The following is a 288,358-nucleotide window of genomic DNA, read 5'->3' on the forward strand; positions in this document are numbered from 1 at the left end:
TAGTTTTGAAAACAATGAACGAGGCGGCAACTTAAACTAGCAAAGATTTGGAAACATGTCAAGCGCCGCAATTGACGACATAATTACAAGTGCACTATCCGAGTTTTTGAATGTGAGTTCTTTTGTTGCAAAAATATAATAAATACAACATGAAAACCTTATATAGAGTGGGCGCACATTTGCTAAACTTTCTCGCCAAAAACACAATCAAGGTAGCTGGATAATTTTATAATTGCTTAGCGCAGACACGTTTCTAACCAACAACTGCAACTTTCTCTCAAAAATGAACACTAAAGCACAAATAAAGATTTTTTTTTTCGTATAACATATCAGTTTCTTCCGTTTTTTAATAGCTTGGTGCAGGGAAAGAAAAGTTGCCAACAACCTCCTCGAAATGAACGACAAAGAGCTTCACCTAAATCTAAAAGCTTCGTTTAAGCAGAAGCACGAACAAAAGATTGTGCATTGTATTCAACGTCATCCCTTCTTGGATTACGAAATGCAATTGAAAGATACTTCAACAACCCGCCATTTAACAGGGGAATCTCCACTTCATGCGGCACAGATTTTTAAGCGTCAAACAAGCTACTCTAGAGTCAGATAAAGCTAAACAAGCGCGAGAACAAAGAAAACACAAAATACAAACCTCCAATTTCAGTAGCAGACCTCCAAAAGTTGAAATCGTCAAATACAATCTGGGGAGAGAATCCTACGGAATATTTGGCTTCATGTAACCTTGTACTGGTGTCATGGAGGACGCGAAGGTCTACGACAGTTGACGAAGCACAGCCTTCAGTTCTTTTTAGACAACAATAGACGGGAATACGTTTCAATGATCCATGGCGAGGCTACTAGGAACTATCCAGGGGGATTGAAGACATGAGCAGAGTAGAAAAGGAGGCCAACATGTATTCAACATGAAAGGATCCCCTTTTTGACGGTTTTAACTGCCTCAAGAACTATCTCCAGGAGATAAATCCTCCCTGCGAATCATTTTTTCACAACCCAAAGCGAGCCGTGAAATCTGAAGTTGACGTGTGGTGCAACAACAAACCTCTGGGGGTCAACAAAATTGAAGGAATGATGAAAGAAATTTCTAAACTGGCGTCTCTTTCAAGAATCTACACAAACCATAGTGTCAGGGCCACTGAAATCACGCTGTAGTTATGTCATCGTAGTGAGGCTGACCTAAGGAATCACGACACTCGTCCATCCAGTGAACAACTAAGAGCTTGTTCAGATGTCCTCTCTGGTGCATTGAATGGAAGACCATCGCAGCCAAGTTCCCCTAATGCAGCCACCAGTTCAGAAAATCCTCCCGCTGCTGTATATTCCACCGTTGTTTATCCACAGAACAATAGCGGAGCAGTTTGTCAAGTTCCAACCACAAGCTTTAAGTAGTTTGTTTTCAAATTGTCACTTTGATAACGTCCAGGTTTTCATGGGCCAACATTCGGCCGGATTTCGTTAATCATGTTACTAAAGATACAGCTTTTTGAACGCAAAAAGTGCACTTTTTTGCATGTGAAGTATTAGGTAAGATTTGTGATTCTTCGTGATAGCTTTTGATGGTTGGACACTTTGACAGCCTTAATCTTTTTCATCCAATCAAAATAGTTTTCCCAATCTAACAAGGATTCTGATTGGCTTATTATAGCGTGATCTGGCAGAGCATAGAGCATGCTGATGACACTGTTGTTCGCTTTGAATATAAAGTTTGTTTGAAAATTGCAAGAAATTTAACGGATTCTTTATTATAAAACAAATAGAGAAGCCTTGACTGTGCTCTGAACACGAGACGTAGTCGACTGTTCTTCCCCACTTCTTTCGTGCTCTAGTCGCTTCCTGCTTTACTACAGAACAGAGCACAGTTAAGGCTTCGCTATTTGTTTAAGAAAGCCTAATCCGAACGAAGAACTACTTAGCATAAAAAGTAATATATATCGATTATTACAACTGATAGGCAATCTAATTGAGAAACTAAGACGGTTCCATTACACTGGTATGAGAAATAAAACTCACTTTCAATGCTGAAGCTAATTTCCCTCCTTGATATCTCTCCATCTTTTTGCACCTCACAGCTGTAATTCTCACTCTTTAGTGCAGTTACAAGCTGGTATCTTACGCTGGTACTATTTTGAACAACAACACCGTTTATTCTCCATACAATGTACGGAGCTGGCGCACCTTTAACCGGGCACCACAGGCTGGAGGTTCTGTTCAAAATTACCATCTGAGTCTCGGGTACTTTGGTCATAGTAGGTGTGACTACAAAAGGCAATTAAAAAATAAAACATCTTTAATGGCAAGTAACAATTGTTTTAAAAACCTTTATCATACAGAACAACCAAACCAATTTGTAGAAATGATGTATAAAAGAACCAAACTGTGTACGCATTTTTGAAAATATCGTTCCAATATACAGTCAATTTGTTTTGTACACCAAAGACACGAATAACTCTTTCTCTGTCTGTTTCTTTCTGTATCTATCTGTGACTGTTTGTCTGCCTCTTTGTATATCGTATATAGAGCTACTTAAAAAGCCAATAAAATACTGCTTAATGCGCAAGAAACCGTCAAAGTAGTGTAGACCATCGTTGCCTTTCCTGAATAGAAATTGATCTATCTGGAATTTTCAGTTGAATTTAAAGATTTTACCAAGTGCCTATACAAAGAAATTTAAATGGGAAATGAAACCTAAAATATCTTTTTTGCATTCATTTCTAGTTAGCTTTAGAGGAGTGAGATTAAGTTTCGAAATTCATTTTCGTTCTCTTTATGTCTTTTGCGAGAAAATTCGATTTGAAGTTGCCTTTTCCCGCTTTTGCGGCTGTAAGACCGTCGGCTCGAAATGATTAGCAGCGGTCGTTTATTACGTCAGTGGTGGGGAACCAACTTGAGAAGGCCCCATATCAAAGTATAAAGCTAAGAGCATTTCGCCCTTCATTTCGCAAATATGAGTGGTGTAGCCTTTTCAGTTCGAGCCGTCGTATGATCCTGGTGAAGAACTAATCGGCTCAGACGAAGAAGTGGAGGCAGAAGCTCCGATTGATTATTCTTACAGGTTTCGAAACGCAGAATGGTGTCAGTCTTTGCGGCGGTCATTGCTTAACTATGCCTACGGCCAACGAATGTTTTTGTTGTCAAGAACTTGAGGAGTTGAATCAGAAGTTTGATGAATCAGGTATATTTCTGATTGAATATCTATTTTTTCGTATTGAAGCGCAAGCAGTGTTTACTGTATGTGCTGTGTAGATCGGTTGAGTTTCTCTTGTTCACTTCATTTTCATGATTTCAGTGAAACAACTCGGTTAGTCATTACCGTATGTACTATGTTACTCGGTGTAGCTTCTCCTGTTTACTTCACCGTTTAATTAGTTCAGTGTAACAACTTTGAAAGTCAGACTTTTACTCCCGTAGCTTACCACATTTTGTATTTCCTATGTCAACAGGATTTCCTTGTATAACTGAGCACTCCAACTTCAGGATTGTTTGACTCTATACTGATCGATGTGTTGCGTACAGCACTCATCGGTATTAACAACGCACGCTGTAATCCTATCCCGGACCCCATTGAGAACGGGTTAGTTTAATTCATTTTCTTTTGCAAAAGTTTTTCATCTTTGTAGTAGCCACATATGCCTTCGTTTTAACGTCGATGTTTTTAGTCCCGCAGCAGCTACCAAGAAAATAGGTGTTGCTTCTCCCATCTCCACAGAAAAGGTTTGACTGTGGAGTTTGGTAGACTGACACCTCCTGATTAACGCTAGGTAGTTCGTAGACTTGATTTGTGTTATAGGTTTTGAATTAAGGGGTGTTTTCTGACGTCACCTTAGCTCAAACATGAAAACGAGGTGATATAACAAATGAAAGATTTTTACCAATTTGTGGCTATAAAAGGATTCCAGATTGAACCAAACTTGTTGCAAACGTTAATAACTGTTAAGGAAAAACGGTCATAATCATTTTGATGTGTCATGTGACATATAACGTGACACAATCCAACCAAAAACTGCTTTTTTAAAGAAAAAAGGTCGGGGACGTCTACATCTTTTTTTTTTTTTTGGACTGTAATAGTGTGGATCCTATAGAATTGAAATACATCTGTGAAGAGAGGATGTTTTCGTTCTACTGCATGCATTTTTTGCGTTTTGTGGTGAGTTTTTTTTATGATAATTGTGGTAATAAGCCGCCTCAGGGTTCCCGGTTCATCAAGCAGCGGTAAACATACAAAGCCAATTTAAAGCGTTTCGAAGCAAATTTATTGCTAAAATAGCTTGAAAAAAATTCACTTTTACAGACCTAATGCCCAAAACGTTATCCTTCAAATTCTATTGAATAGCTTATATCACATAGCTTAAGACTTAATTCCACCGAAATCAGAAAGGGTAATCTTATGTAGTTGATTCTATACACGATCGACAGGATACAACTCAAGACTGTCTCGAACTTTAACTATGTTTACATAGCTTGTTTCAATCTCTGCGATTTGTAACATATCCTTAGAAAACTAGGATATTAAAGATACATTTGGAGGCTACTCGCTCTGCGAGGACGAATCTTCATCGTCATCGTCAGTGTCTACTAGCGTTCCATGTGGATTGCTGCAACTATCGAAACTTCCCATGCACATGCAAGCCTCAGTGCAAGCCAAAGTGATATTTGCACAGGAACAATTGCTCTGACATGCTGATTTCTTACACTGACACGTCGTTAATTCCAGAAGGCTGCTCGGTGCTGGATCTTTTGTCATATAATGGGGCCTGAGGGTGTCCGCTATCTTCTCCCAGCCATTTCCCTCAGGGGGAGACAGATCTTGTCTTGCTCTCAATGCCATTCTCCACATATAGGTTTGGTAGGTAGCTCTTCTCGCATGTTGACAAATGCTGTCAGACGTAGGGGGCAAAAGTTCGCTTTTGTGTCTTTTCTGGTAGAACATCAAATATCGCAGTTCGTTAGCAGTACTCGACGTTTTCTTCATAGCGGGCTATAAAGCGCAAATGAACTTCTCACATTCAACTCTGCATGCGTCGTCGAGAGTAGGTGACATCCCTACTATTCCAAGGCTTTCTTGGTGTGCTTCACTACTTCGTAAAACCTCCCAGGCCTTCTTCTTGCCAACACCGGCTATCGTGCTAGTCGTGTCGCACCCTGTAAGTGCATGAAAGGCTGGGAGAGCCTTGCACAACTTCTGGCCCAGCTTTTGGCATAAGAGATGGACTGGCACATATCGGCGACGATCTCTTACACCTGTTCTGAACCACAGCTCCTCACATGAGATATCACTGACGCGTGTAGTACACAAGACCAGCACATCAGTATCGGGAGACTGTACAATGATCCTTGTCTCCAGGCGTGTTGCATATTTGACATGGAGTAGTAATGTGGTATCCACCTTCTCTTGGTCCGACGATAGATCCTCCAAGTCCTCGCACACTTCACGAGTGACACGTACCAGTCTTTCACCTTCCTTGTATCCTCCCGCTATGATCAGCTTCTTGTTGGCTGCCAACTTCTCTTTCCCTATCTTGCAAATCTCACTCCTCAAGAAGTCACATATGTTGATCTTGTTCTGCGGGTTTCTGATGTACTTAATCCATTATTTAGGGATCGGAGTAGAAGGACTATTTATACGGATCTCTAAAGAACTTGAGGTTTCTCGCCTTGCGCGTTCTCCACCCTTGATTGATGTCTCCGAATATTGATCAAACACCAGGTGTACCTCGCTGCAGTTGCTCTGTGACAGGAGCGATACTATACTTGTAAAGTACTTCATGGCGAGCTCCTCAAAGGTAGTCGTTCCTGCAGACTTCATCATCTGTACAGTGGCCATCCCGTCAATTATGTGTACAGTCCTCAGCGTTGATGATACGAGACAGGTAACAACTTGAACTTGTTCCTCTAGAAAGTTCAAAACCACACTCTTGGTCGTCATCCTGAGGGTTCCATCCTGGTGACTAAGCGCAAACGGCACTGTGGACAGCTCGTAGCTGAGCACTTCCCTTAGGTTAATTTTTCTTGCATTCGCAGCTATTAGAAGCCTGCCAAAGAGGTCTCTGTCTGCCCTGACAGTTATGAACTTTTCATTTGTGGATTTTACTCTTGTCTTCTTTGTGGTGGTACTGAATGTTTTGATCTTTAGACTCGTAACAGGATCCCAGAAGCTTGTCTCACCGGTGTTTAGACGCTTTTCCACAAATGCCTTCATCTGTTCTCTGCCTTTATCTGTACCAGCGAGCAACTTCTCTGCAATGCTAGATGGTAACACCTGTGGCGAAGATTACAAGTTCTCCTGTGTCATCGGAAAAAGGGTGTGTCATCGCGCGGGATGTAAAGCAAGCAAGTAACTTACTAACGTCACACTCGTCTCTTTTAACTCTGTTTGCTGAAGCTTCCTTGTGAACAACACCTGAGCAATCAGTCTTCTCGACGCCATACATGTTTTTGAGGGAGGTCGTGATGGCTGCACACTCGCGACTTGTCAAAAACCATCGCTGAAGCGCTCCTGGTCTTTGAGAAATACCCACGATACCGCCTTTTGCTTTCAAGTCAGCATTTATGGATTGGTCTAACGCCATGTCGGCGGATACTTCGGAAAAGGGATTACTTGATCGGCTAACAACATGGTTTCCATTCATGAATTCCTGATGGACTCTAGGATGCTTCGTTTCCAACTGTTTCATGTCAGAGAGATAGACTGGGAACCAACGCGAATAGTTGTGCCTGTCCATTGCAAAGAAATAAGGGACCATGGCTGCCATAGTACATAGATGCAGCTTCCAGTTCCCTGTTCGTTCTGCTTTAATGAGCTGCAACAGTAGGTCAACCATGGTGCCATACTCTTCCCGAAAGGCGAATAACTTAGACGCTTTTCTACGTTTTTCCTTCAATTCTTCAAGTTTCTCGAAGAAAGAAGTTCTGGAGACCTTCTCGAAGACTCTCAAAATCCTCCGCAACTTCTGTTGTACTTGCTCTTGCATCCACCTTTGCTCTGCATGCTGCCAGCGTCCTGGTCGTGGACTCGGCCATAAGAGCACTTCTTCCCTCCTCTTCCTGACTGTACCATACCAAGAACGCTTTCCACAGTAAGCGAAAGAAGGCCTCAAAGCACAGCTTGTGCGCACGCACTCCCCTGTTGTAGGTTCTGCCATTCATCAATGCCGTGGTGCTACCAGCCGCATACACCCCAGACTCTATTAGCAGGTCTTATGAGCCGTAACTCTGGTGCTTCTTTCCTATTATGGAAAGAAAACGCAGCGCAATGTGAAAGCTTCCAAGACGAAATACTGTGCTGGAAAACTCGGCGGGAAACTTGAACTGTATTTCCTTGGCTTTGACATAGATAGCGAGGTCGAATGTAATCACAGCTTCCAACTGTCCAACTTTCTGGCTTATTTGCTGGGCGTGCTTCATGACAGTATAGACTGTGCTGAACTCCGTTGAAGAAGCATCAAGTAATGGACAGTAGCCGATGTTGGTGGAACAGGAGATGTCTGGATACAATATGGCATTAAATGCACTCCAACTAGGTACAAGCTGACGATTAGCTCCCTCCAAGACGGTTGTCTTAGGTAAAAGTGAGGGTTCGATTCGAAGAATCACCCAGATAGTGTCGTCCACAGTTGCACTTTTTAGGTCTTGGCTCTTCCCAGAAAACCATTCTCTATCCACAACACCAAGAAAATCTTTGACCACAGGTCGTCTACCGTGCATTGAACAGTCCTGTACCTCTTACAGTGGGCCAGGTGAATGCAGGGACCATCTGCGCCTTGTTTGGTCGGCATGCGAAGTAGAAGGGGGCTGGGAGCCGTACTGCTTTCGCTGATAAACCACTATCGTTGTGGCATGTGTCGGGGTCTTACCATCCAATGTTTCTTCATTAGTATCATTGTTATCAGCAGCAAGCTGATGAAAGGGCTTGGACTGATGTTAGACGGTATGATCGTCCCCATTTGTTCAACCAACGCTGTGACCTCCATCGCTAGAGTGGTATCTACTGCCTGTACTTCGTCATAAGATGAGCAATGACCCATGCGATTTAGGAGAGTGATTAATAATTTGGAACCTGAGAGGTGGTGGATTGCCATAGCGAGACTTATATGCTTAGGTAACTTCACTTTGGAATTGGATGCTGAATGAATAACATCTTGAGCGACAGATAACACTTTGCGTTCGTCTTCTAGTTGTTTCCGGGTGGCGCTCGAAACATCTGGCGATCAATTGGGCATGTGATTTGTCGTATCAACAAGTACAGACTCTTTGGTATTATTTTCTTCGCAGTTTCCATACACATATCGCTGATATCGAGAGGACGCAGTTCTGTTCCATCGGTGTTCTTGATGTCCTCTCTGATATGCCTTACAACTCTGAAAATCTCCTGATCAATAGGTGGGGCTTCAGCTTCATCCATCTTGGCCGCAGCTGCTTCGATTATGATGCCTTGAATAGATAGTGCACTCGAGTATACTATCTCTTGCTTTGTCTTGTTGGCTCGAAAAAATTCAATCTTGCCCGAAAAATGCTTCTTTAAGCGTTCTCTAATCGATATTTGGTGTAGCTCTCTCCGTCGACTGCTCTTTCTTTCAGATTCTCTTGGTAATTCTGTAAGAGAGTCAGCATATCGTATGCTTTTCTGTCCGAAATTGCAGGGGTAATGCTCCTCACGAGATCTTTAAAAGCCGCGTCATGTGCAGATACGTTATCACCAAAGCCTTAATGCTTTAGGTTTGACTTGCTAACATACGAAGAAAAGCAGCCTTTGGGATATTTTGCTTCGGCGGCTAGCAGGTCATTATTTACGCTAAGAAGACAGTGCAGCATACTTTCATCACCTTTCGCGTCAACAGCATTCTTGATACTCTCACACGCTTCGAAGGTGGAGACATTGTACATAGTTGCCACTTTTCTATGAGTCTTGTTTCGACAAAATACACATCTCGACCAATCAATGGCGGTTGTGGTTGACCGTGAAACTCTCGCTAAAGTCTCTTATTCCCTTTCTTGTTCGTTTTCTTCGCAAGATACATGTTCAACGACAAAAGGGTCTGTCTTACTGATAGCATAGCCAATAGTTTGGTTGCTGGTATAGCTGGAGTAACAAGATGAATGCCGGTAAACATCTTCCTTATCGAGATCGTCCAGCTCTCCGGCAAGCCTCCTAAAAACGTTATCTTTACGTCTTTAACAGCACTAACTAAGGTTGCCACAGCTCTTCCTTTCCTTAGGATCTCATTACGATCTTCCCCACAAATTATGAATTTCTGCGAAAAGGTCTTCGTTACTTTACGTTTCTTTACTCGAGGAAAGGAATCAAAGAACTGTTCGTCGGCATCTAGACTAGCCATATGTGCTGCAAACATAGCAAAAAAAATGCCTAACATAACAAAAACCTTTAGTCCATTTGTGAAATTAGAAACGACGGCTTAACTAAACTGGATAAAATAACGACAATAATCGATAAGAAAATGTTGTACAATACATTAGCACAACTCTGGGGAGAAACGTCGTTTCCAAAAACATCTCAACCGCCAAAAGGCTAAGATTATTATCGAGTGCTTTCGTTTTAGAAAAAAGATGAGATTTTTATCCAAAAGAGCTTTGGAATAGACGAAAAACAACGTAACAGAATACTGTAACAGAATAAAGAATGATTGATCGTATCAGTTGATGATACTTACAGGCAATATAAAATAATGGGCGCCGCCATCTTAGAAAGTAAAACCTCGCTTTCGTGAAGCTTCTTTAAAGCGACGCTAAACAACGGGAAGTCAAAAAGTCCCTCGTTTTAAATCATCAGGTTCGCTTAAGCCATTTTTTACATTTCATTTTGTATTTTATAGCATGTTAAACTCAGGTTATGAACATCTTTTATAGGAGCTTGATATAATAAACTTTATTTTGACTAAATCTTCAAAATACATTATAGAACATATTATCACACTAGTGCAATCTTTGGAAATTGATTTCCAATAACAGAAAGTTTCACTCCTGATCAAATTTGTAGATAAAACGTTGCACCACTGCAAATCTGCTACTCTTACAAAGTCTTTAAGCGTTGGAATTGCCTAAAATTGCTCATTCCGTTTACCGCTACTTGATGAACCGGGAACCCTGAGGCGGCTTATTACCGCAATTATCATCAAAAACCTCACTACAAAACGCAAAAAATGCATGCTGTGGAACGAAAACATCCTCTCTTCACAGATATATTTCAATTCCATAGGATCTACACTACTACAGTCCAAAAAAAAAAAAAGATGTAGACCTCCCCGACATTTTTTCTTTAAAAAAGGAGGTTTTGGTTGGATTGTGTCACGTGATATGTCACGTGACACATCAAAATGATTATGACCATTTTTCCTTAACAGTAATTAACGTTTGCAACAAGTTTGGTTCAATCTGGAATCCTTTTATAGCCACAAATGGGTAAAAATCTTTCATTTGTTATATCACCTCGTTTTCATGTTTGAGCTAAGGTGACGTCAGAAAACACCCCTTAATTCAAAACCTATACCACAAATCAAGTCTACGAACTACCTAGCGTTAATCAGGAGGTTTCGGTCTACCAACCTCCACAGTCAAACCTTTTCTGTGGTGATGAGAGAAGCAACACCTATCTTCTTGGTAGCTGCTGCGGGACTATTTTGTTTCTTTCCTTTTTTTTTTTTTTTTTTTTCATGTGTGTTTTCCTTTCTTTTATAGAACGTGGCACCTGGCATGGGTCCACGGTTTCTTGGGGCAGAAAAATAGGACAGTGATTCCAGTGATTCCAGCGTGCGTTGTGAAAGCCATACGCAACACATTTCCTGATGCGAGTGGCTAATATTCAGGCTTCAAGCTCGCAGAGCTAGATTTAAATTGAGGTAAACAATCCTGGATTTAAAACAATGATTAAATTGTGAGATCGAAATGCCTTCTCAATCCTAATAAGTCCTTGACAGCAAAAACATTCGCGAGCCCTCTCGTAAATACGCCATTTTGTGTTTCTTAGGCCCGGTTCAGACGCCGAACTTTTCATGAGCCGAACTAAATTCGAATTTGGACCGACCCAAATTAACAAAAGTACGCCTGCTGATTCAGACGCCGTTCTTTTCGGCCGTTCCAAATTCAGTTCCAGTAAAACAAGTCAAACTGCTTGCAAAATACATTACAACAATTTATGCATTAGGATCGGCACATGAAAAGTACGGCGTCTGAATTAAAGCCGTTCCAAAGGCGTTCTACAGGCGAAATTCTCGGCCAAGCCAGGCGGGAAGAACGGGTGAGCCGTTCCAAATTGATTCAGACGCCGATCTTTTCATGTACTTAATTCAAGGAACTAGGTTCGGCTCATGAAAAGATCGGCGTCTGAACCGGGCCTAATTCTCGAAGAAACTTTTTTTCAGTGAAACTTTCAAATTCAACGTATATATGCGAAAAAAATATGATAACATTATGTAACAGATTTTAATTTCGATGTATTTTAACAACTGCAAGCAAATTAAATTTAGTCCTCACGGAACAGCGTACGCAAGTGGGTTAAGGAAAATTTCAGACATGCGCAGATGACGTCCCTTGTTGTGTTTACTTCTCCCCTCTACGCTTTTAAAACTTTACCGTTGAATATCTTATCAAAACACAAAGTATCTGGTAGTTTAATACTTGAACCGCGAAGACCGCAAGGGAGTTAAGGATTCTACCGTTTTATTTATTTTTTTTTCATCGACTTAGTGGTAGAAATGCTATTTTTTCGTACTGTTTTGTCATTCACTACGCGTGGTGTTTATTATTTGGAATTTCGAAACGGACAAGTTCAAGAATTGGCATTGTAGTTTCAAGGCAAATTGAGGTTTGGAGTCCACTGTTTTTCCTATGAAAGTTATTTTCATGTTTTTGACGCACGCTCACGATGTCATGGAGGAATGAAATATATCGACTGAGCTGAGTTAAAGCAACTGAAGCGCACGATGCTCGAGGTAGTATTATAAAGTAGGTTATCTTGACCCTATCTTGGGGTGTGTTGGTGGAAACGGGTCAATTAGCTTACATTCAATATCGCCCACTAGAGATCGAGAGTGAACTCCGGTTTATTCGTGAACAGGAACCAAGAGCAGTTTATCAATCACTTCTCGGGTACTCATTGGTACTATTGACGATGTTTGACTGATATCGATTGTTAAATCAATGCTTATTTCTTTTGGGCGCTTTTAATGTGGAGGATCGACCAACACACTGATTCTTTTTAGACCACACTGCATATTCAATAATTTGTGTTAGTCCAGGTACAACAAGTTGCCTGTATGTGAAAAAAAAATTCCATCGGTGTAGATATTTAATAGTTAGAAGAAAAACTTTTAAAGGATTTGTCCTACTTATCTTTTACACGGATTAAGGAAAGACAGGATAATGAACTTGGCACATTTTTAACAGTTCCAGTGTTTAAATCTAATGTATTACTGTTATACATTGTACACTAACTGTATGTAACATAACATTGGCTGCATAACTTAGCTTTGCCCTTCCTATACAAAATGATTCACTTATTATGTACAAGAACACCTATACAAAAGTCATGTACTTATTACATTAAAAGTTACCTACTGCTAATGATATGTTAAATTGTACATGTACAACAGTATGAGGATTTAATCTACATGTAGTGAGGGTAAAGGTAAAGTCTGTTTACGAGCCTAGTGGCCCATTAGGCCGGTGCTTAACTCTGGTTTCTGTAGCGTGAAGCGGCTAGGAGTATTTCTACTCCCCCCTGGATGGGATGCGAGTCCATTGCAGGGTTACCCCTCAGCATTAAATTTGCTGGTACCCATTTATACACCTGGGTGAAGAGAGGCACTGTGAGAGTAAAGTGTCTTGCCTAAGAACACAACACAATGTCCCGGCTGGGGCTCGAACCCAGACCACTCAATCCAGAGTCGAGCGCACCAACCGTGAGGCCACCGCGCCTCAACACATGTATGCAGTTAAATATTACATTTATTATGGTCTTAAACTACTGTAGTGAAGTGACAGCATTTCAATGTCTGTTTAATATTCTACTAAGCTACAGTCATGCATAACAATTTAAAATCAGATATATTACAGCTTCATTTACCCACTGTTCATTTTGAATGTAATGTACAATTCATTTAATTCAAGATCCAACATGATTATAGATGCATGTCTCAGCTTTGGCTCCATGCACTTTACTTATACCCGGTAAAACCAGTTACAATATTGCAAAGCTAACATGCTACATACACTAAAACATTCAGTTCTGTCTACTTAACTAAAATGGCATATACAACATGCTTTTATCAGGTTAGTTCTAACATGTTGCATTGAAACATTTATTCATTATTGTGTCTCTGTGTGTAAAAAAATGCATTCTTGTTAAGATACATTTACTTCATGCAGTGTGGGTCAGTGAAATTAGTTCTTATGTACAAATCTAAAATGTTTAAAAGTTACTGAGCCACCCCCATGACTACTTTATTCTTCATGTGTAGGCAATGGCATAATATGTACAGTCATGTGGGACCTGGAAAGACAAGTAGTTGGAGGTTGGAAGACATTTGGAAGGTTTTGTAGACACAACTGGCATTCTCTTGGTAGATCATAAATTGATAGCTCCTCCCCATAGTTCCACACCTTTAGCACTGCTAGCTGCATGAGTCTTGGAACTTGTCCATCAGGTGTACTGGTAACTCCCTCAATTACTTTTGGGCTGAATGACCTTTGTCCCTCCAGTGTAGATGTTCCTTTGGCAGAAGCCTTCCAGTGAAGTTTAAGTTTGTGACCATCAGCTTTTATTGACTGAATCATATCTGGTAAGTCATTGTTTGCTCTCTTTTCTATCCAAGCTTTAGGGTAAACATCCTTTGCTGTAAGTGGTCCGTGTGTGCTATTTTCTCTAATCTTGTTTAAGTTCTTTCTTGCCTCTTGCAAAAGGTCTGTGGTGAGTATTTGGGCCTATTCTTTCATTCTTTCTTCATGAACTTCACATGCAGCTTCTGTGGTCCTGGTGGTGGTTTTTCCACTGTGTAGAATGTTCTCAAAAAATGTGACTGAGGCCTGTTTTGATAACTCTGACATGTTATCATTAAGATACAGTTGTGAAAGGTTGAACTGTCTTCAAGTTCTGCAAGAACATTGTTTACTGGAAGACTGAAAATGTGCTTGGCGTAGAACTCGAACAGCTTTGGAGTGGCTTCTTTACTTATGACTGAGCTCTGTGGTGATAAAGCCATTTCTTTGATCTCACATAGCAATTGGAGTTCCTTTAATTTCCAAAGAGTGGCCCATTTAATTAATCCAACTCTGTCCTTAGAGACCAACGTGAGAATGTTATGTCCATAGATCTTGTCCCCCTTAGCTTGTTGCCGACTTTTTTTTTTTTAATCAGTGGACGTAAGTTTGTTTTGACACTTTTTCAGTTGAATTTGGAGCCTCAACGCGTCCTTTTTCAATTGGATGTTCTTTCCTTTTACATATAATGAAATTATGGAACGGTGACAATTTAAATTAGTCATATGTAACTCACGGATTTCACACGATAGAGTATGGAAACAAAGAATACAAAGTAAAAATGCCCGACTAGAAAATATAAATCTAGTAATAAAATGGTTATCACAATTATAAGGTTGAATAACTGAAACTATTACTAGTACGTTTCCACGGCGGTCCGTGTGCAGATAATTTTGTTCATGTTTGTTAGAACTTCCAACTTAAGCCTTAAAACTTCACTCAAAACTCTCGATACTGTATGACACTAAAAGATACGCGTCGTAGACATTTGCAAGTGTTTGCACTTCCATTCCCTCCTGAAAAACACTTGCCTAGACTGCGTCTTAGGGTTTTGACTGTTCCTTTTAGATTGGCGTTTTCGGATCTCACCCGTTACACTCTCTCTCGAGTCGATCGAGTTTTTCTTCACTTAAAAAGCTGCACACTTGCACAGGAACGCCGCTTTTTTTCTATTTCTTCGGAATAATTCGCATATTTTCTCGGCTTCTTTCTGACTGGTGGCTGACTTTTGCAAGAAAACTGGCTGCCGTGAGCTCTGTTACGTGCCATCAGGTCTCATCGTCGGCGAGTCGGCCGGCGATTTAATTAACAAAAATCTATAACTTTGAAGTAAACAACTCACGGCACGAGCCCGCGTTCTTTTTCTCAAGCAGTGTTACAAAGTAATGTAATCTGCGCATCTCTGAGATTTTCATGGGGTTACGGTTTCCATGGGTGGGGTACCTTTCCGTGAGGCCTAAAATTGCTCTTAGAATTTGTCATCGCTACGTTTGGTGCTGCGAGATGTAATACATATACATATCAGTCGGTACTTGCAGTAAAACAATTAATTACCGGTAAGAGCTTTGCAATGTAATAAGAAATTCATACAATAAAAATATTTCCACATCCATTACGAAATGAAATAGGTAGTTATTTCTGATTCTTTGGCTCTGTTGTGGTGAACAGTTTAGTTTCTTTATGAAATTTTGTCACTCGATTCCTTTCGCGAGGGAAGTCACATGAAATCACACGGGTAATGTTGAAGAAAGCCCAACAACACTCTGTCGTTATCTAACACGGAGAATTTCACCCACTGTGTGCAAAATAGAGTCTGGAAACATACTACAAAAGCACATCTCTCTACATAAAAAAGGGACAACTTATTATGTGACATTTTTAATGTCTCACTAAACTTAGCACGGGATTGCGTATAACCGCGTTGAGTTTCGCCATAGATTTCTCACCCGCAGACTTCTGAGCTGACGAGGATTGCAAATATCTTCTATATATGAAAGTATTACGTATCCAAAACGTGATAACTGGGGGAAAGAAACAGAACGTGGACGACAATTCTGTTTACGCAAGTTGAAAGATCGACTAAACAAGCAATACAGAGATGTTTACCGATCGATTCATGACATCCGCAGAGCATCCAAAACATGCCTGATGAGGATATCTTTTGTAGGAAACAACTGGTACTATTTAATTTCGTAGTTAATCCCCATTACAAGCGACGCAACTTCGATAACTCTATAACCATACCAAAGTTCTGTAGGAAGAGTACGGGGCTATTATCTTTCTTCCCCACCAGTGATGTAAGAGCGACCTAAAACAACCGCTGACATCGCTATTCTGAGCCGCCGTACTACGAGGCCAAAATACCATTTAAAACTGTTTTTTCGAGGCGAAGTTGAGCCCAAAGACTGAAGAAAACCTTTGAACATTGATATTTGAACTATAAGCTACAATTTAAAAATGATTCAATTTTCGACTTCAGTTCCCATTTAACAAGAAATATCGTACCTGTTTGATTGAAAGATCGGCCTGTGTAGAATGCATTAAAATTATATTCGCGAGAAGGGAAAAATCTTAACCACAGGTATCGTCCACTGGATCGCACTACAGCATTGTTTTTATAGCCACAGAATATACCAAGAACATTGGCTGACCGATTACTTCCATCACGGATTTGAAAATAGTAATCCCGCAGACATGGAAATGGAGACCACCAGAAGCTGCGCATGGTAAAGTTTAGTTCCACGTAGTGTCCCTTTGGAACTGAGAGAACACGTGTTGTCTGAAACGGAGGAACTCCCTTCCATCCTTTTGCTTTTTGAGGATACTTCAACAAAACTGTAAAAAGTGTAACAAGTCAGTCGATTAGCTAAACAAGAACAAGAATTGATAGATATCATAGATAAATACTAAATAGTATATGCTAAAAGAGGAAATAAAGTCTGCAGTTCTATATAACAAGGACCGCCATGTTAGACCAAAACGATATCTGTATATGGTACAAGTATCATTATTCCACTAATAAGATATCAGACCATTGAGTTTTATGGAGCATCCACCGCACGGCTGCAAATAATTCCTCTTTCAGAGCTAAAGTTCGACATGCCTCAGCTAGCTATTAAAAAACAGTCTACCATTCCAACCATGAACTTGTTAACGCTTTACGTGTAGTGAGCCCCTCTGAGGAAAGAGTTCCAAGTGGTTTAAAGTACTCTACTTCTTGCAGTTTACTTTGAAATTTGACTGTACAAAAGTAAATGCATTGGTAATATGTATGATCCATTCAGTCGATCATGCATATTACCTGTTTGGTTCAATTGGGTAGAGGGCGGGATTGTGTTGTGCGGGAGGTCGAGGGTTCGAGCCCCGGCCGGACCAATACTCATGGTCTTAAAATAACTGAGGAGAATTTGCTACCTTTCTATAATATGAATAAATGGATAGATATTCTAGTCTTCTCGGATAAGGACGAAAAAAAACCGTAGGCCCCGTCTCCTGCAAGGTTAGGGGTAGGAGACGTTAATTTCCCATCCTAATGTGTGGTGGATGTCCTCCCCGGGTGGGATGTGGGTTACTTGCACATTGTAAAGCGCTTGGAAGCATCTTCTTATGGACCATGCGCTATATAAATAATGAATTATTATTATCATTATTATTATTATTATAGCTCAAAGTGGGACCAGATAAAGGTTTTGGACCGCTTCCTCTTACCACCGAACAAGTTTACACCTCATGTTACATGACTATAAACATTTTGATCATACCAATTGAACGCTCGCCTCCCCAAATTCGTACCTCTCCCCGGATTACTCCTTTCCCTCCCATTAGCTAACAAATTACAATTCTAATTTGAATATATCAACAAAGTTGAAATGGTAAATTGGCCACCGTAAAGATTACAAAAGCTGACGTTTCGAGCGTTAGCCCTTCGTCGGAGCGAAGGGTGGCCAATCGCTACGGTGGCCAATTTACCATTTCAGCTTTGTTGATATATCCAAATTATTTCGTTACTCTCACCGACGCAGCCCCAAACAGTTTCTTTCGAAACTATCAGCCTTTATTCAAATTGCAATTCTCTTTGTTTTAGCTAACACTTTAGACAACAGCTGTGTACAGCCGAGGTGCTTACAGAAAAAAAGGATGAGACTCCACTTAGCCACTGAAAAAACCATCACGATGTGTTTCACTTTGTTTTCTGCAGAAGTAAAGTTAGTATGTTTAATTTTTTCTGTCTTATTTTTCAACAACAGGGGTTGGTACTTTTAATAGTTTCAAAGTAGCTCATTATTTTATACACAAGCTTTTTGGGTAAAAATTTTGAGGTTTTTAAAAATTAGTCTGAATTGGCTATATAACAAACGTACCCTTCTAAATGAAGCCGAAAAACTAAAAAAAATTGGTTTCTCCATTGAGTCACTTACATTATACAGTTAAAAGGAAAAATTCCTAATTGTCCTGAAACATTCCTCGTTTTTATTAAGAACAATGAAAAAGGCATGCGTTAGTCACTCGATCGCATGAAGGAAGTTACATCAAAACTTTCCGAAAAATACTTATAAAAAATACAGCTAATCAGATACCAATAAACTTTTTGCATGTGCATTAAAAAAATTACAATGTATGCTAGCAACTGGTAAAATAAAAGGACTGTCTCTGTCTTCTTAATAGCTGGTGTTAATACTTCGTAGGACATTTGAATATTGAGACTAACATTTTGGTTTATTCTAAAATTATTAACAGGATACTCAACATTATATCATACTTTTAGGTAGGTTTCTCCAGAAAATATTGCACGCGTACAAGGCAAAGTAAAAAAATTCAAATAGGATACTATCAGTTATTTTCCTTCGTAAGACGAAAGCGTTTCCCTCGAATGACCAAAATTATTCTTTTCAAAATCAAACCAAAGAAAGAAATATTGAAAGGGTTCTCTTCTGATTTGTGAGTAGCTCAGATGATTTAAATGTTAATTTAAGAACCTCTTTTCTCTTTTCTTTAAACCCCGGAGAGCAATGTTCCAGAGTACTTCAGACTATTCCGTAATGTTCCATTGTGTACCTTGTTGTGCTTAGTCATGCTGCTACTGTTTAACAGTTAGAATGTGATGTAATCATCTAGAATATTCTACACAATTCTAGACTGTTCTATATTGCGTATAGAAAGCAGTTGTTGTTGTCACTCGATAAACTCAAAATTCAACATAATGTGATTGATATTCTTTATTTTCATCAGGCCTTCCTAAAGATGTCCCAATGGTTATAATTTAAATATTGATTTAATGATCAATCTACATTACTTAAGGCTGGGCGGTTTATTTTGAATTTAATAAGAGATTCATTGTAATCAAACCAAAAAAAAGAAATTATGAAATTATAATTCAGAAAAATTCTAGAAGAATAGTGTTGAAAAAACTGTTTTTGCTCAAATAAAGACAGGTGTTTACACGTGTTTCCTCCCCTATGAGCTATCTTACTTTGTTTCTTCATATATGTTATTGACCAGCCGGCGGTCCGTATTGTGAAAAGCTGTGCCCGAGGTCTTGGATACCGCCCGAGGCCGTAGGCCGAGGGCTGTACTCAAGACAGAGGGCACAGTTGTTCCCAATACGGACCGACCTATGCTGGTCAATAACATTTTTATTTTTTTCTAACACATAAAAAAATGATTGCCATAAGAACTCGAGTGATTTAGGGCTACAAATACGAGTTTAATTACAGGAAAATCCTCCCTAAACTTAACAATTTGTTAGCGAGTGGATGATAAAGAAAACAGACGTTATCCAAAAAAAAAGAAAAAGAGAAATCTTTCACCGAAACATTTTTATTTGTAAAGGTAACTTAAAAGGCTTCCGAAGAAACTTTGAAACATTTTTTGATAAGTAACTGTCATGATGAGACACCTGTCAATTGAGGAGAAAAAGGCGTACGCGTTTGAACAAACAACAGTACTGGTATGACAAACACTCACGAGTTAAACAATTATGCGACGATCTTCTCATTAAAAAAAAACACGCGGAGATCTTTCGAAAAATATGAAGTCAATGAGACTTTTTCCGACTAGACACAATGGGATTTAATGCGACTTTTATTCATCGAATTCCTTCGGTTACTGCTTTGAAATTTTCGGTAGAGATGTCCAATATCAAGGGACTTGCAAGGAATAGGCGAAAGTGTATTTATAGAAGAACTTAGAACTTCACTCAACGTTTCACAAACCAACAAATTGTTTTGAAGAACTCAGATATTAACCATTGAGAGTGACATTGATTAACGAAGTCGTTAATCGCAATACGATGGTCCAGAAGGCTCACAGTTCAGTTCTGATTTTTCACAGTTCAGTTCTGATTTTGAAACAGTTCAGTTGATTCTCCGAACAGTTCAATTCTGACCTTTTGGAACAAAAGCTCCGCACTTGGCACTTCATCCGTCAGACCCGGGCTTCTAAGTCTAGAAAAATCGGGAGTTTTCGAACTAAACATAGCAGCGATCTTTGAGACGTGCAGTTAACAGTGTTCTAGAAGTAATAAAATGCCGCTACCAGTTTATTCACAATGTATGAATGTGAATGGTGTTTTATAGGATGACAGGTTAGAATTGATCTCCAGCTATTTTAAACAGGGATACAGCAACTTGGAAATCCTGGAATTTTTAAAACTACACGGAATAACGATAAGTATATCAACGCTGAAAAGACAACTTCGAACCGTAGGATTGTCAAGACGTCCATGAATATACCTCTTGATGAGCTTAAGGGTATCATAGAGAGGGAGCTCGGTGGCAGTGGCTGGTTCGTGGGCTACCGCAGGATATGGGCTAGACAGAGAAAGAAAGGATACTTGGTAAAGAGAATAACAGTCATGAAACTTTTGAGAGAGCTGGATCAAGAGGGAGTTGACAGCAGAAAAAGGAGACACTTTGCCGAAGAAAATACCATGCAAAAGGGCCCAACTTTGTTTGGCACATCGATGGCTATGACAAACTGAAACCTTGTGGATTCTGTGTGCCTGGAGCCATCGATGGATTTTCAAGGAGACTAATTTGGCTCGAGGTTGGTCCCACAAATAACAACCCTGAAGTTATCACTAAATTTTATCTTGATGCTGTAAAACAAGTCGGTGGTTTACCGAGAAAAGTGAGATCAGATGACGGAACTGAGAACAACATGGTTGCTGCAGTACATATATTTCTGAGGTCAAGCCACAGTGACGGGGATGCAGGTCTTGGGTGTTTTTTCACTGGTAGGTCCACAGCAAATCTGAGGATCGAGGCCTATTGGTCCCATCTAGCTAAGGATGGTCCTGGTTGGTGGATTAATTTTCTTAAAGATCTGCGTGACATGGGTCTATTTATTGACTCACGTCCAGTTCACGTTGACTGCATTCGATTTGCTTCATGCCTATTCTAAAGAATGAGCTATATCAAGTGGCAGAGTTTTGGAATCAACACAGAATATCGTCAAGCAAATTTGGCAACAGCAATGGTCCACGGGGACGACCTGATTGCTTGTTTTTTCTACCTCACCTGTACAGTACAGATGGCTACAAAACGGATGTAGACGAGGATGACGTTCAGGAGTTCTATGATCACTCCACAATGTGCCCACCTGACTACAGTGACAATTTTAAGGAATTTGCTCTAATTGTTATGAATGAACATCACCTTCCAGAGCCACACGATGTTAGCTCTGCTCTTGATCTCTATATGGAACTCCTCAAAGAGGTGGAAACGTTAACATAATTTTTTTCAAAGCATATCCTTCGAACGTGTTCTTCCAGTTTTGTAACCAACAACTCGAGCTTTTGGCATATTTCAAATTGCACCTGTATGTATAAAATTGATTTTCATTATCCCGACTGTCTCACTGAGAATGTAGAATCCTTAATGAGATATCTTAGAAGGAAAGACAAGGCAACACCGAAAATCCAACATCTTCCATCTTGAGCTGCAGGGGTGGTATTTTGTACACTTTTTTAGTCCAAGATGTGTTTAGTGTCATGGTTTTCACAAAAACAAGAAGAAAATCAATAAAATCATCTTCTAGTAGCTTTCCTTTTCACCCACCCTGTAATAAGCACTGGGGTGAAATGAGGACACTAATTCTATCTAATAGTAACTATTTTATTGGGAAAATGACAATTGTGTTTTTGTCTACACAGAAATAACTGCTAACAACTGTACATGTAAGTAGCAATCACTAAAAGATATCAGGACTGTCAAACTTATCATCAGGATAGGAACTTGACATATGCATAACACTATGTTAGGGCGATGTAGGTTAAGGGGGCTCGTCAGGCATCCTCGGTTGCCATGGCAACAATACAGTAGTGCTAAAAGCCCTTCTAAAACTCAGTTTTTGAAAGATATCTCAAAAACCAAGTCGGTGACCTAGTTCTTTTTTTTTTTAATTTATTTAACATCATCACAATATCTATCTGTATACGTGATATAAAAAAAACTAACTAGAAGAACTTGAATTATTTAGGAAAATGCTGTTTTAAAATGTAAAAAAATTTCCACTAGATAATCGTTACGCATTTAAGTTTTCTTCAGGAATGCGTAACGATGAAAATAATTTGAACACAAAAAATCAGGGTAGGTCATGGAATTTTCGCGATATTAGTTCATCACCTTAGCAAGCCTTATTTCCTATTTTTGCACTTTTAGCTCACACTCTTATATCTGGTCACGCGCTTTAAACGATACCGCTGACCTCAAGGGCTCATTTTCGCGAGGTTGAGTCCGTGTCCGCGCGATTGATTAACGGATGCCCTCAGCGCGGAAAAAATCGTTCATCCTGAAGATAGATTCACATTGTTTCGGGATTTTACACATTCCTGAAAAATAGGTCAGCATTTGAGACACAGAATGCTTACCGTTACGACAGTTGGAAATGTAAGAGCATCCCGGAGAGAATTCTCTTCCGGAATTCCTTATATGATGACAAGTTGATTTTGCAGATGGCGCCAATGCCAGTACTCCATTATTAAGGCCGTTATTGTTGAGTTTCTTGTACAGAGATTGTAGTGTAACATGAGACAAACCAGCATCTGCTAGCTTCTGGACCATGTTTGTCGAAAGATGAAGCTTTCCATCGAACGTCTGGATGGTATCCTGTCGTTGTTCCGAGATGGCTTGATCGAAGGCCTCATTCGGCGATGCACATTTACCAATCGACCGTTGTAAATGTTCATGTGCAACTTGAAGTGGACGAGTGAAAAAAAATTTGGAGTGAAAAGAATTTTCTTTGACGTCTTTCAGATTGTCGTGAGCGTCAAACTAAGCGGAAATCAGGGTTTCATGATCATATACAACAGTAACTTGTTGGTCGTCACAGATTTCGCGAATTTCCATATTTTCCGAGGTACTAGAGGTATGGACGAGCCTTGGCTTCATTTTCCTTTTTTTTCTTTGCAACTGTCATAACCGCGAACTTTCATTATTCCGTTTTAAATGGAAAACAAAACAAATTTTGCAATCCTTTCTTAACAAATGCGAGTTTGCATTTTCGTAGTTGTAATAATTACAGTTTATCGAGGGAAATATCGATAATCTTTCTCACAAGTTTAAGATGAATATTTTATTTTAAATTTACCGTTTATGATTGAATTAGAATTAAAGTCTCATCTACATTTTTACGATCTCTTGTTTACTGAAAATTATGTTCATTTTTATGGCAACATTTACACTTCTCCTTTTCCATTCATGAAACATACTGTAAATGTTTACATCAAATGGCAAATGTTTAAATCAAATGTTTACTGCAACAATGATTTCATTTTCCTTTTCATCTTCCCGCGAGCTGTTTAGGAAAGTTCTCGGTCATTTCATTTTATTAGAAATCAAATTCAATGCGAAACAAATCATAGCACTCAGAGGTATCGACTTAAATTTTTCGCGAAACAAAGTAAGACTTACCGAATGCACTCGTCGAGACTTTATTGATAGTGTGTCGGCTTCACCATCCTCCTTAAGCTTTAAGCTCGTTAAATAAATATTTTTTGACTACTTTCGGCAAGAGTCCTGCCATCCAAACATTTTCCTACCTACTTTCAAGAAGTAAACTTTCCATTTTTGTTTCTCAAACAACCACTTCCGCTGGAAACAATAGAGGCACCCGGCAAATTTGAAACGCGCATGGCGGCCATTTTTGTTTACAACTCGCCCGCGGATCTGATCGCGCGCGCCATCACTTATTTCTCTCGCGAGTAATCTGCTTGCGTGTCTCTTGGAACCCATTCTCCGCGCAGTTAAAAAAACCCTTTCGAGCCTTCTTAATATGTACCTAACTGGAGTGTTGTGTGAACTGAAACTGACAAAAGCTATAACTCAAACACTTCTGATGACAACAACTCAAAGCAACATTTAACCAGATGTTCACTGTCTGCTCCTTTCCTTAGCCTGAAATCTGAAGTCACCTCCTCCCATGATCTCTTATAATCTAACCTTAAATCAGAACTTTCTACCTGATGCACAACAGAGTAACGCAACATTGTACCCAGCTTGAAAACATGGCTGACACAGACCTCTGCTTCTGAGGCTGCAATAGTTAACACTAAAACAGTACTTACAGTTGAGAACAGAAAAGAAGGAGTTTCTAGGTCATTTCAGACATCAATTTTGTGCTTTCGAATTTAATACCCTGTTATTTACAGGGCATGATTCAACCCTTCGACAGTTGCTTTGTAACACAAAAAAACACTGATCAACAACTTAGGCCAATAAAGTTTCTTTCATACAATGTCCATTTTCCAGTTGTTCCAATTAAATATGTTTATGAAGTCTTCCCTTAATTCCACATAGTGTATGTGGATTGAATTTCTAAAAGGGTCCACAGGTGTGAGCAATGGGTCTTGCACTGAAACCCGCACACTTAATGAAAGTAACTTCTATTTTCTTGTCAATCATAATATCCATAGCTGTTGTAAATCGCGAAAAAACTGCAGGAGTTTTGGCATCTCCAGACCTCTTACAAATTGCTGCAAAAATTTAAATGCATCCTCTCCCCTTCATTTTGTGGATTTGAGGTGAGACAAGAGAGCACCTTTTTTGTTGTAGGTTTAAGACTGTCATAGAAGCCCTCGGCGGCTGAAATAGTTTGGAACTGGGGATACTGCTTCAACTGCTGTACAAAAGGTTGGAAAGAGACAATCATGAGATGTGGTTTCTGAACTAGTTCCTGCTTGGAAATTTCAAGAATGACTTGGTAACCACCCTTCTACACTTGAATCTTTCAAGAAAATCATAAATAAATTCATCCTCATCAGCTGGAAGCTGATTCTTTCTTATAATATCTACAATGAACTCCTCCTTCACTGGGGATAGGCATTTTGTGAATGAATCAACAAACATGGAATCCGGAACTTGGTTGCAAAAGAGGCAGTAGCATAAAAAGGCCTCTGACGAAAAGGTGGGGAAATAGGAAACAGACACAAACCCTTTTACTAAAATTCTCCCCACAGCCTCCCACTCCTCAACAAAGTGGTCATTTCTAACAAAGGGAACCCTTCCACTCTCTCCTATTGTCATGGAGATAGAAATTTCACTCCAGGATAAGGTGTACACTTCACAAATTACCCCAACACCCACACCCTGTTCAAACTCCCCCTTTTCATTAATCACCTTAAAATCAATATTACAGATGCATGATCGGTGATCTGTGAGAACTCTCTCCGGAAGATTTCCTGATGAAGAGGGACATGGACAGTTCTGCTCTACAGATGAATAATACAATATACAATACAATACAATGTTCTTTATTTCAAGAAGGTAAATACATGATTAACCCAGTAAAGAGTTTTCTAACAGAACAAAAATATGTTGATTCATTGACAAAATGCCTATCCCCAGTGGAGGAGGAGTCCATTGTAGATATTATAAGAAAGAATTCGAAAAATACATACATACAATAATTAATTGAATTTAACATTTAAAATGAAGTTTAAAAATAATACAATAAAAATGTCTAATTAGCATAGGATAAACAATATATTGCAACAAACTCAGGACGATCAGGAGAAATAGCAATTGCAGCAAAGCAGGAAACGGCATGCAGAGCAGCAAAGTTCTTCGAGATGGCCAACGGAATTGAGTTTTTGAATGAAAAGTTCGCGTAGCTTGCGCTTAAAAAAAGCAGAGAAAGAAATGGGAGCATTAGGCGAAACAGGAGGAGTTCTTACAAGCTGTTTGATCTCAAGAGGTAGTGCATTAAAAAGAATAGCAGCTACAAAGGAGAACAAGCACTTGCCGGAGTTTGTTCGGGGCTGAGGGACCACTAAGTTTCCCGATGCAGCACCCCTGGTCACATGGGCACTGTTTGCTGATACAAAGGAGAATTTCTCTTTAAGACATAGAGGGGCTTCAGAATTGACAAGAATAGAAAATAGTAGCTGGAGTTTTTTGTACTTAATAATGTCGCAAACAGGGATCCAGTGGAGTGTAGAAAATAACGAGACGGATGGAGTAAAACAGTCGGCTTGAAGTATTATTCTGGCAGCACGTTTTTGAACGCGAAGGAGGCAGAGGAGAAGTGTTTGAGAGCTGGAACCCCAGACACTAGAGTAGTAAACAAGCTAGCAAAGAATGCAGGCATTATAATAGTGTAGGGAACCCACCTGGGTAAGATATGGTTGAATTCTGCGTAGCAAGGTGATGCGGCTGTTGAGTTTTTTACACAGGGTCTCAAAGTGCCCTTCCCAGGAGAGGGTGTGGTCGAATGTTACTCCGAGCATTTTGGCCTCAGTAACCTGTTCTACCTCACCATCATTGACGGCTACATTAAGAGACTGAGATAATAAGGTATTAAGTTTTTTCGGAGATGGAACAAGCATAGATTTAGTTTTGGTGGCATTTAAGCTCATGCGATTAATATTTGCCCGGGCCGACACTTTCGCCGCAAGCTGATTTAAGTTGCGTTCTACTAACTGTACGGAAGAGCCAGTAGTAAGGATAGTTGTATCGTCGGCAAACATCATAAGACTTACATTAGAGACAGAGGACAGGTAGCAGGGCAAATCGTTAATAAATATAAGAAAAAATAGAGGCCCGAAGATACTCTCCTGAGGGACCCCCACGGACATAGGTAGTGGATCAGACATTGAACCCTTAAAGTAGTTTTCTGTGAGCGGTTGGTCAGGTAGGTGCAAAACCACTTATAGAAGACTCAGAGCAACCATACAGCTTAAGTTTGGAGAGTAAGGTAGTATGGTCCACTAAGTCAGAGGCCTTTTTTAAGTCAATTAAAAGTAGACCACTTAAAAGGCCCTGATCTGTGTTTGCAAGTAAGGTATCAGTAAGGTTAACTAGAGCAAACTTGCAAGAACGAAACCATATAAAGCCAAACTGAAAATCAGTGAGAAGGTCATGACAAGTAAGAAAATCATAGAAATTTGAGTGGACGTGGCGTTAGAGAATCTTTGAAACAATAGCAATGACAGAGATTGGGCGAGAATTTGAGCGGTCTAGAAGGGAGCCCTCCTTGAACAAAGGCATAACCTTGGCAACTTTCTAAGCATCCGAGAACACGCCAGAGGAGATACTGAGGTTAAAAACAGTTCTGAGTGAGTTTGAGATGGCAGGAGCTGCAATCTGGAGGAAACAGCCATCAACTCCGTCTAATCCAACGGCCTTCTTCGATTTTAGCCGAGAAAGACTGGACTCCACATCTTGTTCACTTATGGGTGTAATAGTGAAGAGGGACGCACTAGAAGGAAGTCTGGAAGCGACAAATTCTGAAATATAGTCCCAATTTGGGTACAAGGGAGCAACGCCGAGATCAACTGAGTAGGTAATATTGGCAAAGTGGTCGTTGAATTGATTCGCTATTTCAGTGTTGTCGTTCACAATATTACCGTTAACGCTTAAGTGCCCAGGAAGATTTGAGCATTTTGCGGGACTGATATTACGAATGATTCTCCAAATATTTTTAGGATTGTCAAGGTTGCTCTTGATTGCATTGCGATAAAACAACCGCTTCGCACTGCGTATCATATGAACTACTTTGTTTCTGGCGTGCCGGTAGGCATCCCAGTTTGAGGAGTTGTTATGAGCTAAAGCTAATTTATGCAAGCGGTTACGTTCCTTTATAGCAACACCTATTTCAGCACTAAACCAATCAGGTGGCCGAGGTCGTTTGATACGACAGGACTTCACAGGTGCGTGTGCGTCCAGGACATCGTTGAACAAAAGATACCATTGTTCAATAGCTTCACTTGGATCGTTAAACACCTCAAGTGTACTCCAGGGAGCACAAGAAAGGCCGTCTATGAAAGCGTCAATAGAAAGCGATTTGCGTGAGCGAATATGCAAAGTTTTATGGCCGGGCTGTTTAAAAATATTACTCCTGGAATTTAAAGATACAAAAATAGGAAGGTGATCACTTAATGACAGCGATAGAGTTCCAGAGTCTGTAAAAAAGTTTTTCTGGGAAACAAATATGTGGTCCAACAGAGAATTAGAAATAGGTCTGGTGGCTTTTGTTATTAATTGTTCAAAGCCCAGAGTTTGAAATATATTTAAATAGTTTTTAGTTGTACTTGGTCTTGGCATTTCCAGCAAGTCAAAATGAAAATCACCGAGTACGACTGTAGATAAATTTTTGCAGTCAGAGTGAGATAGCATTTCTTCCAGAAGACCCGTAAAAGCAACATTTGTAGAGGGAGGTCTGTAAACAAAACAAAACAAGCGTGACTTCGAACGGGGGAATTGAAGTTCAAGCCAAATGGTCTCGACCCCTTCAATTTCCAAGTCACTCCGTCTCTTTACATGAAGATGTGATGGAACATAGATCAATAAGCCACCACCAGCACCAGTGTGGCGATCTTCGCGAAACAAATTATAATTATCGACAGCCAAGGCAGCACTGGACCAGGAGTCATCAAGAAACGACTCACTGATGCCCAATATGAGATTTGGTTTGCCATGCCGATGACTAGCTACGGATGACAATAGTAATTTGATTTCATCTAACTTGTTCGACAAATGGCATATATTTAAGTGACAGATAGTCAAACCTTTTTTCGGGAGATCAGATACAAGATCCTCAGGAATTGCGGGTATTTCACTGTAATAATTTGGATGTATCAACAAAGTTGAAATGGTAAATTGGCCACCGTAACGATTACAAAAGCTGACGTTGGCCACCTGACAAAGCGATTGGTCTTGACAAAACTAGCGCGAGACTTCTTAAAATCTCAGCTCACACTATTGCACCATCTGTTGTTAAACTTTTGAATCTTTCAATTCGCACTGGTCAATTTCCCAAATTGTGGAAATGCGCGAAAATCACGGCATTGTTTAAGTCAGGTGACAGGACTAACTTTTCCAACTACCGCCCCATCTCAATCCTCCCTACATTAAGTAAGATTTTGGAAAGAGCGGTACACTTGCAGCTGTATCAGTACTTGATTACCAATCATTTATTGTCCAACAAGCAGTTTGGTTTCCGGAAGGGTCTCTCAACCACAACAGCTTTGACCTCATTTGCCGATGAGGTGCTCTTAAACATGGAACAAGGAAAGCTTTGCGGGGCTGTGTTCATCGATCTAACCAAGGCATTTGACACGGTAGACCATCAAATAATGTTATGCAAGCTATCCGAGATCGGCCTTTCTGAAACAGCTCTTTGCTGGTTCCGTTCTTACTTAACTGGTAGACAACAGCGCACTTCATGTGGAAATGAGTTATCTGAGGAACTTCCAGTCACGCATGGGGTGCCACAAGGTAGTATTTTAGGGCCTTTGTTATTTGTGATTTACATAAATAACTTGCCAAATGTGCTTAACTCCTGCTACGCGTCACTTTATGCAGACGATACTGTGATTTATTGCTATGGTACATCCTCAAATGAGTTGAGTGATAAGTTAAATAACGATCTACTAGGTGTGGCGAAATGGCTTCATGATCACAAACTGACTTTAAATTTGGACAAAACTAAATGCATGCTTATCGGTAGTAATAGGAAACACGAAAGCAAAGTAGATTTGTCTGTTTCAATTTTAGATCATAGTGTAAGTAATGTTCGCAGCTTTAAATACCTCGGTATACATATATCTTCGGATTTCACATGGACTGATCATATTGAACACCTAACTGGGAAAATCAATCAGAGGCTTGGGCTTCTCAAGCGTATAAAGCATTTATTGCCTTTCAGGGCGCGTTTACTTTTCTATAAAGGTCTTGTTATGCCCCTTTTTGAATATGCTGATCTAGTATGGGGCGATAAACATAATATTACCCTTATGTCTAGTTTGCAAGTTTTGCAAAATAAGGCCGCTAAAGTTATTTTAAATAGACCATTCTACTCATCCTCCACTGAGGCGTTAGCCGTTCTCAAGTGGTTGCCTCTAGAGAAAAGGCGATTTCAAAGAGGATGTGTACACGTATACAAACGCATAAATGGCCTAACTAATCACAATATGGACTTGATTAGACAAGAGGTACTTCATAGGCATAATACACGTAACAAAGGCAATTTTAGATTACCGCGTGTCAAAAGAAATTGGGGGAAGCCAAGATCACAATATCATGCCGTTTCCGATTTTAACTCCCTCAGACTATCAAAGACTCAAAGAATGTCAATAGTTTTAGACGTAATGTTTTTAAGTTTTTAATATAGCTACTTACGTTTAATTTTTATTCATACTTATTTTTAATATATTTTTTATTTTTAATTTTTTATGCATTTTTTGTATCCTTTTAATCTCTTTGCAATTTTATTGCTTTCTTGTTTCTACTATATATATCTAGTTTCGAGGTCCTTTTTGAAAACCATATCTGTTATGAAAAAGTTTCCTCAATAAAGATGATTACCGGTTTCGAGCGTATTTCATTGTGTTGCTCAGTAGCTTGTATGGCAGAGAATGATAGATCAACCAAACCAAGAGGTGACTCGCCCATGGCAGCGGATGAAAGTTGGCTCATATAGGTCCGATCAATAGTTACACTATAAAGGCTGATAGTTTCTAAAGAAACTGTTTGGGGCTGCGTCGGTGGGGGTAACGAAATAATTTGAATATATCAACAAAGTTGAAATGGTAAATTGGCCACCGTTACGATTATAGAAGCTGACGTTTCGAGCGTTAGCCCTTCGTCGGAGCGAATAGAGCATTGATCAAGATTGCAATTCTCTTCAGTTGTAAGTCTTTGGTAACTGGTTTCATCAGCCACATTGCTATGCGATTCTTCTGCCTCTATTTCAGCCACGCCATTCGAAAGTACTGCTACCCGTCTAGATCTTATTTCATCCATAGTTAGTGAGACTGGGGTCTCTGTAGTATATGGATTCTCTAGAAAGCTCATATTCTCACATCGAATGCATTCCTCGCCTTCTAAATACGTACAGCTATACACTGAAAAGACAACACGCTTACCAGCATCTGGTGCTACCTTAGAAGCGTCCAGGTTGGCCGGCCGTTCAAAAGTTTCCTCGTCTGCTTTAAGTTGTGAAAAGAATGTGTTTTGGCGCTGTGATCTTGCATAGGGGTAAGTTGTCGATGGATAGAGCCCATTTTACTTTAAATAGCTTTCAATGGTTCCTTCAGCAGGAAATCGAATAATGGCCATTTAGGTTGTGTCGCAGGTATCTAGGAGCATATCGTCAACAGCGCCAGCAAAACACTTCTTCCGTCAGGGAAAAACAAAGCAGTGGCTTCCTGCTTCAGTTCTTCAACTGTGGGAGGTTCCGACACAGTATAAGCAACGAAACGGTTTCCGCCACCGTTCTTCTGACGAACTGGAACAAAACTCTCTGCCTGCTCGTCGTAATGAATCCACCGAACTTGGACTTGATGTTCTTTATCGGTCTTTCTTTTCTTCTCTCTCGAATGACCTCTGATGCGGTCGAACAATCCAGACAGTTCCCTTGCCGTTCGTTGGTTTGCTTCACGGGACGCCGCTTTAGAACTCGTAGAGGCAGATTCAACGTGTTCGTTGCTGTTCTGACCCTGACGTCTTATTTCCTCTCGTACAGTATGCCTTATTACAGCATCCATCGCTTAAAACGCCAAGCACTCCCATGGTCCCACACAACAACCTCGAACTGCCTATAAGGCGAACGAGTGGACAACTCTACCGCCTTCCAAAATGGCGGGAGAAAACTTACCTGTCTCAGTCAGTCGCGTATGTCAAGTTCCAGTCTCTTTCGTCCAACCCAAAAATCAGAAGTGAACTGTGAAAAATCAGAACTGAACTGGGAGCCTTCTGGGCCATCTACTGCAACTATCTCTCGTTCTAACTTTCTGAGTTACTTTTTGTGAAGGATTATTAAATAACAAATCGTTTCTAGGCCGCGTTTCAATCTTTTCATACAAACAAATTTAGTACCACAAAATTTATTTCCAAATCAATTTTTGCCTAAAAACCAAAGTGATTTGAGAGTGAGAGATAAGAAAGAGTTAACATTATTTATCGCGAAAGGGTCGTGACCGGAGTCTTTGCTCAAAAATTCTGCCCAGCTGGCAAAATGAGATGTATCTGTGAAAAGTTGCAACGACGCTTAAGATGTTCTGCAAAGCTACTCAGCGAAACGAATACCGCCCCCCGTAAGCGGGCCGGATGGGGAGAATACTGCCCGCTCTCGGAACCAATCAGATTGCAGGATTCGTAGAATGCCGCCCGCTCACGAACTGTGAAAAAATAAATATATGTTATTCACCAGCCGGGAGGTCCGTATTGGGAAAAACCTTGCCCGAGGTCATGGATACCGCCCGAGGCGGTAGGCCGAGGGCGGTACTCAAGACAGAGGGCACAGTTTTTCCTTATACGGACCGACCTATGCTGGTATATAACATTTTTATTTTTTTCCACATAACAAAATGATTGCCAAAAGAAACCGAATGATTTAGGGCTGCAATTTCGAGTTTAATTACGGGAAAATCCTCCCTAACCTTAACAATTTGTTAGCGAGTGGATGATAAAGAATACAGACGTTATTCAAATTAAACAGAAAGCTCTCACCGAAATATTTTTTATTCGTAAATGTAACTGAAAAGGCTTCCGAGCAAACTTTGAAACATTTTTTGACAAGTAACTGTCATCTTGTGACACCTGTCGATTGAAAAACAAAAACCCGTACGCTTTTGAATAAACAACAGTACTCGTGTGACAAACACACACGAGTTACTAAAAAGCGACAGTGCGACGATCTTCTCGTAAAAAAAAAAATCATTAAAAAAAAAAACACTCAGAGATCTTACGGAAAGTATTGTTTATTTCCAACGACGATTAATCTTCGAAGATTTACTTCTGTTCCGTTTTAAAATATCACGGAAAGTCAAATTGTAAGTGAATGTAAATGTGTTTTGAGTTGTTAGTCTGCTTGTTCGTTTTTTGCTGACTATGTGTAAATCTGTCTTTCTTCGACTAAAGGGCTGAAGTCAGTGAGACTCTTTCCAGCTAGACGCAAGTGGATTTAATGCGACTTTTATTCATCAAATTCCTCCGGTTTCTGATGGGAAATTTACGGTAGAAATGTTCAAATTCAAGGGATTTGCAAGAATAGGCGTGTATTTACAGAAGAACTCAAAACTTCGCTCAACGTTTAACAAACAAACAAATTGTGTTGAAGAATTCAGATATTAACGAATGAGAGTTACACTGATTAACGTAATTGTTAGCTGCAACCACCTCTCGTTGTAACTTTCTGAGTTTCTTTTGGTGAAGGATTTTTAAGGGCCTGGGGCCCGTTTCTCGAAAAGTCCCGTTAACTTAACGGGCTCGAAGCCACGTTCTAAAATCAAAATTTAGAGGATAGGAAAGCAGGTTCTGGCACTCAAACCAGTCCTTTCTGTTTCTTTAGCTGATAGTTTGATTGCATCATTTTCAAAACTTTTTTGAAATCCACATCTTGAATGAAACCAGAACAGCTTTACGGGCCCGTTAAGTTACCGGTACTTTCGAGAAACGGGCCCCTGATTACATGAGCCGGGCTGATTTCTTTTGTTTTGGTGTTCACCAAAGCGTGAAAACAAAAGAAATCAGCCCGGCTAACCGGCCAGCTCGGCTCATGTAATCAGGCCCTAAGAATGGCTGCCTGCAAGGATCGAGAATCGTCCGTCATATTTTGCTCAACGATACCCTTTGGTAAACTGTTTTCATAAATCAAGTTTAAAAGTTCCGACGAGTGTTAATTTTTCAGAAATTTGCGAAAATTTGAAAACGCGGTTAAGTGCGGTTTTCCGCCTGGCAAATTGTCCAAAATTCACTGCAAAACCCAAGCTCCGTTGAAGGCTTAAAATGAATTCAGTTAACACCAAACCTCACTCGTTTTAAGAAAAGGTCTTCCCATTCATTTGTGTTATGTTAATTTTTTCCGTACACAGCTATATTGTGATTTTTTTTTGTCCCTTAAGCAACACCCTCAAGTGCTGTACATTGGGCGAAAAATAGGTAAAATTTAACGCGATTAAAGTATACCTGGTACATAATTTTTTACATTTTTAATCGATATTCGTAATAAAATGTCATTACTCAATACCTGAGTAAAATTTGAGGCTTTGAATCGGAACGCTTCCTTTTGGAAATACCACAAATGTTTGTGCCCTGAGCGAGCAAAGATATATGTTGTGTAAACAAACGCTCAGTCTAATTATTCCCTGCCAGGTATAAAAAGGTTTTGAAATCACCTTTAATTTTGGAAATTTTTAGCTGTTATGCCACAAGATATTAGGTAAAAGGGAAATCATACATTCAGAGTTGCGTGAGAGCAGAGAGAAAATAAAGTCAGTGTCGAAAATGTACATACGGTTGTTACATCGATCGCTATTATGCAAATTACTACCTCAGCTGAAGGAAAACTATGATATCTCTTGCTCATTTTGTTGGATGACTCTTTTAACCACTTTGGTGAATTGCTCATATTTCGCCCAAAGAAACCTTTCAGTAAACCCTTTTCAAAAATCATGTTTTTAAGTTCCAGCGATTCTTAACTTTTCATAAATTTACGAAAATCTGAAAACGCGGTTTCAGGTTACCTGAGTTCAGGCTCCGCATGTCGCACAGTCAAAAATTAACTGCGAAAACCAAGCTCCGCTCAAGGCTTAAAATGAAATCAATCAACACCAAACTTCACACGTTGTAAGGAAAGCTATTCTTATTCAATTCTGGTGAGTAAATTTTTTCGGGCACATCCATTTTGGGATTACTTAAGCCCTTGAAAGAACATCCTTACAGACCACACAAAATGGCGTTGAAAAACGGGTGATATTTCGTGCGAAAAAAATGTAGCTGTTACCTGACACTTTGGATTTTTAACAATATATTCGTCAAACATTGCTATTTCCACTCACTGTGCAATTTTTGATGCTCTGAATCGCACTGCTTCCTTTCGAAAATGTCAGAAGTGTTCGTGACCTGAGCAAGCAAAATGATGCAAAGTGTGTAAACAAATAACTAGGTAATTTAACCATATTGATACGTATGATGTACGATCCTCGCAGTAGAGAGCGCTATTTATGCAATAGCGAAAATCAGACCTGAAAAAAATTGTACGATCCTCGCAGTAGAGAGCGCTATTTATGCAATAGTGAAAATCAGACCTGAAAAAAATTTTTTTTTAGCTTTTTAAACCTCACCCCAGCGCCCCGGGGTTGCATGTGAAGGCCTTTTTTTTCTGACCTCGGGTAGATGGGGTACTTCATCTTCCCGGAGTCCCCCATCGCCATGTGAACATGTTTGTTACTATGACGTCATTACGCAGTCAAATTCACTTGATTTCATCAAATACCTATTAAATCAAAATATCTCAGTTTTGTTACTATGACGTCATTACGCAGTCAAATTCACATGATTTCATCAAATACCTATTAGACTATTGACTGAATATTTTCCGCGGCATACGTCAGATGTTGTCGATTCCTGCAGATAATATTCACAATCACTTTGTTCGATTTTCACTGCTGCAGTTTTTGATTCTTCAATGAGATTTTCGTCGTCTGACTGCTGAGACTGCAACAATTTCCGTACATAATTGCTTCCTTTTACCACGCTAACTTCATCCTTGTCGTTGCTTAGAACGATTATTTCCCTTCGATTTTTCTTTTTTCCAAGACTTTCCTTTACGCTTCTTGTTTAATAAGTCAGCCATGAGCGAACTTGACAAGAAACGCGCAAACAAATTCTAAAGCGCGCGGAAACGCCTAAAATTCCCCCAATGGCGTCTAGCTGCCTAGTTCCCACGGTTATTGTTGTATATTATTTTTGGAATCATATGGAGAGGTTAGGTGTAATAAAAAGTTGTCATGATAAACCACAGGGGGCCCATACAAGCTGTTTGTGTAGCTGACTTGTTTTTATAGTGAATGTACCACATTTGCCGTTTGCCTCAAATATAGCGATATATTGCTGACTATATACATAAATCATTGATAAATAAACGTTTAATTACTTTACCTGTGGTGTATAGTCGTCCTTTTGTCTCAAAAATGTTTTTTTCGTCGTTAATGTAATGCATAAAAGAAAGACAAGGGTTGAAGCGTTGTTTTGAAAAGGTTCAAGCGCCCATTCAAGTTCAAGGGTTCAAGTGCCCAACTTCGCAGCATTAAGGTCAAAAGATGCACGATTCTCCTCGTACCTTCCAATCGAAAATCCATCCAAACGTACCGGAGCTAGCCCTCGAAGAAAATCAAAATCCCACAGTATTTGAGCGTCTGGGATGCGTAGCAAGTTTCTCACGTGCCAGCCAGAAACTGTCACGCTCATTGCCCTTTTGTGATTGGACGACGTTATTTTGAATTGGTCAATTAGAAAAGGGCAACCACGTGACGGTTTCTGGCTGGCACAAGAGAATCTTGCTACGCATCCCAGACGCTCAAATACTGTGGGATTTTGATCGATTTTCTTTGAGGGCTAGCTCCGGTCCGTTTGGATGGATTTTCGACTGGAAGGCACGAGGAGAATCGTGCATCTTTTGACCTTAATGCTGCGAAGTTTGAAAGCAGAGCGATGCGATTTTCGGGGGGAAAATCGCTCGGGCGCTTGAACCCTTTCAAAACAAGGCTTCCACCCTTGTCTTTCTTTTATGCAATACATTAACGACGAACTCAGACTTATTCAAAATCTATCAGAAAACACATTTTTGAGGCAAAAGGACGACTATACACCACAGGTAGAGTAATTCAACGTTTATTTATCAATGACTTATGTATATAGTCATCAATTTATTGGACCGCCTCCCGGTTAGCTCAATGGATAGAGCGCTGGACTGATGTGCGGGAGGTCGAGGTTTCGAGCCCCGGCTGGACCAACAATCAAGGTCTTAAAATAATTGAGAAGAATATGCTGCCTTTCTATAACATCAAGAAATGGTTTAGATATTCTAGTCTTCTCGGATAGGGACGAATAAATAGAGGTCCCGTCTCCTGCAGGGTTAAGGGTACGAGACGTTAATTTCCCACGCACGAGATTACTGTGTGATGGATGTCCTCCCCTAGGGTGGGATGGGTGGGTTGTTGTCTTGTGTCAATCAATCAATCAATCAATAAACTTTATTTAAGGGGGGACGCTCATTAACCCAAGGAGTTATCTAACATGAGGCCCTCACACTACTGAAACATTGACATAAAATATGAAAAAAATACTTAATGACAAAGTATAAATAATAAATGAACATGTATATACATAGGAGTGAAAATAGAAAAAAACTTACAGAGTATCATGGAGCATTGTTGATTAAGATTTACTATTGGAACAACAAAAGACTATGATGTACAACTGCAACGAAGTTTGTAGCGACATTTGGGACAAAGCAACGTTTCCAGGTGAGAAGCACGAGAGGTAAAGGTTAGAAAAAGAGAGAGAACTTTACCTTTGAAGGCAGATAGATTAGTCGAAAAAGAGGTACAGGGGTTTGGGAAGCGTAGAAGTTCTTTAAGGTCGGAGTCAAAACAATTGAAGAGCGAGGCTACACTGAAAGCGATAGTGCGTTTACCGCAGTTTGAGCGGGGATAAGGAAGTTGAAGGTCAAGGTTACAAGCTCTAGTAATAGCATCAGTTTTTCGTCTAGAAGACAAGAAATGGAAAGATTGTTTGAGACAGCTTGGTGCTTCAGAATTATTAAGAATATTAAAGAGGAGGACAAGCTTTCTAAGGTTAACTAAGAGAAAAATGGGGAGCCATTTGAGTTTGGCAAAGAGACTGACTGAGGACTGATGCCAGTCAGCGTCAAGGATAAGGCGAGCTGATTGCTTTTGAAGACGAAGTAGAAAGAGAAGAAGAGTTTTAGAGCAAGTACCCCAAACAGTGGAACAGTACAACAAAGAAGAGTGGATGCAAGAGTTATAGTAATTCAAAGAGCAGTTATGAGTAAGAAATGGTTTGATACGTTACAGAAGCGAAAGTCTGCTCCTAATGAGAGAGCACATATTGCTGATGTGGCTTTCCCAGGAAAGGAAGGAATCAGTTGTTATGCCAAGCAATTTAGCATGCGGGACTTGCTCAATAAGGTTACCATTAACAACAATATCAAAAAGAGGTTCAGATAAATGGGCATATTTCTGAGATGTAGTCAAGAGAAGAGCCTTAGTTTTGATAAAATTAAGTGCCATCCTATTAAAGACAGCCCAAGCAAAAATTTGAGTAGTAACGGAGGTAAGACAGTTTTTTAAGCAAGGGAAAGAAGGATCTTTCACTAGAGCAGAGGTATCATCAGCGAACATGGTAAGATCAACATCCGAAGACACATAGAGAGGTAGATCGTTTTTGAAGAGCAAAAAGAACAAAGGACCCAAGATGCTACCTTGCGGGACACCAAGATACATAGGACAAGACTCAGATAGGACTCCCTTGAAGGTTCTACGTTGTGAGCGATTTGACAGGTACGAGGTGAACCACTCAACTGAGGATGGAGAACAACCATAGGAGTTGAGTTTAAAAAGAAGCATAGAATGATCAACTAGATCGAGGTCCTTTTTTAGGTCAAAAACTAAGAGGCCACTCAAAAGACGGTAGTCCATATTAGTGAGGATGCGATCAATTAAGTCGGTAAGAGCCAATTCACAAGAGCGAGACTTCCTGAAACCAAACTGAGAATCAGAGAGCAGATCATGCGAAGAGAGAAATTCGTAAACAGAAGTGTGAACATGGCGCTCACGAATTTTAGAAAAAATGGGAAGAGTTGAGATCGGACGATAGTTTGAACAATCAAAGAGTGAACCATTTTTAAAAAGAGGAGAAACTTTGGCCATTTTCCAGATATCTGGAAATATGTTCAGCGAAATGCTGAGATTGAAAATGGCAGTGAGAGATGGATTAATGGATGGAGCCGTCATCTTTAAACAATAGCCACTGAGACCATCAAGACCAACAGCCTTTCCAGTAGAGAGATGAGACAGACTGTCAAGTACAAAAGAAGACGTAACAGGTGGAATAACAAAAGATTTGTCAATAGGTAATTTAGACCGGATAAATTCATGGAGAAAATCCAGTCAGGAGGAGAATCGAGAGGGTGTAACTGAACAGTTGAGGCAATATTGGCAAAGTGAGAATTGAACAAGTTGGCAATATCAATGCTCTTGTTGTAAGTTATGCCATTGACAGTCAGGTGATTAGGGAGCTTGGAATAATTAGCTGGAGTTATATTACGAATTATACTCCATAGATGTCTAGGATTATCAAGATTAGATTTGATAGATTCCTGGAAAAAATCACGCTTTGATTGCCTACTAAGATGTACAACGCGATGACGGGCTGAACGATAGTCACGCCAGTGTATCTCAGTATCGTGTCTGACAGCTAGTGCATGAAGACAATTACGCTGTTTAATAGCGTCATAAATAGAATTAGAGAACCAATCAGGCTGAAACTGCCTTTTAACACGGCGTGTTTTAACTGGCAGATGGGTGTACAAACATTATTGAAAAGACAATACCAGTGTTTTAACGCCTCATTAACATCAGAAAACAAGTCAAATGTATTCCATGGAATACTGTCCAAGTCAAACAAAAGATTATCAACATTGAGGTTTTTTGAAGAGCGATAAGAAATAGTGACATGAAACGAACATTTGGAAATAACAAGTCTAGACCTCCAAGCTGTATACACAGGCAAGTGGTCACTTAAAGAGAGTGGAAGAGAACCAGACTTCAAGATGTTTTCTCTGCTATTGGAGTAAATGTGGTCAACCAAGGAACCAGAAATCGGCCTCGTCGCTGTATCAATCAGTTGATCAGAGAGAAAGCTCAAAAATAGATCACTAAATCTTTTGCTAGGAGCAGTATTATCTAATAAATTGAAATTAAAGTCACCCAAAATAACAGATTGAAATTTAGTGCAGTCAATTCGAGTCAATAATCAATCCAACAAGTCCAGATAGCTTAAATCAGATGATGGAGGTCTGTAAACAAAGGTGAACAAGCATGGTTTGCAATTCCTAAAATGTAGTTGTAGGCAAATACAAATCTGATCTTCTTGTGAGGGGTAAATGCGATGGAACATATATTAGTAAACCACCTCCTTTTTTGTTTGCACGATCTTGGCGATGAGTGTCGTAATAATTTACTTGTAACAATGCGTCAGGCCAAGAGTCATCAAGATGGGTTTCGGTTAAGCCAAATATCAGGTTGGATCTGTTATTTGTCAGCAATGATGCAGAATTCAAGATCAATTTGATTTCATCAAGCTTATGTACAAGTGAATAAATGTGCGCTATACTGGCAAACGTTTAGCGCCTTACGAGGAAGGCCAAGCGAAGAGTAAGCAGAAGCCATGTTCGAAGTGATTTCAGGTCCAGGATTTTTTGTAATGTCCATGAAGATAGTTATATCAGTTGGAAGATTGTGCCCAGGTATGTATAAGCTTGTTAGACCACTGCGTGTCCAACGAACGACTGTAGATCTTGATTGATAGAAGCCAAGCTTCGATAGCTTAAATTTGCCCGCCGACAATCGGAATGGTAAAGCTTTGAGATGATCTTAGAGACATCTCTACACATCAGTTTGAATCCAGAGATAAAGCTATTGACCCTGCTAAGTTGCTGATGTTTACCATCATGAGAAGAAACGCCCCAAGGAGATATCAAGTAAAAAACTATAAGAGCTCGAGTCAGCGTGACCGCCCTCTTGAATTTTTACGTGTTTCATACATGAGCCTCTGGCTCGGGCAATATGGGTAACCATGCCTCACCATGCCTCACGTTAAGACATTAAACTTTCATTACTACTACTATATCACGATAGGGGAGGCAAACGGTAAATCTGGTGCATTCACTATAAAACAATAGTCGGCTACACAAACAGATTGTATGGGGCCCCCTGTGGATAAACAGATATTGATACGAATTGTTCACAACCCAAGCGATATATAAGCTAAGAAAATAGCCGGACTATTACTTTGACGCCAGGAGTAGTGAGTTTACGACTCAAAACCCAATGAAGTACTTGTCCAGACATCTCATCGGCAGTACATTTGAAAGTTGAATGGAATTTTCCAAAGTGAGGGGTTGATCATTGACATCATTGGGTTGTTAAAATAGAGCCAAATAAAATGGTCATGTGATATTTATGACTATTCTTAAAAACGTTTTTCTTTTAAACCTATCGCAACTGTGCAATCTGTACTTGTACAGTCCACACTGCAAGGGTTTAAATATTATAGCATATGTTTTTCATGTTTTTTAAATCGTCTGCTATGCATTTGTACAGTGAATAACTTCAGTTTTCGTAAGTCATTATTTCATGAAATTAAGTGAAAATGATTCCGTAATGACGTGACAGTAAGAAAACTGAGATATTTTGATTTAATCTCACTCGTGGTCACTCGTGGTCACTCGTAAGTACTTTTAGACCCTATTGGATAACGTCTGTTTTCTTTATCATTCACTCGCTATCAAATTGTGTTAATGGAGGATTTTACCGTAATTAAACTTGTAATTGTAGCCCTAAATCATTTGGGTTCTTATGGCAATCACTTTTTTATGCGTTAGAAAAAATATATATATGTTATTGACCAGCCGGAGGTCCGTATTGGGAAATACTGTGCCCGAGGTCTTGGATACCGCCCGAGGCCTAAGGCCGAGGGCTGTACTCAAGACAGAATTAATATCGTTTATCGCCAAAAGGTCGTGTCCAGAGTCTTTGCTCAAAAATTCTGCCCAGCCGGCAAAATGAGATATATTAATTTTGTGAAAAATTGCAACGAAGCTTGAGATGTTCTCCAAAATTACTCAAGCGAAACGAATACCGCCAGCTGTGAGCGGGCCGGATGGGGCGAATACTGCCCGCTCTCGGAACCAATCAGATTGCAGGATTTGTAGAATACCGCCCGCTCACGAGCTGAGAAAAATAAATAAACAATACCAATTTTTTTGTGCGATCAAACGCGTCATCCAGAACCAAAAACCCTTTCCCTTTTCAACACAATACTCTTATAAATAATTATATATTCATCATGTGATGAATATCGTTTTTCTTAATACTTTCCTCCTTAACAAATCGTTGGTGTTGTTGAGAGAATTGTATATCATCGTTAAGGTTAGAAAGAAGAAAATAATTGACATCAACTACGAGAATTATTTATACTTTTAAAGTAGTTACCTGCGAGTTCCTTGTTAGTGCAAGATTGGTTTGCATTCATGAATTGAAATGCAAATTATATTTGAAAGCATCATGTTTTTTCAAGCTCCCAAATATATTTATAAAGGAGAGAATGTCATTACAAACAAGCTGCTTTCCATTTTCCGTCCGGTGTTTTGCGGCTTCGGAGCAGAAATATGGTATTGCCTTCATAATTTTCGGAACATTGTCGTATAGGATTTTATTTCTGGTTTCAAACGAAAAGTCCTCTTACCTTGCAAATAAATTTTCATAGTCCACAAACTGACTGCTTCTTGTCTCCGAATCAGTTGTCATTTGACTTTCAAATTTTTGGTTCAAGAAGCTAGCCGTCAATTTTTTTCCTTTTTTTTATTTAGCTACGTTTTAAATGTAAAACACAAATTCAGAGAGACGTTCTTATGCAAATTTTTCCACTCTAGAGTCCGAAGATTTTACCGTCAGATGTTCGTGTGTTTTTCTGAGCATTTGGACATTTTAAAGATTTGATTGTGGTTCTTGATTCTCGCCAGTAGTCTACGCACTATTATGGTAATGTTCATGAAGCGATCAGTTTTACAGAAGTGCTATGTTTCACTCTTTTCATACCATTTGTTTTGAAACCACGCAGGTACTGATGCAATGCAGAGTTAAGTTTTCTGTGATTTCACCGAACCTATAGAAACTAAACGGATCGAATATTATCAGACTATACGTTCCAGAGATAAATACATGTAGCGGAGAATAAATATTCCGTTAGAATACAAAACAAACACGTACTCGTCAACGAGGTTATTTTGCGATACACACTACAAATCACTCGCCGCTTTTAGATAAACATTTCATGATTACAAGGGAAGGTACAAAGCTCTTTAATTAAGTACCTGAATATTGATTGTCCTTCTCCACTTTCAGAGTTTGATCGCATTTATCCACATCGGTAGCGGATAATTAATCCACAGGAAAGCAAACGTTTTCACAGCTGTTGTAAATTGTTGTTTTTAAAAAAATTCTCAGTTTAAATAAGACAAGAATTTCCATCACGTAATTTGTTTAAGTTACTCGTCCAACTAAAATAGAAAAAAACCCACTTAGTTTTGTTTTGAAGGAAGTGCTGATTACGACATGGAAAAGTAACTGGAAAATTGATAGAATGCTGCAGAAAAACGAAGACAGTTTAATCCAAATTTGATCCGTCACCCTATTGAAAGGTGCCTATTGTTTAGCAACCGACGTTTTCAGCATTAGTTCGTTAAAGTACTCAACTTATAGATACAGATGATCCATCATCGACACACAAATTGTCCACGTTTCATATTTCTGTTTGATTTCGTTGTTTTAATTCCTTTAAACAGATCTAAAAAAATAATGCCATTCCTTATGATCGAAAAATTCTTCTACATCAGTTACCCTTCAATATCCCCCCTGCAAATCGCCCACTGATCTTGCTAACAAGTTTATTGAGTACTTCACTACAAAGATAGATAGAATACGGGCCATATAACGACTGCTGCTTTCTCTCATCGAGATACAGTTCCTGTTGTTGACAACGCCTGTCCATATTCTTTTGATATTTTCGAAACAGTAACAGCGGACAAAGTTCATACATGTGTCATGAATCTGGCTGCTAACTCATGTGCTCTTGATCCTCTTCCTGGTTATGTTACAAGAAATGCACTTAGTGTTCTGTTACATTTCATTTCCAAAATAATAAATACCTCATTGGAATCTGGTTAGATGCCTTCGCAACTCAAGGTTGCCATGTTACGCCCGCTCCTTGAGAAACCTTCTTTGGATCATACTCAATTCTCCAATTATCGCCCTGTATCGAATCTTTCATTTATTAGCAAAGCAATTGAAAACATTGGTAGCTAATCAACTTATCTCCTACATTAACGAATATGAGTTAAATGAGACTTTCCAGTCGGCGTACAAGCAATATCACAGTACTGAAACTGCACTTATTCGCTACGCATCAGTGGCCTAGATCGTGGAAAAGGGCAAATATCAACCCATTGCCAAAAGTTAATGTTCCAGTTGAAAGAGGGGACTTCCGGGGGATCAACGTAACCCCTGTCATAGCAAGAGCCCTGGAAAAGGCAGTCTATAAGATTCACGCTCAAAGACCGGTAGAAGAACAGCTGCTGGATAGTCCATTCGCGTATAGAGAAGGAGGGAGCTGCACAGGTGCTCTACTACTTATCCAGAATAAGATCTGCAAGTTTCTTGATGATACTAAGTGTAAGGCAGTGCGGATGTTCGCGATGGATTTCAGTAAGGCCTTTGACTCTGTGAGCCATCAACTCCTTGCTGAGAAACTTAAGAGTCTACCACTTAACCCGTATATTATAAACTGGTGGTTAAGTTTTTTGCAAGATAGAAAACAAAGAGTTATTTTCGGGAATCTTGTTTGTAATTGGAAAACATTTAACAAGGGCACAACCCAGGGTAGTGTTTCAGGACCTTATTTGTTCAATATATTTCTTAACGATCTGGAAATTAAATTAGGGAACGAGACACTTGGTTTCAAATACGCTGATGACTGTACGATTATTGCTCCGATATATTATGATATAGATCACTCTGTAGACTTAATAAGTCAGTTTTTACAGTGGGCAGGCCAAAATAGAATGACTTCAAATTCTACTAAATGTAAAGAGCTTATTATGTATAAAAAAGGTCACACTGCTGAGGCCTACAAAAGTATTTTTGGCATACCTCAGACTAGTGCATTAACCATTCTAGGCCTCACGTTTCAGCCGAACTGCAAATTCAGTACTCACCTAAAAGAAAAGTTAGGTAAAGCTAATAAATGTTTATACGTTATCAGATACCTCCGCAAAGAAGGATGTAGCCACGCAGAAGTCGATGTTTTATTTAATTCCATTGTCCAACCTAATATTACTTATGCTCTATCTGTGTATGGGGCCTCTGAGCCAGAGCTAACTATAGCCAAGCAGTTTTTAGATCGTTGTTTTAAACGTAGTTACATATCTAAGAAATTAGTGATAGGTGACTTACTTAATGTGCAAGATCACAAAATTTGTAGCAAGGTTTCTACTATCCTTAGCCACCCTCTTAGAGCCTACTTCCCTGAAACCAAGATTACGAGATATAATTTAAGAAATAAATTCCCTGTAATGCCCGCCTCTCGCACGAACCGTTTTAAGACTACATTTTTTAATAGAATTGTTTTTAAGTACAATGTAGCTTTGTAAAAGTGTACTTCTTGTATTCTATTTTCGTATTTGTTTCTACGTATATACTTATCTTATTTAGAGATACACCTAGGCTTATTTACATCCTTTTTAATGTAACATAAGATATGTAATTTTATCTTTTGAACAATAAAGACACTATTATTATTATTATTATTATTATTATTATTGTTCGTGTTCACAATGATGTTCTTTCTGCCATTGACAATAGTCGAATCGTAATTTTACTGTTGTTAGACCTTTCCGCTGCCTTCGATACAGTCGATCATACCATCCTCCTCTCTCGTTTACGTGTACGGTTTGGGATAGCTGGAAAGCCTCTATTATGGTTGCAATCTTATTTATCGAATCACACGCAATATGTCTCCGTCGATGGTGGTACTTCTACGAAACATGACCTTAAGACTAGGTTTACACTAGAGGAGAGTTTTCCGGATTCGTAAATGTTTCCGGATTCATCAATTTTGGAGTATTCGGATTCGTAGGCGTTTACACTGAAAGGATATTCGGATTCCTGACCGTTTACACACAACGACAACTCCGGGACCATTCGAAATGGAATGACTACCAAGCCCAGTGCTGTTTCGAGGTTCGATCGACAAAGTGAAAATGCCTCCCCCAAATAAGGCTAGAGTAGATCCAGGTGCCACTGAGGCAAATTTGAGTTGGAAAGATGCCAAGCCATCAACGTCGTCGGCGATGAAGTGTGGCTGACGTTAAACTTCTTTACAATAATAATTTGCGTTTCCTCAGAAATACTGCGGTACATATGATAAAATTTATCGCCTGAACCTGCAACAAGATTAGGCAACCGGAGACCGCAAGCAATGTTAGCACCAGATCCATTTTGGTTTCACCGCAAACTCAAAAGATTGCAAGCGGAAATAATATCCGGATTCGAGAAAAAAAGCGGTTACACGACAAAGCTTTCTGGATTCAAAAGTTATCGGATTCAAAGTTCCCACTTTAAATTGCGGATTCAAAATCTCCGGAGACACGACCAAACCGGGAAGTTTTTATTTCGGATTCGTCCACATTCGTGTAAACGGTAGAATCAATCCGGTACTAAAACGTTTCGGATTCATCACGAATCCGGAACAATTTCCTCTAGTGTAACCTAGTCTAAATGTGGAGTGCCACAAGGATCTGTCTTGGGACCCATTTTGTATTTGCTTTATACTTCGCCGCTTTCAGATATCGTAAAGAAATTTAACCTGAGCTATCACTTTTATGCTGACGACTCACAGCTTTACTTGTCTTTCCAACCAACTGTACTGGGTGATAGGGATCTAGCGGTTTCTAGCATCGAGAGCTGTGTGAATAAAATTAATCATTGGATGATGGTTAATCGCCTTAAATTAAATGAAAACAAAACTGAATTATTGGTGATCTCTGCTAAACATCTTCCAAGACCACTCCTTCATGAAATTTCAGTTGCTGGTGTGACTACTCATTCCGTGCAAAAGGCGAGGAATATCGGCACTATGTTTGATAGCCATTTTTGCTTTAACGATCATATTATTGACATTTGCAAATCTTCATTTTATCATTTGCAAAATATTAGCTATATCAGGAAATATCTTTCAGCGACCACTACTGAATTGCTGGTTCATATGTTTGTATCTTCGAAGCTGGATTAATGTAATTCCCTTTTGTATGGCCTACCAGCCTACACTATAAAAAAGTTACAACACGTCCAGAATGCAGCGGCGCGCCTCGTCACACTTACAAAAAAGCATGATCACATTACGCCTGTTCTTTTTAATCTTCATTGGCTTCCCGTTAATGAAAGTATTATTTTTAAGATTTTACTTATAACCTACAAGGCACTGAGCAACTTGGCACCGTCGCACATTTGTGATTTGCTTACACCTTACACCCCATCGCGTCAACTACGCTCATCATCCAAGCACCTTCTGGTTTCTCCATCCTATAACTTGAAAACATATGGCGCAAGATCCTTCTCTGTAGCAGCACCATCATTATGGAATGCTTTGCCATGTGAAATTAGAAATGCTCAGTCTGTGTCTGTTTTTCAAAGTAGATTAAAAACTTATCTTTTTTAGAAAAGCCTTTTATAATTGATATTAGCTGTCTTAAGTATTAATGTTAAAGTTTTTGTAAGCACCTTTGAACAGTAGGATACTGGCGCGGTATAGATCTTTTATTATTATTATTATTATTATTATTATTATTGTTATTATTATTAATATTATTATTATTATTATGTTTTGCACTGAGGAGATATGTAATTATCTATACCTCAGCTTTCTTCCGTTTTGGCATAGTTTAGAACGCGGTTTTGTTGCCTAGGGTTCTTTTTCCAGTTACACAGATATGTCAGAATGTAGACCTTATCGTATCTTTCCGCTCTGCTTCTCTAATTCTGATTATTAGTGTGTTCATTGGCCCATAAAAAGTCAGTTGACTTCCAGTTTATCGTTTCAAAGCTCAGTTGTTCGACAAAACCGTTTGTTTGGTGCTTGAAGCCCTTATTTTCATTTTTGCCATTAAAGATTCTCTTACAAGATTTGGAATTGTTCCTTTCCAGCTGACGATTGTTTCTTTTCTTTTATGCAGTTAGATAAATGAAATAAAGACTTCGTCTCTTCTAGGTTCTCTCGACCCAAGGCTCTCTCGACCGAATGATCCTGGAACTTCAGTAGATGCGACTCGATGCAAGTAAAGTCAAGAGCAGAACTGATCTGTTATTGGGGCTGAGGGAGATTGCATCAGACAGGGGGCTTCAGACTATCTGGCAATCAAAAATTGGGAAATTGCATGTCCTATGCCTTTTTGATATAGTTCTTACCTTGAAATATTCGCATTGTACAGTTTATGATTTATTCTTAAAAGAGTACCATGTTGTGTCCTAAGGATATAAACGCCAATCCAGTTTCCAATGTCTCTGCCTTTTTCTTTTTTTTTTAATTCATGGAAACGAGTTTTATTTGGTTGTTGCATACGTCAGGGTTTGTAGTGTTTTTGTTTGTTTACATGTTATTATTCCTGCGTTCGCTTGGAAACTGTAAGCTTTGGTCTGTATAATTCAGTCAGCCAACAAGGGGCTGGTCATTCACCCAGACATCCAGTCATTCAGTCAAGCAGTCGTACAATCAGTCGGTCGAACGACTTCCCGCATTGTATTGTTTTAAGTTCTGAGATGTATTTAAAGAATAAATTTTACTTTCCAAGAACAGAAAAAACTTGATCCGTGTAACGGCTGAATTGTACCTTTTCATTCTTAGTGTAATACACTAACTACTAGAGGGGCTTTTAATCTTTTAAAAGTTATCGACTCGTCACTCTCAAACACTCAAGATTAAGTTAAAAAAATAATTCCAACCGTATGTATTTACTATTAAACTAATGACGTTTTATCACGAATGCAGCAATCTGATTGGCTGCCCTACACGCTATCTATTACGTGATAGATAATGAGTAAAGTGAGCAGCACGTAACGTGACCCATTTGTATCATTGATCAATAGAAATGTTTCATTGTATCTTGATAAGTTTTGGGTGACAAGTAGATTTCTTCAAACCATTAGATAATTTGCTCGTGATTTCCACTGGTGATGATTAATTCGGGCGTCACCATAATCAGCTCTCACGCATTATGAATCTCCATCCCATAATCCTTTGTTCATTAGCCTGACTCTTTTATGACATCTCGATAGTTTCTTATTTTATCTGTTTTTCTCACCTTACCTGAGGGAAACAAACTTGATTCTGATAAACAAAATGAAAAAGGAAAAACTAGAGGACTTGTTTTTTGTAGTAATGAGTCGCAAAGACTTTTGTAATCATTTTGCCTCTCGAAAACACTGAAAATGAAAGAAATTTTCCTGGATCTTTCTTTCCTGTCCTAGACGATTAATAACAGCTTTTCGCCCTCCAACCCACAGCAATCAGTTATTTCCCTAGCATGACAGCAATAACTAAAGATCGAGGCAAACAGCCTAGGCGTTCTTAGGGCATTAAGAAATCTTGCATCAGTAACTGACTCAAACTACCAAAGATTCTTAATGACGCTACTGTATCTGGCATCGGTGGCGTAGTATGCATTAAAACCCTCATCAATTTTTATATCTCAGCCATTTAGAAGTATTTAAGATTGCCAAGATCTGTTGAAATGTTGCCCTTCCGCCTCCCGAAATTTCAATAACATTTTCTGCTATTTTTTCGCAGAACCATAGTTCCCTCTATTAACTCTGGCAGAACACACCCCACATCGCTTTGTTGTGATGTATTTCAAACGCTCGGATAAGTTTTTATCACTTTCTAAGACCGATTAACTTACATTCATCAAATATTACTTTGATACCTCCTGAAGAACTTACTAAATACTAATTGCCCGCCGCGCCGACGCAGCGAAGAGACAACCCCTCCCCCTGTACCCCTCCCTTGCGTCAATTGCTTGGTCGCGAGAAATGTGAGGAGCACAGTGATGCAAATTGAACCTAGTGCGCAAGGCAGGGAATTAACGAGCTGAACAGCAAGATTGTCTACAATAAGTCTTTGACTTCGCTACAATTCGTTGCAGTTGTTCTTCACTTTGCTGAGAAGTAAGTATTATGTTCAACACATATCAGAATCTAGCTTATTTGTAAAGTTTAGCCTCACTACAGTAGTGTTTTCGCGAGTCATTTTCCGCCAGTTCAATCTAGTTCTCTGTTATCTCCAATAGTCTCTCTTTCCCTTTGTATTCTAGTTTTGCAAGGTTCTGATCTGTTTTCTATACTTTGGCAACGCCCGTCAAATGCAGAACACTCTCGACATACGATCTTACAGACTAATCGGTCGGCGTTCTGTAGCAGACGCGTTGAAGTAGAAACTCCTAGCAACAGGAAATGAAATAAAGTTATTGTAAGTTAAGATAGGCGTTTTGAAGGGACAATTGGAATGGAAAGTACGGGAGAAACTGTTTCTGATCGTGTTGACGTTAGTCAGCTCTGATCTTATAATTATTCTGTCTGGTAGTTGCTGATCATCGATTAGTTTTTCACAACAAGCAATGAAAGCGTTTATACTGATGAAAAAATTTCCCTCTAATTCCACGGATTGGACTTGACTTTATCTTAAAGAAATAATAAACGTAACCGAAACCTCCAAGGTTTGTAAAGGAACCGAATTAAAGCATGATCAATTTGATTTACAGGCAGGTTGCCCGTTGTCTTCTTCAGTGTCAGTGATTGACAACTTAAAAGGTGCAATTCAAATTCTTAGAAAATTTTGAACTCGCACATTTTTTTATTCATTAAAAATCTTTCGTGTAAGATGTAGAAACCACCACATACTTGAATATGCTATCCAAGCCAAATAATTTTTAATTCCAGTATTTGGAATGGGAGCAACTTCAGAATACCCGTCCACCTCATTTACATGTGTCGGGAGACTTTGAAGAACGAGGCATAACACAATAGATGCTATTCTGAAGTTTAGCCTTGAAATGTTTTCTCTTCTTTATGAGAGCGAAAAATACTTTCCTGTTTGTACTGAATAACTTTGATCATTATTCATCGGACTTTAACCATGAAAAATCGATTTGGTTGAGAGCTACAGTGAGTTGTGTGTGAAGTTGACATGATTATATCGAATGCGTTATGATATAATGTGATATATATGATCCAAGAATGACTGAGCTCAAGGGCTGGAAGTATTTACATTATATTGCATGACCACTTAGAACACTAAGACCATAATTTAGTTAAAATCTTAAATTTAAAACAAAAACTCAACTGCTTTAAAATTTGTGATTCATTTATTTATGGACATAGAAATAATTGTGAAACTTGTGGGAACAACTTTCATGCTGAATGTATGAATGCAGATGCAAGTAACATTTGGGATAATTGTTTTACAGCAAGTATCTTTATTTACGCATTTATGAATCATGATTTTGCTCAAACACTCACAGCTACCAACCAGATAATTTAGAAGACTTTGGATATATCAACAAAGTTGAAATGGTAAATTGGCCACCGTAATGATTACAAAAGCTGACGTTTAAGGGCTAACGCTCCAAACGTCAGCTTTTGTAATCATTACGGTGGCCAATTTACCATTTCAACTTTGTTGATATTTCCAAATTATTTCGTTACTCCCACTGACGCAGCCCCAAACAGTTTCTTTCGAAACTATCAGCCTTTATTCATTCAGTGGACTGGTGGGGATGTGGGGATGTTTATATCCTTTGTATTAAGCTTTCATGTTAGAAATGACTTGAATTTACAAAGAGATGGTGTCTTAAAAAGGTTTTTTCTTGAGACTTGCCTTAAGTTAAGTGAGAAAACCATTGAAGGAACAATTTACAAACCACCAAAGAGCAATTTTAATGAATTTGGAGCAGATTTGAATACTATTCTTCACAAGGTTGACAAAGAGAGCAAGATATGTATATCGCTGGGAGATTTGAATATCGATCATAATTATAAAGTCTGAGACCAGTGACTATGAAAACAGATTTCTTCACTAAATGTATAGCTTTCATTTTTATCCAGTTAAAAACAGATCAACAAGAATTATATAGCAAATTCAGCAACATTGATTTATAGTATATTCATTAATAACATCCACTTAGATTGCCTATAAGGAGAATTTTGATTAATGATCTTTCAGATCATCTACCAGTCTTTCAAATATTAATTACCAACTATTAGCGTGCCAGGACCAAAATGGATTACTTTCAAGAGGAGAGCAATAACAAACTAAGGCAATATTAATTAACAAAGTATGCAGTGAAATTCAAAACATTGATTGGGAACATTTTAAGAGCATCAGTGACATTGATGATGCATGTTCCTTTTTAGGAAACATTTAATAATTATGTGCCTATACAATAATAGTATACCTGAAAAGAATTTGTCTAACAAAGAAACAAAATTCATAAGAAATCTTGGATTATGAAAGGATTCATAGAATCAACTAAAATTACAAACAACCTCTACAAAAAGATTTTAAACGATGGAACTGAAGAGTTAAAAGTGAGATACAGATACGTACCTTTACTGTCTGAACAAGTTAACAAAAAAAAAATTATATTCTGAAAAAGAAATATTAGGAATAAAAGTTTGGAACCACTAGAGGTGATATTAAACAGACATGGAACCTGGTAAATTAAGTAATCAACAGAAAAAAGAAAGAAGCAGTTACGGTATTTATTCATATATTGACCAAGTGAACTTTTTCATGAAACTTTACCAAAATCTTGAAAATTTGAGCTAAAGAAGGGTTCTTGGCTTATAGCTGAGTGTTTTTCCAAACATAATTTTTTCAAAAGAGCAAATTCAAAGGAAACATAGATATATTCGTCCATAAGCCGTGATATTGCAAGCAGAGATAAATAACAAAACAAGTTGAAGTTGGTCATTGACTTTATTTATGTGGTGGCTTCCAAAGGAACAGTTTGCTGTTTTTGGTGCATAGTAAATACACCTTGCTGTTTGTTCTCAGTGTTGGCATTGAATTTGTCATCCATCTCCTCCTCATCCGCTATAGTTCTGCTGTTTCTTCTGAATAGATTGCTTCACCTTCCGTGCTCTCTTGAGTGTTAGAGATTCTGCAGGTTTTGAACGAGTGTATAGAGCTTGTGAAAGTGTTTTAAGAATTTCGAAAATGACCAACCAGAATTGCCCATTCCCATGATTGGTAAACAAACTCATCACACATTACAGTGTTGAAATTTGCGATCACATAACAAGAAAACTTATCTTGGCTTCCCTGCTCTGTAAACTAGTCAAGTAATCTCTCATCCAGCAGTGGATATTTTGGAGTGTAACGGCCCATCGTTGTGCATTTCGCTGACATCTTGAGCTCTCCATTAAAGAGGTTCTCTTGATTTTTCCTCCAGTGGCGGACCGTAGACTCACTGATGACGTACTCTCTGGTGATCTCAGAATTGTTTTCGACTGCAATACTGCATTGAAACACTTTTCTGTTTTGAAACTTTTGCATTCATTTCAGTTTTTTGAGAATGGAATTCTCTGAATAATTTATGGTCTTGGCTTATAGCCGAGTATTTTCAACTGACATGTTTTAAGAATTACCTTCCCGATTGGAACAGACTGAAGTTTAGGGTCTCGGCTTATAGCTGGGTTCGGCTCGTAAACGAATAAACACAGTAGCTCCACGGAATTTAAAAAACTTTAAGGTAATGAGCATGTTACCAACGAGAAGGAAATAATTGTCAATAGTTTCAATGAATTATTAAACATTGAACCTAACCTTCCTCAGAAAATAACAGCTAACACCAACTTATCATTCAATAGCTACTTGAAGGGGAATTACATGGATTCAGTGCTATTGTCACCTGTCTGCATGTGAACAAGAAATACTGTAAGAAAGAATTAGAAAATCGTGACCCATCAAAAAGCTGTGGACATGACAGTATCCTACCCCAAGTAATAAAACAGTTAGTGTCAGAATTAAGTGAACCATTATCACATAATCATAAATCTAACATTCATTACAGCCAAACTGCCTGAAGACTTGAAAGCCTTTGTCAGTTGTCATTACTGTATACAAATCAGGGGAAGTTTGTGAATTCAATCATTGCAGACCTATATCTTTATCACTGATTTTCAAGGAAAATATCCATGACAATTCACCTGCATGCACTTTCAATTGGTGAATAATTCCAAATACGAAGCAACTTTCCAAGTGCATCCACAGCTCAATGTACATCCAACTGTTGGAGATAATGGCAGCGGTCTTGCTTTTTTCCATTCTTTTTTTTCTCCGGATTCTGGTGTAAAGAAGTTAGAAATGGACTTGGATAGGAAAATTGGCCACCTGGTGAATTTGATGATCACAAACAAATTAAGCAGCTACTGTGATTGATTTTAATTCTAACATTTGCATATTATTAAGGATTTGCAAGATAAATGAGGTTTTGTCTTTTTTTGGACTTCGGCTGAGCAACCTATTAATGATCCATAGTTTCAAATTTGTTTTTTATCGGCAAGTTAACCCTGAATTTTTAAAATTTTTTTGAGCCTAATTTTTATCTTTTTACCATTATTTGTTAGTTTGAAAAAGCAAGAAATACATCCGATACATACTGTATTTGAGGACATAAATTATTTTGTTGTGAGGTGAACGCTGTCATTCCCTTAACATTTTCACTCCCAAGATCTTATTAGTAATTCTCCTTACTGTCTGCCATACAACTCTTATGATGTTAGTTTGGAGAATTTTGTATTGGATCAACTAGTAATCCTCTAACCCCTCGGTCGCACTCGCGCTTGAAATCAATCTGAAGCATGCTTGCTTGCAACTTCAGACAAGCAAACCCAAGCACGTGCTAGAGATTGGAGCAAGCAGGATCTGATCACATTGAAAAAACAACAGCCTGCTTATTTTTGTCGTGGTTCGATATGGACCAATTCTCAATGCTCCTGTTTTTGTTTACCTTTCTTTGCACTTTCCGCAAATGCAAGAGAAGAAAAAAGGCTTTAAGACGAAGAAGACGCCAACACATGTTCTTTCAAAGCACCAAGTTGGCACCTTTTTTTTTTTTTTTCAAACAGTTTTTTGTTAATGGTGACCATTTTCAACGTTCATCTTGAACGCTATCATTCTCGACCTTGGGCTCTCCCTTGACCACAATTTTCACCTGATTGGTCAATAATTGTTTATCTAGCTCAGCTCAAGAGCACTCTGTGGTGCTCTTGGGTTAAGCTGCTGTTCTTTTAAAGTTTAAGCAGCTCTGCCTTCTTTCTTAAGCAAGCAAACATTGCCAAGTTTGGTCGGTCACATTTATAGCAAGCTAGGAATTTGCTAGATAAACAAAAATTGACCAAGCAAGCATGATCCTAGCGCAAGTGTGACCGAGGGGTAATTGATATTTTCCTTTATTCTCATCACTTATCTGCTTGATGTTGTATTGACATTGTTAGGAGAATTCCTGTCTTGGTCACTCATGCAAGTTCAAGGGTTACATGTAAATCAATTTTGAAATTGTATAATGATTGGTGTAATATTTTTTACTTGAATTTTGCTACAATTAAATATTAAAGAAACTAGGCACAGTTTCTAATTAAGGTTTGGAGACAGTCCTCGATGGATGGCAAATTAAATGAAAGACCTTAATTTATTTTACAGCCATCATCTGCTAACGGACACTCTTGTAAGTGAACGGCTCTATTTGCAGACACTTTTTTCAATTTGCTGTTTTGCCGCCTAGTCAAACTCTGTATTTATACATTCCTGTAAGTGGACACTCTCTTGTAAGCGAACATGGACATTTTTTAACCCTGTAGCTCCCAAGATCTGATTGTTAACTCTCCTTTCCAGCTGTTATATATTTCCTTGTTAGTCAGTTAGAAGAATTTGGCATTAGATCAAGATAAATTCTACCTGATAAGTTTGAGTATCCTCATTACCAGTTTCCTGGATAGTGTATGGATATTATAAGGAGAAATGACATGTTAAATACTTTCGAGAGTTAAAAGGCTAAGGTAAAATTGGATTTTTCTTTTGTTTGCACGTTCATGTAGGTGGACACTTGAATATAATAATTAATTTTTGGCTACAAAACAAAACTTTTCTATAATTCGCAAATCAACTAAAACATGACTATTGACAGAGCAACAGAAGAGGGGGTATTGGGTGGTTTTGTCAAATCTTCATTTGTATTTGGGAAGCAATTAAGCTGTCAGTTTGTTTGACATTAACAAAAGTGCAACATAAAATTTGTAGTGTCACATCATGACTATGTTTATCATGGTCTACTTTCCTTCTTGTTCTCCTATAACCAGCCATCCACTCCTGTTTTTCTTTGGTTTCCACTAGCATGTACTCGAATAATTGTTGAAGACTGACATCCTTACTGACAGACACTTTTACCAATCCTTAGGGTGTCCCTTTACAGCTGAATTGGTTTTATCAACTAAGTTGAAATTGTAAATTGGCCACCATAAAGAGTTAAAAAGCTGATGTTTTGAGTGTTAGCCCTTTGTCAGAGGAAAGGCACAGCACCACACTTTCTTTAGAAACTTACCCCCTTTATTCTTTTATGAGAGAGTTGACTGTACTGAATCTGTTATTAATCACTATCCTTTGTTTATTCATTTGATATATACGTTTTTTTTCCAAATTCCCTGGTTAGTCATGCTTTAAACATAAACAAAGAAACCTACCCCCTTTATTCTTTTATGAGAGAGTTGACTGTACTGAATCTGTTATTAATCACTATCCTTTGTTTATTCATTTGATATATACGTTTTTTTTCCAAATTCCCTGGTTAGTCATGCTTTAAACATAAACAAAGAAACCTACCCCCTTTATTCTTTTATGAGAGAGTTGACTGTACTGAATCTGTTATTAATCACTATCCTTTGTTTATTCATTTGATATATACGTTTTTTTTCCAAATTCCCTGGTGAGTCATGCTTTAAACATAAACAAAGAAACCTACCCCCTTTATTCTTTTATGAGAGAGTTGACTGTACTGAATCTGTTCTTAATCACTATCCTTTGTTTATTCATTTGATATATACTTTTTTTTTTCCAAATTCCCTGGTGAGTCATGCTTTAAACATAAACAAAGAAACCTACCCCCTTTATTCTTTTATGAGAGAGTTGACTGTACTGAATGTGTTCTTAATCACTATCCTTTGTTTATTGATATAATACTTTTTTTTCCAAATTCCCTGGTTAGTCATGCTTTAAACATAAACAAAGATTATTCTTACTTGTTTTCTTTACTTTTTATAATTTTGTTTATTGCATCATTATTACATTACATAATGTGTACAGCAACTGTTTGTGATTTAATAGAATTCATGCAAGATGTGCCTTGAATTGGAAATTGTGGTGTTAATAGCATCATGCTGAGTGACAAACTCTGTAAAAAAACAAAACAAGACAAAGCAAAAAAAGCTCTCTTTCCAATTTTTTTGTAATCCAAACATTGACTTAAGTCAGAGAGAGGGACTTATCAAATCAGTTTCTATTTAAGAACTATAGGACCATCTTCTGATTCATTTGCTGTGTCAGTCACAAATAAAAATAACTTACAATGGATAAAGTCAAATTACAGGTATGAAAATAGCTACTTGGTATGAATATTTTCAGCTTAGAAATCATTCATGCCTTGGTTTATTTTACAGCTGTCTAATGTTATCATATTAAAACATATAACCAACCATAGATTTGCACTAAATTAAATGGTTTCTTCTTTGTTGGCTATTAATTTTTACAATAACAGTAGTCTGTATTTCCTGATAAAAGCAGCTTGGAGAACTCTTTATTAAAATTGAAATATTAATTTTTTTCTGGTTCACAATAGCCTTGTTGTTAACATGTATAACTCAAGCAGTTGTTTATGAATGCAAAAAATATATACAAAAAGACCCAAGTCAAAATGTCTGACATGAAAATAACTAACTAGCCAGAGCTTTAATACATAAGCATCCTTTCCTCAGAGTGTTTCAAAGAACACTGAGTGGTGGTTTCCAAAGATTTTACTGCGAGGAATAAATCGTTAGCTTGGTTAAATATAAGCTAAGTAATAAACCTCATTTTTCCAGTTTTTGCTCAATGGTTACAATATATGTCAAATCAATTTAGTTTAAGTTACTCACCTTTGATGACAGCTTGTATTTTTGTTCTGACAGGTACATTTTGAAGACATGGAATTTTCTAAAGAGGAGCTGAGAAGTAAGATTAAAATAACTTCTTCTGGAGAAAAGAAATTAACTCTGTTTGGGTGCAGTTTGCATGAATTGCCTGCAGCTTTGTTTGAGTTGACTGAGTTGGAGGTACTTAACCTGTCATGGAATAAACTCACAACAACACCTGAATTTTTTGGAAAATTAAGTACTCTTACTAACCTTGATTTGAGTAGAAACCAGCTGTCCATATTCCCTACATGTTTGACACAGCTGAAGAAACTCAAAGTGCTGCACATCTCACATAACAAACTAACCACCATCCCTCATGCTATTGGGAAGATGGTGGGACTGGAGAGACTGGATCTGAGTTCCAACCAGCTGTCCGTGTTGAGTCCAGCTATAACACAGCTGAATAAACTCAAAGGGCTGAACATCGCACATAACAAACTAACCACCATTCCTGATCTGATTGGTATGATGGTGAAACTGGAGGAACTGGATCTGAGTTCCAACCAGTTGACTGTGTTGAGTCCAGCTTTAAAACAGCTGAAGAAACTCAAATGGATGAACATCTCACACAACAAACTAACCACCATCCCCGATACTATTGGTGAGATGGTGGGACTGGTGGGACTGGAGCTGAGTTTCAACCAGTTGACTGTGTTGAGTCCAGCTATAAAACAGCTGAAGAAACTCAAATATTTGTTTATGGAAGGGAATCCTTTTACAGTTGAAGGAATGAGAAGTGTTATGGAGCTAAAGGATAAGATTGACGAAGAACTTTCAGATGTCCCAAGTGAGTAAAGGAAATTCGTCTTCACATTAATGTTGTGACATGTGCATTTACTAAATAGGTTCTAATTAATGGTTGACTTGCAAGTGGTTATGCTGTTTGTTACTGATAATTACAAGTACATGTAGCTGACAATAGTTTCATGATAAAGCTTGAGAAGAATATGAAGTACATGTCAATACTGTCACAGTTATACTGTATGATTGAACAAAGTTGGTATCTGACTTTAGAAATACATGACATTTGTATTGGGAGTTTTTTAGTAAAATTTTGCAAAGCTTTATTTTAATAATCGGGCTAACATTGAAATTTAAGTTTGATTACATTGTATTATAATTTTATGGGATTAAGGAAGGATAAAGTTTATTACAAATCGTTTTACAGTCAGGAATTCTTGTTGCAATTTTTGATGCATGGCTACAGTGTATATGATAGGAATTTAAGAAGGATTAAGGTTTTGTTGCAAATGATTTTACAGTTAGCAATTGTTCTTGTAATTTTTTATTTAATATATTAACATTTGATATGAATTAAGGAAGGGTAAGAATTGTACGAATCATTTCTCATTCAGGAATAATAATAGTTGTAAGTTTTGCTTTCAATTTGATTGAAGTAATTAAAATTAATATTTAACAACATTAAGCTTATCAAACAGAATTTAGGGAATTTAGAATTTAGGAGAGCAGGGATGGTGCAGTGGTGAGAGCACTTGCCTCCCACCACTGTGGCCCGGGTTCGATTCCCGGACCTGGCGTCACATAATGGGTCGAGTTTGTTGTTGGTTCTCGTCCTTGCTCCGAGGGCTTTTTTCCAGGTCCTCCGGTTTTCCACCCTCCACAAAAACCAACATTCTAAATTCCAATTCGATCTGGAAACAATGGACAAGAAGAGCCACCCAGTGGAATGTCCACTGCTAAATAATAATAATTATAATTATTACTATTACTATTATTACTTATTTATTAATTTATGGACTGATGTGATTTTAATCCTTTACACTCTTAACATCAGATAGGATAATTATTCTCCATACTGTTCTCCATATATTTTCTGAGGCACTGACAAGGAGAATTTGTTTGACAATCAAGAGCTCCTTTGATTGGTGATCATTTCCTTTATTCTGGTGACCTTAATTTGCGATTCAGGGGTGATATTGTATGGAGACGTTAGGTGCTAGTCAATTCCTGGGGGTCAAAGAGTTAAAGCAAGAGTTCAAGTTCTGGAAATAAAACAGTTTGTTGATTTTCCATTCATTAGCATTTGGTTTTCAGTTTTGGTCATAAATACTAAATAAAGTTTTCGGATTTGGTATCAGATTTGGTTTTCCATTTTTCCTATTTAGGTTAGTTTGTTTGTTTGTTTTTTTTTTTATCTGAGCAGGAAGTACATATGTGCCTCCACTGATCTTGCATATCTGCGAAACCTCTGTATGCTCCACTTGTGACCACTATAAAATTATCAGATTGTTTAGGGTTTTGATAAGTGGGATAACGATGTAAAAATTTATCGGTTTAACATTTTGTATGCAATTTTCTTTTTTGATCAAATCTTTTTATGGTTTTGTGGTTTTGGATGATTTTTTTCTCTGTTTTGTGGTTTCTGAATAATTATACCTCAATGCCCCCCTCAGATCAGTTATTACCTCTGTTTAATTTTTGATCACACACAGTTTATTCAAACTCTTAATCTCTTGTTTCATTGAGTCAGTTTATTAATTCAGTCATCGAATGCTTATATGTGTACCAAATTTGCCAATGCATAATTGTAACATCAGGAAAATACTTTGATTTTATGACTTTTACAGTGCAGGTCAGAATAAAGCGAACAACGCAGACGCAAACTTGACGCGCGTCTACGCGTCTACTCTGACGCGTCAGATACGCGTCAGTGCTGCGTGCGTCTATTCTTTTGTTATTCATGGCCCTAAGTTTGCTTTGTGCGGCAGTGTTTTGCAAAATAAAGAAATATCCTTATTTGAAAATGCGGCCGCCAACAAGAAAAAAATTTGCATAGTATGAAAACGTCAGTGAAAGCTGTCATATTTCCAATCTTGCTCGCTTTGCAAATACCTCGTCACTAGTTTATATAGAAAAGAAAAAGGAATTGTTTGTTCTGAGAAAAGAAACCCACATTCAATACTAGATCGAATAGCGTTTAGAACGTCAAAGTATTCTTTAAATATTAGTTTGTATTTTATGATCTCGCTCGCTCGTTCGCTTTTCAGTTATCGCCGATGTAAGCTATCATATTTCCAATCTTGCTCGCTTCACAAATGACTAGTCGCTTGTTTATAAGGAAAAAGGAATTGTCTGTTCTGGATAAAGAAACCCAGACTTAATACTGAACCAAACAGCGTTTCAAACGTCCAAGTATTCTTTAATATTACTTAGAATTTATGAATCTCGCTCGCTCTTTCGCTTAAGGCGCTCGTTTCTCAGTTACCTCCGATGTAAACAATGTGTGACTTCTCACGTGAAAACCTTCCGAACGGTTAGCCGTTTTTAAACGGATAGCCGTTCATAAGCCGTTCAAGTGGATTGACACGCCTCAAGCCTATCCGTTCTAAAATATTCATAATCCGTTCGAACGGCTCGAGCTATCCGTTCAAGAAAATTCATCATCCGTTCGAACGGCTAGTGCTTGCCGTTAATAAAAAAAATTCATCATCCGTTCGAACGCCTCGAGCTATCCGTCCTAAAAAATTCATCATCCGTTCGAGAAAATTAATCAGCCGTTCGAACGACTCGAGCTATATGCTCAAGAAAGAAACACTAACACCAGTTATTTTGATTGCCGTTCCAACAAGACAAGCCTTCATAATAATTCGCCACGCTTCGTTAAATGAAGCATGCCGTCATGTTTACATTAAGTCGTCACGTTTTTGTTCTTCGTTTCCTTCGAAAGGTTCTCCGTTTGAACGACTCGACCTATCCGTTCAGAAAAGAAACAATCAGTTATTTTGGTGGCTGTTCCAAGGCAAGACAAGACTTCAAAACTTCATAAAATGAAGCATGCCGTAATGTTTACATTAGATAAACAGTCATCAGCAGTGGTCACGTTTTTGTTCTTCGTCAAAAGTGGGCGGGATTTTGCTAGAACGCTCATGACTTTAGAATGGTTTGTGGTTTGTAACAGAGTTCTTTCCCTCTTTATAATTATCGCGGCGCGCGCAAAAGATCGAGAATATAGACAAATTTAGTACCACAAAATCTATTTCGAAATCAATTTTTGCCGAAAAACCAAAGTGATTTGAGAGCGAGAGAGAAGAAAGAATTAATATTATTTATCGCCAAAAGTCTATATAGTCTCAGTAAATTTCACAAAATCGAATTAGATTAAAAAAAAAATAAATTAGCTTGAGTTTTTTAAATTTGTCAACACATTAGCAAGCGAATGTTCAGTATTGTAAAGGTAAACAATAGATTGATAAAATCACACCTCTTTTGACCTCTTTTGAATTTCCCGAACGGAATTCCATTCACTAGCCGTTTATCATCCGTTCTGGAAAAAAAATGCATCCGTTCGAACGGTTTGGAAAATACATTCAGAAAAAAATCAACCCGCGTTCGAACGGCTTGTGCTATCCGTTCAGAAGAAACTTGCATGCGTTCCATCGGCTTAGGTAATCCGTTCAGAAAAATTGTCGATCCGTTCAGAAAAAGAATCGTAATCTCTTCGAACAGCTTTTGTATAAATCCGTATCACTTCTGCGCTGAAAGAGACCTGATAAAAACATTTTTTCGAGTTCACGTGTTCAACAAATTAGCATACGTTCGAACATAAATCTGATCTTGTCACATGGCGAGACATTATGACGCCGAAAGAAATCATCATGTCACACAACATTCCACGCAAGACTATTTCTCGCGATTAGACTGTTTTGAAGATTGTGGGAGGGTTTTTCTTAAATTTAGCACTTCCTTGGAAACGAGCCAGTTCGGCAAATGGTTACTCCAAATAAATAAGAAGCAAGGACCGCGAACGAAAATGCTGCTGGTTTTCGTAGGATCCAGAGATGATCTAGTAGTCAGCCAAGGGAAAAATATTCAATCCAAACCCCGCACGTAATGTTCTGCAACGGTTACGAAACTCGAAAAAGCTTCGCGGAATTAACTTCATGTGTGATGATTACAACGCGTAACCTTTTCACTCTGTTTATAATCTTATTCTACATGTAAGTTCAGTTTGGAAGCTTAATTTTTTCAGATTTTTGTTTGGTATCGAGAGTACGGTGCCATTCGATGTTTGTTTTATTAATCTAAATTTTTATTCTGGGAAAGGTTTTGAGATTTCAAACCGGACTGTCAGCGTCGCGGCAAGCAAAATTTTATCTTCGGTTCTACAAGCTGTAAAGAGATAATTCAGAAACAGCAACAAATTGTTTTATCAAACCCGTTTACTGTTGACATAAGACTGGCTAATAGTTTACTATTTGTTTGACAGATCAACGAATTTAGCAGTTCGCGTCCGCCACATGCCGATGCGCCACGTTAATTTGATCTTTCAACTAAATTTAGAATGCCAGGCCATTAAAAAAACAATAAGATATAAACAATAGAAAAAACAATGAGCCAGCTCATACATACTGATGACTTTGCTCTATACGCGTCCTTGACGCATATGCGTATAGACGCAGACGCGTTTATGCGTTTGGTGCTGACGCGTTTTTCGCGTATGTTTTGGTTCGCATTACTCTGACCTGCACTGTATGTACTAGCATAGTTTCTAAATTTGTACATAATAGACATATAATTTATACTGACTGATCTGCTCCTAGGCTTGTTTTAGATTGTTTTTTTAAACTTATGAAAACAGAAATTGCTTTCCTTTAGGTTTATTATTATAATAATTATAACTTCTTCTGATTAGACATTTTCCTTTGGCTCAATCATGACAATTTTTTAATTAGGCCTTGTGGATAGACAAAGAGTGCAAGGACCAACAGCACAGTTGGCTTATGAAGAGGCTTTGAAAGATGGATGTGTAAAAGTTTACCGTGGTCGTATTATGCTGGTTGGTCAGGATCGGGCTGGTAAAACCAGTTTGAAGAAGAGTCTCCTAGGCCTTCCATTTGACCCTAAAGAACAGAGTACTGAGGGGATTGACATGGATCCTTCAAAGTGTGAAATTGATGTTGACCAAGCTGTCAAGAACTGGCAATTGACTAGAGAGAGTAAACCAGGACTGTTGGAATGTTCAAAAGATGTAGCAAAGATTGTGGCTGGCAGAATGTGTGGAGCAGATATTTCTCAACACAAATTTTTAAAGGAAGACACAACTGGTGGAGGAAAACTGGAATTAAAAAATAAATTTGGAGATGTTTTCAAGTCAAAGCAGGTTCGAGAGTTGAGTAAAGCTGTGAGAATTTTATGATATTATTATGCCTATAAAACTCTTTTTGTTTAAGGGGAAGGGCTAGGAGTCAGAAAAAAAGGAAGGAGGAGGAGGGAGAAGGGAGCTAAAGCCTCGTGAGAGTTAAAAATGTGCATTTTAACTTTTTTGAAGAGAATGAAGAGGAATTAAGACTTGATATTTCTTAAAATTCTTTTCTTCATGACAATTCTAAATTGAAAAAACACTCTTAGATCAAGGATCGATGTGCCTCAAAGAGTCTGTTGCTTTTGGATGTTTTCAAAGTGTTTTAGATGAGTTCATAATTAACACATCAAATGAAAAAGAACTGCAAGTAATTTTTATTTCAACATCTTGACTGAAGTCAAAACTTTTATCATAGAGGCATCTCTTGGTTGTTCCATTTTTCTCTTCTAGAATTCGTCAATTGCTTTTCCAGTGTTTTTTTCACTCAACTTAGAGGAACTTTGAGATTTTTTTCTCCAGTTGCATACACATTTTCATTCCTGATTATTTTTTTCTATCATTTTTATGTCCATTGATGTCAATTTTTATTCTCTGATGATATAATTTATTCCTAACTATTTTTACATTGTGGCTGTAAAATCCCAGTATGATTGTGTTAATCTGTGCAATTAAGTTTCTCTCTAAGGGCTATTACACTTGAGTTGTCAGCTTCAGAATTATTTGCAGTAGCCAACTCAGTTGAGAAAACCAAATCAACTTGTTATCCCCCCCCCCCCCCCCTCAGTAAAGCAGTACCATAGTATTTTTAGAAACATACCCCTTTTAAAATTATTCCAAACTGTACTGGTCGTAATTTTTTACCATTGAGGAGCTTGTTCTTAGCTTTAGCTTTGATTACATATAGGTACTTATAGTGAGTGTCATTTGATTCGCCATTCAGGTAGAGAAGAAAGAAGGTTTCACCATTCTGCAAAAGAATAGCAGTAAACATTTTACTGAATGCAAAGTTGAAAACATACAATCTGAGCCTGATGTGATGATTGATACTGCTCAACCTCCTGATACTCTGAGGCATGTTCATCAGTGGTTGGAGTATGTGCAGGGTAAACCTTTTGAAAGTGCTTTATTCACAGAGGAATCCTATGTTACAATGGATATTTGGGACTTTGCAGGGCAGCACCTGTACTATGCCAGCCATCCTATCTTCCTATCACAGCGAGCACTATACATATTGGTGCACAATCTCAGCAAACCTTTGGATGCTCCAGCTGAGCCCTGTATGAGACAAGGAAGTTATGATGTGAAATTGGAAAACCCTAACAATGAAACAAACATAGAGAATTTGTTGTCATGGCTGGCTACAGTACACAGTGTTGCTCTGGTAACTGAGACAGGTGATGATGCAAATCACAAGTTGCCCCACCTGCGCCCCCCAGTGTTCATTGTTGGCACACATGCTGACAAACCAGTTGAAGACATGGCAGTGATAAAGAAACAAATTCAGGAGAGAGTTTCTGGTATGGAATATGAGAGGCATGTCATAAGACCCTTATTCTGCATTGACAACAAAAGATCACACCCACAAAAAAATTGGTTTAAGACAACTTTTCAGTTTTGGAGTGGAGAACCTAATACAGGTAAGGTACAGTCATGTATTCAGTGCTTTGAATTAGATTTGAATCAGAAGGCTACTGTCAGTGGTAACGTATTTGCTGGAGAATAATATGGAAAGCACTCAGAAATTCCCCCCCCCCCCCCAAGCAAAAATTTTAACATTGTGATCTTTGATAAGCCCTTTTTAAATTAAGCCTTTCTTATATTACTGTATATAGTAAGTTACAGAGAAATAGTCATTTGGTTGTCAATGAAACAGTAGCCATGAAAATACTTTTCAAACACATGGCATGTTAGGTGATGTAACCTGTTCAAAGAGACTTTATGACAGGAATTACATAAATTTGTGCTAATTGAAACAGCACTGGGCGAAATTTGTGGCCATGGAATAAACAACTCCATGTCGTGCAGAACTAAATAGAATATACAATACAAAGAAATAACAAACAACATGATGGAAAGAGGACTATGAATCACTTACATGGTTGCTGCCACAGAAAATACCAAGATTGGTACTACAGATGCAAACTGCTAAGGCCGAAAAGAAAAATAAAAGGGAAAGGACAAGTGAAAATGTCACTGAACTTAGTGTGGAAAACTAGAAAACCGGCATAGTACAAGCAGAAAAAGAGAACTGCCTGTGGAAGAATGAATCTAAAAAACAAAAACAACAGAAATTTGACCCTTTTTACCCCCTAATAGTGACTAGCTTCTAATTTCTCCATACACTATCACCCCTGAATCACACGTCTAAGTCAGGAGATTAAAGGTAATGATCACCAATCAAAGGAGCTCTTGATTCTCTTTGTCAAATGTATAAAGAACAGTATGGAGAATATGCATACTAATATAAGGTTGCAAAGGGCGAAAAAAATATATAAGGTGAAAATTTGAATACTAAATTGACCATTATTTTCTTTTGTTTATTTGTCTTTTTGTTCTGTGAAGTAATGTAAAGAGTATTGCTGGTAACTCAAAAGCATTGGATATTACAATATTTCATGATTTATCCTTTGCAGTAAATATATACTGTTCAATTGGATACTAGCCTCCCTTCCTGTTAGGTCTTAGAACACTTTAAAACAATTTCCTGAATTAAAGACCCATTTGAATGATGTTTGGCTTGAATTTTATTATTTAGTGGACTCATGTGAGAAGTCAACAGTCCAGGAGTAATAAACTGTAATACTTTCTTCAATTATTTTCAAAGGTCTAAAGAAAATAATAGTGATGTTGGGAAGGGGTGAAAGGATCATACTGCCCCTTGGAATTTGGAAAAAGAAACTTGACCCAGCTAACATAATTATAAAACCTGTGCTATCCTAACAGTACGATACAAAACTGGCTTATTGTTAGCACATGTTTCTTTGTAAAATGGTTTAAATTGCTTTCTATGGAATAAGAAACATGTATTTTGCAGAGCAAGAAGGTAAAGTAGATGGAGTCAATAAACTGCAGAACAAAATCCTGGAGGTGTTGATGCAGGAGCCTTATATGGGGGAGAAAATACCCGTCAGGTAAAGAAAAAAACATTTTATTTGACAAACCCAGTTCATCACCTTCAGATAATTTGAATATATCAACAAAGTTGAAATGGTAAATTGGCCACCTTCAGAATTGGTTTCGTACTCAAACAGCCTTGAGAAGTTCATTTGTGAATAGCGAGCAGTGTATTCAGTATAAGTTTACAAGTATGACTTATATAATGCATGTTTATGAATGCAACAATGTCTTGCATCCACTTGGTCCAAGTGCATGAAAATTCTTGAAAGATGTGATTGTACAAACACACCGTTGGCATTTAGTGCAGACAGATAAAACTTTTATTCATGAGATTGTGACAATGTTATGTCTATAAAAGATGTGAATGTCTAATTAACGTCCCAGGCCGTGAGGGCTTGGGACGTTAATAAAATGCTAACACTTTCCGTCTTTTTCCTGTTACGTTTTGCCGAACGAGCCACGATCTTATTCCGAAACATTCCCGACAAGAATTATTGCAGACCTCAAACAAATTGTATCAATCTTTATTTAGTACAATTGTCAATGTGTCAAATCAGACCAAAAACGGACGCTAAAGCAAATCAAAGAAAAGCGAACGAATGAATTCGACAATCTCATTCAAAGTCGTGCACAAAAACTGTCGGGCAGTCGCTCTTTCCGAGTGTGTTACGAGTTCTTTGTTTACGGAGTGGATAGATTGTAATCTAAACTGAACGCAGGGTTGTAGGAAAGCAAAAAGGATAGTTATTCCAGAAAAATGAACGTAGTTTCACGCCGTTAACTCTACGTAGCACAATAGACTTACACGGCCTTCGCCAAACTTTAAATAACCTGAAAGATACACACGGCCTCCGCCAACTTCAATCGACTTAAAATACTCACGGCCACCGCCAAACTCAACAAACACTGTCTCGTCACACTTGATTGCTCTCGTCTACAATCCAACTCCCTTCGCTTGTGAAAACTAGTTAAATACTACGCTTAGCGTCACCTACTAATATACTTACACGATAAAGTTCTAGAACGTTCTGGCTGTACCTAATAAAGTAACATTACAACATAAACCTATTTACAGTTACATACGTACGGCTTAAGAATGTTGGGGTCACAATGATACAATACAAAATTAAATATGCGCGAATGTTCCAGACGGTTCTAGAAAGTCACGCAAGTCACGTCATAATTTTTCGTAACAGAGTGCAGTCTAACTGTGCACTCTGTATGTATGCGGTGTTTATTGTGATGTGATGTTGCAATGTGATTGCTATATGGTGGAAGTTTTTTACATCAATATTGCACTTTAACTGTCATAAAATAACATGATCTTTAAACACAATAATTTTAAATACGCGCCTCTCAAGCGCGTGTAGTGAGTCAATCAAAGATGTTAAAAATGATTGAAAACGCCTCCTTTTGTCGGGAGTCTCAATAAAACCAGGACAAATAGCGACAATCTGACCTCTGTGACCAGCAATGATATCTCTTTAGGAGGACAAAGAACGTCACGTAAAAGTAATTCAATCTCGAATCTTGCAAAATGATCGATTTGATTCCAAAATCACGCGTAAAGGGAGAGGTGAATTCCCGTCGACCCAAAAAGTTTTGATCCCAAATCACGCATAAAAAATTGTCCCAATCCCGTTTCACGTAAAAAGAAATAAGCCATATCACGAATCAGGCAAAAGGTATAGGGGACCCTGTTACATCATAACTTATGCAATCCTCTGTTTTCCCATTTTGTTATGACGCATCCTAGCCAGAGACGTTAAACCCTGCACATAGGGTCTCGTTGATACATAATAAGACAATCAATTGCTTGAGCTGAGATTGGTTAGTGCAAATTAAAGTATAGATATTTGATTACTTGTAAGATGCACAGACAGCACATTTAGATGGTAGATGAATTTTGCCCAGGTAGACTAGTGTATACCTCCCTGGCTGAAATAACTAAAAAACTGAGGCGAGTAACTATTTTAGTTACTCTGTAGATACTGCACAGAAAACAAAAAGAGTTAATGGTTAATGTGTGATTTTGTTTCTTTAGCTGATCAGAGGTGAATAGTACTTGCTATTCACCTGGAGACCAGCCAATCAGCATGTGCAAAAACCACTATTCAACTTTGTGGTATATAATAATGCATTATACATATTCTGTTATCTTTTAGATGGTTTTTATTCGAAAAGGTGATTGAAGCTTTGGTGGCCAAACAGATTTATTACAGAAACCTACAACAACTCAAGCATTATGCTAGGGAGAAGTGTTTTATGAGAAAATCAGATGAGTTTGACTCCATGATCAGTTTTTACCATGGCCTTGGTATGATAATCAAGCACCGCAGTACAGTTGTACTGAAGGCTCAGTGGTTGATTGATCTGTTCAAGCAGCTGATAACCATTCCACCCTTTGACAAACAGGTAGAAAAACTGTTTTCATTAATTTTTCAAAGAGGCCAGTTACTTGAAAATCTTGTTCTAGAATTTAGTCAGACAGAAAACTAAGCATGATAGGTTTTTTTTTTTGGAAATGGTAAATTGATGACAACTATTATTAGAAACTGGATCGTTGGATAATGCAATTCAAGACTTTCTATTGGCTTAGCCATTATGGTATGAGCCAATATACCATAATCTAATATCTGTGCATTGTAACATCCCGTTTCTTCTTACAAAATAAATTCAAGAAGATTTGTCTAATATCTTGGGGGCGTTTTTTTAATAAAACAATTATTCCACTCGCGCTTGTTGGATATGAGATGATTATAGCTCGTTGGCTATCTATCATGTCATATCCAACGCGCTCTCGTGGAATAATTGTTAAGTATTCACCATAATGGGTTTAATTTCCAACCATTTCGGTACATTGATGGAAACAATGGAATTGCTTTTTTTCTTTTTTTGATACATTTTAAAGAATCCCCGATATGTTAAGTACTGGCGCGAACTCGAAGGAAGTGGCATCCTCAGCATGGAACATGTTGATCATGTTTTCTCCAGCTTTATTGGACAAGGAATCATCAAAGAAGACATCTTAGACATGATGGAGCGATTTGGTTTGATCGCCAAGTTCTCAGTTTTCCCAACTAATGTGAAGTACTTTGTACCAGCTCAGCTGAAGTCATCGCCTGAAGAACTCTGTAAGATGAAACCATCGTCAGTAGATCCCTGTCCACTGTATCTCCTCTTTGTCCATGGCTTTGTCCCCCATGGTCTTTTCTTACAGCTTGTCTTACGATCCATTCGTTGGTGTTCAGAGACCTGGCCCACGCATCAACCTACTCTGTACCAAAATGGAGCATGGTTCATCATTGGGAAAGATATTCATGATTTTGTTCTTATATGCAAAACAGGATTTGTGAAGGTAATCTTGAGACAAAGAACACAAAGTCATCAGGTTGTAGGACAGAACTCCACCGAACTAGCAACTTTTGTTCGTGAATTTCTTGAAGACACCTTACAGAATTTGTCACAAGAAATGCCGTACCTGAGGGGACTGCAGTATAGGCTGTGTGTTGCATGTCCTTACTGCCATCATGGGGCAAAAGAACCAAGTCGTGCGTGTTCAGACAACGTGAAAAGCACTTGCACACACGAGGACTGCTTCCACCTCATTTATGCAAATGAAGGCCGAGCGGAAGTATGTAAAAGAAAACTTGGGGACAAAGTACTTCCTCACTGTGGATTGGAGAAATGGTTTTTGAAAAGAAGGCAGGTATGATCGATTAAAGTGATTGTTTAAGTGCAGATTTCTCCAGCCTCTGATTTATCTTCGCAAGTTCTCTCCTCTATTACATACCTACATACATAGGTTAATTGACCACTCCCCACAGGGCTTTTCAGGGCCAACACCCACCCATCCCTAAGGTTGAGATCGGACGTCAGCATTATCAGGCGCCTCTGGCAGCCGCTTCAGTCCCTGTAACGATCTCACCTGAAAATCAAAATAATTATCTGTGATTAGTATTGAGAAAGGTTGGCCTGATAGTTTTTCTCTAGTTTCTAGTCAGAGGAACTCTATCAAGATAAACTATTTTTGAAGTTTATACTTTTCAACTTTCCTTGGTTAAGTATTGATCAACATATACATGATCACACACATAAAATGTTGTGTTAGGTAATTGTCATAATCCTATATGACGCTTTTTTATTCAGGGTTTATCCTCTTCAAATGTAGCTGCTAGATCTCATGGTGAAATTAATTCAATGAAGTTTGACACGGCACTGAAGGTGACTCTCTTGGGCAGCGAGTGGAGTTCATCAATGGGAGGCTTGTCCACCATAAACAGACAGCTTGCCATTCTGTTGGCCAAACGTTCTCAAGTAGACGTCACCCTCCTTGTCCCGCAGTTTGCCTGTTCTGAAGAAGAGAGGAGAATAGCATCGATTCACAATGTATCCTTGAGAGGGGCGCAAAGACGTCCGGGCTATGCCGACCCCCTTGACTGGCTGAGTGCCCCGCCAAGAGATCTGGCCATTGACATGGTACTGGGTCATGGAGCCAAGCTTGGTAAGCAAGCTCAATTTATTAGAGAATCGCACCAGTGCACGTGGATACAGGTAGTTCATACTGCACCTGAAGAACTTGGAATGCACAAAAATTATCCTGAGGCCATTTCTAAAGGTGAAGAGAAGAACATAACTGAAGTGGAGTTGTGTAAGTTAGCAGATGCTGTGGTAGCAGTTGGACCAAAGTTGACAAAGGTTTACTCTTCCTACCTACGCTCATGTGAGAAGCACCAAGATATAATTCAACTGACGCCGAGCACGTTCAGTGAGTTTTCTGACGTAAAACAAGCTGCAGTTGACATGGACAAGTTTAAGGTTCTCACGTTTGGCCGTGGTGATCCAGAGGACTTCAGCTTAAAGGGCTACGATATTTCTGCCAGAGCAATAGTTGAACTGAGAGACAGATCATACTGTTTGATTTTCGTCGGTGCAGCTGACGGTAAACAGGATAAGGTTGCAGCGAATTTGCTGAAGAGTGGAATTGATAAAAGCCAGCTGACTGTGAGGAAGTTCATTCAGAGTAAAGAGAAATTGAAAGATTTATTTTGTGAAGTTGATCTCTGCATGATGCCTTCCAGAACGGAGGGTTTCGGCCTAACAGCATTAGAAGCTTTGTCTGCCGGTCTTCCCATTCTTGTCAGTGGCAACTCAGGATTTGGTGAAGTATTGTGTACTGTACCATTAGGCAAATCAGTTGTAGTGGAGTCTGAGGACCCTAAGGAGTGGGCAAAGGCAATTGCTGGTGTCCGAGAGAAGGAAAGATCAGACCGACTTCAGAAGATTCAGCAACTGAGGAGTTCCTATGAAGAGAAGTTCAGCTGGGAGAAACAGGGTGACATTCTTGTGAAGAAGATGTGGGACATAGTTCATGGTGAGAATGTTTTGAATATCCTTCAAAAAGTGTTTTTTTTTGGGGGGGGGGGGCACTCGGCTTTCAGTCTCTTATAAAGCGTCATGGAAAGCTGGGACACCGTATACAAAAAATATGTTTCACCTGAATAGCCTGAATTGTAATCAGTTGTTTTATCCTCTTGTTGATATTGAAAAAAGGTTTCTTACTATCTTTTTAGCTTCTAAAAGACGAGACACGAGTTTCAGAACTCAGGAGGCCGAAGATGTTGATGCGTCAACTGAACAACTACCAGTTCATTCATTACTGACTCCAAGTGAGTACCAAAATATTAACAACACACGGTAATTGACATTCCCAAAGACTTAAAGACGGGTTTGAAGAAGATCCAACACTTCTCCTTTCCTTTTCTTTCAACTTCAGGCCAGCTACGCTTTTTGAAAATGGTACTTCTGATGATATTTTGCTCTAAGGGGACATATGTTATTATTTGTACCTCTGCTGTCTTCGGTTATGAGCCAAAGACATGTATACACAAATTTGATTTTCTTTTACTTCCGATCTGGAAGGATGGCTTGGTGTAATTTTTGTTTTTGTCAATTGAATTTTTTATCCAATTTCACTAGGAAACAAAGATAAATTGCGTAAAACAGGGAGACTTGGGGCGTTTTTTTGTTTTTTCTCGAAACGAAGCCAAAGTTCAAATGCTATTGCTATCAAAACGTGTCTATGTACTGGCTGTACAGAAAGAAGTGTTGTCTGACACAATAATGAAGCAATCGTATATTAATGCGGTGGAGGATATACATGGGGCCCGTTATTTCTGCGAGGTCTAACCCTAATCGTGATTTTCGTTAAATAAATGTGCTTCTGCTGCTACTGAGCTTTCGGCCCTCTCGACTCTGTTCATTGGAGTGAATGTTCAGATAAAAGATTCAGCTAAATTTGATATAGTTTTGAACGCAGTTTTGTTAAACAACGGCTGAACTTTGTTTAAATAACCGGCCCTGGGGTACTTTTTCGAGTTATGCAAATATGTTAGAGTGCAGACCTTGCCGTAAATTTTTTTTCACTGCTACTTGTCTTTTGGCTATTAGTATATTCTTTTGCATACCCAAAAAAATCACAATTTATCATTTCAAGGCTCAGTTATTGGAGACAACATCGGTTGTTTGTTGGTCTAAATGCTTTCCTGTTTTATCCTCTAAGTTTCTCATACTAGATTGGGAATTTTTTTTTTTTTCAGCAGACGATTGTTTTGCTTCTTTCACGAAATTAGATTTATAAAAAACTTTGTGTCCTCTAGGTTCTCCCGACCGAATCATCCAGAATCTTCAGCAGATGCAACTTGATGCAAGCAAAGTCAAGAGCAGAACAGATCTATCACTAAGGCTGAGGAGGATTGCATCAGACAAGGGCTTCAGAATATCTGACAATCAAGGATTAGGAAATTGCATGTTTTATGCCTTGTCAGAACAACTGGAAATTGTTAAAGGAATCAAAATCCCACATTGGAGATTAAGACAAACCTTGGTCCAGTACCTCAGATGTAACCCAAAACTAGTAAGTTGATGTTAGTATGTCTAACAGAGTATGTCACGTGATGTTCTTTTAAGGTTAAGTGTGTATACAGGTCAACACCACCAGAGCCTATCCCAGGGTTCACAGCATAACTTTATGAGTTAAGAAGCCGCACAATGATATTGGTTACATTTGAATCTATTTGCTACTTAACGTGGCCTCCGAAGTAGCAGACTTTTACGGTTTTAGTCATTTGAATATTTTGGTTTAAGAAATGTCCCCCTTAAACATCGATCAGATAACGCTGAAAAGATTCCAGTTTTTCTCTAGATGATGGATCTTTTCTGTTGTTTTTCTGCTGTTAGGAAATCCTTGTTGTTCTAAAATAAATTGCTAATTAAAGGTCGTCTCGTACCATTCTTAAAAAAATTACTCCATGACTCGTACTCCACGCGCTCAAGTTCCCATCAACAATCCTCTCTAAGTTTGTTTTTTTTAACTGATTTTCTTACAGCCGAATGGAACAGATCTGTTTCACTTTGTCCATGGACATCAGACATGGACTGAATACCTGAAACACATGGAACAAGATGGCGCTTGGGGTGATCATGTGACTCTGTGTGCCGCAGCAAACTTCTATGAAACGTGCATTCGTGTGGTCAGCAGTTTACCCCATAGCAATGATGTGGTCATTACGCCACATTGTCCAGTTAACGATGGCAAAGCACTTGTACTAGGTCATATTCACGAGGTGCACTATGTCAGCCTTCAACCCACTTGAGGTACAGCTCAGTAAATTACTCCAATCAAATGTAATTTTTTTATCATGAGGGATATTTGTTAGTTAGAATAATCAATCTTTTTAATACCGACTTGACAACAAAGTGACGCTTTTTGTTGTTGTTCGATTCGATTCTTTGCTTTTATTAACACGATCAGGAGGTTGGTGTTTTTAATGATTTCATGTTCCATCGTTGGTTCACGTCTCAATAATCAAACACAATTCATGCGCACTTTAATTTTCCGTTGCTGTTTAATCCCTTTGCTCTGATTGTTGCACTTACAGGTTAAAATGGCAGCCCCTTACAGTTACTTTGATCGGTCAATGAAGAGCCCGGCCTTGCTGAATGACTTTATAGGCATACAGACTATTGATGCAAATTGGCCAACTAGAGCTTTCTCCGGCCTGATTTTTTAGGTGTGAACTTAAGAAGCTTAGCTTTAATAACATAGGTTCTATAATAATAGTTTTCCAATGTATCGCATAAAAAGAAAGACAAACCAAACGACGGAAGGCTGTCAATAAAGAGACATCACACATCAAAAAAAGTTGTCGTTTCTAGACAAGAGACCAAAAAAAATTGGGACCAATTGGGACCTATTGGGACCAAAAAAAACACTATCACCAGTCTGGAACTTTATTGAAGAGGCTCGAATCATGAACTCGATTCCTCTTCATTTTAATGGACTAACAAAGTATTTTATTGCTACTTACTTTATATGTATATATAACTGAATAAAACGTCTGTACAATTGCATTGAAGTAGCTAGTTATTCAATAAATTCATATATTAATATTTTAAAAACGTAATCGAGTTAATTCATACACAATGAAAAAATAGCACATTTAATCACTTTTTCAATCACGCTGTGCGATCAGAATGTTGCTTTGGTTCTGCTGCAGCATGGTCTCAGCAATGCATGGAATAAACAGCACTCACAGTAAGGGTTTCAAGGGTTCAAGACTCGGGTCTGAACTGAGTAAGTATAACCGCTCCACACATTATTCCTTCGCTGAGTTTAGGGGCTGTCTTTGCATGAAATCGATGCCAAGTGTCATAATGATAAAATTTCTTTGGCTTATGTTTAACTTCAAATAGGATTTCAGAACAATTGAAGGCTCAACTCCTCACAGCGTCACAGAAAATTTCAAGAAAATTTAGCATTCCATGGCCCATTTCGATCTTGGTACTGACGAAGAAAACTCCATCACCGATCAAGATCACAGGGTTTCTTTTGTGAAGTGATGGTTGCGCACATGAAAATTGTGTGACCCACAAAGTTGACAACAGAATGTGCCCCAAATTGTTTCACTACATTCACAACTATACCATAACTACCGACAAGTCCAGACTCAACGCGCACTTTTAACTTTATTACATTACGGTCGATTGCGGTTGCTAAGGGGAAAAATAGTAATTAGTTATTACAAGTAGAAGTAGAAACGTAAACGACAGGGGAAAAGCAAGCGGACAAGGAAAAACACAACGTTGTATGATTTTGTGGACACGAAGGACGGAAAACTAAGAGTTGATTGCAGTAAAGGAATCGACGTTGATCTCAAGGACTGATACTCCAGTGCTGAATTTTTACCGAGAAGCATATACAAATACAAAATGGAATTAAACAAAGCGAAATTATATACGAAAAAAGCTAGCAATATAAATCACTGAACGATGTGAAAGAATGTGGAAAACAAGAAAATGCGCGTGCAAAACACATTAAATGTAATTGGAAACGTAAATGGGAATGCTGCATTAACATATACTATAAACCCTTTAGACAGTCATAGGGTCATTTTTAGCTTCTTGTGTCCCTTCTTGTGTCTCGCGACCCGCTTCTGGTGTCCCGCTCGTGCCGTTTCATTTCCCGCTCATGCGACAGTTTTCGTGCTTGTTCGTCGTTCGTCGACATTGGCTGCTTCAAGTAAAGATAAGATTTCATTTGATTAGCTTCTTTATTGTCACTTACAAAGAAAAGAAATATTCGCTTCGTTAGAGATTAACTGCAACCCTTATTTCGGAATCCCGTTATAAAAAAAAATTAAAGTTATGGTCGGTTAAGAACAGGAGCTTGGATATTTCACTAAATATCATATGTCCAACAGAACTTAAACAGCTCCCTATGCAACGGCACAGCAATTTCCATTCTCTAAGGCTTGGATCTAAGCAGCTTGCTGGTTGTTGAAGCTATCGGGGCAGCTGGCAATATTTCTTCCTTCCACTAGTGTAGTATTCGGCTGATAATAGAGGATTCCATTGACCCGCAAGAGAGCATTTTAAAACCTCGGAATGAGTCATTTCCAAATACCTCACAAGAAAGATAAATACGCCGTGCACGCACAGATAAAGTGCGTACTAAGCATCTGCTCAGTTTTTCTGATTATTTCCATTCATGTCTCAACTTTTTTTCCCAATTTTTATTAACTACATACGACAGCACATTACTAATAATACGTAAATGAATTACAGTTATTACAATACTGACAATACTTACATTACCCACGATGCTACTCCTATTACAATTAATACTTAACTTGTAATATATATTTTAGAGTGGTAGATAGCACAACACATCACAGACACAATGCAAATACTTCCATTAGATTTTGAAGCACGAGCTATTTGGTAAGAAAAACGGACAATGCAGATTTTCAATGAGCCACCACATATTTCCTCCGCGTAGTATCACAACAAAAATTCTTATAATTATGGTTTCCATCTTTTCCTGAAAAACTTGAAGCTTCTTATTTCTTAAGGCAATAAGTCTCTCACTTTTCTTCTTGGCTTCTCCTTTATGTAGGAACAAATTAACTTTGGGATTGACTTGTTTTTTCTACACTCCCATATACACAGTTTACCAATCCTTATCAGATAATTTAGTGTGTCATTTCTGTTTAACATGCCAATTATAACTTCTTTTAGGGATAAGTTCAGATTTCCACTCCGAAAATTTGACCACCAGTTACAAAACCTGTTCCAAAAGGCTGGCCACATAGAGTAGGCATAAAAGAGGTGGTGTGAAGGTGTAGTATGATCGTCCGGGTGAGTGTAGTCCTGAGAAGGACTGTTGTCGGTGGCAGTGACTGACGTTTCGACAACCTGTGCGGAAGTCATCATCAGAGTCAAGTGAATGATTGTTGTCAGTAGAATGTTCTTATTCCAGTTCGTGTGAAATGATCGGTTGGTTTTGCCGTGATGTTATTGGCTGTAAGACTCAAGTGTCGTAAGTCGGTCGTGATTGGTCTGTTTCGGTCTGTCGGTAAAGCTAGGTTGTTCTTTTTCGGTCGTTTGTGATGTTTATGTCGTGAATGAGTCGTTTGTATGGGGCGGGTAGTTGTTGACATCTGTTTAGGGGAGTCTGTACTAACTCCCCTAAACAGCTGTCAACAACTACCCGCCCCATACAAACGACTCATTCACGACATAAACATCACAAACGACCGAAAAAGAACAACCTAGCTTTACCGACAGACCGAAACAGACCAATCACGACCGACTTACGTCACTTGAGTCTTACAGCCAATAACATCACGGCAAAACCAACCGATCATTTCACACGAACTGGAATAAGAACATTCTACTGACAACAATCATTCACTTGACTCTGATGATGACTTCCGCACAGGTTGTCGAAACGTCAGTCACTGCCACCGACAACAGTCCTTCTCAGGACTACACTCACCCGGACGATCATACTACACCTTCACATGTTACCCCCGGGTTCAAACCATTTACTGCAAAAGAGGTGGTGTATAAAAAAAATTCAACAGGACAATTTCTTCAAATAAAGACTGTATTCAAGCTTTCTCGATTTGTAGACTGTTTTTCCATGTACAAGACAGCTTTTTACTTTCCAGAACTATATTTCCCTTTTTCTTTTAGTTCAAAGATCAAGTTTGTTGGGGGGTGGGGGGTGGGGGGGGGAGGAGGTACAAAACATACATAATCACGTGATACTCGGTCCATTTTGTTTTTGCTTTTAACACATGTACACTCCCCAGCGTTGATTGGCATCATCAATCAAGGTTCAGAGTTCAAAACTCGAATGATCTTTACGAATAAAATCAATACAGCAGAGTTAACAAACTATCTCAATCAGAATTCACGACAACAAATGGGACATCCTCGTCCCTCACTACTCTGACAGGAACATTTGCCGATTGGGGCACAGAATTGGTAACTTCAGTGTCCATTCTGCAGTTGGTGAATTACCAGACTTAACTCTTACCACTGCACTTCGAACTTGAAAATCTCGTCCTGGAAGTAATCGTTCGACCTTTCCAAGGCGCCACGGCTGTCTCGGGATCTTACTGTCATGTAGACACACAATATCTCCCACTTGCACTTTACGGAGAGAGTTTGCTCTCTCAGAGTAGCGATAGTATTCTCTAAGTTGTGTGAGATATTCAGACCACCATCTGTTCCAGAAGTGATCCAGAACTCGCTGTAAGAATTTTCTTCTTGTTAGTGTTTCCTCAGTTTGATCGACTTCAACCGATGAGTTCTTCAGTGGTACTGACAAAATTCTGCGGCCCACAATCAGGTGTGACGGCGTCAATGGTTATTCCATTTCATCGAAGACATATGTCAAGGGTCGCGAGTTCAAGGCCGCTTCGACTTCTACAAGGACAGTAGATAGCTCATCGTAGTTTAACCGAGCATTTCGTATACACTTCTTCAAACTCAACTTAACCGATTTCACCAGCCGTTCAAAAAACCCATCCCACCAAGAGGCCGCTTCAACGTTAAACTTCATTGTGTACCATCATCCTGACATTGTGCCTGCACTCTTGAATCCGTAAAAGTTTTCCTATTGTCACTGACAATCAAGACGGGAATTCCTCTTCTTCCCTTAAAGCGAGCAAGGGCTCTGATAAGACTCCCAGCACTTAGGTTTGGAATAAGTTCCAGATGAACGGCTCGGGTTGCAGCTCACGTGAACAAAGCTATGTAGACCTTGTTCATATCTCCTTTCTTTGCAAATACATCCTTGACATATATTGGGCCAGCAAAGTCCACTCCAACACGTGTAAATGCGAACTCATCACTTAAACGAAATTCGGGAAGATGAGGGGGAGGAGGAACCGCATAGCTTCTCCCCTGTAATTTCTTACAAATAGAACAACTTCCAGTTGCAGTTTTCACGGTTTATCTCCCTTTCGTCATCCAGAATCTTGATTTTAGCTCTGTTAGTGTATCTCTCACACCATTGTGAAGAACCTTAAGGTGACAGTCATTGCTAACCAGGTAGGTAAATCGTGAACATCTTCGAAGGAATATCGGAAAATGAGCATCATATGGAATTGGGGCATTTTTAAGACGACCGCCACACCTCAAGACTCCCTTGTCATCCGAAAACAGTGATAATGATACCTTGACCTGGTCAAAGTTCTTATCGTTGTAGAAAGATCTCTGCACCTCCTTGATCCAAAGTTCTCTTGCTTGATTCATCTCTTCTTGTGTCACATCTCCATCAATCAATTCCTTCTTCATTTTACTTTGCTTGAGATTAGAAGCGAATCGCCAAACATATGCGGTGACTCGCATCAATCTTTGAAGACTACTGAACTTTTCCAAGAGAACGATGCAATTAAGATTAAGCCGTTTTTCTGAAGTCGCCTCTTCAGAGGACATGTTCACCAGAACTGAATTGTCATGTTGGTTCTTGCTGTTTGTTTCCCTTCTTTAGTTCTAGGTGAGGATAAAAATCATTACTTGTGACTTCAACAGAGTTCATTTTTAGACTTGGCCACTGCTCCTTCTCACCTCTAAGAAATTCAGGGCCACGCCACCACAACTGACTGCTGATCAATTTCGAGGTTATTGACCCGCACGAACAGATGTCAGCTAGATTGGATTCCGTGGGGCAATAATTCTATCGAGTCGGCTTTATAAGTCGATGGATCTCAATCACTCTGTTTTGAATGAATTGCTTGAATTCTCTATTTACATCCCAAATCCACTACAGAGCAATTTGATAATCTAACCAGCAACGCACAGAATCAACTTTTAATGTTCCGCCAAATGCTGCCAACACTGTATTGATTAATCGGGCCATAATGAGAGCGCCTACTAACTAGCTCTAGTCGAGGTATGGTTTCTCCATTCATCGGCGCAACTCTGGTTTTTGATGACATAAGCTGGGTAAAGACAGTTCCAGCGGTTGTTTCAATGCGTAAATATACAACTGCTCCATAGGCCTTTTCACTCGCATCCGCAAAACCATGGAGTTGAACATTTCTTAAATCTGCTGTTGACCAACCATGAAAGTAGTGTCTCTTCAGTTGCACTATACCCCCACCTTCTTAGCATCTTGAACTGTTCATTTAGATTTAGCCTCCTTAAGTTAAAACTCAGAAAGTTGTCGTCAATCTTGCTCTGCGGATTGTTTCGAAATTCTTGATTCCGCCCATGCTAAATTTCAACTTAAACTTAAGGAGGCCATGCACATAAAGTGGGAAGAGCCTAATTTAAACCAACAAGTTCATCACGTCAATATGACGCTTAAGCTTTAGGCTTTATATTCTTTCCAACACTTTGTTACTCACTCAAATATGTAATTTTTGTCACTTAATCATAATTAATTATACATGTTTCGCCTAATTGTTATATAGTCCTAACGGTTTTTCAAATATTCTGTAACTGACGATGATGTTCGTAACATCGAAACATGTCTTCGAAATTAAAAAATGTCGTACTCTTCTTGAAGATAACGATTTGCTTTCTGCTGTCTCGACCTATTGCTGTTTCTGCGCGACACGGATAACTCTTGAAGTAACGCCGCGATGCGCCGCAGGAGCTCCATGAGTAATGCTCTCGAAAAGTGTTCTTTTTTTCTCTACTTTTCGAGGGCCTCACTCAGGGAGCTTCTAGAAATGACTAGACTGTAGAAATTACTTTACGAAACGATATAAACTAAAGTAACATAAACCTAAGTACCCAAAGCATCACCTTTTTCTCGACTTCCTTGTGAAATGATACCGTTTTAGACTTGAACCATATCTCAATCCCTCGGATACAAATTCGTCAAATTAATACTAGCCTGCTCTCTTTCGTGTTTTTCATGAGCATAGTTCATTGCCTTCACTTTGGGCACTAGTTTCAGCAATTTTACGGCTACTGACGCTCGTTTTAGTCCTCGAGAATCTTTTAGAATAAAGAAGCAAGTCAGGGGGAAAAAACCTTACACGTTTCTAAGTTCATTATAAGGTATCTCTGACTGAAATATAATGATAGTCATTTTTCAGTCAATGTGCCACCTCCACGCAATTTGGAGCTCGAAATTTAGCTACTCACTGGAATATTCTTTCTTATCTCGAGATAATGTGATTTGTGGTAATCCTACTTAGCATAAATTAATATTTTGCCGGCACATATCGGAGGACTGGGGGTGGCTGTGCGCGAGGTACGAGGGATCGGGGTTTGTAAGTAGAGGTCCTTAGTAGGGCAAGGCATTCTGCGGTCTGTCTTCACCGTGTGTAGCTCCCCGTTTTCGTTTTCGTCTTGTGTATAAATTTAGAGCGGTACTTGCATAGTACCTTAAGTAACAATGTAAAAATGTCATTCATAGGATACCTTAAAACCCCAAGGGTGGCTCTGCTGCCTTAGTAGGGAGTACACGTTCCCCGTTTTTTCCACCTGCTGGTTTTTAGGGGTTTTCGTGTCCGGCATTGGTGCATTTAATTGACTTCAATTGTAAAAGACTTCTGTTAGCATATCGATTCGGCGTCAAATAAACGGTGGCCTGGCTGGCCAACCCGCCCAGATATCAACTCATTGTGTGCTCGGTTGAGCAGTGAAGGCAAAATTTTCCATATTTCACGAGCAAAGAAAAGACTCCTCAAAAACAAGAATTACTTTGTAAAAAGTGACAGTATCGTCCAACAAAACAAACTGGACATAGGAGGGGAACATAATAATTTTATCTTAGTTTGCTTCCGGTTCTTAATATATGATATATAGATAGCCCGCCTACGGTCTCCTGTTTAAGAAGTTCCTTGCGACTTCGGAACTAGACTCCGAATGTATGTGCTGAAGAATGAAATGAAGATTAATAAAGGAAACATTTAAGACGTTTTAGGGAAATTCGTACCTTTACTCTTTAATTTAACATAGCAACAGCGCTGTTCAGAACAACTCTCACCCGGGCGATAGGACTAAATGAGATAGAAAAAGGACCATTTCTACAGACCAGAACATACTTTTAACTAATGTACTGAACTATGAAACAGGATACTCCTTTTCAAACCTCTTTTAAAGCCACCTGCAGACTTCCTTTGAACAATTTTGGGTAAGATCCTTCTTCTCCGACATTCAAAACAGGATATCTTTGTTACAACGTAAAGAAATGACAATGAAACTCTTAGTTTTATCTTACAAAAAATAGAAATATCTCAGCTTTCGTTGGCCTCCCGAAATTCCAGTCTCTTAATAACTTTCGTTGTGACACAAGTATAATATAGTGTTGTTGTCTCCAGGTCACGACACGAAGGCCGAACCCAGGTAGGTTCTTGCGTCATGATCGGCAGCTAAACAATTTCCCGTCCAACCTGACCTAATTCAGCAAGTAAAAATCCAATAAGCATTTTACGATATGACTGCTGCTTTTTCTCCATATCACTCATTCTTGCCTTCGGCTTCATGAAGGGCTACATAAAGGGAGATAAAAAATTTTCCAGCCTCTCTCACGGCCATCATAGACGGCCCTCTTACCAGCATTTTTTCCCAATGTTTTCCAATACAAATTCCTATTTTGTGTGCCTGAAATATGTTGTTATTGATACTTAACTTGGATCATTCACTGAAGAACCGATCCTAAGGAGTGGTTATGGTTTGGTAACTTTATGCGCTATTTACCTCCTATATACATTTTTTATCAAAATGTGAGACTGAGCTGATGTTTCTATCTCAAAATTTAGAGCTGTTTCTTTTTCACCTTAACAGGAGGCACACCATTTCTTTGCAAACACTTTTCTTGAGAGTTAAGTCGCTTATCTTTATTTTTTCTTAATTTTCAGTGCAATTTCTGGTTGAACCTAAAAACCATGAATGATCTCAAAACAGAGCGTATTAAAGAGTAAAGCCAAGTTTAAACTATAGTATATAGTCCAACATTATCAAACCAACAGGTGTAAAACTTCTCTCTAATTTCGATGTGAAATTGAAGAAAAGTAGGTTCTAACGTCAACGAATCATATTTTGAATATATTTGAATGTTTGTAAGCATACTTGAGAGTCGAGTAAACATCCTCAGATTTAAGGAAGAGCCTTAAATTCGGCGGATCGAGAAAACAAATAACAGAAAAATATAATTTCGTTTTAAGTCCCACAACTTATGTGTGTTTGTGTTATCCTGGTCACCATTTTTTTCGAACTCAGAATCATTAGTACCAACTATACAATCATACCAAATGGCTATGACCTACATTTATGCCGATGGCTTCGTAATCGTAGCTAAGATAAACAATTTGCAGATGATCATGTCGAAATTAGCTTTTTTCTTTTTTAAAAAAAACATTCGTTAGAAATTGAACTTTCCAAATTCAATTAAGCATCGAAATAAGAATTGAAATTTTAAAAAATTGTTTTACCTGCTTGTAAATTAGTGTTATCAATTATTAAGAACTTCGCTACTGCCGTATTATCTTTACTAACCCAGAGCGCTAGTAAAAATTCTAAAAGTTTTTTCTTTTTCATGGCTGGTTTATGCCATTATAAAGAATGCAAGCTTATGAAGAGGGTCTGGATGGGGGGGGGGGGGGGGGAGGGTACGAATGTCAGTTGTCAGTTAAAATTTCAGCCATTTGTCATTTGTCAGTTAAATGACTGTTAATGATTAACTTGGCAAGTTAATTATTACTTTCTGACCCTATAATTTTGGCTGAACAGCACATATAGCGTAAACTCGAAAACCAAGTCGAAAAATGATACAATAAGAACTGCTTTTTCTTAGTTCTGGAAGGAAATAAGATCTTTTAAATGACTTTCAGTCATTGCCTAAGTCAGTTACGACTCTTCTGAACACAAACATTTCCAGCGCATATATAGCGCGCATATAACGTAAACTTGAAAATTAAGTCGAAAGCTGATACAATGAGAACTGCTTTTTCTCAGTTCTGGAATGAAACAAGATCTTTCAAATGACTTTCAGCCATTTTTTAAGTCAGTTACGTCTCTTCTGAACACAAACTTCTGTTTTCCCGTTCGCAACATTCCTTTGCAACCACTTAACAGGTTAAAATGTTGGAAAGAAGATCATCAGAAAGAAAACAAACTTGTGAAAAGTCCTCTAGCACAATATATTGCATTTATGTTTTGTTTTACAAAGCTTCGATTGCGGTTGGCTCCGATGAAATGATCGGAAAGGAACGTTCTTTTGTCTACTTTTCAACTAGGTTATTAGAGAAAGCGTACCTTAGAAATTCAAGCGAAAATGGGCGCAGACTGGCCGCCCAGATCTGGAAACCGTAATTGGGGTAATATCTTCATCCTCTTGGTCAGAAAAGTCGTTTTCTGAGTCCGTGTCATATTCGTGTTCGCACCTCAGCAACTGCCACTTCAACGATACAGTCGTCCACAAATGTGATATGTGTCACATTCCCACCTTCCGAAATAGTTTGAACAGCTCCTTTGTCGCTGTTGAACCCTACTGACTGATCTCCCGACTTATAATCGTTACCTAGTCTCGCCAACAAGTCCACTTTGGTGGAATCTTGTTGCTTCGTGTAGACGGCCGGTGGTAAAGCCCCTGCCCTGTCCTTGGTAGTTTCCTCCCGAATTGTCCTTTGCCCGGCTGAAGGGACGATAATTCTCCACAAATTCTTTCATACCACTTTCAATCTTGGGGTTGATCTCTACTGTAGGTCGAGGTCGCATAAAGTTTACATTTGCAAACTCCGTGCTGGTCTGAGGGACAGGAAAGTAGGATTTTTTAATGACTATATACTTGACTTTATACTGGGCCGTTTTTTCACCTCAGAAACGGTCTTTGTGATGTTGTCATTTACATGTGATACTTTGTCTACAACATCTTGAAGAGACAGTTATGCTTTCTCTATGCTTTGAGCTCCGATACCAAAACTGTCAGAAAGACTTCCAAGTACTTTCGAGAACGACACAGTACCACTAAGTCCCGACGCTAGTTTAATGCAACCTGTAGCCACATCCGATATGAACAGATGCTATAAACTTGCGTAAAAAAACACCGTTTCATCCGTTCCACTATATTCAAAAGCACTTTTGAGAGAGAGGAGAAGAGAGCACCAACTGTAAGAAGATATTAGAATAAATTCTCGCTTACTCATACCTTCCGTTCTAAATTCCTGTTGACTTAAAAATTTCTCTTAGAGACCACTGGAAAAAGTTAGAAAATTGGACCATCCCCATGCGCTTGAAAGTAAACACACAAGTTACGACTCGCACAAAAAAATTATTCATTGGTTAGAGACAAGAAGACAAGTAAAGAGAATTCACCCAGCGCGTAAACGTTCTCCGTGAACAACTTCAGCCTTGCCTAAATAATAACTGCCTTTAGGTTTTGAGAATGAGAAGAGAGATGGAAATGTTGAAGAGCCTCTCTTGAAATGTCTCGAAAGCGCTTTAAATTAAACCAAAAAAAACTGACCGTTGAGGAAATATCTTACTTCCTCAAAATATAAATTCACATGACGGAGGTGTCATCCTCTGTTGTAGGACTGTCCGTATTTTCCTTGAAGTCCCCAAGAACACAACTGGCCTCCGCTGTCGCCTCTGCAAAACGAGGCAGTTTCAGCGCGACTTCGCCCACAAATTCAGTTCATCCGTGTCCATACAGGCGGTCCCCTGTGTGTGATTTTGGGGTTTAGAGGTCATAAACGGGAATACCTAACATATTATTAGAGACCTTAAGATACCCCGAGATCGGTGTACGGGTACGGGTAGTGTACCCGTACACGTAAAATGTTCATGTGCGTAGCTAATTTGATTAAGATACCCGAAGAGTTAACACGCGGGAATTTGTAACGATTGTTTACAAAGATGGCGGCCGCGGCGGGAAGGTTTGCTCTTTTTCTTCAGAAATAAGTTATCTAAATTGTTTAATAAAGTCTATCAAATGTATCCAAAATTCTCCTTTACGAATGTTCTGTCTTAGAAAGTACGCCAATGATATGCTTTTTCTTCGAAAGCGCGAGCGCTCGTCACTTGTTATCGCAAACCCCGCCATTTGAGGCACATCACCAAACAATTTCTTTGATTGTCAACTTCAGCATTGACTCCCATGCCATATTTGTCAATGCTAGTCCTTTTGGGAGACACAACCGTTGGAGAAATTCTCAGAAATCCCCCCAAATTACCGCCAGAAATTGATATCGTTTCAGAGTCAACCCTCGCATTTGAGATCCAAAGTCAATCCAGTTTGAAGCGCTTTCTTTACCGCTAAAATTTAAAATTTGGCAAAAATATTTCAACAGACTTGCAATAACATTACCAAAGAGTCAAACAATTCAAAACGTCTTAAAAACTTACTCGTTTCTCCATCATGTTGCTCGTCCTTCTCGTACTCTCGTACTCGTAATTCTTCTATGGGTAAACTGGTGTCTACCCCGGAAAAACGGCTGGGTTTACCGGGTAAGATCGATGACGTCATCGCAAAGTGGAAAAACATGGCACTACCCGTTGCCCGTACACCGATTTCGGGGTATCTCAATGTCTCTATTAACATCGAATTTTAAGCGTAAGCGTGAGCTGCTAGAAAAAAAGGAAAAAATACATAATTAAGGAAAAAATTAAAAAGTATAATAAAAGCGCGGAATATAACGTATAAAGTCTCCTTACCATATTTCGGTAGCCGTTTGGTCGCCAATGGTCGTTTTAAGGCTGTAATGGCGACTTTCTTTGTAACTTAATTGTGCGATGCTATCAGTCAGCTGTATAAAGAAAAACATCGCCATCTGGCGTCCCGAGCGATCGCCCGATCGCCTCCTTTTCGTCTTGATTTTTCTTCTTTTCCGTCTTCTCTTCTTTTACTTACGCCGCCCTTTCCTCTTTATTGCTGTCCGTTTCGGACACATGCTCGTCAACAAGATCCACCATTCTGTCATCGCTATCGTCCTCCAAAAGTGGCGAGAAATTTGGCAGGTGGGTCATCTTTTTCTACTAGTACAGCCTTTGTAGAACAATAGCGAGCACAACCAAGGTTACAGTCAATTATTCACAAAAGTGCTAGTAGGGACTTAGCACGACGGCTACGGCTACGGCAACGAGAACGTGAAAAAACAATAGATCTAATCGGCAGAACAATAGGCCAGCACGTGCGTTCTAAAACTTTGTACATTTCTTAGCCGTCCTTTGCAAAACAACAACGTGAAATCACCAAAATTTGCGTCGTCTGCGAAGCGAAACCGCGGCGGCAAATTATTTTCATTTACATTTGGAACTCAACTCTACTTTCATGCGATATGTAGAGTTTGAGGTCTGGCGCCCTATGAGACGGTAAACACATGCAGCCATTTTCGAAATTCTAACTAAAAGTAGAACCTCATTTTTTAAACGACGCCTTACGCGGCGTTGCCGTCCTGACTGCTTAAAGTCCCTACTATTATGGTCGCAACGGCTAAAAGGCGAGTTTCGAAACAAGATGACCTGGCTCCAGCAAGGATCTCGCCTTACGTTGTTTTTTTTTTCCGGTCAAGTGACACAGAGGTTCAGCTACAAACTGAGGAGCAACCTCAACTGAAAAAATAGTTGCGAAATGGAGACGGACGACGATTTTGAGAGACTGTCATGAATATAGTTTTAATACCTGACATTAATAAACGACAGATTGATGAAGACAAGATAAGCCCACAAGAAGTTAGTGCGGCTACAAGCGTGCTTGATAAGCTAGAAGTTGATTCCTTACAGGTGGCATCAGCATATCAAAAAAAGTTCTTTTTATCCTATTTAGAGCGTGAACTGATTTGTCTTTGGTTAGATGTTTATTTTCTTCGAATTCCAGTTCAATGAGGTGAGGGAAGTGGACGGTAGTCCATTTCGTTTCATTCAATCAGAGCATACCACCTTTCAAAGGACAAAACGAGCAAAAAAGTTGGGTTAGTCTTCTACTCGTAATTAAAATGTCGGATAAATCACAACTACATTTTTCACATTTTTATAGGCGGTGCGGAGACCGGGGGGAGTGAATCTTTTCCAAGACCACTGTCTTATAGTTTAGAAAAGATCAATAATCGTTTGAGCTCTCACGTGCTTGGCCTTCATTTCCAAAGCCGAATATCTTTTCTCCTTATCACGCCAAGACCGTTAGCTGTTCAAGTGGACTTTTTCTCAAATTCTTTCCTATTTTAAGCTGCTGGTTTTTTTTTCCCTCAACACATTTAATGCAAGAAAAGTTCTAACTGAACCTTGGTATACTGGCTGTAACGAAGCCAGGCTTTCACCACATGGTTCCCGATGTTGGGTTAGGCTTCACGAAGATTAATGATCGTTTTAGTGCGCACTTGGATTACCTTCACCGCTGATTGGCTAATTAATTGTTCAAGGGCGCGCGACAAATAATTAGCTCAACATACGAGAACCACTCGTTTAAATCATTGGGTTTTCCCTTTTCAACAGAAAAAGAGCAATAAAGATAAAACAAGATATCGTTAATATTGCCGCTTTGTTGTAACTACTTTTTTTTTAATGAGAACCTTGTAACAAAGTGTAAACTTAAGTCTCCAAACACTCCGTCCAAACCTACGCACAATTCAATAATACTTTAGTAAGAAAGAAAGAAAGTTTCAGATTAATTTTTGTTTTTTCAAAAAAACTTATTTCAAAGAAGTTTTAACAATGCATCAATCGTATGTTATTACTTTTGGAACATAGAGAGATAACTGAAAGCAAAAGGAAAAATGGAGGCTGCGCGTGCCGCGGTGGTCCGCGCCATTGAAAAAAGTTGTGGTAAGAAGAGGTGTACTGGTGGCATACCAGTGTGCGTTATAACCAAAAAAGGGGAAAATTATGATGGAAGACCATCAAGGAGAGAGACGAGGTGATAACTACTGCCATCCCGGCAGAGATTGTGGCATGATGTACCGTCCACGAGTTATCCATGTCAAGGTGAGCAATTTTACATTTCATTTTCGCTAAGTATATAATTGGCGGTGTTTTTATTTGCAAACTTTGCGGTGAATATATATGTGTTACTCACCAGCTGGGGGGTCCATATTGGGAGAACTGTGCCCAAAGTATTGGATATCGCCCAAGGTCGTTAGCCGAGTGCGGTATTCAAGACACAGGGCAAAGTTTTTCCCAATACGGGCCGACCTGGGATGGTGAACAACATTTTTATTTTTCTCTTATGCTTTTAAAAAGAACTCGAATAACTTAGGGCTGTAACCCACTTAGGGCTGTAACTCACTGCAAGATCCCCCATAATAAACGGAACAACTTTTGAGCGAGTAGATGAAAGAGAAGTAATGCAATTTAAAAGAAAAGCCTCACTGAAACAGTTTTGAGTGCTTACTGATAAGGGTGATTTAAAAGGCTTCAAAAGAAATATTGAAACATATTTTGATAAGTATGTGTCAGTATATGACACCTGTCAATTAGAAAGCCCGTAAGAAAAAACATTAAGCTCGCTGACATTTTTGAAAAAGACAAAGCACTCGTTTTTAGCAAGTAAACTCGAGGTAAATGACAATCACTGTGACTTTTTCATCTTCACTGATTTTACGGAAAATTTGTTTTCCTCCAGCGATGAATGATCTGCGAATAATTACCTCTGTTCAGTTTTAAATGTCAAGGAAAGTCAAATTGTAAGTAAACTCACGTGTATGTTTTGAGGTTGTGAGAGTCGGCTGCTTGTTTCCTTGCTGTAATAGCTTCTTTAAAATCTTTCTTCCACCAAAAAATTGAACTCAAATGACTTCAAATGGCTTTTCCATGCGAGCCACAAGGGAATGTAATGCGACTTTTAGTCATGAAATTTCTACGGTTTCTGTTGTAAAATGTACGGTAGAAATACACACTGGAGCTTGCAAAGAATTAGCCACTGTTATTTGTAGTAGAACTCAACCTTCATTCAACGCCTTACAACGAACAATTTGCGTTACAGAATTCTGATATTAGTCGAATGAAAATTGCATCGATAAAACTAAACTTTGTTAGTCACTTTTTGGGAAGGATTATTGACCAACAAACTTTTTTGTAGGCCGCATGTCAATCTACTAAAAAAACACACTCGGTAGAGATAGAAAGAAGAGAGAATTAATAAGTTATTTATCGGTTAAAGGTCGTGAGCAAAATCTCTGCTTACAAAGCTGACCAGCCGGTAAAACAGAATATATTTATGAAGTCTGCAACGGAGCTAAAGATGTACTAGGCGACTCAACACGCAACGGATAGGATACCGCCCGCTGTGAGCGGCCGCATGGGAGAATACTGCCCGCCCTCGGAACCAGTCATATCGCAGGATTTGTAGAAAACGCCCGCTCACGAACTGAGAAAAAAATAAATAAATAAAAAGAGGAAGTGTTATTCTTCACCTCTTTCTCACAGGTGCATCATTCAAATAAATTGCTGGCCCCAAAGGAACATTAGCCATTTTTGGCTATAAGAACTGAAACAATTTTTTTCCCAGTATTGTTCCGAAAGACCCAGCATGGCTGATTGATCTTTAAACTGTCATGAGCATATCTGTTTTGACATTATATTCATCATTGAAAAATGCTTCAGCTGAGGCTTGTTTTCAATGTTTTTTTCATTTCTTTCAGTTACTGTGAGCGATTGAAGGAAGGAAGCCGGTGTACCGAAACACCCCCAAAAAGGAGGAAATCGGTGGCCTTTAACACGGCGTTGGAGTGCTTTGGGGTTTCTCAAAAAATGCAGACCAATTGCCTAACACATCATCTAGACCACTGCCGTCATACTTAACTAAGAATACAGTGTATATGGTTTACAAGGACGAAGTGGAAGACAACCCCACAGTTTCAAAAGTGCATTTCTTGTGCAAAATGTAGAAACTGAACTTTCCAGATGTCTACATCCCAAAGGTATGGATAATTGTCAATGATCAAAGCGACTAAAATGACATTCATCTTGAATTGATTACGGTACCGTTGTCTTGTTCAGAATAAAACGATTTGCTAAATTGTTTGACTTCCTTGCTTTGCAATAAAGTCGGTTTACAACGTGCAGCATTTGCGTGCCATTAAAAGTGGAACTAAGTAAACCACAAGTTCAAGAGAAAAGAGAGCAATGAGGATGATGAGGCAACTTCACCTTACTCAGCAGATGTAGGTTATTATTATACACTCATTTACAGGTGGCACAGAGTCCTAAGTATGCTTCACAGGAAAACAAAAACTGTTTAGCATTGATGACAACACCAACAGTCCATTCCACACCTTGTGAATTAAAATCTCGACGAGGTTTGAATATTTGAATGGTACGCTTACATTAAATTATTGTCATATTTTCTCTAGGAGTGAGGGCGACAAGTACTATAGGCACGGAATCAAGGCAAAGGTGAATCCCCGGAAATAACTGTCACTAATCAATTGAATTGAATTGAATCTTTATTAAGGCATAAGATAAATAATCACATATCCTATGTTACAACATTAAAAGAAACTATATATATAAATTACAGAGAAAGTCAAGATAAAAATTATAAGACTAGATTATGTTTAAAAATTAAGCGGTTGACAAACGTGTTTTTGAACCTATCAGTGTTTATTTTAGGATGGTGACTTGTCTCTTTCCTCAGATTGTACTTGGTTGATTTCTTTTTTGGCATTATAGCTTTTAAAGGGTGTATTGTATTATTAAAAACATTCTTGAAGATACGCGTGTCTTGTTGATCTAACAATTCATTGACATTAATGTGGTCGGATGTATACTTGCGCTTATAACATCGATCTAAGAAACATTGGATTGTTGTTAATTCGGAATTTACAGCGCCAAATACGGGCAGCCCGTATAATATATTTGGTAGAACCAGATTTAGAAACAGATCGTCTACTTCGGCCTAATTGTACCCTTCTTTCCTTAAAGATCTTAAAATGAACAGGCACTTGTTTGCTTTGATTAGTTTTTCCCGAATATGTGTTATAAACCTACTATCTTCCTGAAATGTTACCCCTAAAATAGTAAGCTCTTTTGTCTGTGGTATTCCAGACACAATAGGAAAGCCTATTGTACAACCTTTCTTGCGGAAAATGATCTCCTTGCACGTAGATGGATTACTACTCATATCATTACTTCTAGACCACTGGGAAAACTGATTAATCAGTGCGATAGAATTGTCATTATCACTTATCACAGGCGAGATAATGGTTGTATCATCTGCATATTTTACCAGCACGCTCTTATTGTCCAAGTGAATCTCTAAACCACTGAGAGAGACATTGAACAAGTGCGGCCCGCTGACACTTCTTTGGGTGGTACCTTTGTTCACACTTTTCCATTTACCAATAAACCCATCGCTAATGACTCTCTGCTGCCTGTCTTCCAAAAAGCTTAGATACCAGTTAACTATATAAGGGTTTAGGGGGAGTTGCTTCAATTTGTGTGAGAGGAGATCGTGTTTCACACTGTCAAAAGCCTTGCTGAAATCCATAGCAAATAGGTGTACCGCTTTACACTCTGGGGTATCAAGATATTGATTGACAGAATGTTGGATAGTCAGTAGAGCATTGGTACAGCTCCCTCCCTCTATATATGCAAACTGTGAGATCCCAGAATGTTCATCGAAGGTCTCCCTTGCGTGTGTTCCTAAGACAACTTTCTCAGAGCACCTTGCGATGACAGGTGTCACATTTATTCCGCGAAAGTCTGATATTCCCTTAGGTATATCAACCTTCGGTAAGGGGTTCAGGTCTGACTTTTTCCAAGAGACAGGCCAGGCGTGTGTTCTAAGAGACAGATTCCAAATCCTCGCGATAACTGGAACGAATAGCTCGGCGTGGTCTTTCCATATAGTGTACGGGATACCATCTGGTCCGGTTGCTGTTTTCTTTATACGCATAAGAGAATTCAGGAATTGTCGCTCTGAAATTTCTGGGACTTCCTGGTCTTCACTAATCTCCAGAGGTGTTGGCTTTATGTAGGCGTGGTCAGTACATAGATCACCAAAGTAGTCATTTAATGCATTGAGTTCGTCGTGGCCAAGAGATAGAGAGACCACCGGCTTGCGGCGCTGAGATGTTTTATCCACTTTTTTTCCACCAATCCCGAGTTTCAATAGAGGCGATGAAGTCCCTTCTGTTTCCACAAATCACTTCAGAGATCCTTTTATTCATAACTTTAAGACGGTCTTGATTACTGAGCGATATGTGTGATTTGGCTCGTATCATCGATCGAACAAGCGGAGTCATCCAGCCCGGGTCTCTTGATGACATGCGCACCGTTTTCAGAGGCATGCAGCTATCCAGGTGCCCTAGGATGGTATTTTCGAGCCTACCAACCACCTCATCGACATCAGTTTCCTGTATCACATCATCCCAGTTTTCCTTCGCTAACACGATATACAGATCACGCTTTCTATGAGCCCTTTGGTCACGCACGTATACTTTACGGCGGATAGGTGGAAGCTTTATACCGGGTGGTAAAATAACTCCCATGTGATCCGTCTTGGAGAGCATGTGAAAAGGATAGCACTTTGAAAAGAGATCCGTGCGGTTCGTGAAACAATTGTCCAAACAAGAATTCCCTCTGGTGGGGAAATTAACTAGAGCATTCCAACTAGACATTTCTACGAAGCTGAAATGGTAAATTGGCCACCGTAACGATTACAAAGGCTGACGTTTCGAGCGTTAGCCCTTCGCTCCGACGAAGGGCTAACGCTCGAAACGTCAGCCTTTGTAATCGTTACGGTGGCCAATTTACCATTTCAACTTTGTTGATATATCCAAATTATTTCTACGAAGCGTTTGATATTCAATTTGTTGACATCGCCACCACACACCACAACTGTTTGTGGATGTTTGTCTAGTACATTGTCCACGGTATTTAGAAGATGATTCATTAGATTGATCTCTGCATAATTAAATTTTGGAGGATGATGAACTCCACATATAACAAATCGATGTCCCTTGGGAAGTCGCAGAGTTAAACAAATTATTTCATAAAGACTAGAGCGGTAAACATCCTCTACTGCAAGATTGTTCCTGATGTATATAGCAATCCCACCCTTATTGCACATATTTCTGCCATTCCAATTTCTGTCTCTACGAAATATGGAATAGTTCTCAATATTTACAATCGCATCCGGTTGTGCCGGTTTGAGGTGTGTTTCTGATACGACACAAACATCATTATATTTAGATCGTAAGTCAGCCTCAAGTCCAACCACCGCACGCACTCTGTTCTTAGTTTTTGAGAGACTGCAAACATTGATGAACATACACTTGGGAACGGCAAACTCCGAGCAACCGGTAGATGGTTTAGTAGGCTCTCGAGGAATAGGTGTAAGATATCTGTTCTTAGCGGGATCTTGGATGCGATAAGGTCTAGCAAACCGCCGAGTTTTAACAACTTCAATCATCGATGGGATAGACCAGGCAAAGCATAACTTGCCTCATTTTGCAACAAGTACAAGGGTAAAATCACCCATGCTTGCACATGTATTGAATATTATATTCGAATGTTGAGTAATACTGAGGTCTTAATTGCGTAAAAAGTTGACAGATGCTTGAGTTGTACTGCGCGAACATGACCGACTGCTTAGTTCTTTCCTGACAAAAATCAGCACAGCAAACACAGCTCTCCCCCCACATACATATTGATTTGGCTGATGTTACAAGGTGTGAACATCACTTGAGATAAGATGTTTTGCCATAATTATATCTCATTGTTACTTTTTGTCATCAGGTGGACAAAGGTGTCTGGAAACTTAAAGCACACCTGACAGGTGTACTAGTTAGTCCGAAACAACAAGCCTATGCGTTTCTTGATATCTGCAAGTACCCGCACGACTCAAATCTCACCATCACTGTGTTACTGGAGACTCTGTTGGACATTAAGCGCTCGGGAAGTTCAACAAATCGACCAAAAGTTGTCTTTGTCCAAAACTTTTATATGAAAAACTAATTTTCGCACGAATTTTGACTTATTCTTATTTATGATCTATCAGAAGAAAGATGCAGGGATGATGTCACCATAGATAACTGTTTACCTCCTTATTACATAAAAGAGATGGATTCCGTTTTGCCGTGCATCTGTTCAGTAAGGGATCACTGAAGATGTCGCCATATGGTAAAAATATCAGTAACCCACTCGGCTGTGCTGCGTGCGCCACCTTTCTGTATTTACCATATTTTGACGTCATCTGTGACATATTAGTGATTGAACAGACCCACAGCAAATTGGAATCTAATTGTCCAATTGATTATTGGAATGTCGTCAGTAATGTTGACAAGTTATATTGCGCTCTTTGCAGTGCGTCACTCTGTTTTCCCCGATACCTCATTGTTGATTTTCTTATTCAGTTTTTTTTTCATTCTTTTAGCAAGGGTATCTACCACCTGTCCTCTATCTCCAGATGGACAACTGCTGGAGAGAAAACAAAAACAAATTCATGCTGGGTTTTATTTGTTTACTGGTAGAAAGAAAAAGTTTTGAGAAGGTGGGTTATCAAATCATGTAAAATTGTCCTATCACTCGGTAAATAATTTCAGCTGTAGCTGGAGATGAGTCATAGCTTAATATCATTTAAGCTCGATGAAAATGTTGAAAATAAGTTTAACAAGAATGAAGAATTTAACAAGAACAACAGTTCTCACCTACTCAGGACGTTTATTGCCACCTTTACTAAGGTTAACTGACCGTTGATCTATTTTATTTTGGTTGGCTTATTACTTTGTTTTATGTTATGTCGGCGATATTACTCTCATTAACTGAGATGACGGCATCCTGTAACTATATAAGGAAATTTGACCATGGTTCGTACAGAGCTGGGGTTAACAAACTAAGCCACGTGTTTTATCTTTTGACAGATCAAAGCATCGTTCTTGGTGGTAGGGCACACACCCGAAAATATCGATCAGATGTTTTCTCTTTTTTTCAAGAAGGCTTGTAAAGAACGACGCACACAGGTGGAGGCATTTAGGGACCATTTGCCAGGATCATTCACCCCTTCAGTGTCAGTAGGAGAATTGTGGTCTGTATCCCAGCTATAAGCGTGGATGGAGGGCTCCATCAATCAAATATCTGGCCACATCCACCAGCCTGCCTTTAAGATCCAAAATGACATTGATGGACAATCCAGGCTATTCTATAAGAAGTGGTCATCCTCACCTGTCTGGCTGCCTGATAATGGAATACGCCTCATCTCATCCATTCCAAGGCCTTTGACTGTGTACCACACGAGTTACTGCTAGCTAAGTTGAAGATGTATGGGGTAGCCGAACATGGCGTTGCTCTGTTGCGAAGTTACTTGTCTGGAAGATCGCATAGAGTAAAAGTAGATGACAAGTTTTCTTCTTGGCTGCCGGTTATAAAAGGAGTACCTCAGGGATTCTTCCTTGGACCCCTTTTCTTCAATATATTTATGAATGATCTCTTTTACTTCCTGAAAGGAGTTTGTATCAATGCTTATGCTGATGATGAGCAAATGTATGCCTCGGATAAAGATCCAGTGAAGTTAGGAATGAAACTTCAATACCAACTCCTCGAAGCTGACCAATGGCATGATTACAAATCCGGACAAATATCAAGCAATGATTTTAGAGAATACAAACTACACCTTCAGTTTTACAGTGAATGACACTAATATTCCGGTAAAAGATAACATTGACCTCTTAGGAGTGAACATTAACAAGAATCTGCAGTTCAACGGCCACGTTAAAAACATTTGTACAAAGGTCAACAATCAAATTAATGTAATTTCTTGTTTTCGAAAATTAGTATCCACGGATGTGAAATGTAAACTTTACAAGGCCTTTATTGTTCCATATTTTAGATATTGCTCAGCAGTTTGGCACTTTTTCGGGGGCTCGAAATGGAAATAAATTATAGCATCTGAACAAAAGCCGCTCAAGGTTGTTCTGGATGAGAAGTCTCTGCACTACCAGGAGCTACTGAGCAATATTAATTCCAGTGATCTGTATAGTATTAGGTACCGAGACATGATGAAAATAGTTTTTAAGACAATTCATTTCGAAACGATGCCGAAGTACATACGAGGTCTTTTTCAAATGAGGAGTACTGAATACAACTTACGAGGATCAAGGAAACTAGTTATCCCATATGTCAATACAAGCATTTATGGTCTTCACTCCTTCAGATACAATTCTGCAAACATGTGCAACAAACTAACAGAGGACCTGAGGTCATTGACGTCGTTGAATGAGTTTAGAACTAAAATATGTCAAATTTGTTTCGAACATTAACTTTCCTTTGAACATAAATGCAATTGTTACGTATGTAAATGGTAGTGTAATGTACTGTATATGATATACGATTCTATTTGTTTTTATGTGTTTTATTTACTTATTTATTTATTTATTTATAACACTGCTCCAATTACAACTACATCTACTGTCTTGTTGGTCTATTGACTGCGGCACTCAAAACTTCTCAACACCAAAATTAATTGTTACGATTACTGCAAAACTGCGCTCGACGAAAAAACACTGTCCAAAGACGAAATGAAAAATAAAGGAACCGCGTGAAAGCGAACTGCGACTAGCGCGACTACCGAAAAAAAGGGCCTGAACAGGGAAAACTTAAGCCTGGTTCACGTATGATCGCAGACAATCGCAGGCGATCGCACTCGATCGACAGCGATCGTCTGCGATTATATGTGAACAGCTCTGCGATCGTGTACAACCGCGATCGCAGGCGATCCATGTTCTATTCGTGCGATCAGTTGCGATCGTTTGCGATCGAGTGCGATCATATGTGAACAAATTTCTGCGATCATGCGATTGGAATGTGTCCAATAATGCTATCAAAGCGGCATGGTACCATGACAACAACTTGTTTATCAACTTTTACACGTGCGTGTGCTTTGACAAGATGGAAGGTGAAATTGACACGGAACAGTTTATGGAAATTTAGAAAATATGATTGTTTGTTGAATCGCTTTAGCAAAGAATTCTCTCTTTCTTAAGACTTTCTGCATCAAGAAGCGACGTTTCTTCTTTGATCTGGCAGCGATTCTCCGTTGAAGTAAAGACAACAGAAGCAGAATGTTAACGCCTATTAAAAATTAAGCGTCCTTTGCGTTTATGTTGGTTGACTGGAGTTACATTGTATTGCCGCTGAATGGTAAACCATGGACTCGGCTGTCACAGATCGCTGCGATCGGCTGCTATCATATCTGAATATGCGATTCGCGATCTTGGGTTGAGTGCCAGCGATAGTGCGATCACCTGCGTTCGCCTACGATCATATGTGAACCAGACTTAAGTTTATATATGCACGAAAAACTAAAATTAATGCATGCAAAAACGACTTACTGAAAGTGCAATTGACGCCAATTATTGCGAAAGAAACAATAATTAACGAAAGTATGTGATATGGAAAACAACAGAGGCTAACTAACCGGTGAAAAAGCACTAGTAGACGACGAGAAACAGCAACAACACAAAAGAGACACCCTAATTAATGACTGAATACATTCCGCACACTAAGATCTTACAGGCCCGTATCCGCACTAGCGACAAAATTGTTTATTTAGACAAATTTTCTGTCATCACTAACACTTTACAACGTGCGGATGGTTTGTCGCGACTTGAAAAATATTGGCCCAAACGGACAAATTTTCAAACGCACCGCCGACAAAACTTGTCACGGGTAAAACCTTGGAAAAATTATAGTTAGTAGAGGGGACTACTACTATGGAAAAATCAACTAAATAAACAAAATCGTGATAAACTTGTCGACCACTTGTCGTAAACGCCACCATCAGTGTGGTAATTGAACTGAGTTTAGTTTACCAAAAGATTGCAGTAATTATCTTTCGTTGCCAAAACTCGCAGATTTTACAACTTCAAACAACTTCAGATGAATCCTGGTAATTGGAGTTTGAATCCATAGGCAAATTATAGCGGCCAGTCTTACGGGCAGATCAGGCACTGGCTGCAACCGGGGCAAGATACAACCGTGGAGTGATTTTCCAGTGGCCACTTTATTAGTCCAACGGGAAGCAGTAGATATGGCCCAAGATCCAGAAGTGCCCACTCAAAGCAAAGGGAAAAGAAAAGCTAAATTGAAAAAATTACAGTGAAATATAGTATCGGTGTTATTTTTGGCAGACTTAACAGCTTCGGCACTTTTAGTGAGGATGCAACAGAGGAGACAAAAATTTGTCAAGACAAAAATTTGTCAAGACAAACTTTGGCCTTTGATTTTCTCGGGACTCTTCTAGTTTTGTTTGCTAGTGCGGATAGGCCCTTAAAAACAAAATGCAGTTTTAAAGAATGCTTTTTAATCAGCCCAGCCATTCACACATTTGAACAAGGCCATCTTCATTGGAGTTTCCTCCAGTCGAACCGGAACAATCCTCGCCACTGCAGTAGGAGCCTCCTCCTCCTCCGGCTTGATTCCAAGATATACCGCTGCCTCCCCCAGAGTACCCTCCACCTCCACCTGATGCACCATTATCTTCTGATCCCCCTCCCCCACCACCAAACCCTCCAACTGCTCCTGCTGCTGGTCCTCCGTTGTTACCACTGTTCATACCTCCAGCTTGACCTCCAATCCAGCCTTGAGCGCGTGATCCCCCTCTTTCCCCATGGGAGGAGCCCAGTCGGGTACAGCCTTGACCAAACCAACCCGCACCCACTCCTCCATGGTAGTTACCCCCTGCAGTGTTACATTCACCAGGCTGCCCACCAGTACCTCCATTTCGAACTTGTGATGATTTTTTTCCCACACTGCTGGTGCCATTTGAACCCGCCTGACCATCCACACCATTATATCCACTAGACGCACCCCCTCCTCCTCCAGCAACGAGCAACAAAACATCAGCTGTAGTATAAACAAAGCTTCCTCCCCCTCCTCCGGTGCCAGCATTGTCTTCCACGGACACTCCTAGTTGAGCTGCTGTCTTTTTGGTATTATTTCCACCTTTCACTTCTACCGAGTCTCCCCCTCTTTGTCCAACCACAATATTCAGTACAGTTCCACTATTTAACCTGAACTTTCCCTCTCTAAAGGCTCCCTTTCCTCCATAATATGTTCCTGGGTTGTAGCCGTAGTCGTAGGAATGTGTTCCTCCCCGAGCGCCCCAGGCTTTGATGAGATAGCGGGAAGTCCGAGGAGCGGTGAACTTCTGTATAATTCCAAAGCGTCCTCTTCTCCCATCGGTTTTGAGATTCAAAAAACCTAGAAAAATAATTTAAAAAAATATATAGAACACCTGATGTGTGCTATGAACGTACTATCTGTGAGGTTTTAGGGTAAAACGTCCACACAAAAAAAATGGAAATTGGATTTCAAGTGTTGAAAAAACAAGTTAGTCAGTTAGTCAATCTGTCTGCCCATAAAAAAAACCAAATGTCCTTACGGTAACAAGTTGGTCCATCGCCAAGAAATCCGGGTTTGCAGGAACAGCGATAAGAGCCCAGGGTGTTTTGGCAGTCGGCATTGATTTGACAAAATGATGGGGAAGCACTGCATTCGTCAATATCTGTGAAAATTAAAACATCGGCAGTTTTTCTTTTCTTTCTTAGTCTCCCTGCTTAGGACCATTCAACGAACACCCATCCTTCCCACAAGGAAAGTCATACCACTTTTCCTCCTTTCTCGACCGATTCTGCGACCTTTAACGAAGTTTTTTCTCAAGAATTTTATTACCTTCTATTGAACAATAAACTGAGAGCTCTACACATTTATCGCTGATATGCATGATGAACTTTTGGCAGTAAGATAAAAATCAAGAATTTTAAATCGAAAGAAAACAATGCGAAAATTTCATAACACTCGCACCGAAAATTTGCATTTAAAAAAAGAAATTGCTAACGCTTAACAGTTTCAGATCATGTTTATTATGAAGTAATAGTCGGCAAAAGTTCAGAGAAATAACACCTAATTAGCAACAGCATTGCTTCGTGAGCACTGTACGTTTTCTGATATTTCTTCCCACCTTTGCAGGTATGTCCATCTCCAGAAAAACCGGCTCTGCAAGAGCACTGATACGATCCCAGAATGTTTCTGCAGTCAGCGTTCACATCACAAACGCCAGTGGAGGCGTTACATTCGTTAGCATCTGTCAATGATTATCCACATCGTTTAAAGCGAAATTATACATTATTCATGAAGCACTTGTCAATTAAGTTAGTCTCTGTCAAAGAAAAACAACCACAACTGCGAAGAAATAGATGCGACATTAATATTTTCGACTTTCATGTCAGAAGGATAAAGAGATTTATTTTATCGAAAACAATTATGGGAGTTGATGGCACTTTAACAAATTAATAGTGTTTTTCAGCAGAGGAACCCTTTTTAGTGCATGTCCGTTTTGTTTAACTTTCTCACTTTACCTTCGGTCTTCATGTCACAGTGAGCCAAGACAGGAGTGTCGGGTTTGATGAAATTCAACCAGTATAATCCGCTGACCGCTTGTCCACCTTCACTCGACTTGATTTCCTTACACGAGTCTGCAGGCAGCTCTGGAATGGCACCGAGATGAGCTAGAAAATAAGGAAGGAAAAAAAAAAACATGATGTCTTTCCCCTCCTAGGCCCGGTTCAAACGTCGAATTTCATATGTGCCGAACTTAATGCGAGAGTTAAATGCATGTGAAGTACGACGTTTGAATCAATTAAATTCGACTGTTTTAAATTAAATGCGACTCTCGCCATATCTGCGATTGAAACAGTCGAAGATTCGACTTAGGTTCGACTTTGATTCAAAAGTCGCATCTCACATGTGCCCTACGTAATGCATGAATTATAGGAAATTATTATGATTCATTTATTACCCACAACTCACCAGGAATTCTGTTAATACCATGCGCCAAAAAGCCAAAACAGCACAAAAAATGGTGGGAGACAAAGGAATTCGTAGTTCTTGCTATGTAAAGACAATATATAGTTGTTTGACGCGCGGTAATTACTTCTCTATGAGGTGTTCGGTTTTTGAAAATGAAGAGAGCACTCCTGGGTGGAAAGTAGGAAAATCTGTGGCATATTGCGAGTCGTGTTTCAATCAAATGATGGAACGTTAGTCAAGTCAGAGTATCATGACGAAAAGCCAAGATGACGAAGTCAAAAACAAACAGCTAAACAAAAGCAGTAATTAACCAAACGCTCAATAGACGTCTTCGTCATGGTCGATCTAGCAAACAAGTGGTGCGCCCGGGAATATTGACAGCGAACAGAGTTAAATTCGACAGAGTTAATTCGACGTTTGAATCAAATGCTGTATTTAACTATTTTAGTCGACTAAAATAGGTGTTAAGTTCGGCACATGTGAAATTCGACGTTTGAACTGGGCCTAAGACAGTTAGCCGAATAAAAGTGCCCAAACGCTCACCTATCTTCATATCTCGCCTGAAGTAATACCTCTCAGAGTTGGGTACAAAGTCTTCAGGCCTGGCTTCTTTCGTGCGGTCACTCAGCTCACACTTGTCTTGGGTAAATACATAGTTAAAGCTTTGGCATCTGACATCACCATAACACTCCAGCAAACACACATCACCGAATGCTGCTCCACTGATTGTTTTAAAGATGTGTTCCTGCAGCATCATCCCAAAGATGGAGACTTCGCGTGTGTCACTGTTGTACTGAGTGATTGCTGAATGAAACAGTACCAACAGGAAGAGGAAAACTGGTGAATAAAATAACGCTTGGACACACATTCTAGGTAGTCTCTCCTGCAATGAAATTATGAACTTTTAGTGCATATGATACAAATATATGGCTGTTAACAGAAAAATAGGAAATAAAATATAGCAAAAGCACTTTTATTTAGCTTTGCTTTATTGCATATTGCATATTGCATATTGCATATTGCACATACTGATGACGTGCGGTCAGTGACATGCACACGACAAATTGAAGTTTGATTCGAAAAGGCGTGCGTGAGATACGGCACGGATTGTCTAAGGTAAAATCAAAAGATTTATGTATAGTCGGTTGTCAGAGCTTCTAAAATGCAAATACTGAGAGGCAGAAACATTTTTTGCTTGGTACAGTGAACGGTGACAAAAAGATGCAGACATTTAAGCGAAAAGTAAATCGACTTCCGTAAGACCCATTCCCTTACGCGTTAGCGGCTCTTTTTCCGGCCTGATCCAAACATTATGTTATTCTTTCAAAATAGCACACTGTTTACCTTCCCTAGCAACACTTATTTAAATTGCCCATACAAAGTGATATCGTCAGTTCAGCTTCGTCCTAGCTCGCTGATGACAGAACCATAAGGTACTTTTCCTATGCTACGAAACTCTTTGAACTTACTTGAGTGAGTATCAGTCTTCCTTCACTTTTCAAGGTCGATTAAGAGATCATTGGAAGTAACATAACTTAAAAACCTAGCTTGCGTTGTAATTGGAACTTTATAAAAGCCACAACATGCTCGAGGGGTGTAACTATATGTAACAAGATACCTTTCGTATGATGCACGATCCTCGCAGTAGATAGCGCTATTTAAGCAATAGCGAAAATCAGACCTGAAAAAAATATGGCCTGTGCGGCCTGATTTCAGGTCTGATTTTCGCTATTGCTTAAATAGCGCTATCTACTGCGAGGATCGTGCATCATACGTATCTAATACCGCAGTTCAAAATATATGAACATCATATATTTCATTGTATCTAAGATACCTTTCCTCCAAATGTATCCTAATGCCACCAGCAGACTTTCTCAGACCTCTCAGACCTCCCTTGGCCGAAAGTCAAAAACTAATATCCTCGTTACAATTTTACCACAGCGTTTTCTATTCTGAGAAAATATCTCAGAAAATGTTGGACTTTCAAACCGGGTTTCTTTTTATATTTCATTATAACGCAACTTTAAAATATTAAATTTTGATTTTAGAGGAACGGGAAAATTTTTGTCTCCAAGTCATAACATAGAACCGAGCGCAGGTAGGTCCTTGCGGCATGATCGACAGCCGAGTGATTTCCTGTCCGGCTCGATCTAATTTAGCCAATAAGTCATATAACCATTAAATTACATGACTACAACTCTTTATCTTTATTCCTTATGATTGCATTTTGCATCTCTCAGGTATACAGGAAGGGTACTTAAACATTTTCTGGCCTCGCTTGCGCCATCGTGTTCGGCCCTCATACGGAGATTTAGTCAAAGTGTCTTCCAGTGAAAGCGCCCATTTTACGGGATGTAAGCATAAAGTTATTAATCTTAACGAGAAAGAGGCGATGAAGGTCATAGTCTGACGCATTGATAATTATTCAAGTGATTACGGATTGGTAGTTTTTACGAAACAGTCTATGCGCTGTCGACCCACTATATGCATTTTCATATTAAAACATGGGATATTTTTGCTCTCGGAAACTTTGAATTGATTTCCCCTTTCAAAAAATGCACACTTCAAGTATTTTTTGCAATCACATTTCTTGAGAGTTTTGCCGTGAATCTTTTTTAGTGAAATCACAGAGGGAACCTAAGACCATGGCTCGTTACATAACGGAGCGCGCTCAAGAGTAAAGTCAAGTTTAAGCTTGTGTACAGTCTAACATCATCAAACCTGCGTGGGCGAAACTTCTCTCAAACAGGTATCTATAAATTAGCAACAGCAGGTCCTGACGTCAACGAATCGTGTTCTGAACTCATTTGTCTGTGAGCTTGAGTAAACATCCGCGCAGTTAAGTAGGGGAATATAAGTTATGCGAAAATTTGAAGTCACAAATCTGTTATGAGATACTTCATTCTCCAAATTGTCTAACCACCAAATTTCCGCCTCCGTACCACCTTACATTAATGAATGAACATCGATTGTTCGGATCTAGTGCCGTGTTTACCAAAGTGAAATGCAAAGTAACATTCTGTTTTGTAATGTTGCGAGCATCCAGGGCATTTTAGTTCATGAATAACATCGCCTTTCTGAATAAAGGAAAATTATCTTTTCGGGAACGTAATAATAATGGGAAAGTTTGGTGGTAGAATTGTTTTATCATCCTCCCCTGTTTTGCAGCTAAATTTCGCACCTGCGTCGGTATAATGCCAATGTCAAAGTGTAACTCTTACTCGAATCCAAACTCGATGGTTCGCGCTCCCTATTTTCAGAATACCGTTGAATAGGAAGAGTTTATCTTTTGTGGGTAATTGTGAGTAATTGGAAAACGTAAGTATTCGTATATACATTAACCAATAAAGGTTTTATCTTCTCGTAGAGCCACCATGCCAAAGCGCAGTTCTACGTATCTACCACCTTGGTAAACCGACAATGCCTTCCGTTGAATTTAAATGTGATTTCATTAATGCGAATTAGATAGGCCCGGCACGAGGTTTGAGTGCCTAATTCCAGAGATGTTGCTTATTTGAGAGACTGCTGTAAAGAGCTTTTACCTGATGCGTGATTAAGGGTAAATTAAATTTTTATGACGCGTGAATGAAACAGCTGACATGATTAAAAAAAACTTATGAGCCAGTGTGCGGCGCGATTTTCCTCCTGAAATACACGTGACCTATGAATTTTTTTTTCTTTCATTTCTTAACAACCTTAAGATTCCCCTTCAAACATGAACGCCAGAAGAGAGATTTGAATTATTCCCCTTCAGATACGTGAAGCGTGAATTCTTTTTAAATTTGTGCTTGAAACGCGATCAGCCGCCTCTTTGCTATCATCATTAAGGAACAGAGAACTAACCTTGTTCTTCACCTTTTAATGCTATGTATTACACCTTTTTTTATATATATCACATCACTAATCTTGTCTCATTAGCTTTTGATGATATTTACATGTCGGCACCAAAACGCCGTTAAATAGCGTTTTTCCTTTCCAAAATCTCCAGTTATTAAGAGACTTCTTGGCAAAAGCATTACTAATTCAGATGGTCCAATCAAGGAGTTCAAGGTATGTTTTCCTCCTCTCGATCTTGTTAAAGTAAAGCATTCTGCAAAATACCTTATAATATGTAAAGCGTAAAACGGAACATAAAAGCACGAGAGGGACACATTGCTTTCTCAGTGCTACATGTATTAATGATAATTTTTTTAATTTGTTTGTGGACTAAAGTAACTATCTTCGCACTTGAACTGGAAAATTAAGGTGTGAGTCTCTAGGAAGGAAAAATTGGGGCTTATCTTGAATTATTTGCACTTATAACCCTAGCCTCTGTGTTTTTTATTTCATCGAAACCATTTCATGTTTAGAATTATATCCATTAACCATGATACTGAATTGAATGTTTTCGTTTATATTCATACACCGCATAATCTGCATTCATATTCAAATTCAACCTAAGATATGATTCCCCCGAAGATTCCAACTTTGAATGGATCATTAACGGTTAATAATGATAACTTCAGTTCTTTCTTGTAGATGTATAGCTTAACATCGACACACATTTTGACCAGTTAGATCTGCTTGCATTTTAGTGTCATTAATTATTAAGAACTTTTGGCAAAATGTTTTTGCATTTTTTTTCTTTCAAATCTACAGTTAAGCAAGCCGTTTAGGGCGGATTTACTGTCTTATCAAATCATAAATTATCTATATCTCAAGTCATTTTAAGCAATGTAAATTCCACAGAAACCTTTTCGCTCAGTTGAGGGCCTCTATGGGGTAATGGCTTTTACGGCTCACGGTTACAATCTTGGCGATATTAAGGCTAACAGTTAACCCAAAATGGCATTGAAGACAGGAGAAGTTTTTATGGTTAAAGATTTGTAAACTTTCACACCTGATGATTAATGTTTTGGCGTTTTAAGGCTTACGGGTTAACCACATTGAGACCCTCATAGGCCCATAACACCATGGCTTCCAAACACCTCTTGTAAAAAATTCATAGTGTTTGTCCTTGAAAACTTTTGTTCACGTTTTTCATTTTCTGATAAATTTATCTTTTATGCAGTAGCTCCTCTTCATGATTCAAATGTACAAGTTATTTCTACAATACTGCAAAATATTTGCCTAGCATGTCAACGCCGATGAAACTTTCGAAGAATGATACCGTTAGGGTTACTTAAAATGTATCTCATCTTCAGACAACAGAACTAGAAGATACGTATACTTTGGACTTACCTGAGGGAGTATTTCAGTATTCCTTTACCTTTCAAGATCGATAGAGAGACCTTTAGAAAAGAAATGTTTGTTTAAACTTACTCCACGTTGAAATAAAAACTCAGAGTAGAAAATGTTGCAACGGTAAAGCAATGTAACACGATACCGCAATTAAAACTTCTCTCACAAATGCCACCAGAAGATTTACCTTTAACCCTTTTGGCTGAAACCCAAGAGGTATATCCCTTTAGTACGGAAGCCGAAAAGGGACAATTCAAAAATATTTTTCAAATCCCGAAAAATATTTCAAATCGCAATATTTATTTTAAACTCACTGTCGAAAAGTTTGACAAATCCAAAGATATTTTGCAAACCCAAAAAAATATTTAGAAATCAAAAAAAATTTTTTTCAAAATCCGAAAATATTTTGCGAATCCAAAAACATATTTTGAAATCCAAAAAAATTTTTTCAAAATCCGAAAATATTTTGCGAATCCAAAAAATATTTTGAAATCCAAAAAATTTTTTCAAAATCCGAAAATATTTTGCGAATCCAAAAAAATATTTTGAAATCCAAAAAAATTTTGTGTTAAATGGGAACACTAAGAACTGTAGTACGATCGAATCAGCGCGCGTGGGGCAAGCTGAAAGCAATCAACACAACTTAACGTTCGAGACAGTGAAAAAAATAGCTGTACATCTACAAAGGCGAACGATTAAAAAAAGACGCAATCCCTGATGTGCGTACTCATTTTAAACAAACTGAGACATTTCTGTACACACACACTATAGTTCCTGTCACCCACAAGGAATTAAAAGAGACTTCATGAGACACTGGTATTTAATAGAAACACAACCACTACTCAACGAAATATACAAAAATCCGTTTCTCGTATCTTACAAAAGAGGACGGTCGCCCAAAGACATACTCAATGGGGCCAAACTTTGAATAGGCTAATCTAAACACGCGCTGGGGAGTCGTGTAGGCCTGTCAACCCCATTTTACGACAATTTCTCGTCTATTTCCCGAACAGTGTGTTCTGAATGAAGGTGGTTTCTTTGTAACTCATAGTGACGTAGCCTTCTCTTCAAAGTCCTCACGTTCACTGAAATCCCATGGTATTCTGCCAGAAAGTGAACAATGGTCTCGTAACGAAATCCCTTATTAAAGTAATGTTCTATTGCCAATCTTTCGTCTCCCGAGCTGGACAACACACTTTCCTCTTCACGCCATTTTAGTGTTTCACAACAACGGCAGAATGTTTCATTGTTCCCACATTCTCTTCCACATTTATGACAGAACATGTTCTATCTTCGTTCCTTCGCCATTTTGTATGCGGGATGATGCGGGATATGGCAAGAAAACGCTGGGTGACTGCTGGCGCAAATAGCACGTGACAAACTATTTTTTTGGGTTTGCAAAATATTTACGGATTTTGAAATATTTTTTTTGGATTTCAAAATATTTTTTTGGATTCGCGAAATAGTTTCGGATTTTGGAAAAAGTTTTTTGGATTTCTAAATATTTTTTTGGATTTGCAAAATATCTTTGGATCTGTCAAACTTTTCGACAGTGAGTGTAAAATAAATATTGCGATTTGAAATATTTTTCGGGATTTGAAAAATATTTTTGGATTGTCCCTTTTCGGTTTCCGTACTTTAGCCTGAAGTTCAAAACAGGATATCCTTGCGAAAATAACAATAAGTAAACTCAGGTTTATATTCTTGCAAACTGTCTCAGAATTCGTAGGTCTTTCAAAACTCTTTTCTACTCATAACAAAATCTAAAAAATATTAAAATGTTCTATTTGACTGTAAGGAGAACAGAAGGAAAATATTAATTGTCATTACGTCATGACATAGAGGGACGGAACGCAAAGTAGTTCTTTTCGTCATGGTCGACAGTCAAATAATATCCCGTCCAGTCTGACTTTAATAACTCAGCTTTTCCATCTATATAACTGCTGCTCTTTCTCTTTATTTCTTGTCTTACTCTTTATTTCTTGTCTTTCTCTTTATTTCTTGTCTTTCTCTTTATTTTCTATTTCTTTCTTTATTTCCAACTCTGTCTCTTTATTCACCATACTTGCACACAGGGAATTAAAACATTTTTCCGGCTTCGCTCGTGCCACCACGCACAGCCATCATCCGGGGCTTGTCAAAATGTTCTTTTCAATAAAAGCGCCAGTTTTGCGCGTTGTAAACAAGTAGTTTAAAGGGACACGGTCACGGTCTGCGCATACTTGTGTAGCCGATCGAAACTTGCAATTTGAAGTCATCCTGACTTTTTCAAGTTGCATTCACAAATTCAAAGTGGCGTCTAGCGGAGGATCCGGACATGGCGGTAAACGCCTTAACTCAGGGCGGAAACGAAAGGTTAAAGACAGAGGGGAATACAAGAAAGGAAAGCGTGGCTGAGGAACCATAAGCGTATTTATGTGGAAGAAAAGACATTTAAGTTGTTGCTGCAGGCAAAATTTGATGCATGTTATGAGTCATCCAACGAAAGCGATTTTACTGATAGGAAAATAAAATAATGCCAGATATCACAGACATTTGTAGCATTTGCGAGGCAGATGTTTATTCTACTACACATTATAATTGGAATACAGGTAGACCTCGAGCGAACTCTACGGCTTTCATAAATACAGGCAGTTGACCACTGCTCGTTCGAATCCTGAAGAAAGGGAATGCACAAATTATTTCGTATGCTTTTTGGACATTCGAGCCACAAAAGAAGTGAATGTATACAACTTTATATGAATGTATTCAACTTTATATGCATACCCTGTTTCTGCAAGGTTTATTGCTTGTTCCACATTTACATTCATCTGTACATAGCACGTTTCTCCCTTTGAACGGGCACCCACGAGAACTATTTTCTTTGCGCTTCGTCGTACAAGCACTTTTACATTTACAAAAGATCACCGAATGTTCCTCAGTAAAAGAAATTCACTTTCATGAGCATTTCCTTTGGATAAACTTGATTTAAATGCAAAATGCATAGTGGCAAATACAAAATGCATAATGGCCGTCGAGCGTGACAAGTCTCGGAGAGAGTGTATGCTACTGCGCATGTCAACCCGTGACAGTGTCCCTTTAATCAGAATGAGCCGCGGAAGACCATCGGCTAACGAATTATAATTCGAGCGGTTATGGATTTGTAATTTTTAGGAACCAGTCTATGAGCCATAGCTCTCCTATACGCGTTGTCATTTTAAAATGTGGCTTTAGATGAGTCTCCTTTTCTTTTTTCCAGCTATTTAGGTAAAACACTGCTGGGAACTAAAAACCATGGTTGATCAGGATCAGAGCTTCTACATGGACTACAAATCTTATGTTAGTTCACTCAAAAAATGAAACTTATATAAGATAAGGTCAAGTTAAAGCCATTGCGCGTGATTCACAACAGTTGACTTAACCTGCATGTGCGAATTTTCTCTCAAATGCTGATGCGAAATTATCAAAAACAGGTTCAGGCATCAGCAAATGATGTTTTGAATAACTTTGTTTGTATGCTTGAATGAATATGAACGCAATTAAGTAAAGAAATGTTATGTTCAGAGACCTCGCTGAGAAAGATGTATTAGAAAAATATCGTTTCATGAAGAGTTATATATTATGTCCTGTGGCCGCAGTGCCTTTTGGGATCCTGGCCACCATCTCATACTTAGAATCTTTTGTATCAATTACTTGTACACATATATTTTTTAGAAATGTACTGAATACTCTGGTATATATTTAGATTCAACAGCTTCTGGAATTGCGCGCGCGGAGCCGCACGGGTCTAGCTTACGATAATTTATTTATCATCGATAAATTATTGATTAGATTTTTGTTTTGAAATTTTATTTCTTTTTTCGTAGAGATACCTTATTAGTATGCGTCCACTCCATCTTACATTACCTCATTATACTTTAGGAAGCCTAAATTTTTAGTTTAATTTTATAACGCCTCTAAACAAAGCAGTGTTGTCTCTCGAAATTGTCTTGATCTTTTTGGAAAATTAAAGCAAACTAACATAGCATTCCGAAATTTGACAGATACAAATCACTACTCCGTTTCTTCCGGAAAATCAAGGGTCTCGGCCGACTTAGTAAATTATCATTGTAGTAGGTCGACACCTTTCGGTAAAGTCAATAAGCTTCTTAGTGACATTGCATTTTTGGAACGAGATAATCAATGGTTTATTTTTACTAGAAAGACGTCAGTAGATAAGTCTGTTTTGAACCAATACCTTTGGGAAAGAGGCCCCATAGTTTTCATTTCGCTTATTTTGTATTGTGTTGCCAGTGAAGGGTAGCTGGCTTCGTATTTTTAGGTCAAGATATTTATTAAAGGTTATGCGTTTTGATAACTCCCTTCAGACTGACATTACAGCAAAAATATCGCAATAGCGATTTCTTAAAGAGCGCACCACGCATCATCACAGTGTATCATTCTGGCGAAAAATCGCTATGGGGTTAATCGTATGACGAGGAATGTATCATCGCGATAAACGTGTTACACGGTGCTTTGCGACTTATTTTCTTGCGAGTTATTCGACTTTATCTTTTATATTCGTTTACGTTTCATTGCAAACACCGCTGGAACCTAAAAACCAAGGGAGACTCTTAAAGTCTGCCAGGTGGAACAGGAGGATAAATTACCCCGATCAAGACACGATTTCTGATAACAGACACCTCTACTGGCCATGTTCTTCAAGTTTCATGAACGCAGACTCCAAAATTGAACACTTTTTTTTAACTAACATGAGAAGTACGAATAGACAATCATGTTAGTCTCCGCGAGGAATCGAACCTCAGACCTTCGCATTCCGCGTCCGTTGCTCCATTAATGAATCTACAGTGAGCTAAACTTTTGGGGTTAAATTTCAACAGAAGTGGCTCAAAATACATCCTGCATTATAATTGCTATATATTTTGCAGGTAGGCTCCAAATGTGAGCCTACGAGCAGTCATTATCGTACTCTCCTTATCCTTATCTTAAGCCTCTGAAAGTCAAGTTTGCTAACCGCTGTACTTTTGGATTCCTTTTTGTCTTTCGTAACTGTCAGTATTTTCAAAATAAGTTCTCTTTTATTTTTGTAAATAAAGTGCCTCTAACTAAATGTGTTTGTTTGCAGTACACATTGTAAGTAGTGAAAGCAGAACAATGTAAGTAGCATAAATACCGGTATTTATTGTATCGTAAGAGAACTGTAAGTATCATAATGTAAGTGTTGTAACGCAATGTACGTAGGGAGTTACATGCAATTATTCCTTATCTAGTTAAGGCAAGTATTGAGGGTAGTGTTCTTTGTGTGGCCATAATAAAAATGAAAAAATTTTTTTGAACAAATTAACTAGTACGAAAACATGACACGCGTAAACAGCTTAAGAAAGATAGAGGATTGAAGTATTTGTGCAGTAATGAGGTCTCAGTACGATCTCGTCCTCATTTTACTATTTAAATTTGTGAAATGACATGTTCAACCCACAGTTTTGCACGAGGGGGACTGATTCAATTGTTTTTCTTTATTCCTTCATGTAAAATAAAATATTATTTCAACCCTGTTAGAACACAACAAACAGCCATCGTCTCATAGGACCCAAATTTAATAACGTATAGACATTTAAGATTAGATAATAAAGCTATCATTAATTTACAATCCTAAACCGCCACAGATTATAACAACCATTAGGCGTAGCCACTTCCTTTATCAGATATCAACTGTTATCAACACTGAACATAATTATAGGTAATATATATTGCTGTTGCAAAGTTTGGCTCCTCATTCTTGCTTTAGAACCTAGCTGTAACGTCTGCACGGAGAGGGAAACTTAAGTAAATACTGATATAGTTTCTAACTGAAAATGTAGGCCAATATTTTTCTTCTCGATTTAGGATTGCTCTCCTCGAAACTACAGTTTTCCGTGTCGAACCAGGTCCGAGCCGAAGGCCTACAGTGGCTCCACTGAGGCCTCATTCATATGGTTTTGAGTACCCGAGACAACCCTCCACCCGAGACAAAGGATCGTTTATAGGAAATTTGACATCTGCTGACCCTCGTTTGGCCAGGCCAGATTACATATTCCACAGAGTAACGGACGACAGGAAATGAATAGCTGTAAAACGCACAGGCTATAGTTGTAGCGTTCGCAAGCATTTTCTGTTCGAGTTGTCTCTTCTCCTGCGGGTGGAACAAAGTTGTTTACATGAGAAAAAGCTGCCCACCTGCCAGGGTTACCCTACCTGCCGAGATAAGATGGCCCACCCCTGAATTGCCTGGCCTACCCGAGCCGAGTTCACAAACTCATGTAAACGGTCGGCTGAATTTTGTAAAGACGTCAGTGAAACGTTAGCTCTCCCCAGGTAACTCAAGAGGGGGGAGGAGGCCTGATAGCCTGATTTACTTACTAAAATGGTGGCATCTCAACATTTGAGAACTGTTTTTATAGAGACTTGAGTTTAAATAAAAGTCCCCTTAAACATGGAGTCAGTCTCTTTGCCCAACTTGGGGAATGAAGTTGTATCAAGTCTATTACCGCTACTAAAGGTAGGAACCAGCTTATCATAAGATCTGTCATAAATCTTTGCTGTCTTCTTGTTTTTTTTTTTATTTTTATTATTCTTGTTTGTTTGTTTGTTTGTTTGTTTTTTTTTTGCTCGAGTTTTCTTTTCGATTCGGTGTGTTAGGAATACTTTCTGATCAAAATTATCAGTGCACATCTTGAAGGTGACGCTTGGGGGGTAAACCGTAAAATCCGACGTAAACTCATATAAGGCCTATCATGGAAAATACATGTTGTAAAATAGTCTCTTGGTAAGAGACAAGCTGAAAAACCAAACAAAGTGAACTGCAACTGTAAACTCACACTCGTTTAATGGCTTGGATTGTAGTGTGACTTGTTAGACCTTACTTGACAACTAAACTGTTCAAACTGCATGATAAATGGTAACTGCCAACGAGGTTATTGCTCACTTTCTTCTGGAATGACCAGGCTAGAACTGACAGGAGATTGACAGTCATTCATCAAACCATAGTTAATAGAGGGTCCCCTCGATTAACTATGATCAAACTTTCACCCATTCTCAATTTATGCTTACGCAATGCCTTGCGCAGTGCCTTGCGCAGTGCCTTGCGCAGTGGGTTGTAAAGAGATGATTAGCATAAGGACCGACGACCAAGTAGACACTAAAAATCTTTTTCATGTTAAAAGTTTCGTTGTCCTTCTTGGGTTGCCTTGCCAAAATAAACTAAAATGAACGAGGTAAATATTTGTAGGTACAACTTTATCGAAATACGTTGAAGTTTAACAACAAGTAATAACAATTTCTAACATGAGTAAACAGTTCGTTTTTGGAGAAGGGTCTAACGATGATAACGCCTACTTTTCATAAATTAACTGGAAACTAGCTAGTGTTCAATTCGCACTACCGCAGTCACATCTTACAAGTTGTGAAACAATTCCGTCAACAAAAGTATTATTTGTTGAACAACTTTGGTTTGGCATGGTTTCAGTGAAAGTAGCAAAAAGACATCAGATCATGGAGCTAAATCAGTAATTCTAGAGATTCCAGGAAGACTTAGCATAAGACTAGTATTAGGTCGAAAGAATCAGGACTGAAAATTATAACTTAGCTTCTCAGGTTGAAGAACATTTTTATATTGCACCTCTGGAAAAGGGTAAATTTTGCTTGAAAGTCAAATCAGTTTTAGCATATATGCGAACTCAGTCATTTCCGTTTGCACTTAAAACCATACCAGAATTAATCTCTTAACTGCTGCAATTAATTGAAATAAGTTATTCCACGCGGATATACCCAAAAGCCAATCCCGAATTCAAAGCACTTTCTTTGATATAATACTTAAACATTGTCATTCCAAAATAAACCTGAGCAATCTTTAAACTACTTGATGTCAACGGTCAATGTATGCAACACCTGCTTAATAAAAAGGTGTACAGTAATATTCTGGGATGCTATGACAAGTTCACAAACAAAAACCAAATCTAATTGAATGTTCACAACTTTAAGTTAGTTCAACAGTCCCGTTATCTTATCCTCTAACACAATACAAAGTTTCGCTCCTCATCCCCGCTTTCGAATCTGGCTAAAACTTCGGTGCGGAATGAGAACTTGAACTATCCAAGTAAATTGTGAAGTTCGAACTAAGAAATAACTTAAAAATAAAAGCTTTCTGTATCGAACCAGCCGCACTAAAGCAAAGTACGCTCGAGGCCAACACTGGCTTTACCGATTTCAATTTTCGTCATAGTAAAAATGTGACAATTCAACATCTTAAAACTACGTTATACTAGTAGTTGAGTTGAATCATTATCAATAGCTGGGAACAGATCATTATATAAAACTACCATGACATTTTATTCAAAACCCCTTTATGTAAAATCGTCATCGTTACATAGCGACAATATAGAGGTACAAATGATAAAACCCCTGGATGTCAGGTAAGGTTCCAACCTTCACGATCGACGATCGATGATCGATATCAACATCTGTGCGCAGACCCCTAGATGTAACATTTTATGTAAAATGGGGTTGACAGGCCTACACGACTCCCCAGCGCGTATTTAGAGTAGCCTATTCAAAGTTAAGAATGCGACTTAGCTCGAGTCACGAAGAAATCCACAACGATGGTAACCATCCAACTCCTTAGGATGATAAACGCATGCCTTAAGCGTTCTACAAAACCACTATTAAAACAGATCCTCCATTTTTCAATTTTCCGGTTGCAAAATTCATCAAGTTTTGAGGCTACGATTGAATTCTCCGATCTCTGACTTCACGCGCCAAATTCCCCGATTTTCCATTCCTATGTCTAAGTTTTACCTCCCAGTCGACTAACAAATATACTACATTTCAAAGCGATGATCTTTGTTTACAAGGCTCTCTCTCGCTTACATCTGATAAAAAACCTCTGAGGTTTTCTGCCTCGGAACGAGATACCACGAAAGGCATTTTATGGAACGCAAGTTTTTTGACTGATTGAAATCAGAGATATGTGGCAGTGAATTCCACAAGATATTTTTGTCAGAAAAATATTGTTTCATCATCCGCGAAAGTGATCTACTGATCAATCCAATCGCCAAGTTTTACCTAAGATAATTTAATTAATCGAGTTTAAAAGACCATCCAATAAACAATAAAAAGCGGGGGCAGAGGGAATTTCCCTTCAATTAATGAAAATGAAATGAAACACATGGCTTCGACCTCAGACAATATTTTTCAGACCTAGGAAGAGGGTACCTTCTCGATTGCAGGGATTGTGGAGGTTTCACCTTGCGTCCTTTGATTACAGTTATTAGTGCCTATTTAACAACAAACATGGCGAAATATTTTAATCAAATTTAAGATACAAACAATTCAATACGAGTAAATATGGTTGTGTAAACGGTCAGTTTGATTGACCAGCGTCCAGATAATGGGAAACTCGCACTCACCTTCGATTGATTAGACGAACAAGGATTGATTAGATGAACAACCTAGGGAAAAATTACAGCAGCTTAATCAACTTAAGAAACCATTAATTTTATTCCTCGAGTACACGTCACACTTCCTTTGTTCTAAAATAGTCCTCATGCTCAGTGAGCTTCTCAGCCCAATTTTTCACGAGTTGGTCTCTTCCCAAAGGTTTGGACAATAGGTTAAACGCTCTGAAGTTTCTGATTGGAATTTCTCAGTGAGCAAGTGATATATTGCAGCGGGTTGTATGGGGCATCTCTGCAGCTGATTGGGGTACCGGCAAACAACTATTGTCGAGCGAACCACTTTAGAATCGCTGTATTTAGTCATACCTGAAACTCAGAAGTAAGAATTCAGCCGATTTGAGACCATCTGATACTCGAATCCCCTAGTAATACTCACCCACAACTGGAGTTCCCTTCTTTTGGCCGAGGCGTAAAACTTAATGATTTTCAGATAATTGCATAGAACTTACGCAAACGAGGAAATAATAAGGCGAGAGGCAGAAGATGAATGACCATCGATTAGTCACCTCTCGAGTTTATTCCTAGAATTTGTATATGTAATCATGAAAATCATCGCGTGACCACGACAACGGAAGTCAACCTCCTTAACTGTCACGCGATGACTTGTTGAGGTCTTTGCCTTTCTGAACGGCTGCATTCCTCGGACCCTTGAATTATTCTGTGGGTAAATGTGATTTATTGTGTTTATCTTGGTTAGATTGTTGTCATTTGAATGATTTTCCTTGAGCCGTTGTTCGCTTGAAAGCGTATCTTCCGGAACATTGGAAATCGATGGACACTCTCTCTCCCCCACCCTGTTGAAAACTCCTATGGTAAGAATTTTTTACGGATAATCATTAGACTCAGTCGCGATTGAACAAATAAACTGTTGCAAGGTATTTTGGGTGATTATCAAACAGATGACAACGTGAGACGGAGGGGTGTCAATGAGTTAGAAGGAAAACTAATGCGTCAATCAATTCAAAGCTTCAACATCGCTCCCACCACACCCCCTCTGGAATTTTAACTTTTGAAGATTGGTTTCCGCCCCCCTGCGCCGAAATTATGTGCAGATGTCCTTCCCAAGTGCTAGATTTTAATGGTTCTTAATAACATAGTCTGCTCGAGCTGCATCGAGAGATATTAACCTTTGCTCACTTTCGTACTGACCCTGCTGCGTTCGCTCCGTTCTGCGACGATTTCGGGTCAATAATCCTCTGTACGGTCCTCGCGCTCGGTTTGTAAGAAGTTATTCTCTGCGGTAACTGCTTATTTGTAAACCACAAAGTTAAAGAAGTCCTGGAACAAAGTACCTAGCCATTTTAACAGTTTGCATGGACCGGTGCCTTGCAATATTTTGGAAAACTTCCTCGAAATAATATTTAATAAAAGAAAACCTGAGAAACAGCTTGGTTAGAAAACTTTTCCTAAAATGCCTTACTAATTCTGCGATCAAAGCATTTTATGATATGACTGCTGCATTTTCTCTTTATTCCTCATACTTGCCTTTGGCTTCATGAAGAGTTCCATAAAGGGAAAAGAAACTTTTGCCAGCCTCTCTCACGCCATCATGGACCGTCCTCTTACCAGCATTATCCAACCAGCAGGACTTCTCTCAAATGTCGATGTGAAATTTAAAAAAAGCAGGTTCTAACGTCAACGAATCGTGTTTTGAATGTGTTTGAATATATTTGAACGTATACTTCAGTAAACATCTTCGGATTTATGGAAGGGCATTATGTTCGGAGGATCGAGGAAACAAGTGTTAGAAAAATATCATTTCCTTTCATGTCCCATAACTTAAGTGTGTTTGTATTATCCTGGCCTCTATAGCTATTTATTTTGAACTTAGAATCATTAATGTCAATTATATAATCATACCGAATGGCTATAACTACATTTATGCCGATGGCTCCGTAATGGTAGCTAAGATGAACAATCTGCAGATGGTGATGTTGAAATTAGCTCTTTTTTTTAACAAAAACTATTGGTCAGAAATTGAACTTTCCAAATTCAATTTAGCATCGAAATTGGAATTGAAATTTTAAACATTTGTTATACTTGCTTGTAAATTAGTATTATCAATTATTTAGAACTTTCCGCTACCGGAGTATTATCTTTACTAACCCGGAGGGCCAGTAAAGATTCTTAAAGTTTTTTTCTTTTTCATGGCTAGTTTTGCCATTATAAAGAATGCAAGCTTAAGATCGTTACATCGGTATCAAAGGTGGCGCAGAGTAAAATCAGCTGGGACTCCAGCTTACAAATCCGAGATAAAAACCAGAAACTGTTCAGTGATTCAACTTTTTACATGACAAAAAAAGAAAGGCTGATAGTTTCTAAAGAAACTGTTTGGGGCTGCGTTGGTGGGGGTAACGAAATAATTTAAATATATCAACAAAGTTGAAATGGTAAATTGGCCACCGTTACGATTATAAAAGCGACGTTTCGAGCGTTAGCCCTTCGTCGTCGCTCCGACGAAGGGCTAATTCAATTTTCAAGATCGATGTTTAGACATGTATAGTTGCAAAAGAAATGATCTTAAGTCGGAAAGGTAGTCTGAAACGATATGGCACTTTTAGTGTAACACGATACCGACGTTTAAAACCCTCTTTTTAATTCCACCCTTAAGAGTGCCCCCGAACATTTTTGGCTGAAATTTATGCAGGGTTTTTTATGTTTTACTAGAAGGTGGAAACATGATATTGTTGTTGCAACTCAAATAAATGAGGACGAAAATCTTAGTTTCACGTTCTTACTACGGTGTTTCAAGACTAGTTAAGTTTCAAGTTAATTTGTCTTTATTAACTGAGTTGATAATGTAAATTAGCCGTCCTTAAGATAAAAAAGCTGAAGTTTCGAGCGTTAGCCCTTCGTCAGAGCGAATGAAGGAATTGTGGATTATGTGTGTGTAACGCGTTTGGTGGTGACATGGTAACGAGGAAAACTGAAGAATGAATTAGTTGAATGAAAAGCGTTCTTCGATACCGTGGGGATTAAGAGTACCCATTTGAACAATAAATTTTTATTCTTTTAATCATCTCATTATAATCCCCCACCAACTCATTTTGGCAGAAAGGAAAGCGCCACAGCATTTAAATTCTGTTCCGATGCCTGAAAATGCAAACTAATCGTAGCTCTTTGTACTAGAAAAGTAATCTTAACCAGTGGAAAATAAAAGAAAACGAATGAAGTACCTCTTAGCTACTGCACTCAGGAAATGATTTGTAAAGTGACAGTCAAATCTTTGTTGAAGTGACGCGATCACGAGATAACTTTTAGTAACTTCCGGTTATGAAAATCTTATACAACTACTCTAGGTGTTATTGTAACTATCTAAACACTACAATATGTTATTTTATTATATGGCTGTGTCTCACAAGGACTGGGAACTACCGAATTCACGAATTTGATTGGCTGAAATCAATATTCAAAGCGATCTAGATTTTCCCATCTAGACCGGCATCTAGACCGGTCAAGAAAAAAAATGGTACAAAGAATACAAAATCTTGGCATATAAGACACACCCATATAATAAACATCTTGTTAACCGAGCTAGGTCGGTCTGTACGGGAGAATCTTGACCTCGGTCGCTGGTACAGACCTCACTGCGTTCGGTCTGTACTGGCGACCTCGGTCAAGATTCTCTCATACAGACCTCCCGCTCGGTTAATTAGAACTAAATATCAAGCTATAGGTGTCCGTCGTGAAAAATTGATTGAGCATCGCATTCAGATGTAACAAATCACACCAGCATCCTAATGATGGCCACAGTTTTCGTTTCCTCATCCGGAAAACGAACAGTGAGTTAATGCTGCCCCACCCCCTTGGCAGCGAACATCATCCATCCAGATTGGACCAAACCCCTGATCGTATGCAGCGCGACAATTAGCTTGGATTGCACCTTTAAAGCCAAGCTGACGACGCACCACACCAGCGTCACCGATGCTCCATGAATCATCACACACTGTGCCCCAGTGCTCGTTGTGATAAACTTCTACACGGCCGTAGTTATGTCCACCGTCCGCTAAACGGATGGTAGCAGGTTCTGTGGTGTTATGATAAATGTAATATAGTGCCTGAATAAAAATTTCCTTTGATAGCCTACAACTCACTACCATTTTGTTCAAATGTTCTGACATTTGCGAAACATGCCCCGTGGGTTGCAAGGAAGTTCAATGCAGAGTGGAATATACCATGCAGTTGTAAGAGGGTCTCATTGAGGTTAGTAAGCCGTAAAACTGAAAAACAACTTAATCGCACGTCTATTAGATGAAACAATTAGAGAGAATCAGCACTGCGTTTACATGAAACGTGAACGATAAGAGAGACAACATGACCACGATTTTTCCGCCAATTTTTCACGTTGGCCGGTTGCACTTTGCAGTTTCTACGTACGTGAAAGTAAAATGATTTTCTTCACTTTTTATCCCATTAGTTACAAACGTTATAAAGTTTGATACAGAATCAAAGCAAGTAAATAATTAAGCTGGATATTCTAAAAAAAAAAGCATAGGGAGTTGTCAGAGTAAGAAATGTTTAATCTTCAGGGCCATGGGAAGAAGTTAGAAGCTGATTTTGCTATAAAAAAAATCACAGAAAACAGACCTCTTGGGATCTGAAGAATTTAACTCAATGGCTAGAAAAATGAAAACTAAACTGTGATCTTCACTCCGTAAGCCCTGATTAACTGGCAGAATTCTATGAAATTTCTAACGCCGAGGTGAAAACAAACCGGAAAACAAATCTCGCACAAGTCCCCTAACAAGTATTCGAGCTGCTATTTACCATATAATTACAATTTGAATCATGGGAATAACGCCTGTAGTAACTCTTTGGCCGGTAGCGAGGTGCATGAAAATTTTGAAGCCTCAGGGCCAAATGCACCCAGTTCTACCAATTATGGCAATCTGTCAGTTTAGCAATTGTACAATTGATTTAAAAAATCAAAGATAGGCTTTATCTAACTTTCTAGATCTTTTATATGTTTTGAAAACTCAGATGGCGTGATTTTGCAATTTCTCGCCATCTCTGCTTCAATGAAGGAAAATAAAAGACATTTAACTTACAGACACTCGCGTAATTATTCAGACTGTTTTGTTGCCATATTTTTCCGCTTTTACTTTCTCAATTCCATCCAAAGTTATGACTATAGTAGTAGTGTTTATGTTCTATCCGCACTAGTAGACATAACTAGAATTGTCCCGACAAAATCAAAGGACAATACAGCTTTCTTAGAATATAATTCTGAACCAGTATCTATTTAGTCTGTGCTGCAGTAGCGGAGGTGACACCAAGGTGTGCCATTTATGTAGTAAACATAGTAACCGCCGCAGTTTATCACTTGATGGAACTTGACTTGTAGCAGCAGTCTGATAACCAGTGGAAGCAAACCGTCCTGGTAACCTGACCATCAGCCTCTGCGGGATGCGTGCCATTTATCCAGCCGGGTACATGGAAGTTACATCGGTTTTTAGGCGGACATGAAGTAGGCATTCTTGTACCTGCTGCTCCTTCAAAACGGTACCATCCCCTAAGTCCACTATCGCAAATCGTGTCTTGATTGGTGTAATTTATCCTTCTGTCTGCCCCTGTCAGACTTTTATAGTTCTGACATTCTAAAAAAGACAGAGAAGAAATGATTAAAGAAATTCTAACAAGCAAACAATGATTAAACAAATTCAAACAACCCTTCAAAAGAAATTTATTTATTTAGACAGGCTGGGCCAGTTCATCTTCAAGCTGGTTGAAATGGGGGCCAGTTTAAACAATAACTGAAGGCCAGGCCACAACGCTGGGAGCAACGTTCCCTACTCAGTTCGCGAGGAGTGTGAGGCCGGACTCTTTAAAGTGTCAATATAATACTGACCCCCAAAAGTTTCTTTGAAAAAATAACTCTCCTTATCTTACTGAGGACAAAGTCGAGAAGATTAGTGTTGCATATATTCAGATTTTTTTTAACAGTTCTCAAAGATCCCAAAATGTTCATGACCGAGTAATAGGGTCAATTGGGCCGGCTGGTTCATTGCAGTATTCATCCCAGGAACCAATTCGACATTACTCATATCCGGTTATTGAGAGAGAGAAGTCACACTACAACCCAGGAAAAAAACCATAGAAATGTGCCCGGAAGGTGTGTTGTTGGAGGCTGCAGCAATACAGCTTCCTTAGAAAATGGTTTGCTTTTAATAGCATCCCGTATTCGGACGACAACCGCCCTGAAGCAAAGAAACGTAGAAGAAAATAGGATGAGTGATTTTTCGCTGAAACGCATTGACGAGCTAGCGTGACTCCCGCAAAGTTTAGCTCTGATCAGGATATCTTTGATGTCAATTGAAGTGGCTCATTAAATATTACTCATGAGCCCGGTAGGTTTTGAATAAGGTGCCATTTCTCCATCACCGTGTTCTTGAGGTTAGTTAATCCAATTGATATCAGTAAACTGTTTCATCGTTTGTCACACGATGTAGTCGCTTACAGTCACCAACCAAACTAGGTCAAGAACGGATTTATTCCATGGCAAAAAGAGTACATGAAAGAGTTTCATCCACGTAAATTCACGAAAACTCGTCAAAGCTTTCTTTGTTTTGACGTTATATCCTTACAGCTACAAACTTTGTTTCCTCTAAGATCAAAGCGGGAAATCTCTTCTGGGTACCAAATATAAGATCGTAGGATTCTCGTCATCTCACTTCACGCGCACAGCCAGCTGGATCAAAAATCTCCCGGTGAAAAAAGTTTCTGTTTGGTGCTAGTTGCTTAATTACCTTCTGTTTCATTGTTTACACGACCACAAATTCTAAGTAGCTGTAACTTTTATCTTGTAAAAATCCATTTATCTGGCTATCTACCACACCAGGCTGTAGATGCCCGCGTGAAAGAATGCCGTACTATATGAAGACTCGATTCGTTTGCCTACCTGATGGGAGAATGATGCAAGATCTTCCATCCCCTACGTAAAGATGGTTGCATGAGCCGTTGAAGGATCCCTTCAAAGGCTGAGGCTGATAACACTAACCGAGACCTTGATTACTCTGCATATCACAAAAACTTCATCCAGTAATTGTTTTATTATACATTGTTTTAAAGAAAATAACGCCAAACGCATTATCGCAGCGAACACAGTTTATTTCCGAGCTCTTAAAAATGTACAACTGTGTGGCAAGAAAATTTTCACTTGGGCTAATTCCTTTTTGTCGTGTGGCTCCTGGATATTTTTCTCTCTAAGGTATTCGTAGAACAACTCCTTCGCCACTTTTGTCGATCTTTTAGTATTTTCCGAATCTTTATCTTCAAGTAATTTCTCAATTTCTCGCCGGGTCGAAGCGAATCGAGGAGCCATTCTTACTTTGCTGTCCGTGAACTTGACATTGCTCCATCGGAAATCATGCATTGCGCGTGCAACCTACAGATTATTCACTAATCTGTAGATAAGTGAATAATCTGTACGCTGTTTCCCAGAATTAACATTGGGCGTTTAGCCAATGAGAAGACAGATGGTGACTACCACGTATAATAACATGAATAATCCTTTTCATTTTCTTATTGAAAATCTTATGCTAGTACCCTCAGATCTCAAATTTGGAAATGAGAAAGCTTTAGCAGATAGTTATTTTAGAAAAATTAAACATCTCTCGTAATGTATTTTTGATCCGACAAACGTAGAACATAGTAGAACATCTTGATGTTTTTTCTTGGAATATGATGTTTTGAAAGCTCCGCCATTGTTAACTTGATAAGAGCTGAAACAGCAGTTCCTTTCTAATTCCGAACTTTGAATCACACACAACTAGTTGCTTTGAACATAGAATGTACTGAACAGAGGTATGACAATAGATAATGGAAAAAATTCAAGACATTTTAGTGATTCAAACTTTTCTTTAATAATAATAGTCTTTCATGGGTCAACTCTCACCTGGACGGCCAAACGTACGATCCTAGATTACACTAAAGCTAACAATAATCCATTCTGTTTAATTGTTTTACTCTACCTTCGGTCTTCATGTCACAGTGAGCGAACACGGAAGTGCCAGGTTTGATGAAATTCAACCAGTATTTACCGCTGACCGCTTTTCCACCTTCACTCGCCTTGATTTCCTTACAGGAGTCTGCAGGCAGCTCTGGAATGGCACCGAGATGAGCTAGAAAGTAAGAAAGAAAAAAACGCTATATTTCCCCCCTCTAGGACGATAAGGCGTATCATTTTGCCTCAAACCTCACTTCGTCCCATGTCTCGCCTGAAATACTATCTCTCAGAGTTGGGTACAAAATCTTCAGGCCTGGCTTCCTTGGTGCGGTTACTCAGCTCACACTTGTCGTGGGTAAATGCATAGTTAAAGCTTTGGCATCTGACGTCAGGGTAACATTCCCGTAAACAAACGTGGCCGAATGCGGCTCCAGTAATTGTCTTAAAGATGTGCTTTTGTAGCATCATCCCAAAGATGGAGACTTCACGTGTATCACTGTTGTACTGAGTAATGACTGAATGAAACAATACCAACAGGAAGAGAAAAACTGGTAAATGACAAAACGCTTGGACCACCATTGTGGTCAATCTCACCTAAAATGAAATATTAAACTTGTTTAGGCTCATTGATGTACTTGTTTGCAGTGGTCCACAGTGTAAAGAATTTATTGGCTGAATCCTTCTGTGTTACAAGGCTCGATATTCCGTAATGCTCTAAATCTCGAATTCGTTGTTCTCTCTATAAAACGCTGTCCGTATTCAAGACTACCGTCAAGATTCTGGTCTGTAAAACTCTCAAGTGTCACTATATCCTACATCACATACCCACACCCGGCGTGGTAAAATCAGATAATCACCAACTTAATCAAATTAAATGAGTCTGTGTGCGGTTTCACGAGTGTTTATTTTTCTAGGCTATTTCCGTTAACTGTTCTATTATTTCCGTTGAGTTTATTTCAGTTCAATGTAGGCTCGATTTCTTCACACAGAAAAACAGAGGATGGGATTACATAGTACTTCAAAGGCGTTGCTTAGCTAGTTTTCGAACAGTATGGTGGATGGAACGCACGCATAACATGTGATATGACGCCCATACGACGAATCAAAAGCTTGATGCGATGACACGTGTGCGAGATATAGTCTTAATTGATAGGGCACTGCTAAAAAAAATAGTCCTATTGCGCGTTCTTCTTTAGTTCTAAATTGGGAGATATCTTAAAGGTTTTATGTATTTCATCAATTAGATACCTTACGGAAGAAAGAATATGTACCTCGGCAATATTTGAAAAATATAACTATTTGCCCAATTGTTACGAGAAAACTTAGTGATTTTTCCCTATGGATGTTTAAGCATACTTATTCGTTGTTTTCGGTATTTTAGCGTTCACAATTCATGCGAGTTTCTTTCATTACGATGTTTTAAAAAGATAAAAAGCCACATGTAAATTTTGAATAGCCAAGTTAAATTGTACAGCTGCATCTCGGTACTTTTCTTGTTCAATTCTAGTGAAATTTTAGGTCAATATAGTTGTTCATTCCGGCGAAATTCGTTCTCATGATAGTTGGCAACTGAGTTTATACTCGAAACTTCAATTTCCTTTCATACGATCAAACTTAACACCTACTTTGCTTAGATAAGCGATATCGAAGTCTATATTCCTGGATATAATATCTTTAGACTCGACCGGTTAACTAAGGCTGGAGGAGGTGTTTGTGCATTTGTCAGCGAACGCTTAGATGATTTATCATCGATTTCACCCTTTGGTTTACATCAGCTTTGGCTCAAAGTTCAAGTACGAAACTGCAAATCCTTTATTATCTCCATTGTTTATAGACCTCCAACTACAAGCTTGAACTGCTTTGATGAAGATTTAAGCAGAACAACCATCTCAGCTTTATCGCTTAACAAGGACATTTACATGCTTGGCGAATGAAATTGCAATGTGTTAAATCACAACGACGCTGCCTCTCAGGCGTTGCTTAATTTCTGCACTACATTTAATTTAATTTAATTTAATTTAGTTTAGTCCATTTTCACTGCATTAAGTTTTGCAGTGGGGAAGGACTAGAAAGGAACATAGGAACCATTCGTGCTAATGGTTCCTAGGTTTAACTCAAATGATTAATTAACAAACAAAAATAACGGAGACCTCCACCACGCTAATAGATGTCATTCTTCAAACACAGATTTAGTGAAGGAAGCAAGAGTATTGCCTTGCTCTATCAGTGACCATGATTTGGTTTACCTCGTACTCAATCTAAAGAAAGACCGACCTAAACCCGTATATATCACAACAAGAAGCTTTAAAGATTATGAATAAAGGCTAAAAGTTTCTAAAGAAACTGTTTGGGGCTGCTTCGGTGGGGGTAACGAAGTAATTTGAATATATCAACAAAGTTGAAATGGTGAATTGGCCACCGTTACGATTATAAAAGCTAACGTTTCGATAGTTAGCCCTTCGTCGGAGCGAATAGAGAAATTGTGGGTTGTGTGTGATTTAAAGGCAGAAAATGGAGCTACGTTATTGGTGGGAACATGGTAACGAGTAAAACACGAACAAATTAGTGGAATGAAAAGCGTTTGTTAATACCTGTGGGATTTAGACTGCTGGTTTAAAAGCTGAGCTTTTATTCAAGAAATTTACGGCTTTCCGTTTTACCTAAGTGCAAGGAAAGACCGCAGATTGCCATATGTTGCTTAGAATGATTAGGTAAATTAAAATGTCTAGCGACTGGCTTCGATGTGTCCTTGTCATTCCTCTCCACGTCTCGAAGGTGTTCTCGGAATCGGTCACCTAGTCTTCTGCCTGTTTCGCCGATGTATATCTTTTTGCAATAAGTGCAAGTTATGCAATAGATTACATTGGCGGAGGTGCACGTGAAGTGATCGGTGATCTTAATGGATCGTTTAGGTCCCGATATTTTATCAGTGTTGTGAATGAAAGGACACGTTTTGCATCGTGCACGAGCGCATTTAAAAGTGCCTGGTTGCTCATTAGTCTGAAAAGAACTTCTGACCAAAAAATTTTCTATGTTTTTGTCGCGTTTGAATGAAATGAGCGGAGGCTGCGAAAAAATAGTGCTGGTCTCTGGATCGTTTTGAAGTAATTTAAAGTTTTTAAGAATGATGGATTTAACTGAGTGGTTGTGAGGGTGAAACGTGAGAGTGAATGGAATGCGGTCGGAATCTTCCTTATGCGACGTTTGTAGTGCTGAATGTCGATCAATAAGTTGAGCACGGTGGTAACCCGCTTGAACGACAGAAACAGGGTAACCACGTTTATCGAAAAACTGGCACATCGACTCTGATTTGTGGTGGAAATCAGAGTCATCACTACATAAACGATTCCGAGAACATCTTCGAGGCGTGGAAAGGAATGACAAGGACACATCGAAGCCAGTCGCTAGACATTTTAATTTACCTAATCATTCTAAGCAACATATGGCAATCTGCGGTCTTTCCATACACTTAGGTAGCACGGAAAGCCGTAAAAATCTTGAACAAAAGCCCATCTTTCAAACCGGCAGTCCAAATCCCACAGGGATCAACGAACGCTTTTCATTCCACTAATTTATTCTTGTTTTTCTCGTTGCCATGTTCCCACCAATAACGTAGCTCCATTTTCTGCCTTTAAAAGCATACACAACCCACAATTCCTCTAGTCGCTCCGACGAAGGGCTAACGCTCGAAACGTCAGCTTTTGTAATCGTTACGGTGGCCAATTTACCATTTCAACTTCGTTGATATATCCAAATTATTTCGTTACTGCCACCGACGCAGCCCCAAACAGTTTCATTCGAAACTATCAGCCTTTATTCAATTGGTATCATAGTTCCCTCTATGCAAGACAACAACGTGTTGTTAGTTATAATTTTTTAGGACAGTGGAAATCTATCAATAGAGGAACCACACAAGGTAGTATAAGCGGACCGTATCTTTTTAATATATTTTTCAATGATTTGGAGACTTTTTTAATGGTTGCCCTGTGCTTTTTAAATATGTCGATGATTCCGCTATTTTTTCGCCTATCACTAGGAATAGTGACCCGTCTACCGACTTAGTAGGACAGTTCTTAACATGGTGTAAAGACGATAGAATGGTCTGCAACCCTTGCAAATGTAAAGAGCTGGTTGTTAGAAAGAAAAATCACAATGTACTCTACTCTCCGACTAATAATATTCCCCAATGTAATAGCTTTGTTTTACTAGGAGTAACTTTACAAAGTGACGGAAAATTGGATAAGCATGTAAGAACTAAGCTTGTCAAAGCAAACAAGTGTTTACACGTCCTACGAAGATTGAGAAAGGAACATTACTCTCAGGCAGAGATTGATCATCTTTTTATATCCATTATTTTGCCTAATTTTTGGAATGCGACTTCAGTCTATGGGGCACCTGAGTCCGATCTTACGGCTGTACGGCAAAATTTTTTAGACCGATGTCACAAACGCCGTTTTATCTCATTTCCAGTTTTCATCAAGAACCTTTTAAACAAACAAGACCGAAACATTTTGAAGAAATTCAAATCAACGGATTGCCACCCCCTGAAAGAGATCATTCCTGTCCAGAAGACATATGTACACAATCTTAGGAAAAAAGGCTGCGCACGCCCGAAAATTAATACACAGCGATTTATGAACACCTTTGTAAATAGGTTGATATGTAAGCTCCATTTATTGTAATGACATACTTTTTAATTCATAATATGTATGTAGATTTCTATCGTAGTTTTTCCGAATTCATTGTAACATAAGATATGCAGTTTTATGTTATGATGGAATAAAGACTTTATTATTACAGAGTTAGTTTACAAAGTGCAGCATTTCCGTGAGGCCCGTTGCAGCTAGGAGGTCACGTGCCTAGCAACGCCGAATTGGAGAGCAAGCTTTTCTGCAAAGACACATCGAATGAGTCTCTTGAGCGCCATGCGTATGTATATCTGAAAGGCGGTTAGTTTGAGTTCAAGCGTTAAATACCTTTCCATCTCCCAAAATCCAGTAAGTTTAGCATATAAATATAGCTTTTAGCTCATCTTCTAATCGGAAAGGTTAATATTCAGCTGGGATCGCGGCAAAAATATCAGCGTCAAGGCGACCACGAGTTACAAACATGGCTTCTCCTTCAGGTATGTAGAACAGATCTTGTCTTCTTGCTGCACTTTTATAGCGACGTTTGGACGATTAATACAAGTAAAAAGGAAGAAAATACGGTAATTCACTACACTTAAAGGTTTAGGAGCTGTTTACTATTGAGAAACATAGAATTTTGGCTACTTATTCCCCTCAAAACTATGGTATTTGAACCAACAAGCGTTGTTTTTATTTTTGTAGATATGGACGACGGTCAGTTGAACAATCCACTACGGGCAAAAAAAAGTCTGCATACCATTGCTGTGTTCCCCTATGTGATGGGGATTCAAGATACCACGAAGATTTGCGTTTCCATCGCATTCCCGGTCGTGCCAAGGATGAAAAGTAGAAGAAGGAATGGCTGGTGAAAATCCGAAGAGACGAAGGTCCTGACTTCAAGGTATTTTACAGAGACATTGCGATTTTCAAAGCATTTCACAAGGAATTGTTCCGTCAACTTGTGTCTTATGGCTTATACATTTCTCTATTTAGATAACTGCTAGTACGAGAGTATGCTCAAGGCACTTTACCAAGGAAGATTACCTTCCCCCGACCAAGGCTGATAGCCAGCGACTGAAAAAAGGTGCTGTTCCATCGAATTTTAACTGGAATTCCTCCTCCAAAGCACGAAGAAAGATTATTCGACATGTCGACAGGTAATATATTCTTCGGTTATATTTTAATGTGTCTGAGTTTATGAGGTTACAATGATAAGTCTAGACTATATTGCTTCTTTCTAATTTTTAAATACTGTATCAGTTTGGGATAAATATTAACTGCTATTTTTAAAAGCATTTGTGACACTTTATGGAAGGGATGTATGGTTATGAAGTACATATACAGACCTCAGGTTCTTCAATTTCTAAAAGGATGTAATTGTTTTCAAATTTAAAATTATGTAAACTATAAAAGTATATTGAATTTTTGCCTTTATTCTAAGTAAACCACAAGTTCAAGAAAAAAAGAGATCAATTGAGGATGATAAGGAAACTTCATCTTACTCAGCAGAGCCTAACACTAAAACTGAACCAAGCTATTATAAGACATTCATTTACATAATGAGGTGGCACAAAATCCTAAGTATGGTTCAGAGGGTAACGAAAACTATTTAACATTGATAACAACACAGACAGTCAATTCCACGCCATGCTCTGTGAAATAAAATCTCGACGAGGTTTGAACATTTGAATGGTGCATCTATATTAAATTATTGTTATATTTTCTCGAGGAATGAGAAGAACAGGTATTGTAAGCATGGGATCAAGGCAAAGGTGAATTCCCGGAAATACCCGTTACTTATCATCGATGGTATGGACCAGGCAAAGCATAACTTGCCTCGTTTTGCAAAAACTACAAAGGTAAAATTAATGATGCCTACACCTGTATTGAATCCTAGAATGTTGGATAATGCTGAACGAAGGGTGGATGCTCTAGTTATAAGGTTTTAATGGAGTAAAAAAGTTGATAGATGCTTGGGTTGCACAGCACGAACATGAGCAACTGCTTGACTCATTGCTGACAAAAATCAGCACAGCAGACACAGCCCTCCCCCTACATACATAGTGATTCAGCTGATGTTACAAGGTGTGAACATCAATTGAGATGAGATGTTTTGCCATAATTATATCTCATTGCTACTTTTTGTCATCAGGTGGACGAAAGTGCCTGGAAACTTGAAATACATATGATAGGTGTACTGGTTAACCCGAAAGAACAAGCCTATGTGTTTCTTGATTTCTGCGAGTACCCGCACGACTCAAATCTCCCTATCACTGTGTTACTGGAGACTCTGTTGGACATTAAGCCCTCGGTAAGTTCAACAAATCGACCAAACGTTGTCTTTGTCCAGAAACTTTCCTAAGATAAGTTAAGTTTCTCACACATTTTGATTGGTTATTACTTATGATCCATCAGAAGAAAGATGCATGGATGATGTCACCATAGATAATTGTTTGCCTCCCTGTTACATAAAAGAGAGTGATTCCGTTTTGCCATGCATCTGTTCAGTAAGATATCTCAAAAGATGTCGCCACGTGGTAAAAATATCAGTGACCCACTCAGCTGCGCTGCGTGCGTAACCTTTCTGTTTTCACCGCCTTTTGACGTCATCTGTGAAAAATTAGTGATTGAACAGACCCACAGCAAATTAGAATCTAATCGATGAATTGATCATTTGAATGAAGTCAATAATGTTGACAAGCTACATTGCGCTCCATGCGGTGCGTCACTCTGTTTTACCCGGCACCTCATTGTTGATTTTCATATTCAGTTTTTTTTTTATTCTTGTACTAAGGGTATCTACCACCTGTCCTCTATCTCTAGATGATGGACTGGAGAGAAGACAAAAAAATTATTGCTGGGTTTTCTTTGTTTACTGATCGAAAGAAAATTTTTGAGGCGATTTACCAAATAATGCAAAATTGTCCTATCACTTGATAAATAGTTTCGGCTGTTGCTAGAGATGATTCATGGCTTAATATCATGTTTAACTTAACAAAATTTTGAAATTAAGTTTAACGAGAATTAAGAATTTAATAACAAAAGTTCTCACCTACTCAGGACGTTTATCATCAGCTTTAATAAGGTTAACTGACTGTTGATCTATTCAGCTTTGGTTGGCTTATTACTTTGTTTTATGTTATGCCGGCGATATTACTCCAACTTACTGAGATAACAGTAGTCTGTAACTATATAAGGGAGTCGAATTTGACCATGGTTCGTACAGATCTGGGGTTAACAAACTAAGCCACGTGTTTTATCTTTTGACAGATCAAATTATCGTTCTTGGTGATAGGGCACACACAGAAAAATATCAATCAGATATTTTTGTGCTTTGCAAGAGGGCTTTCAAAGAGCGACGCGCACACGCTGGAGGCACCTAAGGACCATTTAACAGGATCATACACCTCTTCTGTGTCAGTAGGAGAATTGTCGTCAGTATTCGACATATAAGCGTGGATGGAGGGCTCCATCAACGAAATATCTGGCCACATCCACCAGCATGCCTTTAAGATCCAAAATGACATCGATGAAAAATCCAGGCTCTTCTACAAGGAGTGGTCATCCTCACCTGTCTGGCTGCCTGAGGGTGGAACACGCCTCATCTCCACCATGCCGAGAGGAGGTCTCAAGCTTGTCAAACCAAACATTATCGATAGCATGTCCCTTGACAAGCTTGAACAGGACCTCCCCAAATACACCTTGAAGTTACAATACTCAGAAAAGGTATGGTGGAGAAAAATTATATCGAGCCAGAGGAAACGCCAGCAGCAGCCAGACAAGGCTAAATAATGGGGCCTGAATACGTTGGTAAATGCGGGTGGTCAAGTTGGCACAGTCCAGTCGACTTCTTTAGCGGAACTGAGTGGACTAATATCAAGAGAAGAAAGAGAGGTCCAGGTAACTATCACGACTTAACAATAACACAATATATAGCACTTAGGGAAACAAGGACTCAGCCAGCCAAGGCCGTATGAAGATATCATGAAGTAACAGAGAAGAGAGAGAGAGAGAGAGAGAGAGAGAGAGAGAGAGAGAGAGAGAGAGAGAGAGAGAGAGCGAGAGAGAGAGAGATAGACGTAAAGGCACTTTTATAACCTCACTGTGGCACTTGTGTAACCTAAAGTGGCACTCGTGTAACCTTCAGTGGCACTTATGTAACTTTAATGGCACTTATGTAACTTATGGCACTACTGTAACCTGGCACTCATGTAACTTTTGTGGCACTCGTGTAACTTTTGTGGCACTCTTGCAACTTTTGTGGCACTCGTGTAACTTTGTGGCACTCGTGTAACTTGTGGCACTCATGAAACTTGTGGCACTCATGTAACTTTTGTGGCACTTGTGTAACTTTTGTGGCACTTCAGTAACGCCATATTTCTGAATAGTGTGTTTTCAGTAAAATAACGAAAGAAACACTTTCCTAAATATATAATTCAGAGGAAAGAACCTGCATTGTTCCCACCTTACTTTAATAACTGAGTTATTATCATTGAGGGATAAATTCCAGTGAAGCAATGCCGAATTTAACACAGTCGATCGATCAGCGTCAATGTAGTTTTGTTCGGCTACTGTTTTTCTAGCATTCAAGATGCCGTTTAGCATTAACTTAAATAAGCTCACGTTGATGTTAACTTAAGGACCAAGCTAAGTTGAAGAATGTCTTCTTCTGTATGACCATTGTCCTTTAAAATGGATTATTTTGGTCTCCAAGCAAGGCTTAAAAGTCTGCAATGTGCAGAGTCAGCAGCCATGCGAAGAGGTGATACTAATCAGCCAAACAGGTAAATGAATCAATGTACTGCACTTTTACTGTACTTGCAAGAGAGCAATATTGAAAGTGTAGTAGAATAAAAGCTCTATATAAACGCAACATTACATTACTGGTAATAATGTTTTTAATTCTCTTAAGAACCAGGCGCGTAGCGTGGTCATTTTTTCAAGTACGCACATGTACATATCATCTAGAAACCTAAGTAAACTGATCGTAAAAATAGAAACAATTGCAAAAAATTTCAAAATTTTCTGGTCACTTGAAGTATGCACGTGCGTATGTGCGTATAGGACTCTACGCGCCAAATTGTTTATTAACCTTAAATCACATCTGTGAGATGTGACAATTAAAGCTCAAATATTGTAAGAAATAGACAAATTTTTTGAGAGACATGTTTCGGCATGCTTATGCCATCTTCAGTCAATCAGTAACAGAACGTGAGTAATTATATAACAGACAAGTAGATGAATAAAATATTTACAGTATGATGTAATACAAAAGCGGGTACTAATCACAACGTGACACCAAACATCAAAGGTGTAAACTAAAACGCTAGAAAAGTGTTATAATGCTGTAATTGTTAAGTTCAGGTTTTATCTTATTTATATAAAAAAGCTTCTTTGAGTTTTAAATCAAGAGAGTTGTTAGCAGAATCCAGAATACTAAAGCAAGAAAGTGAGTATTTGTTCTTACAAGAAGGAGATATGTTGAAATGCTTAAAAATATGCGAGTTTTTATCGCTTTCCGTGTGCTCCTTTATCCTAGTAGAGAAGTGGCGACTAGTTTCGCAAATATAACGGGAATTACATCCCACACAAGAAAATTGATAAACTACCATGGATTTTAGAGCATCAGGAGTACGATCTTTAACACTGAACATGTTTTTAATTTTAAAAGAAGTGAAAACTAGTTTGATATTTAGGTCCGATTTACAAAAGCGCTTAGTGAGTTGTCGGAGTTTGACAGGAAAAGAAAATTCAGATTCACTATTCGCACCAATCACCATTGCCTGATGCTTGTCTGGATTTACAATCATGCCATTTCACTGTCATACCAACTGTTAGCAATTCCAAGTTCGTATTCCAGCCGTGTGTTTAGCATTTCGAGGTCCTTTCAGACGAGTGCAACTGTTGATCATCGGCATAGGCATTCAAATTTGCCTGCTTAATGTGATAGAATAAATCATTGATGTGAATGTTGAAAAATATGGGGCTAAGGACACTTCCTTGGGGGACCCCTCTTCTTACTAACTCCCATTCAGAAAATGTCTCCAATTTTTACGCGCTGTATTCTTGCAAAAAGGTAGCTTCTCAAGAGTCCAATGCTCATCTTGCCAAGATCATAAGCCTTGAGTTTGGCAAGCAAGAGAACATGAGGGATACTATCGAAGCCTTTGATAAGTCTATAGAAACGACTGTCACAGTTTCTTTACTCTAGCAACTTTTCCTCCAGTCTTCTATCAGTCTTAATAAAGAGATTTCACAGCTGTAATTTGGTCTCTAGGCAGAGATAAAGTCTGATAATATATCTTGATAAAAAGGCACAAGTTGTTTTGCTAGGATTCGTTCAAAAATGTTATTGAGGCCCGAAAGAACAGATACGGGTCTATAGTTCTTTTTACAAAATTTCTCGTCCTTCTTAAATAAAGGAGTCACTTGCCCCATTTTCCAGCGTGGAGGATAGTGACCTAGATTGATTGAATAGTTTAATAATTTTGCAAGAGGCTCTGATACCACGGATGCAGAATCCTTCGGTAATCGTGAAGGTATAAAGTCATGGCCGCAGGATTTACGCGTATTCATTTCTGACAAAAACTTCTTCATTTGCCTTGAGTTAGTAAGTTCAGAATCGAAATTTGTCGTCATGTTTGAAGTAAGATTAACTAGTATGGCCTGAATTCTTGGATGAGTGCTGTAATCAGTTCCAAATTCCTCCTCGTTTATCTCTCCTGCTGCATCAACAGCTGGAACCACTTTATCTCGTGAACTGTTTTGCAAAACAGGCAGTGAAGATTACACCCTTATCTTGGAAGTACTTTTTGTTCGTTTGTTTTTGCTTTTGGGTTTTGGTGTTTTTTCGTTATTTGAAATTAGCGGATGACGTCTCATTTGAATACCCATATCTCTTAATGATGGTGGTAAACTCATGTAATTGAGTACAAAACAATTAGGTATCCGACAAGAACAAATGTAGTTGAACTATGCGCAGTTGATAATACCGTTTTTCAGTACTGAAGTCAGATTAAAGAGTCATTGTGTAGTGTAAGGTTATCTCGCAGCTTGAGCCGAGCACCAAGAAATCTAAAACTAAGCGGTCAATCTTTACCACTAATCTATCGCTAAGAAACTGCAAAAGTCAGCGTAAAGTAGGGTAGCTTACATGCCGTCAGTTTCGCAAATGTTTGATTCCTCTTTTAACATTTTATTTGCAACCATGCACGCTCTTTGGAATGGACGATACCACAGATGCTCTAGTCAATGCCTGTTCTACATGTCCAAACCGTCCTCTGATCATTAAAATGAAATGAGGCCTAGATAAAGCGATTAACAGACTCACCCTTAGGTAAGGGACAGGGTCAGCAATGGCGAAAGAAAGTCACCTAAAATGAGGAAGGTTGGCGGATCCACGTGGTAGTGTGTATTAGATGGGATAAAAAGAAAAGGTTTCCGAAAATATGCAGCCTGGAAACTATACTATCATACTACACTGAGGTCGCTTAAGATCACAATGTTTTTCTACCATTTAACGATTGCCCATCTATTCTTGTTGAAATCAGCGAGCTTCATTTGGTTTTAGCCAGCTTGATATTTCCCTTTCTGTTATAACCCGATGTCCTAAGCGGCCGGGAAAGAAGGAACAGAATTTAAGGAACGGTATAGATGAGGACCGTGAGAGGAATATAATACAGCAATCTATTGAATACATAATCTTCATGAAAGAAATAACAATTTCTACATTTCTTAAGGTTCTCACCGGTGTTCAAAAGTATTGGTGACAATTAATTTTCACACCTACTGTCGGTTTAATAAAGTGTATATACTCGTATGGTTTAATTGTCGGTTGTAGTAAATTTTTAATTGATCAACTTGGTTTATCCCAGCACTATAAAATTGAATCCACCATCTTAAAATGAATGTGTCAGTGAGTATACAGCGTGGTGATTGTTTGTACCAAAGTTTATTTAATTTCGACGCTTTTAAATGGGAATCTCCCTTTGAGAACAATCTAGCGAAAGTGGCATTCTTGTAACCCGGATTACAGTCAAGGGTGTATGTTGGTTAAATGGTTGTCGAGAGCAACAAAAAAAAGCTAAAAAGCTGAAACTTTGCCAGCATAAATAGTTGACATGGGACTACATGTCATAAAAAATTTAGCTCGAAATATTGAGTGACATAGTTGTAGTGGACTTGTCAAGTTCAAAACTCCATTTCAAGGGCTTAAATTGAATTGCCAATCTTGACTACGGATGAAAGGGCATGTACATTTACCTGATTTTTTGAAACGTGCATAAAACTGGTTTTAAAATTGTCGGGGTAGTTAAGAGAACCTAGTGGTGTGTATTAGCTATCGATCTATCGATTAATTCCCGAGGAAAATGTCAATTACCCTTTAAAATGCACCCTTACCCCAAAGGATGCCACAAAGGTTACATTTCACTTTTGAGAAGTTAATACAAAATAGTAAAATGCGTCAGTTCTTTTGACATTTTAACATATCACGAACGAAACACTGATAGACCCATCCACGCTCTAATTACGACTTTTTCAGCATTCCTCAACGAGTCATTATTTGAGATACAAAAGGTTACAAAAGTGGTGCGCTTTACGCCTAGAGAGAGAGCTTTATTTATAGAGGGCAGCACTTAATAGCTAGAAGCTAATGAACTTGTGGCCTTCAAAACACCCACCCATCCCACCCCAGGGGAGGACATCCATCACACAGTAATCTCGTGCGTGGAAAATTAACGTCTCCTACCCCTAACCCTTCAGGAGACAGGACCTACGGTTTATTCGTCCTTATCCGAGAAGACTAGAATATCTATCCATTTTCTGTTATCATAGAAAAGTAGCAAATTCTCCTCAGTTATTTAAAGACCCTGAGCGTTGGTCCGGCCGGGGTTTGAACCCTCGACCTCCCGCACAATAGTCCGGTGCTCTACTAATTGAGCTAACCAGGAGGCGGTTAGCTCAATTGGTAGTGCTGTGTCATTGATCTTTACCCTTATGGACACATGTTTCACATCTGAGATGCAAACAACAAATTTGTGGCTTTGATAACATGGAATATCTTTCATAACGATGTCGTGACCATTATCAGGTTATAATCATTACACTATGCTACTTTCCAAACAGATCACTGTACAAAGAAAGAGAAAAGCAGTGAAAAAGTGATAGGAGGACGGCCCAATACAAAAAGGACTAAAAAGTATGTAAGAAGAACTAAAATAAACGATCTGCCGCCAAAGTTTCGAGAATAGATCGGAATAGAACCGTAGACAATAAACAGTGATAGCATTATGTTCTTTACCGACCTATCTCGTGTTCAATCAAGGGTGGAGGGGAGATTCCCTTGCACGGCCCATAATGGTATCCTCATGTCTATTTGTTGATTCTTCACCATTTTGGATTACTCTAAGTCTATTTATTTCTAGTGGCTCAGGTAAGCAGAAGAATTAAAGGTCCATTTAGATTCAGAACATTTAAGTAAGAATGGACTTATCAATTTTGTTCTTGACGAAAATCGTTGTAGGCCTCAGCGAATTACTACAGTCGGTATGAGTTTATTTCACCTCAAAAAGGTAGATACAGAGGGTAAAAGTTCAAATTCTTATCAGTATCTATAGTGACTGAGACTACCATATCTCTCTTCTTTTAATTTGCAGAACCACTCTCAGTTATTGCTGATGGTAAGAAACTGTAAAACTGAGGTTATAGATGTGTTTTTTTTTCCGCATCATTAAAATCTGATTTTGAATAATTATATGAACAATAAAAAAAATGTATCATATATTGTTTTCAAGCTTTGAATGGCGTAGCATTTTAAGTGTAATTTTGTGGATCAGGCCACTGGTGAATATACTTGCTGAACCCTTTTCAACGTCTAGCTTGTGTATAACAGTGATCGTCTTCCCCAAGGAAAAGGAAGCAGCCTACTTTTATACTGTGGCACCTGGCTGGATTGTGATGCTATTTTACACTACCTCCAATTTCTATTTAGTTCATCGTTAAAATGTTATATTCTTGCTGTCTAAAACTTTCTCCCTTTATAGGCATTCTTCCACTTTGAACTTTCTATTAGTTCCAGGATTTATCTTGTCAGATGCAAAAAAAAAAGGTTTTAAATGCATTGTCGATAAATGATCTCGATCCATGCTTCAGCACTAAAACAAAATTTGAATCCCACCTACTTTCATCTTTCCGAGCTTGAATTGACTCCAGGTGAATCTAAGCCGTCTTAGGTGTCTGTGACTCAATGTAGTGGATTCCCATGAAATCTCATTTCGCCGTACGGTACACGTGGTCTGAGCTGAGACACGGCTGAGCACACGGAGACATGCGCATTTTGACTTTGTCTATTGTCCGGTAGCATTTTTTCAATTTCAGTTAAGAAGACAGGCTGACAGTTTGCTTCTGTGTTTCTCGCGATTTCTTACTGAATGGTAAATAATAATACTTATAAAATTATATGCAATATATGTACTACATAAGGAAAAGAAAGGCTCGAAGAAGCTCTGTGCGAGATAGGGGTGTGTGCCAGTTGTATACGATTGAGACGACTATATTTTGTTTTTTCATCTCTGCTGAAAGTAATGAGTTTTAATTACTGCGTCTTTTACCGTAATTTATCTTAAATGTCGCTTGCACTATGCTCTATTCCAAAGCCGTGTCTGAAGTACGTAAAGCGATGCACGATTTTCCCCTTTCACGCTTATTCCTCGTAAGTTAGTCAACGTGACAAGTAGCAGATTGGTTTACGGAAATTGGTGTCGCAGTCTATTCCGATTTTAAAACGATGCTGGATATTTATGGTGACTTAGTATGTTCAGCTTTCGCTCTCTGAAGAGTTGAGCTGACGGACGATTTAATTGCAACCTTCCCTCTCGAGTCTTTTAGAACTGTTTTTTGTCGTTTGTTTGTTTTTTATTTTGTTACTTTTCTGTGATTGGTCAAGTTTTGACAGCAAACTTTGCTATTGGTTAACATGGAAGCTCTTAGTTCACGCAAAGTGTTCCATCTGTAAGGTCTCTCTTCCACATACTTTAGGGAAGTAACATTGTGTTCGCAGGGTACTCTAAACATAGAAATGGTGTTGACGATACATCAGTTGACGGCTCGCTAGTTATCAACTGAAAGCGGGTTCGTCTGACGAAAAACGGAAAAAGAAGCGTTGCAGACTTGATTCGCCAGATGAAATCTACAGGTGGTGTTCATAACCACTTCACGATAGACCAGTGGGAAAGAAAGGTGCAAAGTTATACAATATAATTTTAACTGCTAGAGAAAATTCCATTAGATCTGCTTCCAAGTGGCAGCAGACTCAGACCTTTCTTAAACTGAGGGAGCTATAAAAAATAGTTCAATGAAACAGCCACGACGAAAGATGGTTTCTAAAATGGACTGTGGATTAACGATCAGATCAGTCCAAAGCTTGTGCAAAGTTACAGGCGATAATTAGAGATTGTCGATAAAATAATATAAAGCTTTTCTTCGCAGACAATTGTCAGCTGAAAAATTATTTGAGTTTTTTCAGCGAAAATAAAAAAGGGTTTCGCGCGCTATTGCAAAGAGGCAACTTGAAGAGTTCTTTTGGTTACGGCGAATGAATGAATGAATGGATACTCTTAAAATTCCTGTGAATGTTTTTAAAATGTTTCTGTCGCCGACACAAGATGTTTGAACAGAAACAAATATAAGATTGATTGATATAAATATTTTTTTTACCCGGAGCGGGTGCATGACGCAGGCTTCGATTTCCTACATATTGAATTTTGACCGCGGGAAAAAAAACCAAAACTTTCCATAAGAGCCCTCTGTACTCCGTCTTGTGTATTACTTTAGTTCATTTCTCAGGAATATGCCAATCGAATAAAGGAAGTTTCGGAAAAATCTCCGTTTTTCCGGCTTTAGGATTGTGGATTAAAGTACTTTTTTCTTCTTCTTGCGAAAGTAGATTTCTTTCAAGTAGTAATTATGAAATTAGCATCTATCAAAAGGGCACTTTGCAAACCAGACCATGGCGTACATAGCGAAAATCACTTTAATATGCTCTTATATCGAGCATTATGTGTCCGTCATGCAAAGTTGTTTGTGCGCATTCAGATGTAACAAACCACACTAGCATCTTCGGTATGGTTACAGTTAATTCCCCAGCCGTGGTACGGACAATCAGATAGCCTTTCTTCTCTCCCCTCGCAATAACCATGCTCCATCCAGATTGGGCCGGAGTCCCCACCGTATGACGAGCAGCAGATAGCGTCGATTGCACCAGAAAAGCCACGTTGACGACACACCACATTTGCGTCATTAATGTCCCAAGTTTGATCACACACTGTGTTCCACCTTCCACCGATATATTTCTACGCGACCGTAGTCGTGTCCACCACCCACTAAACGTGCAGCGCCTTCACCTGTATGATCGGATATAATCATCGATTACGATAATATCTCAATAGAAAAGGTACCACTGATAGTCTACTAGGCATCTTATAAACCAACATCTTTTGACAAATTGAAGCGTCCTGTAACTAAATTGGCGTTACTTAAGGAGTGTTCGCCCACTTAGATGGGTCGAACACAGGGGGAGGATGTTACCGCCGCAGAACTGTAGCTTTCTAGCTTTAAACGGATTGAACATTTACGTTGATATTGTATAAAGTACTAAGTAAGAAACTTTGTAACCCGGATGTAAGCACATGGGGTTTTTTTCGGTCGTTAGGAATTTTGGCTTTTTAAAACTGGCAGAACTTTTGGAGTAAATTACGGTAAAAAAGACACAAATGATGTTGAGTTGAAGTCTCGGCAATGACGGCCCATCCTTAATGGTATTTGGTTTGCCGATAGTGTGGTAGTCTAGTGGTCAAGATAGATATAAACGAACACGGCCAGGGGTTAATTAGCTAATGTTTATTAAAGATAAACTCGAATGTATTGTGTTCGACAACTTACTATGGGTTATCAAAATCTAGTTTTTAAAAGAAAAAACTGCAACACCGAAAATGATTTATTTTACCGAACACCGTCGGTTTAAGAATTACAGACATCGTACTTTGTAAGGTCTAAGATCAATGCAACACCGCAATGCGGGTTGTACTTCACCGTAATACCATATCGAATAAAGGGTCAACACTGCAACACCGCAAACCCCTATCTCCCCCTCCATGTGGGCTGTTTTGACTTTTTTTCAAAAGAGTAACCTAAAAATTAGACAGAAATCCAGCGCCAAACAAAGTTTGTCACCGAAAGGAAAGCGCTTATTCAACTAAGCCGTACTGCCTCCACATAAGGGTGTCCTCGAATGTGACGTTACTGACCGTCAAATAGATGACGATGCCATAGCAGCACCTACTGAGGAAGATCTACCAACTATACTGGATGCTTTTAACTATGCATATACACAACTCTGCTTAAAGATAAATGCCAAGAAAACTCAAGTTCTCTTCCAACCCTCTCCAAAAGATACAGTTAAAACTCCACCATCTATAAAAATTGGAGAAACAGTCCTGGAGAACGTGGATAACTTTACGTATCTCGGCAGCACTTTATCTCCTCATGCAAATGTGGACGCAGAAGTCAATGATCGAATACAGCAAGCCGTTGCAGCTTTTGGGAAACTCCAGTCTAGAGTGTTTCAAGACAGAGACATCAGGTTAGACACAAAAATCCAGGTGTATAAAGCCATAGTTGTAACCACCTTACTATACGGATCTGAAACATGGACAATCTACCGCAGACACATAGCAGCCTTAGAAAAGTTCCAGCAACGATGTTTATGGAAAATGATGACCATTAAGTGGCAAGATAGGAGAACCAATCTCAGTGTTTTGGAACAAGCAACTATGTGTAGTGTGGAGAGTGTGTTTGTGAGGAACCAGTTGAGATGGAGTGGCCATGTAGTGAGGATGGAAAACAACAGACTGCCAAAACAGATGTTTTACAGCGAACTGACAGAAGGTAAACAGGATGTAGGAGGGCAAAAGAATTGATTCAAGGACGGGCTGAAAAGTCACCTTAACCAGTGCGCTATTGACACTAAAGAATGGGAAAATCTGGCTATGAACAGAACTATTCGGAGGAAAGCAATAAGAGATGGAGTGGAAAAGTTTGAGGAAAGGCGTTCAAAAGGCATAAGGCTGAAGAGGGAAAGGAAGAAAGAAACACAAGAACAGCCACGAACAGAATTACCACCAGGCCTGTGTTGTCCAGAATGTGATAGACAATTCAAGGCTCGTATTGGCCTTTACAGCCATTACAGAACTCACCATCAGTCAATGATGTGAAATGGACACCTATCTTCTATACAGAAGGGGAGCCAGCGACGACGACGACGACTACTGCCTTCACATAAGGGCGTCCTCGAATGTGACGTTACTGACCGTCAAATGGAACTGCTGCAGAAAACCGTTTTGATAAATCCAGCTTGAGGAGTCAGGTCTATAGAAACATTCTTCTAGTGTGATTTTCGCATGTAACAGTAGGAAAATAAGGAATTGTTTGAAGCTAATCATAAGTTATTGTTAAAGGTCTTGAAAGTACACCCACTTCATAACGTCAAAGGAAGAGTAAATAAGCCTCAAATGAGTTAATAATTCATATCAAAAGATAAAAAACTTGATATCAGCTAGAAGTTATGTAAGAAATGTCTTCCGGATTACCGTCAAACCTAAAATTTAACCGTCTGCCGTCAAATACTGAAGACTTAAACCTTCAGCCACTAAAGCTACCGTATAACATTCACTTGAGCACACATCACCAAATGCTGCTCCAGTGCTCCTCCTGAAGATGTGGCGTCGTAATATCATACCCAAGATGGAAACTTCTTTATTAATTACTTGATGATGAGAAGTTGCCTCTGAGAATGTTAGACTGAGAACGCTAAGAATTGGCAGAAAAACGGTCATCTATAAACTGATGGTTGTAGAGATCCCAGTTAATCCGAATGAGGTGTACTTTCGGGAATGTATTTACACTGTGCGGAAGATTGCAGAAAATATCTTTCCGTCGAACTTTAAAATACCTGTCGCATTCTGCAATAAAACTGTCGCGCTTTCGAATAATATCGCATCATTGAATAAAATCTCGCATTCTGATTGGTTAACGAAACGAGGTATTTAGCATGGAATTGCGAGTTAAAAACGGGGCTAAGTGATATTGTTTCGCATCTATGTATACATGATAACTATAAGTAATGATGTTTCCTTTTTTTCTCATTTTTATTCAATTACGCGATTCAAAGAAAATTTATTATTTGACTCGTGAATTCTGCGTTAAATTGCACTTGAAAACCGATATCGCACTCATCGCTTCGCGATTCGTGCAATATCGGTTTTCGCGTGCAATTTAATGCGGAATTCCCTCGTCAAGTAATGAATTTTCCTCTAAAATTGTCGCTCTTTGTAGTAAAAAAGGTCGAACATGGTATTACTATACCTTTCGCGCTTTGTAATACTGCAGCGTTTTCGCACTTACAATAGAGAGCTTAAGCAACCACGACGATGAACGGAGGACGACGACCGGAAGTAGCGAGAACGTCACTGCGCAAGCGCGAACCAAGAATTCCGTCGTCGTCTTATCGTCGACGACTTGAGATGGACCAGTTTCACGTCGTCGTGAACGACTGAACTTTAAAGCAGTTTTTCTCATCAAAAGGTGCGGCTTTATTGTCGTTGTTTTGACAGTCTATGGCCGGTTGGAGTTTGTGTTTGTATTCGCTTCTTCGGTTGATTTAAACCTCCCTGTTCAGTTTTCTAAACAAATAAAATTCGAAAACCCACTAATTCACTTTCCTTCCTCCGCACAACAGATGTCAAGTCAAGCGGTGAAAGCGACCACGTTGGGTTTAAATTTGAGTATATTTTATGAAAGAGTGCTGTTTATCATTTTTATTGAATGAAAAGGTTTAAATAGCAGTACAATACACCTCTGCGTTCGGTCAAAAGCTGTGTGTATGGAACTGCCGGTTTATTGCTGCTAAAACATTTTGCGTGTTGCTGTTCTTCCGTCGAGACGCTTTAAACAGCAAAGAATTCTTCAGATCGGTGTGTCAACATGAGTTTGAAAACCTCTCAGGTTTTGCTAATCTATTTTCGAATTGTTTGATAAAGATCTAGATTTACAGCCATAAAAATGATTCCGACAAAATCACACGGGAAAAAATAGTATTCTTGTGTGAAGCGCGACGACTGATCTGTGCCGATCGCTAGCTAGCATTGATAAAATTGACAGACTTGTGTCGTTTGCCCGCCAAAGGAAGGAGCATCAAAGGTAGAACATATCAGGCTTAAGCATGTTGAAAATAAGGCAAGCCCTGGGCAAAATAGGTTTGTTTATACCAGCAACACTTAGAACTGAATTTAAATCTCAAATAACTTCCGTAAAATTTATATTTTAAACTTTTATCATGTGCAAATTATTGTCAGTAAAGCTAAAGCTTAATAATTCCTTGGACTTTTCATGTTCAAGAATTGAATAACCCACTCTCGAACTTCCGATGTAGGTGAAAATTTGATCCATGACTGAGAAGAACGTTTTAGAGGTCTCTGAACGATGTCATTTCTTAAACTGACGAAGTGAGAATAAAAAAAATTTCAGACGTCGTCGTCCTTGAGCAACTTCACTGCTTAATTTTCATTTTCCCGCTAAAAAAGAACGTCCTCGTTCCAGACCCTCTGCGATTACTTGACGTCGTCGTCGTCGCTTTCGTCGGGGTTGCTTAAGCTCCCTAGTACCTGTCTCACTCTGTAATAACAGACCATTGCACTTTGTAACAAAATAACCAGTCTTATTTCGTAACAACACTTGCTGCACTTTGTAACAAACTTGGTATTAATACTTGGAGGGTCAGAGTAGATCCAAAGTAACCAGCATCCTTGTCAATAACAATGGTAGTGTGATCATGATAACTGTAGCCAAGTACAATTTGAGGAGAACTATGGCGAGTGATTTGAGATTTAATACAAGTACGATTGCACCTGAGTTGTACAACCCGAACTACGGTTACCAAAAAATTGACGATCAATTACAAAACGCAAGAAATAACTTGTAATCATTTTGTTTTTCATAGCAACCATGATCAACCGTAATGTTTATAAATTTTAAGACATTCACGAGTTGAAACGTGGACTTTGTTGACAAGCACACTAGTTTTCATCGACCTTCCTCGCGCAGCAACCATCTATGAAGAAAAAAAAAAGGAAAAACCAACATAAAAAACACAAGTTTCTCGGAAAATGAAGTGAAAACATATGTAGTTTGTTAAAACTTTTTTCGTCTTCTACTTCAAGCTTTTCTTTTGCTCTATTAAATTGTGCAGCTTATGCCGGTGGCTATAGAAGTCAATTATTTCAGTCCACAACGTGTGACGCTTCTAACATGCTGCATAATGTTTGTAAAGTTACACGGAAAATGACAATTGCTTTCTGATTCATTTTTTTCATATACCTAGCACTACCGCTGCTTGCCTTACCCTTTAAAAGATACTTAAAGTTATATTTACATTAAGAAGCATCTAGGCTGCATCGGTTCCATTCAGCTCAAGAGTGACATCATCCCCAATGAGAACGAATGGTGCCCAGTACTTTACTTCCCTGAACTTTTGGGACTCTTTTACACATTTCATGGCTTGGTGAAGAGCATCACTGACCCTCCTCCCTTTAATTAGTTCTTCATAGAAATGTTTCATGAACTGGAAAGTTGCCTCGTCATCAATCCCCCACAAGGAAACCAATACGGAACGAGCCCCTGTGCCTAAAAATGCTCGAGCAATGCCAACTACCCCCTCGGCCTTTATTTCTCCACGAGCGCTATGACAGCAACTCAACACAACCAATCTTGCCCGCAACTGAGCTTCCAACACATCCGCCATCGTCAATAAAAAGTCTTTTTCTTCAGGATGATGGGATTCCCGAACAGGGTTTGGTGCCAAGGCAATTTCTCCTGTTTCCATTTTTCCATGAGCAGCGATGTGCACTAATGCCACCGTGGATAGTCGCTTCAAAACTTCATCTTTAGTGGCCTTTTCTCCGACGAGGGGAGCCGTTCCTAAGATTCTGCCAATCATCTCTACTTCTTTCTTTGCATATGGCAGCTGACACCACTTTCTTCCTTCATAGCGAACTTCTTCTACGCACGGATCTCCTACAAGCAGCGCGCCGGTCTTGTTATGGAAGTCAGTTGGACAATCAGTGAGTAATTTCAAAGTAGTCAAGGATGGAGTGATTCTGATCCTTAGCGTCTCACTCAGATACTCCCGCTTTCGGTTCAATAAAGCTGCATAGGGTACCAAACAAAGTGGACCTTCGGGAACGAGTATTAGGTCATTTCCATGAACCAGGTCAGCAACAGGAGCAATGATAACGTCATAAAAGCTCCTTAGGCTTTCTCTTGGTGATACAGGCCGAGAAACTCGAATAGGGGCCCTTTCACTCCTCGATCCCACGTCACACACATCACCAAGCGAGCGATTTTCGATTTTAACGCCAGAGCGTACACCAATCTCCTCCAACGCATTTTGGTTTAAAGTCGAAATGAAAGTTCTCGCGTCTTTTTCTGATTCATAGTCGCTAATCTCTTTTCTTCTCAAGGTGACCTCTTCATCCTTCCTTATCACCCAGAAAATAATTTCTCCTTTACCGAACGCCATGAAAACTGTTGTCAAGGGAATGGATCTAACATAGGAACTAGTTAACTTTCCTGAGGAATGAGACCAGGAGTATACCTCTTCACACCCATATTTTGCCTCAATGAGATCCCTCAGGGCCTGTGCCCGTCCATCCTCGGCAACACATAAGGAATCGATAAATTTACCCTGGCTTAAATGTAGACGCCATAAACTAATGTATACATTATTATACGTATCGCGGTAGCTAATCTTCCAATCGTCTTTAAACTGGAGATGAGCCCTTACTTCATTCAACGCTGACAAACTGGAACTAAAGCAATCGAGGGCACTCAAAGGGGATCCTTGATCTACTAAAACGTCACCAAGATTATTCAGTGATACTGCAATTCCAAATTTGTCGCCCACTTCTTTTGCAATTTGTAGGTGACACTCATGGTACTCAATGGCGCTATAAAAGTCACCTAAGCTACGATAGGCATTGCCAAGATATCCAAGGACCCTTCCTTCTCCAGCTTTGTCCCCAATTTCTTTTGAAATTTGTAGACATCGCTCATAATACTCCATAGCCTTACGAAAATCACCTAAGCAATAATAGGAATAGCCAAGATTTCCATAGGCCCTTCCTTCTCCAGCTTTGTCCTCAATTTCTTTCGCAATTTGTAGACATCGCTTATGATTCTCCATGGCCTTGTGAAAATCGCCTAAGCTATCAAAGGCATTGCCAAGATTTCCATAGGCCCCTCCTTCTCCAGCTTTGTCCCCAATTTCTTTCGCAATTTGTAGGTCGCACTCATGGTACTCGATGGCCTTATGAATATCGCCTAAGCGATAATAGGCATTGCCAAGATTTCCACAAGCCCGTCCTTCTCCAGCTTTGTCTCCCCCTTCTTTTGTAATTTGTAGTTGGCGCTTCTGGTACTCGACGGCCTTAAGAAGATTGCCTAAGCAATGATAGGCATTGCCAAGATTTCCATACGCCAGTCCTGCTCCAGCTTTGTTCCCCACTTCTTTTGCAATTTGTAGGCCACGCTGATGGAACTCGATAGCCTTATGAAAATCGCCTAAGCTATGATAGGCATTGCCAAGACTTCCATAGGCCCCTCCTTCTTCAGCTTTGTTCCCCACTTTTTTCACGATTTGTAGGTGACGCTCATGGTACTCGATGGCCTTATGAAAATAGCTTAAGCTATAATAGACATTGCCGAGATTTGCATACGCCCCTCCTTCTCCAGCTTTGTCCCCCAATTTTTTTGCAATTTGTAGGTGACGCTCATGGTACTCGATGGCCTTATGAAAATCGCTTAACCCATGATAAGCAATGCCAAGATTTCCATAGGCTTTTCCTTTTCCACTTTTGTCCCTCACTTCTTTCGCAATTTGTAGGTGACGCTCATGGTACTTGATGGCCTTATGAAAATCGCCTAACCCACGATAAGCAATGCCAAGATTTCCATAGGCCCGTCCTTCTCCAGCTTTGTCCTTCATTTCTCTTGCAATTTGTAGGTCACGCTCATGGCACTTAATGGCCTTATATAAATCGCCTAAGCTCTTATAGGCATTGCCAAGGTTTCCATAGGCCCGTCCCTCTCCACCTTTGTCCCCCGCTTCTTTCGCAATTTTCAGGTGACGCTCATGGTACTCGATGGCCTTATGAAAATGGCCTAACTCCCGATAAACAATGCCAAGATCTCTATAAGCCTGTCCTTCTCCAGTTTTGTCCCTCACTTCTTTCGCAATTTGTAGGTGACGCTCATGGTACTGAATGGCCTCATGAAAATGGCCTAACCAACGATAAACAATGCCAAGATTTCCATAGGCCTGTCCTTCTCCAGCTTTATCCCCCACTTCTTTCGCAATTTGTAGACGACGCTTATGGTACTCGATGGCCTTACAAAAATCGCCTGAGTTATCATAGGTATTACCAACATTTTCATTAGCTTGTCCCTTTCCAGCTTCGTCTTTTGGTCTCAATTTTTTACCATTCTGCAAATTGTCCCCTATCCTCGAAAAGGAACAAAAGAAAAAAAAATTTCTTAGCAATCCTATACGCGCTAAAAAGTTCCTCCCGGGATCACTCTCATGCAAATAAGTTTTTTTTTAACTTTCTGCGTTTAGGCTTATTTAAAATATCCGCATAATCAAATGTAAATAATGTTTCTATTCAACAAACGGGTTAATTGATGAGGAAGCTAAAAAATGTGTTTTTGCGAAGTTTATTGCAAATGCTATTTCTTGTCCACGCTTTAGTCCCCAAAACTAGGGAAAAGACGACTACTCTATTTGGGATATCCTCCTCTCCAATTTGTCTTAGTTTTTGCCTTACTATTGGCCGTGAAGTGCTCTGCATAGCAGATGGATATCGAAGTGAGACATTACATTGAAATCGCTTTTGAGAGTCTGAGTATCAGGTCATAACCAATGTTTTGTTCCTTATCCCCCTCCTGCTGAGAATCTTATCTTGAACAAGCATATACCAACAAGACGCAAGGGTGGCAGTAGGCGGCCAGGTAATCACGTTGGCCATGTTGTTTTGAACGACCTGGATCTATTCAGTTTCCCAGGCGTTTCTTGGAATGCTGCACAAACCTTAACGTAACATATGAACTGGGAATAGGTTCATACATCGTATACCCCATTCACATCACAAAAAAAAACATGTTCAGTTAAACTTTACTGTCTCTTAGTCGTTGCAGACGTACATAGATAAATAACTGAGATCAATAAATTAAATAGAAATCCAAAATTCTAAATGTCCCAATTGATGTCCAGCCCCAATAAAAATGTAAGGTAATTGTTAAATAAGATAAATAGTTGATAAAAATACGAGTATTGTAATGAGGTAAGTTAATGGCCAAGTTCTATGAAGCTGGCTCTGCTTTATAAATGAGTACAAAGTCTCTTAATACCCTTCTATATTGTAATGGTGACAGAGAAAGTTTACATAGCAGATCCTTGTAGGGCATTCCCCTCGGATAACCTTAAACTAAACTTCGTTTAAACCGGGTTTAATTAAATTTAAATCAGAAACAGAAAACTGAAAAACTGAATTTTCCCTTGGATTCAAGTTGTGCGACATTTAAAGTCGACAAACATCAGTTTAAGCAGCTACCATCAAGAAAAATATTTTAAACCGCATTTCAGAAAACAGCTTCAAAACATGTTTAAGCTTTGTTGTGAATGGGCTATAAGCCTTTTACTGGCTAATGTTGCATTCAGATTCACATCATCACTCTAAAGAAAATGAGACGAAAGTATCTACCCAGCTTAAGATGGCAGAGTAGCTCGCCGTCAATTTGGTCAGCTAGGCTCTAAACTTACAGCACCATCTGAAAACCATGCAATATCTGCGCATGATTAAACTTCTTTTTTCTTCGTCTCCACGCCATTGTAACTTATTTCATTTTCAAACAATATTTGAGCCTAAGGCCATGATCGTTATTTACAGTCAACATGCAAATATACAGCTCTACTTCCAGCAGGAGAGAGAAAAGATTTATTATTAATGTTTATTTTCAAACCTGGAGAGCTGTCATGTTGACACTCTTGATTTCCTTGGCCTTGAGGAACCACCATAGCTGAAAAAGAATACAAAGGAAAGTATTATTAGTATTATTACTATCATACCCGAGTGTTGCAGTGATAAGTTCATTTTACAAATTTATCAAAGTTTAGGTTAAACAATTTAATACCACCATATTTAAGAGAAAAATAATAAAATAAAAAAATTGAAAATCTAAGGCTGTGTCAAATGTCCTTGTACACCGTATTCTCTACTAAGCTTTATCCATGATAGTGAATACCTTATTGGTATTCTTCCATTCAATTGTGTCTCTCCCGCTTCCTGTACTTTTATTTTTAGCCATTGCTATGTTGTAAATTGACAGGTCAGCTCGTTGCTATGGGCCGGTGTTCGTGTGTAGGATAAAACAAGTTGAGTTTTGTAGTAACCTGAGCAGTGTTGTTGCGAATGAAGTTGTTTAAAAATCGAACCAGCTGGGTTCTATTGTCGTCAGCAACGACAATTGTAGCTTAATTTCACAGACTTTAGTATTGAAGGGGAAATACCTGGCTAAAAGTGGGGGCAGCGGGAATTTCTCTTCAATTAAGAAAAATGAAAATGAAACTTGTGACGTAAATTTCACACAACATCTTTTTCCAGATATAAGAAGAGGGATGCCCTCTCGCTTGCACTGACTTGGAAGTCTCTGCCAGCTTCCTTTGATTACAGTTATTGATGCGTAATACTATTTAAGTCAACATTAACGAAATGATTTTAAATCAAAGTTGGTACAGTCTGAATGGGAAAATACCGACCAAGTAGGTAGGAACCAATCAGAACGCTTTTACCCTTGGACTACCCTGACATATAACAATTATATAATATCTGGGTGTTACCTGACCCCGCTCAGAGTACTTACTGGCTGATGAATCTAAATCAAAATCGGGAACAAAGTGGACAGATCTGTCCTGACTTTCCATTGGGTCTGTAATAAAATATAATACCTAAATTAATGTATTCATGAGCTACACCAATAAACTAATATGTAGATAACCAAGTGAATAAATAGATATAATACCTTTGTTTAGTTACAAAGTTTATCTCATTGGAGAGATAAAAATTGAGTATTTGCTTTGGTAGATAGCATTAAGTCACTGTGAATAATGCTCTTTGCCCATGCTCAAATCTACAAAACCAAAAACAGAAATTATCAGTTCAGCATATTCCTTCCAACAACCTGTTATCACCACTGAGAGTTAGAGGGGAGGGGGGGGGAGGGGGTCCAAACTTTGGTTCAGAAAGGACTGTTACACTCTTTTGAGGCAAATTACTTCTCCCCCCACACCCCCATCAGACATCCTGTTTCTGAGATATGACTTGATTTGTCGCAATCAAGACAATGAACGCTCAGCTTTGGCAGAACTAACAGGTAGGATACAACCAATAATAAGCAAAACTCGTATGTTGGGGTACATATCCTCATCAGCATATTTTACACACTCGATAAGATTTCCCGGTAGCTGTAAAGTGGGTGTGTGCTGTTTCCAAAAGTATTGCCATTCCTTTAACTCAGAAAGAAGAAAGGACGGTGTAGGTAAGTCCTGTTGCCAAAATTGTAGCTTTTCTGCTAAATTACCGAGACTATCATGCTTCACCACGGCAGATGGAACCAAGAAAAAAATTTCGGCCCCAGCCCTATTGTCTTTGCCGAATCTTAAACTCATTTATTCCAATAAATGATCTCTAAAGGGTAAGGCAACGTTAACACGATAATGCGATTCCGGGTTTACGCTAGGTGCATTGCTCTTATGTTCCTGCCTCCCAGTGATTCTTGGTACTGAGACTGTAGCAAGTCAGAGTCAACTTGTCATCCATCCTAGATGCGTCTTGAAACCATTCATGACATTTCTCTTCTATGTTTGACCTCACCCTGGCAACTGCTTTAATAATGTCGTCAATCATAGAATATGCTTGGAAGACATCTTGGTCGTTCTTCTGAAGCTTAGCTGCAATTGGTTTGAGTGTTCCAAGGCTATTCTTTGTGATGAAAAAGGTGCAAAATAAATAGGCCCCTTACAGGATTAGGTCACGTGCCTGGATACCGCTTAGCAACGCCATGTTGGGACGCAAGCGGTCCAAGCGTCATATTGAAATCATTGCGTGACTGAAGCCATTTTTGAAGTTATATTTTGAAGATGTTAGCGATCTGTTCACTTCTACATCACTACCAGCCAATTATTTTAAAGTTTTGGGTATCTTGATTTGTTTTCTTCTGGGTTTTCGATAAATATTTAAAAAAAGTTGATTTTTCAACGTTAAAACCCACGGCCGTATTTTGTGACCAGTGGACCGCATGGCGAACAGTGCAGGTAAGCGACTTCATGAACCTTTTACTGTTATTGCTCTATTTATCTCTTCCTTTGTTCTTTCTTAATTGTTAATGTTGAAGCATACCATTGGAACTTTCTGTGAGTGACAGGATTGCTTTTTTTTGTGAATAACGAGGAAGTTCGGTGTTCAATACCGTCATCTGTTTTAAAGCTTGATGCAACTACGTTCGTATTATAGTTATTTGTGTTATTATCAGGTACCACTGACACTCCAACACGAGATCTGAGAAATTTCCCTAATTTTACCTTTGCTGAGGTGGAGAGCTATGCAAAAACAATGTCTGGGTACACAAGTACCACTAAAGCTTATAAATTTTTTGCTGAACTTTGATATGTACACGACATCCAAGGTAAACACATTGGAAACAAAAGTAGTACAAGAGGGAGAAACTGATTTAAAAAATGTTAGACATTGACATTGACCCACTTACAAGTGAGAAAACACTGAAGAAAAGCCATGAATATTACTTTCAAGTGCAATGTCAGTTAGCTATCACTGGAATTGAATGGTGCGATTTTTTTAGTTACTTGAATGACAATACCTTTTTTTTGTCAGAGAATCCTGCTTGACAAGGATTTTTTCCAGGAAAGCAAAGATAAAGTTGACCAGTTCTTTTTCCAATATTTTTTAACAGTCAACATAGAATACAAAGGATGATAACCAAGAAGTAATCAGTCACTTTATTCCATTTTAAGACTAATATTGTATTTACCTCTTGAGTTGCAAATAGTATAAAATCTAAACATTAGAAAATGTTTCAGTTATTTATGTATATAATCCGAGTGAAGTTACCAAACTTTTGACACTAGTTCAATTGTTTTGGTTTTTTTTAGTGTCTTTTAATAGTTGCACCTTGACTTTTAAGTTTTGTTTCAAAGGTTCAGTTAACTCGACTCTTATAGTAATCGTTTACATCATAAACAGTTAATTTTCAAGTGATGAAGTACATGTAAATGGTAGTTTTTATTTATCTCCATTAAATATCAAGGGTCCCTGGAAATTTGTTAATAAACAGATAATTGTATATATTTGATTAACAGAGCCCAACATGGACAGTGGAACATCTGAGTCAAAGAAATGATATTCTTTGATCCTTCTGATTGCCCTTTCAACATCTATTCGTAGTTTTGCAATTGTTTTGGTATTTAGGACTTCTCTTTCAGAAAATTTCCTTCTATCTTGTAAAAAAGGAGGAAGGTTCAAGGAAGCACCCCTGCCTCTCAGCAAATCTTCAATATCAAATCCTTTATCTGCCATCACAGAATCACCATTTTCAAGCAAATCTAATATCCCTGAACACCTAGTGATCTCTTTATCAGCAATTGCCCCGGTATAAAGAGAAGAAACAAAAGTAACTGCACTATGTGGTGCAATGCCTATTAAACCCTTAAGTGTTGTGTTACTCTTGTATGTAGAATAAAGTTGGGACTGCAAAAGGAGAGATGATGGTGTCTCAACAAATATTTCTGTGCAGTCAAGGATTACACGTGTGGAAAGATAAAGCCTTTTGAATTCTTGTGGCATCTTGGCATTAACATCAGCTCTAAATGGCCAAATCACTTGATTGCCAAGGAGAAAGTACAAATAGTTAGCCTAAGCTATTAATTTTCTACTAACAGTTGACATATGTAAATTAAAACGGTGTGCAAGATCCTGTTGAAATAGGCCTAATTTAATTCTAACTAAAAACATGAATAACTCATCTATGAGTTGCATAGCCCTACCATTTGGCCGATTTTGTAAAAGACCCGTCGCATAACAGTATGTCATTGTTTCTGCTGATGGTCTAGCAAAATTATAAAAAAATTTCAAATGGTCATATGTGCAACCCAGTATAGAATTTAATAGCATCATTATCTGTGGAGAATCGTTCTAACCCAAATTTGTAAATGGCAAGTTCTGCTGCAGCTTGTTCTTTTTGTTGCACTAATTCTTCTTGTGCAGCACTGGCATCTCTCCTTGCAGCTACAAGTTCGGCTTGTACAGCAAGTAGCTGTGCTTTGGTCTGTCTGAGCTCTTCAAAAATATTAGGAACTTGGTTTGTGTCTCCCTCATAAGGTTGGTTTGATTCGTCATGTGCAACTTCCCCATCACTCTCATCTGTTTGTGTGGCACTGTAAACAACACAATATAAAAGGACATCAACAAAAAAACAAACAATATCAACTGTGTCAAAATACCTCTGATAAATAAACTATTTTTAATCATTCTTGTGATCAGCTGAACTGTACCAACAACCAAAACAACAGAAGTTAAAAATGATAAGAAGATATAATCGCTAGACTACAGACACCTAAAGTTATGTAACAAATTCCACCATATAACAACATGCACGATAACACACCTTTCAAGTTGTCTTATAACCTTTCGTCTGTCTGTTGTTGTTACTGTCCAGTTAAATACAGTAGGGACTGTTCCTTCTTTAAGACGTCGCCTTCCTGAATTATCAAGAGGGAGGAAGTCGTCTTCTTTAAAATGTTTGCCACAGACTCTGGTCTTGGATGTTATCTACAGTATATACAAACCACAAGCTCAAGTTTTATAGATGAATGAAAAACATAGGAAATCAACTATTACGTTCTTGAATTATTAAAGAGCATTTCCCTTTCGATAAAGAAAGACGCGAAATTACCTTGAAATCTGGCCCAACGTCCCTTCTTATTTTGACAATCCATTGCTTCTGCTTTTCCTCGTCTTTACGTATTCGGCGAAATGACAAAGAACTTTCGTAACGACTATCACCAGCGCACATCGGAACACAACAGTGATAATTTCCCCCTCTGAACTTCTTTTTGGGTACTGGAGAACTTGGACCAGAATCATCTACTGAATAGAAAGTTAAGACTTAAGTGAAACATGTTAAGCTCAATTAGCTTACTAGGCTTGAGCAAGAACAAAGGAAGAGATAAATAGAGTACCAACAATAAAAGGTTCGTGAGGTTGCTTACCTGCACTGTTCGCCATGAGGTCCACTGGTCACAAAATACGGCCGTGGGTTTTAACGTTGAAAAATCAACTTGTTTTTTTAAATATTTATAGAAAACCCCGAAGAAAACAAATCAAGATACCCAAAACTTTAAAATAATTGGCTGGTAGTGATGTAGAAGTGAACAGATCGCTAATATCTTCAAAATATAACTTCAAGAATGGCTTCGGTCACGCAATGATTTCAATATGGCGCTTGGAACGCTTGCGTCCCAACATGGCGCTGCTAAGCGGTATCCAGGCACGTGATCTAATCCTGCAAGGGGCCTATTGGAATGTCTTTAAATTTGCCAGAGGACCTTGTGCCTTGGTTTTAGTCTCCTTGTCCCACGTGAACGATAACGAGGAATAAACATGAGGATGCGACTCATGATCAACTATCTCTTCCAAGCTTCAAGCTTATGCAAAACGTACTCGTAAAGTTCGTAGAAAGTCTCGTAACATTCATGCCTTACAACCCATCGCAAGGGAGGGGGTCCTGGGGTGCCCGTGACCCCCCCTTGGTAGGCCTTCTTTAGAGCAAACAACCTACAATAATCAGGTGGCGAAAACGTCATGACAATATCTTGGCCGTAAAAGCCATTGTTAAAAAGCCCACTTTTTTAAAATGTTTTTTCTTGTAAAGTATTTTCGTCAACGGCTCTTGTATTTAATTAATAATATGGGCCTTGAGCCCGCTGATACACGCGGGAGAGCAACGGTGTAAAAGGTGAGTAGCCTCTGTGACCCCCCCTTTGAAAAATCCTGGCTATGCCCCTGCATCGGGTTTTGCATAGGCCTTTTAACTTCTTTCTGGAAGTAGAACCACACTTCTCTACAACTGGTTCTAGACATCGCTGTCTTTTAGGTGAAAAATGAAAGGAAAGGAAAGTTTCATTTAAGGTTTCAATCATGTTTAATTTCTGACTGAAGTTAACCTGCATGCGGCTGCTACACTGAGATTCAAAATGTGACTGTTGCAATGAGTGTACAGTGCCATTAGTGCTATTCTCCTTATTCTTCCTTGCACACCACGTGTTTCTGAGGAAATGGCACTGGCACCATCATACGTCGGTCTTCTTGCAAACGCCACCTCCATGTTGTTCTCGGCCAAACTTGACAAAATAGCGTTTGCTATGCTCTCACCATTTGTATTGTCAAGGTTGACAAAGTCAAAAACACCTCTTTCATTTTAAGTGAAACGTAGTTGTTTAGGTCTAAAAACCTAAGGCAGACACTTAATATTTCTTGGTTTGGGTACTTATCTGTTGCCTCATCGCCCATGATTGAGAAAAAAAGCGTCTTCCTTCGGAATCGGATGTGTAACTTTCGACCGAATATACTCTCCAGTGATACGAATGACTTCCTCTTGTACAGTTTTTGAGGTGCTTGTAGCATTTCTTCTACCAGTAAGTAAGTGTTCTTGAAGATTTTTATCAGAGTTACCCAATAGCATAAGAATGGCATGAAAGTTTCCTTTGTTGGATGCCGTGCTTGTGCTGTCATCTCGATGGCCTCTAAGAGGGATATTCTCTTTTTGCCACACAATATTAAGGTACTTATGATTGCTTTAAGTGTGTTCATGTTTTTTTTCAAACATCTCTTGGTTTTATGTGGAAATCCTGTGTGGCAAGGTTTCCTTTGGTTTCTGAACACTTCGGATTACGGCAATGCTGGCCTCAAGTGCCGACTGGTGACATTGCATTTTCTTATGACGCTGAAGTACCCCATCTTTCCCTGTGGCTTTTTCTAGCTTTTGGAATGGAGCTGTTTCTGTGCTCGAGGACCTGATGAATTATTATGCATCACACAGTAGTTACAAACCCTCCCATCTGTGAAGGACTATCCACAAGCCACGTATACTTTTCCAACCATGAGGGCTGGAACACAAGCTTCTTGGTATGTTTGTCTTTTCCCTTAACCACAGTCTTGGAGAAAAAGCCTGTGTATGAAGGAGGCGGAGTGAAATGGCTCTTGAGATATTTAATTTTTTCGTGGGACTTGAGAGTTCTTGGATCAACTTTGCCACTTACGATGTCCCCAACATCAAAGTGGGATACAGCATGCTGATCAGTGGAAGAAAATTGGGAAAAACCAATAAACTAAGGGAGTTGTTTATTGATAAATCGTCAAATTAACTTTTATCAGACAGTAATATGAAGACTAAACACTGACAAGCTAAATGTTTACTTTATCTGATAAATGTTTCTCAACTGAGTCAACGTATTGCACCCTATAATTAAGCATTGTTGACAGTGATAAGTACACTCTTTGGAATGGCTAGAGACCCAAGTAAAATACGCGCCCATGTATATTGCACACCGTTGTTTTTAACCAAATTTATCAGAAAAAAAGTTTTCACAGCAAAAAACTAGAAGTTAAATCTTCGTACAATTAATTATTAAGACAACAAGAATAAGAAATTCACTATATCGTTAACACTGATATCTTTTGCTACTTAGTTGTTTGTGATATCATTGAAACCAACTTTTAGGACTTCAAGCGAGCCCTTGCTAATTTGACGATTCCATGGCCTAGTAAATATTATGTGTCAGCAACAACTTGTCAGAAAGTATTGAAGACTTTGTGTCATATCGTCGTATTTTCAGAAGTTTCAACCTAACGCTATGCAATTTTCTGGCCGTAAAGTCAAGTACACCACAATATAACCACGATGAATTCCACTGTGTGGGCTTCGTACACGTAAGAAATTCGCAGTTTTTCGCTTCGAACAGCAAATCAAGAACTGCTTTGAATAAAGCTTTTGTCCTGAAATATTTCTTGCTCACTTTCATCGTGCTTCTCATTGTAAAACTCCGTGTAACATGAGATCTCTTCACACACGGCCAAATTTGCATATTCACTCTGAAATCTGATCCGCATGCCTGTTTGCACTTTAACGAAAGTATTTAGAGATTTTTGTCTTTCATCTTGATTTTATAATAAAAACTTAGTATGCACGTATAGTTTTCTCACTGAAAACAAGTAATTTAATTAAGGCTTTTGTTACTTTCTTTATTGTGTCTTTTAACGTATGCAAATTAGGACTATACAGCCAAAAACTAACGATAAAAGTCCAACGTTTCGGTGACATCTTGGCGCCATTGTCAAGGAAAACTAAATGAAATATGCTATCTCAAGAGTAAGTAAGAATCCGGAGTCACTCATTTGCATAGGTCAGGCAAACAGCTCAGCGCGAATTGAGTCTGATTGTACTTTCAAACACGGGCGTAATTGTTTAATGAGTAACATCTCAATAACGAGACAATCAAAGTTGTTGTGACATTTTTTCAACACCTTAAAACAACTGTGAAAGTCATCCAGAATCCTACCTGCGTGTCTATTATCGTAGTGTTTGCGCACTGACGAGTTCTTGCTTCTACGTTCACCAACGCGTACGAAGAGATGGCCACGGGTGTATCCGACATAACCAACATCGCACTGGTCACACATGAAGTTATATAAAACGCATTCTTGATCAATGAGCTGAGGCTTTGGTTCGCTTGTCGGGAACTCCTAGGCAATCTTGCGGCTCGTAAACACTGGTTGGACAATGGTGTGGAGTTTCACACTGACGTCTTTTAAATGTGCCTTCACGGATACACCCGTGGCCACCTCTTCGTACGCGTTGATGGACATAGAAGCAAGACCTCGTCAGTGCGCAAACACTATGATAATAGACACGCAGGCAGGATTCCGAATGATTTTCACAGTTGTTTTAAGGTGTTGAAAAATGCCACAACTTTGATTGTCTCGTTAATGAGATGTTACTCATTAAACAGTTACTACCGTGTTTGAACGCACAATTCAGTTGGCAAGAGATATAGTCAAAAAGTCAACTATTTAAAACGCCTTAGGATTTTACCGAAGAAAGTTTTGGAAACTATTTACTTTAGTAGTGTTGTCCTTAGTGTTACCTATGGCATGTTAATCTGGGGCACTTGTTCCCCCAGTTTGTTACTTAACCTTGAGTTAATACATTTAAGAGCAGCAAAAGTAATCCATGGTCTCACAGACAATTTTGATTGCGCACTAAAACAAATTAATTGGCAGACATTAACTAATGTATATAAGTGTAAACTAGCCTCACTTATGCACTCAGTTTTTTATAACCAAGCTCCCAAATCCATTTGCGAGCTGTTTCATAAAGACAAGCAGAGTTATCATAATTTCAGGAGAGCAGAAAAATTCATTACACCATATTATAACTATTCAATAGGTAGAAATTTTTTAAGTTATAGAGGTGCCACTTTGTGGAATACGCATCCAGAACCTTACAAAAAAAAGAAGCCAACTCCTCAAGCTTCAAGATTAAGATTAAAAACGATTCAGAACTTTTAGAGAAAATGAGTTTTGGGAAGAAGTCTTGTTTAATAACTAATAAGAAATCTGATTTTTATTATTATTAAACCCCAAACATATCTTGGGCATTTTAATGTAATTTTAACATATTTAGAGAATTTCAATGTAGTTATTTATATCTTAGTAGTTGTTTAGTTGTATTAAGTATAGTTTTGGTAGGTCCACATCAGTCTTTTACTGCCTTCCTTCAACCTACAAATCAAATAAAGTTGCATGTATGTAACCAATCAAATTTACACAAAGTAGGTTGTGCTGATTTATACATAGAGTAGCTGACCAAAATAAACAAATGCTTGGATATTTTGATGTCTATTAATAAAAACTATCAAAATTGCATTCCTGAGTAAGATATCAGCTGAAGGACAAATTTTGATAGCACACACTTCCACTATGAACTGTAATTTTATGAAAATTCCACAAATTTCTAGTGAAAAACCCTTGAAAACCATTTCATGGCCCATGAATACTGCAAAATGAAAATTCATGGGGTTATTTTAAGCCCTGAATTTTCCATGAATTAGGGGAATTCTTTTCATGACCCATGAATTTCTTTTAAATCTACTTTCGTGACCCATGATTTTCCCTGAAAGTCTCCATAATGAATTCCATTACCCATTAATTTCTTTTAAAGCAACTTTCATGACCCATGAGTTTCCCCTGAAAGTCACCAGAATGAATTCCATGACTCATTAATTCCTTTAAAAGCCTACTTTCATGACCCATTAATTTCTTTAAGTCTAATTTCATGACCCGTGAATTTCTTTTACTCTACTTTCATGACCCATGAATTTCTGTAAGTCTACTTTCAAGACCCGTTAATTTCCCCTGAGAGTCATCTGAATGAATTCCATGACCCATTAATTTCTTTAAAGCCTACTTTCATGACCCATTAATTTCTTTAAAGTCTACTTTCATGACCTAATGGTTTCCTCAGAAAGTCACCAGAAATAATTTCATGTCCCATGAATGGCAATCAAATAATTCCAAGAAATTCTCAATATCTTGAATGTAAAGATTTTAAGACAAGGAGTAATGTTAGAGGCCTAAAACTTTGGTTCAATGAGAGGTATGCTATACAAAATGTACCAAGAGATATACATACATGATTTTTGTATATATATGTTTATCATGAAATTTATTATTCAAACTAAGTTTTAGTAATTCTTAACATAAATAGGAATTTTTCATAAAGTAGCAGTCGATTGTGTTAATTGCAAAGTGTCAATAATAGATTATTTTAGTCACGTTTGACAAGCTGTGAGCCTAGCATAAAAAGGCAAACAGCTGTTTAATCTATAGTTAAGGATAACTTCATCACAGTTTATTATTACAGTTACAACAAGATTGTAATTCAAAAATCAATTATTTAACTGTAATTAAGTCCTTCACTCCCAAGAGTGTTCAGTCAAAATTGAGTAGAAATCTTTGAATTTAAATTTGCAGATTCAACAAAAATAACCAGTATAACATGAAAATTAAATGCTGCTAGACAGCTTACATTTAAGTTTTAGCACACAAGAGTTTTATTGTATTGCAAGCATACAGCTACATATACACTGTAGTATAGTATTTGGCACTGTCAAGTAAAGAGGAGACTTTTTCATTCCAAATTCATGAGGTTTCCAAAGAATTTTCATGGTGCTTGCATATTCCCAAGAACCCCATGAAAACTAACTGCCAATTAACTTTCAGGGAAAATTTTCATGGTCAATGAATTTTTTACATATTCACAGGATATTCATGGGTCATGATTTCCTACAACCCATTAGAACCTAGTGAATTGTAACACCATGAATTCTTTTGACATGAAATTCGTGGGTTTTTCAGTACCTTTGAAAAGGTCATGATATGCCATTTTCATGGGTATTTCATGGCTTCTAGGTCACTTTACACAATGTTTCATGAGTCGTGAATATGAAAAATTTTCAAAGGTTTTTCATGGGATTTTTTCATGCCTTTTTCATGGCACTGAGACCATGAAAAAGCCTTTGATTTAACTCTGAAAATCCTGTGAAAAATCTGTGAATTTATCATGAATAGATTCACAAGATTTTTATGGGTTTTGATTTCATAGTGTTCATTTAGCCAATACTGTCAAATTTATCCGCTATCAGTTTGTTGATTTCCTGTGAATGTGTATCTTTCATGTGTACATTATGAATGAGTAATAACATGATTTCTCATGCGATAAGCACTTGCAAATTTTTCAAATTCTCCTCTTCAGCCCAATAGGGAATGTAAAGAGGACAGTATGGAGAATATGCATACTGATGTTAGGGTGCTAGGGGTTAATGTCATAAGAATAGAAAGAATTATCACAAACTAAAGAAGCTTGTGATTATCACACAAATTCTGCATTGATCCCGTGCAAGAAAAACATTCTGTGCACCAACTAACAACAATCGTAATCTTTGACCGGGTTTCTTCATTCTAATGGCCTCTTTCATTTTTGAATTTGTATGGACCACAACTTCATCTTGGCAAATAAAAATTCAAAAAAAAGAATTTGAATGGCCAATATCCAGCCATCTTGACCTCACACTTGGTCAATGACCCACATATCTTACACACAATGAATTCTCATTAACAGTCTTCTTCGGGCAACAAAAACTTTATTTTGGATGACCACCTAATGATTTTAGGTTAAAAATCGATGACACTCAGAAAAAAACCTGAGCTTGGAAATCTGGCCACAGGTACCCCATCCTGTTCTAATTGCAAAACAGTAGCCATTGCTAAAAGTAGAAACCCAGAGGGTCATGTAACCACATTAAAAGCATCAGTAGATTATTAATTTGAACATAAATATACCAAACTCTGTCCACTAACGTAGAAATCATGTTTTTAGAAAATTTAAACCTAAACAAACCCTGGACAGGTAAATGTATCGCAAGGAAGATTTTGAACAAAAAAGGTCAAGACTGAATGAAGAAACTGGATGAAGACAATAACAATGGCAATAAGGCAGTCCCCTAAAGATAACTCCAAATGTGCGATATTGAAAGCGCAAGTTCACACTGCTATGTGTCTAGTTATAAATTAGATTGAGTGAAAACAATGTAATATTTCTAAGCTTTTCAATAACCTTGGTCTGTGATTGGCAGAAAGTATTTGCACCACCTAATCAACCAATCAGAGACAAAAAAATCATGAATCAAAATTTTGTTTCTTGTATTTTACTGTGCAATTAATTGGTTTCTTCTCTATTTCTCTCTTTTTTTTTTCTGTATTTAAAAATCTTACTTATGACACCACACATTATACTTACAATACATCAGCTTCCTTACCTTTATAATGCAGTCCAACCTCGATTGTCCAGACTTGTCGGGACCTCAGTAAATAATTCGGATAATCGAGAGTCTGAATAATCGAAAATATGAATGTTAATGAGATAGAAATGTAAACAAAAGGTGTACAGCAAAGAAAACATCATTTTAAATCTGAAATCTACACAGCCTGTATGTATCTACAAATAAACTTTCAGTTCAGGCATTTACATAGGTCTAAAGTGTCCAAGCATGTTTGTTTGCTTCAAAGACTTGTAGCTTGAATTGATTGCTTTGAGTTTTCAAGATCACACCTAATTAATATTCATGAAAAAATTGGGACCAGAGAAAAAATTCCGGACAATCGAATAATCCGGATAATCCAGGTTCGACCGTATACCACTCAGGATCAAAAACTTGTAATATACTGTTTACAATACTATACCTACAAGAACTACCTAACTTTGCCACTAATTGAAATAAAATTGCTTTCATTGCATTTCAGCTCTAATCTACCTTCTGAAGTGCAATACCTTTTAGAGAATAAAAAACTCCCCTTTACTCCCAAAGAAAACACCAGCACCCCTGGTTCAAAACAGATAAATAAAAGAGAAATAAAATACTAAAAATTCTGTGGTTTTTGGGCAATTCAGTCCCTGTAGTGAGTTTAATTAATTTCTTAGGATTTCCTTTACTTTAAGTAAATCATTAGAGGGGGAAAATTGCACCCATTGCCACATTTGAAACTTCGATCCCAAAGTGCGGCAGCAATTAATTTTTCACTGGAGATCACACCACCATAGCTAATGCTCTAACAGATTATGCGAGTGATCTTTGGTGGAACTTTAATCACACCTTTATTACACTGCAGTACTACTGCAGCGAAGTAAACACAATGTATCGAGTAAAATCTCACCTCTGTTTTTTATTCGGTAAGAGGCCTCGCTAAGCTCGAGTCATCAGGGTTCAATTCGTTGGGTGATGCTATATCGAAGGCGCTCGTCGAGGGTCGAACACACAAATTTATAGTACAGCGGTTAAATATAAAATATGTCATGTAAGCTGTACCACTTATTCCCAACGAAAAGTTCAAACCCGAAATGTGTAAGGTCGCACTGAACAAAGTATAAGGATATACAAAAACTAATACAAATGTTTTCAGTGTGTTTGAGCTAATTTACAAGGTTGTAAATGCGCTAATAAACCTAACAGTAACGTTTGAATTTTAGACGGTAGCTTCATCTCTTAAAAAGTAAAGTTTGAGAGAGATTCTCCTAGGAGCGTTAAGACAATTTTTTTAGTAATGTAATACGAAAAACTTGTCAACACTCAAATGATTCGTAAAATAACGAACAAGATTTTTAGGAATTGTACACAGCCTAGCCTAGTCTTAAGTCAGTCCCACACTAGGAAGAATCTTCTCCAATATCAATTTACGTCACTAATCTGCAACGATTATATCCTCGAACTCGTCTCTTTTCCCATCGAAATAACCCAAAAAGTACTGGTTTTTAACAGAACAGTTTTCAAGGTTTTCCTCAAGGAACTCAATCTCCGATTTGTTTAAAGACGATTGAATAGTCGCCGCCATGATTACGCATTTTAGTGTCTCACTGAAAAACTGTTTTCAGTTTTAAATGTCATCCTTTCGCGGGCTTTCGCAAATATTCGCGGGTTTCATAATTTCCCCGCTGACCAAACTTACCGTTTACTCTTACCCTCGACGAGCGCCTTCGATATAGCATCACCCCAATTCGTTGCGTCCGCCATTTTTTAAAAGCGCGCAATGTATCCTGGAATGGTATGCGGTTGGCCTGGCCGACGGCGTTCGCCGACGGCCTGGCCGGGAGCAACAAAGCGGAAATGAACTAGGTAAAAACCGGAAGTTCGTATTCACTAAACGACACTTACCAGCAGACAACAAACTGACCATAACATCGTATTGTAACACACTCAGTAAATTTTTATCCTATTGTTTGTTTTCAGTTATTTATTTTCATGTGTCAAACCTAAATATAAACAATATTAAAAAAAAACCAAGCTGGGAAACAGTTTTTACATAGTATGCCATAGTTTTTACATAGTATGCCCCCAAAAAATTTTTCTCACCTTGCCTTACACGTGTTAAATTTTTCACAAATTTTTCACAAATTTTTCACAACTTCGCCTGTTCCTGTTTGTAAGTCCGGCCAAGCCTTTACAGTCATGGGCCCCTGTAACTTTGGCTTATAAATACAGGCGTTTAGTTATGCTTGTAAAACTCCCTGAAGAAGTCTACGACAGTTAGACGAAACGCGTAGGAAAATAAAAGAAGTTTTACAACTACTGTTCGCAGAAGTGCTGCTCACTAGTCTATATTTAAAAAATTGTAAAACAGCCTACTAAAAAAAAACTATTAATAATTAGCTACAGCGTTTCCCTATTAAGTAAGTGTTTAATTCTATTGATTTCAATCAGTCTATTCATACAGCTAGCAACAGTTTTACGTACATGTTCATCATAAGAGAGACACTGGTCTACGAACACTCGAGGATCCTTTGCCACAGGTATAGGTGATATTTGTTTACCACAAAGCGTTATCGTAAAATCAGTTAACTGGCGTAGCAATTGCGGCACGCCTACCTCTAAAAGTTTAGTTTTATCTGGATTTAAAAGTAGTGAATTGTGGCAACACCACATACAAAATTCGTTTAGGTCAGAGTTAACTGCAGAGACTGCATTTTATAGCTCACTAGTTTTAAATTTCAAGTAAAGTTTGGAGTCATCAACATAAACAGCAGATTTACAACGTTTAGGTATAGACATCCTCGAAGATCCAGGGGCTTTGAGTCGATTTCAAGTTAAGGGCAGAAGAGCCCCTGGGGACATTATCTTACAAGACTAGTTCCAAACGGTCGCGGTCGTTCTGGCATCTGATTGGTGCCAGAAAATCTTTGTGTTTTTCTGCCCAATCAGAGTGAAGTGTGCTTTGGAGTCCTTTCGTGTGTTTTAACACGCACATATGGAAGAAGCTCAGTTGCTCGCTTTGGTTGTTTGGGCCGTGCGACGGAGCCTTCTGAAAAGTGTCGGTCTCAGCACATAATATTGGAGAAATCGATCAGATTGTCCACAAAAATCTCACCGGAGATTATACTGAATACTTTCGCAGGTATCATACGAGAACGTGTACAAAAGTTTGCGAGGTTCGTATAAAACACGATGGTTGCAGGCGTTGATATTTCGCTTTAAACGTTAAACGAGATGTAAGCTTAAATCTTTCTAGATTTTTTGTACAATTTGCTGTGACCGAAACTTTGCCAATCTCGTGAAGTTATTTCGTCGCACGGGCCACGCAGGTATGTCGAGCAACTGGCGCTTATGCTTACGTAGCTTTGTGCACGCCAAAAATGATCTAATCTTTGCTTTGAAGTGAAGTCTTTCACAATATGGCCAAAGTTGCAGAGAACGTTAATTTCGTGGACGACCTCCAGCAAGCGTTTACAGAAAGCCTAGCTGTGTTTCCGGTTAGCTAATTGAAATCTGAACAAAAACTAATTATCGTGGGAAGGAGAGATGTTTTCAAACAGTTACCGAAGGGGTTTGGAAAGAGTTTAATCTTTCAACTGGTGCCTAGAGTGTTCAAATTCTTGAGCTCAAAAGGCCACGGATGCTCTTCTTCTCCCTTGGTCATTGTCATTTCACCTCATTTGTCGATTGTTGAAGACCAAGTTAAATACCTTTGATCATTGAGAATCGATGCTGCTTTCATTGGAGAAAACAAAACCAAAGACAAGGAAATAGTTGATGGAAAGGGCGGGTTTGCTTTATTGTAAATGTCAGCTTAGAACAGGGCTATCTACCCACATCTAATAAACAAAAGATTCCACGCTTAGCTTTTCTTTTTTTTTTAGATTTTGGCGCGCACAGAAAGCTGCGTAAGCGCCAGTTACTCGACATACCTACGTGGCCCGTGCGACGAAATAGCTTCATGGGATTGCAAAAGTTTTAGTTACAGCAAATTATACAAAAACTCCACACTGGTAGTAAGATTTAAGCTCACATCTCGTTTAACGTTTAAAGCGACATATCGATGCCTGCAACCATTATGTTTGATACGAACCTAGCAAACTTTTAAACACGTTCTCTTCTGATACCTGCGAAAGTATTCAGTATAATTACCGGTAAGATTTTCGCGGACAATCTGATCGATTTCTTTTACATTGTGTGCTGAGACTAAAACTTTTCACCACGGGCAAAGCTTTGTCGCACGGCTCAAACAAACATAGCGAGCGACAGAGCTTCTTGTATATGTCCGTATTAAAACATACGAAAGGACTCCAAAGCACACTTCACTCTGTTTGGGCAGAAAAAAAACACAGATTTTCTGGCACCAATCAGATGACAGAACGACTGCGACCGTTTGGAACTGTTTGGAACTGTTTGTCATTGTCTTGTAAGACAATGTCCCCAGGGGGCTCTTCTGCCCTTAACTTGAAATCGACTCACAGCCCCTGGGTCTCCGAGGATGAGGTATAGATAGTAAATAATTTATGTAAACAGTAAACAGAACGGGACCAAGAATAGATCCCTGTGGAACTCCATAATCAACTGGGAGGGACTTTGAAACCTCATCCCCAATACGAACAAACTGATACCTTCCCTTTAAATAATTTTTAGACCATTCTAGCGGTGATGGAGACACACCAAGGCTGCGAATTTTAAATAACATGTCATGGTTTATACTATCAAAAGCCTTCGACATATCTATCGACACCAATATTGAGATTTCCTTTTCATCCATAGCTTTTAATAGGTCATTAGTGACAAAAAGAAAAGCCGTTTCGGTGGAGTGATATTTACGGTTGCCACTTTGAAATTGTGATAACTTGTTGTTATTGTCTAAGAATGTGACAAATTGTTTCGTCACAGATTGTTTGATAGATAGATAGATAGATAGATAGATGGATAGATAGATAGATAGACAGAAACTTTAACATATAGATTTAGCCAAGCCTAAAAGCGGAGCTCCCAAGTTCGTAATATTAATGATAACATAAAAGATGTGCATTTGCCAAGACTCGCCTGAGACACCCTCCTTTCGTTTTGATAGTCTCTCCTACCATACTCGTGCAATTCGAAGGCACGTACGCTCGGTCAGTCACATGACATCCAAACGAAAAGTGGTTGACCATATTCCATGGGTACGGGGCTCTGCCCCACGCGCGCTTCGCACTTCGCGCGCGTGGGAGCCCCGCTATCAACGTTTCAAAGAATCTTCTAGTTTGGGAGAAATCCCATACTAATGTGGGGACACAAATAAAATGGATAAACAGTATTTACAAAGAATATTACCTACCTAAAAATAAAATTAAGTCATACCATGCATGAATTAAGAATTAGTTAGAGCACAGCCCCTGCAGCCATCGTCTAATAGAGAGCTCAGGTCACGCTTACGTACGCGGTTTTTGAAACTAGCTAATGTTGTGGCTGATCTGTCATAAGTTGTCAGTTCACTCTATAATTTAGGTCCTAAATAGCGTAGTGAATGTTTGCCATAAGTTATGGTGTTGTATCTAGGAATAGGAAAGTCGACCTGTCTTAAATTATAGGAAGAGTTGTGTTTCTGAAAGATATTACAATAAGGATAATAACAATATAAATGAGGAATTCATTCAATTACAAATATTCAAAGGGCTAAGGCTGTGTTTAGCTTTGTACATTAAAGTACAATACAGTACAACACAATAGACTTCATTTCGAGAGGGTAGCACGTGACAGTAGTTAAACTCATGATCCTGTGTCCCTCTACCTATGTACCGATGTATACAATACTCTTAAGGTGGCTCACAATAGTTTTTAGGTTTTCTAGCACTTTTACATTTGAGGGACTCAATAAAAAAAAAATTTTTCTTACAGCTACTTGGTAACAGTTGCTAGCTCAATCATCAGTGAACCAAAACATAATCACGTGGCGTCATCAGCTGTTACCAAAGTAATAGCATATGGTTGTAAAGAAGAGCTATCATGGAGCTTCTAACGCTAATAGCGCAAAAATTAACTCGGTGACCCCTATTTTTATTAATTTTATCCAATTTTACATGGAAGTGGAAGCAATTATAGAGAGTTTAAAAAATATCTCTGGAGCAGTCAAAAGCCGTAACTTTTGAGTGGCTATAAATCCGGTCCAGAGAATTTTTTCAAATTTTACCAGTACTTTTCTCTTAGTCTACACTACCCAATTTTAAAATAAAATAGTGGAGTCACTGGACTTGTTTATTAAATTATTCACTTCGCGTCTAAAGAAAATCCACGCACGTCTCGCGTGTTTCCAAAATCTGGCCTTTACAAGATCCCGCTTTTCGCATGCGCAAACGTTGTTCGCTGGTCAAAACCTTGATTTGTTTCGAAGAGTCACTCGCTCGATTTTGGGTCGATTTCATCAGCTTAATCAGTCGTTCAAGTGGACCTGTAAATTATTTTTTGAAGTGCCGTTAACAAGCTTGCTTCGTTGCTACGTTTTGGAGAATTTCGGTCATTTAAATCTGGCTAATATTACGCGAGGTACGTACATTGTCATCAAGCACCTCCAGAGGCACAACACGTGCTGGCTAGTTTCTGCAGTTTAAACGTGGTTAAATGGAAACACATGCAGTTACAATTTACCAACAATGGAGCCAAAGGAACTATTCTTCTTTCGGAAATGTTTCCTGAAAGTGGTTTGCAATGGCATCGAGAATACGCTTTGTTCGAGTGACACGAGGTTTCCACGCTGTGTTCTGAAAAGGAGGCATGCTGAGGGTCGCAAGCAGCCTCTTTGTTCCCAACTTTAAATATAACTCTTTGAGATGTGAATAGGAAATCCCACTTCCTGCAGTCTTCTGAGCCATTGATTGTTTTATTGCACCACTGTCGTCCCTGGGGTCGAAAAGTCTTCCGCTGAATGTCTGAAGAATTTCATGGCGTCTATCCAAATACGATATGCTGGCAATTGCTTGTTCAACACTAATAACTCCGGAACGATTCACGAGTTTTTCTTTGTTCAGTTAAAGTGTAGAATGAAACAGAATGTTTTCAAGTGCCTTAACGTCCTCCAAGGCATCGTGGGCTTCAAATTCTTCTTTAAAGAGATGTGAGTAAAGCTAGTGCTGATTGGTTTGATTTGCAAGATGCCGATTCAATGAGTTGCAATGTCGGGTGTTTCTTTCAAAAGATGTTTGACAAGGATTTGACTGTCGCCAAAATAAACATTCGGGTTGCTTCTCCGGAGAAGTATTGGAGTGTCAAATGTTGATGAATTATGACCTATTAGAACTATACAAGATTCCTTCTGGGATGACCATTTTACTTGACTAAGAAAGGTGTGAAACTCCCGAAGCGCTTTATCAAGAGAGACAGTTTCCACTGGTTGGTTTTCTTTCAATAATTTTCTGATTCCACTGATATTTTGAACTCATAGTTCGTTCACTCGTGAAGCTCCAGCACTCACATTTCCTGTTGGTAGAATGTACTTTGAAAACACTTGATTTTCATGAATGGCGGACAGCTGACAGAGTTCTGCATTTTTCCCGGTGCAGGTAGTCTCAGTGTCAAAAACAACGATTGAGCTAACCGCTAAAGTCATTGAGCTAACCGCCTATCCCTTGAGCTAACCGCCTCCCGGTTAGCTCAATGGATAGAGCGCTGGACTGTAGTGCGGGAGGCCGAGGGTTGGAGCCCCGGCCGGACCAACACTCAAGGTCTTGAAATATTTGAGAAGAATTTGCTACCTTTCCATAACATCAAGAAATGGTTAGTTATTCTAGTCTTCTCGGATAGGGACGAATAAATGGAGGTCCCGTCTCCTGTAGGGTTGGGGCAGGAGACGTTAATTTCCCACACACGAGATTACTGTGTGATGGATGTCCTCCCCTGGGGTGGGATGGGTGGGTTAGGACAGCAGGTCCACATCAGCTATTACAGCTGCCAATTAATCAACCTGCTTAAACAAACAAATGAACTTCAAAGTGTAAGTTTGGTTTGGATCATAAGTCAGTTTTGGCAGATCAGGTTGAGCATAGTAGGATGGTACTAGTTTTTCTTACTCATGAAGCTCATTATCAGAAATGTTTTCCAAAAAGATGTTCAACGTGAGTGTGAGTTCTTGGTGAAGGTTGATTGACACTTGTATCCAGATTCAAATCAACTGCAGTTTCATAAGTTTTCCCCTCCTTAGCTTCTTTTTGACTTTTTTGACTGGATTTCTGACCCCGTAATTGATTACTCCTATACTTGAAATTTTTTGTAGCCTTCCGGTTTCTGTCACTTAACACTTTTTTGTCCATCAGATCTTCATGTGATGTACAAAAATAGCCGGGTTCGATATCCAGTACCTCTAACGCTGCACTTACATAGCCATAGCCAAGATTTCTTTGGGCCACACCACAGGCTACTCTAAAGTCATTGCTTGCACTTCCTCTGTAATAACGGGTTTTGGGGGTTTTTTTTGCTATGGTATTATTTAGACTTTCATTCCGTTGACAGTTGGCAGATGGGGAAAGCTTCTTGACAACAATATCAGTGGCATATTCTGAAAAGATGTTGCTTTGGGCGTTTTTCAGGGGCTCACCATGTAAACTCTCACCATTAGGTAGTTCTGTGTGTCCTGAGGGATACTACGTGAAATGAAAATGATTTTCTTCACTTTTTATCCCATTATTTACAAACGTTATAAATTTTGATACGGAATCAAAGCAAGTAAATAATTAGGCTGGATATTCTAAAAAAAAAAACATAGGGAGTTGTCAGAGTAAGAAATTTTTTTTAATCTTCAGGGCCTGGGGAAGAAGTTAGAAGCTGAGTTCGCTTTAAAAAAAAAATTACAGAAGACAGACCTCTTGGGATCTGAAGAATTTAACTCAATGGCTGGAGAAAACTAAACTGTGCTCTTCACTCCGTAAGCCCTGATGAACTGGCTGAATTCTATGAAATTGCTAATGCCGAGGTGAAAACAAAGCGGAAAACAAATCTCGCACCAGTCCCCTAACAAGTATTCGAGCTGCTATTTACCGTATAATTACAATTTGAATCACGGGAATAACGCCTGTAGTAACTCTTTGGCCGGTGGCGAGGTGCATGCAAATTTTGTAGCCTCAGGGCCAAACGCACCCAATTCTACTAATTATGCCAATCTGACAGTTTAACAATTGTATAATTGATTTAAAAAATCAAAGATAAGCTTTATCTAACTTTCTAGATCTTTTCATATGTTTTGAAAACTCAGATGGCGTGATTTTGCAATTTCTCGCCATCTCTGCTTCAATGAAGGAAAATAAAAGACATTTAACTTACAGACGCTCGCGTAATTATTCAGACTGTTTTGTTGCTATATTTTTCAGTTTTTATTTTCTCAATGCCATCCAAAGTTATGACTATAGCAAAGGCTGGTAGTTTCTAAAGAAACTGGGGCTGCGTCGTTGGGGGTAACGAAATAATTTGAATATATCAACAAAGTTGAAATGGTAAATTGGCCACCGTTACGATTATAAAAGTTGACGTTTCGAGCGTTAGCCCTTTGTAGGAGCGAATAGAGGAATTGTGGGTTGTGTGTGCTTTTAAAGGCAGAAAATGGAACTACGTTATTGGTAAGAACATAGCAACGAGAAAAACACGAATAAATTAGTGGAATGCAAAGCGTTCGTTAGACTGCCGGTTTGAAAGATGACTATAGTAGTAGAGTTTATGTTATATCCGCACTAGTAGACAAAACTAGAATTGTCCCGACAAAATCAAAGGACAATACAGCTTCCTTAGAATATGTTGCTGAACCAGCATCTATTTAGTCTGTGCTGCAGTAGCGGAGGAAACATGTGGGTGTGCCATTTATGTAGTAAACATAGTAACCGCCGCAGTTTATCACTTTGATGGAACTTGACTTGTAGCAGCAGTCTGACAACCAGTGGAAGCAAACCGTCCTGGTGACCTGACCATCAGCCTCTGCGGGATGCGTGCCATTTACCCAGCCGGGTGCATGGGAGTTACATCGGTTTTTAGGGGGACATGAAGTGGGCATTCTTGTACCTGCTGCTCCTTGAAAACGGTACCATCCCCTAAGTCCATTATCGCAAATCGTGTCTTGATTGGTGTAATTTATCCTTCTGTCTGCCCCTGTCAGACTTTGACAGTTCTGACATTCTAAAATAGACAGAGAAGAAATGATCAAAGAAATTCAAATAAGTGAAACAACCCTTCGAAAGAAATTTATTTATTTAGACAGGCGGGGCCCGTTCATCTTGAAGCTGGTTGAAATGGGTACTAGTTTAAACAATAACTGAGGGCCAGACCACAACACTGGGAGCAACGTTCCCTACTCTTAGCGAGAAGTGTGAGGACTCTTTAAAGTGTCAATATAATACTGACCCCCAAAAGTTTCTTTGAAAAAAGAACTCTCCTTATCTTACTGAGGACAAAGTCGAGTAGATTAGTGTTCCATATATTCAGATTTTTTTTAACAGTTCTCAAAGATCCCAAAATGTTTACGACCGAGTAATAGGGTCAATTGGGCCGGCTGACTCATGACGGTATTCATCCCAGGAACCGATTCGATATTACTCATATCCGGTTAGTGAGAGAGAAGTCACACTACAACCCAGGAAAAGAACGATTCGGAAGTGCGCCCGGAAGGTGTGTTGTTGGAGGCTGCAGCAATACAGCTTCCTTAAAATATGGTTCGCTTTTCATAGCATCCCGTATTCGGAGGACAAGCTGAAGCAAAGAAACGTAGAAGAAAATAGGATGAGTGATTTCGCTGAAACGCATTGAGGAGCCAACGTGACTCCCGCAAAGTTTAGCTCTGATCAGGATATCTTTGATGTCAATTGAAGTGGCTCATTAAATATTACTCATGAGCCCGGTAGGTTTTGAATAAGGTGCCATTTCTCCATCACTGTGTTCTTGAGATTAGTTAATTCCAATTGATATCAGTAAACTGTTTCGTCGTTTGTCTCACGATATAGTCGCTTGCAGTCACCAACCAAACTAGGTCAGTAACGGATTTATTCCATGGCAAAAATATTACATGAAAGAGTTGCACCCACGTAAATTCACGAAAACTCGTCAAAGCTTTTTGTTTTGACGTTATATCCTCACTGCTACAAACTCTGTTCCTCCAAGATCAAAGTGAGAAATCTCTTCTGGATAGCCAATATAAGATCGTAGGGTTCGCGTCATCTCACTTCACGCGCACAGCCAGCTGGATCAAAAACCTCCCGTTAAAAAAAAAGTTTCTGTTTGGTGCTATTTGCTTAATTACCTTCTGTTTTATTGTTTACACGACCACAAATTCTAAGTAGCTGTAACTTTTATCGTGTAAAAATCCATCTATCTGGCTATCTATCACACCAGGCTGTAGATGCCCGCGTGAAAGAATACTGTACTATAAGAAGACTCGATTCGTATACCAACCTGATGGGAGAATAATGCAAGATCTTCCATCCCCTACGTAAAGATGGTTGCATGAGCAGTTGAAGGATCCCTCAGTATTGGTACATGAAGCTGAAACGTGGCAGTCGTGTTCACCACTGGCACATTCATCAATATCTGTTGGTATAATTGGCCGCTCGATACAAACAGTAAATAAGAAACTGAGAAAGGATTAATAGGAGAAGTACCGGAATTTGTTTTGGTTATGAATCCGATAAGTGATAAACTAGCTCAGAGACGTCCAAACTTGCTTGACGAAAAACCAAATTTGATTTGTAATTGAGCACGTGCGGCCTAAATGTTGTCTGCTAAAGATCACAGCGTTAGCTCAATAGTGAAATCTCTTTCTACCTTTGCAAGTATGTCCATCGCCAGAAAAACCGGTTTTGCAAGAACAGCGATATGATCCCAGAGTGTTTTTGCAGTCGGCGTTCTCATCACAAACACGGATAAAGGCATTACACTCGTCAGCATCTTTAATGGAATAAATAACTCTTATTTAGTCTAATTATGAACTGCTAATAAACAGTTATTGGATGAGGTTTTTGTAATATCCGGAATAATCAAGGTCGAGGTAAGTGTAATCAGCCAAAGCCGAGGGCTGAGGCTGATAACACTAACCGAGACCTTGATTATTCCGGTTATCACAAAAACCTCATCCAGTAATTGTTTTAATTATACATTGCTTTAGAGAAAATAACGCCAAACGCATTATCGCAGGAAACACAGTTTATTTTCGAGCACTTATACTTTACAACTGTGTGGTAAAGAAATTTTCGTTTGGGCTAATTCCTTTCTTTCGTGTGGCTCCTGGATATTTTTCTCTTTAAGGTATTCGTAGAACAGCTCCTTCGCCACTTTTGTCGATCTTTTAATATTTTCCGAATCTTAATCTTCAAGTAATTTCTCAATTTCTCGCTGGGTCGATGAAGCGAGTCGAGAAGCCATTCTTACTTTGCAGTCCGTGAACTTGATATTGCTCCACCACAAATCATGCATTGCGCGCGCATCGTACAGATTACTCACTAATCTAAAGGTACAGATTACTGAATAACCTGTAGGCTGCGCTGTTTCCCAGAATTAATTGTGGGCGTTTAGCCAATGAGAAGACAGATGGTGACCTCAATGTATAATAACATGAATAATCCTTTTCATTTTCTTATTGAAAATCTTATGTTAGTTTCCTCAGATCGTTTCAAATTGGAAAATAAGAAAGCTTTAGCAGATAGTTATTTTAGAAGAATTAAACATCTCTCGTTGTGAATTTTTGATCCGACAAACGAAGAACATAGTAGAACATCTTAATTTTTATTCTTTTTCTTGAAATGTGATGTTTTGAAAGCTCCGCCATTGTGAACTTTATAAGAGCTTGACACAGCAGTTCCTTGCTACTTCTGAACTAGTTCCTTTGAGCATAGAATGTACTGAACAGAGGTATAAAAATAGATAATGGAAAAAATTCAAGACATTTTAGTGAATTCAAACTTTTCCTTAATAGTAACAGTCTTTCACGGGTCAACTCTCACCTGGACGGCCAAACTTATGATCCTAGATTGCACAAAAGCTAACAATATATCCGTTCTGTTTAATTGTCTTACTCTACCTTCGGTCTTCATGTCACAGTGAGCCGAGACAGGAGTGTCAGGTTTGATGAAATTCAACCAGTATAATCCGCTGACCGCTTGTCCACCTTCACTCGCCTTGATTTCCTTACATGAGTCTGCAGGCAGCTCTGGAATGGCACCGAGATGAGCTAGAGATTAAGAAAGAAAAAAACGCTATATTTTCCCCCTCTAGGACGATAAGGTGTATCATTTTGCCTCAAACCTCACTTCGTCCCATGTCTCGCCTGAAATAGTATCTCTCAGAGTTGGGTATAAAATCTTCAGGCCTGGCTTCCTTGGTGCGGTTACTCAGCTCACACTTGTCCTGGGTAAATGCAAAGTTAAAGCTTTGGCATCTGACGTCGCGGTAACATTCCCGTAAACAAACGTCGCCGAATGCAGCTCCAGTAATTGTCTTAAAGATGTGCTTTTGTAGCATCATCCCAAAGATGGAGAATTCACGTGTATCACTGTTGTATTGAGTAATCACTGAATGAAACAATACCAACAGGAAGAGGAAAACTGGTAAATGAACAAAGGCTTGGACCACCATTGCGGTCAATCTCACCTAAAATGAAATATTAAACTTGGTTAGGCTCATTGATGTACTCATTTGCAGTGGGGCTCACAGAAAAACAGAGGATGGGATTACATAGTACTTCAAAGGCGTCGCTTAGCTAGTTTTCAAACAGTATGGTGAATGGAAAGCACGCATCACATGTGATATGACACGCATACGACGAAATAAAAGCTTGATGCGAAGAGGCGTGTGCGAGATATGGCCTTAATTGATAGGGCACTGCTAAAAAATAGTCCCATTGCGCGTTCGTCTTTAGTTCTAAATTGGGAGATATCTTAAAGGTTTTATGTATTTCATCAATTAGATACCTTACGGAGGAATGAATATGTACCTCGGCAATATTTAAAAAATATAACTATTTCAGTGCCTAATTCTTACGGGAAAATCTAGTGATTTTTCCCTGTGGATGTTTAAAGATATTTAATCGTTGTTTTCGGTATTTTAGCGTTCAAAACTCATGCGAGTTTCTTTCATTGCGATGTTATAAAAAAATAAAAAGCCACAGGTAAATTTTGAATAGCCAAGTTAAATTGTACAGCTGCATCTCGGTACTTTTCTTGTTAAATTCTAGTGAAATTTTTAGATAAATATAAGTGTTAACGGTCTTTCCGGCCAAATTAGTTCTCCTGATAGTTGGCAGCTGAGTTTATACTCGAAACTTCAATTTCCTTTTATACGATAAATCTTAACACCAACCTTGCCTAGATAAGAGGAAACTTTTAATTGTATTTTTCATTTTCAATGTATATATGAAGTCCATACATTTTGAACTGCGGTATTAGATACGTATGATGCACGATCCTCGCAGTAGAGAGCGCTATTTATGCAATAGCGAAAATCAGACCTGAAAAAAATCAGGCCTGTACAGGGTTCGAACCACTGACCTCTGCGATACTAGTGCAGCGCACTACCAATTGATCGTGCATCATAAGTATCTAATACCGCGGTGCAAAATATATGGACTTCATATATACATTGTATCTGATTTATCATCACGGGTTTATTACGAATCAACTTAACGGCCTGATCCCTGTTGGCTTGTTAGCTCAATTGGTAGAGCGCTGCACTAGTATCGCAGAGGTCAGTGGTTCGAATTCCGTATAGGCCTGATTTTTTTCAGGTCTGATTTTCGCTATTACATAAATAGCGCTCTCTACTGTGAGGATCGTGCATCATACGTATTTTTCATTTTATTTTGTGAGCTGCTCTATTGTAATAACATGAGTATATTTTCGGTTTCAAAGTTGTGAATTCTCACCTAAGTCTCCTATTTTTAATGGCGTAAAGTTTACTGAGTCTGTTCTTTTATTTCCGGTCTATTAATATTTCAATGCAAATCATTTAACTTCAAAGAGGCGTTTTCCGCTCATCTTCAAATATTGTCAATTTAAAGGAAAAGAGAACCACGCGCTCGATAGTACTTAACCAAGCTTTGTTGCTTATATCCTTGATTACTAAACTGAAGAGGCTAGAGATCATGTCACTTGTTGGCCTGACCTAGAATAAAGTTTACTGTGGAACCAAACGCTGTCTCATCCTTGACGTCCGTACAAGCTCGCTCGAAGTAGATCTCCGTGTACCAGGAAATCGTGACGAGTTTCCGTTCTCGCTGCCGAGTGGTCTCTACCGAGTTGATTTCACCCCAGTTATTGTTGGGCCGTCCGCGAAGGTTCAGTTTTCCCAGTTTGGGCGCGAAACCTTATCGTCACACAATAGAGCTACATGGAAAGATCGTCGCCCCGGATGCATGCAAAAAATAACATTCCCTTAAGTATTAGCAGGGCTTTTCCCTGATCCAATCAATCCAGCTATTCTTTCAAAATAGCACATTGCTTGGCTATGAAACTGCCAAAAATTATGTGGATGGCTCAAACTTTTCCTATCTGACTGACAACAGGGCCAGAAGGTAATTTCCATTATTCTAAGTTTACCTGAGAGAGTATTGTAGTCTTCCTTCGCTTTCCAAGATCGATAATTAGATCTTTGGAACTAATTGACTTGAAATTAAACCAGAGTTGCGTTGAAAGAGGAAGTTTCTACCGACCACAATATGCTTAGATAATGCAACTACGAAACACGATACCCTTTAAAACTTCTTATGCAACCCGCAGAATTCCTTTGAAAAAAATTTGGCTGAGATCCACACAGAACTTCCACTTTCTCCGAAAGGTAAAACATGATATATCCTTACTACAATACAAGGCCGGAAATGGCAACGAAACTCTTAGTTTTATCTAGCACAAAAAATATCTCAGAATTCGTTGGCTCTTCAAAACTCGTTCCTCTTTGTCTTTCGTTACAATACAGCTATATAATATTGTTCTTGTTAGGGCAGAACGGTGAAATGCATATGGCAGGTCATGACTTGAAGGCCGAACGCAGGTAGGTCCTTACGGCACGATCGACCGCTAAATAATTTCCCGTCCAGCTCGATCTGATTTAGCCATTAAGTCCACTAAGCAGTTAATAATATGACTGCTGCTTTTTATCTTTATTCCTTACACTTGCAGTTGGCTTCTCCAAGGGCTGCTCAGAGGAAAGTAAAACATTTTCCGGCCTCTCTCGCAGCATCTCAAACGGCCCTCATGACGCGCACAGTGTCAAAATGTTTTTCCATAAAAACTCCAATTCTGCGCGATGTAAACAAAGTCATGTAGTTCTGGACATTTAACCAGGATTATTAACTGAAGAACTGATGCTCTAGTGCTTATGTCGGGTAAAGTACTTCCTTTTCGACGAAATCAGTGAAAAAAAAAAATCACATTAGCGCACCGCCGATGCGCTCCGAAAGCTCCATCCTCAATCATGGAGATCTCGAGGCGCATCGCGTTCACTCCAAGAGTTCCCCGCGGCGCGCAAACATCTATTTTTTCACTGAATTTTTCTCTTTTGACTCGCATAACGGACGTCGCCGAAAAGAAGAGACTGCTTGTAGTCTATTATGGTTTGGTAATTTTTAACATCTAGCCTTTGCACAATTGACTCTTTTTATTCATTTTTATTTCAAAATCTGAGAGTGAGATAATTTTTTTTATTCTTAAAATGTGAAGCCGTTTTTTCATCTTGACAGGAGACTTATTCGCCTCTTTGCATTTACTTTTCTTAAGAGCTTTGTTGTGCATCTTTGAATTTTTTTTTCTTGATCTTCGGGTCAATCGCTGGTGGGATTTTTTTTTTTAATTAACAAAGCGTAGCGATAAGTTTTGTATTGGTTTCTTTTCAAATGAAACTTACAAGGCATAGTGGTTATTAACTCGAGGCTAATCCAAACAACGGTTTTACACTATCGGTGAGCCTCAGGCTTTCTCTCTAAGAGGGTTTATTTAACTAGATAAATGTCCTTCCTCTGTTAGCTTTAGGCCCGCATAACGCTGTTCAGAAAAGTAAATGTTTAGGTAAACAATTCAGCCAAACTGAGGATTGTTTAGAACGCAGTTCTATTCAACAACGGGTAAACTTTGTTTAAATAGTCTTACCTATAGCATTTCCAGGCCGCACAGAATGTGCTTTTTTTAAGACCTTTTGTGTTAAATAACTGATGAACACGATACCCGTCTCAAATAGAATTTGCAATTGCAAAATGAACACGACTCAGTTTCCCACGTATTTCCTGCTGCAGTAAATTGACCAAGATATATGTTATTCTAAACAGCGATTCATTTTTCCAATCTGATTATACTGGTTACTGTTATAAAGTAGAGGGCTAGAAAAGTTTTTTAAAGTATTTTCTTTCGCATGGCTGAGTTATACCATTATAATCAATACAAGCAGTACAAGGTCATAGAGTAACTTAGGTTCGTTCCATCCACGCAGCATTAAAGGTGGCGCAGAGTAAAATCCGACGCTTGTGAGAAGCTGCAACTCTGCTTGTAAATCCAAAAAGAAAAACTGTTTGGCGATACAACTCTTTATATGGCCAATACCTTATTCATATTACTGTAAAGTAATAGTTGTCTTCAGCGGCGCGCTACAGCCTCTTCCTTTTGCCGGGTTGTGTTTGCAATATATCAGATTTTACATCATTATGTTTACAAACGACAGCGATCATTTGTAGAATTTATTCGCTCAAACGGTTTATGAATTAGCTATCATTTGATCGTGACAACAGCGAGAAGAATAAAGGTCAGACTTTGAGAATTCAGAGAAAAAAGTGAAACTTTGAAACCGATGTAAAAATCGTCATGAGCGAAATTGTAAGACATACCGCAAAAACTGAAGAGATTTCCAAAATAGGATGGAAAGCTTTTCAAGGCAATAGGTTTCTCAAAGGTACTCTTCGCTTCTCCTAGCAACGTTGTAAAAATTTACCAAAAAAAGTTAGAGCTGTGGTTAGGCCTTACACTGGCTTCATGCCAATAAGAGTAGAATGTATATTACTTACCTGAGTGAGTATAACAGCTTTCTTTCAATTTTCAAGATCGATGTTTAAACCGTTGTAAACGAAATGATCCCTGAAACTTAATCGGAAACGATATCGCACTCAGTATTGTAACATGATACCAAAGTTTGAAAATCTCTTACTTCCATCCGCAAAGTTCCCTTGAACATTTTTGGCTGAAATCCATGCAGAGTTTTTATGTTTTTCCCGAAGGTGGGAATATAATATTGCTGTTGCAACTGAAATAAATGGGAACAAAAAATCTTAGTTTCCTATTCTTACTTGGGTATTTCAAAACTCGTTCATTTTCAAGTTTTCAAGAAAATCTGGGTTTTTTTTATTATTTATCTATTTTTTCTAACCATTTTCACTGCATTACCGCTGCAGGGCAGGACTAGAACGGAACATATGCGAACCATGCGAGTAGTCTACCCAATAAATCCCACCCATCCCACCCCAGGGGAGGACATCCATCACACAGTAATCTCGTGCGTGGGAAATTAACGTCTCCTACCCCAACCCTGCAGGAGACGGGACCTCCATTTATTCGTCCCTATCAGAGAAGACTAGAATATCTAACCATTTCTTGATGTTATAGAAAGGTAGCATATTCTTCTCAGTTATTTTAAGACCTTGAATGTTGGTCCGGCCGGGGCTTGAACCCTCGACCTCCCGCACAACAGTCCATCGCTCTATCCATTGAGCTAACCGGGAGGCGGTTAATGTAAATAATGTAAACTGGCCACCGTACAGAGTTTAAAAGCTGAAGTGTCGAGTGTTAGCCCTTCGTTAGAGCGAATGGAGGAATTGTGTATTGTGTGGGTGTGTTTCTAGGCAGAAAATGGAGTTACGCTTTTTTTGGTGACATGGTAACGAGAAAACCTAGAATATATTTGTTGACTGTAAGGCGTTCTTTGAGGCTGTGCGGATTAAGAGTGCCCATTTGAAAGATATTTTTTTGTAGTTTTGCGGCTTTCCAAACTGCCTAGTTATAAGGAAAGGCCGCAAACTGCTCTGTGATGCTTAAAAACATTAGGAACATCAAAGTGAGATTTTTTAAGGTTACTTCCCACCTTCATAGGCCGAAAATTTCGTTTCTTCTTTTATTGGACTAGATTGAAGTTAGACATTTTACTTAACGTTTACAAAAAGAAAAATTTTAAAATCTCAAATAGCGCCCGACTTATTCGGGAAAATTTATTTTCAAATAAAAGTTAATAAATCAGGAGGGTGTCATAATCGCGTTAATGGGCGAACCCCCTAAGTGAATATTGGCGGCAATTTCATGTTATTGGCATATTTTGTTTATATCGCGCACTTGACAAAATTCACACGTGAAAGTTCTCTGCCAGTGAAAAGTCTTTTCTCATGGATAAAAAAATCAGAAGTCAAAATTAGAGAGGAGTCCCTGGGCAAAGGAAAGAAAAAAACAGGCCCAAAGAGGAGAGAAATTACACTATTTTGTCTCGAATCGCATGAATAAACCTACCCGAGTGAACACATTTAAGCGATAAGGGTATTACTTAAGCTGTCTGTCGATTCGCTGTTTTGCTTTTCAGCAGTTTCACTAGCTTTACTCTTTTTGCCACAGGTTTTTTCTTTGCCAATTTTGCCCATTATTCAACGTTCAACAGAGCGAGATAAAAAGACCTGACTGCTATGCGATACTTTTCCCGGGAAAATCTTGATGTATCGTCATTGACACCAGGAGGTCCCGTCTCCTCATTGGTTCGCGGTTTCAGCAGGTGAGATAATCTCCAGGTGTGGCGCTAGTTGTTTACAAACCTTTAGGAGCTAAAATCTCGCATTTGATTTTGAGAGATATAAATCCACTTTGAGCGAATTTAATGGGTATGTAGATTTGACCGAATTTCGTGAAATTTTGCCAAAACATTCCAGGGATAATGACAAACGAAAGTCTGTCAAGAAATTTTGAACTTTGAAATAATTTTCACATTGGGTTCATTTACGCAACACGTTTAGCATTTTTTATGCTACTCTATTTTTAGATGCGGATATCTAGACAACCAATCAGAACATCGGAAAAGCCTGACATACTTTTGTTGATTGATGCCTTGTGAATAAGACTGTGCCGCCACTTTGCTCGTGCAGCGAGATCCGATACTCGATAAGTTCAATAGAATGACCCTCCGTCGTTTCACGCCTAACCGGTTCCTAAGACTCCCAAAATCATTAAAAAAAATTGCCTAAATTATATTTTAATAGTAAACTTCGTGTATTTTAAAAGCTTCTTTTGATGTATAGCTTGTTAGGGTTTTCTTCATACTAGCGCGCGTACGAATTATTTTCCAAAGGACACCCACGAAGCCGTGGGAAGTAACCTTAAAGAGCATACTACTTTAAGAGATGGATTGAACGTCATATCCCAGCCCATGGATTAATTAAATGGAAATCAAACCAAACAACTAAACAAACAAAAATGCAGACAAGTTGGCGGATAAAGACAGGAGGACTGACAAAACCTTTGAAGAGATTCTTTTATCGCTATTTTTCATTTTCCCGGCAACTACGTTATGTGCCAAGCTGAGATAGACAATTCAGAGCGTGTTGTTAAAAGATAACCATATTTTTGGACACAAACGCCGGAATTTTTTTTTAATGTATTAATGCAGAGAGAAAAGCACGTTAGATTTCGCTGTTGTATTCCGTTATTTTGTCAAAAAAGAACATTTTTTTTCTATTTTGATGATAAAAGAAATTTCACTTGCTCTGGGAAGAAAACAGCTTTTTTTCATAATAACGATAAAATAAATTTCACATGCTCTGAGAAGGAATTACGAATGATAAACATGCAACCTCACCCACCAACGTCAAAGAGACTTGACTATCACCTCTCAGAAACTCATCCTCAGGTTAAGCCTAAAGGATATCGAACCTCTGCTAAAAAATGACTGCCCTCAAACATTTCAGAATGATGGTTTAACATATTCAGGGAAAGCCCCTCAGAAGTTAAATACGCTCGTTGCGTCAAATCCTACCTGATGACTTGGTACGATCCTGTTTTAAATAACTTCGTTTCTACGTGCTTTAAAGCTTGAGTCCCAGATAACTCTTTGAGAATAATTAATATTTTATATCATGGTTCCAAATTTGAAATATTAATGCATTATGAACAATAATTTTTTCATCAGTTTAGAGAATGGAAGGTGCTCGATCTTCCATCAGTGAGGTTTCTATTATAGGAGAGACGCCTTGCAGACACAGACTGCGACCCGACTTGCAACACCTGCGCGGCTCGAAGTTAATTGAATCCTGGAGATATCACTTCTCTGCAGCAAAAAGAAGTACGATAAATCATGCAATGTGAACTTTTTGTTCTGATACTATTTATTCTCTAAAAATTATTTTTTGACTTTACTCAGTTATCAGCAATTGAAAGAAAAGTTGCCTCAAAAAGCGAACCTCATGATTCCTTTCTGTCAAAAACTTGCATGAAGCTATCAATTTCTTTTTTTAAATGCTAATGTTATTCTTAAAGACTACCCCCTGCACTCAACATATTCGGAATAAATCAAGTTCCCGCATGACATTTGGCATATTTTTTCTTTAATTTGATCTGTTTCAAGGCACCACAAAAACGTCAAAACCTTCGAAGGAAAATAGATTTAAAATAGAACTCGACCATTATAGCATTAAAACAAATAGAGGCCTTCTCTGGATGACAATCAAAGTTGATATTTTAGAAAGCATACTTCTAACTATTGCATTTGAATCTTCCCTATGGCAACATTGTAGTTTTTAATTTTCTTAATGATAGAAATTTTGTTCATGTTTTACAACGGTGCGATTTTGGAAAGCGATATTTATGATATTTCACCGCCACAATTGACAGAAAAAAAAATTACTAAGGAACGGGATTTCTTATCAGTGAGAGAATGAATAAAGTGCAGCACATGGCTTTGTAAAGTTACGCTGAGATCAAAGGGACTATTCAGTTTTCGTTACTTTTTTCAATGCTGTAGCTGTGCAAGTTTTACAAAATGATGTTGACTTGCTTTTTTCTGTTTTCGGCGATAACTTTGAGTCAGATTAAGAACTGGTCTAAAATATCTCTTGCGCAACATTAAAGAAAGAAAAGTGTTCCAAGATATTGCTTTGCACAGAGAATCGTAAAAAGCTCTAGAAAGTCGATAAGAACAAAGGCCATCATAATTAAAACCCCTGTTATTCTCTTGCCAAATTTCAAACTTTTGAAGGTTTTCTGTCACCTGTGTGGAGTATTTATGCTACATTCGTTTCTAAAGTGCTGCATTACAAACTAGAAATTTGAAATGTGATAAAGAGAATTTTTATTCTAAATCAAAAAGTTGTTTGATAAAGTGTGATGTAAAGGTCACGTTTTGAATTCGTCGATTTAGAAAAGATCGATCCTTTCTCTGTAAGTTAGACATTTGCAGAAAATAACAAAATGTGAAATCTAGGCAAGGTATAAGACACTCAAAAGTAATCGCTGGGACGTTTAACTTTCAGGAGCAGGACATTATCCCATCTTATTTGATCGGAAAATTTAAATTTTTTTCTAAAAGGAAGAAGTAGTATTTTCCAATTAATTGAAATGTACTTTTTCATTCTAAGAGCGTTGATTAGTGTTAAAAAAAACTGGCTTGCCTTTAAAGATGCAATACCTTTTATGTGGAGTTTCTTTGTGTGTGTGTCTGTGTGTGTGCGTGTGTGTGTGTGTGTGTGTGTGCGTGTGTGTGTGTGTGTGTGTGTGTGTGTGTGTGCGTTTGTGCGAGAAATTTCATACATCTTAGGGACGCTGTCATCAGCATTTCTTGTCTTATTACCGTAGTTGCAGTCACAATAGTCAAAAGGAAAAAGTTATCAATAATTAATTTATTGTCCCTGTTTAGTCCTTGTGAATGAATAACACTGCTTTCTTCAGTCTTGAAACGGTTTAGGATTTATTTGTAAATATCACAAGTCTTCGTAGCAGCAGGAGTGTCTCGAGTGTTGCTTTGGGTAGAACAGATATATATCTTACTTTGTTAAACTTGCCATCAGCCGTGGGAAAGTGAAAAAGGCTATTAAGGGTTCTGTAATGATGAAAGGAATCCCACGCAACTTTTAAGGGAGAATGATAATAAGTATTAACATGTTTTTCGAATGACATTAGATTTTGTTAGACATTTAAGAATAAACACTAGCGAGAAAAACACACAACGTTTCGATGACTCCATGTCATCATTTCTCTTCTCACTTGAGAATGATGACATGGAGTCATCGAAACGTTGTGTGTTTTTCTCGCTAGTGTTTATTCTTAAATGTCTAACATGTTTTTGCTCCACTCAATGCGTGCAGTTGTAAGTGCCATAAAGAAGTAATTATCAGCTTGGATAAAATATTTAGTTTTACACACATCAAACCTCTACAAAGGTTTCTACTTTTATTCTAATCAGTTATATGATAAATTATAAATTACTTCATGGACACGAGTCAACACGTCTCTGTAGTTTCATTAACTTAGACAAAAAAAAAATCGTACAATCCATTAAATGAAATAAATCAAAAAGGCGTCCTGCATTCGTAAAATACGAATACGATTACAACGGCGTTTCAAAGAATAATTCAAAGATATTTATAGTCTCCACAATCAATATTTCTCGGTTGCAGCCAAAGGTGCAGCACAACAGTCATTCGAAAAAAGGGTGCTATATTTAACAATTATTCCACGAGCGCGCGTTGGATATGAGATGATAGATAGCCAACGAGGCGCGTAGCGCCGAGTTGGCTATAATCATCTCATATCCAACAAGCGCGAGTGGTATAATTGTTTTATTAAAAACCCCCCCAAGAAATTATTATTTTGTAAGAAGAAACTGGATTTTTTAGCTCCCTTTTGATCTTAAGCTGACGCGTACGCTAACCATATTTGTAGATTATGGTATATTGGCTGATATACCATAATGGCTAAGCCAATAAAAAGTCTTGAATTGCATTATCCAATGATCCAGTTTTTAATAAAAATAATTACTCACCCGTTCCTTTCATGTGCTGGGTAGAAAAAGGAGACTCGCAATACTCAATTTATGCACCGTTCAGCCAGCAGAGCAGGCGTCTTATTTGGGCGAATTAACGTAAATAAGCGCGCGATCGTTTATTCAACCGGCCATGTTTAATTTGGAGTTAGAGTCGACGGTAGGGGGAGGGGGCGGGAAGGGGCGAAAAGACCCTCATCCCCATCCTTAGTTTTTACTGTCGCTTATCCCCTTGGTACTAATTTCTTTCCCAACCCAGCCTTCCGCTCCCATTCAAATTAAAGATAACGGTCATAGTTTTCACTAAGAAAATACTCAGCACTCGCTCGCACAAATTACGCCTCCTCTCTTTGAAATACCGCAACGCCGCAAACAAAATAGAACAAACAGTGCATCACCGCAAGAAATATTGTCAACACAGTGACACCGCAATATAGTCTCAGTATTTACCTGGTCGGGTTTCACTCATCTTTACCATGGCTTCTCTCTACTGGCCTTTGGTTGGCCGATGGTGCGTGTGGTAGCCGGGTCCAGAGATCAAGTTAAATATAAACGAACACGGTCAGGGGTCAATTACCTAATTTTTATTAAAGATTAACTCAAGTGTATCGCTTATAAAATGAAAGAATGAAATAAAAGTTGCAACACCGAAAATGTTTTATTTTGCCGAACACCGTCAGTTTAAGAATTACAAACATCTTACACTGTAATGTTTGACATCAACGCAACGCCGTGATGTGAGATGTTCTTCACGGTAATACCGCATTTCAAAAAAAAGGGTCAACACCGCAACACCGCAAACCCCAATGTCCTACCCCTTGTGAGCTGTTTTGAATTTTCTTTAAAAAAATTAACCAAGAACTTAGACAAAAATCTAAGTATGTCACCGAAAGGAAAGCATTTGTTCGACTAAGCCGTACAGCCTCCATATAAAGGCGTTCTCGAATATGGCGTTAGTGACCTCCAAATGGATCAGCTGTAGGAAACCGTATTGATATTTCTCGTTTAAAGAGTCAGGTCTGTAGAAAAATTCTGCTAATTTAGTTTGCGCGTGTAAATGTAGAGCTGGAATAAGGTATTGTTTGAAACTAAAGACAAATTATTATTAAAGGTTTTGAAAGTACGCCTCACTCCATTACGTCAAATGAAGGCTGAATGGCCTCAAAAGAGTTCATCATTTATATGAACTCATGAAAAAGCTAATCATTGAACATGAAGTCATTCAAGAAGAACCTTCCTGATTACCTTCAGCCCTAAACAGTTAACCGTCAGCCGTCAACATCGGAAACTGAAAAATTAACCGTCAGTCGTCGTCGGAGAACCCCCTTATTTTGAGACCTTCTAACAACAATGGGGAGGTTGGATCCCATCGTTGATTTGTGCAACTTCTTGAAAGAGTTGCGGCTGAAAATGCATAATGGCTGTTTTGATTTGGTGAAGAGGTTTTGGCGATATAGGAGGAAACAAACGTCAGGTTTGGCGTTTCTGTCTCAGGGAAGGTTAGTTCTGCTGCGCCTCCACCATAACACGAGATCCATTTTGTCATTTTGTCATATATATTCTTTTTAATTTAGCTTACCTCATTATGCAAAGTCCCTCACCTCTTTTCTTGTCTTTCATGAAATAATATCGTTCAGAGTCGGGGACGAACGAAGGACAATTTTTCGACCTTTTCCCTTGGGGCTAGAGTTCTTAAATGAGGCAGAAAAAGAGAAAAACAACGGAAAAGGAGACTCGGCATCAGCGCTGTCACGATTCGCTTCACTGTCCGAGAGTGAAATGCAACAAATTTTGACAGAAAGAGACTGGTAAAACCAAACAAATGACAAACAGGTCTGTTTCATCCTTCAAAGGTTTTAATTTCCGTTTTAAAATTGTTAAATATATATTTACAATTGTTCTCGGAAATAGTAAAACTCACGGAAAAATTGTCTGCTAAAGTACAATCACTTCTGATATTGTTGTCCGTTTTTCGCGTCGGCCAATTCCACCGGCTATGTTATAAAACAATTGATTTGTGCTTTTAGCTGTGCACTATCGAGTTATGGAGCACGTGGGAAGTTTGAAGAGCACTCAAGAAGCTAGAGTTGCCCTCGGCTATTGCCTCGGGCAACTCTTACGCTTCTTTCGTGCGCTACAAACTTCCCACGCGCTCCATAACTCGTTATAGTTCACCCCTAAATTTTCTCCGATTCTTATTGGTTTAAATTGATTAAGTGACGCGATAGTGTTCATCCGTGGAGAGATACTATTTAAACAATAGAGTGTTTCTGTCGAGGAACTATCAAGAAGCGCTTCTCGGGCAAATATTTGTTTTAAGAACATCAAACTTCCAAGGGGCAACTATCAGCCAATAGTTCCTCGACAGAAACACTCTATTGTTTACATAGTGCACCTAAAGCCTGAACCAATTGTTAAGTTGTCTTTAGACTGTTTCAAATATGAGTCGAATTCTAGTTTTGCATTTGAGACACGCGTTCCGTTCACTTCGAAAAGTAAACACTCGGCCTGGTATATCTTCAATTCGTAAAACCTGCATTGGCATTTGTCTTCCTCGTTTTAGCTACAGGTATAGATAAAGAAATAATTAAGTGAGATTTTCAAATTTACTCTGAAGATTTAATTTGTGAAAGAGTATAAATATAAAAGCCAGGTATAGTGTTACTGAAGTAAACGATACAGACATTAATCTAAGATTTCCCCAAACAAAGTAATAATTGACTCTCAGTTTACTAAATTATTGATCGTTTTATATTTTTATTTGGCAAATGCTTTCAATACTGATAATTATTATCCAACTACACCTAGACGAGTACAAATAACGCCACAGACGAGTACAAATATCACGCGGTATTTATACTCGTCTATTGTAGTACCGGTTAAAGTCGTTTTCTCGCATCGCGCAAGCCAAGAATTGGATTGTAGTTACGAAAAAAAAAAAACAAATGGCGGACAATTTGAATCATATTTCCGACGACGAGGAGTCAGAACGGCTGGCAAGTATAGATCCAAGTTCATAAGATGAATCGAACGAAGAAGAACAGCTTGATGACTAGAAAATCTCTTTATTTAATGAAAAAAATAGAAACAGCAGCACAACAACACGCCAATTCCGTTCCGCTTCGCATACTTCTGTCACGCACTCCCGTTAAATAAACATCCGCGAAATTCGCCCGCTCTGAAATAACAGTTTGACGTGTTGGATAATAAATAACTTATTAAACGTTTTGTTGCGTAGTATCGCTGAGTATTTTTACTCGTTATTTGTATTTTGACTCGCCCTACGGGCTCGTCAAAATACGGCACAACTCGTAAAAATACATATATCTTATTAGACGTTTGGTTGTGTAGTATCGCTGAGTATTTTTACGAGTTGTGCCGTATTTTGAGGAGCCCGTAGGGCTAGAACATGTGACAAGAGGACAAGGGATGTTTTTCTACTTGTTTGGAAATCAGGCGAAGTTCTTAAAGACAACTTTGAGCCACTTAGTACATTTGTCAACCATGTGGCAGAAACTGTCCTTAAAATAAGACAGAGAGAATGGCGGCAACTGAATCTTTTCTACACTTGAATAACTATCTGAGGTAGATGAACGATTAACAAGTTAAAAGTACTTTCCTTGAACCATTCATTTCAAGTGACGGCAAGCGAAACTCGTGGGGGTGCTTATACGATTTTTAACGAAGCTTAGAACTTTGAGCCGCATTGTACACTTCCCGACGAAGACATTTCCCACCTGAGCCCGGATTGGTCTTATTTTAAAAATCCTCGCATCCTCCAACGGGTCTCAAAGCAAAATCAAATTACCCAAAATATGAAATCTTACTCCTATAAAAGTTTCAAACCGTTGCTCCAAAAACAACAGTAGGAATTACATATCATCCAAGACCACATTTCGCTCGTGAAGGATTTGAGCGGCCCGCGTCGATTGCGGAGCCCGCTGACAAGCCCTTGAAGTGACCATTTAGCAAGCTGTGTGATCATCGCTTCTCAGTTCCTGACCTCGTCGCTTTCCCTCTCCCCCCTCCCCCCAACTCTCAGCACGGAGACTTCAGTTTAAATGTGATTCCTCTTAAACAAAGAGCCAGTCTCTTTACCCAATTCGTTGAATGAAGTTGCATCAAGTCTGTTACTGCGACTAAAGGCACTAAAGGCAGGAACCAGTCCGTCAGAAATCTTTACCGCTTTCTTGTTGTTTTTGTTTTTTGTTTTTTGTTTTTGTTTTTTTTTGGGGGGGGGGGGGAGAAGAGTTTTCTCTTCGTCTCGGTGTGTTGGGAAAACTTTCTAATTAAAATTCATCAATCCACACCTTGAAGGTGACACTTAGGGGTAAGACTTTGTATTCCGACGTAAACTTGCATAAGGCCTATCATGGAAGACACGTATTGTCAAAGAGTCTCTTGGTAGAGGAAAGGCTGAAATATCAAACAAAGTGAACTGCAACTGTAAACTCACCCTCCTTTAATGGCTGGATTGCAGTATAACTTGTCAGACGTTACTTAACAACTAAACTATTCAAATTGCATGGTAGCTGGTACTGCCAACGAGGTTGCAGCTCAGGTTCGTTTAAAACGACCAGGTTAGAACTGATAGGAGATTCACAGTCGTCCATCAAGCTATCCCTTATTCTCAATTTATATTCACGTACTGCCTTGCACAGTAGGCTGTAACCAAACTGCGCGTGTGATGATTAGCATTTGGACCGACGATCAAGTAAACACTCAAAACTGATCTTTTTTATGTTGAAAAAGTTTTGTTGCTCCTTCGTGGCTTGCCTGGCCAAAATAAAGTAACGTGAGCAATATAAAAATTATTAGGTACAACTTTATCGAAAGACATTTAAGTTTAACAATAATATGTTTTTAGAAATATAATTTGAAGGTTTAAATTAAAGTACTCATTTTGCACATAAAACCATACCAAAACCATACCCCTAAATTACTATAATTAATTGAATAAGTTATTCAACTCGCATATACCTAAAAGCCAATCCTGAATTCAAAAGACTTCCTTTGATATAATGCTTATACAGATCCCGTAAGACAAAAGACAAGTTTCGTTTCTCATCCTCGCTTTCGAATCTAGCTCAACGTCTGTGCAGAATGCGATCTTGATTCATCGAAGTAAATTGAGAACTGAGAAATAACTCTTAGAATGATAACAGCTTTCTGTATCGAACCAACTGCACTAAAGCAAAGTACGCTCGAGACCTATAGCGGCTTTACCAGTCTCGATTTCCGGAGTAAAAATGTGACAATTTAACTTCTCAGAGCTGCGATCTATTAGATAGATATCAATAAATTGGATGATCTATAGCAATATCTTAGGGAGTTAGTGCATAATTTTTCTGTGATTGGACTAAGTGAAACTTGGCTTAATAATGATAATGAATCACTAATCAAGCCATCATTTGTTAACGTCAAGAGGAACATTTAGAAGACTGGTGGGGATGTTTATATCCTCTGTATTAAGCTTTCATGTTAGAAATGACTTGAATTTACAAAGAGATGGTGTCTTAAAAAGGTTTTTTCTTGAGACTTGCCTTAAGTTAAGTGAGGAAACCATTGAAGGAACAATTTACAAACCGCCAAAGAGCAATTTTAATAAATTTGGAGCAGATTTGAAAACTATTCTTCACAAGGTTGACAAAGAGAGCAAGATGTGTATACTACTGGGAGATTTGAATATTGATCTTATAAAGGCTGAGACCAGTGACTATAAAAACAGATTTCTTCACTAAAATTAATATATAGCTTTCATTTTTATCCAGTTAAAAACAGATCAACAAGAATTATAGCAAATTCAGCAGCATTGATTAATAGTATATTCATTAATAACATCCACTTAGATTGCCTAAGGAGAATTTTGATCAATGATCTTTCAGATCACCTGCCAGTCTTTCAAATATTAATTACCAACTATTAGCATGCCAGAACCAAAATGGATTACTTTCAAGAGGAGAGCAGTAACAAACTAAGGCAATATTAATTAACAAATTATGCAGAGAAACTCAAAACATTGTTTGGGAACATTTTAAGAGCATCAGTGACATTGATGATGTATGTTCCTTTTTAAGAAACATGTAATAATTATGTGCCTATACAATAATAGTATACCTGAAAAGAATTTGTCTAACAAAGAAACAAAATTCATAAGAAACCTTGCATTATGAAAGGACTCGTAGAATCAACTAAAATTACCAACAACCTCTACAAATAGATTTTAGACGATGGAACTGAAGAGTTAAAAGTGAGATACAGATACTTACCTTTACTATCTGAACAAGTTAACAAAAAAAAATTATATTCTGAAAAAGAAATAATTATTTGGAATAAAAGTTTGGAACCGCTGGAGGTGATATTAAACAGACACGGAACCTAGTAAATTAAGTAATCAACAGAAAAAAGAAAGAAGTAGTTACTGTATTTATTCATCTATTAGCCAAGCGAAATTTTCGTGAAACTTTACCAAAATCTTGAAAATTTGAGCTAAAGAAGGGTTCTTGGATTATAGCCGAGTGTTTTTCCAAACATAATTTTTTCAAAACAGCAAATTCAAAGGAAACATAGATAATTATATTCGTCTATAAGCCAAGATATTGTATGCAGAGATAAATAACAAAACAAGTTGAAGTTGGTCATTGACTTTGTTTATGTGGTGGCTTCCAAAGGAGCAGTTTGTTGTTTTTGGTGCGTAGTAAGTACAGCTTGCTGTTTGTTCTCAGTGTCGGCATTGAATTTGTCGTCCATCTCTTCCTCATCCGCTAGTTCTGCTGTTTCTTCCGAATAGATTGCTTCATCTTCCGTGCTCTCTTGAGTGTTAGAGATTCTGCAGGTTTTGAACGAGTGTATAGAGCTTGTGAAAGTGTTTTAAGAATTTCAAAACTGACCAACCAGAATTTCCCATTCCCATAATTGGTAAACAAGCTCATCACTCATTTACAGTGTTGAAATTTGCGATCACATAACAAGAAAACTTACCTTGGTTTCCCTGCTCTGTAAACTAGTCAAGTAATCTCTCATCCAGCAGCGGATATTTTGGAGTGTAACGGCCCATCATTGTGCGTTTTGCTGACATCTTGAGCTCTCCATTAAAGAGGTTCTCTTGATTTTTCCTCCAGCAGCGGACCATAGACTCACTGATGACGTACTCTCTGGTGATCTCAGAATTGTTTTTGACAGCAATACTTCATTGAAACACTTTTCTGTTTTGAAATTTTTGCGTTCATTTCAGTTTTTTGAGAATGGAATTCTCTGAATATTTTATGGTCTTTGCTTATAGCCGAGTATTTTCAATTTACATGTTTTAAGAATTACCTTCCTGATTAAAACAGACTGAAGTTTAGGGTCTCAGCTTATAGCCGAGTTCGGCTCATAAACGAATAAATACAGTAGCTCCACGGAATTTAAAAAACTTTAAGGTAATGAGCATGTTACTAACGAGAAGGAAATAATTGTTAATAGTTTCAATGAATTATTAAACATTCAACCGAACCTTCCTCAGAAAATAACAGCTAACACCAACTTATCATTCAATAGTTACTTGAAGGGGAATTACATGGATTCAATGCTATCGTCACCTGTCTGCATGTGAACAAGAAATAAGAAAGAATTAGAAAATTGCGACCCATCAAAAAGCTATGGACATGACAGTATCCTACCCCAAGTAATAAAACAGTTAGTGTCAGAATTAAGTGAACCATCATCACATAATCATAAATCTAACATTCATGACAGCCAAACTGCCTGAAGACTTGAAAACCTCAATTGTCATTCCTGTATACAAATCAGGGGAAGTTTCTGAATTCAGTCATTACAGACCTATATCTTTATCACTTTGATTTTCGAGGAAAATACCCATGACAATTTGCTTGCATGCACTTTCAATTAGTGAATAATTCTTAAAACGAAGCAACTTTCCAAGTGGATCCACAGCTCAATATACATGCAACTGTTGGAGATGATGGCAGCGGTCTTGCTTTTTTCCATTCTTTTTTTTCTCCGGATTTTGGTGTAAAGAAGTTAGAAATTATTGACATGGAAAGGAAAATTGGCCACGTGATGAATTTGATGATCACAAACAAATTAAACAGCTTCTGTGATTGATTTGAATTCTAATAATTATTAGCAAATTATTAAGGATTTGCAAAATAAATGAGGTTTTTTTCTTTTTTTGGACTTAGACTGAGTAGCCTATAATTTAAGGATCCATAGTTTCAAATTTGTTTTTTATTGGCAAGTTAACCCTGAATTTTCAAAATTTTTTCGAGCCTTTTTTTCTTTTAACCATTTTTTGTTAGTTTGAAAAAGCAAGAAATGCATCTGGTACATACTGTATTTGAGGACATAAATTGTTTTGTTGTGAGGTGAACACTGTCATTCCCTTAACCCTTTCCCTGCCAAGATCTTATTAGTAATTCTCCTTACAGTCTGCCAAAAAATTCATATGATGTTAGTTTGGAGAATTTGGTATTGGATCAACTAATAATCCCCCAAAATTGATATTTTTCTTTATTCTCATCACTTTTCTTTTTGATGTAAGTTGTATTGCTTTGAAAGGAGAATTCCTGTGTTGGTCACTCCTGCAAGTTATAGGGTTAAATGTAAATAAATTTTGAAATTGGATAATGATTGTTGTAAGATTTTTTACTTGAATTGGATTATTTTGTTGCAATTAAATATTGAAGAAGCCTTGAATGGATTTGCAAATTAGTTAAGGATCTTATTCTACCTGCTAATGGACTTGTAAGTGGACAGCTCTATTTATGGACATTTTTTTCAATTCGCTGTTTTGTTGGCCAGTCAAACTCTGTATTTACACTTTCCTGTAAGTGGACAGCTCTATTTATGGACATTTTTTTCAATTCGCTGTTTTGTTGGCCTGTCAAACTCTGTATTTACACTTTCCTGTAAGTAGACAGTTCTATTTATGGACATTTTTTTAATTCGTTGTTTTGTTGGCCAGTCAAACTCTGTATTTACACATTCCTGTAAGTGGACAGCTCTATTTATGGACATTTTTTTCAATTCGCTGTTTTGTTGGCCAGTCAAACTCTATATTTACACTTTCCTGTAAGTGGACACTCACTTGTAAGCAGAAGCAAAATAATGTTTTTTTAAAGTGAATTTGGAGTTTTCTTTTGTGTATACTCTCTTATAAGTGCATGCCCCAAGTATAGTAATTGACTTTTGGCAATGAAACTTGTCTTCTATTTGCAAATCAACTAATACAGTCATGACAATTGAAAGAGCAACAGAAGAGGGGGAGGGGGGGATTGCATTCTTTAAAGTCAAATCTTCTGTCTTTGGGAAGCAATTAAGCAGTCAGTCTGTTTGAAATTAACAAGAGTGCAACATAACATTATTGCCATGTTTATCATGGTCTACTCTCCTTGTTGTTCTCCCATAAGCAGTTATCCACTCCTATTTTTCTTTGGTGTCCACTCATGGAAATAGTTTTTCTAGATGGACAGCCCTATTATTGGACACTTTTACCAATTCCTGAGGCTGTCCTTTTATGGGAGAGTTGACAGTTATGTTTTCTTACTCACCATCCTTAGTTTATTAGTAAATCCTTTTTCTTTTCACATTCCCTAGTTATGGTAGCTATGCTTTAAACATAAACAAAATATTATTATTACCAGTTTTCTTTTCTCTCTGTTATTTTGTTTATTGCATCAACCACATTATTAGGTTATATAATGTGCACAGCAACTGTGGTGATTAAGATTTCATGTAAGACACATCTTGAATTGAAAATTGTGGTCCTAAAAGCATTATGCTTGGTGACAAACTCTCTGAAGAAAAATAAAGAGACAAATTAAAATTCAAAGCTCTTGTTCTGCTTTTTTGTAATCCAAACAATGAATTGTGTCAGAGAAATGACTTATTAATTAGTTTCTATTGAAAAATCAGGACTGTTTTCTGGTTAATTTGCTGTGTCAATTGCAAATAAAAATAACTTAGAGGATAAAATCAAATAACAGGTCTGAAAATGGCTACTTGATCTGAATATTTTCAGCTTAGAAATCATTTATGTTTTGGTTTATACTACAACTGTCTAAGGTTATCACATGATAACATAACCAACTATAGATTTGCATTAATGGTTAATTTTTCTCTCATAATCTTCCTATTGGCCTCAACTGTTATTAACAGGCACATGTATATAACTCAAACAGTTGTTTATGAGTGCTATGAAAATATTATATTTTAAGACCTAAGTCAAAATGTCTCGCATGAAAATAAATAACTACAGAGCTTTTCCACACAAGTATCCTTTACTCAGAGTGAATGTTGAAGAGTGGGTGGCTTCCAAAAGTAAGTGGACATTTCGCTCAGTAGATTTTTTGCACAAATCTTTTTGTGCAATTTTGGGACTGTTCACACAATTGTTAGTGGACATTTTGCACAATAACTATAAATGAGAAACATCAATGTAAAAGGTTTACTGATTGATACTGATAAGACATTTTACCTTCACATGTCACTTTCAACAAGATCCCATGGCAAGAATTTAGATATTTATTTAATTAATAACTTCAACTTGATTGAAATGCTCATGAACACAATCACCGTTTTTACTTGAAGAAAAGAACAAATCTCTCTCTCTGAGAATGTAAAGAACTCCCTATTCAAATGATCTTACTTCTATTACTTTTCCTTTGTTAAAAGAAAAACTTTTTTTGTTTTGACAGTACGTCATCCACTATTTAACAATTGGTTCATGCTTTAGCGTGCACTATCGAGTTATGGAACACGCGGGAAGTTTGGAGAGCACGAAAGAAGCGTAAGAGTTGCCCGAGGCGATAGCCGAGGGCAACTCTCGCTTCTTGAGTGCTCTCCAAACTTCCCACGTGCTCCATAACTCGATAGTGCACAGCTGAAAGCATGAACCAATTGTTTTAGAACGTAGCCGGTGGAATTGTGCATCAAATGCGACGCGAAAAACGGACAACGATATCAGTTGAAGCGAATCATGACGGCGCTGATGCCGAGTCTCCTTTTCCTTTGTTTTTCTCTTTTTCTGCCTCATTTAAGAACTCTAGCCCATGGGAAAAGGTTGAAACATTGTCTTCGTTTTCGGACTAGCAGGCCGAGTTTCTGTTTGTATCCATTATTGTCGCGAAATGTATTATTTTTCCCCGCACTAGCAATGGCCGCTCGCGCGAAAAAAAAATTTTTGGCGAAGTCGGATTTGCTGACGCTATCAGCATGCACTATCGGGATTTTGAGCACGCTTACGTATAATCTGATTGCGCGACTCTGCTAGCTATGTTCTAATAAGAATTGTGCAAGCAGTCCAAAACTTGTGCAAATTAAAAGACTTGTGCAAAAGGTCTTTTGTGTGAAATGTCCTGTATTCCTTTTAAAGATTGTACCAAGGGAAATATATCACTAGCTTGGTTTTGATTAATAGATATTCATTTACAAATTTAATTTTTTGCCATTATTTTTTGTTTTAATGGTTTTAATGCTGAAGCTAGTTAGTTTTATTATTAATTAATTCACCTTTATGGACAGCTTGTATTTTTGCTTTGACAGTTTCATACCAAAGACATGGAATCATATTCAATAGGAGAACTGAGAAAAGAGATCAAAATACGTGATGGAAGAAATATTTTACATCTGTCGGGTCACAGTTTGCGTGAATTGCCTGTAGCTGTGATGGAATTAACTGAGTTGGAGGAACTTTACCTGACTGAAAATAAACTTCAAACAATTCCTGAAAATATTAGAAAACTGATTAATCTTACCAGACTTGATTTATATGGAAACCAGCTTTCCATATTCCCTGCAAGTCTGACTCATTTGAAGAAACTAAAATGGCTGGACATCTCATATAATGAATGGCTAACAACTGATGCTATTGGTGAGATGGGGGAGCTGGAGATACTGTATCTGAAGGAAAACCAGTTGACTGTGTTGAGTCCAGCTATAACACAGCTGAAGAAACTCAAAAAGCTATACATGACAGGTAACAAACTAACCACCATCCCTGATGCTATCGGTGAGATGGTGGGACTGGAGGTACTGGAACTGAATTACAACAAGTTGACTGAGTTGAGTCCAGCTATAAAACAGCTGAAGAAACTCAAAGAGCTCTCCATCACACAGAACCAACTTACCACCATCCCTGATACTATTGGTGAGATGGTGGATCTAGAGAAACTGGATCTGAGTCACAACCAGTTGACTGTGTTGAGTTCAAACATAAAACAGCTGAGGAAACTAAAAGTGCTTGAAATCTCAGACAACAAACTAACCACCATTCCCAGTGCTATTGGTGAGATGGAAAATCTAAAGACATTGGATCTGAGTGACAACAAGTTGTCTGTGTTGAGTCCAGCTTTAAAACAGCTGAAGAAACTCAAATATTTGTATGTGGATAAGAATCCTTTTACAGTTGAAGGAGTGAGAAGTGTTATGGAGCTAGAGGATAAGATTGGCAGAGTATCTTCAGCTATCCCAGGTGAGTAAAGGAAATAACCCTTCACATTAGTGTTGTGACCTGTGCATTTACTTATTAGTTCTAATGGCTGACTTACAAGTGGTTATGCTGTTTGTTACTGATAATTACTGGCAGCTGACAACAGTTTCATAGGAAAGGCTAAGAAGAATACTAAGTAAAATTTATACTGTGATAGTCACAGTTATTGCACAAAGTTGGCATCACTTAGAAATACATGACATTTGTATTGGAAGGTTTATTTATATTTTCAAAAGCTTATCTTAAACAATTTGGCTGACATTAAAATTTAAGTTCAACAACAGTGCACTATACTCTGATAGGGAATTAAGGAAAGATAATGCGTATTACAAAATATTTTAGTTAAGAATTATAGTTGTCATTTTCACTCTATCTGATTGGAAGTAATTAAAAACTACAGCAAGCTTATCATACAGAATATGATATGATTTTAAAGCAAGACTTTCAGTAAGATAGGAAGAAAATTAATCTTTTGTCTTAGCTGGTCAGGAATAATATTGGTAATTAGTACACCATAATTGACACTGGCCTAGTAATCTTTTAGAAACTTGAAGTTGTTACCTTTTGAAAAATAATATGTCACTTGTCTTTTCATTTGATTGCAGCCAAGCAGGTGATAAGTTATTGACTTCCAGAGAATTAATATCAGTTGTTGCTTTTTTTTAGTTTTTTCACTGACCATTAATTTTATTCAAATTCTTAATGTTTCGTTTAATTGAGTCACTCTATTATAGTCATGGTGCATGTGTTTATCAAACTCACCAATGCATTTAACATCAGGAAAATGTTGTGTCTTACTGCAGAAAAGTGAAACCAATCCTTGGTTAAAACGGCTGACCGAACTTTAATAATCATTACCTAAACTACAGTTACACAATATATCACAACCTCAATATGCATGCAACTTAGCTATAATGTTTACTCTCTGGGACCTCTCATGTCATGTATCTTACACCTAGTGATGGTTCCTATTATTTAAACCCTAATTCATTAACACTATAACATTAATTAAACCCTAGTTCATTAACACTATAACAGAAAAGACTTTGATTGTATGACATTTATTGCTGGCGAGTTTTAGGCAAGGTGGCACACTATTCTATACAACAGCTGGAAAGAACCAAAATTTGTTAGGATTTAAGAATTAAAGCATGGGCAGTCGATTTGGGTTTTTCAATATTGTCCAGGGTATCCACATAATCCAGGTTCTATATTCCTGTGCGATGCACAATGACAACTCAAGTAGAATTTAGCAGATTTGAGAATTGAGGCGCAAAGAAATCAATCAAGACCTATTTCATGGAGATAGTTTTTTCCCTCCGTGCTATCTGCAGGAGCAAACTGCCAACTATAGCTTGCTGGTCTCAGGTGAAATCAGAGGAAGGTGTTAAGCGAGGCAGCTTTGTTTCCAAAGGTACTTTTGTGCTACTGACAACACCCTTTGCTTATTGAGGTGTTAAATTTGATGGTTAAGTGAAAATCTCTGCTAGTTGTGGTAAATGATTCTGCCATCAAGTTGCATTTGTCCTTTGAGGTGAGAGAAAAGCTTGCATCCATAGATTCTATTTGGCAGGAACAAACTGCCAACAATAGCTTGCTGGTCTCGGGTGAAAAGAGAGGAAGGTGTGAGGCAGAGCAGCTTTGTGTCTGAGTAAATCTGGTCAATCTGCTATAATGTGTCATGGTCAATTTCCAAAAAAAAAAAAAAAAAACACCTTACATATTGTGCATGACAGACATTTCAAGGAGGGGTCAAGGGAGGAGCTGCTTGAGTTCATGATGTCAGGACTGAGCACAGCAAGGTCCATGTGCCATGACCAAGAGCCAAATGTTTTCCTGTCTGGTTCAATCAACCTCAGTCAATAAGCATTTTATTGTATGACCACTAACTACAATAAAAAATGTTTCCATTTAAATTAGTTTTTCATGTTTGAAATATAAAAACAAACAGTTTTTGCAACAAAGTTGCCTGAATGCAGGGCTGTACAGCTTTTTCCAACCTAGCTTATATCAATCCCTCCAGCTCTACTTGGCTTTCACTCTGGTTTGCTGTGGGATAGTTGCGTACTCGTGGTCTTCTGAGTTATGTGGTAAATTGATTTATCAACCTCTAGGCTTGTTTCAGATGTTGTTGAAACTTAGTAATTAAAAACAGAAATTGCTTTTTCCTTTGGGTTAATTATTATAATAACTTTCTCTGCCTAGACCATGTGGAAAGACAGAGAGCAGAAGGACGTAAAGCAGATTTGGCTTTTGAATGGGCCTTGAAAGATGGATATGTAAGAGTTAACCGTGGTCGAATCATGCTCATTGGCCAGGATCGTGCAGGTAAAACCAGTTTGATGAAGAATCTCTTAGGCCTTGCATTTGACCCTAATGAACAGAGTACTGAGGGGATTGAAGTGAATCCATCAAAGTGTGAAATTGATGTTGAACGAGTTAGAAATTGGCAACCTACAGATGAGAACAAACCAGGACTGGAGGAATACGCTAAAGAAGTAGCAAAGATTATTGCAGAGAAATTGGTAAGGAGGCATGGAAAAGATTCAGAAGACAATGCAGGAGAAGATTCAGAAGATAGTCCACTAGAAGACTCCTTTGATGATGAAGTAAGTTCAGAAGATGTTTTTGAGGAAGAATCAGTAAAAATTTATCCACCCTCTTTAAAAAGGGATTTTTGCAAGGTTAGACCTACAACAGAGAAAAAGTTATTGTGGGAATTTAAAACATCACTTAGTAAAATACATAGTTAAGCATGAATTGAGGATAAAAAGGGTTGTAAGCAATCTTTTTTTTTTGTGCAAGATGGATTTAAAGATTTTGGCAACTCAAATTTCAAATTACAAACTGAGTGAAGGCATAATTAGCAAAAGCTACGGGTACAAATTAAAGCTGTCTTGTGGAAGAAACCTCTTTTATTTCCCTTACTTGATCAAAAATTGTCAGTATGTTAATGGTTCAGAGAATTATTATGAATGTATTTTTCGAGAGCCTCTTTTTCACAAAGTATCTTACTATAGACTGATGTGTGTTAATTATGCAGAATGATACAGTGTCTGTGTTAATTTATTTAAATATTCCTATTTTCATTTTGGATTTGATTAACTTTATTTCGGGTAATTCAGAGAAAGACAAAAGTAGTGAACATTTCCTGGATTTAGAAGATGAAACTTACCAATTAAATGAATCAGAGGTACAGATTGATTCTTCTTCAGCTCCAGACGACATCATGAAACATCATCAGTGGCTAGATTATGTCAAATGTAGAGGTGACATCAACATAGAAGTTGTGCAAAGTTTAGACATGTGGGATTTTGCAGGCCAGGGTAGCATTTGTACTCTGCCAGCCACCCATATCTTTCTATTTTCATTTTGTTTTCATTTCTGATTTGATTGACTTTATTTAGGCAGAGGCAGAGGAGAACAAAGGCAGTAAATTTTCCCAGTATTCAAAAGAAGAAAACTTACCAAATGAACCAGAGGCACAGATCGATGCTTCTTCACCTCCAGATGACATCAGAAGACATCTTCATCTGTGGCTAGAGTATGTCAAATGTAAAGGTGATATCAGCAGAGAGGTTGTCCAAAGTTTAGACATTTGGGATTTTGCAGGGCAGCATTTGTACTATGCCAGTTACCCTATCTTTCTATCGCCACGAGCATTGTACATACTGGTACACAATCTCAGTAAGCCATTAGATGCACTAGCTGAGCCTTGCGTCAGACAAGGAATGATTGATGTTGAATTGAAAAACCCCAACAATGAAACAAATGTAGAGAATCTGTTGTCATGGCTGGCTACAGTTCACAGTCTTGCCCAAGTACCAATAAATGAGGAAAAACATGATGATTCGCCACACAAGCTGCCCTACCTCCGCCCCCCAGTATTGATTGTTGGCACACATGCTGACAAACCAGTTGATGGCATTGCACTGATGAAAAAACACATTGAGGAGAGAATTTTCCACAAGGAATATGACAAGCATGTGATACGGCCTCTTTTCTGTATCGATAACACAAGATCTTCGTCAAAACAACTAGGTACACAGAGAATTTTAATTCTGGATGTGGTAATAGAGATTATTGTATGAATTTTGGTCTAGAGCCAAATGAATTCAGCATCGTGTTATGTGGGTTTTGTACAATCTGCCAGTGACTGTTTTTTACTTACTTTATGAGGAGGGATAAATATTACTTTTGACTGAAGTTTGAATTGTAATAGACTGTGCAGAGTCTGAAATACATTTAAAAGAGTGTGTTTATATCCCAGCTCAAGAGAACAAAAGAATAACATGTGTCATAGAGTAATGTGTTAATTAAGTTAAGCAACCAATGAATGAATCATTCCATATATCGCTAGCAAGGATTTAGTTGTTTATCCCACAGTTATACAAAGTTTCTTAGTGAGAAGGTTACTCAAAATATGTATTGCTGCTAACTAGGATAATGTTAAATTGATATTAAGTATTTAAATAACAGGTGTGCAGTGTTATCCAGGAGAAGTGGTGAAGGCAAAACAATAAAAGATCTATATCTCCTGGCTTACCTGTTTTTGATGAAAGATGCCTGTTTACCATTTATTTTTAAGCTAATGAGAGCAATGGGGATAACAGCTGTGGAGATGCAATCGATTCTCTTCAAAACAGAATCATTGAAGTGTTGAATAAGGAACCCTACATGGAAGAGAAAATCCCAGTCAGGTAATGTAATATAACTATAAATATAATAACTTGCAAACGTTTATGATTTAGATGTTAATCTTGGTTTCCTTTGGTACCAAATGCACAAGCAGCAAAAGTTATTCAAAATCCACCTTTTCCCTCTCCTGAGGGGGAATTAATATCTGCTGATAAACTTTGAACTTCAAAGCAGGTTAAATTTAACTAGATCCACCATCTTGGTTAGCGTGCAGTGCAGATTTGCATGATCATGATACAATCATACAAAGTGAAGGATGTAGTTAATGCGTTTGTACCTGTGGTGTTATTCAATTATTTACAAATAACAGTTAATAAATAATCAAAGTCTTACTTTGCCTGATTTCATTGTTCTTCAGGTGGTTTTTGTTTGAGAAGGTGATTGAAGCTTTGGTTGATAAACAGATTTATCACAGCAGTTTGCGACAACTTCAAGACTATGCAGAGAAATGGTGTTTCGTGGAAGATTCAAATGAGTTTAACTCCATGATCAGTTTCTACCATGACCTGGGGATGATAATCAAGCACCGCAGTACAGTTGTATTGAAGGCTCAGTGGTTGATTGATCTATTCAAGCAACTGATAATCATTCCACGTTATAATGATATGGTGAGGGAATCCCCAGAAGATAAATGCAGCTGATGCTTTTGTAACGTGGCAATCAGTAATTATGTAGAGGAGTGCCCCTATTCATATAGTTCCTCTAAAAAATCAGGCATGGGATCACTTTTGTTCAGGGTTTACCTCTGGAGATTTGATAATTCACTTTAGAGTCTATTCCTAGAGTTTTTCCTAATCCATTTTCACTGCATTACCGCAGTAGGGTAGGACTACAACGGAACATATACGATCCATGCGAGTAGTCCTTCCATTAAATCCCATCCATCCCACCCCAGAGGAGGACATCCATCACACAGTAATCTCGTGCGTGGGAAATTAACGTCTCCTACCCCTAACCCTACAGGAGACGGGATCTCCATTTATTCGTCCCTATCCGAAAAGACTGGAATATCTAACCATTTCTTGATGTTACAGAAAGGTAGTGTATTCTTCTCAATTATTTTAAGGCCCTGAGTGTTAGTCCGGCCGGGGCTCGAACCCTCGACCTCCCGCACAACAGTCCAGCGCTCTATCCATTGAGCTAACCGGGAGGCGGTTGGCTATGTCTACTCATTAAAAGGAAAGTACGGTCTAGAAAAAGTTTATCTCAATTAGTAGACTTTTTCCTCAGGAGTTTGAAAATAACTGCCAGTTTGTCCTGTTTGCTTTGCATTAGCGACAGTAGCGCTTCGAAGTTGCCCATCTTTACAACTTTCGTGGTTAGACATTACGTTATTGTGACGTAGCAATAGTGAAACTTTGTTCGGTACATTGTCCTTGTTGACCTGTTTGACCTTTGGTGAAAACAATTTCTAATGCTCCTAATGGATAAAATGAGGCGAAAAAAAAACTAAATGAAATTTAATACACTGTTGGCAACTAATCAAGACAGACACGTTTGCGAAAAATACAAATTATCCTTCGTCACGCAGGCGCCCATATTTCGCTATGACATATCGATTGGATACGATAAAAATAATAAGAAAATATTTATGTCTTCCAACCAACTACTCGACGTTATTATGCAGTGCTTATACTTTCAATAGAAATCGAAAGTTTTATTGTAGCTTCAGGTATATTGAGGTAATTTCTAATGTAAACACCGTATGACTTTCCGGCACGCGTCGAAAATAACAAAGCTCTACTTCTCTCAATTCGAGATATTTCAAACATTTTAGAATAAAAAATACTGCTTGAAGCTAATTCTAAGCAGAAAAGATAAAAAACATCATTGCAAATTAAGGTAAATGCTGAAACAATATTTAATTCGTAACAATTAACTTATGTCTTTTGTCTGCGTTAATTTTGGCAACTAAGTGTTTCTAAACAATTTTGTCAGTGTTTACGCATACGAAGAATGAACTTCAAGTCTATCATTTCTAACTTGTTGCATGCCAACTAGGGCTGTTCTTAGTTCCAAATGGCTCTTATTCCGCTATATCTAGACCGAAGCTGGGTTCCTGTAACAGAAAAAATAGTTCGTCTCATTCCAAGGTAGCAATGTGAAATGAATTCGTAGCAGGCACTGCGGTCTTCTTTAGCAAAATAACTATTACTCCACAGCTTGGAGCTGTTTGGGGGAAAAAACCTTGCCTTTCCAATTGAGTTGGTGTCCTAGTACATTTAATTCTTAGGAGGATACATTCTCGTTTTCCGTAAGTTTCTCTTGACAGTTGCCGCAAGAAAACCACTCGCGATTTCCAAGACGTAAGCGACTAAGCGGATCGACGTTTCTTCTTGAAATTCATTTTCCTGACTTTCTATCTCTTTCTCCCCAAAAGAGGTATCTGACCTTTCCCTGAACTGACGACAAACAAAGTTTCGTTTGAAACAAATGGATCTACTACATCCTCTCGGTTAGATTAAAATCCAAGTCGAGAATTTACATGATAAGTGGCACCCCTGCCCACCTGCCACTGTTTTCCTTGTTTACATCCGCTTCAGCAGGGATATAACTTAGCATGTTTGACTATTGCTACGTCATATAACAAAGATGGCGGATTTCAATTTGAGAATGCCGAGTTTTGGAACGTATTTGTTCGCAACTGAAACCCTTTTAGCTCAAATGAACAGCCAGTTAGGACATTGCAAGCAAGGAACGTTTAATAAAAGTAAACTTTTTCTAGACCGTACTTTCCCATTAAGAGTGTGCATTAAGAGAAAACAAGATTCTGACACTCAGTGCTATTGGAAGATATATTTGCACTGGCTAAACATCTGGTGGCCCTTTGCCTTATTACTCTAGTTATTTGAATGCTTTTTGCAGTACATTGGAAATTTTGGGAAATGATAAATTAATATCAGTGTTGTAAGTATTGCCTACATGGCAAAATGCAAGGATTTATGGCACGTGAATGCCTTGGGCTACATTCACAAACCCACAATTATTGAGACAATGTACCCCAACACTGACCTAGCTTGATACAACCCTTATGCCTCCATTAACATACACCCTTAATCCTAAGGCATAAACCCAAGTAAAAATAATGAAATTTAAATAGATGGAGAGTCTTGAAAAACAAATTGATTAAGGAAAGAGAAATTATTGAAAAACAGAAATGAAAAATGTTTGACAGTGTAGATGAAATGGTGCAATAGCAAGCGTATACATGACCTAAGATCTTGAATTGTTAACAGTAGACACACTACCTGCCTGTTTTGCTATGGGAAATGAAGAGAGATGATAGTCAAGGTTATACTTTTATACTGGGCAACATGGGAATGCTAGCAGTATCAACTCTTGCTTCTGAGTTGAATATGATGGAACCATGTGTTAAACTTGTTGTCAGGTGATTTTTTTAGAAACTTTCTGAAGTTTGGGAAGTTTGGCCTATGCATTTCCTGATTAAACTAGTTTTCCATTTTGTTACACTTTGTATGTAAGTGATATTTTTTCTTGTATTTAGCTTCCCATTTATTCCAAATCCTGGCGGAAACTTTATAGAGAGGGCATCCTTAGCACAGAACTTGCGGATCATGTCCTTTCTGGGTTTATTAAAGAAAGTTTTATCAAAGAAGACATCTTAAAAATGATGGAGCAATTTGGTTTGATTTCAAAGTTCACCCTCAGCTCAACTGATGTGAAATACTTTGTTCCAGCACAACTGAAGTCATCACCTGAAGACCTCCTTAAAATGAAACCATCACCAACAGATCCATGTCCATTGTACATCCTCTTTGTGCATGGCTTTGTCCCTCAAAAAAAATTGGTCTCTTCTTGCAGCTTGTTTCACGAACCATTCGTTGGTGTTCTGAGAAGTGGCCCATGAAGGGTCCAAAGCTGTACCAAAATGGAGCATGGTGCTATATTGGGAAACAAGCACTTGACCTGATTCTCATTTGTGAAATGCGTTTCATCAAGATTACTGTGAGACAGAGAAAGGCCTTAATGGAAAAAGTGCAAGAAGTGGCCAAACATGTGCGTGAGTTTGTGGAACAAACTTTACATGAATTGCCACAAGAACTACTATACCTGAGAGGACTGCAGTACGAGATATGTGTCGCATGTCCCTATTGTCATCCAGAGTCAGATGAGGATAGCCAGGAGTGTGCAATCCATGGAAAAGTCTCCTGCACACACGAGGACTGTTTCCACCTACTTAAAATAGAACAAGACCAAGCGTTGATTTGTTTTGAGAAAGTTTGCGTTGAAGAACGTACTGTCCTTGGAATAGAGAGGTGGTTTTCAGAGGGAGAAAGCCAGGTACAATTAAATTGTCAAAGTTAGTGGTAGTTATCATGGTTTGGTTATAATATTTGTATATTTTATCAACAATTTTCCAGTAAGTGTAGTTCTTATAATGAAGAAAAATGAAGTTTCCCTTGTAAATTTCTGTCTGGAATTACTAGGTCTAAGTAGGTGGGTAGGAATTCCATCAGACAAAGATGGAATGTTCAGTTACACTTTGACAGGAAACCTGAATCTGGGAATATTGACTTGAGCCTCATTTGACACCAAAGGATATCAATTTAGAAATGACTGGGAAATGTAACAAGGTGTGATATAAGTTTCCTTCTAAACAAAGTGGATCTTGGAATCAGAATGGTGGGGTTTCCCTTTTTGTTAATTCAGTCTGTGACACAAAAAGATACCTCTCAGGTAAGGAAATCAAAGTCTTAAACACAATAAAAGAGACCAATTTCTTCAAAATGGGCCTAAAGTAAGTAATTTATTTTGTTTTGCAATCCTTCCAACGTGTTTGCTGTATTGATGAGGCACTCACCTCTCTCCACTATGACCGGGTTTGACTCCTAATCGTTGTGTCACAGGTAGCTTAAGTTTGTTGTTGGTTTATTTCCTTGCTTGAAGGTATGGGGTTAGTGATGTTTTTCTCAGGTTTCTTCTTATGGTTGTGGCTTTCCTCCTTTCACAAGAACCAACTTTCTAAACAAATTCAACCTGAAATAGGAAGGTGGACAAGCACTCTTTGTTATGGAAACATGCTATCTCATGTTGAAGAAACCTTTAATTGTTGTTGTTTTTTTTTTTGTTACAGGAGTCCAATCCATCTAGTGAAATTTGTACATCACAAAGGTCTATACAAAAAAAATATTATGGTAAAACAAACTGAATTAATTGATTTGCAATATCTCTGTTTATTCTTATCAAGATTGATACAAATCTGTTGAATGTTTTCCAGATAGAATAGGTACAGTAGTATGAATGCCACTTATATGTTATAATTTGAATATATCAACAAAGTTGAAATGGTACATTGGCCACCGTTACGGTTATAATAGCTGACGTTTCGAGCGTTAGCCCTTCGTCAGAGCGAATAGAGGAATTGTGGGTCGTGTGTGCTTTTAAAGGCAGAAAATGAGGCTACGTGATTGGTGGGAACATGACAACGAGAAAAACACGAAATTATTAAGGGAATGAAAAACGTTCGTTGATACCTGTGGGAAACTGTCAGCTTTAGAAACTATCAGCCTTTATTCATTTGTATTTTGATTGCTGCGACCACTGCCAATTTACCATTTCAACTTTGTTGCTTTAGAAACTAACAGCCTTTATTCACTTATATGTTAACCTGAGATTTTATTCTTCTCGCTGGAAATGAAAAACCTTGCCTCCCCACCTTTTGTTGTGGCTGAATGTTATTCAGAGGTATACTGGAGATACGTAAGGTCATCCTGGGAATCGATCAGTGTGTTACCTTCAATGGATGAAGCACTGAATCGCTTCTTTGCCAAATTTATCCAAATTTATGGATTAATTTCTAGCAGAATTCAAGAAATAGACTCTATAAACCATTCAAGTGTCTAAACAGCACTGTAAATATTTATTGTTTTGAACCTAAGAGACAATGTACTAAAAAGAAATTACAAAAGTCACTGAAGAAGTCTTAACTTCTGATAGGTGGTTTGCATAACAAAAATGTGTCCCAAGTGTCAACAACTGAAACAAAAAAACTAATAACATCAATGATATAATAATCAATAATATAATCACTATATGTTTGCTGTTTCAAACTTTGCTATTTTGAGTGAAAAAAAACGTGCAGTGCGACTCTTGTTACGGGAGCCACTGATACATTAACCTGATCACTTCGATAACAGGAAACGATTTATAAAATCCATCTACACATAAGTTCTTTGCCATCTTTGCTTACCTCGGCCTTGAACAGTGATTGATATAATTGGACCAAGTTAGAAGGGACGATTATATACTTCTGGTTAAAAAAAAAAAACTTTATTTATGTGTCTATGTTTTTAGCTATAAGCTAATGGGGGACACTAAAAAAAAATTTAAAAGTCAAATACATTTACATATGTAGATGATAGTTATTTGCACTAGATAATTAAAAAGATTATAAAGTTATTTAAGTTTTAAATTTCAACGAGAGTTGAAAGGTCGACTTTTCTTGTGTTCTTCTTGAACGAATTTAGAGTTTCTATCGTTCTTAGGTGTCTTGGTAACTTCGACCAGATTAGAAGTCCCATATATTTAATAGAATTCCTACCAAATCTCACAGTTTCGAATCTTGGCAGTTCGAAGTCACTGTTCCGTAAATTATACTGTGTGTTCTTTATATTAAATAAGTCAGAAATATTCTCGGGTACGAGACTGTGCTTAACTTTAAACATCAAAGTGGCAATGTCTTGTAGGCTTCGATTGTTCAACGTCGGTAGTTTGGCGCGACTTAGCAGTTCTTGATAGGACGCTGATCTAGTTTTGTACACCACCCTAATTGCTCGTTCCTGAATCCGCTCAAGCTTTCTCCGATCCGATGCATTACAAAAGTGCCATACTAGATGACATTAGGTTAGATGGGGCAGAATTGAAGACCTGTAAAGTGATAGTTTAGCATTACAGGGTATCAAATTGCGTAGCCGCACTAGGACCCCTACTTTTTGACTGGCCTTAGAGCATAGATCACTGATATGACTAGTAAAACTAAATTTTTCATCGATTTGAACTCCTAAAAGCCGTATTTCCCCTATTCTCTTAATAGTATGACCATCAACAGAAAAATTTTGATTGTCGTTGTCTTTTTCAACATTTCTCTGGTTGATCGTTAATAGCTGGAACTTTTCTGGGTTGGTTGAGAGATAGTTGTTCTTGTACCAGCAACGAATCATTGTTCGTTGCCTACGGTGTGATTGGTTAATTTTGTTTAAGAGATCCCGGTAAAAAGACGTTAGTAGTAGTAGTTCTTTAAAAGTTATTTCTTTTTTCGCAGTAAAACAGGGCACACCAACGGATCTTGAATTGGAAAAGTTAGCCGCCCAAATTAGCAAAGAGTGGAGGTCGCTTGGGCGTCGCCTGGGGTTCAAGGATGCAGAACTAGACGGTATAGAAAAAATACGCCCGCGGCTGAACGATAGCGCATATGACATGTTAAAACACTGGAAACAGAAGGAAGGTTGCAAAGCAACATACCAGATTTTGAATGGTGCATTAGAGAACGAACTTGTGCAGCGCAAAGACTTGGCAGAAAATATTGTTGCCACCAAGGTAATTATTTCAAGAATGTAATTTGTTTCAAAATTGTTGTTATTAAGTTTTATGATTGACTAATTTTGTAATTATCAAAGTACTAAGTTTGTAATTATCAAAACTGTACAAGGTAGTTGCTTATCAAGTAACTGGTGTGAAGCACTATTGTTATCCAAATCGACCATACTTGAACAGCATAGCAAAAGAAGCGGTAAAGATCTCTTCGAAGTTAAACGAAAACTACTTAAATATTCCCATCTGTTTCTACGAGGAAAAGAATTTCAAATTAAAAGGGCGGATACAATAAACTCGAGGCCATTAAAAATAGGAAACTTAGGTGAGAATTCACAGCTCTGGTATTGAAATTATACCTATCTTAATTGCAGTAGCGCAGCTTAGGAAATAAAAGTGGAAAAGTAATTAAAAGTTTCTGCTTATCTATGCAAGGTTGGTGTGGTAACTATCGTATGAAAGGAAATTGAAATTACGCGTATAAACTCAGCTGCCAACTATCATGAGAACTAATTTTGCCAGAAAGACCATTAACACTTTTATATATCCAAAATTTCTCTAGAATTGAACAAGAAAAGTACTGATAGGCAGCTGCACAATTTAACTTGATTATCCAAACTTTACTTGTGGCTTTTTATCTTTTTTTTGTAATACTAAAACGAAAGAAGTCGAATGACCTGAGAATGGCTAGAATACCAAAAACAGCGAATAAATATGCTTAAAGAACCACACGGAAAAATCACTACATTTTCCCGTAACAATTAAATGTCTCAATAACACTATTGATTGTCAAACATTGCAATTGATTTTCTAGTGGTGTTAATTATGAACCATTGCGCGAGATTGAAAGTATATTTGTTATCTTTGATTGTCCAAAGGTGCAATTGTCTATCCGTTGATGCTATTGAATGTTAATACCTATGCAAATAGCGTTATTGAAAGTTCGTTCGCTTTAATGAAGTTCATGGAAGTGCTAATGAACGTATGGTTGCCGTATAGTTTCAACTGTTGACGTAAATGAATGTATATTTGGCGTAAATGAACAGCAAAAAGTGTATTTCATGTCTTCCGTTCCTAAACAAAAAATTAGGAATGTATTGGCATCTCAATTTCCCCGTACATACTCTTCTAATCATGACGTTAAGTAACAGCCCGTGCACTGAAAACTCAAAAAATACTGTGAGTTTGGGCTACCTGTGGCTATCTTAAGCAATGCTAAACCAGTCAGTGGTATCCACATTAAGCGTCCTTTCACCTTTTCCAGAGTTTGAAACAGGGCGGAGATAAATTTTAGAAGAAAGGATATGGATAGATGGTAACAGGCTAAGAAAGCCAGTGGGCGATCTTGAATTCTGATCAAGGAGCTCAGGCTGAGCTTAGGACCATCAAGAACAGTCTAAGCAATCGGCCTGAGCAGAAGTTAAAACCTTGTTTAGATTATGTAAAGAAAGGAAAACGAGCAAATACGCGTAATCGCATGCGCGTAGATGTCCTCAGCAATGCGCGATGTCCTTTTGCATAAATACTCTTCGAGCGAAGAGTATTTATGCAAAAGGGAATGTAGGGCAACGTTCACTGATCTTTCTGGACCTCTGCTGAATATTCTCAATTGACATCATTCGGTTCGAAGCGCTTCACGTGTAGTTTGATTTGATTGCCGACAATCTACGCTCGCCAGTGGACTAAGTGGAGAGATTTTGCCACTTATCTGCCCCTCCCTCAGACCGCTAATTTTTAATTTCCTAAAATCTCAGAGAGACGTGACCAGCCTAAACCAGGGTATCTCTTCCCTCGCTCCAGTGGGGGGGAGGGGGGGAGATGAGAGACCCTGGAGAACGCGGTTGGGATTGAACATGGAGACCACATTTTTCCTTCTCAGGAGGCGTTGGCGACCAGAAATCTGCATCAAGCGCGGGAACCTTTGAACTTTCACCATACGCGGAAAATGTCATTGATATCAAGTACAGGGACATGCGCGTTGCTTTATTGACCAAGTCATTGATTGAGCCTTAAACGAAAAAAAAGGAACCATTATGAAAAAAGTGTTTTACTACCATGTTATGATCGCGCTTCCCGTAGGTCATACAAAAAAGAGAAGACTCGAAGATGACAGTTTCCCCTGTCAGGAAGAAGAGACTTCTAAAAGGCTGAAAGAAGATTAATGTTGCGAAACAGACGAGGTAAACAAATCTTTTTTCGCAAAATGATATTAACCATATTTGTGCTGATATCAACGGCAAATTGGTTCATTTAATTTCGTGAATCTTGGAATTCAAACAAATATTTACCATTCAAAGGGAATCTGCTAAATTGAAATAATGTGATAAATTACTCTTTGTTGTTGTTAGCTTTGTTACTTTGCTCAGCACAGCAATATCATCCTTTCTGCTAAGTAGCGTTTGGTGTTTTTTTTTTTTACTTCATGATCAGGTTAGGTTTGAATGCCGAATCCTCATTACCGTGCTAGCATTTGTATTTCCATTTACTCATGACAGAGAGGCATGGTAACCAGTTGATTCAATACACTAAGCTCTTCTCTCCTTTCTGTTCAGCTGTCAAGCGTGAAACCATTCAAAGTACTCGTCAACTGGAGCCTGCTATCCTCGAAATAGAGAAGTACAGCCGTCCAGTTTAAAAGTCCAGCGGTCCCCGACCAGAAGAGAATGCGCTTGGAGATCTTCGTGAACAAGTGAAAAGTGATGATCTCGAAGACCAAAACAATATGATCAATAAATTGAAATAAAAATGAAAATAAAATAAATGAAAGAGAATTTATTTTCTCGATAGATGGAATCGTTGATTGCGAGGAAGACCAGGCATCTGTAAAAAACGCGCTTTAAGTAATAGTTCACGTTTGAAGTATTTAGTCTAGCAGTTCAGTTTTGAAATAATGTCAGTAGCTGTACTCGTATAGGCTTACATTATATACGGCTGGTCACCAGAAAGTATCAAAATTGAGATAGAGATTACGGAGGGGTGTATCAGAAAGAGGAAAGTATATTTGGGTTTTGTCTTTTATTAGTCATTAATCTATTCATCTAATATTCAAAAGCACTTTTGAGAGAGAGGAGAAGAGAGCCCCAACTGTAAGAAGATATTAGAACAAATTCTCGCTTACTCATACCTTCCGTTATAAATTTCTGTTGACTTAAAAATTTCTTTTAGAGACCACTGGAAAAAGTTAGTAAATTGGACCATCCCCAGGCGCTTGAAAGTAAACACACAAGTTACGACTCGCACAAAAAAATTTATACATTGGTTAGAGACAAGAAGACAAGTAAAGAGAATTCACCCAGCGCGTAAACGTTCTCCGTGAACAACTTCAGCCTTGCACAAATAACAACTGCCTTTAGGTCTTGAGAATGAGAAGAGAAATGCCGAAATGTTGAAGAGCCTCTCTTGAAATGTCTCGACAGCGCTTTAAATTAAACCAAAAAAAACTTACCGTTGAGGAAATATCTTCCTTCCTAAAAATGTAAATTCACATGACGGAGGTGTCATCCTCTGTTGTAGGACTGTCCGTATTTTCCTTGAAGTCCCCAAGAACACAACGGGCCTCCGCTGTCGCCTCTGCAAAACGAGGCAGTTTCAGCGCGGCTTCGCCCACAAATTCAGTTCATCCGTGTCCATACAGGCGGTCCCTGCGTGTGATTTTGGGGTTTAGAGGTCATAAACGGGAATACCTAACATTATTAGAGACCTTGAGATACACCGAAATCGGTGTACGGGTACAGGTAGTGTACCCGTGCACGTAAAATGTTCATGTGCGTAGCTAATTTGATTAAGATACCCGAAGAGTTAACACGCGGGAATTTGTAACGATTGTTTACAAAGATGGCGGCCGCGGCGGGAAGGTTTCCTCTTACTTCAGAAATAAGTTATCTAAATTGTTTAATAAAGTCTATCAAATGTATCCAAAATTCTCCTTTACGAATTTTCTGTCTTTAGAAAGTACGCCAATGATACGCTTCTTCTTCGAAAGCGCGAGCGCACGTCACTTGTTATCGCAAACCCCGCCATTTGATCGAGGCACATCACCAAACAATTTCTTTGATTGTCAACCTCAGCATTTACTCCCATGCCATATTTGTCAATGCTAGTGCTTTTGGGAGACACAACCGTTGGAGAAATTCTCAGAAATCCCCCCAAATTACCGCCACAAATTAATATCGTTTCAGAGTTCAACCCTCGCATTTGAGATCCAAAGTCAATCCAGTTTGACGCGCTTTCTTTCCCGCTAAATTTAAAATTTGGAAAAAATATTTCAACAACATTACCAAAGAGTCAAACAATTCATAACGTCTTAAAAACTCACTCGTTTCTCCATCATGTTGCTCGTCCTTGTACTCGTAATTCTTCTACGGGTAAACTGATGTCTACCCCGGAAAAACGGCTGGGTCTACCGGGTAAGATCGATGACGTCATCGAAAAATGGAAAAAAACATGGCGCTACCCGTTATCCGTACACCGATTTCGGGGTATCTTAAGGTCTCTGTTAACATCGAATTTTAAGCGTAAGCGTGGGCTGTTAGAAAAAAGGGGGAAAAAATACATAATTAAGGAAAAAATCAAAAAAGATAATAAAAGCGCGGAATATAGCGTATAAACTCTCCTTACCATATTTCTGTAGCCGTTTGGTAGCTGTATTATATTAGCGACTTTCTTTGTAACTTCATTGTGCGATGCTACCAGTCAACTGTATGTAGAAAAACACCGCCATCTGGCGTTCTGAGCGATCGCCCGACCGCCTCCTTTTCGTCTTGATTTTTTCTTCTTTTCCGTGTTCTCTTCTATTACTTATGCCGCCCTTTCCTCTTTATCGCTGTCCGTTTCGGACACACACTCGTCAATAAGATCCACCATTCTGTCATCGCTATCGTCCTCCAAAAGTGGCGAGAAATTTGGCAGGTGGGTCATCTTTTTCTACGAGTGCAGCCTTCGTAGAACAATAGCGAGCACAACCAAGGTTACAGTCAAGTATTCACAAAAGTGTTACTATTATGGTCGCAACGGCTAAAAGACGTGTTTCCAAACAAGATAAACTGGTTCCAGCAAGGATCTCGCCTTATGTATGATGTACGATCCTCGCAGAAGAGAGCGCTATTTATGCAATAGCGAAAATCAGACCTGAAAAAAATCAGGCCTGTACGGGATTCGAACCACTGACCCCTGCGATACTAGTGCAGCGCTCTATCAATTGAGCTAACAAGCCAAATGGGAGCAGGCCGTTAAGTTGATTCGTAATAAACCCGTGATGACAAATCAGATTTGATGAATATATGAAGTTCATATATTTTGAACTGCGGTTATAGATACGTATGATGATCGTGCATCATACGTATCTATAACCGCAGTTCAAAATATATGAACTTTATATATTCATCATATCTGATCTCGCCTAATGTGGTTTTTTTTTTTTTCGGCCAAGTGACACAGAGGTTCAGCTACAAACTGAGGAGCAAGCTCAACTGAAAGAATAGTTGCGAAATCGAGACGGACGACGATTTTGAGAGACTGTTATAAATACAGTTTTAATAACTAACATTAATAAACGACAGATTGACGAAGACAAGATACGCCCACAAGAAGTTAGTGCGGCTACAAGCGTGCTTGATAAGCTAGAAGTTGATTCCTTACAGGTGGCATCAGCATATCAAAAAAAGTTCTTTGTATCCTATTTAGAGCGTGAACTGCCAGGATTTGTCTTTGGTTAGATGTTTATTTTCTTCTAATTCCAGTTCAATGAGGTGAGTGAAGTGGACGGTACTACTGTCTTATAGTTTAGAAAAGATCAATAATCGTTTGAGCGCTCACGTGCGTGGCCTTTATTTCCAAAGCCGAAAATCTTTTCTCCTTATCACGCCAAGACCGTTAGCTGTTCAAGTGGACTTTTTCTCAAATTCTTTCCTATTTTAAGCTGCTCGTTTTTTTCCCTCAACACATTTAATGCAAGAAAAGTTCTAACTGAACCTTGGTATACTGGCTGTAACAAAGCCAGGCTTTCACCACATGGTTCCCGATGTTGGGTTAGGCTTCACGAAGATTAATGATCGTTTTAGTGCGCACGTGAATTACCTTCACCGCTGATTGGCTAATTAATTGTTCAAGGGCGCGCGACAAATAATTAGCTCAACATACGAGAACCACTCGTTTAAATCATTGGGTTTTCCCTTTTCAACAGAAAAAGAGCAATAACGATAAAACAAGATATCGTTAATATTGCCGCTTTGTTGTAACTACTTTTTTTTTTAATGAGAACCTTGTAACAAAGTGTAAACTTAAGTCTCCAAACACTCCGTCCAAACCTACGCACAATTCAATAATACTTTAGTAAGAAAGAAAGAAAGTTTCAGATTAATTTTTGTTTTTTCAAAAAAACTTATTTCAAAGAAGTTTTAACAATGCATCAATCGTATGTTATTACTTTTGGAACATAGAGAGATAACTGAAAGCAAAAGGAAAAATGGAGGCTGCGCGTGCCGCGGTGGTCCGCGCCATTGAAAAAAGTTGTGGTAAGAAGAGGTGTACTGGTGGCATACCAGTGTGCGTTATAACCAAAAAAAGGGAAAATTATGATGGAAGACCATCAAGGAGAGAGACGAGGTGATAACTACTGCCATCCCGGCAGAGATTGTGGCATGATGTACCGTCCACGAGTTATCCATGTCAAGGTGAGCAATTTTACATTTCATTTTCGCTAAGTATATAATTGGCGGTGTTTTTATTTGAAAACTTTGCGGTGAATATATATGTGTTACTCACCAGCTGGGGGGTCCATATTGGGAGAACTGTGCCCAAGGTATTGGATATCGCCCAAGGTCGTTAGCCGAGTGCGGTATTCAAGACACAGGGCAAAGTTTTTCCCAATACGGGCCGACCTGGGATGGTGAATAACATTTTTATTTTTTTCTTATGCTTTTAAAAAGAACTCGAATAACTTAGGGCTGTAACCCACTTAGGGCTGTAACTCACTGCAAGATCCCCCATAATAAACGGAACAACTTTTGAGCGAGTAGATGAAAGAGAAGTAATGCAATTTAAAAGAAAAGCCTCACTGAAACAGTTTTGAGTGCTTACTTATAAGGGTGATTTAAAAGGTTTCCAAAGAAATATTGAAACATATTTTGATAAGTATGTGTCAGTATATGACACCTGTCAATTAGAAAGCCCGTAAGAAAAAACATTAAGCTCGCTGACATTTTTGAAAAAGACAAAGCACTCGTTTTTAGCAAGTAAACTCGAGGTAAATGACAATCACTGTGACTTTTTCATCTTCACTGATTTTACGGAAAATTTGTTTTCCTCCAGCGATGAATGATCTGCGAATAATTACCTCTGTTCAGTTTTAAATGTCAAGGAAAGTCAAATTGTAAGTAAACTCACGTGTATGTTTTGAGGTTGTGAGAGTCGGCTGCTTGTTTCTTTGCTGTGATAGCTTCTGTAAAATCTTTCTTCCACCAAAAAATTGAACTCAAATGACTTCAAATGGCTTTTCCATGCGAGCCACAAGGGAATGTAATGCGACTTTTACTCATGAAATTTCTACGGTTTCTGTTGCAATTTGTACGGTAGAAATACACACTGGAGCTTGCAAAGAATTAGCCACTGTTATTTGTAGTAGAACTCAACCTTCATTCAACGTCTTACAACGAACAATTTGCGTTACAGAATTCTGATATTAATCGAATGAAAATTGCATCGATAAAACTAAACTTTCTTAGTCACTTTTTGGGAAGGACTATTGACCAACAAACTTTTTTGTAGGCCGCATGTCAATCTACTAAAAAAAACACACTCGGTAGAGATAGAAAGAGGAGAGAATTAATAAGTTATTTATCGGTTAAAGGTCGTGAGCAAAATCTCTGCTTACAAAGCTGACCAGCCGGTAAAACAGAATATATTTATGAAGTCTGCAACGAAGCTAAAGATGTACTAGGCGACTCAACACTCAACGGATAGGATACCGCCCGCTGTAAGCGGCCGCATGGGAGAATACTGCCCGCCCTCGGAACCAGTCATATCGCAGGATTTGTAGAAAACTGCCCGCTCACGAACTGAGAAAAAAAATAAATAAAAAGAGGAAGTGTTATTCTTCACCTCTTTCTCACAGGTGCATCATTAAAATAAATTGCTGGCCCCAAAGGAACATTAGCCATTTTTGGCTACAAGAACTGAAACAATTTTTTTCCCAGTATTGTTCCGAAAGACCAACATGGCTGATTGATCTTTAAACTGTCATGAGCATATCTGTTTTGACATTATATTCATCATTGAAAAATGCATCAGCTGAGGCTGGTTTTCAATGTTTTTTTCATTTCTTTCAGTTACTGTGAGCGATTGAAGGAAGGAAGCCGGTGTACCGAAACACCCCCAAAAAGGAGGAAATCGGTGGCCTTTAACACAGCGTTGGAGTGCTTTGGGGTTTCTCAAAAAATGCAGACCAATTGCCTAACACATCATCTAGGCCACTGCCGTCATACTTAACTAAGAATACAGTGTATATGGTTCACAAGGAAGAAGTGGAAGACAACCCCACAGTTTCAAAAGTGCATTTCTTGTGCAAAATGTGGAAACTGAACTTTCCAGATGTCTACATCCCAAAGGTATGGATAATTGTCAATGATCAAAGCGACTAAAATGACATTCATCTTGAATTGATTACGGTACCGTTGTCTTGTTCAGAATAAAACGATTTGCTAAATTGTTTGACTTCCTTGCTTTGTAATAAAGTCGGTTTACAACGTGCAGCATTTGCGTGCCATTAAAAGTGGAACTAAGTAAACCACAAGTTCAACAGAAAAGAGAGCAATGAGGATGATGAGGGAACTTCACCTTACTCAGCAGATGTAAGTTATTATTATACACTCATTTACAGGTGGCACAAAGTCCTAAGTATGCTTCACAGGAAAACAAAAACTGTTTAGCATTGATGACAACACCAACAGTCCATTCCACACCTTGTGAATTAAAATCTCGACGAGGTTTGAATATTTGAATGGTACGCTTACATTAAGTTATTGTCATATTTTCTCTAGGAGTGAGGGCAACAAGTACTATAGGCACGGAATCAAGGCAAAGGTGAATCCCCGGAAATAACTGTCACTAATCAATTGAATTGAATTGAATCTTTATTAAGGCATAAGATAAATAATCACATATCCTATGTTACAACATTAAAAGAAACTATATATATAAATTACAGAGAAAGTCAAGATAAAAATTATAAGACTAGATTATGTTTAAGAATTAAGCGGTTGACAAACGTGTTTTTGAACCTATCAGTGTTTATTTTAGGATGGTGACTTGTCTCTTTCCTCAGATTGTACTTGGTTGATTTCTTTTTTGGCATTATAGCTCTTAAAGGGCGTATTGTTTTATTAAAAACATTCTTGAAGATACGCGTGTCTTGTTGATCTAACAATTCATTGAAATTAATGTGGTCGGATGTATACTTGCGCTTATAACATCGATCTAAGAAACATTGGATTGTTGTTAATTCGGAATTTACAGCGCCAAATACGGGCAGCCCGTATAATATATTTGGTAGAACCAGATTTAGAAACAGATGGTCTACTTCGGCCTAATTGTACCCTTCTTTCCTTGAAGATCTTAAAATGAACAGGCACTTGTTTGCTTTGATTAGTTTTTCCCGAATATGTGTTATAAACCTACTATCTTCCTGAAATTTTACCCCTAAAATAGTAAGCTCTTTTGTCTGTGATATTCCAGACACAATAGGAAACTCTATTGTACAACCTTTCTTGCGGAAAATGATTTCCTTGCACTTAGATGGATTACTACTCATATCATTACTTCTAGACCACTAGGAAAACTGATTAATCAGTGCGATAGAATTGTCATTATCACTTATCACAGGCGAGATAATGGTTGTATCATCTGCATATTTTACCAGCACGCTCTTATTGTCCAAGTGAATCTCTAAATCACTGAGAAAGACATTGAACAAGTGCGGTCCGCTGACACTTCTTTGGGTGGTACCTTTGTTCACACTTTTCCATTTACCAATAAACCCATTGCTAATGACTCTGTTGCCTGTCTTCCAAAAAGCTTAACTATATAATGGTTTAGGGGGAGTTGCTTCAATTTGTGTGAGAGGAAATCGTGTTTCACACTGTCAAAAGCCTTGCTGAAATCCATAGCAAATAGGTGTTTCGCTTTACACTCTGGGATATCAAGATATTGATTGACAGTATGTTGGATAGTCAGTAGAGCATTGGTACAGCTCCCTCCCTCTATGTATGCAAACTGTGAGATCCCAGAATGTTCATCGAAGATCTCCCTTGCGTGTGTTCCTAAGACAACTTTCTCAAAGCACCTTGCGATGGCAGGTGTCACACTTATTCCGCGAAAGTCTGATATTCCCTTAGGTAGATCAACCTTCGGCAAGGGGTTCAGGTCTGAATTTTTCCAAGAGACAGGCCAGGCGTGTGTTCTAAGAGACAGATTCCAAATCCTCGCGATAACTGGAACGAATAGCTCGGCGTGGTCTTTCCATATAGTGTACGGGATACCATCTGGTCCGGTTGCTGTTTTCTTTATACGCATAAGAGAATTCAGGAATTGTCGCTCTGAAATTTCTGGGACTTCCTGGTCTTCACTAATCTCCAGAGGTGTTAGCTTTATGTAGGCGTGGTCAGTACATAGATCACCAAAGTAGTCATTTAACGCATTGAGTTCGTCGTGGCCAAGAGATAGAGAGACCACCGGCTTGCGGTGCTGAGGTGTTTCATCCACTTTTTTCCACCAATCCCGAGTTCCAATAGTGGCGATGAAGTCCCTTCTGTTTCCACATATCACTTCAGAGATCCTTTTATTCATAACTTTAAGACGTTCTTGATTACTGAGCGGTATGAGTGATTTGGCTCGTATCATCGATCGAACAAGCGGAGTCATCCAGCCCGGGTCTCTTGATGACATGCGCACCGTTCTCAGAGGCATGCAGCTATCCAGGTGCCCTAGGATGGTATTTTCGAGCCTACCAACCACCTCATCGACATCAGTTTCCTGTATCACATCATCCCAGTTTTTCTTTCGCTAACAAGATATACAGATCACGCTTTCTATGAGCCCTTTGGTCACGCACGTATACTTTACGGCGGATAGGTGGAAGCTTTATACTGGGTGGTAAAATAACTCCCATGTGATCCGTCTTGAAGAGCATGTGAAAAGGATAGCACTTTGAAAAGAGATCCGTGCGGTTCGTGAAACAATTATCCAAACAAGAATTCCCTCTGGTGGGGAAATTAACCAGAGCATTCCAACCAGACATTTCTTCGAAGCGTTTGATATTCGATTTGTTAACATCGTCACCACACACCACAACTGTTTGTGGATGTTTGTCTAGTACATTGTCCACGGTATTTACAAGATGATTCATTAGATCGATCTCTGCATAATTAAATTTTGGAGGATGATAAACTCCACATATTACAAATCGATGTCTCTTGGGAAGTCGCAGAGTTATACAAATTAATTCATAAAGATTAGAGCGGTAAACATCCTCTACTGCAAGATTGTTCTTGATGTATATAGCGCATATCTCTGTTATATCAATCTACTGCAAGATTGTTCCTGATGTATATTTGGCATATCTCTGCCATTCCAATTTCTGTATCTACGAAATATAGAATAGTTCTCAATATTTGCAATCGCATTCGGTTGTGCCGGTTTGAGGTGTGTTTCTGATACGACACAAACATCAATATCTTTAGATCGTAAGTCAGCCTCAAGTCCAACCACCGCACGTACTCTGTTCTTAGTTTTTGAGAGACTGCAAACATTGATGAACATACACTTGGGAACGGCAAACTCCGAGCAACCGGTAGATGGTTTAGTAGGCTCTCGAGGAATAGGTGTAAGATATCTGTTCTTAGCGGGATCTTGGATGCGATAAGGTCTAGCAAACCGCCGAGTTTTAACAACTTAAATCATCGATGGGATAGACCAGGCAAAGCATAACTTGCCTCATTTTGCAACAAGTACAAGGGTAAAATCAACGATGCTTGCACATGTATTGAATATTATACTCGAATGTTGAATAATACTGAGGTCTTAATTGCTTAAAAAGTTGACAGATGCTTGAGTTGTACTGCGCGAACATGACCGACTGCTTAGTTCTTTCCTGACAAAAATCAGCACAGCAAACACAGCTCTCCTCCCACATACATATTGATTTGGCTGATGTTACAAGGTGTGAACATCACTTGAGATAAGATGTTTTGCCATAATTATATCTCATTGTTACTTTTTGTCATCAGGTGGACAAAGGTATCTGGAAACTTAAAGCACACCTGACAGGTGTACTAGTTAGTCCGAAACAACAAGCCTATGCGTTTCTTGATATCTGCAAGTACCCGCACGACTCAAATCTCACCATCACTGTGTTACTGGAGACTCTGTTGGACATTAAGCGCTCGGGAAGTTCAACAAATCGACCAAAAGTTGTCTTTGTCCAAAACTTTTATATGAAAAACTAAATTTCGCACGAATTTTGACTTATTTTTATTTATGATCTATCAGAAGAAAGATGCAGGGATGATGTCACCATAGATAACTGTTTACCTCCTTATTACATAAAAGAGATGGATTCCGTTTTGCCGTGCATCTGTTCAGTAAGGGATCACTGAAGATGTCGCCATATGGTAAAAATATCAGTAACCCACTCGGCTGTGCTGCGTGCGCCACCTTTCTGTATTTACCATATTTTGACGTCATCTGTGACATATTAGTGATTGAACAGACCCACAGCAAATTGGAATCTAATTGTCCAATTGATTATTTGAATGTCGTCAGTAATGTTGACAAGTTATATTGCGCTCTTTGCAGTGCGTCACTCTGTTTTCCCCGATACCTCATTGTTGATTTTCTTATTCAGTTTTTTTTTCATTCTTTTAGCAAGGGTATCTACCACCTGTCCTCTATCTCCAGATGGACAACTGCTGGAGAGAAAACAAAAACAAATTCATGCTGAGTTTGATTTGTTTACTGGTAGAAAGAAAAAGTTTTGAGAAGGTGGGTTATCAAATCATGTAAAATTGTCCTATCACTCGGTAAATAATTTCAGCTGTAGCTGGAGATGAGTCATAGCTTAATATCATTTAAGCTCGCTGAAAATTTTGAAAATAAGTTTAACAAGAATGAAGAATTTAACAAGAACAACAGTTCTCACCTACTCAGGACGTTTATTGCCACCTTTACTAAGGTTAACTGACCGTTGATCTATTTTATTTTGGTTGGCTTATTACTTTGTTTTATGTTATGTCGGCGATATTACTCTCATTAACTGAGATGACGGCATCCTGTATCTATATAAGGAAATTTGACCATGGCTCGTACAGAGCTGGGGTTAACAAACTAAGCCACGTGTTTTATCTTTTGACAGATCAAAGCATCGTTCTTGGTGGTAGGGCACACACCCGAAAATATCGATCAGATGTTTTCTCTTTTTTTCAATAAGGCTTGTAAAGAACGACGCACACAGGTGGAGGCATTTAGGGACCATTTACCAGGATCATTCACCCCTTCAGTGTCAGTAGGAGAATTGTGGTCTGTATCCCAGGTATAAGCGTGGATGGAGGGCTCCATCAATCAAATATCTGGCCACGTCCACCAGCCTGCCTTTAAGATCCAAAATGACATTGATGGAGAATCCAGGCTATTCTATAAGAAGTGGTCATCCTCACCTGACTGGCTGCCTGATAATGGAATACGCCTCATCTCATCCATTCCAAGGCCTTTGACTGTGTACCACACGAGTTACTGCTAGCTAAGTTGAAGATGTAAGGGGTAGCCGAACATGGCGTTGCTCTGTTGCGAAGTTACTTTTCTGGAAGATCGCATAGAGTAAAAGTAGATGACAAGTTTTCTTCTTGGCTGCCGGTTATAAAAGGAGTACCTCAGGGATTCTTCGTTGGACCCCTTTTCTTCAATATATTTATGAATGATCTCTTTTACTTCCTGAAAGGAGTTTGTATCAATGCTTATGCTGATGATGAGCAAATGTATGCCTCGGATAAAGATCCAGTGAAGTTAGGAATGAAACTTCAATACCAACTCCTCGAAGCTGACCAATGGCATGATTACAAATCCGGACAAATATCAAGCAATGATTTTAGAGAATACAAACTACACCTTCAGTTTTACAGTGAATGACACTAATATTCCGGTAAAAGATAACATTGACCTCTTAGGAGTGAACATTAACAAGAATCTGCAGTTCAACGGCCACGTTAAAAACATTTGTACAAAGGTCAACAATCAAATTAATGTAATTTCTTGTTTTCGAAAATTAGTATCCACGGATGTGAAATGTAAACTTTACAAGGCCTTTATTGTTCCATATTTTAGATATTGCTCAGCAGTTTGGCACTTTTTCGGGGGCTCGAAATGGTTTAAATTATAGCATCTGAACAAAAGCCGCTCAAGGTTGTTCTGGATGAGAAGTCTCTGCACTACCAGGAGCTACTGAGCAAAATTAATTCTAGTGATCTGTATAGTATTAGGTGCCGAGACATGATGAAAATAGTTTTTAAGACAATTCATTTCGAAACGATGCCGAAGTACATACGAGGTCTTTTTCAAATGAGGAGTACTGAATACAACTTACGAGGATCAAGGAAACTAGTTATCCCATACGTCAATACAAGCACTTATGGTCTTCACTCCTTCAGATACAATTCTGCAAACATGTGCAACAAACTAACAGAGGACCTGAGGTCATTGACGTCGTTGAATGAGTTTAGAACTAAAATATGTCAAATTTGTTTCGAACATTAACTTTCCTTTGAACATAAATGCAATTGTTACGTATGTAAATGGTAGTGTAATGTACTGTATATGATATACGATTCTATTTGTTTTTATGTGTTTTATTTACTTATTTATTTATTTATAATACTGCTCCAATTACAACTACATCTACTGTCTTGTTGGTCTATTGACTGCGGCACTCAAAACTTCTCAACACCAAAATTAATTGTTAAGATTACTGCAAAACTGCGCTCGACGAAAAAACACTGTCCAAAGACGAAATGAAAAATAAAGGAACCGCGTGAAAGCGAACTGCGACTAGCGCGACTACCGAAAAAAAGGGCCTGAACAGGGAAAACTTAAGCCTGGTTCACGTATGATCGCAGACAATCGCAGGCGATCGCACTCGATCGACAGCGATCGTCTGCGATTATATGTGAACAGCTCTGCGATCGTGTACAACCGCGATCGCAGGCGATCCATGTTCTATTCGTGCGATCAGTTGCGATCGTTTGCGATCGAGTGCAATCATATGTGAACAAATTTCTGCGATCATGCGATTGGAATGTGTCCAATAATGCTATCAAAGCGGCATGGTACCATGACAACAACTTGTTTATCAACTTTTACACGTGCGTGTGCTTTGACAAGATGGAAGGTGAAATTGACACGGAACAGTTTATGGAAATTTAGAAAATATGATTGTTTGTTGAATCGCTTTAGCAAAGAATTCTCTCTTTCTTAAGACTTTCTGCATCAAGAAGCGACGTTTCTTCTTTGATCTGGCAGCGATTCTCCGTTGAAGTAAAGACAACAGAAGCAGAATGTTAACGCCTATTAAAAATTAAGCGTCCTTTGCGTTTATGTTGGTTGACTGGAGTTACATTGTATTGCCGCTGAATGGTAAACCATGGACTCGGCTGTCACAGATCGCTGCGATCGGCTGCTATCATATGTGAATATGCGATTCGCGATCTTGGGTTGAGTGCCAGCGATAGTGCGATCACCTGCGTTCGCCTACGATCATATGGGAACCAGACTTAAGTTTATATATGCACGAAAAACTAAAATTAATGCATGCAAAAACGACTTGCTGAAAGTGCAATTGACGCCAATTATTGCGAAAGAAACAATAATTAACGAAGGTATGTGATATGGAAAACAACAGAAGCTAACTAACCGGTGAAAAAGCACTAGTAGACGACGAGAAACAGCAACAACACAAAAGAGACACCCTAATTAATGATTGAATACATTCCGCACACTAAGATCTTACAGGCCCGTATCCGCACTGGCGACAAAATTGTTTATTTAGACAAATTTTCTGTCATCACTAACACTTTACAACGTGCGGATGGTTTGTCGCGACTTGAAAAATTTTGGCCGAAACGGACAAATTTTCAAACGCACCGCCGACAAAACTTGTCACGGGTAAAACCTTGGAAAAATTATAGTTAGTAGAGGGGACTACTACTATGGAAAAATCAACTAAATAAACAAAACCGTGATAAACTTGTCGACCACTTGTCGTAAACGCCACCATCAGTGTGGTAATTGAACTGAGTCTAGTTTACCAAAAGATTGCACTAATTATCTTTCTGCAGTAAATGGTTTGAACCCGGGGGTAACATGTGAAGGTGTAGTCTGATCGTCCGGGTGAGTGTAGTCCTGAGAAGGACTGTTGTCGGTGGCAGTGACTGACGTTTCGACAACCTGTGCGGAAGTCATCATCAGAGTCAAGTGAGTGATTGTTGTCAGTAGAATGTTCTTATTCCAGTTCGTGTGAAATGATCGGTTGGTTTTGCCGTGATGTTATTGGCTGTAAGACTCAAGTGACGTAAGTCGTTCGTGATTGGTCTGTTTCGGTCTGTCGGTAAAGCTAGGTTGTTCTTTTTCGGTCGTTTGTGATGTTTATGTCGTGAATGAGTCGTTTGTATGGGGCGGGTAGTTGTTGACATCTGTTTAGGGGAGTCTGTTCTAAGTTAGTAAACCAGCTTTCCAGAGTCAGTCGTTGAAAATAGTCAGTGCTGTAGGTTAGGCATTGCGCAGAGTCCCAGTCAATGTTGTGGTTGGTAAGTCGATGGTGTTCAGCAATGTGATTGCTGACATCACCTTTCCTCGTCGCCCGTCTGTGTTCAGTCAGTCTTGTTGTGAGGTTTCTGCCAGTCTCACCGATGTAGGAGGCTTGGCAGTCGGAACAATTGATCTTATAAATCGTTCCCTGTCTGTTCCTCGGTTCGTCTTTGTCTTTAACGTTGGTTAGTAACTGACGTAGTGTGGTGATGGGTCTGTGGGCGACGCGGATATTGAAGGGTAGTAAGATGCGCGAGATGTTTTCAGACATACCTTTTATGTACGGTATAGTTGCTGTAGTCGTAGGGGTTGCGGTGTCGTTTGTTTCGGTAGTGGTAGTGGGTCGGTGAGTGTTTCGTCGGATGAAGTCGTTGTTGTAGTTGTTCTTCGTAAAAACACGGTGAAGGTATTTGTTCTCGTCGGATAAGCTGTCTGTCGAGTCACATACTAGTTGTGCGCGTCGTGTTAGAGTTCTGATAGTTGTGGCTTTGTGTGATGTAGGGTTGTAGGATGACTCGTCTAGTAATCTGTCGGTGTGTGTCGGTTTCCTGTAAACTGTCGTTCGTAATGAGTTGTCGTTGTGGCTTACCAGGCAGTCTAGAAAAGGAAGTTTGCCATTTTCTTCGACTTCTCTGGTAAACTGTATGTCAGTGTTTTGTTCGTTAAGGTGGTTGTGGAATGCGTCAATTTCGTCGTGTCGAACGGCGGTGAATGTGTCGTCAACGTAACGTAACCAAAGCGGTATCGTTTGTCGGCAAGTCGAAAGGGCGCGTTCCTCGATATTCTGCATCACAATTTCTGCTATAACAACAGAAACTGGAGACCCTATGGCAGTGCCGTGTAACTGTTTGTAGTGTTTACCGTTGTACTGAAAGTAAGTAGACGTTAGGCAAATGTTTAGCAAGTCCATGATGTCGTCTGTCGGTAGCGGTAGTGGTTCGGTAGATTTTCGGATTGCAGTTTCAGTGCATTGTAATGCTAATTGAAGTGGAATACTTGTGAACAGTGATTTCACATCAAATGACACTAGTTTGTAGTCGTCAGGTATCTGAACAGTCTTGGTAGCGTTAATGAAGTCTTCAGTGGATTGTAGTTTATGTCTGGATTTGTCGGTTAGCGGTTGTAGTATTGTCGTCAGGTACTTGGATAGTTGGTATGTGGGAGAGCCACAGAAAGAAACAATAGGTCGCATCGGGAAACCAGGTTTGTGTAGTTTCGGCAAACCGTAGAGTTTCGGTGGCTGTGGTACCGAGCACCTCAGTCGATAGTACCGTTGGTTGTCAAAGGCGTTCGTTTTCTTGAGTGTCAGTAGTTTACTGTTGAGTTTACGTTGAAGGGCAGGAGTTGGGTCACGTTTGAGTTCTTCGTAGGTTCGTTTGTCGTTAACTAGTGCGTCCATTTTGTCGTGATAGTCAGTTTTGTCCATAACAACAGTAACTCGTCCTTTGTCGGCTGGTAGGATAACTATGTTCTCGTCGTTTCTCAGTCGTTTCAGTAATTATCTTTCGTTGCCAAAACTCGCAGATTTTACAACTTCAAACAACTTCAGATGAATCTTGGTAATTGGAGTTTGAATCCATAGGCAAATTATAGCGGCCAGTCTTACGGGCAGATCAGGCACTGGCTGCAACCGGGGCAAGATACAACCGTGGAGTGATTTTCCAGTGGCCACTTTATTAGTCCAACAGGAAGCAGTAGATATGGCCCAAGATCCAGAAGTGCCCACTCAAAGCAAAGGGAAAAGAAAAGCTAAATTGAAAAAATTACAGTGAAATAAAGTATCGGTGTTATTTTTGGCAGACTTAACAGCTTCGGCACTTTTAGTGAGGATGCAACAGAGGAGACAAAAATTTGTCAAGACAAACTTTGGCCTTTGATTTTCTCGGGACTCTTTTAGTTTTGTTTGCTAGTGCGGATAGGCCCTTAAAAACAAAATGCAGTTTTAAAGAATGCTTTTTAATCAGCCCAGCCATTCACACATTTGAACAAGGCCATCTTCATTGGAGTTTCCTCCAGTCGAACCGGAACAATCCTCGCCATTGCAGTACGAGCCTCCTCCTCCTCCGGCTTGATTCCAAGATATACCGCTGCCTCCCCCAGAGTACCCTCCACCTCCACCTGATGCACCATTATCTTCTGATCCCCCTCCCCCACCACCAAACCCTCCAACTGCTCCTGGTGCTGGTCCTCCGTTGTTACCACTGTTCATACCTCCAGCTTGACCTCCAATCCAGCCTTGAGCACGTGATCCCCCTCTTTCCCCATGGGAGGAGCCCAGTCGGGTACAGCCTTGACCAAACCAACCCGCACCCACTCCTCCATGGTAGTTAGCTCCTGCAGTGTTACATTCACCAGGCTGCCCACCAGTACCTCCATTTCGAACTTGTGATGATTCTTTTCCCACACTGCTGGTGCCATTTGATCCCACCTGACCATCCACACCATTATATCCACTAGACGCACCCCCTCCTCCTCCAGCAACGAGCAACAAAACATCAGCTGTAGTATAAACAAAGCTTCCTCCCCCTCCTCCGGTGCCAGCATTGTCTTCCACGGACACTCCTAGTTGAGCTGCTGTCTTTTTGGTATTATTTCCACCTTTCACTTCTACCGAGTCTCCCCCTCTTTGTCCAACCACAATATTCAGTACAGTTCCACTATTTAACCTGAACTTTCCCTCTCTAAAGGCTCCCTTTCCTCCATAATATGTTCCTGGGTTGTAGCCGTAGTCGTAGGAATGTGTTCCTCCCCGAGCGCCCCAGGCTTTGATGAGATAGCGGGAAGTCCGAGGAGCGGTGAACTTCTGTATAATTCCAAAGCGTCCTCTTCTCCCATCGGTTTTGAGATTCAAAAAACCTAGAAAAATAATTTAAAAAAATATATAGAACGCCTGATGTGTGCTATGAACGTACTATCTGTGAGGTTTTAGGGTAAAACGTCCACACAAAAAAAATGGAAATTGGATTTCAAGTGTTGAAAAAACAAGTTAGTCAGTTAGTCAATCTGTCTGCCCATAAAAAAAACCAAATGTCCTTACGGTAACAAGTTGGTCCATCGCCAAGAAATCCAGGTTTGCAGGAACAGCGATAAGAGCCCAGGGTGTTTTGGCAGTCGGCATTGATTTGACAAAATGATGGGGAAGCACTGCATTCGTCAATATCTGTGAAAATTAAAACATCGGCAGTTTTTCTTTTCTTTCTTAGTCTCCCTGCTTAGGACCATTCAACGAACACCCATCCTTCCCACAAGGAAAGTCATACCACTTTTCTTCCTTTCTCGACCAATTCTGCGACCTTTAACGAAGTTTTTTCTCAAGAATTTTATTACCTTCTATTGAACAATAAACTGAGAGCTCTACACATTTATCGCTGATATGCATGATGAACTTTTGGCAGTAAGATAAAAATCAAGAATTTTAAATCGCAAGAAAACAATGCGAAAATTTCATAACACTCGCACCGAAATTTTGCATTTAAAAAAAGAAATTGCTAACGCTTAACAGTTTCAGATCATGTTTATTATGAAGTAATAGTCGGCAAAAGTTCAGAGAAATAACACCTAATTAGCAACAGCATTGCTTCGTGAGCACTGTACGTTTTCTGATAAATATTTCTTCCCACCTTTGCAGGTATGTCCATCTCCAGAAAAACCGGCTCTGCAAGAGCACTGATACGATCCCAGAATGTTTCTGCAGTCAGCGTTCACATCACAAACGCCAATGGAGGCGTTACATTCGTTAGCATCTGTCAATGATTATCCACATCGTTTAAAGCGAAATTATACATTATTCATGAAGCACTTGTCAATTAAGTTAGTCTCTGTCAAAGAAAAACAACCACAACTGCGAAGAAATAGATGCGACATTAATATTTTCGACTTTCATGTCAGAAGGATAAAGAGATTTATTTTATCGAAAACAATTATGGGAGTTGATGGCACTTTAACAAATCAATAGTGTTTTCCAGTAGAGGAACCCTTTTTAGTGCATGTCCGTTTTGTTTAACTTTCTCACTTTACCTTCGGTCTTCATGTCACAGTGAGCCAAGACAGGAGTGTCGGGTTTGATGAAATTCAACCAGTATAATCCGCTGACCGCTTGTCCACCTTCACTCGACTTGATTTCCTTACACGAGTCTGCAGGCAGCTCTGGAATGGCACCGAGATGAGCTAGAAAATAAGGAAGGAAAAAAAAACATGATGTCTTTCCCCTCCTAGGCCCGGTTCAAACGTCGAATTTCATATGTGCCGAACTTAATGCGAGAGTTAAATGCATGTGAAGTACGACGTTTGAATCAATTAAATTCGACTGTTTTAAATTAAATGCGACTCTCGCCATATCTGCGATTGAAACAGTCGAAGATTCGACTTAGGTTCGACTTTGATTCAAAAGTCGCATCTCACATGTGCCCTACTTAATGCATGAATTATAGGAAATTATTATGATTCATTTATTACCCACAACTCACCAGGAATTCTGTTAATACCATGTGCCAAAAAGCCAAAACAGCACAAAAAAATGGTGGGAGACAAAGGAATTCGTAGTTCTTGCTATGTAAAGACAATATATAGTTGTTTGACGCGCGGTAATTACTTCTCTATGAGGTGTTCGGTTTTTGAAAACGAAGAGGGCACTCCTGGGTGGAAAGTAGGAAAATCTGTGGCATATTACGAGTCGTGTTTCAATCAAATGATGGAACGTTAGTCAAGTCAGAGTATCATGACGAAAAGCCAAGATGACGAAGTCAAAAACAAACAGCTAAACAAAAGCAGTAATTAACCAAACGCTCAATAGACGTCTTCGTCATGGTCGATCTAGCAAACAAGTGGTGCGCCCGGGAATATTGACAGCGAACAGAGTTAAATTCGACAGAGTTAATTCGACGTTTGAATCAAATGCTGTATTTAACTATTTTAGTCGACTAAAATAGGTGTTAAGTTCGGCACATGTGAAATTCGACGTTTGAACTGGGCCTAAGACAGTTAGCCGAATAAAAGTGCCCAAACGCTCACCTATCTTCATATCTCGCCTGAAGTAATACCTCTCAGAGTTGGGTACAAAGTCTTCAGGCCTGGCTTCTTTCGTGCGGTCACTCAGCTCACACTTGTCTTGGGTAAATACATAGTTAAAGCTTTGGCATCTGACATCACCATAACACTCCAGCAAACACACATCACCGAATGCTGCTCCACTGATTGTTTTAAAGATGTGTTCCCGCAGCATCATCCCGAAGATGGAGATTTCGCGTGTGTCACTGTTGTACTGAGCAGATACTGAATGAAACAGTACCAACAGGAAGAGGAAAACTGGTGAATGAAATAACGCTTGGACACCCATTCTAGGTAATCTCTCCTGCAATGAAATTATGAACTTTTAGTGCATATGATACAAATATATGGCTGTTAACAGAAAAATAGGAAATAAAATATAGCAAAAGCACTTTTTTTTAGCTTTGCTTTATTGCATATTGCATATTGCATATTGCACATACTGATGACGTGCGGTCAGTGACATGCACACGACAAATTGAAGTTTGATTCGAAAAGGCGTGCGTGAGATACGGCACGGATTGTCTAAGGTAAAATCAAAAGATTTATGTATAGTCGGTTGTCAGAGCTTCTAAAATGCAAATACTGAGAGGCAGAAACATTTTTTGCTTGGTACAGTGAACGGTGACAAAAAGATGCAGACATTTAAGTGAAAAGTAAATCGACTTCAGTAAGACCCATTCCCTTACGCGTTAGCGGCTCTTTTTCCGGCCTGATCCAAACATTATGTTATTCTTTCAAAACAGCACACTGTTTACCTTCCCTAGCAACACTTATTTAAATTGCCCATACAAAGTGATATCGTCAGTTCAGCTTCGTCCTAGCTCGCTGATGACAGAACCATAAGGTACTTTTCCTATGCTACGAAACTCTTTGAACTTACTTGAGTGAGTATCAGTCTTCCTTCACTTTTCAAGGTCGATTAAGAGATCATTGGAAGTAACATAACTTAAGAACCTAGCTTGCGTTGTAATTGGAACTTTATAAAAGCCACAACATGCTCGAGGGGTGTAACTATATGTAACAAGATACCTTTCGTATGATGCACGATCCTCGCAGTAGATAGCGCTATTTAAGCAATAGCGAAAATCAGACCTGAAAAAAATATGGCCTGTGCGCCCTGATTTCAGGTCTGATTTTCGCTATTGCTTAAATAGCGCTATCTACTGCGAGGATCGTGCATCATACGTATCTAATACCGCAGTTCAAAATATATGAACATCATATATTTCATTGTATCTAAGATACCTTTCCTCCAAATGTATCCTAATGCCACCAGCAGACTTTCTCAGACCTCTCAGACCTCCCTTGGCCGAAAGTCAAAAACTAATATCCTCGTTACAATTTTACCACAGCGTTTTCTATTCTGAGAAAATATCTCAGAAAATGTTGGACTTTCAAACCGGGTTTCTTTTTATATTTCATTATAACGCAACTTTAAAATATTAAATTTTGATTCTAGAGGAACGGGAAAATTTTTGTCTCCAAGTCATAACATAGAACCGAGCGCAGGTAGGTCCTTGCGGCATGATCGACAGCCGAGTGATTTCCTGTCCGGCTCGATCTAATTTAGCCAATAAGTCATATAACCATTAAATTACATGACTACAACTCTTTATCTTTATTCCTTATGATTGCATTTTGCATCTCTCAGGTATACAGGAAGGGTACTTAAACATTTTCTGGCCTCGCTTGCGCCATCGTGTTCGGCCCTCATACGGAGATTTAGTCAAAGTGTCTTCCAGTGAAAGCGCCCATTTTACGGGATGTAAGCATAAAGTTATTAATCTTAACGAGAAAGAGGCGATGAAGGTCATAGTCCGACGCATTGATAATTATTCAAGTGATTACGGATTGGTAGTTTTTATGAAACAGTCTATGCGCTGTCGACCCACTATATGCATTTTCATATTAAAACATGGGATATTTTTGCTCTCGGAAACTTTGAATTGATTTCCCCTTTCAAAAAATGCACACTTCAAGTATTTTTTGCAATCACATTTCTTGAGAGTTTTGCCGTGAATCTTTTTTAGTGAAATCACAGAGGGAACCTAAGACCATGGCTCGTTACATAACGGAGCGCGCTCAAGAGTAAAGTCAAGTTTAAGCTTGTGTACAGTCTAACATCATCAAACCTGCGTGGGCGAAACTTCTCTCAGACAGGTATCTATAAATTAGCAACAGCAGGTCCTGACGTCAACGAATCGTGTTCTGAACTCATTTGTCTGTGAGCTTGAGTAAACATCCGCGCACTTAAGTAGGGGAATATAAGTTATGCGAAAATTTGAAGTCACAAATCTGTTATGAGATACTTCATTCTCCAAACTGTCTAACCACCAAATTTCCGCCTCCGTACCACCTTACATTAATGAATGAACATCGATTGTTCGGATCTAGTGCCGTGTTTACCAAAGTGAAATGCAAAGTAACATTCTGTTTTGTAATGTTGCGAGCATCCAAGGCATTTTAGTTCATGAATAACATCGCCTTTCTGAATAAAGGAAAATTATCTTTTCGGGAACGTAATAATAATGGGAAAGTTTGGTGGTAGAATTGTTTTATCATCCTCCCCTGTTTTGCAGCTAAATTTCGCACCTGCGTTGGTATAATGCCAATGTCAAAGTCTAACTCTTACTCGAATCCAATCTCGATGGTTCGCGCTCCCTATTTTCAGAATACCGTTGAATAGGAAGAGTTTATCTTTTGTGGGTAATTGTGAGGAATTGGAAAACGTAAGTATTCGTATATACATTAACCAATAAAGGTTTTATCTTCTCGTAGAGCCACCATGCCAAAGCGCAGTTCTACGTATCTACCACCTTGGTCAACCGACAATGCCTTCCGTTGAATTTAAATGTGATTTGAGTAATGCGAATTAGATAGGCCCGGCACGAGGTTTGAGGCCAGAGATGTTGCTTATTTGAGAGACTGCTGTAAAGAGCTTTTACCTGATGCGTGATTAAGGGTAAATTAAATTTTTATGACGCGTGAATGAAACAGCTGACATGATAAAAAAAAATTATGAGCCAGTGTGCGGCGCGATTTTCCTCCTGAAATACACGTGACCTATGATTTTTTTTTTCTTTCATTTCTTAAAAACCTTAAGATTCCCCTTCAAACATGAACGCCAGAAGAGAGATTTGAAGTATATCCCTTCAGATACGTGAAGCGTGAATTCTTTTTAAATTTGTGCTTGAAACGCGATCAGCCGCCTCTTTGCTATCATCATTAAGGAACAGAGAACTAACCTTGTTCTTCACCTTTTAATGCTATGTATTACACCTTTTTTTATATATATCACATCGCTAATCTTGTCTCATTAGCTTTTGATGATATTTACATGTCGGCACCAAAGCGCCGTTAAATAGCGTTTTTCCTTTCCAAAATCTCCAGTTATTAAGAGACTTCTTGGCAAAAGCATTACTAATTCAGATGGTCCAATCAAGGAGTTCAAGGTATGTTTTCCTCCTCTCGATCTTGTTAATGTAAAGCATTCTGCAAAATACCTTATAATATGTAAAGCGTAAAACGGAACATAAAAGCACGAGAGGGACACATTGCTTTCTCAGTGCTACATGTATTAATGATAATTTTTTTAATTTGTTTGTGGACTAAAGTAACTATCTTCGCACTTGAACTGGAAAATTAAGGTGTGAGTCTCTAGGAAGGAAAAATCGGGGCTTATCTTGAATTATTTGCACTTATAACCCTAGCCTCTGTGTTTTTTATTTCATCGAAACCATTTCATGTTTAGAATTATATCTATTAACCATGATACTGAATTGAATGTTTTCGTTGATATTCATATACCGCATAATCTGCATTCATATTCAAATTCAACCTAAGATATGATTCCCCCGAAGATTCCAACTTTGAATGGATCATTAACGGTTAATAATGATAACTTCAGTTCTTTCTTGTAGATGTATAGCTTAACATCGACACTCATTTTGACCAGTTAGATCTGCTTGCATTTTAGTGTCATTAATTATTAAGAACTTTTGGCAAAATGTTTTTGCATTTTTTTTCTTTTCAAATCTACAGTTAAGCAAGCCGTTTAGGGTGGATTTACTGTCTTATCAAATCATAAATTATCTATATCTCAAGTCATTTTAAGCAATGTAAATTCCACAGAAACCTTTTCGCTCAGTTGAGGGCCTCTATGGGGTAATGGCTTTTACGGCTCACGGTTACAATCTTGGCGATATTAAGGCTAACAGTTAACCCAAAATGGCATTGAAGACAGGAGAAGTTTTTACGGTTAAAGATGTGTAAACTTTCACACCTGATGATTAATGTTTTGGCGTTTTAAGGCTTACGGGTTAACCACATTGAGACCCTCATAGGTCCATAACACCATGGCTTCCAAACACCTCTTGTAAAAAATTCATAGTGTTTGTCCTTGAAAACTTTTGTTCACGTTTTTCATTTTCTGATAAATTTATCTTTTATGCAGTAGCTCCTCTTCATGATTCAAATGTACAAGTTATTTCTACAATACTACAAAATATTTGCCTAGCATGTCAACGCCGATGAAACTTTCCAAGAATGATACCGTTAGTTAAAATGTATCTCATCTTCAGACAACAGAACTAGAAGATACGTATACTTTGGACTTACCTGAGGGAGTATTTCAGTATTCCTTTACCTTTCAAGATCGATAGAGAGACCTTTAGAATAGAAATGTTTTTTTTAAACTTACTCCACGTTGAAATAAAAACTCAGAGTAGAAAATGCTGCAACGGTAAAGCAATGAAACACGATACCGCAATTAAAACTTCTCTCAAAAATGCCACCAGAAGAATTACCTTTAACCCTTTTGGCTGAAACCCAAGAGGTATATCCCTTTTGTACGGAAGCCGAAAAGGGACAATTCAAAAATATTTTTCAAATCCCGAAAAATATTTCAAATCGCAATATTTATTTTAAACTCACTGTCGAAAAGTTTGCCAAATCTAAAGATATTTTGCAAACCCAAAAAAATATTTAGAAATCCGAAAAAAGTTTTTTCAAAATCCGAAAATATTTTGTGAATCCAAAAACATATTTTGAAATCCAAAAAAATTTTTTCAAAATCCGAAAATATTTTGCGAATCCAAAAAATATTTTGAAATCCAAAAAAATTTTTTCAAAATCCGAAAATATTTTGCGAATCCAAAAAAATATTTTGAAATCCAAAACAATTTTGTGTTAAATGGGAACACTAAGAACTGTAGTACGATCGAATCAGCGCGCGTGGGGCAAGCTGAAAGCAATCAAGACAACTTAACGTTGGAGACAGTGAAAAAAATAGCTGTACATCTACAAAGGCGAACGATTCAAAAAAGACGCAATCCCTGATGTGCGTACTCATTTTAAACAAACTGAGACATTTCTGTATACACACTATAGTTCCTGTCACCCACAAGGAATTAAAAGAGAGTTCATGAGACACTGGTATTTAATAGAAACACAACCACTACTCAACGAAATATACAAAAATCCGTTTCTCGTATCTTACAAAAGAGGACGGTCGCCCAAAGACATACTCAACGGGGCCAAACTTTGAATAGGCTAATCTAAACACGCGCTGGGGAGTCGTGTAGGCCTGTCAACCCCATTTTACAACAATTTTTCGTCTAACTATTTCCCGAACAGTGTGTTCTGAATGAAGATGGTTTCTTTGTAACCCATAGTGACGTAGCCTTCTCTTCAAAGTCCTCACGTTCACTGAAATCCCATGGTATTCTGCCAGAAAGTGAACAATGGTCTCGTAACGAAATCCCTTATTAAAGTAATGTTCTATTGCCAATCTTTCGTCTCCCGAGCTGGACAACACACTTTCCTCTTCACGCCATTTTAGTGTTTCACAACAACGGCAGAATGTTTCATTGTTCCCACATTCTCTTCCACATTTATGACAGAACATGTTCTATCTTCGTTCCTTCGCCATTTTGTATGCGGGATGATGCGGGATATGGCAAGAAAACGCTGGGTGACTGCTGGCGCAAATAGCACGTGACAAACTATTTTTTTGGGTTTGCAAAATATTTACGGATTTTGAAAAATGTTTTTTGGATTTCAAAATATTTTTTTGGATTCGCGAAATAGTTTCGGATTTTGGAAAAAAGTTTTTTGGATTTCTAAATATTTTTTTGGATTTGCAAAATATCTTTGGATCTGTCAAACTTTTCGACAGTGAGTTTAAAATAAATATTGCGATTTGAAATATTTTTCGGGATTTGAAAAATATTTTTGGATTGTCCCTTTTCGGCTTCCGTACTTTAGCCTGAAGTTCAAAACAGGATATCCTTGCGAAAATAACCATTAGTAAACTCAGGTTTATATTCTTGCAAACTGTCTCAGAATTCGTAGGTCTTTCACGAGAACTATTTTCTTTGCGCTTCGTCGTACAAGCACTTTTACATTTACAAAAGATCACCGAATGTTCCTCAGTAAAAGAAATTCACTTTCATGAGCATTTCCTTTGGATAAACTTGATTTAAATGCAAAATGCATAATGGCCGTCGAGCGTGACAAGTCTCGGAGAGAGTGTATGCTACTGCGCATGTCAACTCGTGACAGTGTCCCTTTAATCAGAATGAGCCGCGGAAGACCATCGGCTAACGAATTATAATTCGAGCGGTTATGGATTTGTAATTTTTAGGAACCAGTCTATGAGCCATAGCTCTCCTATACGCGTTGTCATTTTAAAATGTGGCTTTAGATGAGATTCCTTTTCTTTTTTCCAGCTATTTAGGTAAGACACTGCTGGGAACTAAAAACCATGGTTGATCAGGATCAGAGCTTCTACATGGACTACAAATCTTATGTTAGTTCACTCAAAAAATGAAACTTATATAAGATAAGGTCAAGTTAAAGCCATTGTGCGTGATTCACAACAGTTGACTTAACCTGCATGTGCGAATTTTCTCTCAAATGCTGATGCGAAATTATCAAAAACAGGTTCAGGCATCAGCAAATGATGTTTTGAATAACTTTGTTTGTATGCTTGAATTAACATGAACGCAATTAAGTAAAGAAATATTATGTTCAGAGACCTCGCTGAGAAAGATGCATTGGAAAAATATCGTTTCATGAAGAGTTATATATTATGTCCTGTGGCCGCAGTGCCTTTTGGAATCCTGGCCACCATCTCATACTTAGAATCTTTTGTATCAATTACTTGTACACATATATTTTTTAGAAATATACTGAATACTCTGGTATATATTTAGATTCAACAGCTTCTGGAATTGCGCGCGCGGAGCCGCACGGGTCTAGCTTACGATAATTTATTTATCATCGATAAATTATTGATTAGATTTTGAAATTTTATTTCTTTTTTCGTAGAGATACCTTATTAGTACGCGTCCACTCCATCTTACATTACCTCATTATACTTTAGGAAGCCTAAATTTTTAGTTTAATTTTATAACGCCTCTAAACAAAGCAGTGTTGTCTCTCGAAATTGTCTTGATCTTTTTGGAAAATTAAAGCAAACTGACATAGCATTCCGAAATTTGACAGATACAAATCATTACTCCGTTTCTTCCGGAAAATCAAGGGTCTCGGCCGACTTAACAAATTATCATTGTAGTAGGTCGACACCTTTCGGTAAAGTCATTAAGCTTCTTAGTGACATTGCATTTTTGGAACGAGATAATCAATGGTTTATTTTTACTAGAAAGAAGTCAGTAGATAAGTCTGTTTTGAACCAATATCTTTGGGAAAGAGGCCCCATAGTTTTCATTTCGCTTATTTTGTATTGTGTTGCCAGTGAAGGGTAGCTGGCTTCGTATTTTTAGGTCAAGATATTTATTAAAGGTTATGCGTTTTGATAACTCCCTTCAGACTGACATTACAGCAAAAATATCGCAATAGCGATTTCTTAAAGAGCGCACCACGCATCATCACAGTGTATCATTCTGGCGAAAAATCGCTATGGGGTTTATCGTATGACGAGGAATGTATCATCGCGATAAACGTGTTACACGGTGCTTTGCAACTTATTTTCTTGCGATTTATTCGACTTTATCTTTTATATTCGTTTACGTTTCATTGCAAACACCGCTGGAACCTAAAAACCAAGGGAGACTCTTAAAGTCTGCCAGGTGGAACAGGAGGATAAATTACCCCGATCAAGACACGATTTCTGATAACAGACACCTCTACTGGCCATGTTCTTCAAGTTTCATGAACGCAGACTCCAAAATTGAACACTTTTTTTTAACTAACATGAGAAGTACGAATAGACAATCATGTTAGTCTCCGCGAGGAATCGAACCTCAGACCTTCGCATTCCGCGTCCGTTGCTCCATTACTGAATCTACGGTGAGCTAAACTTTTGGGGTTAAATTTCAACAGAAGTGGCTCAAAATACATTCTGCATTATAATTGCTATATAGTTTGCAGGTAGGCTCCAAATGTGAGCCTGCGAGCAGTCTGTATCGTACTCTCCTTATCCTGATCTTTAACCTCTGAAAGTCAAGTTTGCTAAACGCTGTACTTTTGGATTCCTTTTTGTCTTTCGTAGCTGTCAATATTTTCAAAATAAGTTCTCTCTCTTATTTTTGTAAATAAAATGCCTCTAACTAAATGTGTTTGTTTGCAGTACACATTGTAAGTAGTGAAAGTAGAACAATGTAAGTAGCCTAAATACCGGCATTGGTTGTATCGTAAGAGTACTGTAAGTATCATAATGTAAGTGTTGTAACGCAATGTACGTAGAGAATTACATGCAATTATTCCTCATCTAGTTAAGGCAAGTATTGAGGGTAGTGTTCTTTGTGTGGCCATAATTAAATGAAAAAAATTTTTTGAACATATTAACGAGTACGAAAGCATGGCACGCATAAACAGCTTAAGAAAGATAGAGCATTGAAGTATTTGTGCAGTAATGAGGTTTCAGTACGATCTCGTCCTCATTTTACTCTTTAGATTTGCGAAATGACATGTTCAACCCACAGTTCTGTACGAGGGGGACTGATTCAATTGTTTTTCTTTATTCCTTCATATAAAATAAAATCTTTTTTCAACTCTGTTAAAACACAACAAATAGCCATCGTCTCCTAGGACCCAAATTTAATAACGTATAGACATTTAAGATTAGAAAATAATGCTATCATTAATTTACAATCCTAAACTGCCACAGATTATAACAACCATTAGGCGTAGCCACTTCTTTTATCAGATATCAACTGTTATCAACACTGAACATAATTATAGGAAATACATATTGCTGTTGCAAAGTTTGGCTCCTCATTCTTGCTTTAGAACCTAGCTGCAACGTCTGCACGGATAGGGAAACTTTAGTAAATACTGATATAGTTTCTAACTGAAAATTTAGCCCAATATTTTATCTTCTCGATTTAGGATTGCTCTCCTCGAAACTACAGTTTTCCGTGTCGAACCAGGTCCGAGCCGAAGGCCTACAGTGGCTCCACTGAGGCCTCATTCATATGGTTTTTAGTACCCGAGACAACGGATCGTTTATATGAAATTTGACATCTCCTGACCCTCGTTTGGCCAGGCCAGATTACATATTCCACAGAGTAACGGACGACAGGAAATGAATAGCTGTAAAACGCACAGGTTCTGGTTGTAGCGTTCGCACGCATTTTCTGTTCGAGTTGTCCCTTCTCCTGTGGGTGGAACAAAGTTGTTTACATAAGAAAAGCCGCACACCTGCTAGGGTTACCCTACCTGCCGAGATAAGAAAGCCCACTTCCCACCCCTGAATTGCCTGGCCTACCCGAGCCAAGTTCACAAACTCATGTAAAAGGTCGGCTGAATTTTGTAAAGACGTCAGTGAAACGTTAGCTCTCCCCAGGTAGCTCAAGAGGGGGGAGGGAGCCTGATAGCCTGATTTACCTACTAAAATTGGTGGCATCTCAACATTTGAGAACTGTTTTTATAGAGACTTGAGTTTAAATAAAATTCCCCTTAAACATAGAGTCAGTCTCTTTGCCCAACTTGGTGAATGAAGTTGCATCAAGTCAATTACCGCTACTAAAGGTAGGAACAAGCTTATCATAAGATCCGTCACAAATCTTTGCTGTCTTCTTGTTTTTTTTTTATATTATAATTCTTGTTTGTTTGTTTGTTTGTTTGTTTGTTTTGCTCGAGTTTTCTTTTCGATTCGGTGTGTTAGGAATAGTTTCTGATCAAAATTATCAGTGCACATCTTGAAGGTGACGCTTGGGGGGTAAACCGTAAAATCCGACGTAAACTCACATAAGGCCTATCATGGAAAATACATGTTGTAAAATAGTCTCTTGGTAAGAGACAAGCTGAAATACCAAACAAAGTGAACTGCAACTGTAAACTCACAGTCGTTTAATTGCTTGGATTGTAGTATAACTTGTTAGACCTTACTTGACAACTAAACTGTTCAAACTGCATGAAAAATGGTAACTGCCAACGAAGTTATTGCTCACTTTCTTCTAGAATGACCAGGTTAGAACTGACAGGAGATTGACAGTCATTCATCAAACCATAGTTAATAGAGGGTCCCCTCGATTAACTATGATCAAACTTTCACCCATTCTCAATTTATGCTTACGCAATGCCTTGCGCAGTGCCTTGCGCAGTGCCTTGCGCAGTGCCTTGCGCAGTGCCTTGCGCAGTGCCTTGCGCAGTGCCTTGCGCAGTGCCTTGCGCAGTGCCTTGTGCAGTGCCTTGCGCAGTGCCTTGCGCAGTGCCTTGTGCAGTGCCTTGCGCAGTTGGGTTGTAAAGAGATGATTAGCATAAGGACCGACGACCAAGTAGACACTAAAATTCTTTTTCATGTTAAAAGTTTCGTTGTCCTTCTTGGGTTGCCTGGCCAAAATAAACTAAAGTGAACGAGGTAAATAACTATAAGTACAACTTTATCGAAATACGTTAAATTTTAACAACAAGTAATAACAATTTCTAACATGAGTAAACAGTTCGTTTTTGGAGAAGGGTCTAACGATGATAACGCCTGCTTTTCATAAATTAACTGGAAACTAGCTAGTATTCAATTCGCACTACCGCAGTAACATCTTACAAATTGTGAAACAATTGCGTCAATAAAAGTATTATTAGTTGAACAACTTTGGTTTGGCATGGCTTCAGTGAAAGTAGCAAAAAGACATCAGATCATGGAGCTAAATCAGTAATTCTAGAGATTCCAGGAAGATTTAGCATAAGACTAGTATTAGGTCAAAAAGAATCAGGACTGAAAATTATTACTTAGCTTCTCAGGTTAAAGAACATTTTATATTGCGCCTCTGGAAAAGGGTAAATCTTTCTTGAAAGTCAAATCAGTTTTAGCATATTATGCGAACTCAGTCATTTCCGTTTGCACTTAAAACCATACCAGAACTAATCTCTTAACTGCCGCAATTAATTGAAATAAGTTATTCCACGCGGATATACCCAAAAACCCAATTCCGAATTCAAAGCCCTTTCTTTGATATAATACTTAAACATTGTCATTCCAAAATAAACCTGAGCAATCTTTAAACTACTTGATGTCAACGGTCAATGTATGCAACACCTGCTTAATAAAAAGGTGTACAGTAATATTCTAGGGATACTATGGCAAGTTCACAAACAAAAAACCAAATCTAATTGAATGTTCACAACTTTAAGTTAGTTCAACAGTCCCGTTATCTTATTCTCTAACACAATACAAAGTTTCGCTCCTCATCCCCGCTTTCGAATCTGGCTGAAACTTCTGTGCGGAATGAGAACTTGAACTATCCAAGTAAATTGTGAAGTTCGAACTAAGGATAAAACTTAAAAATAAAAGCTTTCTGTATCGAACCAGCCGCACTAAAGCAAAGTACGCTCGAGGCCAACACTGGCTTTACCGATTTCAATTTTCATCATAGTAAAAATGTGACAATTCAACATCTTAAAACTACGTTATACTGGTAGATGAGTTGGATCATTATCAATAGCTGGGAACAGACCCTTACATAAAACTACCATGACATTTTATTCAAACCCCCTTATGTAAATCGTCATCGTTACATAGCGACAATATAGAGGTACAAATATAAAACCCCTGGATGTCAGGTAAGGTTCCAACCTTCACGATCGACGATCGACGATCGATATCAACATCTGCACAGACCCCTAGATGTAACATTTTATGTAAAATGGGGTTAACAGGCCTACACGACTCCCCAGCGCGTGTTTAGAGTAGCCTATTCAAAGTTTGGCCCTAACGAGTATGTCTTTGGGCGACCGTCCCTTTTGTAAGATACGAGAAGAGGATTTTTGTATATTGAATTTTTCTCTTTTGACTCGCATAACGGACTTCGCCGAAAAGAAGAGACTGCTTGTAGTCTATTATGGTTTGGTAATTTTTAACATCTAGCCTTTGCGCAATTGACTCTCTTTATTCATTTTTATTTCAAAATCTGAGAGTGAGATAATTTTTTTTATTCTTAAAATGTGAAGCCGTTTTTTCATCTTGACAGGAGACTTATTCGCCTCTTTGCATTTAATTTTCTTGAGAGCTTTGTTGTGCATCTTTGAATTTTATTTTCTTGATCTTCGGGTCAATCGCTGGTGGGACTTTTTTTTTTTAATTAACAAAGCGTAGCGATAAGTTTTGTATTGGTTTCTTTTCAAATGAAACTTACAAGGCATAGTGGTTATTAACTCGAGGCTAACCCAAACAACGGTTTTACACTATTGGTGAGCCTCAGGCTTTCTCTATAAGAGGGTTTATTTAACTAGATAAATGTCCTTCCACTGTTAGCTTTAGGCCCGCATAACGCTGTTCAGAAAAGTAAATGTTTAGGTAAACAATTCAGCCAAACTGAGGATTGTTTAGAACGCATTTCTGTTCAACAACGGGTAAACTTTGTTTAAATAGTCTTACCTATAGCATTTCCAAGCCGCACAGAATGTGCTTTTTTTAAGACCTTTTGTGTTAAATAACTGATGAACACGATACCCGCCTCAAATAGAATTTGCAATTGCAAAATGAACACGACTCAGTTTCCCACGTATTTCCAGCTGCAGTAAATTGACCAAGATATATGTTATTCTAAACAGCGATTCATTCTCCCAATCTGATTATACTGGTCACTCTTATAGAGTAGAGGGCTAGAAAAGTTTTTTAAAGTATTTTCTTTCGCATGGCTGAGTTATACCATTATAATCAATACAAGCAGTACAAGGTCATAGAGTAACTTAAGTTCGTTCCATCCACGCAGCATCAAAGGTGGCGCAGAGTAAAATCCGACGCTTGTGAGAAGCTGCAACCCTGCTTGTAAATCCAAAAAGAAAAACTGTTTGGCGATACAACTCTTTATATGACCAATACCTTATTCATATTACTGTAAAGTAATAGTTGTCTTCAGCGGCGCGCTACAGCCTCTTCCTTTTTGCCGGGTTGTGTTTGCAATATATCAGATTTTACATCATTATATTTACAAACGACTGCGACCATTAGCAGAATTTATTCGCTCAAACGGTTTATGAATTAGCTATCATTTGACAACAGCGAGACTTCAGCGAGAAGAATAAAGGTCAGACTTTGAGAATTCAGAGAAAAAATTGAAACTTTGAAACCGATGTAAAAATCGCCATGAGCGAAATTGTAAAAAACTGAAGAGATTTCCAAAATAGGATGGAAAGCTTTTCAAGACAATAGGTTTCTCAAAGGTACTTTTCGCTTCTCCTGGCAACGTTGTAAAAATTTACCAAAAAACGTTAGAGCTGTGGTTAGGCCTTACACTGGCTTAATGCCAATAAGAGTAGAATGTATATTACTTACCTGAGTGAGTATAACAGCTTTCTTTCAATTTTCAAGATCGATGTTTAAACCGTTGTAAACGAAATGATCCCTGAAACTTAATCGGAAACGATATCGCACTCAGTATTGTAACATGATACCAAAGTTTGAAAATCTCTTACTTCCATCTGCAAAGTTCCCTTGAACATTTTTGGCTGAAATCCATGCAGAGTTTTTATGTTTTTCCCGAAGGTAGGAATATAATATTGCTCTTGCAACTCAAATAAATGGGAACAAAAAATCTTTGTTTCCTATTCTTACTTGCGTATTTCAAAACTCGTTCATTTTCAAGTTTTCAAGAAAATCTGTTTTTTTTTATCTATTTATTTTTTCTAACCATTTTCACTGCATTACCGCAGTAGGGTAGGACTAGAACGGAACATATGCGAACCATGTGAGTAGTCCACCCAATAAATCCCACCCATCCCACCCCAGGGGAGGACATCCATCACACAGTAATCTCGTGCGTGGGAAATTAACGTCTCCTACCCCTAATCCTGTAGGAGACGGGACCTCCATTTATTCGTCCCTATCCGAGAAGACTAGAATATCTAACCATTACTTGATGTTATAGAAAGGTAGCATATTCTTAGTTATTTTAAGACCTTGAGTGTTGGTCCGGTCATGGCTTGAACCCTCGACCTCCCGCACAACAGTCCAGCGCTCTATCCATTGAGCTAACCGGGAGGCGGTTAATGTAAATAACGTAAATTGGCCACCGTACAGAGTTTAAATGTTGAAGTGTCGAGCGTTAGCCCTTCGTTGGAGCGAATGGAAGAATTGTGTATTGTGTGGGTGTGTTTCTAGGCAGAAAATGGAGTTACGCATTTTTTGGTGACATGGTAACGAGAACACCGAGAATATATTTGTTGACTGTAGGGCGTTCTTTGAGACTGTAGGGATTAAGAGTGCCCATTTGAAAGATATTTTTTTTCAGTTTTGCGGCTTTCCAAACTGCCTAGATATAAGGAAAGGCCGCAAACTGCTCTGTGATGCTTAAAAACATTAGGAACATCAAAGTGAGATTTTTTAAGGTTACTTCCCACCTTCATAGGCCGAAAATTTCGTTTCTTCTTTTATTGGACTAGATTGAAGTTACACATTTTACTTAACGTTTACAAAAAGAAAAATTTTGAAATCTCAAATAGCGCCCGACTTATTTGGGAAAATTTATTTTCAAATAAAAGTTAATAAATCAGGAGGGTGTCATAATCGCGTTAATGGGCGAACCCCCTAAGTGAATATTCGCGGCAATTTCATGTTATTCGCATATTTTGTTTATATCGCGCACTTGACAAAATTCACACGCGAAAGTTCTCTGCCAGTGAAAATTCTTTTCTCATGGATAAAAAAAAACAGAAGTCAAAATTAGAGAGGAGTCCCTGGGCAAAGAAAAAAAAAAAACAGGCCCAAAGAGGAGAGAAATTACACCATTTTGTCTCGAATCGCATCAATAAACCTACCTGAGTGAACACATTTAAGCGATAAGGGTATTTCTTAAGCTGTCTGTCGATTCGCTGTTTTGCTTTTCAGCAGTTTCACTAGCTTTACCCTTTTTGCCACAGGTTTTTTCTTTGCCAATTTTGCCCATTATTCAACGTTCAACAGAGCGAGATAAAAAGACCTGACTGCTATGCGATACTTTTCCCGGGAAAATCTTGATGTATCGTCATTGACGCCAGGAGGTCCCGTCTCCTCATTGGTTCGCGGTTTCAGCAGGTGAGATAATCTCCAGGTGTGGCGCTAGTTGTTTACAAACCTTTAGGAGCTAAAATCTCGCATTTGATTTTGAGAGATATAAATCCACTTTGAGCGAATTTATTGGGTATGTAGATTTGACCGAATTTCGTGAAATTTTGCCAAAACATTCCAGGGATAATGACAAACGAAAGTCTGTCAAGAAATTTTGATCTTTGAAATAATTTTCACATTGGGTCCATTTACGCAACACGTTTAGCATTTTTTAGACTACTCTAGTTTTAGATGCGGATATCTAGACAACCAATCAGAACATCGGAAAAGCCTGACATACTTTTGTTGATTGATGCCTTGTGAATAAGACTGTGCCGCCATTTTGCTCGTACAGCGAGATCCGATACTCGATAAATTCAATAGAATGACCTTCCGTCGTTTCACGCCTAACCGGTTCCTAATACTCCCAAAATCATTAAAAAAAATTGCCTAAGTTATATTTTAATAGTAAACTTCGTGTATTTTAAAAGCTTCTTTTGATGTATAGCTTGTTAGGGTTTTCTTCATACTAGCGCGCGTCCGAATTATTTTCCAAAGGACACTCGCGAAGCCGTGGGAAGTAACCTTAAAGTGCATACTACTTTAAGAGATGGATTGAACGTCATATCCCAGCCCATGGATGAATTAAATGGAAATCAAACCAAACAACTAAACAAACAAAAATGCAGACAAGTTGGCGGATACAGACAGGAGGACTGACAAAACCTTTGAAGAGATTCTTTTATCGCTATTTTTCATTTTCCCGGCAACTACGTTATGTGCCAAGCTGAGATAGACAATTTAGAGCGTGTTGTTAAAAGATAACCATATTTTTGGACACAAACGCCGGAATTTTTTTTAATGCATTAATGCAGAGAGAAAAGCACGTTAGATTTTGCTGTTGTATTCCGTTATTTTGTTAAAAAAGAACATTTTTTTTCAATAATGATGATAAAAGAAATTTCACTTGCTCTGGGAAGAAAACAGCTTTTTTTCATAATAACGATAAAATAAATTTCACATGCTCTGAGAAGGAATTACGAATGATAAACATGCAACCTCGCCCACCAACGTCAAAGAGACCTGACTATCACCTCTCAGAAACTCATCCTGTTAAGCCTAAAGGATATCGAACCTCTGCTAAAAAATGACTGCCCTCAAACATTTCAGAATGATGGTTTAACATATTCAGGGAAAGCCCCTCAGAAGTTAGATACGCTCGTTGCGTCAAATCCTACCTGATGATTCGGTACGATCCTGTTTTAAATAACTTCGTTTCTACGTGCTTTAAAGCTTGAGTCCCAGATAACTCTTTGAGAACAATTAATATTTTATATCATGGTTCCAAATTTAAAAAATATTAATGCATTATGAACAATCATTTTTTCATCAGTTTAGAGAATGGAAGGTGCTCGATCCTCCATCAGTGAGGTTTCTATTATAGGAAAGACCCCATGCAGACACAGACTGCAACCCGACTTACAACACCTGTGCGGCTCGAAGTTAATTGAATCCTGGAGATATCACTTCTCTGCAGCAAAAAGAAGTACGATAAATCATGCAATGTGAACTTTTTGTTCTGGTACTATTTATTCTCTAAAAAGTATTTTTTGACTTTACTCAATTATCAGCAATTGAAAGAAAAGTTGCCTCAAAAAGTGAACCTCATGATTCCTTTCTGTCAAAAACTTGCATGACGCTATCAATTTCTTTTTTTAAATGCTAAAGTTATTCTTAAAGACTACCCCCTGCACTCAACATATTCGGAATAAATCAAGTTCCCGCATGACATTTGGCATATTTTTTCTTTCATTTGATCTGTTTCAAGGCACCACAAAAACGTCAAAACCTTTGAAGGAAAATAGATTTAAAATAGAACTCGACCATTATAGCGTTAAAACAAATAGAGGCCTTCTCTGGATGACAATCAAAGTTGATATTTTAGAAAGCATACTTCTAACTATTGCATTTGAATCTTCCCTATGGCAACATCGTAGTTTTTAATTTTCTTAATGATAGAAATTTTGTTCATGTTTTACAACGGTGCGATTTTGGAAAGCGATATTTATGATATTTCACCGCCACAATTGACAGAAAAAAAATTACTAAGGAACAGGATTTCTTATCAGTGAGAGAATGAATAATGTGCAGCACATGGCTTTGTAAAGTTAAGCTGAGATCAAAGGGACTATTCAGTTTTCGTTACTTTTTTTAATGCTGTAGCTGTGCAAGTTTTACAAAATGATGTTGACTTGCTTTTTTCTGTTTTCGGCAATAACTCTGAGTTAGATTAAGAACTGGTCTAAAATATCTCTTGCGCAACATTAAAGAAAGAAAAGTGTTCCAAGATATTGCTTTGCACAGAGAATCGTAAAAAGCTGTAGAAAGTCGATAAGAACAAAGGTCATCATGATTAAAACCCCTGTTATTCTCTTGCCAAATTTCAAACTTTTGAAGGTTTTCTGTCACCTGTGTGGAGTATTTATGCTACAGTCATTTCTAATGTGCTGCATTACAAACTAGAAGTTTGAAATGTGATAGAGAGAATTTTTATTCTAAATCAAAAAGTTGTTTGATAAAGTGTGATGTGAAGGTCACGTTTTGAATTTGTCGATTTAGAAAAGATCGATCCTTTCTCTGTAAGTTAGACATTTGCAGAAAATAACAAAATGTGAAATCTAGGCAAGGTATAAGACACTCAAAAGTAATCGCTGGGACTTTTAACTTTCAGGAGCAGGACATTATCCCATCTTATTTGATCGGAAAATTTAATTTTTTTTCTAAAAGGAAGAAGTAGTGTTTTCCAATTAATTGAAATGTACTTTTTCATTCTAAGAGCGTTGATTAGTGTTAAAAAAAACTGGCTTACCTTTAAAGATGCAATACCTTTTATGTGGAGTTTCTTTGTGTGTGTGTGTGTGTGTTGTCTGTGTGTGTGTGTGTGTGTGTGTGTGTGCGAGAAATTTCATACATCTTAGGGACGCTGTCATCAGCATTTCTTGTCTTATTGCCGTAGTTGCAGTCACAATAGTCGAAAGGAAAAAGTTATCAATAATTAATTTCTTGTCCCTGTTTAGTTCTTGTGAATGAATAACACTGCTTTCTTCAGTCTTGAAACGGTTTAGGATTTATTTGTATATATCACAAGTCTTCGTAGCAGCAGGAGTGTCTCGAGTGTTGCTTTGGGTAGAACAGATATATATCTTACTTTGTTAAACTTGCCATCAGCCGTGGGAAAGTGAAAGAGGTTATTAAGGATTCTGTAATGATGAAAGGAATCCCACGCAACTTTTAGGGGGAGAATGATAATAAGTATTAACATGTTTTTGTTCCACTCAATGCGTGCAGTCGTGAGTGCCATAAAGAAGTAGTTATCAGCTTGGATAAAATATTTAGTTTTACACACATCAAACCTCTACAAAGGTTTCTACTTTTATTCTAATCAGTTATATGATAAATTATAAATTACTTCATGGACACGAGTCAATACGTCTCTGTAGTTTCATTAACTTAGACAAAAAAAAAATACGTACAATCCATTAAATGAAATAAATCAAAAAGGCGTCCTGCATTCGTAAAATACGAATACGATTACAACGGCGTTTCAAAGAATAATTCAAAGATATTTATAGAGTCTCCACAATCAATATTTGTCGGTTGCAACCAAAGGTGCAGCACAACAGCCATTCGAAAAAAGGGTACTATATAAATAGTTACTCACCCGTTCCTATCATGTGCTGGGTAGAAAAAGGAGACTCGCAATACTCAATTTACGCACCGTTCAGCCAGCAGAACAGGCGTCTTGTTTGGGCGAATTAAAGTAAATAAGCGCGCGATCGTTTATTCAACCGGCCATGTCTAATTTGGAGTTAGAGTCGACGGTAGGGGGAGGGGGCGGGAAGGGGCGAAAAGACCCTCATCCCCATCCTTAGTTTTTATTGTCGCTTATCACCTTGGTACTAATTTCTTTCCCTACCCAGCCTTCCGCTCCCATTCAAATTAAAGATAACGGTCATAGTTTTCACTAAGAAAATACTCAGCACTCGCTCGCACAAATTACGCCTCCTCTCTTTGAAATACCGCAACACCGCAAACAAAATAGAACAAACAGTGCATCACCGCAAGAAATATTGTCAACACAGTGACACCGCAATATAGTCTCAGTATTTACCTGGTCGGGTTTCACTTATCTTTACCATGGCCCCTCTCTATTGGCCTTTGGTTGGCCGATGGTGCGTGTGGTAGAGGTCCAGAGATCAAGTTAAATATAAACGAACACGGTCAGGGGTCAATTACCTAATTTTTATTAAAGATTAACTCAAGTGTATCGCTTATAAAATGAAAGAATGAAATAAAAGTTGCAACACCGAAAATGTTTTATTTTGCCGAACACCGTCAGTTTAAGAATTACAAACATCTTACACTGTAATGTTTGACATCAACGCAACGCCGTGATGTGAGATGTTCTTCACGGTAATACCGCATTTCAAAAAAAAGGGTCAACACCGCAACACCGCAAACCCCAATGTCCTACCCCTTGTGAGCTGTTTTGAATTTTCTTTAAAAAAATTAACCAAGAACTTAGACAAAAATCTAAGTATGTCACCGAAAGGAAAGCATTTGTTCGACTAAGCCGTACAGCCTCCATATAAAGGCGTTCTCGAATATGGCGTTAGTGACCTCCAAATGGATCAGCTGTAGGGAACCGTATTGATATTTCTCGTTTAAAGAGTCAGGTCTGTAGAAACATTCTGCTAATTTAGTTTGCGCGTGTAAATGTAGAGCTAGACTAGGGTATTGTTTGAAACTAAACACAAATTATTATTAAAGGTCTAGAAAGTACGCCTCACTCCATTACGTCAAATGAAGGCTGAATGGTCTCAAAAGAGTTCATCATTTATATGAAATGATGAAAAAGCTAATCATTGAACTTAAAGTCATTCAAGAAATACCTTCCTGATGACCTTCAGCCCTAAACAGTTAACCGTCAGCCATCAAAGACCCTATGATTTAACCGTCAGCCGTCAACATCGGAAACTGAAAAATTAACCGTCAGTCGTCGTCGGAGAACCCCCTCATTTTGAGACCTTCTAACAACAATGGGGAGGTTGGATCCCATCGTTGTTTTGTGCAACTTCTTGAAAGAGTTGCGGCTGAAAATGCATAACGGCTGTTTTGATTTGGTGAAGAGGTTTTGGCGATACAGGAGGAGACAAACGTCAGGTTTGGCGTTTCTGTCTCAGGGAAGGTTAGTTCTACTGCGCCTCCACCATAACACGAGATCCATTTTGTCATTTTGTCATATATATTCTTTTTAATTTAGCTTACCTCACTATGCAAAGTCCCTCACCTCTTTTCTTGTCTTTCATGAAATAATATCGTTCAGAGTCGGGGACGAACGAAGGACAATTTTCCGACCATTTCCCTTGGGGCTAGAGTTCTTAAATGAGGCAGAAAAAGAGAAAAACAACGGAAAAGGAGACTCGGCATCAGCGCTGTCACGATACGCTTCACTGTCCGAGAGTGAAATGCAACAAATTTTGACAGAAAGAGACTGGTAAAACCAAACAAATGACAAACTGGTCTGTTTCATCCTTCAAAGGTTTTAATTTCCGTTTTAAAATTGTTAAATATATATTTACAGTTGTTCTCGGAAATAGTAAAACTCACGGAAAAATTGTCTGCAAAAGTACAATCACTTCTGGTATTGTTGTCCGTTTTTCGCGTCGGCCAATTCCACCGGCTATATTATAAAACAATTGATTTGTGCTTTTAGCCGGCACTATCGAGTTATGGAGCACGTGGGAAGTTTGAAGAGCACTCAAGAAGCTAGAGTTGCCCTCGGCTATTGCCTCGGGCAACTCTTACGCTTCTTTCGTGCGCTACAAACTTCCCACGTGCTCCATAACTCGTTATAGTTCACCCCTAAAATTTCTCCGATTCTTATTGGTTTAAATTGATCAAGTGACGCGATAGCGTTCATCCGTGGAGAGATACTATTTAAACAATAGAGTCTTTCTGTCGAGAAACTATCGAGGAGCGCTTCTCGGGCAAATATTTGTTTTAAGAACATCAAATTTCCAAGGGGCAACTATCAGCCAATAGTTCCTCGACAGAAACACTCTATTGTTTAAATAGTGCACCTAAAGCCTGAACCATTTGTTAAGTTGTGTTTAGACTGTTTCAAATATGAGTCGAATTCTAGTTTTGCATTTGAGACACGCGTTCCGTTCACTTCGAAAAGTAAACACTCGGCCTGGTATATCTTCAATTCGTAAAACCTTCATTAGCATTTATCTTCCTCGTTTTAGCTACAGGTATAGATAAAGAAATAATTAAGTGAGATTTTCAAATTTACCCTGAAGATTTAATTTGTGAAAGAGTATAAATATTAAAGCGAGGTATAGTGTTACTGAAGTAAACGATACAGACATTAATCTAAGATTTCCCCAAACAAAGTAATAATTGACTATCAGTTTACTACATTATTGATCGTTTTATATTTTTATTTGGCAAATGCTTTCAATACTGATAATTATTACACGACTCGGGCAGCCAGAGGGCCAATAACTAAAATCAACCAATCAAAATGCTCTATTGCCGGTCCAATATTCTCTAAGTATTGGACCGGGCACAGTCCCGAATGGTCCCGAATAATACCGCACTTGTGTCGCTTTGAACTTCAGTCGTATAATAAATCTCTTATTAACCAAGCTTGCTCGGGACCGTACTGGAAGAATATCGGCCCTCAGTCTTTTTTGTACGGACCTCGCTGCGCTCGGTCCGTACTGTCAAGACCTCGGGCCGATATTCTCCCAGTACGGCCCTCGCGCTTGGTTAATAAGATATAATTATTATCCAACTACACCTAGACGAGTACAAATAACGCCATAGACGAGTACAAATATCACGCGGTATTTATACTCGTCTATTGTAGTACCGGTTAAACTCGTTTTCTCGCATCGCGCAAGCGAAGAATTGGATTGTAGTTACGAAAAAAAAAAAAACAAATGGCGGACAATTTGAATCATATTTCCGACGACGAAGAGTCAGAACGGCTGGCAAATATAGATCCAAGTTCATAAGATGAATCGAACGAAGAAAAACAGCTTGACGACTAAAAAATTTTTTCATTTAATGAAGAAAATAGAAACAGCAGCACAACAACGCGCCAATTCCGTTCCGCTTCGCATACTTCTGTCACGCCCTCCCCGTAAATAAACATCCTCGAAATTCGCCCGCACTGAAATAACAGTTTGGCGTGTTGGATAATAAATAACTTATTAAATGTTTGTTGCGTAGTATCGCTGAGTATTTTTACTCGTTATTTGTATTTTGACTCGCCCTACGGGCTCGTCAAAATACGGCACAACTCGTAAAAATACATATATCTTATTAGACGTTTTGTTGTGTAGTATCGCTGAGTAGTTTTACGAGTTGTGCCGTATTTTGACGAGCCCGCAGGGCAAGTCAAAATACAAATAACGAGTTAAAATGCTCAGCAATACTACACAAAAAACGTCTAATAAGTTATTTATTATCCAATACGCCAAACTGTTCTTTCAGTACGGGCGAATTTCGCGGATGTTTATTTACGAGGAGTGCGTGACAGAAGGATGCGAAGCGGAACGGAATTGGCGCGTTGTTGTGCTGCTGTTTCTATTTTCTTCATTAAAATGAAGAAATTTTCTGGTCGTTGAGCTGTTTTTCTTCGTTCGATTCATCTTATGAACTTGGATCTATATTTGCCAGCCATTCTGACTCTTCGTCGTCGGAAATATGATTCAAATTGTCCGCCATTTGGTTTTTTTTTTTTTTCGTAACTACAATCCAATTCTTCGCTTACGCGATGCGAGAAAACCAGTTTAACCGGTACTACAATAGACGAGTACAAATACCGCGTGATATTTGTACTCGTCTATGGCGTTATTTGTACTCGTCTAGGTGTAGTTGGATAATAATCAGCGATACTACACAACAAAACGTCTAATAAGATATATTTACTTTGTTTCTAAAAGCTTTAGGCAGTGTATTTTTATTCTTTTTAAAGTCATCCGCCTGTTGGACGTGGATCTTTAATTACACTAGAATAGACTCCGCGTTAAAGCTAATTTGGCTCCAAAACGGTCAGTTATCATGGTTTCTAGGGGACTGCGCGCGTTGGGCCGTCAACTACTCTATTATCGATAAATTATTGATTCTATAGTTCAGATTGTTTTAAATATTTTTCTTTTGTCGTTGAGATACCCTGTAAATACACGTCCGCTCCATTCTTGCACACGTCATCATACCTTAGGTTGCCTAAATTTCAGTCTAATTTTGTAACGCCTCTAAAAACATTTGTCTCCCAAAATTGTGTTGATCGATTTTGAAAATTAATGCAAACTAACATGGCATTCTGAAATTTGTCAGAAACAAATGTTTTCTCCGATTCCGCCAGAAAATCAAGGTCTAGGCCGACTTAACAATTCATCATTGTAATTTGACATCAGCCTTGCGGTAAAGCCACTTAGCTAATTAGACGGATCACATTTTGGGAACGAGACAATCAGTGCAGTTTTATTTTTTCCAGAAAGAAGCCATTAGATAAGTCTGTTTTAACCAATACCTCTAAGAAGGAGACCCCTTCGTTTTCATTGCGCTTACTTTGAATGTTTTTTGTAGCACGTTGCCATTGAAGGATAGTCTGCTCAGTATTTTTAGCTTAAGATATTTTTTAAAGGTTATGCGTTTTGAAAACTCCCTTCAGACTCACAGTACAGCGAAAATATCGCAATAGCGATGACTCAAAGAGCGCACCACGCATCGCCCGATCAAGATACGATTTTTGACAACAGACACCTCTACTGGCCCATGTTCTCCTCGTGAACGCAGACTCCCAAATTGAAAACTTTTCTTTTTTTTATATGTGCACGATCCTTCGCAGTAAAGCACTATTTAAGCAATAGTGAAAATCAGACCTGAAAAAAATTCAGGCCTGTACGGGATTCGAACCACTGACCTCTGCGATACTAGTGCAGCGCTCTACCAATTGAGCTAACAAGCCAACTGGAAGAAGGCCATCAAATTAATTCGACATAAACCCGTAGATGATAAATCAAACAACAAACATATGAAATACATATATATGAATTATACATACATATATATGAACTATTGCTTAAATAGTGCTTGACTGCGAAGGATCGTGCACATATACGTTTCATAACCGCAGTTCATATATATGTATTTCATATGTTTGTTGTTTGATTTATCATCTACGGGTTTATGTCGAATTAATTTGATGGCCTGCTCCCAGTTGGCTTGTTAGCTCAATTGGTAGAGCGCTGCACTAGTATCGCAGAGGTCAGTGGTTCGAATACCGTACAGGCCTGAATTTTTTTCAGGTCTGATTTTCACTATTGCTTAAATAGTGCTTTACTGCGAAGGATCGTGCACATATACGTTTCATAACCGCAGTTCATATATATGTATTTCATATGTTTGTTGTTTGACTTTTCTTTTTTTAAAACAAACATGAGAAGTACGAATAAACAACTCTTAATCTCCATGAAGGAATCGAACCTCAGACCTGCGGACGCTGTGTCCGTTGCTCCACTACTGAGTCTACAGTGAGCTAAACTAGTAAGAATAAATTTCAACAGGAGTGGCTCAAAATACATCGTGCATTATAATTGCCATACAGTTTGCAGGCAGGCTCCAAATGTGAACCCGCTCGCAGTCTGTATCGTACTCTCTTTATCCTGATCTTAAGCCTCTTAAAATCAAGTTTGCTAAACGCTGTTTTGGCTTCCTTTTTGTCTTTCCTAACTATTAATATTTTGTGAATAAGTTTTCCCTTTTCTGTTCTTTTGATTGCAGTATACAGTGTTAGGAGTGTAAGGAGAACAATGTAAGAAGCATAAATTTTAATTGTCGCCTGAGAGTACCGTAAGTACCATAACGTAAGTATTGTACCGCAATTTACGCACAGAATTCCTTGTAAGTATCTTTACTGTAGTTTATGTAAGTTTTGTAAGTAGTCCTCTTTGTGTGTTTATAATTAATTAATAAGAAATAAACTAGTAAATAGTATAAGAGAGATGGCGAAAATTTAGACTAACGGTTGGTAAAAGCTTAAATTTTGCTGGTCGCGTTGCTCCAAAATTTCCATGTAGACACATTTACTTTACTAGATCTTCTCAAAATGTACTGTGGGTACTATTTTCAGTTGTTTTGGAGCGCCTTAGCCATCGGTTTAACCCCACTTTCAGGTAAGCGTTGCTTGGTTTTTTCGATAATTCACTTATGAGGCAGAGTATAATCTTGTTATTATTTTGAAACCAAACATGTGACAAGAGGAATGGGATGTTTTTCTATTTGTTTGGAAATCAGGCGAAGTTCTTAAAGACAACTTTGAGCCACTTAGTACATTTGTCAACAATGTGGCAGAAACTGTCCTTAAAATAAGACAGAGAGAATGGTGGCAACTGAATCTTTTCTACACTTGAATAACTATCCGAGGTAGATGAACGATTAACAAGTTAAAAGTACTTTCCTTGAACCATTCATTTCAAGTGACGGCAAGCGAAACTCGTGGGGGTGCTTATACGATTTTTAACGAAGCTTAGAACTTTGAGCCGCATTGTACACTTCCCGAAGAAGACATTTCCCACCTGAGCCCGGATTGCTCTTATTTTAAAGATCCTCGCATCCTCCAACGGGTCTCAAAACAAAATTAAATTACCCAAAATATGAAATCTTACTCTTATAAAAGTTTCAAACCGTTGCTCCAAAAACAACAGTAGGAATTACATATCATCCAAGACCACATTTCGCTCGTGAAGGATTTGAGCGGCCCGCGTCGATTGCGGAGCCCGCTGACAAGCCCTTGAAGTGACCGTTTAGCAAGCTGTGTGATCATCGCTCCTCAGTTCCTGACCTCTTCGCTTTCCCTCTCCCCCCTCCCCCCAACTCTCAGCACGGAGACTTAAGTTTAAATGTGATTCCTCTTAAACAAAGAGCCAGTCTCGTTACCCAATTCGTTGAATGAAGTTGCATCAAGTCTGTTACTGCGACTAAAGGCAGGAACCAGTCCGTCAGAAATCTTTACCGCTTTCTTGTTGTTGTTGTTGTTGTTTTTTTTTGGGGGGGGGGGGAGAAGAGTTTTCTCTTCGTCTCGGTGTGTTGGGAAAACTTTCTAATTAAAATTCATCAATCCACACCTTGAAGGTGACACTTAGGGGTAAGACGTTGTATTCCGACGTAAACTTGCATAAGGCCTATCATGGAAGACACGTATTGTCAAAGAGTCTCTTGGTAGAGGACAAGCTGAAATATCAAACAAAGTGAACTGCAACTGTAAACTCACCCTCCTTTAATTGCTTGGATTGTAGTATAACTTGTCAGACGTTACTTAACAACTAAACTATTCAAACTGCATGGTAGCTGATACTGCCAACGAGGTTGCAGCTCACGTTCGTTTAAAACGACCAGGTTAGAACTGATAGGAGATTCACAGTAGTCCATCAAGCTATCCCTTATTCTCAATTTATATTCACGTACTGCCTTGCACAGTAGGCTGTAACCAAACTGCGCGTGTGATGATTAGCATTTGGACCGATGATCAAGTAAACACTCAAAACTGATCTTTTTTATGTTGAAAAAGTTTTGTTGCTCCTTCGTGGCTTGCCTGGCCAAAATAAAGTAACGTGAGCAATATAAAAATTATTAGGTACAACTTTATCGAAAGACATTTAAGTTTAACAATAATATGTTTTTAGAAATATAGTTTGAAGGTTTAAATTAAAGTACTCATTTTGCACATAAAACCATACCAAAACCATACCCCTAAATTACTATAATTAATTGAATAAGTTATTCAACTCGCATATACCTAAAAGCCAATCCTGAATTTAAAAGACTTCCTTTAATATAATGCTTATACAGATCCCGTAAGACAAAAGACAAGTTTCGTTCCTCATCCTCGCTTTCGAATCTAGCTTCAACGTCTGTGCAGAATGCGATCTTGACTCATCGAAGTAAATTGAGAACTGTGAAATAACTCTTAGAATGATAACAGCTTTCTGTATCGAACCAACTGCACTAAAGCAAAGTACGCTCGAGACCTATAGCGGCTTTACCAGTCTCGATTTCCGGAGTAAAAATGTGACAATTTAACTTCTCAGAGCTGCGATCTATTAGATAGATATCAATAAATTGGATGATCTATAGCAATATCTTGGGGAGTTAGTGCATAATTTTTCTGTGACTGGACTAAGTGAAACTTGGCTTAATAATGATAATGAATCACTAATCAAGCCATCATTTGTTAACGTCAAGAGGAACATTTAGAAGACTGGTGGGGATGTTTATATCCTCTGTATTAAGCTTTCATGTTAGAAATGACTTGAATTTACAAAGAGATGGTGTCTTAAAAAGGTTTTTTCTTGAGACTTGCCTTAAGTTAAGTGAGGAAACCATTGAAGGAACAATTTACAAACCGCCAAAGAGCAATTTTAATAAATTTGGAGCAGATTTGAAAACTATTCTTCACAAGGTTGACAAAGAGAGCAAGATGTGTATACTACTGGGAGATTTGAATATTGATCTTATAAAGGCTGAGACCAGTGACTATAAAAACAGATTTCTTCACTAAAATTAATATATAGCTTTCATTTTTATCCAGTTAAAAACAGATCAACAAGAATTATAGCAAATTCAGCAGCATTGATTAATAGTATATTCATTAATAACATCCACTTAGATTGCCTAAGGAGAATTTTGATCAATGATCTTTCAGATCACCTGCCAGTCTTTCAAATATTAATTACCAACTATTAGCATGCCAGAACCAAAATGGATTACTTTCAAGAGGAGAGCAGTAACAAACTAAGGCAATATTAATTAACAAATTATGCAGAGAAACTCAAAACATTGTTTGGGAACATTTTAAGAGCATCAGTGACATTGATGATGTATGTTCCTTTTTAAGAAACATGTAATAATTATGTGCCTATACAATAATAGTATACCTGAAAAGAATTTGTCTAACAAAGAAACAAAATTCATAAGAAACCTTGCATTATGAAAGGACTCGTAGAATCAACTAAAATTACCAACAACCTCTACAAATAGATTTTAGACGATGGAACTGAAGAGTTAAAAGTGAGATACAGATACTTACCTTTACTATCTGAACAAGTTAACAAAAAAAAATTATATTCTGAAAAAGAAATAATTATTTGGAATAAAAGTTTGGAACCGCTGGAGGTGATATTAAACAGACACGGAACCTAGTAAATTAAGTAATCAACAGAAAAAAGAAAGAAGTAGTTACTGTATTTATTCATCTATTAGCCAAGCGAAATTTTCGTGAAACTTTACCAAAATCTTGAAAATTTGAGCTAAAGAAGGGTTCTTGGCTTATAGCCGAGTGTTTTTCCAAACATAATTTTTTCAAAACAGCAAATTCAAAGGAAACATAGATAATTATATTCGTCTATAAGCCAAGATATTGTATGCAGAGATAAATAACAAAACAAGTTGAAGTTGGTCATTGACTTTGTTTATGTGGTGGCTTCCAAAGGAGCAGTTTGTTGTTTTTGGTGCGTAGTAAGTACAGCTTGCTGTTTGTTCTCAGTGTCGGCATTGAATTTGTCGTCCATCTCTTCCTCATCCGCTAGTTCTGCTGTTTCTTCTGAATAGATTGCTTCATCTTCCGTGCTCTCTTGAGTGTTAGAGATTCTGCAGGTTTTGAACGAGTGTATAGAGCTTGTGAAAGTGTTTTAAGAATTTCAAAACTGACCAACCAGAATTTCTCATTCCCATGATTGGTAAACAAGCTCATCACTCATTTACAGTGTTGAAATTTGCGATCACATAACAAGAAAACTTACCTTGGTTTCCCTGCTCTGTAAACTAGTCAAGTAATCTCTCATCCAGCAGCGGATATTTTGGAGTGTAACGGCCCATCATTGTGCGTTTTGCTGACATCTTGAGCTCTCCATTAAAGAGGTTCTCTTGATTTTTCCTCCAGCAGCGGACCATAGACTCACTGATGACGTACTCTCTGGTGATCTCAGAATTGTTTTTGACAGCAATACTTCATTGAAACACTTTTCTGTTTTGAAATTTTTGCGTTCATTTCAGTTTTTTGAGAATGGAATTCTCTGAATATTTTTATGGTCTTTGCTTATAGCCGAGTATTTTTAATTTACATGTTTTAAGAATTACCTTCCTGATTAAAACAGACTGAAGTTTAGGGTCTCAGCTTATAGCCGAGTTCGGCTCATAAACGAATAAATACAGTAGCTCCACGGAATTTAAAAAACTTTAAGGTAATGAGCATGTTACTAACGAGAAGGAAATAATTGTTAATAGTTTCAATGAATTATTAAACATTCAACCGAACCTTCCTCAGAAAATAACAGCTAACACCAACTTATCATTCAATAGTTACTTGAAGGGGAATTACATGGATTCAATGCTATCGTCACCTGTCTGCATGTGAACAAGAAATAAGAAAGAATTAGAAAATTGCGACCCATCAAAAAGCTATGGACATGACAGTATCCTACCCCAAGTAATAAAAAAGTTAGTGTCAGAATTAAGTGAACCATCATCACATAATCATAAATCTAACATTCATGACAGCCAAACTGCCTGAAGACTTGAAAACCTCAATTGTCATTCCTGTATACAAATCAGGGGAAGTTTCTGAATTCAGTCATTACAGACCTATATCTTTATCACTTTGATTTTCGAGGAAAATACCCATGACAATTTGCTTGCATGCACTTTCAATTAGTGAATAATTCTTAAAACGAAGCAACTTTCCAAGTGGATCCACAGCTCAATATACATGCAACTGTTGGAGATGATGGCAGCGGTCTTGCTTTTTTCCATTCTTTTTTTTCTCCGGATTTTGGTGTAAAGAAGTTAGAAATTATTGACATGGAAAGGAAAATTGGCCACGTGATGAATTTGATGATCACAAACAAATTAAACAGCTTCTGTGATTGATTTGAATTCTAATAATTATTAGCAAATTATTAAGGATTTGCAAAATAAATGAGGTTTTTTTCTTTTTTTGGACTTAGACTGAGTAGCCTATAATTTAAGGATCCATAGTTTCAAATTTGTTTTTTATTGGCAAGTTAACCCTGAATTTTCAAAATTTTTTCGAGCCTTTTTTTCTTTTAACCATTTTTTGTTAGTTTGAAAAAGCAAGAAATGCATCTGGTACATACTGTATTTGAGGACATAAATTGTTTTGTTGTGAGGTGAACACTGTCATTCCCTTAACCCTTTCCCTGCCAAGATCTTATTAGTAATTCTCCTTACAGTCTGCCAAAAAATTCATATGATGTTAGTTTGGAGAATTTGGTATTGGATCAACTAATAATCCCCCAAAATTGATATTTTTCTTTATTCTCATCACTTTTCTTTTTGATGTAAGTTGTATTGCTTTGAAAGGAGAATTCCTGTGTTGGTCACTCCTGCAAGTTATAGGGTTAAATGTAAATAAATTTTGAAATTGGATAATGATTGTTGTAAGATTTTTTACTTGAATTGGATTATTTTGTTGCAATTAAATATTGAAGAAGCCTTGAATGGATTTGCAAATTAGTTAAGGATCTTATTCTACCTGCTAATGGACTTGTAAGTGGACAGCTCTATTTATGGACATTTTTTTCAATTCGCTGTTTTGTTGGCCTGTCAAACTCTGTATTTACACTTTCCTGTAAGTAGACAGTTCTATTTATGGAAATTTTTTTAATTCGTTGTTTTGTTGGCCAGTCAAACTCTGTATTTACACATTCCTGTAAGTGGACAGCTCTATTTATGGACATTTTTTTCAATTCGCTGTTTTGTTGGCCAGTCAAACTCTATATTTACACTTTCCTGTAAGTGGACACTCACTTGTAAGCAGAAGCAAAATAATGTTTTTTAAAGTGAATTTGGAGTTTTCTTTTGTGTATACTCTCTTATAAGTGCATGCCCCAAGTATAGTAATTGACTTTTGGCAATGAAACTTGTCTTCTATTTGCAAATCAACTAATACAGTCATGACAATTGAAAGAGCAACAGAAGAGGGGGAGGGGGGGATTGCATTCTTTAAAGTCAAATCTTCTGTCTTTGGGAAGCAATTAAGCAGTCAGTCTGTTTGAAATTAACAAGAGTGCAACATAACATTATTGCCATGTTTATCATGGTCTACTCTCCTTGTTGTTCTCCCATAAGCAGTTATCCACTCCTATTTTTCTTTGGTGTCCACTCATGGAAATAGTTTTTCTAGATGGACAGCCCTATTATTGGACACTTTTACCAATTCCTGAGGCTGTCCTTTTATGGGAGAGTTGACAGTTATGTTTTCTTACTCACCATCCTTAGTTTATTAGTAAATCCTTTTTCTTTTCACATTCCCTAGTTATGGTAGCTATGCTTTAAACATAAACAAAATATTATTATTACCAGTTTTCTTTTCTCTCTGTTATTTTGTTTATTGCATCAACCACATTATTAGGTTATATAATGTGCACAGCAACTGTGGTGATTAAGATTTCATGTAAGACACATCTTGAATTGAAAATTGTGGTCCTAAAAGCATTATGCTTGGTGACAAACTCTCTGAAGAAAAATAAAGAGACAAATTAAAATTCAAAGCTCTTGTTCTGCTTTTTTGTAATCCAAACAATGAATTGTGTCAGAGAAATGACTTATTATTTAGTTTCTATTGAAAAATCAGGACTGTTTTCTGGTTAATTTGCTGTGTCAATTGCAAATAAAAATAACTTAGAGGATAAAATCAAATAACAGGTCTGAAAATGGCTACTTGATCTGAATATTTTCAGCTTAGAAATCATTTATGTTTTGGTTTATACTACAACTGTCTAAGGTTATCACATGATAACATAACCAACTATAGATTTGCATTAATGATTAATTTTTCTCTCATAATCTTCCTATTGGCCTCAACTGTTATTAACAGGCACATGTATATAACTCAAACAGTTGTTTATGAGTGCTATGAAAATATTATATTTTAAGACCTAAGTCAAAATGTCTCGCATGAAAATAAATAACTACAGAGCTTTTCCACACAAGTATCCTTTACTCAGAGTGAACGTTGAAGAGTGGGTGGCTTCCAAAAGTAAGTGGACATTTCGCTCAGTAGATTTTTTGCACAAATCTTTTTGTGCAATTTTGGGACTGTTCACACAATTCTTAGTGGACGTTTTGCACAATAACTATAAATGAGAAACATCAATGTAAAAGGTTTACTGATTGATACTGATAAGACATTTTACCTTCACATGTCACTTTCAACAAGATCCCATGGCAAGAATTTAGATATTTATTTAATTAATAACTTCAACTTGATTGAAATGCTCATGAACACAATCACCGTTTTTACTTGAAGAAAAGAACAAATCTTTCTCTCTGAGAATGTAAAGAACTCTCTTTTCAAATGATCTTACTTCTATTACTTTTCCTTTGTTAAAAGAAAAACTTTTTTTGTTTTGACAGTACGTCATCCACTATTTAACAATTGGTTCATGCTTTAGCGTGCACTATCGAGTTATGGAGCACGCGGGCTATCGCAGCCTATCGCGGGCTATCGCAGCCTATCGCGGGCTATCGCCTCGGGCAACTCTTATGCTTCTTTCGTGCTCTCCAAACTTCCCACGTGCTCCATAACTCGATAGTGCACAGCTGAAAGCATGAACCAATTGTTTTAGAACATAGCCGGTGGAATTGTGCATCAAATGCGACGCGAAAAACGGACAACGATATCAGTTGAAGCGAATCATGACGGCGCTGATGCCGAGTCTCCTTTTCCTTTGTTTTTCTCTTTTTCTGTCTCATTTAAGAACTCTAGCCCATGGGAAAAGGTTGAAACATTGTCTTCGTTTTCGGACTAGCAGGCCGAGTTTCTGTTTGTATCCATTATTGTCGCGAAATGTATTATTTTTCCCCGCACTAGCAATGGCCGCTCGCGCGAAAAAAAAATTTCTGGCGAAGTCGGATTTGCTGACGCTATCAGCATGCACTATCGGGATTTTGAGCACGCTTACGTATAATCTGATTGCGCGACTCTGCTAGCTATGTTCTAATAAGAATTGTGCAAGCAGTCCAAAACTTGTGCAAATTAAAAGACTTGTGCAAAGGTCTTTTGTGTGAAATGTCCTGTATTCCTTTTAAAGATTGTACCAAGGGAAATATATCACTAGCTTGGTTTTGATTAATAGATATTCATTTACAAATTTAATTTTTTGCCATTATTTTTTGTTTTAATGGTTTTAATGCTGAAGCTAGTTAGTTTTATTATTAATTAATTCACCTTTATGGACAGCTTGTATTTTTGCTTTGACAGTTTCATACCAAAGACATGGAATCATATTCAATAGGAGAACTGAGAAAAGAGATCAAAATACGTGATGGAAGAAATATTTTACATCTGTCGGGTCACAGTTTGCGTGAATTGCCTGTAGCTGTGATGGAATTAACTGAGTTGGAGGAACTTTACCTGACTGAAAATAAACTTCAAACAATTCCTGAAAATATTAGAAAACTGATTAATCTTACCAGACTTGATTTATATGGAAACCAGCTTTCCATATTCCCTGCAAGTCTGACTCATTTGAAGAAACTAAAATGGCTGGACATCTCATATAATGAATGGCTAACAACTGATGCTATTGGTGAGATGGGGGAGCTGGAGATACTGTATCTGAAGAAAAACCAGTTGACTGTGTTGAGTCCAGCTATAACACAGCTGAAGAAACTCAAAAAGCTATACATGACAGGTAACAAACTAACCACCATCCCTGATGCTATCGGTGAGATGGTGGGACTGGAGGTACTGGAACTGAATTACAACAAGTTGACTGAGTTGAGTCCAGCTATAAAACAGCTGAAGAAACTCAAAGAGCTCTCCATCGCACAGAACCAACTTACCACCATCCCTGATACTATTGGTGAGATGGTGGATCTAGAGAAACTGGATCTGAGTCACAACCAGTTGACTGTGTTGAGTTCAAACATAAAACAGCTGAGGAAACTAAAAGTGCTTGAAATCTCAGACAACAAACTAACCACCATTCCCAATGCTATTGGTGAGATGGAAAATCTAAAGACATTGGATCTGAGTGACAACAAGTTGTCTGTGTTGAGTCCAGCTTTAAAACAGCTGAAGAAACTCAAATATTTGTATGTGGATAAGAATCCTTTTTACAGTTGAAGGAGTGAGAAGTGTTATGGAGCTAGAGGATAAGATTGGCAGAGTATCTTCAGCTATCCCAGGTGAGTAAAGGAAATAACCCTTCACATTAGTGTTGTGACCTGTGCATTTACTTATTAGTTCTAATGGCTGACTTACAAGTGGTTATGCTGTTTGTTACTGATAATTACTGGCAGCTGACAACAGTTTCATAGGAAAGGCTAAGAAGAATATTAAGTAAAATTTATACTGTGATAGTCACAGTTATTGCACAAAGTTGGCATCACTTAGAAATACATGACATTTGTATTGGAAGTTTTATTTATATTTTCAAAAGCTTATCTTAAACAATTTGGCTGACATTAAAATTTAAGTTCAACAACAGTGCACTATACTCTGATAGGGAATTAAGGAAAGATAATGCCTATTACAAAATATTTTAGTTAGGAATTATAGTTGTCATTTTCACTCTATCTGATTGGAAGTAATTAAAAACTACAGCAAGCTTATCATACAGAATATGATATGATTTTAAAGCAAGACTTTCAGTAAGATAGGAAGAAAATTAATCTTTTGTCTTAGCTGGTCAGGAATAATATTGGTAATTAGTACACCATAATTGACACTGGCCTAGTAATCTTTTAGAAACTTGAAGTTGTTACCTTTTGAAAAATAATATGTCACTTGTCTTTTCATTTGATTGCAGCCAAGCAGGTGATAAGTTATTGACTCCCAGAGAATTAATATCAGTTGTTGCTTTTTTTTAGTTTTTTCACTGACCATTAATTTTATTCAAATTCTTAATGTTTCGTTTAATTGAGTCACTCTATTATAGTCATGGTGCATGTGTTTATCAAACTCACCAATGCATATAACATCAGGAAAATGTTGTGTCTTACTGCAGAAAAGTGAAACCAATCCTTGGTTAAAACGGCCGACCGAACTTTAATAATCATTACCTAAACTACAGTTACACAATATATCACAACCTCAATATGCATGAAACTTAGCTATAATGTTTACTCTCTGGGACCTCTCATGTCATGTATCTTACACCTAGTGATGGTTCCTATTATTTAAACCCTAATTCATTAACACTATAACATTAATTAAACCCTAGTTCATTAACACTATAACAGAAAAGACTTTGACTGTATGACATTTATTGCTGGCGAGTTTTAGGCAAGGTGGCACACTATTCTATACAACAGCTGGAAAGAACCAAAATTTGTTAGGATTTAAGAATTAAAGTATGGGCAGTCGATTTGGGTTTTTCAATATTGTCCAGGGTATCCACATAATCCAGGTTCTACATTCCTGTGCGATGCACAATGACAACTCAAGTAGAATTTAGCAGATTTGAGAATTGAGGCGCAAAAAAATCAATCAAGACCTATTTCATGGAGATAGTTTTTTCCCTCCGTGCTATCGGCAGGAGCAAACTGCCAACTATAGCTTGCTGGTCTCAGGTGAAATCAGAGGAAGGTGTTAAGCGAGGCAGCTTTGTTTCCAAAGGTACTTTTGTGCAACTGACAACACCCTTTGCTTATTGAGGTGTTAAATTTGATGGTTAAGTGAAAATCTCTGCTAGTTGTGGTAAATGATTCTGCCATCAAGTTGCATTTGTCCTTTGAGGTGAGAGAAAAGCTTGCATCCATAGATTCTATTTGGCAGGAACAAACTGCCAACAATAGCTTGCTGGTCTCGGGTGAAAAGAGAGGAAGGTGTGAGGCAGAGCAGCTTTGTGTCTGAGTAAATCTGGTCAATCTGCTATAATGTGTCATGGTCAATTTCCAAAAAAAAAAAAAACACCCTACATATTGTGCATGACAGACATTTCAAGGATGGGTTAAGGGAGGAGCTGCTTGAGTTCATGACGTCAGGACTGAGCACAGCAAGGTCCATGTGCCATGACCAAGAGCCAAATGTTTTCCTGTCTGGTTCAATCAACCTCAGTCAATAACCATTTTATTGTATGACCACTAACTACAATAAAAAGTGTTTCCATTTAAATTAGTTTTTCATGTTTGAAATATAAAAACAAACAGTTTTTGCAACAAAGTTGCCTGAATGCAGGGCTGTACAGCTTTTTCCAACCTAGCTTATATCAATCCCTCCAGCTCTACTTGGCTTTCACTCTGGTTTGCTGTGGGATAGTTGCGTACTCGTGGTCTTCTGAGTTATGTGGTAAATTGATTTATCAACTTCTAGGCTTGTTTCAGATGTTGTTGAAACTTAGTAATTAACAACAGAAATTGCTTTTTCCTTTGGGTTAATTATTATAATAACTTTCTCTGCCTAGACCATGTGGAAAGACAGAGAGCAGAAGGACGTAAAGCAGATTTGGCTTTTGAATGGGCCTTGAAAGATGGATATGTAAGAGTTAACCGTGGTCGAATCATGCTCATTGGCCAGGATCGTGCAGGTAAAACCAGTTTGATGAAGAATCTCTTAGGCCTTCCATTTGACCCTAATGAACAGAGTACTGAGGGGATTGAAGTAAATCCATCAAAGTGTGAAATTGATGTTGAACGAGTTAGAAATTGGCAACCTACAGATGAGAACAAACCAGGACTGGAGGAATACGCTAAAGAAGTAGCAAAGATTATTGCAGAGAAATTGGTAAGGAGGCATGGAAAAGATTCAGAAGACAATGCAGGAGAAGATTCAGAAGATAGTCCACTAGAAGACTCCTTTGATGATGAAGTAAGTTCAGAAGATGTTTTTGAGGAAGAATCAGTAAAAATTTATCCACCCTCTTTAAAAAGGGATTTTTGCAAGGTTAGACCTACAACAGAGAAAAAGTAATTGTGGGAATTTAAAACATCACTTAGTAAAATACATAGTTAAACATGAATTGAGGATAAAAAGGGTTGTAAGCAATCTTTTTTTTTTTTGTGCAAGATGGATTTAAAGATTTTGGCAACTCAAATTTCAAATTACAAACTGAGTGAAGGCATAATTAGCAAAAGCTACGGGTACAAATTAAAGCTGTTGTGTGGAAGAAACCTCTTTTATTTCCCTTACTTGATCAAAAATTGTCAGTATGTTAATGGTTCAGAGAATTATTATGAATGCCTTTTTCGAGAGCCTCTTTTTCACAAAGTATCTTACTATAGACAGATGTTTGTTAATTATGCAGAATGATACAGTGTCTGTGTTAATTTATTTAAATATTCCTATTTTCATTTTGGATTTGATTAACTTTATTTCGGGTAATTCAGAGAAAGACAAAAGTAGTGAACATTTCCTGGATTTAGAAGATGAAAACTTACCAATTAAATGAATCAGAGGTACAGATTGATTCTTCTTCAGCTCCAGACGACATCATGAAACATCATCAGTGGCTAGATTATGTCAAATGTAGAGGTGACATCAACAGAGAAGTTGTGCAAAGTTTAGACATGTGGGATTTTGCAGGCCAGGGTAGCATTTGTACTCTGCCAGCCACCCATATCTTTCTATTTTCATTTTGTTTTCATTTCTGATTTGATTGACTTTATTTAGGAGGAGGCAGAGGAGAACAAAGGCAGTAAATTTTCCCAGTATTCAAAAGAAGAAAACTTACCAAATGAACCAGAGGCACAGATCAATGCTTCTTCACCTCCAGATGACATCAGAAGACATCTTCATCTGTGGCTAGAGTATGTCAAATGTAAAGGTGATATCAGCAGAGAGGTTGTCCAAAGTTTAGACATTTGGGATTTTGCAGGGCAGCATTTGTACTATGCCAGTTACCCTATCTTTCTATCGCCACGAGCATTGTACATACTGGTACACAATCTCAGTAAGCCATTAGATGCACTAGCTGAGCCTTGCGTCAGACAAGGAATGATTGATGTTGAATTGAAAAACCCCAACAATGAAACAAATGTAGAGAATCTGTTGTCATGGCTGGCTACAGTTCACAGTCTTGCCCAAGTACCAATAAATGAGGAAAAACATGATGATTCGCCACACAAGCTGCCCTACCTCCGCCCCCCAGTATTGATTGTTGGCACACATGCTGACAAACCAGTTGATGGCATTGCACTGATGAAAAAACACATTGAGGAGAGAATTTTCCACAAGGAATATGACAAGCATGTGATACGGCCTCTTTTCTGTATCGATAACACAAGATCATCGTCAAAACAACTAGTTACACAAAGAATTTTAATTCTGGATGTGGTAATAGAGATTATTGTATGAATTTTGGTCTAGAGCCAAATGAATTCAGCATCGTGTTATGTGGGTTTTGTACAATCTGCCAGTGACTGTTTTTTACTTACTTTATGAGGAGGGATAAATATTACTTTTGACTGAAGTTTGAATTGTAATAGACTGTGCAGAGTCTGAAATACATTTAAAAGAGTGTGTTTATATCCCAGCTCAAGAGAACAAAAGAATAACATGTGTCATAGAGTAATGTGTTAATTAAGTTAAGCAACCAATGAATGAATCATTCCATATATCGCTAGCAAGGATTTAGTTGTTTATCCCACAGTTATACAAAGTTTCTTAGTGAGAAGGTTACTCAAAATATGTATTGCTGCTAACTAGGATAATGTTAAATTGATATTAAGTATTTAAATAACAGGTGTGCAGTGTTATCCAGAGAAGTGGCGAAGGCAAAACAATAAAAGATCTATATCTCCTGGCTTACCTGTTTTTGATGAAAGATGCCTGTTTACCATTTATTTTTAAGCTAATGAGAGCAATGGGGATAACAGCTGTGGAGATGCAATCGATTCTCTTCAAAACAGAATCATTGAAGTGTTGAATAAGGAACCCTACATGGAAGAGAAAATCCCAGTCAGGTAATGTAATATAACTATAAATATAATAACTTGCAAAGGTTTATGATTTAGATGTTAATCTTGGTTTCCTTTGGTACCAAATGCACAAGCAGCAAAAGTTATTCAAAATCCACCTTTTCCCTCTCCTGAGGGGGAATTAATATCTGCTGATAAACTTTGAACTTCAAAGCAGGTTAAATTTAACTAGATCCACCATCTTGGTGAGCGTGCAGTGGAGATTTTCATGATCATGATACAATCATACAAAGTGAAGGATGTAGTTAATGCGTTTGTACCTGTGATGTTATTCAATTATTTACAAATAACAGTTAATAAATAATCAGTCTTACTTTGCCTGATTTCATTGTTCTTCAGGTGGTTTTTGTTTGAGAAGGTGATTGAAGCTTTGGTTGATAAACAGATTTATCACAGCAGTTTGCGACAACTTCAAGACTATGCAGAGAAATGGTGTTTCGTGGAAGATTCAAATGAGTTTAACTCCATGATCAGTTTCTACCATGACCTGGGGGTGATAATCAAGCACCGCAGTACAGTTGTATTGAAGGCTCAGTGGTTGATTGATCTATTCAAGCAACTGATAATCATTCCACGTTATAATGATATGGTGAGGGAATCCCCAGAAGATAAATGAAGCTGATGCTTTTGTAACGTGGCAATCAGTAATTATGTAGAGGAGTGCCCCTATTCATATAGTTCCTCTAAAAAATCAGGCATGGGATCACTTTTGTTCAGGGTTTACCTCTGGACATTTGATAATTCACTTTAGAGTCTATTCCTAGAGTTTTTCCTAATCCATTTTCACTGCATTACCGCAGTAAGGTAGGACTACAACGGAACATATACGATCCATGCGAGTAGTCCTTCCATTAAATCCCATCCATCCCACCCCAGAGGAGGACATCCATCACACAGTAATCTCGTGCGTGGGAAATTAACGTCTCCTACCCCTAACCCTACAGGAGACGGGATCTCCATTTATTCGTCCCTATCCGAAAAGACTGGAATATCTAACCATTTCTTGATGTTACAGAAAGGTAGTATATTCTTCTCAATTATTTTAAGGCCCTGAGTGTTAGTCCGGCCGGGGCTCGAACCCTCGACCTCCCGCACAACAGTCCAGCGCTCTATCCATTGAGCTAACCGGGAGGCGGTTGGCTATGTCTACTCATTAAAAGGAAAGTACGGTCTAGAAAAAGTTTATCTCAATTAGTAGACTTTTTCCTCAGGAGTTTGAAAATAACTGCCAGTTTGTCCTGTTTGCTTTGCATTAGCGACAGTAGCGCTTCGAAGTTGCCCATCTTTACAACTTTCGTGGTTAGACATTACGTTGTTGTGACGTAGCAATAGTGAAACTTTGTTCGGTACTTTGTCCTTGTTGACCTGTTTGACCTTTGGTGAAAACAATTTCTAATGCTCCTAATGGATAAAATGAGGCGAAAAAAAAACTAAATGAAATTTAATACACTGTTGGCAACTAATCAAGACAGACACGTTTGCGAAAAATACAAATTATCCTTCGTCACGCAGGCGCCCATATTTCGCTATGACATATCGATTGGATACGATAAAAATAATAAGAAAATATTTATGTCTTCCAACCAACTACTCGACGTTATTATGCAGTGCTTATACTTTCAAAAGAAATCGAAAGTTTTATTGTAGCTTCAGGTATATTGAGGTAATTTCTAATGTAAACACCGTATGACTTTCCGGCACGCGTCGAAAATAACAAAGCTCTACTTCTCTCAATTCGGGATATTTCAAACATTTTAGAATAAAAAATACTGCTTGAAGCTAATTCTAAGCAGAAAAGATAAAAAACATCATTGCAAATTAAGGTAAATGCTGAAACAATATTTAATTCGTAACAATTAACTTATGTCTTTTGTCTGCGTTAATTTTGGCAACTAAGTGTTTCTAAACAATTTTGTCAGTGTTTACGCATACGAAGAATGAACTTCAAGTCTATCATTTCTAACTTGTTGCATGCCAACTAGGGCTGTTCTTAGTTCCAAATGGCTCTTATTCCGCTATATCTAGACCGAAGCTGGGTTCCTGTAACAGAAAAAATAGTTCGTCTCATTCCAAGGTAGCAATGTGAAATGAATTCGTAGCAGGCACTGCGGTCTTCTTTAGCAAAATAACTATTACTCCACAGCTTGGATTGTTTGGGGGAAAAAACCTTGCCTTTCCAATTGAGTTGGTGTCCTAGTACATTTAATTCTTAGGAGGATACATTCTCGTTTTCCGTAAGTTTCTCTTGACAGTTGCCGCAAGAAAACCACTCGCGATTTCCAAGACGTAAGCGATTAAGCGGATCGACGCTTCTTCTTGAAATTCATTTTCCTGACTTTCTATCTCTTTCTCCCCAACAGAGGTATCTGACCTTTCCCTGAACTGACGACAAACAAAGTTTCGTTTGAAACAAATGGATCTACTACATCCTCTCGGTTAGATTAAAATCCAAGTCGAGAATTTACATGATAAGTGGCACCCCTGCCCACCTGCCACTGTTTTCCTTGTTTACATCCGCTTCAGCAGGGATATAACTTAGCATGTTTGACTATTGCTACGTCATATAACAAAGATGGCGGATTTCAATTTGAGAATGCCGAGTTTTGGAACGTATTTGTTCGCAACTGAAACCCTTTTAGCTCAAATGAACAGCCAGTTAGGACATTGCAAGCAAGGAACTTTTAATAAAAGTAAACTTTTTCTAGACCGTACTTTCCCTTTAAGAGTGTGCATTAAGAGAAAACAAGATTCTGACACTCAGTGCTATTGGAAGATATATTTGCACTGGCTAAACATCTGGTGGCCCTTTGCCTTATTACTCTAGTTATTTGAATGCTTTTTGCAGTACATTGGAAATTTTGGGAAATGATAAATTAATATCAGTGTTGTAAGTATTGCCTACATGGCAAAGTGCAAGGATTTAGGGCACGTGAATGCCTTGGGCTACATTCACAAACCCACAATTATTGAGACAATGTACCCCAACACTGACCTAGCTTGATACAACCCTTATGCCTCCATTAACATACACCCTTAATCCTAAGGCATAAACCCAAGTAAAAATAATGAAATTTAAATAGATGGAGAGTCTTGAAAAACAAATTGATTAAGGAAAGAGAAATTATTGAAAAACAGAAATGAAAAATGTTTGACAGTGTAGATGAAATGGTGCAATAGCAAGCGTATACATGACCTAAGATCTTGAATTGTTAACAGTAGACACACTACCTGCCTGTTTTGCTATGGGAAATGAAGAGAGATGATAGTCAAGGTTGTACTTTTATACTGGGCAACATGGGAATGCTAGCAGTATCAACTCTTGCTTCTGAGTTGAATATGATGGAACCATGTGTTAAACTTGTTGTCAGGTGATTTTTTTAGAAACTTTCTGAAGTTTGGGAAGTTTGGCCTATGCATTTCCTGATTAAACTAGTTTTCCATTTTATTACACTTTGTATGTAAGTGATATTTTTTCTTGTATTTAGCTTCCTATTTATTCCAAATCCTGGCGGAAACTTTATAGAGAGGGCATCCTTAGCACAGAACTTGCGGATCATGTCCTTTCTGGGTTTATTAAAGAAAGTTTTATCAAAGAAGACATCTTAAAGATGATGGAGCAATTTGGTTTGATTTCAAAGTTCACCCTCAGCTCAACTGATGTGAAATACTTTGTTCCAGCACAACTGAAGTCATCACCTGAAGACCTCCTTAAAATGAAACCATCACCAACAGATCCATGTCCATTGTACATCCACTTTGTGCATGGCTTTGTCCCTCATGGTCTCTTCTTGCAGCTTGTTTCACGAACCATTCGTTGGTGTTTTGAGAAGTGGCCCATGAAGGGTCCAAAGCTGTACCAAAATGGAGCATGGTGCTATATTGGGAAACAAGCACTTGACCTGATTCTCATTTGTGAAATGCGTTTCATCAAGATTACTGTGAGACAGAGAAAGGCCTTAATGGAAAAAGTGCAAGAAGTGGCCAAACATGTGCGTGAGTTTGTGGAACAAACTTTACATGAATTGCCACAAGAACTACTATACCTGAGAGGACTGCAGTACGAGACATGTGTTGCATGCCCCTATTGTCATCCAGAGTCAGATGAGGATAGCCAGGAGTGTGCAATCCATGGAAAAGTCTCCTGCACACACGAGGACTGTTTCCACCTACTTAAAATAGAACAAGACCAAGCGTTGATTTGTTTTAAGAAAGTTTGCTTTGAAGAACGTACTGTCCGTGGAATGGAGAGGTGGTTTTCAGAGGGAGAAAGCCAGGTACAATTAAATTGTCAAAGTTAGTGGTAGTTATCATGGTTTGGTTATAATATTTGTATATTTTAAAAACAATTTTCCAGTAAGTGTAGTTCTTATAATGAAGAAAAATTAAGTTTCCCTTGTAAATTTCTGTCTGGAATTACTAGGTCTAAGAAGGTGGGTAGGAATTCCATCAGACAAAGATGGAATGTTCAGTTACACTTTGACAGGAAACCTGAATCTGGGAATATTGACTTGAGCCTCATTTGACACCAAAGGATATCAATTTAGAAATGACTGGGAAATTGTAACAAGCTGTGATATAAGTTTCCTTCTAAACAAAGTGGATCTTGGAATCAGAATGGTGGGGTTTCCCTTTTTGTTAAATCAGTCTGTGACACAAAAAGATACCTCTCAGGTAAGGAAATCAAAGTCTTGTCTTGCACACAATAAAAGAGACCAATTTCTTCGAAATGGGCCTAAAGTAAGTAATTTATTTTGTTTTGCAATCCTTCCAATGTGTTTGCTGTATTGATGAGGCACTCACCTCTCTCCACTGACCAGGTTTGACTCCTAATCGTTGTGTCACAGGAAGCTTAAGTTTGTTGTTGGTTTATTTCCTTGCTTGAAGGTATGGGGTTAGTGATGTTTTTCTCAGGTTCCTTCATATGGTTGTGGCTTTCCTCCTTTCACAAGAACCAACTTTCTAAACAAATTCAACCTGAAATAGGAAGGTGGACAAGCACTCTTTGTTATGGAAACATGCTATCTCATGTTGAAGAAACCTTTAATTGTTGTTGTTGTTTTTTTTTTTGTTACAGGAGTCCAATCCATCTAGTGAAATTTGTACATCACAAAGGTCTATACAACAAAAATATTATGGTAAAACAAACTGAATTAATTGCTTTGCAATATCTCTGTTTATTCTTATCAAGACTGATACAAATCTGTTGAATGTTTTCCAGATAGAATAGGTACAGTAGTATGAAGGCCACTTACATGTTATAATGTGAATATATCAACAAAGTTGAAATGGTAAATTGGCCACCGTTACGGTTATAAAAGCTGACGTTTCGAGCGTTAGCCCTTAGTCGGAGCGAATAGAGGGATTGTGGGTTGTGTGTGCTTTTAAAGGCAGAAAATGAGGCTACGTGATCGGTGGGAACATGGCAACGAGAAAAACACGAATAAATTAGTGGAATGAAAAGCGTTCGTTGATACCTGTGGGAAACTATCAGCTTTAGAAACTATCAGCCTTTATTCATTTGTATTTTGATTGCTGCGACCACTGCCAATTTATCATTTCAACTTTGTTGCTTTAGAAACTATCAGCCTTTATTCACTTATATGTTAACCTGAGATTTTATTCTTCTCGCTGGAAATGAAAAACCTTGCCTCCCCACCTTTTGTTGTGGCTGAATGTTATTCAGAGGTATACTGGAGATACGTAAGGTCATCCGGGGATTCGATCAGTGTGTAACCTTCAATGGATGAAGCACTGAATTACTTCTTTGAAAAATTTATGGATTAATTTCTAGCAGAATTCAAGAAATAGACTCTATAAACCATTCAAGTGTCTAAACAGCACTGTAAATATTTATTGTTTTGAACCTAAGAGACAATGTGCTAAAAAGAAGTTACAAAAGTCACGGAAGAAGTCTTAACGTCTGATATGTGGTTTGCATCACAAAAATGTGTCCCAAGTGTCAAAAACTCAAACAAAAAAACTAATAACATCAATGATATAATAATCAATAATATAATCACTATATGATTGTTGTTTCAAACTTTGCTATTTCGAGTGAAAAAAACGTGCAGTGCGACTCTTGTTACGGGAGCCACTGATACATTGACCTGATCACTTCGTTAGCAGGAAACGATTTATAAAATCCATCTACAAAATAAGTTCTTTGCCATCTTTGCTTACCTCGGCCTTGAACAGTGATTGATATAATTGGACCAAGTTGGAAGGGAAGATTTGGTTGGAATCATTGTTCGTTGCCTACGGTGTGATTGGTTAATTTTGTTTAAGAGATCCCGGTAAAAAGACGGTAGTAGTAGTGGTTCTTTAAAAGTTATTTCTTTTTTCGCAGTAAAACAAGGCACACCAACGAATCTTGAATTGGAAATGTTAGCCGCCCAAATTGGCGAAAAGTGGGGGTCGCTTGGGCGTCGCCTGGAGGTCGAGGATGCAAAACTAGAGGATATAGAACAAAGCCACCGGCGGCTGAACGATAGAGCATATGACATGTTAAAACACTGGAAACAGAAGGAAGGTTGCGAAGCAACATACCAAATTTTGAATGGTGCATTACAGGACGAACTTGTGCAGCGCAAAGACTTAGCAGAAACATTTTGTTGCCACCAAGGTAATTCAAGAATGTTATTTGATTCAAAATTGTTGTTATTAAGTATTATGAATGACTAATTTTGTAATTATCAAAGTACTAAGTTTGTAATTATTAAAACTGTACAAGGTAGTTGCTTATCAAGTAACTACTGTGAAGCACTATTGTTATCCAAATCGACCATACTTGAACAGCACAACAAAAGAAGCGGTAAAGATCTCTTTGAAGTTAAACGAAAACTACTTATTAAATATTCCCATCTGTTTCTACGTGGAAAATAATTTCAAATTAAAAGGACGGATACAATAAACTCGAGGCCATTAAAAATAGGAAACTTAGGTGAGAATTCACAGCTCTGGTATTGAAATTATACCTATCTTAATTGCAATAGCGCAGCTTAGGAAATAAAAGTGGAAAAGTAATTAAAAGTTTCTGCTTATCATTGCAAGGTTGGTGTGGTAACTATCGTATGAAAGGAAATTAAAATTACGAGTATAAACTCAGCTGCCAACTATCATGAGAACTAATTTTGCCAGAAAGACCATTAACACTTTTATATACCCAAAATTTCTCTAGAATTGAACGAGAAAAGTACTGATAGGCAGCTGCACAATTTAACTTGATTATTCAAATTTACTTTTAGCTTTATATATATATATATATATATTTTTTTTTTTTTTTTTTGGAACACTAAAACGAAAGAACTCGAATGACCTGAGAACGGCTAGAATACCAAAAACAGCGAATAAATATGCTTAAAGAACCACACGGAAAAATCACTAAATTTTCCCGTAACAATTAAATGTCTTAATAACACTATTGATTGTCAAACATTGCAATTGATTTTCAAGTGGTGTTAATTATGAACCATTGCGCGAGATTGAAAGTATATTTGTTATATTTGATTGTCCAAAGGTGCAATTGTCTATCCGTTGATGCTATTGAATGTTAATACCCATGCAAATAGCGTTATTGAAAGTTCGTTCGCTTTAATGAAGTTCATGGAAGTGCTAATGAGCGTATGGTTGCCGTATAGTTTCAACTGTTGACGTAAATGAATGTATATTTGGCGTAAATGAACAGCAAAAGGTGTATTTCATGTCTTTCGTTCCTAAACAAAAAATTGGGAATGTATTGGCATCTCAATTTTCCCGTACATACTCTTCTAATCGTGACGTTAAGTAACAGCCCGAACACTGAAAACTCAAAAAAATACTGTGAGTTTGGGCTACCTGTGGCTATCTTAAGCAATGCTAAACCAGTCAGTGGTATCCACATTAAGCGTCCTTTCACCTTTTCCAGAGTTTGAAACAGGGCGGAGATAAATTTTAGAAGAAAGGATATGGATAGATGGTAACAGGCTGAGAAAGCCAGTGGGCGATCTTGAATTCTGATCAAGGAGCTCAGGCTGAGCTTAGGACCATCAAGAACAGTCTAAGCTATCGGCCTGAGCAGAAGTTAAAACCTCGTTTCACTTAATATCCAGCGCCCTTAAAACATTTTCTATGGGTCAATTTTGCGGGTCTGGTATTTTTTGGTACGTAGTTTGTCCCTTTTATTTTCAGAATTGTTAAAGAGATTTTTAGTAACCGGACTGTGATGCAACGTAGGCGGCACAATGTTAAGCCGCTATACTGTAAATATTCAGACACAAGCATCTTGAATAGCGGGCGCTTTTTAAGACTAGACAGTAAAAATGCACCGCGCGTCGGCTTATTTTGACAACCTTGGATTGAACATAGAGACCACATTTTTCCTTCTTAGGAAGCGCGGGCGACCAGAAATCTGCACCAAGCGCGGGAAACTTTGAACCTGCACCAAACGCGGGAAATGCATTTGATATCAAGTACAGGGACATGCGCGTTGGTTTAATGTCTTTCGACACAGCATTGAAGTAATCTTAAATTCATACGAAAGAGGAAATGCGTTGTATCTTTTTGAAGCCCAGAATGTTTTTTTAGGATTCACAGATATGTTAGAGTGTAGACCTTTTTTGTCTCTACTTCTTCTTTCTCGATTATTTTATTCAAAATTCGTCCACAGGTAAATATCGAACCTAAAAAGTAGCCTGACTGCCATTGTGTCACCTCAAGGCTCAGTTGTTGGACAAAACATCGTTTGTTTGGTGGTTGGAGCCCTTCTTTCTCTTTTTCACCCTTCGAGTTTCTCTTACTAGATTGGGAATTGTTGTTTTCGAGCTGACAATTGTTTCGCTTCTTTCAGTCGTTAAGATTAATAAGAACTTTGTCTGTTTTAGGTTCTCCCGCCCAAATCATTCAGGAACTTCAGCAAATGCAACTCGATGCAAGGAAAATCAAGAGCAGAACAGATCCATTATTGGGGCTGAGGGAAATTGCATCAGACAAGGGCTTCAGAATATCTGACAATCAAGGATCAGGAAATTGCATGTTCTATGCCTTGTCAGAACAACTGGAAATTGTTAAAGGAATCAAAATCCCGCCTGGTAGATTAAGACAAACCTTGGTCCAGTACCTGAGAAGTAATCCAAAACTAGTAAGTTGATGTTATTATGTCGAACAGAGTATGATACGTGATGTTCTTTTAAGTATGATAAGGTTAAGTGTGGATACAGGTCAACACCACCAGGGCCTATCCCAGTGTTCACAGCGTGAAGTGACCAGGACTACTACTCCTGCACGGAATGATGGTCTTTCTAGGATCTCTGATAGCAGCCAGCTTGTATCCCCTGATGGAAAGAGGAACTGAAAGATTGAACTTTTTCGTTTAAGAAGCCACACAATGATGTTGGTTACAGTTGAATTCATTTGTTACTTAATCTGGTCTCCGAAGGAGCGGACTTTTACGGTTTTAGTCATTTGAATATTTCGGTTTAAAAAATGCCCCCCTTAAACACGAAGGAAAGAGGTGCCTTAGGTACCTCTGGACCAGTTGTCAATCAACCGTCGTGTGATGTAGAACTCTAAGAGTCAAGTCAGCTTGAGCTATTGCTAATCTAAAGCAGTGAACAGCGGGCGCAAAATTGTTTTATGTTTTCATCACAATACAAGAATTTTTTAGATTTGTATTTCCTTTCTCCAATGGAAACTCTTTATTTGTGGCGGTAAATTTTAAATCGAAGTAGGTGGTTCGTACGTTACATCATTGCCACCATGCTGGTAGAAGTAAACATCTCATTAGCTCCTTTTGTTCGTCTACCAGGCACCTAAAGGACCTCTCCTTTTATAGCGCGCCTTCGTGTTTAAACATCCATCAGGTAACACTAAACGGAAGGCCAGTTATTATCTTAAAGATTGCTCTATCCTGTTGTTTTTCTGCTGTTATTGAAGCCTTGGTGTTCTACAGTAAATTGCTAATTAAAGGTCGTCTCGAACCGCTCTGAATATGGTATGGTATGGTATGGTAACTTTATTTATACACGGTATTTCCTTCGGGTACATGTACATTCCAGTAGATAAAACTAACTACCTAACTAAACTAGGATCTAAGGTAAAGAAACTAAATAATTTTAGATGAAAAGAAAACACCTGCTTTTCAAGGAGGCCTTGTGTAAAAATAATAAATTACTCCATGACTCGTATTCCACGCGCTCAAGTTCCAATCCACAATCACTTTAAGTTTGCTTCTTTAACTGATTTTCTTACAGCCGGATGGAACGGATCTGCTTCACTTTGTAGATGGACATCAAACGTGGACTGAATACCTAACACACATGGAACAAGATGGCACTTGGGGTGATCATGTGATTCTGTGTACCGCAGCAAACTGCTATGAAACGTGCATTCGTGTGGTCAGCAGTCTAGCTGATAGCAATGATGTAATAATTACGCCACATTGTCCAGTTGAAGAAAGCCAACCACTTGTGCTGGGACATATTCATGAGGTGCACTACGTCAGCTTTCTACCGGCTCACGGTACAGCTCATTACAATACAGTTAGTAATTGTAGTGTTAGTTTCATATCAGTGTATTTCGTTTAATGTGTTACTTAGAATCATAAATCTCCCTCACAACTCCGAGTCATGACGGTTAATTCAGGCTTTAACTTCAAGGCTTTTCTCCATTTTCCTATCCATTGTCTTTGTTTGCTCATTAAACATACGAGATGACGCTGGTGGTTTTCATGAATTTCTTTGCAGTGCTAACTAACGCTTAATCGCCCAGTTAGTTGAATCAAACGACATCGGATGCAGTTCAACCTCGTTCCCAGAGACTCTCATCTTCCTGCCCCCTGGAGCGTGAGAAGAGAGACCCTGGTTTAGGCTGGTCACATGTTTACAGAGCAAAATATTCCTTAGGTACGAGTCGTTTGTTTGCTCGATATTTGTCTCATTTCCTTTGTCTTTCTGGACGTCTGCTGGATATTCTCAATTGACATCATGCCGTTCGAAGGGCTTCACGTGTAGTTTGATTTGATTGCCGACAAGCTACGCACGCCAGTGGACTAAGTGGAGAGATTTTGCTACTTATCTGCCCCTCCCTCCGACCGCTAATTTTTAATTTCCTGAAATCTCAGAGAGACGTGACCAGCCTAAAGCAGGGTATCTCTTTCCTCGCTCCAGGGGGGGGGGGGGGGGGGGAATGAGAGACCCCGGGAACGAGGTTGGGATTGAACATAGAGACCACATTTTTCCTTCTTAGGGGGCGCGAGCGAGCATAGATCTGCATCAAGCGCGGGAACCTTTGAACTTGCACCATACGCGGAAAATGTAATTTATATTAAGTACAGGGACATGCGCGTTGCTTTATTGGCCAAGCCATTGATTGAGCCTTAAACGAAAAAACAGGAACCATTATGAAAAGAGTGTTTTACTACCATGATATGATCGCGCTTCCCGTAGGTCATATTAAGAAGAGAAGACTCGGGAACCTTTGAACTTGCACCATACGCGGAAAATGTAATTTATATTTAGTACAGGGACATGCGCGTTGCTTTATTGGCCAAGCCATTGATTGAGCCTTAAACGAAAAAACAGGAACCATTATGAAAAGAGTGTTTTACTACCATGATATGATCGCGCTTCCCGTAGGTCATATTAAGAAGAGAAGACTCGAAGATGACGGTTTCCCCTGTCAGGAAGAAGAGACTTCTAAAAGGCTGAAAAAAGATTAATATTGTGAAACAGACGAGGTAAACAAATTTTTTTTTGCAAAATGATATTGACCATATTTGTGCTGATATCAACGGCAAATTAGTTCATTTAATTTCGTGAATCTTGGAATACAAACAAATATTTACCATTCAAAGGCAATCTGCTAAATTGAAATAATGTGATAAATTACTCTTTGTTATTGTTAGCTTCGTTACTTTGCTCAGCACAGCAATATCACCCTTCCTGCTAAGTAGCGTTTGGTGTTTTTTTTTACTTCTTCATGATCAGGTTAGGTTTGAATGCCGAATCCTCATTACCGTGCTAGCATTTGTTTTTCCATTTACTCATGACAAAGAGGCATGGTAACCAGTTGGTTTAATACACTAAGCTCTTCTCTCCTTTCTGTTCAGCTGTCAAGCGTGAAACCACTCAAAGTACTCGTCAACTGGAGCCTGCTATCCTCGAAATAGAGAAGTACAGCCATCCAGTCCAAAAGTCCAGCGGTCCCCGACCAGACGAGAATGCGCTTCAGTTGGAGATCTTCGTGAACAAGTGAAAAGTGATGATCTCGAAGACCAAAACAATATGAGCAATAAATTGAAATAAAAATGAAAACAAAATAAATGAAAGAGAATTTATTTTCTCGATAGATGGAATCGTTGATTGCGAGGAAGACCAGGCATCTGTAAAAAACGCGCTTTAAGTAATAGTTCATGTTTGAAGTATTTAGTCTAGCAGTTCAGTTTTGAAATAATGTCAGTAGCTGTACTCGTATAGGCTTACATTATATACGGCTGGTCACCAGAAAGTATCAAAATTGAGATAGAGATTACGGAGGGGTGTATCAGAAAGAGGAAAGTATATTTGGGTTTCGTCTTTTATTAGTCATTAATCTATTCATCTAATATTCAAAAGCACTTTTGAGAGAGAGGAGAAGAGAGCCCCAACTGTAAGAAGATATTAGAACAAATTCTCGCTGACTCATACCTTCCGTTACAAATTTCTGTTGACTTAAAAATTTCTTTTAGAGACCACTGGAAAAAGTTAGAAAATTGGACCATCCCCAGGCGCTTAAAAGTAAACACACAAGTTACGACTCGCACAAAAAAAATTATACATTGGTTAGAGACAAGAAGACAAGTAAAGAGAATTCAACCAGCGCGTAAACGTTCTCCTTGAACAACTTCAGCCTTGCACAAATAATAACTGCCTTTAGGTTTTGAGAATGAGAAGAGAGATAGAAATGTTGAAGAGCCTCTCTTGAAATGTCTCGACAGCGCTTTAAATT

The 288,358-nt window shown here is 38.4% G+C and overlaps 12 protein-coding genes, 1 long non-coding RNA gene and 4 pseudogenes across 24 annotated transcripts in view; 7 read left to right on the forward strand and 10 right to left on the reverse strand.

The window, feature by feature from the left end:
- Window positions 1-1,196: 1,196 nt before the first annotated feature.
- LOC148739203 (uncharacterized) lies at window positions 1,197-43,267 on the reverse strand. The gene is made up of 5 exons (XM_088749439.1): window positions 43,177-43,267; window positions 17,906-17,971; window positions 16,285-16,614; window positions 2,023-2,268; window positions 1,197-1,324 (listed from the first exon to the last, which is right to left on the reverse strand). Exons 2-5 carry the CDS (start codon window positions 17,946-17,948, stop codon window positions 1,197-1,199), a joined length of 747 nt encoding a protein of 248 aa, XP_088605565.1. The 5' UTR covers window positions 17,949-17,971; window positions 43,177-43,267.
- On the forward strand, window positions 20,501-21,619 carry LOC148739204 (uncharacterized; annotated as a pseudogene).
- Window positions 43,268-49,967: 6,700 nt separating the features above from the next.
- On the forward strand, window positions 49,968-75,815 carry LOC111336195 (uncharacterized). Of its 2 annotated transcripts, XM_022942243.2 has the most exons (12): window positions 49,968-50,077; window positions 58,130-58,922; window positions 63,829-64,256; window positions 65,179-65,875; window positions 67,273-67,369; window positions 69,521-69,770; window positions 70,267-71,064; window positions 71,505-72,729; window positions 72,929-73,024; window positions 74,015-74,271; window positions 74,744-75,011; window positions 75,296-75,815. In XM_022942243.2, the coding sequence occupies exons 2-11, from the start codon at window positions 58,145-58,147 to the stop codon at window positions 75,008-75,010; spliced, it is 4,893 nt and encodes a 1,630-aa protein (XP_022797978.2). In that variant the 5' UTR covers window positions 49,968-50,077; window positions 58,130-58,144; the 3' UTR covers window position 75,011; window positions 75,296-75,815. The 2 variants fall into 2 exon arrangements, with proteins under 2 accessions (XP_022797978.2, XP_088603352.1); XM_088747226.1 differs by lacking the exons at window positions 49,968-50,077; window positions 58,130-58,922 and adding an exon at window positions 61,360-63,093 and having other exon boundaries at window positions 75,296-75,764.
- LOC148739205 (uncharacterized) lies at window positions 61,275-62,440 on the reverse strand. The gene is made up of 2 exons (XR_015996120.1): window positions 62,301-62,440; window positions 61,275-61,361 (listed from the first exon to the last, which is right to left on the reverse strand). It is a non-coding gene; the product is annotated as an uncharacterized LOC148739205 (long non-coding RNA).
- Window positions 75,816-80,159: 4,344 nt separating the features above from the next.
- Window positions 80,160-80,645, reverse strand: LOC148739206 (uncharacterized). Its single transcript, XM_088749440.1, has one exon. The coding sequence runs from the start codon at window positions 80,643-80,645 to the stop codon at window positions 80,160-80,162; it is 486 nt and encodes a 161-aa protein (XP_088605566.1).
- An 11,885-nt stretch (window positions 80,646-92,530) lies between these two features.
- LOC148739207 (uncharacterized) lies at window positions 92,531-95,517 on the reverse strand (annotated as a pseudogene).
- A 2,916-nt stretch (window positions 95,518-98,433) lies between these two features.
- LOC148739208 (uncharacterized) lies at window positions 98,434-182,707 on the reverse strand. Its single transcript, XM_088747248.1, has 7 exons — window positions 182,363-182,707; window positions 108,132-108,181; window positions 103,455-103,794; window positions 102,461-102,610; window positions 102,064-102,186; window positions 101,485-101,607; window positions 98,434-101,303 (listed from the first exon to the last, which is right to left on the reverse strand). The coding sequence occupies exons 3-7, from the start codon at window positions 103,777-103,779 to the stop codon at window positions 100,408-100,410; spliced, it is 1,617 nt and encodes a 538-aa protein (XP_088603374.1). The 5' UTR covers window positions 103,780-103,794; window positions 108,132-108,181; window positions 182,363-182,707; the 3' UTR covers window positions 98,434-100,407.
- On the reverse strand, window positions 145,206-166,571 carry LOC111345146 (uncharacterized). Of its 2 annotated transcripts, XM_022952422.2 has the most exons (7): window positions 166,183-166,571; window positions 165,288-165,360; window positions 153,362-153,469; window positions 153,203-153,268; window positions 152,303-152,359; window positions 147,660-150,781; window positions 145,206-147,338 (listed from the first exon to the last, which is right to left on the reverse strand). In XM_022952422.2, exons 4-6 carry the CDS (start codon window positions 153,261-153,263, stop codon window positions 147,672-147,674), a joined length of 3,228 nt encoding a protein of 1,075 aa, XP_022808157.1. In that variant the 5' UTR covers window positions 153,264-153,268; window positions 153,362-153,469; window positions 165,288-165,360; window positions 166,183-166,571; the 3' UTR covers window positions 145,206-147,338; window positions 147,660-147,671. The 2 variants fall into 2 exon arrangements, with proteins under 2 accessions (XP_022808157.1, XP_088603358.1); XM_088747232.1 differs by having other exon boundaries at window positions 145,206-150,781.
- LOC111345152 (uncharacterized) lies at window positions 155,332-157,416 on the reverse strand (annotated as a pseudogene). Its single transcript, XR_015996117.1, has 3 exons — window positions 157,307-157,416; window positions 157,019-157,112; window positions 155,332-156,788 (listed from the first exon to the last, which is right to left on the reverse strand). The product of XR_015996117.1 is annotated as an uncharacterized LOC111345152 (transcript).
- Window positions 174,088-186,373, reverse strand: LOC111345149 (uromodulin). The gene is made up of 7 exons (XM_088747257.1): window positions 186,264-186,373; window positions 183,268-183,343; window positions 178,535-178,874; window positions 178,306-178,455; window positions 177,054-177,176; window positions 176,685-176,819; window positions 174,088-175,415 (listed from the first exon to the last, which is right to left on the reverse strand). The coding sequence occupies exons 3-7, from the start codon at window positions 178,857-178,859 to the stop codon at window positions 175,060-175,062; spliced, it is 1,089 nt and encodes a 362-aa protein (XP_088603383.1). The 5' UTR covers window positions 178,860-178,874; window positions 183,268-183,343; window positions 186,264-186,373; the 3' UTR covers window positions 174,088-175,059.
- Window positions 186,374-210,263: 23,890 nt separating this feature from the next.
- LOC111346021 (uncharacterized) lies at window positions 210,264-217,125 on the forward strand. The gene is made up of 5 exons (XM_022953307.2): window positions 210,264-210,753; window positions 211,547-211,607; window positions 213,734-214,008; window positions 216,082-216,182; window positions 216,555-217,125. Exons 1-4 carry the CDS (start codon window positions 210,316-210,318, stop codon window positions 216,151-216,153), a joined length of 846 nt encoding a protein of 281 aa, XP_022809042.2. The 5' UTR covers window positions 210,264-210,315; the 3' UTR covers window positions 216,154-216,182; window positions 216,555-217,125.
- A 2,681-nt stretch (window positions 217,126-219,806) lies between these two features.
- On the forward strand, window positions 219,807-227,925 carry LOC148739209 (uncharacterized). Its single transcript, XM_088747265.1, has 5 exons — window positions 219,807-220,673; window positions 222,327-222,605; window positions 223,038-223,080; window positions 226,918-227,034; window positions 227,405-227,925. Exons 2-5 carry the CDS (start codon window positions 222,589-222,591, stop codon window positions 227,585-227,587), a joined length of 360 nt encoding a protein of 119 aa, XP_088603391.1. The 5' UTR covers window positions 219,807-220,673; window positions 222,327-222,588; the 3' UTR covers window positions 227,588-227,925.
- LOC148739210 (uncharacterized) lies at window positions 223,223-226,746 on the reverse strand (annotated as a pseudogene).
- A 4,879-nt stretch (window positions 227,926-232,804) lies between the features above and the next one.
- The window catches only part of LOC111345147 (uncharacterized), a 251,351-nt gene continuing 195,797 nt past the window's right edge, over window positions 232,805-288,358 (reverse strand). For 3 of the 7 annotated variants that reach the window (XM_088747241.1, XM_088747240.1, XM_088747239.1), the window contains exons 4-9: window positions 240,511-240,560; window positions 235,855-236,194; window positions 234,862-235,011; window positions 234,465-234,587; window positions 233,882-234,004; window positions 232,805-233,700 (exon numbers count right to left, since the gene is read on the reverse strand). In XM_088747241.1, the coding sequence (XP_088603367.1) occupies window positions 232,805-233,700; window positions 233,882-234,004; window positions 234,465-234,587; window positions 234,862-235,011; window positions 235,855-236,179 (1,617 nt within the window). In that variant the 5' untranslated portion in view covers window positions 236,180-236,194; window positions 240,511-240,560. Of the gene's footprint in view, window positions 233,701-233,881; window positions 234,005-234,464; window positions 234,588-234,861; window positions 235,012-235,854; window positions 236,195-240,510; window positions 240,561-248,731; window positions 248,818-249,631; window positions 249,708-250,254; window positions 250,453-254,249; window positions 254,571-288,358 lie in introns of those variants that run through there. The other 4 variants (XM_088747246.1, XM_088747243.1, XM_088747242.1 and 1 more) reach the window with 4 other exon arrangements.
- Window positions 265,812-273,026, forward strand: LOC148739211 (uncharacterized). 2 transcript variants are annotated; one of them, XM_088747261.1, is made up of 3 exons: window positions 265,812-265,954; window positions 269,739-270,667; window positions 272,887-273,026. In XM_088747261.1, exon 2 carries the CDS (start codon window positions 269,754-269,756, stop codon window positions 270,603-270,605), a length of 852 nt encoding a protein of 283 aa, XP_088603387.1. In that variant the 5' UTR covers window positions 265,812-265,954; window positions 269,739-269,753; the 3' UTR covers window positions 270,606-270,667; window positions 272,887-273,026. The 2 variants fall into 2 exon arrangements, with proteins under 2 accessions (XP_088603387.1, XP_088603388.1); XM_088747262.1 differs by lacking the exon at window positions 265,812-265,954 and having other exon boundaries at window positions 269,654-270,667.
- On the forward strand, window positions 270,622-274,793 carry LOC111346017 (uncharacterized). Its single transcript, XM_088749442.1, has 3 exons — window positions 270,622-270,667; window positions 272,887-273,290; window positions 274,092-274,793. The coding sequence occupies exons 1-3, from the start codon at window positions 270,622-270,624 to the stop codon at window positions 274,773-274,775; spliced, it is 1,134 nt and encodes a 377-aa protein (XP_088605568.1). The 3' UTR covers window positions 274,776-274,793.
- Window positions 275,233-288,358, forward strand: part of LOC148739212 (uncharacterized) — a 13,148-nt gene continuing 22 nt past the window's right edge. Inside the window, exons 1-9 of one of the 2 annotated variants that reach the window (XM_088747234.1) lie at window positions 275,233-275,383; window positions 275,738-275,987; window positions 278,884-279,672; window positions 280,473-280,533; window positions 281,745-282,020; window positions 284,257-284,513; window positions 285,625-285,892; window positions 287,008-287,108; window positions 287,481-288,358. The exon at window positions 287,481-288,358 is cut by the window's right edge and continues 22 nt beyond it. In XM_088747234.1, coding sequence (XP_088603360.1) covers window positions 275,361-275,383; window positions 275,738-275,987; window positions 278,884-279,672; window positions 280,473-280,533; window positions 281,745-282,020; window positions 284,257-284,513; window positions 285,625-285,892; window positions 287,008-287,090 — 2,007 coding nt within the window. In that variant the 5' untranslated portion in view covers window positions 275,233-275,360 and the 3' untranslated portion in view covers window positions 287,091-287,108; window positions 287,481-288,358. Of the gene's footprint in view, window positions 275,384-275,737; window positions 275,988-278,883; window positions 279,673-280,472; window positions 280,534-281,744; window positions 282,021-284,256; window positions 284,514-285,624; window positions 285,893-286,116; window positions 286,319-287,007; window positions 287,109-287,480 lie in introns of those variants that run through there. The other variant, XM_088747235.1, reaches the window with a different exon arrangement.

The sequence above is a fragment of the Stylophora pistillata genome, chromosome 2 (genome assembly GCF_964205215.1).
Source record: "Stylophora pistillata chromosome 2, jaStyPist1.2, whole genome shotgun sequence".
In the NCBI taxonomy this organism is placed as follows: domain Eukaryota; kingdom Metazoa; phylum Cnidaria; class Anthozoa; order Scleractinia; family Pocilloporidae; genus Stylophora; species Stylophora pistillata.

What these genes read in the sequence shown, in the direction of transcription:
- LOC148739203 (XM_088749439.1), bottom strand. Translation starts at nt 17,948, where the DNA reads ATGGTTTTTTCAGTGGCTAAGTGGAGTCTCATCCTTTTTTTCT. An exon ending in CCGATCTTTCAATCAAACAG is followed by an intron (nt 2,269 to 16,284) that starts GTACGATATTTC and finishes TGCCTTTTGTAG; the next exon opens with TCACACCTACTATGACCAAA. An exon ending in AATTAGCTTCAGCATTGAAA is followed by an intron (nt 1,325 to 2,022) that starts GTGAGTTTTATT and finishes TGGAATATACAG; the next exon opens with CAGCGGGAGGATTTTCTGAA.
- LOC111336195 (XM_022942243.2), top strand. Translation starts at nt 58,145, where the DNA reads ATGGAATTTTCTAAAGAGGAGCTGAGAAGTAAGATTAAAATAACTTCT. An exon ending in TCATTCATTACTGACTCCAA is followed by an intron (nt 73,025 to 74,014) that starts GTGAGTACCAAA and finishes TGTGTCCTCTAG; the next exon opens with GTTCTCCCGACCGAATCATC. An exon ending in TCAGATGTAACCCAAAACTA is followed by an intron (nt 74,272 to 74,743) that starts GTAAGTTGATGT and finishes ATTTTCTTACAG; the next exon opens with CCGAATGGAACAGATCTGTT.
- LOC148739206 (XM_088749440.1), bottom strand. Translation starts at nt 80,645, where the DNA reads ATGTCCTCTGAAGAGGCGACTTCAGAAAAACGGCTTAATCTTAATTGC.
- LOC148739208 (XM_088747248.1), bottom strand. Translation starts at nt 103,779, where the DNA reads ATGTGTGTCCAAGCGTTATTTTATTCACCAGTTTTCCTCTTCCTGTTG. An exon ending in CAGGCGAGATATGAAGATAG is followed by an intron (nt 102,611 to 103,454) that starts GTGAGCGTTTGG and finishes CTTATTTTCTAG; the next exon opens with CTCATCTCGGTGCCATTCCA. An exon ending in CGATGGACCAACTTGTTACC is followed by an intron (nt 101,304 to 101,484) that starts GTAAGGACATTT and finishes TTATTTTTCTAG; the next exon opens with GTTTTTTGAATCTCAAAACC.
- LOC111345146 (XM_022952422.2), bottom strand. Translation starts at nt 153,263, where the DNA reads ATGGAAAGTCAGGACAGATCTGTCCACTTTGTTCCCGATTTTGATTTA. An exon ending in TGATTTAGATTCATCAGCCA is followed by an intron (nt 152,360 to 153,202) that starts GTAAGTACTCTG and finishes ATTCTTTTTCAG; the next exon opens with CTATGGTGGTTCCTCAAGGC. An exon ending in TCAACATGACAGCTCTCCAG is followed by an intron (nt 150,782 to 152,302) that starts GTTTGAAAATAA and finishes TTTCGAGGATAG; the next exon opens with GGGACAATTTGCAGAATGGT.
- LOC111345149 (XM_088747257.1), bottom strand. Translation starts at nt 178,859, where the DNA reads ATGGTGGTCCAAGCCTTTGTTCATTTACCAGTTTTCCTCTTCCTGTTG. An exon ending in CAGGCGAGACATGGGACGAA is followed by an intron (nt 178,456 to 178,534) that starts GTGAGGTTTGAG and finishes CTTAATCTCTAG; the next exon opens with CTCATCTCGGTGCCATTCCA. An exon ending in TTGCATTATTCTCCCATCAG is followed by an intron (nt 175,416 to 176,684) that starts GTTGGTATACGA and finishes TGTCTATTTTAG; the next exon opens with AATGTCAGAACTGTCAAAGT.
- LOC111346021 (XM_022953307.2), top strand. Translation starts at nt 210,316, where the DNA reads ATGAAGGGTCCAAAGCTGTACCAAAATGGAGCATGGTGCTATATTGGG. An exon ending in TTTCAGAGGGAGAAAGCCAG is followed by an intron (nt 210,754 to 211,546) that starts GTACAATTAAAT and finishes TTTTTGTTACAG; the next exon opens with GAGTCCAATCCATCTAGTGA. An exon ending in TATACAAAAAAAATATTATG is followed by an intron (nt 211,608 to 213,733) that starts GTAAAACAAACT and finishes CTTTTTTCGCAG; the next exon opens with TAAAACAGGGCACACCAACG.
- LOC148739209 (XM_088747265.1), top strand. An exon ending in GGCACGGAATCAAGGCAAAG is followed by an intron (nt 223,081 to 226,917) that starts GTGAATCCCCGG and finishes TCATTCTTTTAG; the next exon opens with CAAGGGTATCTACCACCTGT. An exon ending in AAAGAAAAAGTTTTGAGAAG is followed by an intron (nt 227,035 to 227,404) that starts GTGGGTTATCAA and finishes ATCTTTTGACAG; the next exon opens with ATCAAAGCATCGTTCTTGGT.
- LOC148739211 (XM_088747261.1), top strand. Translation starts at nt 269,754, where the DNA reads ATGGAATCATATTCAATAGGAGAACTGAGAAAAGAGATCAAAATACGT.
- LOC111346017 (XM_088749442.1), top strand. Translation starts at nt 270,622, where the DNA reads ATGGAGCTAGAGGATAAGATTGGCAGAGTATCTTCAGCTATCCCAG. An exon ending in AGTATCTTCAGCTATCCCAG is followed by an intron (nt 270,668 to 272,886) that starts GTGAGTAAAGGA and finishes TTCTCTGCCTAG; the next exon opens with ACCATGTGGAAAGACAGAGA. An exon ending in AAGACTCCTTTGATGATGAA is followed by an intron (nt 273,291 to 274,091) that starts GTAAGTTCAGAA and finishes GACTTTATTTAG; the next exon opens with GAGGAGGCAGAGGAGAACAA.